At 44.4% G+C, this 245,131-nt stretch overlaps 1 protein-coding gene across 2 annotated transcripts; it reads right to left on the bottom strand.

Moving 5' to 3' along the window:
* Positions 1-55,214: 55,214 nt before the first annotated feature.
* vash2 (vasohibin 2) lies at positions 55,215-200,346 on the bottom strand. 2 transcript variants are annotated; one of them, XM_078557044.1, is made up of 7 exons: positions 199,822-200,346; positions 176,290-176,378; positions 173,848-173,904; positions 144,240-144,314; positions 107,867-108,248; positions 101,573-101,691; positions 55,215-57,734 (listed from the first exon to the last, which is right to left on the bottom strand). In XM_078557044.1, the coding sequence occupies exons 1-7, from the start codon at positions 200,107-200,109 to the stop codon at positions 57,662-57,664; spliced, it is 1,083 nt and encodes a 360-aa protein (XP_078413170.1). In that variant the 5' UTR covers positions 200,110-200,346; the 3' UTR covers positions 55,215-57,661. The 2 variants fall into 2 exon arrangements, with proteins under 2 accessions (XP_078413170.1, XP_078413171.1); XM_078557045.1 differs by having other exon boundaries at positions 101,573-101,688.
* Between the last annotated feature and the right edge of the window lie 44,785 nt (positions 200,347-245,131).

The following is a 245,131-nucleotide window of genomic DNA, read 5'->3' as shown; positions in this document are numbered from 1 at the left end:
GTTTTACTAATTTTTTGAGATAGAGTATATCAAATAATTGGTAATGGACGTTATATATATCCCAGTTTAAAGCATCCTAGTTACTAGGGTAGGCTTGAAGAGCTGGAAGTCTACACTTTAGGGAAGAGTAGGCTTAGGGATGATTTGATCAAGGCTTATAAGATGATGAAGACAATAGATTGTATTTGTGTAGACAGTTTGTTTCAAGTAAACAGGTTAGGCAGGAACATATGTCACAATCTCAAGGAATGTAAGGTCAAAAATTATGTTAGGTATTAAAGGGTGGTTCTTTTCTCTGTGGAACAGACTGCTGACTCTTGCGGTGAATGATGTTCATTAAATTCCTTGAAGACAAAGCTGGACTTGTTTCTAGCTGGGACAGAAACAACCTTGTTCAAAGTTAGGTACCTTCATCCACACCTTTGATTCTTTGGCTTTAATGATTCCAATGCTCTCCTGAACAATTCGCCACATTGCAAATCCTCCATAATTTATCCAAAACTCTACTGCCATACCATAGCTTGCACTAAATCCTGGCCATCCATCACCCTTATGCCCTCTGACCTACATTGACTCCCAGCCCAGCAATGTCTCGATTTTAAAATTCTCATCCTTGTTTTCAAATTCCTCCTTGGCCTCACTCCTCCCTGTATCTGTAACTTTCTCCAGCCCTAAAATCCTCTGAGAACTGTGCATGCTTCTAATTCTGGCTTCTTGCACATCCCGAATTTTTATCACTGTACCATTTGCAACCTTCAGCTGTCTAAGGCCCTAAAGCTTTGGAAATTCCTTCCGAAACCTCTTCGCATCCCTAGATCTCTTCCTTTATGATACTCCTTAAAACCTGCCCCACAGTCTCCTTCTGTTGCTCTGTGTCAAAAAATGTTTGGGAACGTTACTGTAAAGTACTTTGGGATATTTGAATGCATTGGTGATGTTGTTGAACTGACATCTCTATATATGGTCTCTATTGCACTGCAAAATTGTGAAGAATGCAAAAAACCACAATGATGTGCGACATGTGGTTGGGAAGTATTGTCCGTGCCCAGACCTGTTAAAGCACTGGACTTAATGTATCAAAATGATGAAGGGACTTAACTGAGTGTTCTGATTGAGCTGCCTAGTCCAGTTTAGGAAGACAGTTTCATGAAGAGGCAAGTAAAGGTGTTTTGGTTTTGAATACGGCTTTCTGTAGTCATGTAACTATGCCATGAGGCTGCCTCTGGAGGCAGACGTCTTACAGCAGTTCAATAAAGCCTCTCACTAAGACAGAGACTGACCATTGAAGGCAGAACAGATCCTAGAGGAGTACCAAGATGTGTTTACAGGGTCGGGCTGTCTACCAGGAGGATGTCATCTAGCGGTAGATGAGAGTGTAAGACCAATTCAGCATCTGGTAAGAAGAGTTCCAGTTGCCCTCAAGTCAAACGTAAAAAACAGAATAGAAGAGCTGGAAAAGAGGAGAGTAATCAAAAAAGTGACAACTCCTACAAACTGAATTAGCAGCATGGTAGCAATGAAATTGCCTGGAAAGCTAAGAGTTTGCTTAGACTGAAAGATCTAAATAAAGCACTGAAGAGATCTCACTACCCCATTCCAACCACTGAAGACATTTTGCCACAACTTGCCATGCAAAGATATTCACTATGCTGGGTGTGAAGGATGGTTACTGGCAAGTGAAGCTGGATGAAAGCAGCAGCTTTCTAATTACATTCTGGATGACATTCGGGAAATACAGATGGTTGCGCATGCCATTTGGCATTTCCACGGCACCAGAAGGGTATCAATGCAGATAGCATGAGGTAGTCAGTGATCTTCCCAGAGTGGAAGCCACAGTGGATGATCTACTAGTCTATGGATGTGGAGACACAATGGAAGAAGCCATAGTTGACCATGATCAGAATTTAATACGACTGCTGGAGAGAGCTCGCTAGATGAATCTGAAGCTGAACAAGGACAAATTGCTACTGAAAATGCCTGAAGTCAAGTACATAGGTCATGTATTGATGGCAAAAGAACAGCTCTCACCTAATAAGGTGAGAACTGTAGCAGCGATACAACAACCAACAGATGTGAAAGCAGTGCAACGATTTGTTGAATTTGTGAACTATTTAGCTAAATTTTTGCCTAATTTGTCAGCTGAGTGTGAACCATTACACAATCTCACTGCCAAGGAGGTGCTGAGGTATAGGGGAACCGAACAAGAAATGGCATTCTCTAAAATCAAACATCTAGTGACAACAATGCCATATTATGAAATATTATGATGTCAATGAGGAAGTCACCTCACAGTGTGATGCCAGCAAGATGGGTCTGGGAGCAACTCTGATGCAGCAAGGGCAGTCAGTCACATTTGCATCCAGAGCACTAATGCAAACGGAATGACACTACACTCAGATTGAGAAAGGAACCCTGGCTATTGTTTTTGCTTGTGAGCATTTTCGTCAGTACCTGCTTGGGAGAGACAATGTAACAGTGGAGTTCAACCACAAGCCACTTCTAAGCATTTTTTGAACACCACTACTATCTGCTCCAAAGCTACTGCAAAGGTTGTTACTTTGTTTACAAACATATCATCTGGATGTGACACACAAGCAAGGGAAACAGATGTACATTGCTGACATGCTGTCAAGAGCAACTCTCCTCATGGAGAAAGTTGAGGAGGCCACAACGGAATGCGACATCTTCCAGATTCAATGTGAAGCAGCAATGAGGCATGATCTGGAAGCCATGAAGCAGAGACATTGAATTTGACAGACAAGCGCCTTGCTCAAATCAAACAAGCTACCTAACAAGATGCAACTCTACAAGCACTACAAGAAATAGTGATGGAAAGATGGCCTGAGAGCATCAAGGACACACCTGTGGTCACCAGAGCCTATTGGGCATACCGAGGTGAATTGATGGCCCAAGATGGCTTCCTGGGCAAAGGAAATAGAGTCATCATTCCTAAGGAGATGAGCGGAGAGATGCTGAAACGTATCCACACAAGTCATCAAGGAATTGAATCGACTCTGAGAAAGGCAAGAGATGTGCTTTACTGGCCAAACATGAGTAATGAAATTAAAGATCACATTGGCCACTGCAGTGCATGTAATGAGCACCAAGCTAAACAAGCTAGAGAGCCCTTGATGATGCATGACATCCCAGACAGACTCTAATGAAGACTGCTGTCCTTATACATGAAACATGGTGTCAGAAAGTAGAGAAAAAATAGATTTTTCAACCCTGGAAATTGAGCAGAGAAGACTCTGAGAACCCAGGAGCACAGCAAGTTCAAATCTGCAAAAAAGCTGCTAAAAAAAAGGACAAAGAAAAGCTGCAAGCTAGTACAATACTGGCTACAGAGAAGACACAGCCAAGAAAGGCACACCGAAAAGTTCAAAGCTGCAAACAGCCACTGCAAAAGGACAAAGGAAAAGCAGACACTAAAGGACAAAAGAAACACAAACAAAGGCTGCTAGTAAATTATTGAGTAAGTACAAATGTCTGCAGTAAATTTTCCACTTCCATCTCCAGTTGAAATGAATGATGATATGGCAGGACTATGAGATTGCAACATACTTAGTTACAAAGCCGGAATCAACAAGAGTAGCCACACTTTTAACACTGCTGGGGAGGGACTGCCACAAAGTGTATACTGCCCTAAATCTAACTGATGAGCAAAGAAAACAGACAGCAGAAATTTTGAACACTATAAACACATTTTGAACCCCAAGTAAATGCTACATATGAACGATATGTATTCAACACTAGAGTTCAGGGTGAAAATGAGACCATTGAATGGTACGTGACTACAATAATGCAGCTGGCAGCATCATGTGAATTCAGGCAGCTAAAAGATGATCTGATTAAAGATTAGTTTTAGGCATGAGAGACCCCTCAGTGAGAGCAAGTCCACTGAAAGATGTGAAACTGACGCTAGAGAAAGCGATAGAAGTGTGTTGAAATGTGGAAGTTGTGAAACATCAGCTAGAGCCTATGGCAGAGCAGACCAGGGTTATGCTGAGAGACTTTTCAGGCCAAAAGAGCAAAGCAATCACAGACAAAGGAGACAAAAGCACTTCGCTTGGGACTTTGAGGTTTGTTTGCCTAACTTGCTTCGGGCAGCACTAATGACCATCAGTGCCAGGGTTCTCAGGCAACACCACATCACTTTTAGAGGGGCTTATGGGCAGGTCTCTACCTACCAGACCAGCTGTAAGGCGGGAGTGGCATTTCAATGGCTGCAGGGCAAGGGCTTGCTTGGGAAAGGGGGAGAAGTGGCCTCAGGCAAGGGAAGAGGCTGCAGGGCGAGTGCTGTACTGGGGAAGGGGGTTATCCCAGGGTGTATGTGGAGACACAAGTTGATCTGTGCAAGTGGCCTCAAGATGGTAAGGGCTGAGGAGACGGTCTCCAGAAGAGATGAGGCCAGGTGGAGGTCTGAGAGTGTGTGCGAGAGAGTGAGTGGTGATGTCCCTTGAGCTGGCAGTGAGTGAGATGCCAGTGAATGTGTGATGGGCTTGAGTGTTTGAGTTTAGAGTGATGAGATGGTTGCCTTACCCTAGTGGCACAGATGAGATCATTCATCGTCTTCCTGCATTGGATGGCCAACCCCCTCTGTGCAGCGTTGGCACTGATCACCACTGCCATTGCCTCCCAAGCCGGAGTGGTGAGATTGCTGGACCTCCTGCAGCCAGAGCAGGGTAGAGGACATCATGACGAGCCTCCAAAAGGCATTCCAGTGACGGGTCACTGAACTCTTCTTGACTTTTGGGGTCATTTCTTCACTGGAGCAGTCCTGGGCTGCAAGCATTGCGAACTGTGTGTACGGCTGCAGTTTAGATATAGCACCCAGAGTGAGGAAACGGTGAGGTAACGGCATAGTGGGCGATTCAAAGGCTGCCGCCAGCAATATGCCATGTTTCCTGTGGCTGCATAGTTAATGAGGCAGGAAGTGGATGATATGGCACCAAAACCCGCCTTTGCGGCGGCAGGTAATTGCCTTTTTTCACGTTCGCTAATGTACTTAGTGCAAATCTGGAACAATTCTGCCATAGGTCCCTCTGGCATTTGCTCACAGACGCCATACGCCCCCACATTGAGTTTTCTTACAATTCTTTTGCTTGGCATTTCTCCTGCTCCCTTAAATCTTGTCAAAGGCTGACAAATATTTAAAATACATTGCGAAGCTTTATAAAATATTGCTGCAATGTGCCTTCATTTACCTTGATGTGAACACGGTCATTTAAATTTAAGCAGAAAGCTAGACGTTTGTCTAATAGCCTAATTATCAGCATAAGGTCAAAGCTGTACTGAGACTTTCTGCCTGATTATTCTGAAAAGTAGACATGATGAGCTCAGTGTGCTGTGCAGCTCTTTGATTTCTAACAAAGATGTTTTGCCTCTTGCTTAATACTCTCCACCCATTTATGGTCATCCTCTCCAATTAATTCTGACTAATTTCTCAGTTACCAGTTTAAGGGAAAATCTGTCATTCGAAGGAAGGGAGGGACAAAAGCTAACATTTATAGAGCAACTTATTACATCTCTCAGAACAATCTCCAACTGCTTCAGACACAAGAAATTACTTTGAAGTGTAGTGATTGTTATGTAGGTGAATTTCTTTTTCTACAGATTTGAGAGTCAGGATTCAATAAATGTCACACACAAACAATGAAGGTACAGTTGACATGTTATTTATTCATTAATTTCGAGCTGTAGGCTGTTATTGGGATAAGTGACCTGTCATGATGGGATGAGCTATTTAGAGAAGCAGTATAGGGGGGGTTGTTGTCTGCCAGCAGAATGAGATAATGGTTATTGTGGGGGTAGTGGGGAGGAGGAAGGGTGTGCGTAAAAGCTGCAATGCTTTCACTTGAATCATGCAATTACATGATTACAATTTCAGAAGCAGGCCATTCATCCCATCACATGTGTGCTATTGCTAGTTCTTCAATTGCAGCTATTCCCATTATCCTGCCCTTTCCCAAATTCCTTTGCATGTTCTTGTTTTCAAATACCTATCAAATATAGGGATAAAAATTGGGTTGTCCTGGCTTTTGGCCTGCCCATGCATGTTGTGGTGGGGGCCACACAATTCGTGTACATGCCACATCTGCATTATTGTGCAATGGCCCAAATGACTTCAGTCATGTTTCTCTGTCCTCCAGGCTGCCTGTGTCCGCTGCGCACAGCAGGAGGCCGCAGCAGCATTATTTGCCGATCATGTGGTAAAGCCAGCCTGCTGTCATAAAGTCAGGTTGTACTTTAAAGGGAAGCTGCACAAATATATTGCTGCAATGTAAATAATTACAAGGTGAATACCGGGGCAGACAGGGAGTTCCTTAATGATGGATATGGTGTTTGAGGCATTATTAGTGCAGATGGAAGAGAGATGCCATGCTTGCAAAGGAGACCCAGGAAGCCCTCAGGGACCAGGTTCAAAAGAGTGGGAGTAGGTGGCCAGGGAGGTCAACTCCCAGAGTCTGGACGTGAGGATGTGGCAGCAGTGCCACAAGAAGTCTAATGACCTCATGCAGATGATCAACACCAGTGAATATATCTTCACCTACCCACCACAACAACAGTCTCTCACGCTGCTCAATGCATCACACCCTCATCACTGACCCAGCAGCATTCTCTAGCACTTAGGATTCATGCCTAACATCCAGATACTCCACCGCACTCTCACATGCCTACCAATGCTGACAGCTTCATATCCACCTCTCATTGCCACCACAGACCTCCAGCTGTTTAGCTATGGCAGGCACATCATCCAAACAATCACTGACATTTTTTTCCTCTCGCTTGCAGGATAACACGGCGCACAACAAAAGGAAGCAGAGCAGAACTGATGCGGGGCATGGACAGCTGCATCTTCTGAACCCTGTGGAGGGGACGGTTCTGCACATCACGGGGGCTGGCTGTGACAGAGCCTGTGGCATGCAGCATCACTGAGAATATTGAGGATGATGGTATGTTCCTGCCTTATGCCCCTTCTCAATTCGCAGCTCACCTTTATCCTGCTATCTGACATGATGAGCAAGCTGCTGATGCATATCATGGACCCATGTGATCATGGACCACTTGCTTTCCACCCCAAGACCCACTTCTCTCACATCAACCTTCCCCTTCTGAGTTCTTGCTTTCAGACACCTAACCAGCTATGCAACCACAGCATCCCCAGGAGAAGGAAAGAAAGCAACAGCATAGCACCGATAAAAAGGCACTTGATGTGAAACTCACAGCCACCAGCTCAGGTACTGGCACTGCCCTTAATAGTATAGAGTTGGAACTGGCACATAGTGAGTCACCAGGCTCAAAGGGGCTGCAGCCACACCAAGGGTAAAGGATGGTTCATTTACCAGCTCAGCAGCCAAGTACTGCTGCAGAGAACCCAGATGAGGATCCCAATAGTGTGGCACACAGAGAGTGCTGATCGGGCATGCACACACCAAGAGACTGGGCATATTGGCTGGCCTGCTAGACATCTTCCTGTCATGGAAGGGGCATGGAGGGATCCATCTCCATATTGGTTGAGGGCATTGTAAGAATTTGTACTCTGCTGCCTCTGCCTTATGTCCTTGTCATCCTGCAGACCCAGACACACTGCCACTACAAACCCCCAACTCCACCGCACCACCACTCCACTTCCACTTCCATCACCAGCCTTTGTGTGGGCTCCTCTGCCATTCCTGTGGGGATGTGGCGACACTCTATGGCAAATCCAGAAACTCACCAAAACACCTCGAAAAACTGATTCTGGCTGCTTCCAGAACTTTTGCCATAGAAAAGGATCCAAAAACTTGATCTCCCTTTAATTAAGGTGTCTGACCCTTTAAATAACATAGTCCAAGATTCATGTTGCAGCTTCACGCTTGTATCTATTTGAATGAACATTTGAAGAGGCAGCCTGCTCATACAGTTGGGCTGTGTGGTGTCAGGATAGCATAGAATCAATGTCTTCTGGGCCCGTGTGTGTCTTCATCCTGAAAATACATTGCTTGGGCCAGGCAGGAAGTAACCAGGAGGCACGGGTCACACATGAAAGGTGGCGCAAGAACACAGTAGCCTCATGATCTTATACCACTCTGTTTGAGAATACTTCTCTAGATGATTCCTTTGTTCTATTGATAAGCCTGAGTCTATGACTCTTGCAACCAATTGGCCAACCGGTGGAAACTGAGGAACCCTGTTGTTCCCCAGAGGCACTGCTGTTACAGCCCCCCTACCTATTGCAGCCTTTGTCTGGATAGAATCTCTCCATTAGCTAGCCCTTCAACTTTCATTTATAGTGAAAAAGTGACATATTTTAATCTTTCTTCATAACTATAACCTTGTAAATAACATATCTTTTTATTTCTGTTGGACTGTGGATTAAAATTACAATGTCTGCAGTTTGAAGGACATGTCTACTGGAACAGTGTGATGGATATATACAACGTTGCTGTCCTGGAACAGAGTGTGCTATGAAAGACAGGATAGTGCCAAGGAGGAGTCCGGTCTAATGGGGAACTGCCTGACAACTGGCTCCTGACCAGGTGACCAGGGTTTATGTGAGAGCAGAGCAGCAGAATAGCTCCTAGCCTGAAAGGAAAACATACCTAAAACCTCTGTCTCCTGTGTGTCAGATCCCAGTAATTCTACAATAACAGCTAACTGGCTTTTTCTCCTCATATCTCTATAACCTGCTCTCTGTCTCTGAAAACCCCTGTCAAGAGGAAAAGAGGAAAATCACCATTAGAAACATTGAGCAAGTGCTCAAGCAGTGAACTAAAGACTGAAAGTGCTGGAAGATCACCTCGTGTCATCAACAAAGAACTGAAAGGAATTTGGAAGACATTGATCAAAATCAACCCATCAAACTCTGTACTCCGGAATTGATGCTATTGAACTGAATTATCCCACCCTTAATATCCATGATTTTCTGTGCCTTTATATGTATTGTATGTATGTGTATAGGGATTTAAGAAGGGGTAAAGTTTAGGTTATAGAGTTAGAAATGAGCAGTTCATGTTTATTTCTTTTGCCACTGGTTAAAGACAATTTGTTCATAAACAGTTATTTACTTATTGAGTTTACAAACCTGGAGCTCGTATTCTGCTAACCTAAATTAAACAATTAGGTGGGTTGACAAAATTTTCACATTTGTCGCCGCTCGGGAAGCAGTGGGGCTTGATATTGCAGCACACAATCCCCAGTGACAACTTCAATCCTGGCCTTATACCACTTTATCTTCACTATAATTCAGTGACTCTAATGCCCTTCCAGCAAGGCAGTTCCCAGAACTGCCTTGCTGGTATACTCTTATTGTGATCTAACCAGGTTCTAACAAATTTAGCATCATTCCCTTGTTTTTAAATTCACTGAACTACATATTAAATCCAGAAATCCCATTTGCATTTTTATGGCCTTTTCTAACTGCTTCCAGTTTGAACATATATACGCACCCTCAAATCTGTCTGTTCCTCCACTTTGTTAAGAATCTTACTGTTTAGGATAGAGTCATAGAATGCACTGCATCACATTTCTTTGCATTGAACTGCACCTGCCACCTATCTGCCTCCCTCTATTGACCTGCCTAAAAACTTCCACATTCTTCTTAGTTTGTTTCGCATTCTAATTTCATAATATTATACCTCCCCATCCAAAAGAAAATTTACTTCTACTCTTTACTTTATATTCTCAAGCCATCTCTCAGTTCTAAACATCTATATTCAGTTCAATACCTTACATCTTGAATTTCCTTACAATTGTCTGATAAAGGCCTGGATTTTTGTGGAGTCAGGCCAAGTCTTTTAGAAATGGCGGGTGGACCCCGATTCCGGGTTTCCTACCCCCATTCCCATCCCTGGCATTTTTTTCAGCATGAGATAAGAGTGGAGGGAGGGAACACGCATGCAGCACTCCCGCCCTTGTCGGTACCAATGCAAGGGTGGGCATTTCCATCTCTGTACAATTTTTATAGAGCCAGGCTAGTTTTGTTAGTAGACATGGGTCACGGCACTTCAGAAGAGTTGTGAACCAGAGGGAAACCCTAATCTCAAGTTGGGAACCAAAAGAAAAATCAGCCATTCAACCTTCCCTTTGAAAACATTGCTCCTCTTTCCTTCTCATTAAGCTGTCAATCAATCACAAGCAGTGAAAGTCCCATTGAGAAAACCTTCAATCCACGTCATACCTCTTAATCTTGTCCCGATAAACATATAGGCATTGAAAAACCTTTTCAAAGAGAGATCAGGTTATGACAAGCTAAAAAAATGTCAATCAAACAAAGCTAGCACTCCCCTGCAAGCTATGTAAACATTGCCTACAGAGCTGAGTTCATTAACTATCCTTGGAGCTCAGCTAAGCATTCATAATTAGGTCATCTGGCAATTGTATCAGCAAAAGCAGTTTGAACAGATGGCCAGACATTTGTTTTTTCCAGATGGCCTTATAATTCCCCGGTGCAATCTGCTATTACAAAAAAAATCTCTTCAATTGTTAGAGACAAAATAATAGCATGCTGCAGGGGAGGGAGGAAATCAGGCAGCCTTCTATTGCACCAAGGGAATCCTATTTACTTCTAAGCTAAGGCAAACCCTGGTAATGACTCTACTTCTGAACTTACTAGAACATCACTAGGGAAAATGCAAACCCTTGGAATGGAGTCGCTAGAAAGGCACGATTAGTGGTTATGGACCACGCCCAGGAAAATAAATTGAACTGCATTCCTTTCTCTAGAATTAGAATTACAAGACCAGAGAACACCCCATTATGTAATTAAGAAAGTAATAAATTACAGGTTCATTTAGAAGTGTTTTTCTTGTTGGGGCAAAAGAGAAATACGCCGATTTTCCCTTATGTAAGTAGCCTTAAGTCATTTGAATTAGGCAGATTATGAAATGCCCGTGGTAAATCTGACTGATTACTTCCCTTAAGTATTCACAAGGAAAAATGTGATGAATATGCCCTTCCCAAAAGGACATTGCTGAAACAAAACCATCTGATGGATTTTCTGATAAAATAATGGTGAGGCTAACAGTGCTCACTTTTATTATCATGTAAATCAGACAGCAACTTTCAGCAGCCATGCATGGGCATAAATGTTTAAATCAGGAAGTTGCTGTCTGGGATGCCCTGCTGCTTAAGAAACAGAGCAATAATGGATACCCTGCTGAGATATTCAGCATTGAAACACATGGAATGGCATGATGTTGCTAACTGTACCTGATATATACATACTAATATGTATCAATACAAGTTGGGAGCTTGTTCATTCCAGTGTAAATATTCTATTAACAGCATTTTAAGCCTTAATTACTGCCAAAAAAAACTTCTGTGGCACTGGATATATAACTTTAACAAGTGTGGAGTCTCAATCTTTTAAGATTTTAATTATTGTTGGAGATTTAAAAAAAATAAAAATAATAAACAGAACAATTTGTTCAACCTTTTCTTATTGTCTCTTTTATTTTGACATTGAATTCATTATTTTAACTAATGCTTCCTGGTTCAAACTCTGCACTATTTACAAATTTTTCTATAATCTGATTGGGTTAAGGAGGTACGTATTGCATGCCCTGTTCACACCGGCCCTAGACCCTGTACAGGGCACTATGCTTCTTTGATAGTTGACTGACAGGAACCTCTGATGCAAAAGCCCATAAAAATCCATAAAATTCAGCCCAATTTAGTACAAATGAGATGGAAATCATGGACAAGTTAAAAGACTCAAAACAAATAAATCCCCTGGATTGATGGAACTTAACCCAGATTTCCGAAGGGAATAAGGGAGGAGATTTGTGAGACTCTAACAACCATCAGGAGAGGGGTCACTGGTAGGGCTTCCACCTCTATTTGGACGTATCTCTGGAGTTTTCATCACATGGCCTTCTTCTGCCAACTACCTACCCCAATGTACTCTTCAATGATCACCCAACATGTCCAAGCTCATGGCACACCACCTTCACACACCAATTGGAATGGGAACAGATTATTTTGTTATCCGATTGGATGATTCTTCATGGTCAGTGGAACAACCCTCATTGATCATCTCCAATGTATTTATAATGAATCAGCAAAAGAAGTCAAAGAAAATTAAAGAAAACAGGCAATAATTTTTAAGGGGTCTATGACATTTCTCCTAGTTGCTTGCAGCACTATACTGAAGCCTTCAACTCCAGGGCAATCCAGGAGTCTCAACAATGCACTTAGAAACCATAGTGTGATTAGAGCAAGTCAGCATGGTTTTACAAAAGAGATTTTTGGTCTCTTAGAGAATCAAAGGATATGGGGAGTGAATGAGAAAGTAGAGTTGAAGCCTAAAATCAGCCATAATCATACTGAATGCTGGAGCAGGCTTGATGGGTCATATAGTCTACTCCTGCTCCTTTTTCTTGTGTTGTTATGGGTATTGGAGAGATATTAGGAGACTAGAGAGTGAAAAATCAGACAAAGGCAACTACAGACCCATTAGTCTTATTTCCATCTTATTTAATACAATGGAACTAGTTTTTAAGAGTAAACTTGAGCATCATCTGTGCAATAATAACCTATCAAACAGCACTCAGGAGTGACTTCTTTGAGGAAGTGACATTCTAAGTGGACTGAGGCAAACCAACAACAACAACTTGGCTGGGATTTTCTGTGCTCGCCGGCATCGGGCGTGTCCAGTGGCATGAGCGGACAATATGGCACAATCAGTTTCACAACGGCATGAAACCAGTTTGCGATGGTCCACTCAGCCCGCCGATTGCAGGCTTCATTTCCTGCCATCGGATGGGGCCATGTCATCTTTGCTGCAGTCCTGGGCTGGAAGCACTGAGCTGGGCTGCACTTTAAATATGGCACCCGGTGTGATAATGCGGCAAGGTGATGGCGTGGCAGGCGGATGAGAGCCTGCCCACCTTGGAAACGACGTGTTTCCTGGGAATGCATAAGTGATGTGGCGGGTTGGGTTGATACAGAGCGAAAACCCGCCATCGCGGCCGGAGGGTAAAACTTCATCTTACTCACTCGTTACCACACTTAGTGCAAATCTGGGATGATTCTGCCCCTTGTATTTTATAGTGCCTTTAATGTCGTAAACCATCCCAGAGCGCTTCACGGGAGCGTTATCAAACAAAATTTGACACCGAAACACATAAGGAGATATTAGGGCCAATGCCCAAAAGCTTGGTCAAAGAATTGTCTCACTTTCAGGAATGTCTTAAAGGAGGAAAAAGAAGAAAGACAGAGAGCTTTAGGGAGAGAACTCATAGACTAAGGCTGGGATTTTCCGGACTCATCACGGTGGGACACCGCGGGATATTCGGCATCCCAGCCAAAAGCCCATTGACTTTCGGCGGAACTGGACAATCCTGGCAGCAGGTGAGGCTGGAGAATCCCTCCCTAAGGCTTTGGCAGCTGACAACACAGCTGCTAATCGTGGAGCAACTAAAAATCAGGAATGCTGAAGAGGCCAAAATTGGAGGAGCGCAGATAGCTTGGAGGGTTGTACGGCTGGAGGGGATTACAGAGACAGGGAGGGGCAAGGGCATGCAGGGATTTGAAAACAAGCATGAGAATTTTAAAATCCAGGCTTTTCTTAACTCGGAGTCAACATAGGTGTGTGTGCACAAAAAGCAGGATTTACAAGACTGACTTTAAATTAGGATGCTAGCAGCAAAGTTTTGGATGACATCAAGCTTGTGGGGGATAGAATATGGGAGGCCGGTCAGGGGTGTGCCAAAAGCAATTCGACACAGTTCCATGAAAAAGGCTATTAATTATACTGACAGCTGTGGGAATTTGGGGTAAACATTGGAAATGGATAGGAAATTGGCTGAAGGGTAGAAAATGATGGGTATTTGTTGCAGGAGTTATGTCAGAGTGCAGGGAAGCTCCACGTGGGGTGCCCTAGGGCTCACTTTTGGGACCACTACCCTTTCAAATTTATGTAAACCTCATGGATTCAGAAATTCAAGACCAAGTAATAATTTTGTTCTAACACAAAATTAGGAAGTAATTTTTTTTTAATCTTTCATGGGATGTTGGTGTCACTGGCCAGGCCAGCCTTTATTACCCTTCCCTAATTGCTCTTGAGAAGGTGGTGGTGAACTGCCTTCTTGAACCGCTGCAGTCCATGTGGTGTAGGTATACCCACAGCGCTGTTAGGGAGGGAGTTCCCGGATTTTGACACAGCGACAGTGAAGGAACATGATATAGTTCCAAATCAGGAAGGCTTGGGACTTGGAGGGGAACTTGCAGATGGTGGTGTTTCCATGCAACTGCTGCCCTTGTCTTTCTAGGTGGTAAAGGGGTGCTGTTGAAGGATCCTGGGTGAGTTGCTGCAGTGTATCTTGTAGATGGTACACACTGCTGCCACTGTGTGTCGGTGATGGAGGGAGTGAATGTTGAAGGTTTTGGTTGAGGTGCCAAAAAACAGGTTGTTTTGTCCTGGATGATGTCGAGCTTCTTGAGTAGTTTTGGAGAGTATTCCATCACACTCCTGACTTGTGCCTTGTAGATGGCGGACAGGCCATTGGGGGGACAGGAGGTGAGTTACTCTCTGCAGACTTCCCAGCCTCTGACCTGCTCTTGTAACCATATTATTTATATGACTGGTCCCGTTCAGTTTCTGGTCAATGGTAACCTGCAGGACATTGATAGTGGGGGATTCAGTGATGGTAATGCCATTGACTGTCAAGGGGAGATGGTTAGATTCTCTCTTCTTGGAGACAGTCATTGTCTGGCACTGATGTGGCACGAATGTTATTTGCCACTTATCAACCTGAGCCTGAATGTTGTCCAGGTCTTGCTGCATATGGGCACAGACTGCTTCAGTATCTCAGGAGTCACAAAAGGTACTGAACATTGTGCATTCATCAGCGAACATCCCCACTTCTGACCTTATGATGGAGGGAAGGTCACTGATGAAGCAGCTGAAGTTGGTTGGGCCTGAGGAACTCCTGCAGTGATGTCCTGGAACTGAGATGATTGACCTCCAACAACCACAACCATCTTCTTTTGTGCTAGGTATGACTCCAACCAGTGGAGTGATTTCCCACTGATTTCCAGTGGCTCCAGTTTTGCCAGGGCTCTTTGATGCCACGCTCAGTCAAATGCTACCTTGATGCTAAGGGCAGTCACTTTCACCTCACCTCTTGAGTTCAGATGTTTTGTCCATGTTTGGACCAAGGCTGTAATGATATCAGGAGCTGAGTGGACTGACAGAACCCAAACTGAGCACCAGCAAGCATGTTATTACTGAATAAGTGCTTCTTGATAGCAATGGCACTGACCCCTTCCATCGCTTTGCTGATGATCGAGTGTTGACGGATGGGCTGGTAATTGGCCGGGTTGGATTTGTTCTGCTTTTTGTGGGCAGGACATTCCCGGGCAATTTTCCACATTGCCAGGTAGATGCCAGTGTTGTAGCTGTACTGGAACGGCTTGGCTAGGGGCACAGCTAGTCCTGGAGCACAAGTCTTCAGTTCTATTGCTGGAATTATGTCAGGGTCCATAGACTTTGCAGTATCCAGTGCCTTCAGCCATTTCTTTATATCATGTGGAATGAATAGAATTGGCTGAAGACTGACATCTGTAATGCTGAGGACCCCAGGAGGAGTCTGAGATGGATCATCCAGTCGGCACTCTGGCTGAAGGTGACTGCAAATGCTTTAGCTTTGTTTTTTGCATTAATGTTCTGGGCTCCCCCATCATTGAGGGTGGGGAAATTTGTGGAGCCTCCTCCTCCAGTGAGCTGTTTAATTGTCCACCACCATTCACAACTGGATGTGGCAGGACTGCAGAGCTTAGATCTGATCCGTTGGTTGTGGGATCTCTTAGCTCTGTCTATCATGTGCTGCTATCGTTGTTTGGTGTGCAAGTAGCCCTGTGTTGTAGCTTCACCAGGTTGACACCTCATAGATGAAATTTAAAACAAAAAAGTGCAAACTAATGCGCATAGGAAGAAAAAAAGCCATATGAATGCATTTAAAGAGCTGATAAACTGAAGAACTTCTTGAGGACTAAACATAGCCAACAAAAGCAGAGCAGCAATTGGCAAAGCAATAGGATATTGAAGCAAATCACCAAAACATTATAACCAAACTGTACACTGCTCTGGCCAGTCTGTTCCTGGAATACTGGATCCAGATCTGGTCATTGCAATGCAAGAACTGGAGGCGGCACAGAGAAGAACCAAAAGGCTAATCCCTTGTATCTAAGGTATCAGTTTTGAGGAATGACTGGTAAAACTTGAGCTTTTCAGCCTTAAAAAAGTGACACCTCAGGTGGAGGGATAGAAAATAATTAGAGTAATAAACATGGAATCTGAAATATGACTTCAAATTAAATTATGAGAATTTGACAAAGAAACACAGGTTCAATTGAGTAAAAGATAAATTTAGGTCTGATATTGAGGGAATTATTCTTCACAGAGGCCAGGATATTTAGGTCGGTGAGCAGGGTGCGGGACCCGCTCGCCGACGCGTAAAATGACGCGGGACGGCATTGGGCGGAACTCCTGACGTCGCCCCACGTCATTCCAATTTTCAGGTTGGTGGGGGCTAAGCAGAATCAGCTGTGCGCCCGCTGACCTGTCAACGGCCAATTGAGGCCATTTAAAAAGTAATTGAGGTAATTAATAGACCTGCTGGTCCAACTTTAAGGTTGGTGGGCAGGCCGGGAGTCCTGACGGGCTTCAGAAAAAGCATGAAACCTCATCCACGGGCAGGATGAGGTTTCATGAGGGTTTTTAAAAATTTAATAGAAGTTTGATTAAAAGTGATGGATGTGTCCCAACTCATGTGACGGTGTCACATGAGGGGACATGTCAGGGAAATTTTATTTTTGCACCTTCACCATTTTGAAATTTGGCGCCGATCTCCCTGAGGCAGCGCTTAGCCTCAGGAAGGTGAGTGCACTCTTTCACGCGCATGCGCAAGAGAGCACACTCCCGGCTCAGGGAATCCACCCCCCTCCCCCCCCACCCGCCCGCACAGGGAGCGCATAGCGCATAACGTAAATTGGCGGTGCGCCCCCGATTGGGGCGCCAATCGGAGGCGCCAATCGGAGGCGCGCCTGCACACGCCCGGACCTGCACTTCCCCCCCAACGGGGGAAAAATTCTTCCCATAAAAAATCACATCCTGACAGGGTAGTGGAGAGAAAAGTCCTAGAATCATTGAAGGACCAGCTGGATGTTGAAGTAGGAGGATTTTTAAATCTTTCTGATTGGAAGAATTGAGATGGGCTGAATCATCCGTAATTACCTTGTGAATTTCTAATTTTACTATCTGTGCTTTTCGCTTTCCCACAGTGCCATTGGTGGAATCGTCCCAGATTTGCACTAGATGCTGTAGCAGGCAGGTAAAATAACATTTTACCCACCAGCCGCAATGGCGGCTTTTCATGTCATACCATCTCAAACCCACCGCATTAATTATGCATTCCCGGGAAACACGCCTTTTCCATGGTGGGCGGGCTCTCATTCGCCCACCACGCCATCGCCTCGCCGCTTCATCACGCTGGGCGCCATATTTAAAGTGCAGCCACGTGCTCACCTCTCAGTGCTTCCTGCCCAGGACTGCTGCACGGAAGACAGGTTGGCCTCAAAAGGCAAAAAAGACTGCAGCCCCCAGGTTTAGTGATGCATTCCTCGAGTGCCTTTTGGACGCCATGAAGGCCCGTCGTGATGTCCTCTACCCCCGCTCTGGCCACAGGAGGGGCAGCAGCAACAGCAATCCAGCCTGGGAGGCGGTTGCAGTGATGGCCAGCACCAAGGCCCTGCAAATGTAGACAGCCACCCAGTGCCTCTACAAGGTGAATGGGCTCATCTGTTCTGCCAGCGTAATTGACTCTTCTCATCAATCTCAATTCACACACTCACAAACCCATCACATATCCACAGGGATCTCACACCTCAAGGGACAACACCTCTTACTCTCACACACACTCTCACATCTTCCTCAGGCTCATAACTACTGGAGATTATTTCCTCATCCTATCCATGTCCCCGCTCACACACAAACATTCCATGCAGTGCCATGCGTCCTGCTCGCACTCTCTCCATCTGTTTTCATGCAGGAGAAGCTGGCTCACATCAGCAGTGAGAGGTCCCAGACCGAGGTGGAGTGGCCCACATTAGGCCCCTCGCTCGCTTTCAGGAGCGTGCCATCATGCTGACTGGTGAGGATGTGGACCATGAGGTTGGCAGCTAACATCCTCGCGAGGCTCCGGTGCCACATCATCGCTCCCTCCACCCAACTGTGAGTGCTCTCTCTCCTGTTTTTGACTCTGCTGCCATGCACTAATTATCTCTACTTTGGTTCACAAGGGGCTCTGCCAAGCGATCAACACCCTCAACCACTCAGTCCATCAGCTCTATCCAGGTCCTCACCTCCAGCCAAGAGGACACCTCCTCCATTGAAGAGCTGGAAATGAGCAGCCTGGAAGACCTGTCACGGCGCTTATCCACACCCTCCACCAGCGCAGGTGGATAATTTGAAGGTACTGTTGAATTCGTCGATCCAGTGCCAAGGTTGCGCGTTATTGCAAGTGTTCTTGCGGCAGGTGACAAAGCTCTGTCCCTGACATCCTGTTGACCCAGAACCTGAGGAGACTTTTGTCCTTTGTTGGTAGATAGCTCTGTCAACATTACCAGACATATTTTATTTCATTACAGCATTGTGGTGAGAGCAGCTCACATCCCTACCCTCCCCCTAACATGTCTTTATTCATCTCGTTCCACTTCAATCATTAAACTCTTCATTCCAGAATGCATCAAAGCCGCTTCCATCATTACATAGCTTTCAATTGCTGCCCACAACAGAAGCTCCCCTTTGCGTCTAATTACATTGTGTCTCCCTCAGCAATTGTGAAAATTGGCATCTGAATGATTCATTTTCATGTTTTTTTTATTTAATTTGACCTATTGAAATCCTGTAAATGTTAGTTTTTCCAGTAACTCAGTAGGTAATAATGGATTATTTATTACAGGATGCTCCCATCTCCCAGAGGTTATTTCAAAACTTTATTTCCTCAATAAAAATGTCAACTCTGTAGTAAAAAAATACTGAAAATTTGCATTACAAGCAAATAAAAGCACAAACATATTCTCTTACAACTGCCTTTCTGCATGATTCCAACTAAGTGGGGAGCTTGGCCATTAGCTTCTCTTGCATTCATTCAAAATGGACTTTCTCGGTTAATAAGTGCACCATTCTCACAAAGGTCATGAATTTGCCACACATGTTTATTTAAATATTTGTGCATGTATTCTGGGACCTTGATGAGACGGTGACATAAAATGTGCACAACCACTAGCTCTCAAAACAAAGCAGGCAGAAAAATCACATGCAGAAGGAACTGGGTGCAAATCATGCCTGAGGCCTGTTGACCCAGCTCTCCAACTTCCCGGTAGCTGAATGCAACATCAGCCCCATATCTCATGCAATAAATATTCCATTTTCCTAAATTTGGAGCACATTCAAAAACATGTCTGATTTACATACTACATTTTATATATGTTGTTTAATGGAAGTCATTAGGTCACCACTTATTGGACAGGAGCACAGATTGTAGTTTGCCCTCATGCTGTTAAGTGACTTCTCTACCATCTACTTTGCTATCCAGCATGGCTCACCATTGATTTCAAAATTTGCTCTTTATTGGGCAGAATTTCCCCTCCGTGCATTAAGTGCAGTGGCGGGCATGAAAAGCAACATTTTTTCCACCGGCCGCAATGGTGGGTTTGCGTGCCATATTGTCCACTCCCACCTCATTAATCATGCATCAGCAGGAAACACATTGGATCGAAGGCGGGAGGCCTCTGATTCGCCCGCCCCGCTGTGACCTCAGCAGATCATTGCTCCGGGCGCCATATTTAAACCGCATCCCCGCATAACTTTCTCAATGTCTACAGCATAGGTCTCCTCCATGGAAGGCATGGCTCCCAAAGGTAAGAAGCATGCTGCACCATAATTTAGTGATCCCTCGTTGGGCCACCTGCTGGACGCCATCGAGGTGCATTGGGATGTCCTCTACCCCCGTCAAGGCCGGAGGAGGTCCACCAATCTCACCACTCCAGCTTGGGATGCAGCGGCATCGGGGGCCAACACGAACACCGCATGAGGTCAGCCACCTAGTGCAGAAAGAAGATGAATGATCTCAGTCAACCATCTCATTACTCTCAACTCACACACTCACAAACCCATCAGGCATTCGCAAGATGATACTCCACAGGGATCTCACCCCCTGCCAGCTCAAGGGACATCACCACTCACTCTCTCACACACACCTTCGCATCTGGGCTCATTCTCTGTATAGCTGATGTCCTCATACCCTGGTTGGCTCCACTCACCCCCCATACAATGCAGGCATCCTTATCATCTGAGTTTTTCCTCAGTTGAATTTTGTACTGTGCCATTGCTTCAGGTTGCAAGATGGTGGTGCTGAGGTCTTACTACTAGACCAGCTTGGATCCTTCCTCTCATCATCCTGGAGGAGTATAATTTTCTGGTTTCCCTCCATACAATAACTCTCAAGCCTCCCCCTCCAATTCTTGATCCCATTGTGATTGTGGTGGTTATCCCTGTATTACCCACTGGATCGTTTGAGGTGGCTGTGTCTATGACCCATGTGGATCTTACCCCTCCCCATTTTGAAACCTATTGCGGAGTGAAATATAGAGCCCCCGCTCCCCCCCACCACCCCCCCCACCCCCGCCCCCCACCCCCAACACCCACCCCCCCCTCCATGAGACCTTTGAATGCACTTATGCTATCTTTTCCCCATTTATAGGCTGAAGAGGCCTCCCTTTCCTGTGGGTGTGCCATCTGTGGCCCAGTATTACGGCAGAAATACCCCAGACTGATACGCCTGATGTCACGACCACATCCTGCGCACAACATGCTAGGCACTACTGACACCGGACAAATATTCCTTCCCCCTCGCTGGACTGGGACAAGGACAGACTTTACAAGGTCAGCAACGTAAACTGAAGCACTTCTTCACTCCGCCCTCCTCCTATTTTGGCCCCAACTCTCTTATGTCCCTCTCTAAGAGACTCTTTCCCATTCTGGCCCATCACTCCCCATCATGTGTCTGAGGGCAACCTTTGCCACTCTTCCCCACCTCAGTTGAGCCCTTGCCCTGCAACCCCTTCCTTTCCCTCGGTCCAGTTCCAACCCCCCCGCCCCCAGCAACCCCGCCAGTCGAGCCCTTGCCCTGCAGTGCATTACAAGATGCCTTACTATTGGTCTAGTGGGTAGAGCCTGGCCTGTGAAACCCCCCTGAAAGTGATGTGGTGCTGCCTGCGAAGCCTGGCACGGAGTCCGAGGTGCCACAAGCACAGTGCGATGCAAGGTAGGCTGCATTAAATCCTGCTCAAAGTCATGAGTGAAGTGCAGGTTGCTAGATGCACATCGCTTGTATACAGTTGTGAAACACATCGTTCTAATTAGACGCCAATGTGCCCTGATCCCTGACAACGTGAGGGGAGAGTTGGGGGTGGGGGGAGGTGGGGAGGGGGAGGGGGCATGATTCCCGTGAGCAGCTATTGTAATGAGTATTCATGACATTTAAATGTAATAGTTATTCAGTAGCATAAAATAGTGCTTCAGGCTCCTGAATACAAATGGGAAAACAATGATTTGATACTGAACGCCCAATGAATCAGCATCTAAGCCAAAGTACTAAAACTTGAGGCTTAGAAATTGGATCATGTCCCAATCAGAACATGGCTGTGGTGCGCACACATTGCATTTGTTTACTGAGGTCAGCAGCAGGACCATGGCAAATTGGTTCACTGATCTCATTGGACGGGCAATGCAAGCTACGGACACCATTTGCAGCCCCAGAAGCAGCTCAAGGATCGTGGTGGGGTGGGAGGAAGAATGAGGGTGCCATGGCAGTCTGGGGGAGGAGCGGTGGCAGGTGGCTGGCTTTAATGTGGAGCTTGGAGGAGAACCTCTGCTTCTTCTGGCTCCACATGAACATAAGTGAAAAGGGTGCAGCCTCCTGCAGGCTCTTTAAGGATCATTGGTTTGACTAATGAATGCCTGACAAAACTGACCACGCCATGATTATTCCCAAACCAATTTCTCAAAGGGGTTTGAAACAGGTATTAGGCTCCAATTTGCATAAGCAAAGCAACATCAAGACTGGACTCACAGCCCATTGAGCTCCTTACTGAGCAGCCTGATCCAATATGACAGACTGCGTACTCCCATGCAGAATGAACACATACATGTCACATATTGGACTCTTGGTGCTTGTCTTATGCCTGTAAAATGTGCATAGCCCAATCAAAGTTTCACAATTACATCTATAACTTGCATGAATAACTACACAACATTATTATCCACTCTCTCGAGTGTGGCTTCATCATTATTCTTGCTTTCAATTGGTGATTAATGCTATAGTTATTGTAGGTAGGTGAACCCTGTGAGGAATTTGGGGGTGATCAATAAGGCGACAGCACAACCATCAAATTATAGCAAAATGGAAATATTTATTAAGCGTTAATTATGGCTTGGTAAATTAGGCAGTAATTAACACAGCTTAACAGGTTGTACTTCCCTGTTTTGGCAATGGGCAACAGAATACACAAAAACCTGGACTGGATTTGTCTTGTACATTTCTCTTACTGACTTCTTAAACTCTTGTAGTCTCTTCGAACTTCTGTACTCTGTTCAGGCTCCTTGTACTTCTCAGATCCTGAGGAAGTAGTTCCTTCTATTGGAACTGTTTCCTCTCCATTACTAAGAACATGATTTCAACCTTCTTTGTTATACACATAGCTGTTATCTAGCCCCCTCCTCTACAAGTCATCTGAGCCAATTGATTGGTTACCAGGGTGCATAATTGATTTTTAATTGGCCATGAGTATCTGATGTTAGCTCCTAATCTATCACACTGCTAAGTAAGAAGATTCTCACACATCCAGACATCTTATCAATTAATACTACTTCTAGCCAGAATGTTACAGTTTCATGCAGTTAAAGGCAATATGCAAGCCAAGGTTACAAAGGTCCATTTCGATTCTAAATTGTAATGTTTAATCTTATACTGACATGTGTGAAAGCTACAGAATTTGAGTACGCGATCTAATTCTTTTACAATGCGCAATTCAAAGATATGATTTTCGCACAGCACCATGTCCCTCTTACACCCTAATTCCAGGGTCTGGCCTGAACCCATCTGGGTAGGGTAAAATGGTAAAGGCTTACAACTCAGTACAACTCAGTATTCGTTTAACTGCTTATTGTACCGCCAGTGGCATACAATGTCAGTACCCTCCTCCCTTCAGTTTCAATCAATACCCACAAACACTGTTCCCTTTTACTTTCCTTAATCTCAAACAGCTCCCACCATGACGATCACTCAGGGGGTATGTTTCCATCAGCCTGCAGTTATCCTTGCAAATCGCTCCCTTGACCCTAAACACGCGCTTCTTATAGCACAAAGAAATCACACCTGTGACAATGGATTGACACAAAACCCCTCTTTTGATTGTAACATCTTAAATCTAGTATCAATTCCACATCCTGGGTTCCTGAAGAACCCATTAACATATAAAGGTGTTTTGATGGGGAATTATTGTGGGTTTGTCAGCATCATCATTTTGGTGGATAAGTTTGACCCCTCTGAAGCAGTTTTGAAATTAGAATTTCCAAGGGATGTGGGTGCTGACACAGACGTAATGGAACCACAGCTGTTAGCTTTTAAGTGTTATTTTAAGCTTGGCCATGGGGCTTCAATGTTCAAGACAGTCACTTAAATCTGGGCGAGCACATATTTGTGTGATCTGATTGGGGAGGCAATGACGTAGTGGTATTGTTGTTGGACTAATAATCCGGAGACCCAGGGTAATGCTCTGGGGACCTCACCACGGCAGGTGGTGGAATTTGAATTTTTAAAAAAACCTGGAATTAAAAGTCTTAAGATGAGCATGAAACCATTGTTGATCGTTGTAAAAACCCATCTGGTTCACTAATGTCCTTTAGGGGAAGGAAACCTGCCATCCTTACCTGGTCTGGCCTACATGTGACTCCAGACCCACAGCAATGTGGTTGACTCTTACTTGCCCTCTGAACAATTAGGGATGGGCAATAAATGCTGGCCTAGCTAGCGATGCCAATGAATAAAGAAAAAATCAGCTATTTCATGGTTAACATATTCATGAAAACACTTCATGATGTCTGTGGCACTGTTTGTATAATTTTATTTCAGCTCCCAACTTGTTTTTTAAAAAGTTAAAAGTCATGTTGGTACAGAGGGGACAAGATGTTGCCCTGAGGAAGAAGGGTTATTCTCAACCCAGGGTTCTGTTCTCTCTCCTTCAGCTTTTGCCGCTTCTCTGTAGCAGAGTTTATGCAGTCAGTTTCCGGCCGTGTTGCAGCTTGTTGGGTGAGGCGCTGCCACATTGTAAGGTTTACAGTAAATTCGTCCCATGCGGTGTTAATTTTTCCCCCTTTCAATGAGGCTGTCTAGCACATCCTTAAAGTGTTTTCCCTGTTCTTCTTGAGATCGGGTGACACCCTTAAGTTGTGAAAAGAAAATCTGCTTCAGAAGACAATTATTTGTCATGTGGATGCAGCGTCCAGGCCAGCAGCGATGACTTGGCACGATTAAGGTTCAATGCTGGAGGAATTGGCTTTGGTGAGGATGCTGGAGTTTGTACGCCTGTCTTCCCACTTGACTTTGAGTATCCTGCAGAGACACCGCTGGTGGAAATTCTCCAGCACCTGAAGATGCCTTTGGTAGGTGACCTATATAGAAGGGTACTGACAACAACAGTGCTGTAGGCGAAAGCCTTTGTCCTGTTCTGGAGATCTCTGTTGTTAAAGGCCCAGTTGTGCAATTTTTGGAAGGCTGCGCTGGCACAGCTGATTCTGTCCTGGATCTCCTCTTCAATGGTGACCTTTTGAGAAAGGTAGCTGCTGAGATATGGGAAGTGTTCAATGACTTCTAACATCTCCCCTTCAATGACTATAGCTGCATGTGTAGGTGGCTATCCGGGCAAGGGCTGGTGGAGGATTTTAGTATTGCTGATGATGAGATCTCCAGATTCACAGGCGTATTTTCAATGCCACTCGTCCATCGCCTTAGGACCCTGGCAGAGGACTGCATGTGTCAAATTTGATTGTGAACTAGTTGGTGCATGGTCGACAACCGCACAATCTTGAAGGGTTGACAACCTTTACCCAAGGGCATGGCAAGCCATGAAGACTGGTGAGTGTCAAAGCCCACTGCAACCTTCATCTGTCTTCAGAGCCATTGATGTGCACATTCATATGCCTGTTCGTCTGGTGAGGACTTGTAAACATGTGTTTTAATTGAGGTTCGCCTCTTTAGATCCTCCCAGATCAGCATAGCAGGCACACCTTGTGCAGGTTTTGGTTGAGATGGTCTTGGTGGAAACACAAGCTGTGAGCAGAGCCACAACTAGTCCACCTCCCTGGGATGCGAGGACCAGGGGCAAGTACTGCTCGGCAGATCCCTTGAGCCCATGGGTATCAATGCCACACAGACTCAGGAGGGAGAAAGGAAAGGCATCCAAAGCTAGAGGTCCCTGGATGACTAAATGTAAAGGGCCAGAGTTTTCTGTCAAAATAACGATAAGGCTAATGACACTACCCATTATTTATACATACTTCAGGTGAAAAGCAGATTACATAAGATTATGTAGGGTATTACTTATCACAGAAACAGGCCATTTGGCCCAACCAGTCCATGCGGCATTTATGCTCCACTGAGCCTTCTCCCATCTTTCCTCATCTAAATCTATCATCATAACACTTTATTCCCTCCCCCCTCATACGTTTGTCTCACTTCTCCCTAAATGCATCGATACTATCCACTTCAACCACTCCCTGTGGTAGCAAGTCCACATCTCAACATTTTTTGGGTAAAGGAGTTTCTTCGGAATTCCCTACTGGATTTCTTGGTGACTATCTTATATGACTATGTCTAGTTATGCTCTGCCACATAAGGGGAAACATTCTCTCTGTGTCCATTCTATCAAAACATTACACAATTTTAAAGACATCTATTAGGCCACACCCGAGCCTTCTTTTTCCAAGATAAAAGAGACGCAGCCAGTCAATCCTTTTCCTAATATGTATGCTCTACTCTATTTGGCATCTTTTTCTCTGTCCTCCTGACCAAATGCTTTCTCTGCCAACATGCAGGCAGTACAAATCCACACACGGTCAGACAGGAAACTCCTCAACCTATCAATACTGAAAGCCAAGACGATAGGGTAACACATCCTGATCACAGAACCTCTGTATGCTAATGGTGCTGCACTACAGTTGCTGAGACAAAAGTCCAGTTCCCCTAAGGCTCCTGGATCACCTGTCCCGTGCCTGAGTCATGTTCTCCCTCACCATCAGTGTCAAGAAAACTGTAGTTATGGGACGGAGCTTTGTGTCTCTGCCTACGATCAGACTCAACAACACATCACTGGAAGCAGTCGACAGGTTCTGCTACCTTGCATCTACAATGACAGACAACCTGCCTCTTGATGAAGAACTCAGCACATGCATTGGGCAGGCAGCCACCAACAGCCCAGTAACAAAATGGGTGTGGAAAAATGACAAACTGACCTGCATGACCAAGGTGTTTATCTACAAGGCCTGTATCAGTACAATGCTGTATGGCTGCGAAGCCTGGACAACCTACACCTACCAAGAACAAAGGTTCAATATTGTCCATCTCTGATGTCTATGGTGCATCCTGGACATCACATGGAATGACAAGTCATCAATGAAGCAGTCCTTTCTACAGCAAACACACTGAGCATACTAGCGCTAATCAGAGAAGGCTTTGTGGCTTGAGCATGTGCATAGGGAGGAAGGTGGCCACATCCCCAAGGATATGCTTTATGGGGCGGTAGCCCGGACCAAGAGTGCCCAAAACTCCAAGTCAAGGATGCTTTCAAAAGAGACATGAAAGCCTTCAACATCATCACGACAAGTGGGAAATTCTAGCCAACAATCGATGCAAATTGTAACAACAGCTGTGGGCAGGAACTTGCCACCATGACAACATGCGGTGTCAGCTGACGGGGGAGAACTGGTGGGGAACCTTTGTTAGTTCTATGGGGGAGTACTGACAGAATGAAGTGCCCTTCACACACTTAAGTGGCTACCATCTTCCCCCCAACTGAGGCTCTTGGCGGTGGAAGTCCTGCCCACGAAGAGCTACTGGCCAATCAGAGGCCAGCAGCTCCTCATCACACCAGGGCCAGCAGGAGTGGTTGCAGCTGTTGGCAATACACCCATCAGAGGTCCAGGATCGCTGAGGGACCCCAAACCAAAGGTAAGTGAAGGCGGGTAAGGGCAGGGGGTGGAATTCAGTGGCCTTCCCTTCCCAAAGCCAGGTTCTTCAATCAGGCACAGAGCGCTTGACTATGAAGGACGCCCCCACAACCTGACCCAGCCCCCCCCACCACCACCACCAGGAGGCCATGGGTTTACTGGGTGGCTGTCGGGAGGTGTGGGAAAGCTGTGCGGTTTCTATTTAACCTCTCTGAGCCACGACTAAATTGCAGTGGTCCCAGGGCTAATGGGTGTCAATTGGTTCATTAATTGGCCTAATTTTTTTTTTTGAAAAATATATTTTATTCATAAAATATCTGCAAGAACATTCCAAAACATTTCAAAATCAACATCACAAAAGTACAATCAGATTCAACTTTTACAGACACTCGCAGACACTTCCTCCTACTTCCCCCTGGATCATGACCCCACCACTGATCATCAAGCCATTGTTTCCAGGACTTTTACTGACCTTATCTCCTCTGGAGATCTTCCTTCCACAGCTTCCAACCTGATAGTCTCCCAACCTCGGACGGCCCGCTTCTACCTCCTACCCAAAATCCACAAACAGGACTGCACCGGCAGACTGATCGTGTCAGCCTGTTCCTGCCCCACGGAACTCATTTCTTGCTATCTTGACTCCATTCTCTCTCCCCTTGTCCAGGCCCTTCCCAACTACATCCGTGATTCCTCTGACACCCTACATCATATCAACAATATCCAGTTCCCTGGCCCCAACCGCCTCATCTTCACCATAGACGTCCAATCCCTCTATACCTCCATCCCCTACCGGGATGGTCTGATGGCTCTCCGCTTCTTCCTCGAACAGAGGCCCGAACAATCCCCATCCAACACTACTCTCCTCCGCCTGGCTGAACTTGTTCTCTCACTGGACAATTTCTCCTTAAACTCCTCTCACTTCCTCCAAATAAGAGGTGTGGCTATAGGTACCCGCATGGGCCCCAGTTATGCCTGTCCCTTTATGGGGTATGTGGAACATTCCTTGTTCCTGTCCTACTCCGGCCCCCTCCCACAACTCTTTCTCCGGTACATTGATGATTGCTTCGGTGCTGCTTCATGCTCTCGTCTGGATCTGGAAAAATTTATTAATTTTGCTTCCAATTTCCACTCCTCCATCATTTTCACATGGTCCATCTCTGACACTTCCCTTCCCTTCCTCGACCTCTCTGTCTCAATTTGTGGTGACAGACTGTCCACCAATATTCATTACAAGCCTATCGACTCCCACAGCTACCTCGGCTACAGCTCCTCACACCCCGCTTCCTGTAAGGACTCCATCCCATTCTCTCAGTCCCTTCGCCTCCATCGCATCTGTTCTGATGATGCCACTTTCAAAAACAGTTCCTCTGACATGTCTTCCTTCTTCCTTAACCGAGGTTTTCCACCCACAGTGGTTGACAGGGCCCTCAACCGTGTCCAGCCCATCTCCCGCGCATCAGCCCTCACACCTTCCTCTCCCTCCCAGAAACTTGTCCTCACTTACCACCCCAACAGCCTCCGCATTCAAAGGATCATCCTCTGCCATTTCCACCAACTCCAGCATGATGCCACCACCAAACATATCTTCCCTTCACCCCCCCCGGTGGCATTTCGCAGGGATCATTCCCTCCAGGACACCCTGGTCCACTCCTCCATCACCTCCTACACCTCAACCCCCTCCCACTGCACCTTCCCATGCAACCGCAGAAGGGGCAACACCTGCCCCTTTACTTCCCCTCTCCTTGCCGTCCAAGGGGCTAAACACTCCTTTCAAGTGAAGCAGCATTTCACTTGCACTTCCCTCAATTTAGTCCATTGCATTCGCTGCTCCCAATGCGGTTTCCTCTACATTGGAGAGACCAAACGCAGACTGGGTGACCACTTTGCAGAACACCTTCGGTCTGTCCGCAAGCATGACCCAGATTTCCCTGTCGCTTGCCATTTCAATACTCCACCCTGCTCTCATGTGCACATGTCCGTCCTTGGCTTGCTGCTTTGTTCCAGTGAAGCTCAACGCAAACTGGAGGAACAGCACCTCATCTTCTGACTAGGCACTTTACAGCCTTCCAGGCTGAATATTGAGTTCAACAATTTTAGATCATGAACTCTCTCCTCCATCCCCACCCACTTTCCGACCCCCCCCTTTTTGTTTCCAGTAATTTATATAGATTTTTCCTTTCCCACCTATTTCCATTATTTTTAAATGTATTTCCATCCATTGTTTTATCTCTACCTTAAAGCCTATTTCGATTCCTTCACCCCACCCCCACTAGGGCTATCTGTACCTTGCTTGTCCTGCTTTCTACCCTTAATTAGCACATTTCTTAAATAATATCACCACCTTCAACTCCTCTTTGTCCTTTTGTCAATGATCTTTTGGCTATCTCCACCTATCACTGGCCCTCTATCCAGCTCTACTTGTCCCATCCCCCCTTAAACCAGCTTATATTTCACCTCTCTTCTATTTTTACTTAGTTCTGTTGAAGAGTCATACGGACTTGAAACATTAACTCTGTTCCTCTCCGCAGATGCTGCCAGACCTGCTGAGTTTTTCCAGGTATTTTTATTTTTATTTTCAACTTTTACACATGGATCCCAAGGTGCATCAATACAATCAATGAATATTACAATCATTTCAATATGGTCAATGCAGACAATCAGACAATGGAATTGGAGTTATCAACATACATCATGTTGCACTCTGAGGTGCTTCAATACAACTATAATACAATTAGTATTCAATGCATACATTCATTTTGAGCTGTACAGCCCGAGGGGCTCTCAACAGTTCCCAGCCCCTTGATGCCCTGTGACAGAAAGGTCTTAGGCAGCGACCTTTCCCCATTGCGCCTTTGCGGCGGCTGCCCCAAGCTTTAGTGCGTCCCTTAGCACGTAGTCCTGGAACTTGGAATGTGCCAGTCTGCAACACTCGGTCGGGGACAACTCTTTGCGCTGGAAGACCAACAAGTTTCGGGCAGACCAAAGAGCGTCTTTCACCGAGTTGATGATCCTCCAGCTGCAGTTGATGTTTGTCTCAGTGTGTGTCCCTGGGAACAGCCTGTAGAGCACAGAGTCCTGCGTCACAGCACTGCTCAGGATGAACCTCGACAGAAACCACTGCATCTCTCTCCAGACTTTCTTTGCAAAGGCACAATCCACAAGGAGGTGAACAACAGTCTCGTCCCCACCACAACCACCTCGAGGGCAATGTGCCGAGGGGGTGAGGCTCCTGGCGTGTAGGAAGGATCTGATGGGGAGGGCCTTTCTCACCACCAGCCAAGCTACATCTTGGTGCTTGTTGGAAAGTTCTGGCGATGAGGCATTCTGCCAAATGACTTTGACAGTCTGCTCAGGGAACCATCCCACAGGATCCACCCTCTCCTTTTCCCGCAGGGGCTCTAAGACGTTACATGCCGACCACTGCCTGATGGAATTGTGGTTAAAGGTGTTTCTCTGCATAAATTTTTCCACGAGGGACAGGTGGTACGGCACTGTCCAACTACTTGGAGCGTTCCGCGGCAGCGTGGCCAGACCCATCCTTTGCAACACCGGGGACAGGTAGAACCTCAGCATGTAGCGACACTTGGTGTTTGCGTACCGAGGGTCTATGCACAGCTTGATGCAGCCGCACACAAAGGTGGCCATCAGTATGAGGGCGATGTTGGGCAGTTGGTTTTCCCCCTTTATCTAGAGGCTAGTACATCGCATCCCTGCGGACACGATCCATTTTCGACCTCCAGATAAAGTGAAAGATGGCTCGGGTGATCGCCATTGAGCAGGAGTCTGGAATGGGCCAGACCTGCACCACGTACAGCAACAGCGAGAGTGCCTCACACCTGATGACCAGGTTCTTACCCGCAATGGAGAGGGAGCGTTGCTCCCACATGCTCAGTTTTCTTTCACCATAGACACTTACTCCTTCCAGTTTCTAACGCATGCCCCGGTCCCTCCGAAGCATATCCCCAGCACCTTCAGGCCGTCAGCCCTGACGGTGAAGGGGACAAAGGATCAGTCAGCCCATTTCCCAAAGAACATGGCCTTGCTCTTCCCATGATTTACCTTGGCTCCCGAGGCCAGTTCGAACTGGTCGCAGATGTGGATCAATCTGCGCACTGACAGCGGATCCGAGCAGAAGACGGTGACATCGTCCATGTACAGGGAGGCTTTGGCCTGAGTGCCTCCACTGCCTGGGATCGTCACTCCTCTTATGCCCGGATCCTTCCTGATGGGCTCATCAAAGGGTTCTATGCAACACACAAACAGGATAGGGGAGAGAGGGCAGCCCTGCCTGACTCCAGATTTATTAGGAAAGCTATCTGATTCCCACCCATTGATTGAGACTGCGCTACTGATGTTTGTGTAGAGCAGTTGGATCCAATTAAGAATTCCGTACATTTTGGAGAGCACATCCACCATGTAGGTGTGCGATATTCTGTCAAAGGCCTTCTCCTGATCCAGGCTGATGAGGCAGGTGTCCACACCCCTGTCCTGTACATAGGCAATCATATCCCTGAGCAGCGTGAGGCTGTCAGAGACCTTCCTGCCCGGCACAGTGCAGGTCTGGTCAGGGTGGATCACCAATTCCAGAGCAGACTTGACCCGATTGGCGATGACCTTGGACAGAATCTTATAGTCCACATTCAACAGTGAAATGGGTCGCCAATTTCTAATTTCCTCCCTTTCCCCCTTGTGCTTGTAGATGAGGGTGATGATGCCTTTCCTCATGGATTCTGACATGCTGCTGGCCAGAAGCATACTCTCGTACACTTCTAGCAGGTCTGGGCCGATCCAGTCCCACAGAGCCGAATAAAACTCCGCCGGCAAGCCGTCGCTTCCGGGAGTTTTACTCTTCTCGAAGGACTCAAGGGCCTTAGTCAGTTCGTCAGGAGTTACGGGTTGGCCAGGCTCTCCCGTGTACTGTTGTCTAAGACCTCCATGATAGAGGACAGGAAGGACTGGGAGGCCGTGCTGTCCGTGGGCTTCACGTCATACAATCCGGCATAAAAAGATTTGCTGATCCTCAAAATGTCGGACTACGATGACTTTACTGAACCGTCTTCTTCCTTCAGGCTGCTGATCCCAGAGCTCTCTCTGTGTACCTTTTGGAAGAAGAAACGTGAGCACGTCTCATCCTGCTCCACGGAGCGGACTCTGTACCGGAAGATGATCTTGGAGGCCTCCGAGGCAAAGAGCGAGGCTTGCTGGCTCTTCACCTCTTGGAGTTCCTCCTTGACATCGACCCCCATTGACCGCAGCCGGAGCAGGTTCTGCATGTTTTTCTGGAGTCGGGACATTTCCCTCTGTTCCTTTCTAGCTTTCTGGGCACCTTTGAGAATGAAAAACCTCTTGATGTTTCCCTTGATCGCTTCCCACCAGTGTGTCGGGACTCCAAGAGGAGTTTCACAGTTCTCCAACCTTTGTAATCCCTCTTGAGCTTCTTAATGTTCTCTGGGGTCAGCAGTTGCACGTTTAGCTTCCATGGCCCCCTGCCTAACCTCTGGTCTTCCTCTAAGTGACATTCAGCCAGTAGGAGGCAGTGGTCAGAGTAGAACACCGGCTTGACGTTGGAGGATCTGACTGCGAATGCACGGGACACAAACAGGAAGTCTATCCTGGAACGGATGGACCCGTCTGGCCGCAATCAGGTGTATCTACCCTGCGCTCCGTCTGCAGGGTTGCTGAAGACGTTGTGCAGCTTGGCATCCTTTACTGTTTCCATCAGGGATCTGGACGTAGCGTCCAATCTGCTGTTGGCCCTGCCGGATCGTCCATCCGCATCGATGATGCAGTTGAAGTCACCGCCCAGAATGACCAGCCTGGAGGTCGCCAGCAGCAGTGGGAGCTGCTGAAAGACCGCCAGCCGCTCGCCCTTTGAGCCGGGATGTACACGTTAATTAACCGGAGTGGAGCATTCTTGTACATTACGTCTGCTACGAGGAGGCACCCGCCCACCACCTCCTTAACCTTGGAGACGGTGAAGTTGCCTCCCTGCAGCAGAATACCCAGGCCGGAGGAACGAGAGTCGTTTCCTCCCGACCAGATCGATGGCCCATGGGACCACCATCGTGACCATTGCCTGGAGGAGCTGAGGTGCGGTATCGCACACTCCTGCAGAAACAACAGGTCAGCTTTGACCTTGGCAAGGTAGTCCAAGGTTGCAACACATCGCGTAGTAGATTTAATGCTACACACATTTATGGATGCAATCTTTACACTCATTTTAAAGAATTTAGTCTCTTACCAAACCTGTTGTCTTTGAGAGTTCCAGACCTTTGGTCTGCTCCTGCATATCCATAGTGTTCACAAATTGCCTCACTTTGGATGGGCTGAGGAAACTGTCCTGAACAACCCCATTGGAGATGTTCCGCTCAGGTGGCATCTGGGGGTTCGTGCAAGGAACGAGATTTGAAATGTCCTCTGTTGGAGAAGTCTCTCCGTCAATTGGTTCATTAATTAGCCTAATTGACATCCGGCTGCCGGTGGCTGGGAATCTTGTGGCACCTCCTTCTGTCCTCCAACTGAATTGGAAGAGGTTTTGCCACCGCCGGGAGACTGACACTGGCCTCTCCCGCGATTAAGTGGGCCTGGCTGCCATGTTTCTCACTACAATGGGCTGCATTAAATCCCGTTCAGAGAGTCCTGGGGGTATACATACACAAATCTTTGAAGCTGGAAGGTGTTGAGAAGATTGTTAAAAAAGCATTTGATGTCATTGGCTTTGCGAAACAGAGGCTTGAAGTACAAAAGCAAGGTTATGCTAAACATTTATAAATTGCTGGTTAGGCCCCAGCTGTAGTATTGCATCCAATTTGGAACACGTTGCATTAGGAACAATGTCAAGGCCTTACAGAGGGGCCAGGGGATCACTTGGAATAATGCCAGGGATGCAGTATTTCAATTATGTAGAGGAACTAGAGAAGCTGGGGTTGTTCTCCTTAGAGCAGAGATGTTTAAGGGGAGAATTAATAAAGGTGTTCAAAATCTTGAAGGATTTTGATAAAGTAAATAAAAAGAAACTGTTTCCAGTTGCACAAGGGCCAGTAATCAAAGTCACAGTTTAAGATAATTGACAAATGAACCAGAGACGGGGTGAAGCGAAAATATTTTACACAGTGAGTTGTTATAATCTGGAATTGCCTGAAAGGGTGGTGGAAGCAGATTCAGTAATAACTTTTGAAAGAGAATTGGATAAATACTTGGAGGGGGATATTTGTAGGACTATGGGTAAAGGCTCAAGGAATAAGTCTCATTGAATACTGCGTTCAAAGAGCCAGCACAGGCAAGATGAACCGAGTGGCCTTCTTCCTTGCTGTATCGTTCTATGATGCAATGATTCTAAATGGAAGAGATTTCTGTGAAATACTGATCACAAGAGAATTCACATTCAATATCAAATGGCTGGTCATTATCCTAAAGAAATAATCCTTCATTTTGTAGATGTTCTTATGTACTTCACAGCATTGACCAATCTCATGCACAGCTGAATGTGTAATGGGGATATAGGCCAAGATTTCCTGGCCGGCGAGCGGGTGGTGGGGCGGGACCCACTCGCCGACGCATAAAATGACGCGAGATGACGGGTGGAACTCCCGACGTCACCGCGCCCCATTTCAATTTTCAGGTAGGCGGGGGCTCAGCAGAATCAGCTGTGGACCCGCCGAGCTGTCAACGGCCAATTGAGGCCATTGACAGAGTCATTAAAGTAATTAATGGACCTGCCCGTCCAAAACTTAAGGTTGGTGGGCAGGCCGGGAGCCCTGGCGGGCATTAGAAAAAACATGAAACCTCATCCACGGGCAGGAGGAGGTTTCATGTAGGTTTTAAAAAATGCAATTAAAGTGTATTTAAAAGTGATGGACATTCCCCAACTCATGTGACAGTGTCACATGAGGGGACATATCAGGGAATTTTTTTTTCTATTTTTCCGGTTTTTTACTGTACAGCTGCTCTCCCTGAGGCAGCACAGCCTCAAGGAGATGAGTGTGCTCTTTTGTGTGCCTGTGCGAAAGAGCGCATTCTCGGCTCAGGGAATTCCTTCCCGCCCGCACAGGGAGCGCATAGCGCTTCCATGCGGACATCACGCTGAGCGGGCCTTAATTGGTCTGCCCACGTATCGGAGGCTCGCCTCCGTGTGCCCGCTCTTCAACCTCCCCACCGATGGGGGGAAAATTCTGCCCATAAATTTCAACCCACGTGCATCAAAAGGTTTCAGGCTTGAAATTCAGATCAGCAATGCTGCTGGAGATTGTACTACTGAAGTCGAACACCCTCCTGGCAATGTAAGCTACACTTCCAGCCAGACACACTATCTTGAGAAGGAATTGTGCCTGTGTCCCCTGTGAGCATCGGAAGCAAAGGAACTGGGAAGAACACAACATTGCACAGCCACAAGTGTTGATGTGGTGTCCATTTTAAAAATGTGGACAATGCGGGTCCATTCAATGAATTTGCACATCATTCAACAGAGTTCTAGTGTTCAGCTGTGAAATGGGCCCTGCATCAGTGCTATTTAAAGTCAGCAAGTAGCAGGTGAGCTGCTTTTGGCTAGCTTCTGCTTAGGCTGAGTTTGTGTAAGCACTGTCCTTTGTGTTTGGTGTTGGTTTATCAGAGCTGGTGCTTACAGTTGAGGGGAGGAGAGGGAGACAGAGGAATATCTAGGATGACCCAGGTATTGGGGCTGTGGTGGCACTGCCTCTTGATCTGCAAAATGATCAGGAAATGAAGCTGACAATGCAAAGAGGGGAAGCCTTGTGAAGAAGAAAGGGGAAGAGGGCTCTCATCAGAAGTCCCTACTCATCAAGGGTTTATTGAGAGCACTTCTCGTGCATACACCTCACCCAGGAGCAGTGACTCACCTGTAAAACTTCTGGGATAAAATGTCTGTGTTTGATTGATGACAGCAAGAAAATCTTGTGTAATTCTGGAAGTTAATAAAAAGGGTACAATTATCTTGATGAATGAGGAGCAATAGTAACCAATGATGACTGGAAACTGATAGTAGGACCTGTAATAACCGGGGAAAGGAATGTGCTTGAAATTATTCCTGTTACATGCTAATATGTTATAGATAAATACTTCCTTTGGAAAAAAACTCTTTCCAGAGACTCAGTACAAATGTATCTAAGTTTGTTTTCATTTTACTCCAAAGTTCAGTGCTCTTATAAAAGAAGGCTATAAAAACAATGGAAAAGAGCAATGTGGTTCACTAAGATGTTACCACCCACAGTGGGTTAAAGTTATAAAGAGAAACTTTTCACTAGTGCTGAGAACATTTAAGTGGCACCTGATAGATTATGAAGGGTTACAATAAGGTATGTAATGATAGATTATTTATTATTCATTATTTTTCACTTTTAACTTTCTTCCTTTTTGATACATCTATGGGTGGGATTAGACTGGTAGCTCAAATGGAGAATAACACAGCTGCAGATTTGACAGGCTGAATGTCATATTTCTGTATTGTAACATTCTATTATGTTTTGCTTTTGATTCTCTAAATATATTTTCTTTCTCTACAATGACCTTCTTACTGTTAGTGTCTATCCTGAGGTGAAACCTGTGTCCATGCAATTTGTACAACTGTCTGCTCTAACATCCTTAAAGAACATTGTATTTTCCATAGCTTAACCTTTCAGAAGCTGGGGGTTTGGCAGTCCAATGCAGACCAGTGCTGTCATATATAGTTTATTATACCATTCACAAGCTGAAGATATAGTGGTTAGAGTTGCATCAATTAACATTTTCTGGTTCTAGTGGCTTCAACAGTATCAGTGGAAATATATTTCCAAAAAATCTAGTTCCATTGGAATTTGGGACAGACAAGAAAATGGGCAAAAGAAGAAAGAGATGTGAAGCCCAAGCTTAGTGCAGTTTAGTGCAGGCCCTTGATCCTGGCGAAGGCCCGCTGCTGCCCAGTTAAGTGCCTGATGGGCCTTCTCGTAAAGATGCGCTGTGGGGTTCTCGCCGGCTCTCCAGCCAGTGGGTGAGACCCCATCACCTATATTAAATTCTGCACTTGGGCCGGAATTTAATGCCCTCGCCATAGTGAGTTTGGTGGTAGAAGGGGCATTTAATCGGGTGAGTTGGTGGCAGATGAAGACCTCACCACCTTCCTGCCTTTGTCCAATTAAGTCATTGGCGAGAAGGCGGCTGGACAGCCTTCCTACCCTGCTGCCAAGTGAGACTCTTGTGGTCAATTCACGCCCACTTAAGTGTCTCATCTCACTGCCGCTGGTATTCACCCAGTGGTGGGCATAGGACTTGCTATGAGGGAAGTCCGAAAAGCAAATCCTGTTGTGGTACACGCGGGCTTCTGGATTGGTGGGGGGGAGTCCTCGTTCAAAGGCATTTAGTGTTTGTTCTAGGGACCTGGCATCAGGAAGGAGGAAGGTCTGCTGAGAAGCACAACCTCCTCCAGCCGACACACCCAACATCCCCTCCTAACCCACCCTGTGACACCCCCCCCACTATCATTCCCCTGTGTTCTGGGTTCTTCGGGTGGGTGCATCACTAGCAGCAGCCTGAGGTTCCTCAATGGCGCTACCAAGCAACAAAGAGCTGCTGGTCTCTGATTGGCCGGCAGCTCTTGGTGGACGGGACCTCTACCCCCAGGGTCCTTGATCCCACTGCCCAGTTAAGTGCCTGATTGGCGCTTAATATAGCGGGTCTTCCCGAAAAGAGGTGATGCTGGCTCTCAGCAGCTCTCCAGTGAGTGCGACCCCCATCTTCTACATTACATTTCACCCATGGTCTCCTCATTCTCTTCAGGGCCAAAACCTGCATCTCTGCCACATGCTTTGCTTTCTCTATAGTCTATCTCCCTGGAATAGAAGTTGATGTGCATTGTGTCTGGTTTTTAATGGTACCCAGACAGCTGCTTAAAACACTTGAATATGTTATGAACCTAATTCCGTGCTAACTGAATGGCCTATTAGGTCAATCAATCGTTGGTGGCTGGTGTAGGAAATGCAATAAATTCATATTGACATAGTAGGAATGCTCTTCTCAGTTGGAGGTTGAGGTGCATTCTTGGGTTAGAGATGAGGGAACTTTACCCTCTCCCTAGACAGGCAATGATCATACTGGCATCAAGTGCAAATAATGATAAAAACATAGGCCAAAATTTTCCATTTAGCAGGTGGGCAGAGCAGGAGCGGACGCGGGTGGGCCAATTAAGGCCCACCCACCGCATTTCCAACTCCTGTGAATAGCGGGAGTGTGTGGGTTGTGGCGGGCATGCACAGACCGCCGGGTCCAATGGCGACCCAGCAGTCTGTTTAAAGGAAAGCCTGGCAGCCTCCTGTAGCCTGCTCACAATGGCCACATCCAGGTCACACTGCAGGGGGTCAGCTGAGCAGGGCACACTGGAGGGAAGGGAAGAGGAGCAGGGCAGGCTGCAGGGTCTGCCACAGGAGCAGGGCAGGCTGCAGGGTAGGCCAGCAGGAGGCCAATGCGCCCCTCGCTTTTCTGATTACTGCCTTGCTGCCCTCCTCGAGGAGGTGGCAGCACGGTGGGAGGTATTGGTCCCCCAGGATGGGAAGAGGAGGCCCCCCAGATGACCAAACGTGCCTGGGAGGAGGTGGCGGACGTGGTGAGCTCCCGCGACGTGGTGTGGCGCATCTGGATCCAGTGCCGTAAGTGCTTCAAAGATTTGTTGCGCTCTGGAAGGGTGAGTACCATGTTGGCATTGGGCATTTAACCCAGTAGGTAGTCTTAGCCTTTGAGGGCTCCCCCCCAAGTCTTACTGTCATGACTGAATTGAATCATGTTGGGCATTTCTCATATGCTGGGTGGGCAAGCAGATAGTGCCCATGCTTACATCAGTCTGAGTGGTTGATGAGGAGATGAGTTCTCCCCCGCACCATGTGTTGCTCTTAGTCGCACATGACTAGTCTGGGGGCAACCTGCAGGAGATGCAGCTAGGCGCATACTCAGAACTCCAACACATGTCCTATTCACGGTGATGAGATTGTGGAAGGGGGGCCTCAAGGTGTCATGGCCAAGAGCCATCTGCTGCCCTCGATGCTGCACGTAGTTGCACCTCCTTGCTATGGGAGCAAAGACTGTGTGTTTCCTAAAGCGATGGACGCAGAATGTGTCCAAGGTGGCCGTTGGGGGGGCAGTTGGGAGCAGGCGTACTATCTTTTTGTGACTGATCAGCAGTAGCGGGGAGAGGAGGCACTGGAGGCCTGAAATGGGCCACTGTGGTTGGGGTGCAGCGTGCGCGTGCAGAGTCCATGTGCGATTAGCCGCAATGAATGGTCTTCTCTTTTTCAGGAGAAGAATGCTCACAATGCCTGTGAGCGTTCGAGGACTGGAGGCGGCCAGGCCCAGCTCATGATGTTAAGCCATTTCAAGCAGGAGGCCCTGGAGCTTGAGAGGCGCCATGTGTCCATGTCCACTGGTGTCGATGAGGCTGGGGTGGAATGGCCAGGTATTTGAGATCCACACTGACATCCACTCTGTCTTCCCACCATCCATAGCACTGATGATTGTTTGATTTGTTATTGTTGCAACATTGCTCGGTCACAGAGTGATAGAGTCAGAGGTGTGGGTCATAGACAAAGGTCCCTCGGCCCTTTGAAGACGCGTGTGTCAAGCACCTTCCAAAGTCGCCTTATCCCATTTCCGACCACTACCCCCATGGCCTTGTATGGCATGGCATCGCAACTGCACATCCAAATACTTATTACATGTTAGGAGGGTTTCTGCATCCACCACCCTTTCAGGCAGTGCATTCCACATTCCCAACACACCGTGTGCAAAAGTTGTTCATCACATCACCTATCAACTTCATGCCCCTTACCTTAAATCAATGCAATCTGGTTACTCATCCCTCTGCCAGAAAGGAACGTTTCCCCTTGTCAACCCTATCCACGCCCCTCATAATGTTATAAAGCTCAATAATGTCACCCCTCAATCTCCTCTGCTCCAGAGGAAATAACCCCAGTCTATGATATGTCTACTCATAACTCCAACTCTCCAGCCCAGCATGCGTCCTGGTCAGCGACCTCTGCACTCTCTCCACTCCAATCACATCCCTCCCATGAAGCGCATTTCACAACTGCACGCAGAACTATAGCTGTGGCCTAGGCAGTGTTTTCTGCACTTGCAACATGACCTCCCTGTTCCTATATTCTATTCCTCGGCTAATAAAGGCAAGTATGGCATTTACCTTCTTAAGTGCCTTAAGTACCTGTCCCACTAACTTAACGGGCCTGACGACATGCTCAGCAAGGTCTCGCTGATCCTCCTTACTTTCCATGGTCCTACCATTCCTTGTGTATTCCCGTACCTTGTTTCTCCTGTCCAAGTGCATCACCTCACACTTATCAACATAACATTCCATGTGGCATTCCTTAGGCCATCTGACCAGCCCATCTGTATCCGCCTGTAATGTTTGGGCCTCCTCCTGACTATTTGCCACCCCACCAATATTCGTCTCCATAGGTTCTGGGAGGTTGAGCACATAATGAGCCAGGGGGAAAGGGATGAGGTGTGTCATTGTGTGCACGCTAACTGATACACTGTCCTTGTTGTTATTTTCAGCATCATCAGAGCCTGTCCACCAGGAGCAATTCCAGATGCCCCCTCTCACACCTGAGGGCCCTCAGCTGTCACCTGTGTCACACCATTTCTGTGAGGCAGGCACCAGCACAGATACTAGCACCTTGGTGGGCATTGCAACATCGGCTAGTGTCCAGTGGCACAGTGGTGAGGGCACCTCACAATTGCTGGAGGAGCTGGCAGAGACAGAGAGTGCCGATGGCGCCAGCAGTCAGAGGACTGCAGGGGACCAGGCACATGCTGAGTTGGGGCATGATGATGTGCCTCTGGAGTCGTTCGTGACACAGCAGCTGCAGGAAATGCAGCCAGGTGTGCTGGAGCATCTGGGAGTGTTGCATGAGACTATGCTTCGCTTGGTGTCTATGGTGGAGGAGTCCACGTGGAGCATCACTGATGCAATGAGCCTCATGGCAGAGCATCATGCTTCCTCCATGGAGAGAGTGGCTATTCTTGTGGAGAGGGGCTTCCAGGAGAACAAGCAGCTTCTCCTGGGGTTACACTCGGACCTGCAAGCCCTCACAGCGCCAGTGGCCACAGCTGGTCAGTGCCAATGTGGGAGATGGTGTGGGCTTCAAGCTTCCCAGCAAGTTGCCCAGCCATCGACGGTGAGCAGGGAGGTCCGGGGCGACCTCACATTGACGGAGCAGCTGCCCGTTATATTTGCGGGCTCCTCTCACGGTGCTCCAGATGAGGGCAACAGCTGCTCTGCCCCTCTCCCAGTGACCGCTTCATCGGGTGAGGCTGCGATGACTGGGGAGATGCCAGCTGTGGACCTGGCAGATCCCTCCCAGGCACAGGCTCCACGGGCCAGAGAACAGCTGCCAAGGTCATCGAGGCCAACAGGACAGCAGAGTCAGCAGGTTGTCTCAGATGCCACTCCGAGTGATGGGGCGGCACCAAGACGTAGCACCCGTCATTGTAAGCATAAGGCACGTTAGGCACACCACGGGTTTCTCACTGGTGCTTTTCTGTTGGCCCGAGATTAGGGAATTATTATTTGTTTAAGGTTGAAAAACGTTTTGATTTCATTTTCTGTGACCTTCTGATGGTGAAAATTAAAACCAGATGTGTTACCATGGCTGAGGGCGGCTCCTTTGTCCTGTATTTGTATGTTTTACATACATGTCATGAGTGTTTGAGTGGACATTGAAGTTTATGTCCAAAGCCCTTAGCTGCAGCTGATGACCTGGCGGATTTAGCACTTAGGTGCCGAGTATGGAAGTGCCAGGCATGGCTGGACCTGCTGATCCATTTGTGTGGAGCTAGCTGAAGGCTCTTGGATTAAAGTGTCCCAGGTGTCCCTGCCTCCTTGGTGTAGTCCTGGGTCAGCATTTAGACCCTCATCATTCCCCTGTGCCTCCTCATCCTCAGAATCAGTAATGGACTCATCGTGTGCAGCTGCATCCATTGCATCAACGTCTTCATCGTCCACTGCGTTTTCAGCACAAGATTGTGGAGAGCGCAGCATGCAACCACTATCACCAACACACAATCTGGGGGGTACTGGAATGTATCCCCTGAGCGGTCCAGGCATTGGAAGCGCATCTTGAGAAGACCAATGGCTTTCTCCACCACAGCCCTTGTGGAGCCGTGGCTCCTATTGTAGCACTGCTCAGCTTCTAATATTGGATGGTGGAGAGGGATCATGAGCCACCTTCGGAGGGGATAGCCCTTGTCACCCACCAGCCATCCATCAAGCCGAGCCCGAGCACTGAAGAGCCCCGGAACCTGTGAGTGTCTGAGGATGTAGGCGTCGTGGGAGCTTCCTGGGTTCCTTGCACAGACTTGTAGAATCAGCATCCTATGATCACACACTATCTACACGTTCATGGAGTGGAAGGCCTTCCTGTTGACGAAGGCACCGGACTCACCTGCTGGAGCCTTGATGGCCACATGTGTGCAGTCTATTGCACCCTGGATGCGGGGGAAGCCAGCAATGGCCGCGAAGCCTCTGGCTCACTGTGCCTGACTTGCCTGGTCCCAGCAGAAGTGGATGAAGGTCAATGCATGCCTGAACAGAGCATCTGTGACCTGCTTGACACAAGTGTGGACAGCTGATTGGGAGACACAGCAAAGATCACCCACCGAGCCCTGGAAGGAGCCAGAGGCATAAAAGTTGAGGGCAACTGTGAACTTCAGAGCCACTGGCATGGGGTGTCTGCCCACACAGTTAGGAGAAATCTCAGGGCCAATCATCTGACAGATGTAGTTGACTGTCTCCCTTGACAGTCGGACTCTCCTACGGCACTGCACCTCAATCATACTGAGGTAGCTGCTTCGCCACCTGTATACCCTGGCAGCAGGATAATGGCATCTTCTGCGGCCCCTTCCACCTTGGACAACCTCTTGGCCCTGCGCCCCTTGTGCCTGCGCCTGTCTTCCCAAAGATGGCTCCCCTGGAGGCTGATTGGGAACTCCTGGCCTCCTCCTTATTCTAGCCCTCCATTCCTCCTCAGAGGAGCTGCCTCCAGTGGACATGTCAGAACCCATACCCAGGCTAAAGGGAGGCCTCTGGAAAGCTGCAGGCCCGATAAAGATTCCTGACTGAAGAATGCTGACCTGAAGGTTCAAAGTACACAGAAAGCTGCTGAAACTGCTGCAGATCACACAGGCAAGTTTAAAAAACTTTCCGCAATAAATACTCACAGACCAGATTGACGACCCCACTGAGCCCTCTTATCCCGCCTGTGGATGAGTTTTATTAAAAAGTCTCTAACCCACCTGCCCATTGGGCCCGTGCGCCGAGCCGAAGATTGTACAGGCGGTGACATCGGGACGCTTGCCTGAGGTCACCGCGCGTCCTTTCACGTGCTGCCATGGGGGGCCCATCCCCTGCACAACAAGCACAAAATTCTGCCCATAGAAACATAGAAAATAGGAGCAGGAGTAGGCCATTCGGCCCTTCGAGCCTGCTCCGCCATTCATAATGATCATGGCTGATCATCCAACTCAATAGCCTGCTCACGCTTTCTCCCCATATCCTTTGATCCCTTTTGCCCCAAGAGCGAAACTCTAACTCTTTCTTGAAAACATACAATGTTTTGGCCTCTACTACTTTCAGTGGTAACGAATTCCACAGGCTCACCACTCTCTGGGTGAAGAAATGTCTCCTCATCTCAGTACTAAATGGTCTACCCCATATCCTCAGACTGTGACCCCTGGTTCTAGACTCCCCCACCATCGGAAACATACTTCCTGCATCTACCCTGTCTAGTCTTGTTAGAATTTTATAGGTTTCTATGAGATCCCCCCTCATTCTTCTGAACTCCAATGAATATAATCCTAATTGACTCAATCTCTCCTCATACGTCAGTCCCACCATCCCAGGAATCAGTCTGGTAAACCTTCGCTGCACTCCCTCTATAGCAAGTACATCCTTCCTCAGATAAGGAGACCAAAACTGCACACAATATTCCAGGTATGGCCTCACAAAGGTCCTGTATAATTGCAGCAAGACATCCCCGTTCCTGTACTCGAATCCTCTCGCTATGAAGGCCAACATACCATTTGCCTTCTTTACTACCTGCTGCACCTGTATGCTTACCTTCAGAGACTAGTGTACGAGGACACCCAGGTCTCGTTGCAGATTCCCCTCTCTCAATTTATAGCCATTCAGATAATAATCTGCCTTCCTGTTTTTGCTACCTAAGTGGATAACCTCACATTTATCCACATTATACTGCATCTGCCATACATTTGCCCACTCACTCAGCTTGTCCGAATCACACTGAAGCATCTCTGCATCCTCCTCACAGCTCACCCTCTCACTCAGCTTTGTGTCATCTGTAAATTTGGGGATATAACATTTAGGTCCCTCATCTATATCATTAATATATATTGTGAATAGCTGGTGTCCAAACACTGATCCCTGGGGTACCCCACTAGTCACTGCCATTCGGAAAAAGACCTGTTTATTCCTACTCTTTGTTTCCTGTCTGCCAACCAGTTTTCAATCCATCTCAATACACCACCCCCAATCCCATGCACTTTAATTTTACGCGCCAATCTCTTATGTGGGACTTTGTCGAAAGCCTTCTGAAAGTCCAAATAAACCATATCCACTGGCTCCCCCTCATCAACTCTACTAGTTACATCCTCGAAAAGTTCCAGTAGATTTGCCAAGCATGATCTCTCTTTTGTAAATCCATGCTGACTCTGTCCGATTCTGATGACAAACTGTCCCATTGCCCATCGCTTTTGCCTTTGTCTTTACTGAACACAAAAAAAAAATTCAGGAGATGAAAAAGAAAATGGACTGTATGAATGAGGTGGTTTTCAGACATTGTGGGATTTTAAGTTTAAAATCTATTATTTCAGATTGGTCTCAAGTAAAATGGCAGCACCATAGCTTGAATGCTGAATAGTAAAATCACAAGGACGACTCTCATAAGAGCTTACTGGGGCTGACATGCGTTATCCATTTAACAGTGGCAGAGTCATGGTCTGAGGCAGCCTTGATATTTGTTCACTGCACACTTATATGATTTAGCAAAGCAGGTTCAGATGAAATTATTGGCAACTGTCTCAGCTAATCCCTGAGGTCTGGAGGTTGGTAAATACTTCTAAAAGGAATGTGCAAAATGTGCTGAAACTGACAGGAAAATGTGACATTAATAAAGAACAAACAGCTGCCATAGATTCAACATTACAGTAGCACTTGTGTCAATTCCTCAATTCTACTAAATAATGAAATCACATATACACAATTTGGTGGATTAAAAAAAAGCTGGGATAAAAAAAATTAATATGAAACAGAAATATTCTCACATTGAGCAACTTCTCCTTTAGCTCCATTCAGATCTTCGAAATAAAAGGTGTTGCTATGGGAACCCATGTGAGTCCTGGCAATGCCTGCTTTTTGTGGACTGTGTGAAACATTCTTCAGTCTAGCCCTACTAAGTTCCCCTCCCTCACCTCTTTTTCTAGTATGTTGAAGTCTGAATCAGCGCCATTTTCTGCTCTCACCCAAACTAGAATATTTAGTCAACTTTGCTTTCAATTTCCACCCTTCCCTCATCTTCATGACTCTATGGGCAGAATCTTGTTGAGGTGTCTGGGGTCTCTTCAGCCAGCTGGAGAGCTGGCAAGACACCCTCGCTGCCTCTTTTCGGGAAGGCCTGCTGAACTGTCAACTGTGGTTGACAGGGCCCTCGACCCTCCTCCAATGTGATTGACAGGCCCTCAACCACCCCCCACCCCCCCCGCCAGCGTGGTTGACAGGGCCCTGGACCCCTTCCATCGTGGTTTTCTGGGCCTTCGACCCCCTCCACCCTGGTTGATAGGGCCCTCAACTGCTGCCCCTCCCCCCCACCTCCAGCATGGTTGACAGGGCCCTTGACCCCCTCCACCCTGCTTGAAGGGGCCCTCGACCCCTTCCAACATGGTTGACAGGGCCTTTGACCAGGTCTGTTCCATTTTCCACACCTGCTCTCACTCCTTTCCCTCCTCCCAGAACCATGATCGTTCCTCTTGTCCTCATGTTCCACCCCTCCAGCCTCCATACTCAACAAATCATCCTCTGCCATTTCTGCCATTTCTAGCATGATGCCACCACCAAACAAATCTTCTCACTCATCCCCTTTCAGTAGCTTGAAGGGACTGTTGCCTCTGCAACACTCTCGTCAACTCCTCATTCACCCCCAACACTTCACCCCCAACATTCCATTCCCTTCCCATGGCACCTTCCCATGCGAATATAGGAGATGCAACACCGGCCCTTTTACTTCCTGCCTTCTTACTGCCCAGGGTCCCAAACGCTCCTCCCAGATGAAACAGCAGTTTATTTGTACTTCTTTCAACGTAATATGCAAATACTGTATTCATTGCTCATGTTGTGGAGACCAAATGCAGATCAGGTGATTGCTCTGTAGAACACCCCTTTAAGTTCACAAGTGTGACTCTGAGCTTCTGGTTGTCTGTCATTGTAAGTCTTCGCTCGACTCCTATTCTGACCTCCCTGTCCTCAGCCTCCTATACTGTTACAATGAAGTTTATTAACATAAACCTGAGTAACAGCACCTTATCTTTTGATTGGACATGTTACAATCTTCCAGATGCAACACTGGAGTTCAATTCATCTCATAACTTCTGCCTCTATTTTCTCAGACAGCAGCTGTTTGTGAAGATTCTGCGTCCCCAATTTACACCTCCTCTAAACCCATGTTTTGTTTCTTTACTTGTGTATTACAATCTTCTTTTCCCTTGCATTGTCATCACCCCTTTTGTCATTTAACCTCTCCTGCCCTCCATACTCTCGCAGCCCTTCCCTATTGTTATATCCTCCCCATGCCCCTCCTTTCCCTGCCATCTACCTTGGAATCTGTTAAATCTCTAACTTTTTCTAGTTCTGAAAAAAAGGCTGGAATTTTCCCAGGCTTGCAGGGGCGAATTTTGTGGTGGGGCATGACGAAATTTGGAAATGTGTGCATCAGGTCAGCCTCCCCAACTTGGTCTTGCCTCCATGTGCTTTTCCCAGAGATCGACTAGCAGGTTTAATGGCAACTGGCCCAGCCACAGCAGGAATGCAATTATCTGCCACCAGAGATTATCCCTGGGGCGCACAGGCCCCCACTGCTGCGTCAGGAGCCCGGCAATGGATCAGGGCTGTCTTCACAGCTGGAGCTCCAAGCTAAAACTCAACTGAAGAATTACATTTACTTGCTGGCGATAATTCAAACAGCAGGCATACTCTTGTAGCCACTTCACGCAGACTGATGTCTCTGCCAATGCTTCTCCTGCTTCAATTGCAGCTGCTGTAGAGAGGGCTTTAAACTAAATAGAGGGTGTGTGGGGGGGGGATGGTTCTGGAGAGGGGATAAATAGGCTTACAAAGCAAAAGGATATGGCAGCATTGCAGGGAAGCTGCTTAGGTAATGATACCCAGAGTGTGACAGGAAGGGAAAGAGTGTACAAACATAAAAAAACAGCAGCAAATAGGGTCAAGGGGGGGAAAAGTGGTAAAAAGGCAAAATTAATGGCTCTTTACTTAAATGCATGTAGTATTTGGAACAAAATAAATGAATTAATGGCACAAATAGAGGTTAATGGATATGATCTTATAGCCATTATGGAGACATGGTTACAAGGAGATCAAAGCTGAGAACTAAATATTCAGGTGGGTGTGACTTTTCGAAAGGACAGGCAAGAGGGAAAGGGTGGTGGTGTAGCTTTACTAGTACGAGATGGAATAAGTATGGTAGCAAGAAATGATCTTGGATCGGAAGATGTGGAATCCATATGGGTGGCGGTAAGAAGTAACAAGGGGAAGAAGACACTGGCGGGAGTAGTCTATAGGCCCCCTAACAGTAACTATGCTGTAGGACAGAGAATAAATCAGGAGATAATGAGGGCATGTAAAAAAGGCAGTATATTAATCATGGGTGGCTTTAATCTTCATGTAGATTGGGAAAATCAAATTGGCAAAGGTATTCGGTACAGTTTCCTATAACAATATGTTGTGGATCCAACCAGAGATCAGGTTACTTTTTATCTGGTAATGTGTAATGAGACAGGCTTAATAAATGATCTCAGAGTAAAAGATCCCCTAGGAAACAGTGACCATAACATGATGGAATTTAGTATTCAGTTTGAAAGTGAGAAACTTAGTTCAGGAACAACTGTGGTAAACTTAAATAAGTGTAATTACAAAGGAATGAGGGCAGAGTTAGCTGGAGTGGACTGGGAAAGGAGCTTAGCAGAAAAGACGGTTGATGGCAGACATTTAAGAAAACAGTTCATGACTGACAGCAAAGAACAATCCCAGTGAGGAAGAAGGATTCTAGGAAGGAGATAAACCAACCTCATGGTTAACCAAGGAAGTTAAGGATAATATCAAAGTGAAAGAAAAAACATACAATGTGGCAAAGATTAATGGTAAGCCAGAGGATTGGGAAAGTTTTAAAAATCAACAGAAGATGACAAAAAAAAAAATAAAGAGGGAGAAAATAAACTTTGAGGGTAAATTGGCAAGTAATATGAGAATGGACAGTAAGAGCTCCTTTAAGGAAGAGAGAGGCCAAAGCCAATATAGGCCCCTTAGAGAATGAGGCTGGGGAAATAATAATGGGGAACTAGGAAATGGCAGAGGAAATTGAATAAATACTTTACATTAATCTTCACAGTAGAAGACACTAATAACATACCAAAAATACTAAATAGCCATGGGGCAAAAGGGGGGTGGGGGAGGAAATAAATACAATAACTATCACTAGAGAAAGAGTACTAGGGAAACTAATGTGGCTAAAGGCAAATAAGTCACCTGGACTTGATGGGTTGCATCCTAGGATATTAAAGGAAATAGCTGCAGAGATAGTGGATGCATTGGTAGTAATCTTCCAAGAATCCTTAGATTCTGGAAAAGTCCCAGAGGATTGGAAAACTGCCTTATTCAAAAAAGGGAGAGAAAAAACAGGTAACTATAGGACAGTTAGCTTAACATCTGTCATTGGGAAAATGTTGGAGTCTATTATAAAGGATATAATAACATAGCATTTATAAATACACAATATAACCAAGCAGAGTCAGCATGGCTTCATGAAGGGGAAATTATGCCTGACAAATTTATTAGAATTCTTTGAGGAGGTAACAAGCAGGATAAAGGGGAACCAGTATATGCAACATATTTGGATTTCCAAAAGGCGTTCGATAAGGTACCACACAAAAGGCTAGTTAATAGGATAAGAGCCCATGGTGTTGGGGATAGTCTATTAGCATGGATTGAGGATTGGCTAACTAATAGAAGACAGAGAGTTGGGATAATGGCAGCATTTTCAGGATGGCAACCTGTAACCAGTGGAGTGCCACTGGGATCAGTGCTGGGGTCACAATCATTTACAATATATTTTATTGACTTAGATAAGGGAAGTGAATGTACTATCACTAAGTTTGTAGATGACACAAAAATAGGTGGAAAGGCAAGTGGTGAGGATGACACAAAGAGTCAACATAGGGATATAGACAGGTTAAGTGAGTGGGCAAAAACGTGGCAGATGGAATATAATGTGAGAAAGTGTGAAGCTATGCACTTTGACAGGAAGGATAGAGGAGCTGAATATTACTTAAATGGAGAAAGACTGAAGAAAGTTGCAGCACAGAGGGGTTTGGGGGTCCTTGTGCATGAATCCCAAAAAGCTAGCACAAAAGTTCAGCAGGTAATAGGTAAGGCAAATAGAATGTTGGCCTTTACTTAAAAGGGAATGGAGTATAAAAATAGGGAAATCTTGCTAAAACTACACAAGGCACTTGTTAGACCACACGAAGAATACTGTGAACAGTTTTGGTCCCCTTATCTAAGGAAAGACACACTGGCCTTGGAGGCAGTCCAGAGAAGGTTCACTAGGTTGATTCCGGGTATGGAGGGATTTTCTTATAAGGAGAGTACGAGTAGGTTGGGTACTCATTGGAGTTTAGAAGAATGAGATGCAACCTCATTGAAACATATAAGATTCTTAGGGGGCTTGAAAGGGTAGATGCTGAGAGGTTGTTTCCCTTGTGGGAGAATCTAGGACCAGAGGGCATAATCTCAATGTAAGGGGTCGCCCATTTAAAACGGAGATGAGGAGGAATTTTTTCTCTCAGAGGGTAGTCAATCTGTGGAATTCTTTACCACAGAGGGCTGAAGAGGCTGGGTCGTTAAGTATATTCAAGGCTGAGATAGACGGATTTTTAATCAGTAAGGGAATCAAGGGTTATGGGGAAAAGGCAGGAAAGTGGAGTTGAGGATTATCAGATCAGTCATGATCTCATTAAATGGCAGAGCAAACTCGATGGGTCAAATGGCCTACTTCTGCTTCTACATCTTATGGTCTTATGCTTCCCTCCCACTGAAGCTGCCTCCATGGCACCACTGCTATTCCTGCTGATATCTGGGCATCGCCCACACTGAAAAAGTGGACGATGGCCATCTCCACTGGTCATCCTGATGCTAGCCACTGACCATCATTCCTAATTCAACAGGGTTCCCGGAAGTAGCTTCTTAACTGGCCGCCTCCAGGAAAATTCTGCCCATTGGTCTGCCTCTTCCTCTACTGGGTTTCCCATTTGGAATTCATCCCGGCGTCGGGATTGGCATGCTAGTGCCAAAACTCCCCCAAGGTTATTGACCTTAAATGTTAACTCTATTTCTCTCTCCATGGATACTGACGGACCTGTGGAGTATTTCCAGCTTTTTCTGTTGTTATTTCAGCATCCAGAAGATTTCCAGTATATGCAGTATTTTGCTTTTCTCCAGTGCTAGATGGATAGCATTGTGTTTATTATACTGAGAAGGCTTATATATTTCAATATCTACCAGTGTGTAATATTTTATGCTGCAGCAAGAAAGGAATGCATTTCTGCAATAAATTTGACATATTGCAGCAAAATGTGAACTAATATCACCTTTAAGCTGCAGCGGGACCAGAGTAACTATCAGAACGACAATAAGAATTGGACTCCAGAATCTAGAGTACGCATGAACAACCATACAGGAGATCAATTAGCGACAATCATTGAAGGTATGCAGGGCTTGCTAACTTTGATTTTGACCCATAGAATAAACATTATTGAGGGAATGTCTTTCCCCAGCAGGTTTGCTATTAAATAAATTCCAAAACAACTACACTTGGAAAGAATTTGATTTTGACGACTTTATTAAAACATCTCATGCACGGTGTAAAATTTACACTTTATCCCATCATCAAAGCATGCAAACTAACAATCTGAGACAACATTTATTCTTGTATTCATTAAAAATGCAGTTCACAAGTGTAATAAATAGAAACATTTTAACCAAGTTCAACTAACAATCAGTTTGATAAAAATTAATGCGTGATCAAAGGTTTCACACAAGATAGTTCAAGTTGCATAATAAAAAAATTCTTGTTCCAAAAATGCTAAAAAAAAATTAATTGGAGCTTGTGAATCAATGTTTTGTTCTCACATTTTTACCTCAGCTCCAGTGCAGTAATTCTAATACTGTCCCATATGCTCACTATTGCAATGCAGCTTTTGCTCAGTGTAAAGCAATATCCTTTTTAAAAACATCTTTATCAATATTGAACTAGTAGGTCAAAGACCTGTCAAACATTAAAGGTAATAATAAAATATCATTGAGGAAATGTTGCCATCCTTCAGGATTAAGATTGCTTTTATAAAATTTATCTTTCTAATCTATACTCAAACTATAAATACTTCTTTTAATTCATTCTCAGGATATGAGCGTTGCTGGCAAGACCGGCATTCCTTGCTCATCCCCATAAGATAGTGGTGTGCCTCCTTCTTGAATAGTTGAAGTCGAAGATTTGATACAACTGATTGGCTCACTATATTACTTCAGAGGACAGGTAAGAGTCAACCATGTTGATGTAGGACTGGACTGACACATAAGCCAGACCATGTAAGGACAGTTGGTTTTCTTCTCCAAAGGACATTTGTGACCCATTTGAGTTTTCAACAACAATCAGATAGCTTTATAGTTTCTTTTCTAAAAAAAAACTAATACCAGCTTTTTAAAAAAGTGATTTCAAGTTCTCAAAATGCTATGGTCAGATTTGAACTCAGATTCTCAGAATCATCAATCAGTAACATAACACTACACTATCATACCTAAGAATGCATACATGAACTTCATTTGTTCTTGGTACCCTTGTACCTTTCATGAAGGTTTATTGTATTTTTATTTCAAGACATCTTCAAGGAAAAGGCATGCAATGAATAAAATAGCCTCCAGCTAGGTTAGAGTCCAGTTACTGGCACATGGAAATAATGTTGAATACTGAGATTTGACCAAACAGTGGCTTCTAATAGCCAGCTTATCGAGAGGAAGTTACTGTGCATAAAATACAGCATTCCCTCACTTTCACACACTTGGACAAATCATGGCTACTAGTACAACTTGCACTATAGGTTTCTCTTCATAAATACACATGCACACACACACACACACACACACCCTTATTCCACGCTGCTTGTAAGAACACACAGCTCCCTCAGATAGCATTGCATAGAAGGTGCTTTGTATCCCTTACCACTGAATTTCCCACAAGATTTACAATTTTGGACGTTGAAGTTATAACACAAAAATACCCTTAGGTTTCTTCAACCTGAAAAGCACGTTGACCATTTTGCAAAGGTGGATACTGAAAATAATCTGCTTTGGGACTTGCTCCATTCTTCACCTCCCTGCACCTGACTTTGCTCACCTCCCTTCAACTTCCCCCTTAGGTTTCTTGGCTTCATATACTTTCATGCATAGGGAATGAAGAGATAGAAATTCTGCTAGATAGTTAATTGAATGAACATAAATGCTTGTGAACAGGAGTAGGCTATAAGGCCCCTCGAGCTGCTCTGCCATTCAGTAAGATTATAGTCAATCAAAAGTGCACAGTGCAGTTGTTGTTACCACACTGCTGTACTGCAGTGAGACCTGGACTGTGTATCAGCAATACATAAGAGCACCAGAGAAATTCCACCAGCAATGCCTTTGCCCCAGCCTCCGGACTCAATGGGAGGACCATTTAAGCCGGCTTGACAATCATTCAGGTAAAGCTCCCGCAAAACCATTACAACGGGCCGGACACTTTGTCCGGATGACCGAAAAGCTTCTCCCCTGCCAGGTTTTCTCAACTCTCAAATGGCCATCGTTCTGGGGAGGACAAAAAAAACTTTACAAAGACACTCTGAAGCTCTCCTTGAAGTGTGGTAGCATTGACATTAATGACCAGGAGGAGCTTGGTACCAATCATTTAAAATGGCGCCAACTTGTCCATCAAGCTGCATTGTGCTTTGAGTCCAAATGCCTTAATGATGAGGCAGAGGGGGGTAAATAAGGAAAGAAAATGAAGCAAATCCTACACTCCGGATGCCACTACCTCGTGGGATGTCCTGCCCTATGTGTCCACAAATCTGCGGGTTGGGAATTGGCCTGTCCAGTCACATGAAGACGCATGGCAGAAACTAGCGACCCTGAGTATACGTCATCCTCGAATCGAGGGACAGCTGATGATAATGATGATGATGGCTGATCTTCTATCTCAGATCCAGTTTCCTGCCCTATTGTCATATCCCTTGGATCCCTTAGTGTTCAAAAATTACCAACCTAACAGGGTTTTCCACTGATTTTTTCAATAAAATAGCACGATGGTCAGCTGATCCTTTATAAACTCTCGAATCACAAGGGTAAGAGCACAAAGAATCATAGATTGAGATTATGATGATGGGGCTGCCAACTTGTATAAACTCAGGGAAGGATCTGTTAATACGATAATTCTAACTTCCAAGAATTTGAAACTGTTGGACAAGAACTATTTAAAAAGAATTCATTCTGAATTATGAAGTGGTTGGATATAAAACTCCATGAATCTTTGCCTCCTATAGCTGAATGCAATTTTGAATGATTGTTGTCAAATTTAAGGGCTGATTTGTTGAGTCAGAATATTCCTATCTCCTTTCGGTAGAAATGACTCAAAAGGATGTGAATACACATTTGTCTGAACTATGAGTTTTCTATGCTCCTTGTCAAAGTTTATGCAAAATTCTTGCAGTCTATTAAGAAAGAATTATTGAAGTTCATTTGGAGTGTGGGAAGTTGAACTTAGAGCCTGTAGACATACCAAAATGTAGCTTCCAGAGCCTGAAACTTATTGCTTTTAGACTGATCCATATTGACAATGGGGTTTCTTCTACAATTAAAGCCTCACATTAGCTACGTTAAAGCATAAAGAAAGCACCCTTGAAACATCCAGCAACTTCCAACAAAGGGCATTCTAAAATTAAAGCAGAAAACTATTATTGCAATCAACGTTAAATATATAACAAGAGTACAAAAAGTACAACAAGACGGGAGTGGCCCATTCAAAGGGTTTGGCCTTGTTGGACAGTCCTGAGAGTAAGATCTGCAATTGGAAAATATAGAGAGAAGTAGAAGTTAATGAAACAGAGGATTTCTGGAGAGTAGGGACATAATTATATATTTTTTCCAGATTTCCCAATTAATACACACATCAAAGTTTTGATGATCAAGACTTACAGTTAAGATGAAAGACAACTTTGTATCCTATCTGCTAGATGGCCATTTTAAATGTAAAGTGAAGGCTCCATGCCAAACCATTGAGGAATTTGTACCTCCCTGTGATCTCAAAACTATTACTAACGCCCAGATGAGCTGGGAGAAGAATCTGTTCTTTTTTGTTTCAATCCAATCTCTTGGTCTCCCATAAAAGAAATAACTCTTAGTATATTAATTCAACTTGACATGCTATACCAAGTGTATAATGTCATCTCAAAGATTTGGCAGGAGTGAGCATTGGCTAAGTGCTAACATTCCTGCCTCTAACTCTGAGTATACAGAATTCTCAAACCCTGCACTAGTCTTGGCAAGTGGAGACCAGAACTCCGCCTCTGAATTCTGGAAGCCCATAAAACCCTCCCTGATATAGGACTAACTACCCTATTGGCTGATATAAAGATAGTTATGGCCATCGAAGTGGTGTTCTTGTCGAGTTCAGTCAGACTGTTGTTTTCGTCTCTTTCCACTACTCTCTAAGGGATGGAGGTGAAGATATGAAAACAATAACCACATTTTGGCTATCTACCTAGAGTCTCTGGGAGTTGAGGAAAGGGAGAGAGTGATTTGATTCATAGACTAGGGCCGGGGTTTTCTGGCCCCACCACAGGCAGGACCTGCCGCGGGCGAGGCGGCGCCCCAGCCAGAAGTCCAGTGACTTGTGGCAGGACCGGAAGATCATGGCGGAGGATGGGTGCGGAAAATCCCACTGTAGGAAACTACGCTGCCAATTAGGCACTTTAGAGAGAGATAATGGGCTGGTTAAAAGAAGCAGTCCCAAATCAAAGGGACAGAATTCCTTCAGTTAAGTTTGCCTCAAGAGAAAAGTAACCAAGAAGCTGACAAATTTGCTAAACTTTTGAAAAGCATCAGGTTCCTTGTCACTAGTTATTAAATGGACTTTCACTAACAGATTGAGACCCCAAAGTGTCAGTGGGGATCTACCAGTCTCCTGTTGTAACTGGTGGACATGCCAAGGCAACAGGCCTAGTTGGCTTGTAAAGGCAGAACTTTGACAATTCCTTATTGAGGAAACAATGGGCCAGGAGAGAGATTCCATAAACCAGGAATTCCTGCCACAGAGCTTCTGAGAGGAAATTACACCAGCTAATGTACCGAGAGATATGTGGCATACCAGCCTTCACAAGGGCCCAGCTGTCTGATCTAGACCTGACAAAAGCACAGGCTGCCAAAGAGGAAAATTTACTTACGCAATTGGTCCTTTTGATTGGAGACATGGCTGGGGCTGGGTGTGGTGGAGAGTGGGGCTGCCTGGGAGCCTATGGGTAGTTGGCCACCCCAGTTTTCTGATGCATGGGACACAGAATTTCAGCCCTGAGCTTGCTGGAATATTTTACAGTTTGATTGATGTTGAAAATGACTATTAATCACAAGGATAGTTATGAATATTTCTTACTATCAGGTGTGTGAGAGCGGTGTTTGGTTACAGCCAGAAGAGGCTTCTGCAATTGTAATTATTTTTGTTTGAAATTCAAGACAAAATTGCATAATCAGAAAAATAAAAGCCCGAGATACACCCACTCCACACTGCTCATTCAAACTCACAGCTCCTAACTGAGCACAGGGCACCTTGAAATCTTTCAAAGCAGATGTTTCAAAGAATTCCTAATTTTTGAAGCCCATTGTAAGACCAAAACATTCCTTCAGATCTTCCTTACCTCAAATGACCATGTGACCATTTTGGGGTAATGAATATTTAAAATTGCATCAGGGACAATTGACATCCTTTGCTCCTTTCATTTTGTCTTTTCCCATCTCCCTGACAAGATTTCTCACCTTCACATATCTTTGTGAAGTATCAAGAGAGTAATTACAAAATGTTCCCACTGATTAAACAGAAGGTTTCAAAAGAAATAATTTTGTAAGAATCTAAAGCTTATTAATTTGACTCCCCCCCATCATGTTCTGGTACAGTTACACACACAAGTGGCCATTCTTCATATGTAAACATAAACAATGATTGTCGTAGAATACTCAACCCTGGGGCAATTATGGTCAAGCTTTATCTGTCCTCATCTATCAACCCACCTATTTTCAAACAATCAGAAGCAGGACTGGCTCATTTATTTACTCTTGTTAACCCAGAGATACTGAGGACAATTGTTCCCACACTGTGGGCCAAGCTGAAATTAGGTAGCCAAATGCAGGCCAGGCATCAAACTAGGTGCCTTCCTGGTCAGTTTGGTATATTTACCCCACTGAAAATAACCCAAAATACTGATTTCTTCCATTTTTCCTAGGTTGTATTAAAAATCTTTACAAATCACACTGAAAATTATTAATAGCAGTTGCTCTGGAGAGGGTTTCTTTTCTTTCGTTAGCTACTTCTAATACTGGAAAGTAAACGTTTTCCCAAAGCTGTTCTATATTGCTTTACTTGGCTTTAAAATTACTCACGTATTCCTATTTACAGACCCCAAATATGAGTCACTGTGTTAGCATTGAGGAAGCACTGCCATCTGATTTTCAATCAAGCATTAAGTGTGAAGTTCACACCATAATGTCTTCCAGCAACTGCAAACCAATGAGAATACTAATCACAGTGCTACAATTGGGGAACAGAATTCTGTACATTTTTTAAAATAAACTAGATGAATGGATTCGTGCTCCGCTTTTTTGAGCTTCTGGGTTCTGTAGTCCAAAGAACAAATCTTCATAAATGATGTTGATCTGTTAAAACAAATGACTGGTAGGTAAAGTGCAAGATAGAGCACCATTGAAGATTGTGAAAAAGTACATGTTTTTATTCCATGGCTTCTTTAGATGCGGATTTGATATCCAACATCATTCAGTGTGCTGAGTTCTGCTGGCTTCCGTTCTGTTATTGCAGGTCTGAAAGAACAACAGAAATAACAGCCTAAGAATCCAGTTTGACTGTAGAATGTTTAAACACACAATTAAAACTCAAATCAATCTCTCACACTACTCATTGATTTGAAAGATTTAGTAAATTATGACCAAAATCAATCTTGGCTTGACTCCATTAGGAAGACAATGGCAAGGCCTGGTCACAATGACATGGGACCAATTTCTCTTCAGGCACCCTGACACTGACACTGATACAAACTGACCTGTGCAGTGAAGTAAATTCGGCTGCTTCAAATATTAGCATTGTACACAGGGTATGATCCATTGGGGATGCATAAAGATTACACAAAGCAGAGGGGGCAAAGTATCCAGAGCTTATGGGGCTGGTGGCTGTCCTTAATGGGGAACTGGCAGAAAATGTTAAAAAATGTTAGAAGCAAGGCACAGAGACATTTAGGGTCCAGTTTTAGGATGCTGTCTAAATTTATTTGTTGCAAAGCAATTCATGCAAACAGGGTAACTACCAAAGAGACTCATAGATAGTTGCAAGCAAGACATCCACCTTGTTAAAGCTAAAAGTCCAAAATGTAGGAGGGAAGTTCCCACAAAGCATTCATTTCATCTGGGCTCTCAGTGTCTGCAGCACTCTTCAGGAACTGCAAGAACGTTATGGAACAATCCCTTAGATTACATAAACTTGCATTGAGTCTAAAACGCAGGACCATATTCAAAAACAGCCCATGCACCAGATACTAGGTAGGCCTAAACACCCCATAACCCAGCCACCGGTGGTCATGCAATGTGTAGCAGTGCTGTAGGCAACAAAGATTAGGTTTAGATTTAGTCCATGGAAGTAAAGGATAATTTCCAATGCAGTAAGATACCTGACCACAATATTTGAAGAACAGAATGTATTTAAAATCAAAAGCCACACAGAAATGGATGAGAATTCCACACAATTAGGAGCTATGGAAACCTATGCAGACATGTTCATAGCTGTTGTACATAGGTTATGAGTCTTTCACATGTATACAGGGACCATCGTGGTTGAATAGTCTGCAGTTTTGTTCTTCATTTTTTGACATCCTTTGGCTTAAAACATTTAAATAAGTTTAGACTTTTTTTCTACAGAAATGTGGTCTCATTTTTATTTACGTTACCTGTACAGCCACTATCTGTAGTATTACTTAGTAAAGGTAAATACAAAGGTGCAGATCTTCGGCTATTTTTCAATAATGTGTAACTTAAGGCTGAGACCCATATTAACCAGCAGGGCTATTATTTTGTAGAAACCATTGTGCTGGGAGTGGAATTTTAAAACAAAATAAACAAACACGAAAATAAAAGTGGGTAAATATCTGAGGAATTAGTGATTACAATTTTGAAAAATCTTTACCTCTTATCAGTCCAGCCCATTAGTTGTAAACACACCTATATCCTGTTCAGCAACACAGGGCTTTACTCCATGAAAAATTAACTCTGGATTTCCTCCAGACCACTACAAATGGGTGGTATGATCCATCTACTTAAAATCAGAGGGCGGAATCGTCTGCTCCAATTGGTGGTGGGCGTATTTGGCAGCGTGAACAGACAATGTGATGAGAAAGCCAAAAATCAGTTTCACGACATCATGAAACCAGTTTGCAATCATCCGCTCTGTCCGTTAACGACGGGCCGCGTTTCCCGCTGTCAGACATCGGGAACTTCATTGTAATACATCCGCATATCATTTTAAACCCAGCTAGTCGGAGTCATCCCCCCCACACTGGATCATCCGAGAACATCAGCGTGACTGCTCGCACCTGGTGGGCTGCACTTCGTACGGGTCTTCGAGGTTTGTTTGCCTACCTTGCTTCAGGCAGCACTCACAGTCATCAGCGCCAGGCTTCGCAAGCAGCACCACAGCACTTTTAGGGGGGCTCACAGGCAGGTTTCTACCTACCAGACCAGTGATAAGGCAGGGCTGGCTCTTCAATGGCTGCAGAGCAAGGGCTTGCTTGGGGAAGGGGTAGAAGTGGCCTCCGACAAGATAAGAGTCTTCAGGGCGAGTGCTGTACTGGGGAAGGGGGTATCCCAGGGTGTGTGTGGGGGCACATGTTGATCTGTGCAAGTGGCCTCAAGATGGTGAGGGCTGAGGAGGCAGTCTCCAGAGGAGATGAGGCCAAATGGAGATGTGAGGGTGTGTGTGTGAGAGAGAGAGAGTGGCGATATCCCTTGAACTGGCAGTGAGTGAGATGCCAGTGAATGTGTGATGGTCTTGTAAGTGTGTGAGTTTAGAGTGATGAGATGGTTGCCATACCCTGGCAACGCAGATGAGATCATTCATCCTCTTTCTGCATTGGATGGTCAACCTCTTCTTTGCAGCATTGGCACTGATCACCACTGCCATCGCCTACCAGAGTGGTGAGTGGTGAGATTGCTGGACCTCCTGCAGCCAGAGCAGGGGTGGAGAACATCACGGCGGGCCTCCACAGCATCCAAAAGTTGTTCCAGGGATGCATCACTGAATTGGGGGTCTGCAGTCTTCTTACCTTTCAGGGCCATGTCTTCTGTGCAGCAGTCTTGGGTTAGAAGCACTAAGAGGTGTGCATGTAGCTGCACTTTAAATATAGCACTAGGCAAGAGGAAACGGCGAGGTGACAGTGTGGCGGGCAAATGAGAGCCTGCCCATCATCGAAACAGCATATTTCCCTGAAATGCATGATTAATCAGGCTTGACATTAATGGTCAATAAACTAACTAATGCTCCAAATGTGGGACCCTTGGTACAGCCAACAATTAGGGTCCAACCAATAGGCGAGCACAAAAGTTGCAACACAACAGTCATGACACATAAATAACTTGAATTAAAATAAGTAGTGAAATCATATCCAGCTCAGCAGTTTTCCTTCATTCCCAAGTACCCACAAATTAAACAGCTTTACAATCTGATGGTTTTCATGGAGTCTTTCAAATTACCTCAAAAAGGCAACAAAGTTCTTTCAATAGTCCCTTGTAAAAATATTAAAGAAACAAGCTGTCATATAAAGCATTAGAATTTTATACTCTAAAAATGCCTTTCAATTGACCTATTATGTTTCAAGTGCAGGCAAGCATAATCTATTCATCTTTACTTATATCAATAGGCCATCTGGGATTGCTTAGCCCTGATAATGAACACTGTGGTTAAGTCAGCAATAATTCCAAGCAAGCAAAGACACCCACCCTGTTATAGCTAAAAAGCCAGAACATAGGGAAGGATAGTCCAAACAGCACCCACTAAATTTGGACAGCTGGGTGCCCGGAGTGCTCTTTAGACTCTGCAAGCACATTATGCAGCGATTTCTTAGTTTACATAAAATTATGACTGTATTGAGCCTAGTTTTAATGGCAGCTTTTGGAATCATAGTGACACCATGGCAAAACCTTGGTCTTTTCATTGCTTGAGGTGTGGTAAGACATTTTCCATAAATGCTTGGTAATTTTGTTCAGTATATTTTATCTTTGAGACTTGCCTATGTACAGCATAGAAAAAGGAGCTTTGTTTGCAGGATCTTATATGCCCATTTATTTGACACCCGAGACTACGACCTGAATCTTCTGTTCGGTGTCCAGGGGCGGGCCCCGCATGCCGACATGTAAAATGATGCGTGGTGATGTTGGACGTGCGTCCCAACAGCACCACACGTCATTCTGAACTTAATTGGCCCTCCCACACAAAATGGCAACACGCAGCCGATCGTGGGCGGTGATCAACTATGCGCCCGCCCGCGCCCACTCCTGAACTGCCCGCCCAACAGGGAGAAAATTCTCCCCATACACATAAGTTGTGCAACCTACCCTATGTAAGCAACAAACTAAGGCTTATTAAGTTAAGTGAATGTAGAAATCCCTCTTAAAGAAATTTAAAATTGATTCAATAACGAGCAGATTGTTTCGAGATTTTAACTGCCACAGACTATAAAATAGTTCTTTTATGTATCTGGTGGTCACATTCACCTCATTGATTTTCCACTATAATTGTTGACAGATAAAAAATCCACAACCCTTGTGAAACTTCATGGTGGAACTTCCCTAAGATTTCCACTGTCAGCTGCATCCCCATGTGATTTGTATGTCATGAGATCATGAGAATTTCATGCTCGACAAAGACCTTGTCTTCTGGAAACTTGGTGAGGGTGAGGTTTACAAGAGTTAAAATGAGTTACCCGCTGTGATCCCACTGCTGTCCTGCCAAGTTCCAATGTTAACCTGCTGTTTTGAGCAGGCGTGCGGGACATCAGAAGGAAGGCCACAGGTCCTTCTTTAAATATATGGATCAGGCTTAGGGTTCCCAGACCTCCAGGATGGGCCTGGAGTTTCCAGGAATTGAGGATGTATCTCCACGATAGTGCTGCGTGCAAACTTGTAGAAAAATCATCAGGGCTTTAAAAAAGATTTTCTTTTGTCATTTTCTTTGGACATCTCTCTTTACCAGATACGAAAGTGTTGAAAATGGAGGGGAATAAAGGCTGTTTGGCTAACAGTTAAGCATCATCCAATTGGGTAATGAGAGTTTTTGCTTTCCAATTGGTGTAGGAAGGCAGTGCGTCACAAAGATGGATGTGTTCGCCGACTAATGACTGGAGCGTGGGGGCAAGTCATGTGATAAAACCGCCAGGGATACATTTAATTATAGTTGGCAACCCTAATGAGTGTGGGCCGGAAGGCACCAATAGGCAGGTAAATTTTAAAATGTTGTTTTAGGTTTCCCTGTGGGCCGAGAGGAGTAGGCATGCTCCTTCCAGCCTGACAAAGAAGCTTTAGGACTCTCTTAGCACAGCCTCCCCCACTTTTCCCTTCCCTCAGTCACATCCCGATCTCCTGTTGCCACTTACCTGGACCTCTGACTGCAGCCTTCTGTCGTCAGATTCCTACCCTCTGTCCAGGCAGTGAAGCTGGCTGTGTTCAGGCAGGTCACTGATAAAATTGATGGAACTGAGGTCTTGCTGGTCTTTGGAGCTTGTATGCTCCTATCGCAGTTTTCTGCAATTTAGTCCAGTTCACTCCCAGGACCGGACCAAAACTATTCAATCATACTTTTTCTCTCATTTTCCTTCAGATTGGTCAAAAGCTTTGATTCTGATTCTATGATATTTTAATAGCATTTTGCTGGTATGGGCTCCTCTGCCAGGAAGTACCTCAGAAAGAATTAACCCGATAAGATTTATGAGAGGTATTCAGTATTCAGAATTGTATATGCTTGAAACTCGGCGGCGTCAATGGTGTCACCTCCATAATCGAAAAAGAAGGAACAATGTTGTAATCTATATAGACAAATGCTTTGGGATACACAGCCAACAACCAACAGAATAACTGCGTACAGTTTCCACCCCATTTTTATTCCTCAGTTGTAACATTTGGTCTTCACTAGCTCTGGCCTGCTTAAGTGTGTAGACAGCTAGGGCGAATTTAAATCTACAAGAGAGTGTGGTTTTGGCTCCACTATCTGCTCTTGTTCATTGTGTGAGAACCCAACTATGTCAGTAACCACTGCTACTGGTGTGAGTATCTGGGCTAGAGCGTGGTCTGCATCAGTCCTATAAAGGTGCAACCTCAAAGTCCTCTGAGAAGCTGTCATCACTGTGGGTGACTTCAATCACCTTCTGATGGACGTGAGAAGGTCCTTGGGAAGATAAAAGACATGAATGACTACCGTTAAGGTAAGAATGCTTTGTTATCATTATGCATTTATTCATATTTCAGTCACTGTTGACATCAAGTCAACATGACTGAGTGTTGTCTGCCATGTGGCTGTCTGATTTTAACTCTGTCATCAGGTAACTGGGAGTCTCCCATTTCCCCTTGTCCAACGGTCAGGTATGCTGAGACTCAACTGATCTCCAGCGCCTCCTGCTCTGTTAATTGGGAGGTCTGTGAAAGGCCTTCTCAGCCTTTCCCTTGTGTTCTCCTACAAGGAGGGAAAGAAGAGATCCAAGAGTGAGAGGCATGTGTTTAATGGATGAATGGAGAGCATTTATTGAGGGTGACTATAAGGAATAAGCATTACATTGCATAAGGATTAGGTGCATGTCAGTGGTGGATGGATAGATGGGGAGGAAGTACACAGGCAAAAAGGAAAGGGTGCACCTGTAAGGTAAGCTGGTGTGAGCAGTGATGTGTCAGAGTAGGTTTGAAAAGCCAGAGCGAGGAGCTTGGGTTATATGTATTCAGGATGTGCCTTGCTCTCACTTTTCCTGCCCTGCTTAGGGCATTGAAACACTTCCTGTATTGGATCCAGGAGCTCAATGCTCCTACTGCTAACCTCTTGGACAACCTCCAAACACATCTCTTGTGAAAGCAGCAGGCTTCTTCCTTCCATTATGAGGGAACAGTAGCTCCCTCCAGCTCCTTATAGGCCCCAGTAGCATATCCAGGGAGAAACTGAAGTGGGGCACAGCCTTTCCCTCTACTGACTACATTCCAAGATGTTTTCTCTCTTCATTGCAACTCAGAGTATTTCAACATGAATGCTTGGAGTGTTCCTTTAAACGATGGAGTTGAAAATCACATCATGTGGATCATCATCACGCCCACTGATGGAAATTGGACAGGAAGACAGGCTGATAATGGGATGGCTGAGTTAAAAAGTCACTGACTTTTACTCTACTTCCAGGTTTCCCACACGCTAAAATCTAGCCCTAGTTTCTGGCAGAGAATAATAGCTAAGAATGCAATATAGGTCTTTTATCCTCACTTTTTTTACTTAAAACAGGAATATTTTAAAGGGTTGTTACTCCCTGAAATCTATGATGACATGACCAGAAATATTGCCCCACAGCCATTACGCACTCGAATGAGCGTTAAGTGGCTGCAGGCAGGACTTCCGCCTCTCACTTGGGAGGAAATCCTGCCTTAGAGACCTGCCGGCCAATCAGATTGGCCAACAGCTCTCTAGTCCCTGTGGACAGAAGAAGAAATGCAGGAGGACATCGGAGCCTAAGTCCAGGCATCAGAGGCCCAGGTAAGTTCAGGTGGTCCCAGGGCTGGGAGGATAGGAAAGGCCTGAGGGGGTGTGAAGGGGGCAATAATGTGGAAACAAAGAAGGTGACTCAGTTATCTAATGCACAGTGGTACAAGGTATAACCATTAGAAAATCACTTGACTCCAGAGAGTAAGTCAGGGAGTCAGTAGAACAAAAATTCACACATTTGTTTCCTCATGCTTTGGGTGTTCCTATTCTGGAAGTACTCAGTTGCTGAAGGACAACACAGATGACTACACATGGTCCCCGGGGTTAATTGCTGAGGTCAGGTATGTTATAGCGTCCGCATCATCATCAACCCAAAGGAAAATAATACCAACATTGCAAAGATATTTTCATTTTCGTACTGTTAACAGAAATAACATGCTAGACATTCAACAAATATAGGAAAATAAACAAATCAGATTTTGACTGTCACATTTTCTTTTTGATCAGCTGTATATTTGACACATGTAAAAACAAATACCATGTTTCTTTGCCCAATATGAAGTGTACACTCTTTCCCCACAAAGACCAGAGAACTTAGGTCTACACTGGCAGAGCAAAGGCTTAGGAACCCCCAAGCATACCAAGGCAGTGCTGGAGGTTAATCAGTTAAAACTGCACTGCTTATCGGAACAAAATACCAATAAGCCTCTGGCTGTGTGTCCACCCAGGGCCACCCTAATCCTTAGAACTTTGATATCCAAGGTTACCTGGAAGTGGGTGGGAAGGATCCTGACCTCAGTGATAGACATCTTCCAGCTCTGATGAATGAGCCAGGCTGGTAGACAAATAATAACAATATCCTGAGCTACCGTGAACCTGTCTGGGTTGGATCTTAGGTTAATGAGTTTGCCACGGACAGCTAGCTTGGTTCAGAAATTTCATCACCAAATGCAGCATTTTGGAGTCATTTTGGCCTAAAGACACCCTCCACCTCAGGAGGATAGTCACTAATTGACCAGTGACCAAATGGTAAGCATGGGCTTGAGTTCTCTATAGGTGCTGGACTGCAGGTAACGGGAACTTAGCATGAACAGCACAAGTCACATAAATTGTGAGAGTGTATTGCCCCCCACCACTTCCTGACCACAGCATGAACATGCCATACTCTCCACGAGTTTGAAGTGTGGAACTTCTGCAGCTGCTGCTTGCCTGCCCGCGATCCAGTGATGGTCAGGTTGTAGCAAAATTGTAAGCACTTACTTTATAAATAGATTTGCTATTTCAATACACTTAGAGCACAGGGGTAAATTCTTCCCATACATTTAAATTTAACATTTCTCTGTTACCCATTTCTACTAGACATAAAATACCATTCTTATTGGCACAAACTCATAATTAAAATTCTTATAACACTTTTTTCTAAACATTATTTGCTTAGATAAAAGACTCAGTTGTCTCTGAAAGCAGACAAGTTGGTGCAATTGGCTTTCACTGACTGTTTACCAGGTAGGTAGCTCCATTCAAACACAGCTAACGATAAAATTGATAGAGCAGAACAGTTATTTCACTCCATTCACATGTGATATTTTTTCAACCAGTATTAGAAATAATGATAAATTTTGAAACTTAATTTCATTTGATCCCATGAAACAATGTCTAATCTCTGCCCTAAACAAAACTGGATGGGTAGTTTAGAAATTTATTTCTAAGGCTTGCACTGTGTAAACACAATAAGCATTTTCTGCTAGCAAATCTTAATAAAGGCAAATCATAAATTGACAAATACCAAGTAGCTACCAGTTGTAGCACTTTCCTGAGCCTGTTATAACACAGAACCTTTTCACGCACAGTGTTTTAATATGCTTGGGCATCGATGTTTGGGAATTCACACAACTTACAATGTGAAGCAGATTCCACAGCTCTGGTGAACAAGTGTAAACGAGTATTGTTTATTTTGGACCATGAGCTTTTCCCAGATGACTGAGAAAATCTGTACAGCCCAATAATGTAAAAACAATACTGCTGTCCCATACATGAGGGTTGTGCACTCATACAAACATACGAAGTAGGAGCAAGAGTAGGCCACTCGGCCCTTCAAGCCTGCTCCGCCATTCAAGATCATGGCTGATCTGATTGTAACCTCCAGCTACCCCGATAACCTTTCACCCCCTCGTTAATCAAGAATCTATCTAGCTCTGCCTTAAAAATATTCAAAGACCCTATTTCCACTGCCTTTTGAGGAAGAGAGTTCCAAAGGTCCACGACCTCTAGAGAAAAAAATTCTCCTCAGCTCTGTCTTAAATGAGCGACCCCATAGTTTTAAACTGTGACCCCAACTTCTAAATTCTCCCACAAGAGGAAACATTCTCCCCACATCCACTCTGCCAAAACCCCTCAGGATCTTAAAGGTTTTGATCAAGTCACCTCTTACTCTTCTAAACTTCAGTGGATACAAGCCTAATCTGTCCAGCCTTTCCTTATAAGACAACCCATCCATTCCTGGTATTAGTCTAGTAAACCTCTCTGAGCTGCTTCTAACAAATTTACATCTTTCCTTAAATCAGGAGACCAAGACTGTACACAGCACTCCAGATGTGGTCTCACCAATGCCCTGTACAACTGAAGCATAATCTCCCTACTATTGCATTCATTTGCCCTCTCAATAAATAATAACATTCTATTAGTTTTCTTAATTACCTGCTGTACCTGCATACTAGTCTTTTGTGATTCATGCATTAGGACACCCAGATCCCTCTGAATCTCAGAGCTCTGCAATCTCTCACCATTTAGATAATATGCCCACATGCAGCTGGAAAAATAGCGGCAAACGCCAGTAGCAACAGCCACCTATATTTTCTGCTGTCAGCAATAGTCTCCATTACCACACTGTAACTGCAGCACCTGACTTATGATGCAATGCTGCCACAGAGGTCAATAGATCAGAAGCACCAGTACTTAAATATGAAGTATTTCATATCAAATAAACCATCTAGTTGCACTGAACAACCCAATAATCTAATCATTAAAAATACAACCAAACAAGAAATTAAACTACAACAGATGTTTCACTGTATGGCAATTTTATGTATGTAAGGCCAATTCTTGGAAGCAGAGATAACAAAATTCTTTCTTCTTCTACAAATCTGTCTCTCTACCAAAACCAGGAGAATTCTCTACATTGAAAGCCCTTCCAAATGATTGACTATTTTCTGATCTATTCTGAAAATGTCCCTGAGCAATCCATGACACTGCATGAATCCACAGTGGGAAAGGGAGGGTCAAAGCGGTCAAGATGCTGCACTGAAAAGTCTCATTTAAAAGCCTATTGATCTTCAGCTCCCTGATGCCGACTATAGTATGATTAGCTTAGGAGCTAGCCCAGAATAAATGCATAAACTAATGGAAATGGAGTTCTGTTCCCTTACCTATAATCTGAATTGAATTGAGCCTGATTCGTGATGGAAGCAGCTGTAAAATTTTGGTAAATAATTGGGTGATACATACATTTTATCATTATATTTTCATTGGTATCAGCCCCAGCTTCAGCAGTAATGCTGTTAATGAAACTAGATGAATAACAGCACCATGCAGTATCTCAAGTTGGCCTTAGAGCAAATTGACAAGCTGCTACCAGCTAAACTGAGACTGCTGTCATTTTTGCTGGTTGCAGATAGCTGCCTCTCAGTCATCAGTGACATTTACACAATGCTGTCCTCAGGAATTCAAAGCCAACATGGAAATAAGCCTCTGGAGGGGGGCCCCAGAACCACAGGCAATGCAATCTCTCCCCACTCTGCTTCCTAATGTGTGTTCCATTTGAAAGTCAGCGCCAATGACATGGGTTTCTCGGCCATTTGGCTGCAACCTGAGAATCACAGAATTGTTATGGCGCAGAAGGAGGCCACTCGAACCATCATGTCTCCACCAGCTCTCTGAATGAGCAATTCATCTAGTACCATTCGCCCCGCCTTCTCCCTGTAAGCCTGCACATTCCTCCCTTTTAGATAATGGGCTACATTTTACATGCCCCTGCATGTACAGGGGGCTGTATGTAAAATAGGGCGGGTGCCCACCACACCACCTTCCCACCCACCTGCCAGCTTACCCCCATAATACGGGGGGGGTGGGCTGGTGGGCGGGTGTCGAGATCGGCAGCCCACTCACCGTATTTAAATGAATAATTAAGGGTCAATTAGGCTTTTTACCAAGCCAACTGACCCTGATAATATGCTGCCCACGCCATAAAACGTTTGGCATGGGCAGTCAGACGGGAGTGGGCAGCCTAATTTTTTAAACAGATTCTTCAAAAAGCAGGAAGGAAATCCTTAGGGACTGCTCTTTGCCGATCGGGGGGGGCGCCCCCCTCCCAAGATAGAATCCCCTTTTTTCCTATTGTAACCTTAAACCCAGCCTCCCAACCCAACCCCTGCCATCTCCCTGACATGCCCAAACCCTCCCAGCCCAAGAGCCCAGACTTACCTGGCTCAGGTAATCCATGGGCCTTTTCCCTCCTCCTCTTGCAGTTCCTGGCAGCGTCCACTAACATGCTCTTGGTGCTGCTGGGGTTGATGAAGCTACTGGCCAGTCTGATTGCCCAGCAGCTCCTGAGGGCAGGACTTCCTCCCCAGTGAGGGACGGAAGTCCCACACAGGCCCTGTTTAGCCTGCCCACTGCACTTTATGGCTGTGGGTGGGTGACCATGGAGCAGGTTGGCTTCACACTGACTTTGCTTCTGGGGTGGGGAGCCTTTCGCACACCCCCTGCCCCCCCATAATATTCAGCCTAATGATATAACTCCCTTTTGAATGCCTGGATTGAACCTGCCTCCACCACACTCTCAGGCAGCTCATTCCAGATCCAGCCTGCGTGCCCTTGGTCCTACCTTCAAAATCCAGTGCATAGAGTGCTGAAATATGTTGGGACCATACCTGTTTTTATAATTTTCATTAATGGTTTGCATTAGGACATTATTGGAAACATCCATCGTTGCAGATGGCAGAAAAATAGCTGCAGAAGGCCATCATCTTTAATTGTTTGGTTCCATCCCCTTTTATGACCCCACTGTGGTCTGCATGCTGACACTTGGCTGGATTGCATCTCATGCCAAACCAAGGTCATTCTCGCACTTTTTTTTAAAAGAAGACAGCCCATAAAAACAGAGAAGTTATTCAAAGGTGGGTGACCAAAAATCTACATCTTTTCACTGCTTACAACTTGTCATGCCCCCTTCAAAGATTTGTGTGCATAACCCCTGGTTATCTCAGTTCCTGCAGTCTCTTTAAAATTATCCCATTTGGGCCATATTGCTTCCGCTCATTCTTCCTACCAAAATGTATCATTTCACACTTCTCTGTTAAACCTCATCTACTGTGTTTCTGCCCGTTTTACAAGCCTTTGTCGTCCTAAAGTCTATTCTTATCGTCTTCATTGTTTACTACATTTCTGAGTTGCAGATCATCTTCAAACTTTGAAATTATGCTCTCTATACCTAAATCCAGGTCATTAAAAACATCAAAGCTGTGGGCCTACCAACCGCTGGGAACGCCACTGTCTACATCTCTCATGTTTGAAAAACAGCCATTCACTATTACTGTCTGCTTTCTGAACCTCAGCCAATTCTGTATCTATGCCACTGTCCCTTTAATCCAATGGAATTCAGTTTTGCTGACAAGTCTACAATGTGGTATTTTGTCAAACACTTTTTTAGAAGTCCATGTATGCAACACCAACCACACTACCCTTATCAATATCTCTATTACTTCTTAAAAAACTTTGATCAAGTTAGTCAAATACAATTTGTCCTTAACAAATTTGTGCTGGCTTTCATTTATTAATCCACGCTTTTCCAAATGGCAATTAATTTTGTCATGGATTATTGCCACTAAAAGTTACCCCACCACGATGTTAGGCTGACTTGTCCGTAGTTTTCAGGCTTGTCCCTCTCCCATTTTTGAACAGGGTTGTAACATTCAATAACAATCTTCCAGTCGTCTGGCATGGCTCCCATATTCAAGGAGGGTTGGAAGTCTGTGACCTAAGTCTCTGTAATTTCCACTCTTAATGCCCTCAGTAATTTGGGATGCATCCCATCCGGACTGGGTGAGCAGGTATTCCATATGGTTACCGTTTCCCCCTTTACATTAGCAGCATCTTCTTTGCTAGTGAAGACACATGTAAAGTATTCATTTAGTACCTCAGCCATGATTGTGTGTGCACAAGATTTCCTATTTGGTTCCTAACTAGTCCCTTCCTTCCTTTGACTGCTCTTTAACTATGGCCTGAATTTCATGCGCGCCAAGTCGACGGGCCTGTAAATGGACGCGTAATGCGCTTCCGCCCACGATCGCCCCCCCCGAACACAATTTCACACTGTCGAGGGGTGGGGAGCACGGGCGCCCGACAAAAGTGAGGGGGCAGGTGGATGCCTCTAGCGAGCGCCCTGAAGGCCCCGCCCCTTTAACCCAGCCATCCCGAGAATCAGCAGGGTGAGCTGATTGACAGCAGTGCCCACCAACTGGAAGCTGCACTTGTTAGAGGTAGCGCCAATCAGCACTGAGTGGAGACGGCAGGCAAGTTGCGTTGAGCCGTGGCGCGCAACCAAACTTCCCATTTGACCTGGGAAGAAGGTCACGTGCTTTTCTGCTTGCAGCTCTGCCTCTTCACTCTCGCTCTGACCGGCTGAAAACATCTATTTGATTGTTAGAAGTAGATGAACCCATTGTCACATTGTGTGTAAATGTCCAGGAAATAAACAAGGTTTTTTAAATGGTCCCGCGGTTTTCTATCTCTTGGTGAGTGAGTAAGGCCGTGGGGTCCCGACTCCCCACCCTCCCGCCTGATCAAACAGTTACAAGGGGCCAGGACACAGATACCATATATTCTTGGTCCCAATATTTGATTCCCATTCAGTCAGGGAAACATTTGTCGCGAATGATACTTGGAGCAGCGACATTCCTGATACTGGTTATGGTACTGTCCCAGTGAGTCAATACTGGCGCCATACGAAGACAAAATGACTGGTGAGTGCAGAGTTCACAATAACAGCTGCATGAGAAAGCCAACAACGTTAGGCCACAAAAATATCTTCAGCCATTCAGCCCAATTTCTAATATGATATAATATCAAGATACAGCACTCAAAACTTGAGTACTCATTGAACCCTGATGGAGCTGAACCTCCCCCATTAGTAGACACTTGGCTGGCCTATGTTAACAAGGGTGCAACCTGGACTGGGACAAAGAGGCAGCTGGAGTTTGCGAAACTCCCTGAGGCTTTCCTTCATAACTACATAGATGATCATTGCTGTTGAATATCCTATTTCTTAAAGGCATAAATTAAATGATAAAAGACAGAACCCCTTTGGTATGATAAGACAAACACTCCAAAAAGGCAAAGCTTTCTCAAAAATGTCTTAGTTTCAGAGAGAGCCAATGAACATTGGGCTACTAATTTACTTGAATGTCATTTTTTGTATAAACCTATTAAATTTGATATGAGCCAAATCCTGAAAGCAGCTTTTTATCAAATCAACTTGTTTATGAAAAGTTCCGACAAGTTAACTTTAATATAAAATACAGTGATAAAAGCATAAAATAGATTTTAGTTTCAGATCATAATTTAATAAGAAGTACTGACCAAGCAATCAATCCACCCCTAAAAGCAATATACCTGAGAATTCCAAAGAAGATTCCAAGAATCTCAACAGATGGAATATCAGTTTTTAATTTTAAACTAACACATGAAGCCAGCTACGTTTGAATTTATTGGCTGATCTTAAGAACTGCCAGAGATCAGGGTAAGATTGGAGAAGGGTCATATGGACTTGAAACTTCAACTCTTTCTCTCTCCACAGATGCTGTCAGACCTGTTGAGTTTTTCCAGCATTTTCTGTTTTTGTTCAAGATTTCCAAATGTGTTTTTTTACATTGCTTCCTTAGGAGTAAGAAATAAAACTTCTGAACCCTTTGTAGAAATAAAAGAACAGCTTGCATTTATAAAGTGCTTTTCATGGCCACAAGATATCCCTTTACAGCCAATGAAGTACTTTTTTTGAAGTGTAGTCTTGTGAAGAGGACATAAGGTGCAACATTATTCCCCTGTCCGGGGGGGGGATGGTGGGGGGAGAGCGGGCGCAGGCAGGCAGCCTTCCGATCGGCGCCCTGAAGGGTAGTGTGGTCGGGGGGGGGGGGGGGGGGGGGGCGCCGCCACTTTACATGGGCAGGCCAATTAAAGCCCACCCAGCGTGACGTCCACCAGGAAGCATGCATGCAAAAGAGCGCACAGATCTCCCTGAGGCAAAGTGCTGCCTCAGGGAGATTGGCTCCGATTGAACCTTTAAATAATGGTGATAAAAACTTTCCCTGCCATGTTCCTTCATGTGACACTGTCACATGAGTTGGGACATGTCCATAACTTTTATTGAAACATTTCATAAAAATTTAAATACCCTCATGAAATCTCATCCTGCCCGTGGATGAGGTTTCACGTTTTTCCCAAAGACCACCTGGGCTCCCGGCCCGCCTGCCAACCTTAAGGTTGGGTGGGCAGGTCCATTAATCATCTTAATTAGTTTTTTAATGGCCTTAGTAGGCTGTTGACAGTTTGGCAGGCGTGCAGCCGATTTGGCTAAGTGCCCACCGAACTGAGAATCTAAATGACATGGGATGACGTTGGGATGCACGCCCGACATATCCCCGCGTCATTTTACATGTCGGTGAGCGGGGCTGCTCAAGGAGTCTGCAAAGCGATACAGATAGGTCAAGTGAGTGAGTTAAAAATTTGGCACATGGGGTATAATGTGGGAAAATTTGTCCACTTTGGAAGGAAGAATAGAAAAGCAATATACTATTTAACTGTAGAGAGATTGCACTACTCTGAGGTACAGAGGGATCTGGATGTCTTGGTACATGAATCACAAAAGTTAGTATGCAGGTACAGCAAGTGATTAGGAAGGCAAATGGAATGTTGTCATTAATTGCAAGAGGAATCGAATATAAAGTTGTACAGAGCATTAGTGAGATCACATCTAGAGATCTGTATACAGTTTTGGTCTCATTATTTAAGAAAGGACATAATTGCATTAGAATCAGTTCAGAGAAGGTTCACTCAAATGATTTCCATATTGGGCAGGTTATCTTATGAGGAAAGGCTGGACAGGCTGGGCCTGTATCCACAGGAATTCATAAGAATGAGAGGCAATCTTGTTGAAACATAGAAGATCTTAAGGGGACTTGACAGGGTGGATGCCGAAAGGGTGTTTCCCCTTGTGGGAGAGACCAGAACTAGGGGGCACAGTTTAAAAATAAGGGGTGTCCCATTTAAGATGGAGATGAGGAGAATTTTTTTCTGTCAGAGGGTCTTGAGTTTGTGGAACTCTGTTCCCCAAAGAACAGTGGAAGCAGGGCCACTGAATATTTTTAAGGCAGAGGTAGATAGATTGTTGAGTGACGAATTGTAGATAGATTGTTGAGTGACGAAGAACTCAAAGGGTATTGGGGGCAGGCATGCAGGAAAGTGGGGGTGAGACCACAATCCGATCAGCCATGATCTTATCAAATAGCAGAGCAGGCCTACTCCTACTCCTAATTCGTATGTTTGTATGTTAGTCACTGTTGTAATGTAGAAAACACAGCAGCCAATTTGTGCACAGCATGCTCCCAAAAACAGCAATATGATAACGATCAGGCAATTTGTTTTGTGATGCTGATTAGGGGATAAATATTGGTCAGGACGTCAGGGATAACTCCCCTGCTCTTCCTTGAAATAGGATCGTGTGGCAAACAAAGCCTTGGTTTAGTTTTATTTTTAAGGAAATAAAGCAGAAATGTCATTGAAACAAAAGTCAGTGGTTTGTAACTGCTGTCTTATTGGGTGTCTTTAGTGTTGCCAACCCTGGCTGGACATATTCCAGGAGATGTCATTACATGACCTCCTACCTTCAACTGCCCCTTCCCCTGACTCCTGCCATTGGTCGTACAACATGTCAATCATCATGGAGCCCTGCCTTCCCAAGGCTTTCAATGTGTCCCGGTTTTGACTTCTGAAAATCTGGTCACTCAGGGGAGAGGGAGAGATCGATGTTTGTAAGAGATAGAGGGGACACCAATAGGAGGTCAGGAGCAATCAGGGGTCAGGATGGAGGTAGGGGGGAATGGCCATTGATGGGAGCTCCAGAGAGATTGGGGAAGGAGGGAAGAAGGTTGTGGAGAGGTCAGATAAGAAAGGAAGAAAATTGTGGAGGACATGGTAGGGGAGGCAGCGGGAGGAAATCATAGGCATGAGAGGACATTGGGAGGGTATCAGATTGCGGGGTTGTTGTGGGTGTTGGCTGTTTGCTTTCTTCTCTGTGAAAACTGGAAGTGGGTGGGTTCCAGGGACAGTTGCATTCAGGCTTCCAAACTTATTCCTCTTTCTTGCCACCTGGCCCAAACCCACCCATTTTGGGGGTTTAAAATTCCCCCCATTAATTCTACTCTCTCTCTCAATAGATGCTGCCTGATTTGCTGTGTGTTTCCAGCATTTTCTAATTTTATCTCAGTCCTATTATATGTCACCAATTAAAGAACAAAGCCCAACTGATGGGGTGATTTTGATTGACAGCCATCTCTCAGGCCTCATACCAAAGCTTATGATGGAAGTAGAGTCAATTCCCAACGCCTTGCCCTGTAATCTGATACCTCAACAACACTGGTCTCCATATCTCATGGTACCGTCAAGAAATGAGTAGTCAATCTGGTTTATTATTGGTAATTTAATGGGGTGGCCCTAACACTGGGACTGGGGATTGTTGCCAGTCCCAGACATTGCAACAACAACTTGCATTTATACAGCACTTTTAACATAGTTCTTTAACAGCACAGAACAGGGCAGGAGATCCACCAGTTTGGCTCAATACCACACCACACAGGCCATCGAACACCGTTCCATGGAGAGCTGGCATGGACTTGATAGACCAAATGGCCTCCTTCTGAGCTGTAAATGACTCTATACTTCAATCACAGAAGCCATATTTCAGTAGATTTGTTTTGATTATTTGCACTTCTGCAACAGAGCTGTTTTAAGAAAACAGGACTTTCGAATCATGTTTCATCAAAGTTCACAGGAAAAGAACTGGGGCAGATCATGGTTCATTGATAATTGGATGTTGTTGTGCTTCTCATGCTTAATTCTTCTATGGGATGTGTACATCGCTGGCAAGCCAGCATATGTTGCTGCTCTCTTATTTCCCCGAAAGGTAGCATCGCAGTGGACTCTGGACCCGCTGTAGTCCATCTGGTTCCAATACACAAACTGTGCTGTTAGGAAGGCTGTTCCAGGATCTTGAGCCTGTGGCAGTGAGGCATTTGCGACCCAGGGCGCAATTTTCCATCTTGGAGACTAAATCCGGTGGCAGGCGGAATAGTCGGCGTGATTCCTGCTGGGCAGCAGGGTGGATGAACACGCGTGATCTTCCGCTTTTCAGCTCATTAATTGAGCATCCGTGAAGAGCTCGGTAAATCTTGTGGCGGGTTGTTACTTCATGGGGTCGAAGGTCCTGGCGCCATATTTAAACGGCACCCAGACAGACATTCACTGACTACAGGCCAGGAGCTCTGCATTACTCCTCCAGAGTCCTAGCAGCTGCTCGTACTGGAGAAGCTGTCAGATGTGAGCAACCACATCCTGGGACATACGAGGGTGCCTCCAGCATTGCTTTTGTTCATCTCTATACAAGAGCACCGGCGGCGATACACCCTGGTCGGGTCAGTGCTCGCCATTGCAGTGGACCATGTTCGCCAGCCTCTTGAACTTATAGAGGCCCCACTGCCTCTTGCTGCTCAAGCCCTTGCTCCTCATGGCCCTGTGCCAACCGGCGATGGCCCCTCCTCCTCCTCATCTGGATGAGAGCCATTACCAAGGCAGGGTTGCCTGCAGCCTGCATCATCGATGCCTCAGTGCTTATGTGAACAAAATGAAGAGTTACATTTAGTGAGCATGTCCACAGGGTTCCCTCCATTTGAAAGTCCAGCAGGCAAAACCTTCACTTGGCCTCTGTCTAGACATGACATCCCCATTCACCCCTTCTAGGTAAAGGACCTCCCAGAGGTCCAGAGATGGGTTTTCCTCCCATTCATACATGACTGCGCATGGAGACACCGCTCTTTGACCAGGGTGATGAGAGCCATGTGCAAGAAGCCTCACTTGGACATTTTTCCACTTGTCCCCATTACCCTCAAGACTCTATAGGAAGACCACTGCCTTGGCAGCATAGAAAGACTAACCACATGATGTCTCGTCGGCCATGACCATTCACCCAGGAGGATGGAGGTTTGGAGTCATGAGTTGGCTGCCCTCCACCAGCTGTGCTCCTTGGAGGCATCCACCTCCCTCCCTCCCTTCACCCCTGCCTCTGACTGCAGCTGATAGCAAATAGTACAGAATGAACGGCAGCTCCACATCGTGCTGGGATCTCGATGTTATGAGACCAATGAGACCAACCTGCTGTCATGCAGGCTTCACCATAGAACACAACTGAGAATTGTTGTTATCCAGCTGCCTCAATTATTAAGGTGCCCCTTTAGTCGGCCACATGTGCTGAACTTGAACTCCACCTACCCAAAAAGACCCTCCTCCTGCTTCGAGGGATCTCACTGGCTGTGTGGTCAAGGTCAGTTTGAAAAAATGGTGCACATCACCTTTCAAACTTGCTCCACCACCTTCTACCCTCCCCCATCACCCACCAACCTTCCCCTCCATCGTCTTAGACCAACCCAATATCACCATTCCTCTGTCACCCTTGAAATTCCCCCATTACTCTGGACTCTATCACGATCCACCTCCACATTCCTTCCCTCTCCTCATAGCCGACACCCATTACCATCCCCATGCCCACCCTGACCCTGTCCCCTCATGTTATCCGAACCACCTGTCTAGTCCTCCTCCTTGACCCACCTGATGAGACCTTCACCTACCAGACTCTCACCCTGGACCTGCCAGCCTATCACATTCCACTTCCCCTTCTGACTCTGACTGACTGTTCTCTCCTATCACCAGTTCCCTGCGTTCTACCCCCAGGATCACTGACACCATTGACCCTGCCCTCTAAGACACTATCCCCCCACTTCCCTGATTATTCCCCCCTGCCCCCTTTACTGGACACTCCCCCTTCCCCTGACATTGCCCTCCCCCTCACCCCCACTGCTCCAGGCACTGTTGCCCCCCACCCTTTCCCCCGTTAGCCTGCGTCCCCTGTCCAGCCTTTGCTCTAGCCTTCCACCCTACCCCCTGCCTTCCAGCCTTCACCTTCCTCCCTTGTCCAGCCTTGCCCAGCATTGGCATTCGTACCACTTAGCACTTGAGCGAAGTTATGCGAGGTCCCCAAGAAGGAGAAAGAAACATCTACAGACCTCGAAGTCATTGATGAAGTGAAGCTCACCAGGTGCACGTGACTTATATAAAGTCAGGAAACAAACGGTTCCAAATTTTTGCCGATGGGGCACTTATTTTGAAGGGGAAATGTAATTCCGGTGGGTTGGTCTTTTAATGAGCATTCATGAGATGTAAATGTGGTTCCCAACATAGATCGGCGGGAAATTTGACCCACCTTTAGCCTGCCATCAAAGTTGGGAGAACAAAGTTCCGAACTAATTTTCTGCCAGTAGAAAACTGACTTTTTCCGTCGTGCCAAATTTAGTGTCCTCACCTGCCATGATTCCCGCTGCTGGCGGGAGTCAAAAAATTCTGCCCCTAGTTCCAAGACAGGAGGGTGTGGGGCTTTGAGAGGACTCTGCAGGTGGGGTGTGGTACCCAAACACCTGCAGCCCTTAACCTAGATGTTTGAGGTCTCTGGGGGTGCTCTGGAGAGAGGCCAGCCAAGTTGGGTGCAGATCTACAGCGACAATGTGGGTGAGGCAGTGACCATCAGGACTTCCAGGGGCTTCACTCATCCATGCCACATACAACAAATGTCAATATTAGTACCAGTTATACAAAAGCAAAACTGGTACTAATACTAAAACATAACAATATCCCATGTAGTTTTGTGTTTGCCATGTACACACATGTTAAATCGATCCCAAGGCAGTTGGTGAAGTATGAACCTAGACACTAATACTTCTGATAATCGGTTTATTCACAGTATGTGCTAACCTCGCATGCTATTGGGTGTGTAGCCAGCCAGCAGTGTGGGTTGCACTGGGCTGCAGCTGAAATCATAGCTGATGCACTGGTTTTAATTTTCCAAAATTCCCTAGATTCGGTGAAGGTTCCATTTGATTGGAAAATAGAAAATATAACTGCTTTATTTAAAAAGGGAGGGAGACAGCAGGAAAGCATAGGCCAGTTAGCCTAACATCTGTCATAGGGAAAATGTTAGAAGCTATTATTAAAGATGTTATAGCAGGGCACTTAGAAAAATTCAAGGTAATCAGGCAGAGTCAACATGGTTTTATGAAAGGGAAATCATGTTTAGCCAATTCATTGGAATTCTTTGAAGGAGTCACATGTGCTGTGGATAAAGGGGAACCGGCGGATGTAGTGTACTTAGATTTCCAGAAGGCATTTTATAAAGTGCCACATCAAAGATAAGCTCATGGTACAGGGAGTAACATATTGACATGGATAGAAGATTGGTTAGCTAACAGGTAGCAGAGAGTTGGCATAAATGGGTCTTTTTCTGGTTGGCAGGATGTGACGAGTGGTGTGCCACAGGGATCAGTGCTAGGGCTTTAACTTGGTACATTTTATATAAATGACTTGGATGAAGGGACCGAAAGAATGGTTGCTAAATTTGCTGATGACACAAAGATAGGTAGGAAAGTAAATTGTGAAGAGGTCGTAAGGAGTACAGTAGTAAGGTTTTAAGTAATGTAGATAAGTTAAATGAGTGGCCAAAGATCTGGCAAATGGAGTATAATGTGGACAAATGTGAAACATTCATTTTGGCAGGAAGAATAAAAAGAAAGATTAGCTAAATGGTGAGAGATTGCAGAGCTCTGAGATTCAGAAGGATCTGGGTGTCCTAGTGCATGTATCACAAAAAGTTAGTCTGCAGGTACAGCAGGTAATTAGGAAAGCTAATAGAATGTTATCATTTATTGTGAGGGGAATTGATTGCAAAAGTAAGGAGGTTATGCTTCAGTTATACAGAGCACTGGTGAGGCCATATCTGGAGTACTGTGTACAGTACTGGTTTCCTTATTTGAAGAAAGATGCAAATGTGTTAGAAGCAGTTCAGAGAAGATGTACTAGACTAATACCAGGAATGGGAGGGTTGTCTTATGAGGAAGGGCTGGACAGGCTAGGCTTGTATCCACTGGAATTTAGAAGAGTAAGAGGCAACTTAATTGAAACCTTTAAGATCCATAAGGATCTTGACAGGGTGGATGTGGAGAGCATGTTTCCTCTTGTGGGAGAATCTAGAACTAGGGGTCACTGGTTAAAAATAAGGGGTCGCTCATTTAAGACCGAGATGAGGAGATTTTTTTTCTCTGAGGGCTGTGAGTCTTTGGAACTCCCTTCCTCAAAAGGCAGTGGAAGCAGAGTCTTTGAATATTTTTAAGGCGGAGCTAGATAGATTCTTGATTAACAAGGGGGTGAAAGGTTATCAGGGAAAGCATGAATGTGGGGTTGACGTTACATTCAGATCAGCCCTGATCTTATTGAATGGCGGGGCAAGCTCACGGGGCCCAGTACTCCTGCTTCTAATTCACATGATCGTATGTAAAATGATCTGAAATTATCCGAGGCCTCAACGGACAGATTGTGAATTGTGACCCCACCCCAAAAAAATGGGTCCAAACAAATTTTTAGCACTTGCCTTTTTCAGTTACTGTCTTGTGAAAAACAGCTTGTTCGCTAGATGTTTCTATGTAAACTATGTTTATTGGATGCCATTTTTATGCTGAATCGCAATCCATGTTTGAACAAAGCTCTGAAGCTGACAACATCAGAAGGTTATTTCACTTTGGGCTTCACTTTTGCAACCTATGGCCTCAGTGCACACACCCCATATACACACACACACACACACACACACAGCTGAAGCTTACAGTATGACAGCCAGAAGCAATAGGAGCAGCAGATGAGGGACTTGTCAAAAATAATTTGCAATGAAGATGAATGTGTTCACATTGCATATCCTCATGCACAAAGTGAACAGCTGCAGGGCCAGAAGCTGTTTTTACAGAAAATCTCCTCTTATACTTCGGTCAGCACTGTTGTACTCTTTACAGATTTGCATTCCAAAACCACCCTTAAATATCTACTGCTAATGGCAACAAATAGACTTTTCTTTTTAACTTGCCTCAAATGAGATCAGAATCCTATAAAGAGAAGTAAAGTGAGAACGATGGTTTAATCAGCCGTATACAAGACTAACAATCATGAGGCTTCCAGTACTCTCTTTCAGCAGCGACTTATACTGTAAGGCTTCCAGTTGCTGATACAGCACATCCATAAATCCATTGAGCACCACATGGTATATCTTCCATCTGCATTTCCTTCACTAATTTACTGTAATGCTTAACTGTCCTGCTAAGATTAGAATGCAACGTTACAGTCTTATAATCGGATGATTGAACAGCCATGCACTTTAATCCAAGTATCTGCTTCTTATCAAGTTGAGAATGGAAAGGCTAATGAAGACCTTTTGCTTCTCTCAATATAGCAGAATCCAGTTAAGTGAACAGCTTACTTAAGTGAATGAAATATCTGTGAAAAAACATTTTCACAATGACTTACCTGCCACTGATAATGTAGCCCACTGCACACAAATCAATATAGCACATTGATAGCTCTTCTCAGTGTTGAAGGTTGACATGTATGGATAAGAGACTCTGATCCCAAACACTTTAAAGTCATACACTAAATATACCATACACTAAATGTGTGGACCAAACAAAATATGTGACCAGACTCTGATTTTCCTCAATCACTCATCTTCTCCTGGAATCATTGACTTATCCTTGGATATGGTTCAACAGCCTAGGAGTACCTAGCCCAAGTGACCATTCTTTAGATGTGTCTAGACATTGACTCTGGCAGTCTAGCCTACCATGCCCAATTCTATTCTAACATAGGGTCAGGAGTAGACCATTCAGTATCTCAAGACTGTTCCACCATTCGGTTATATCAGGTTATATGATCTGTAATTTGACTCCATCTACCCGACTGAATGGAGTGCAACTGAACTCCATCTACCCGGTTTGGTTTAATAATTCTCAGTATCCTTGCCTAACAAAAGTCTGTCGTCTTAGATTTGAAACTATTAATTGACCCAGTCTTTTCCATCTTTGGGAGGGCAGAGAGTTCCAGATTTCCATTACCCTGCTCACTCAAGCACAACAAACATGCACATGCCATCAGAGGTCACCTGAGATGATCAGCAGGAATTCAAATTTCTTTCCCCCCTGCCCCCTCCTCTCCCACCCCACCGCATAGACTCATAGACGTTTTCAGCACAGAAGGAGACCATTCGGCCCATCGCTTCGAGTCTGGTTGTAGCACTCCTATTATCATGAAAGGTGAGCTCAGCTAACTTAGCACAACAAAGCAAACCAAACCTGGGGACCTGGGGACATACTGTCGTTTCTGGCTCAGTGAACCAGGTTTTTTATGGAAATTCTTCCAAATAATATGAGAATGATTTACACAGGGCGAAATCTTGCAGTAGTTATTTCAATTTAGGTTTGCATTGATAGTTTTTTTTTGGCCACCTTCAGCTTAGCTTTTCTGTTGTCCTGAGAAATCTTGCAGAATTTGTCAGCTCAACTGTCTGAAGCCACTTTTTCAAAGTTGAAGTGGGTACAAGTTCTGGCTGAGGGAGGAGGACTATGTCTGGAAGTTAAGTTCCACAACAGAACCAGTGTATGGAATTTTTTTTCACAGTGCTAAGGGTTAGCAGAAACTTCTACTACTTCAAGCAGTAATGCCATCTATGCTTATCTTTTTAAACACAATGCTGTATTCTCTCACGGAAACCAGTAAAATTGCAGGAAGCAATATGAAATGTGGTACCTTTCCTTTTTTGAGTTTCAGGACCAACCAGCAACTAACTTTCCATTTTTACAAAAGGAATTTTATTTTTTAATTAATATAGAACACAGTCATGGGACATCCTAAAGAGATGTCCCAAAATTGGCTCAGATCGAAAATACAGATGTTGTAAGTGTAGCGGAATAGAAACTGGTGACTGGTTAGTATATGATCCCGTGACTTCAAGAAGTTGAGAATCAGTGATGGATATTGTGCGAGATCACATGTGGAGGTGGAGTGGTCAATCAGCTGGTACTCAAGCTCAGGGCATTTTAACATTTAAAAAAGACACAAGGATGGTTCACTTCATCCTGTCTTTGAAGCCACACTCCAGCAGAGATCAGATTCCGGCCATTACTATAGTTCATCCTTAATTACTCTCAGAAAGGTCACAGAGGTTTAACCAGTGGAACTAGTCATTCTTAGGTATTGAAGAAGGTATATTTGTTAGGATACATGCCAGTCATTTTCATTCACACTGAGTTTCCAGCCATGAGTGTGAACAGCATGAATGGGACTGGAAAAGTCCCATTCAATCCACTTCCCCCGCATCCCACAATCTCTTCTAATTTAAAAGCTGCATATAAGCCTGCTGTGGGAAATATTGCAAGAGTGTGCAATGACATTGGGACGCTCGCCTGACGTCATCCCGCACTATTTCACTCCTGTTCGGGTCGGGCGCCTGCAGGACAAAAAATTCTGCCCTCTGTGTGTTTTAGTAGGTAGCTTAGTGGCAGGATCTGCATGTGGTCAGACACCACGACCAGAATTTTCTGCTCGTCAGGGGGGCGTGCACCTGACCCGAACGAGCGTAGAATGACACGCGATATTTCAGTCAGTGGGCGCACGCATTGTGCCCGCCAACAATTAAAAGGCTTACTAAGCCCAGTGAAGCCATAATTGAAAGAAATTCTTCGCTGCCCGTCCAACCTTACAGTTGGCGGGCAGGCAAAAAGGTCAAGCGGCCTTTGGGTTTTTTAAGAAACCTCATCCACGGACGGGATGAGGTTTTCAGCAGCTATTAAAAATTAAATAAAATTGAAACATTTCAGTAGTAACCTGTCCCTGCTCATGTGACAGTGTCACATGAGGGGACATGTTTTTTAACAATTTAAAATTCTTTATTTTTATTTCTTAAAATCTTCATCTCCCGGAGGCAGCTCTGTGCCTCACGGAGCTTTTCTTGCACGTGCTTCCGCGCATGTGCGAAGTTTCCTGCTCGCCCTCCTCCCCGGCACCCCCCCCCCACCCCCCCCTCCCCCCAACACACACACACAGAGGCAGCGCTGAGCACTGCAGCATGCGTTTCACACTGGGCAGACCTTAATTGGCCCGCCAGCGTGAAATCGTGGTCCGGCCCTGATCGCGGACGGCATTCAGCTTCCCGACCGTTCCCGCCCGCCCCCACCAAGCCTGCCCGACGTGGGCAAAATGCTGGCCCATAAGTGGCTTTCAGCCAAGGCAGGCATTAAGAACAGAAAAGGTGCCAGCTCCCTAGAAGAAGAGGTCGCAATGTGTTCTCCCACACAGGACTCAGATGAGGGCGGCAATGAGATGGCCTTGAGGAGAATATTGATGGGCATACACAAGGAAATGCTTGGTACATTGGCAGACTTGCGAGAAAGCAGGCAGTCACTATCAAGAAGCATGGAGGAATCCAACACCAACTTGGCACAGGACTTTGCGGAGGGTTTATAGTCCACTCTTTCTGGCGTGGAAGTGGTAGCCAACTCAAATAGCAGATTGGCAGACCCAATCATGTTGCAGCATCTATGGTCCATGTTCCAGCTTCAACTGAAATATAAGCAGAAGCCATTCAACGTCTGGCTGCTACATAGAAGGCAGAAGGCTCATTTTGCTTCCTGACACACTCAGAGTGCTGCCAGAGTTGTGGTATCGATATATAAAGGGGCTTGGAGGGTCTCACTGCAGTCCAGAAATCTGTCCTCCAACACATTGCTAGGGTTGCTGAGACATTGCTCTGAGGGAATGGCAGCGACATGGTGGAGCAAAACATGTTGCCCTCTCTCAGGATGACACCATTCATCCTCCAACCACTGCCACTCCATCAGTGCCTTGTTGCCTGTCAGCCAGTCTACTGCTACCTTTGCCATGGTGATGCAGTCCAAAGCTAGGCCCTCTAGGGCCAGAGCTGCTTCAGGTTGTCCTTCAAGGCCATCTGTGGTCTCCTTCACTGAAAGTCAGCAACCTTCTACCAGCCTGCTGCAGTTACTGGGGTGGCACTGCACAGATGCATTAGGACAGATAAAGATATAGAAGACAGATACTGAGGAAATCCACAAAGGTGATTAGTTGACCCTTGTATGGAATATAAGATGGTTTGGTTGATTACTTATGCTTGGACAGTTTATTTTGTGGATTTTATTTCAGAATTGTGGCGAAAAGGATGCTGTGATGGTCAGTGACAGAGGGAAGATAAGATGTGGAACTGCTGTTGAATGGGGAATTGGGGTTGTGTTCATTGGTGCCACAGTTGAATGAGTTCTTCGTGGACAGCCCAATCAGAAGAGGAATGTATTGGTTGCTTCCTTCCTTCTTCTCCTTCTCTTTCTCCTCCACCTCCTCAGCTGTTACTGTATAACTGGTGGCAAGGCTGTGCCCTCATTATGGCAAGATTGTGCAGGATGAAGCAGGTCATGACAAAGCATGGCATGTACACTGGAAGGTAGAGCAGGGCTCCAGAGCAGTCCAGACAGCGGAATCATTGCTTAAGCACTCCAATGGTCTGCTTGAGGACCAGCATGGCTTTCATTATATGCATGCTTCATGTGTCCATGGGTCGCGCACCTTTGTCATCAGCCCGATGGCCAGTGGATAGCCCTTGTAACCTCCGCTTTCTCATGGTGGCTGAAGTGCTGATGGTGCATTGCAAAATAAAGTCATTGTGAATGCTGCCAGGATACCAGGCATTGACCTGCATGATGTGCTGAGTTTGAGCATACACCAGCTAGACATTGGGAGTGGAATTCTTTGCGTTTGCGATACATTTCAGAGTTTACATGAAAGGCTTAACATATGCGGAACGTTTGAGGACTCTGGGTCTATACTCGATGAAGTTTAGAAGGATGAGGGGGGATCTGATTGAAACTTACAGAATACTGAAAGGCCTGGATAGAGTGGACGTAGGGAAGATGTTTCCATCAGTAGGAGAGACTAGGACCCGAGGGCACAGCCTCAGAGTAAAGGGAAGACCTTTTAGAACAGAGATGAGGAGAAACTTCTTTAGCCATAGAGTGGTGAATCTATGATCTATGGAATTCATTGCCACAGAAGGCTGTGGAGGCCAGGTCATTGAGTGTATTTAAGACCGAGATAAATTGGTAAGGGGATCAAAGGTTACGGGGAGAAGGCGGGAGAATGGGGTTGAGAAACTTATCAGCCATGATTGAATGGCCGAGCAGAATCGATGGGCTGAATGGCCTAATTTCTGCTCCTATGTCTTATGGTCTTTACATGCTGCATCTCCAAAGCAACACGTGTGTATGCAACGGCACCCTGCATGATGGGGGAAGTCTGCTATCTTGCCAGCTTCTCTCTGGAAAGAGACAATGGAATATATTTCCCTTTCTTTGCATACAGAGCATTAATAGACAGTGCACTGGGAGATGTTGGAAATGTGACCTGCTCCAGCCTGGATGTAGCACGATGCAAAGTGGTTCCAGATCATGGTCATTTTTACAACCACTGGTAATGTGTTGTCCCTCCGCTCTGAGGCTGCAGGTCTGCTCACAGCAGGTAGAAGATTTCAGTGAGCACCTTTTTAGTGAAACAGAGACATCACACAGACAACCTTGCAAAGGTTGAGGTAGAATTTCTCACTGAAAATCCTAGTGGGATATGGCCTCCTGCTGAGATCCCTTTTCTCCCTCATTCTCCTCCCTCTTTGAGTAGCTTGTCCTCCTCTGTGTCACCTCTGCTCACTCTCACTGTCATGCTGCCAGCCGAGGGGATTAAAAACTATAGCACTCATAAGTAGGAGCAAGTGGTCTGAGCAGAGCCCATGAAGTGAGAATCAAGGCGTTCACCATGTGCCACAACACTCGTTGGACACTTCACCAACTTTAAATATTAGCACCAGCCTCCAAACTCTTCTACTAACTCAACAGCAGCCAGCAGAAATCAATCAGCAACTAACCTGAAAGTGGTTGGTGATCTCTTTAAATAGCAATGGTTGAGGTTGCTCCAGCTGCTGAACACATATTCAGCTGTGCGAGGTTAACAAGGGCATTATCTGGAGCACTGAGGTCGAGAATGGCACCACTAGAGTCAAATCACTGACTAACAGTGAGTTACAACCGAGTCAGTTTTTCCCCCCAAGTCAAGTCACAAGTCTTTTTTTAAAGTGAAAGCCAGTAATATATCCTCTTACTCTTATTGCTTTACTTCACCGTACTCTGCAAATCTGAAAGGAACTAAAATGCAAACATAGAAGTTGAAGATGCCTTTACTTTGTTCCATTTGTTGGCAGAGTAATAATAATCCCAGTCGGCAGGCTGATTCCTGTTGTTAGATGAACTTTGCCTATTTTCCAGACACAAACCTGTTGACTAGTGACTGGATAATCGATTGTAAATTTAATAGTAGCCTAAACGTTAAAGGAATTTTGTACATTCATGATGGAAGATTTCAATGACAATATTACAACTAATATATTATCTGAAATCATTCAGAATAATAAATTCGGAAAAAGTGTTTCTTCAAATGTAAGCACATGTAAAAATTGCATTTAATTTGTGAAAGAAAATAATGTTAAAACTTACTTTTCAGGATGGCAAAATTGAACAAAATTTGATGTTGTCACAAGGCCATCAATCACCTTCTTTTGACATTGTTTTACAGACAGCAGTTCTCTTTGTGACCGGATTTTCATAACTTTTGTAACCAAATGATATGACTTCTGGTCATGGCATGATTGTTGTATAGCTTGTGAGAGCAATACACATGTTACGCACGATGATGATCAAAGTGACCTCAGCATTTCAGCATTCAATACAGTTAGTAAATGTAATAAATGTAACACAGTCAATGGTTTCCCTTGTGTGTGCTGATGACCTGCTCTCCTGTCCTTCTCCCCTGTCTCCCTCTCTCTTCTCACATTCCCCTGTCCCTCTTTCCTGTTCATGCACAAGGCCATTGAAAGCTTGGGTGGGGGCAGCCATGGAAGAGTTGGGTTGGGGGCGTCTGTGGAAGTCAGGTCAGGGGTAGCAGCAGCCATGGAAGGGTCAGGAGCACCACTGGAAGACCCGGGGATGGTCATGGAAGAGCTGGGGTGGGGGCAGCCATGCAAAGTTTTTGTTTTGGAGTGAGCAGCGCGTGCCAGCAGGAATGGGGTCGAAACCTTTTATTTAGCTCACAAGCTGGAGCTGCATCCTCCATCTCTGGGTGTTTCCACTGATGCAACACAATGACCTCACATGTGGTCAATGAGAAAGGAGAGAATGAAGAATCTGGCACCTAGGCCATTCCTGATTGACAAGCTGCTCAGCCATTCGCTGCTGTGGATCTCTCCAAAGCAGCCAGTGGTGGCAATGAGTGGGCTCATCCTTACATCATGGTTTATGCTGAATCATTGATTGACTGTATTGTGGCAGAATTAAGAAAAGTGCTGCTTTTTTAGCCTGAGGAATGTCCAAGTCAAGTCACAAGTCAAAAGAAATTTGACTTCAGTTAGACTCGAGTCCAAGTCACTGACTCGAGTTAACAGTACCAGTGAAGTTCCCAAGCCTGGCTGTGAAGGAGACACTGAGACTGGGATGCTTTGGTGGAGACTGTTTATTGCTTGTCACGGAGCTGACTTCTCCACTCTAACACCATCACCACAGTGCTGGCTCACTCTTCTTTATATACTCATCTGAGTATAAGTAACTAATCATTACCCAACACCTGTTCATCTTATTACCTTGAACTACTAGGTATATAACATCCATCATCAGAACCTAGTAGATACGAACAAACAACTCTATGATCTGCCTACTTTGCATACTTCGAGCACCCGTCTGGATGACCTACCCAATATGGTGTATGACAAGGCCCACACCAGAGGTGTTTGTGTGTGCGCGCAGGATGCAGACACCAATTTAGCCTTGAAATGGCATCCAAAAATATCAGAGCCAAATATTCCCTAAGAAAAGCTTCCTGAGTAACCTATGGTTAACACAGTCCTAAGAGACATATTTATTACATCTGCCTATATATACACCAGTATCCTCCTCCTTCAGGTATCATGCCCTAAGAGGGTGTTGCCGACCATTGGCTTCCATTGGATTGGTCCCTGATTATGTTTGGCAAAGTACGGCAGTGGTTTGCTGTCACCTTCTGGCTGAATAGGAACCCTCCTGTTCTAACCACCTACCATCAGCCTTCCATGACTTGAATTCGAACTTGAACCCGGACCTTCTGGCCCAGAGGTAGGAATTCCACCACTGCGCTACAAGACCTCCCCCTATAGACCAGCACAGATTAAACATATGTAATTTAAAGAAAGTAATGCCACTGTTTTTTTGCTCTTTTTACTTCCTTTTCCATGTATTTTCCCTCTTCCTCTTCCAAAGGTTTAACACCTTGATTTGGTTGCATGAGCGTCAAAGCAAGGAGTCAATGCCTTCAGTATCTCACCCAAGTGGTCACTCCTCATGTATGAATCTGACACTGAATGTTGTGAGGCTAATGGCTTGTCAGTGCATCGTAGCCATGTCTTTCTGTATTCTCACTCTAGGTTCACACACACTCAAAAGAACACAAGTCATTAGTTAGCAACCAAGAAGGGAAACCTGGCCAACATTTTCCTGTCTAATCCAGAGGTACTGAGGCCAATTCGAATGCTCCTACCACTCTCCCAGCTGAGATTAGATAATTTAGCACAAACCAAGAAGATACAACAGCCTGAAATGTTAGGCAGGGAACATTGTGGCCATGCCCACAATATCGCGCAGGAAGCTGCACGTCAGTCCGCCAGCGGCAGGAAAGCCACCCATGATTAAGTCCCAGATGGCAAGGGGCCGATGCATGTAACTTGCCCGCTCGCAGTGAGATGTCAATTAGGCTCATTAATGAGCCACTTGACACCAATTACCATTGGCCGCGGCGTATAAGTTGACATTTGAAACCTCAAAAAATCCTTTCAAAAACAGGAGTCGACTTATGAGCCAAATATAAAATGTCATCCACCAGTATTGGTGTAGATGGTCGCCATTTTGAAATGTGACAAAAAGACATAGTCCTAGTAATTCAAATTAAATCAATGTGACACATTTTATTGAATCACTTAATTCTACAATCACAGACAAAAAGTTTTAAAAGCCATCAAATTCATCACCTTCGGCATCTGACGCAGAGTTAATCGAATCCATTCTGAGTCACTTTGGCTATGGCATTATCAGAAGGATCCCACTGTGGGTCAGATATGGCGCTTTCAGTCTTAGAATCGTCCCTCCCCAACAAATCATCTTCCTCACTATCCACTGAATTGAATATTCTGCATTTTTTTAATGATCCGACCATTGTCAGGAAATGCACAAAAACACCTGCAGGAAACTTGATTTTCAACAGGGTTTTAGATTTAAAAATTACCATAGGCTTTAATTTCCTTCTATCGGCCATGCAGGCTAGTACCACCGTAAATCTTGTCTTCTCATGTCCTGTGGTTTCAACTCCACAGTTTGGTTGCTGGGCATATTAAAATTTATGGGCATTTCATTCATGCTGCCAATGTGGCATAATGGGTACTCGTGTTTTTGCTGCTGTCTTATGATGAATCGCTGGAAACAGTAATTTTGGCATCAAAATCTTTTGGTAGTCTGAGATAGTTCTTGGTCTTCTGTTGCAACAACAGACATTTGCATTCCCGAAAGCATCTACTCCAATTGGCTGCTGTTGTGAAATTTTTACTGGACTCAGGGTTTGATTTGGCCCAGTTATACGCATTGCATTTCTGGTGGAGATGTAACCCTTCTGACGACTTATGGGGGCCCATTCCGATACATGCTTCTCAAGATCAGGCCATTGGCTGGTCCCTATTCTCCTGGCACATATTTGATCTTGACATCTTCCTCAGGGCCGATTACTTCTTCTTCCATTCGCGGACTAGCTTTTCACTAACACTGAATTCCCTCGCTACAGCACAATTATTTGACCAGTTAGCAAATGTTAGGCTTTTAGCTTGAAACCTGCTTTGTACTTCATTGCTTTTGCTGGAGGACCCATTTTTGTTTATCATTTGCCACATGAGGTCTACTGTGTGTGGGCAGGTCTTATACTCCCGCGCATCTTCTTGGCAAGACACCCCATATCATCTGCTTGATCTCATGCACCACTTATAAGGTAAGGAAACATGTATTTCTGAGGTGGCATTTCTTAACAGAAAAGGAGGGACGACTTATGTGTTGAGTGTAGGCCTAAACATGACTTCTGGTGCTGAAAAATTGGGATCGTCATGTGCGCCAGGTTAACTTTTATACCGGGATCTACCAGAATACAATGGTGGCCTGAATTTTGCGCTCGTCGAATGCACACGATCAGCGGGCCCAGGAGCAGATGGGAAACGGGCCCCCGACTGCGATTTCATGCTGGCTGGCCAATTAACAGCCAACCAGTATGAAAAGCGCCCTGAGAAAGGCTCAGCACTGCTGGTGGGGGCAGGGAGAGGGCAGGTGCCGACGTCACCACAGGTGCGGGTGAGCGCTTCCACTGAGCTCCCTGAAGGCAGACAGCTGCCTTGGGGAGCTGCAGGCCTCCACATAATGAAATAAAGCACAAAAATGCTGCAAAAAACATCCATGCAGCATAACCAAGCACCTGAAAAAATACCTCACAGATAAAACAGTCCCCAGACATTTCTTTTTATTTTGTATCCAAATGGAGATTTCATCCCACCCTTGGATGAGGGAACGATTAAAACGTGAATACCGTCCACCTGTTTTGTCCATGCGACAAGCTAAAAATCGCATGGGGCAGCGTAAAATCACAGGCATTAGGCTTTTTAATGACCTTAATTGGCCTTTTAATTGATGGCGGATGCTGTTCCGACTCCCACGCACATCTGCCAACCTCAATATTGCACGCGTGCGCCATGATGTCGGGACGCCCGCCCGATGTCTTTTTGCACTATTTTGGCGAGCACCCAACCTCGGAACGCAAGATTCAGGCCGGCATCTCAGGGGTTAAAGGAGAGTCACATGTTCTCCCATGCCTCCAGAAGGCCACCCAACCAACCCTGTTGGGTTTGCCTGCAGCCTCAGAGGATGGTGGTGTTCTTTGTTCACAGGCATTCAGTGCCCAATCAAGAGATCGGAATCGGGAAGGGGGGAGCCACTGAAAGCAACTCCCCTGCCCTTGCCTCCAACCTTCCTGTGACCACCTCTTCACAACCCCCATCCCGCCCCACTTGCCTGTGTCCAGAGATACAACGATGATCCCTGGTGAAGTGCTTAGAGCATCACTGGCAGCAGTCGCAGCTCCCAGCAGCGCCATCAGCAATGGAGAGCTGTCGGCCTCTGACTGGCTTGCAGCTCTCGGTGGGTAGAATTTCCACCCCCTGGGTTCCAAATCCCAGGGAAGGCCTGACGTTGGCCAGTTAAGTTCCTGACGAGCACTTAATTTGGTTGGACCTCCCCAACAGAAGTTACACATGGTTCCCACCAGTTTTCCAAACAGTGTGCCAAAACTTCTCCCCATCACCAACATCACCAACCAGTGCAGACATGATGGACTGAATGGCCTCTTTCTGCACTACAACATTTCTACTGTTTTATGGTTAAATCTCAGCCATTAACTCTGTTTCTCTTCAGACCTGCTGAGAATTTCCAGAATTTTCTACTCTTAAATAGGACCTGGGACCTTTATTTGGACTGCACACTACAATTATTCACTTCTTTAACCAGCTGAGCCATTGGAGAGGCAAACTGTATGGTATTAGGTTGAGGAAAATATCTTTCCAATATTTGTTCTAATACTTGTATAAATCACATTCTTAAATCACAGAATCACAGAATTGTTATGGTGCAGAGGGAGGCCATTTGGCTCATCTTGTCTGTACCGGCTCTCCGAATGAACAACAACTCACCAAGTACCATTCCCCTGCCTTCTCCCCATAGCCCTGCTCATTGTTCCCTTTCAATTAACAGTATAACTCCCTTTTGAATGCTTCAGTTGAGCCTGCCTCTACTACACTCTCAGGCAGTGCATTCCAAACCCTAACCTCTCAGTGTGTAAAAATGCTTCTCCTCATATCACTTTTGCTTATTTTACCAATTATGTTAAATCTGTGCTCTCTCATTCTTGATCCTTTCATGAGTGGGAACAGTTTCTCTCTATTTACTCTGTCCAGACCCCTCGTCATTTTGAATACCTCCATCAAATCTCCTCTCAGCCTTCTCTAAGGAAAACTGTGCTAACTTCTCCAATCTATCTTTATAACTGAAGTATCTCACCCCGGAACCACTCTCATGAATCTTTTCTGCACCCTCTCTAATGCCTTCACATCCTTCCTCAAGTGCGTTACCCGGAACTGGATGCAATACTCCAGCTGAGGCCGAGCCAGTGACTCATACAAATTCAACATCACCTCCTTATTCTTGTACTTTATGCCCCTATTAATAAAGCCCAGGATACTGCATGCTTTATTAACCACTCTCTCAACCTGTCCAGCCACCTTCAATGACTTATGCACATAAACACCCAAGTCCCTCTGCTCCTCCACCCCCTTTAGAGTTGTACTTTTTATTTTATACTGTCTCTTCAGGTTCTTCTTACCAAAATGAATCACCTCACACTTCTCCATATTGAGCTTCATCTGCCACGCGTCTGCCCATTCCACCAACTTGTCCACGTCCCTTTGAAGTTCTATAATATCCTCCTCACAGTGCACAATGCTTCAAGTTTTGCATCGTCCGCAGATTGGAAATTATGCCCTTTACACCAAGGTCTTGGTCGTTAATATATATCAAGAGAAGCAAGGGTCCAACAATGACCCCCGGGGAATTCCACTACAAACCTTTCTCCAGCCTGAAAAACATCCATTAACCACTAGTCTCTGTTTCCCGTCACTCAGCTAATTCCATATCTATGTTGCCATTGTCCCTTTTATTCAATGAGCTATCACTTCATTCACAAGTCTGTTGTGTGGCACTGTATCAAACGCCTACTGGAGGTCCATGTGCCACACATCAACAGCAGTACTCTCATCAACCCTCTCTGTTACCTCCTCAAAAATCTCCTGCAAGTTAGTTAAACATGATTTACCCTTGGAAAATCGGTGCTGGCTTTCCATGTCCATGTGAATGTTAATTTTGTCCCGAATTATTGTGTCTAGAAGTTTCCCCATCGCCAAACTTAAACTGACTGGCCTGTAGTTGCTGGGTTCATCTTTGCATCCTTTTTTGAGTAAGGGTATAACATTTGCAATTCTCCAGTCCTCTGGGACCACCCTTCAGCCTAAGGATGACTGAAAAATTATGGCCAGTGTCTCTGCAAATTTCCACTCTCACTTCCCTCAGTATCCTTAGATATATCTCATCTGGTCCCAGTGCCTTATGAACAAATTATTTTGAAGAGTTCTTGGTTTAACAGGTTTGTTCTATAACATTATCCACAGTAATTTTTTTTCCCTAAACATTTATGTCCATATTCTGTTTAGCCCTGATTTCTACACTGATTTCTTTTATCCTTCATTTTAAATTCTATATTGTTGTACTGATCTTTCATTCTCAGTTTCTTGGTTTGTCTCCTTATTTACATTGTAGGTTACCTTCATTTCTCTTTATTTTATTTCACCTTTAATTCTGATTTAAGTCTTGCTTTTTACTGCACTTTTCTGATTCTCCTTTCTATGCATTTTCTGTAACTTATTTCATCTTAGCATCTTTTCACTGCCTCTTTGTCTCTTGGTCAATGTAGATTTCCCTCTTGCACCAGGTCTCTCAATCAGTATACATCCTTCATTATAGCTCTCAATTTGATCTGCATCCAGTCTTTTGCAATTGTTTATGCTCAAACTCCTGCCTCTTATGCTTCTGCCATTCCCTCTCTCCAATAATCTTACTGCCTCCTGCATAATTCCTTGGAAGTTAGCCTGACTGATAGCAGCGCAATGACAAAGAGCTGGTAAGATTGTGGGAGCTACCTTTGGTAACCTTAGAAAAATAATAGTTTAACATTTTAGTATGAAATTAGTTTATAAGGATCTCTGCAAGTGTCTTTCTTCACAATTAATATTAGGTCACCTACATTCCATTCAGCCTTCCTCTCTTTGAATTTAATTCAGTTTCCAACCACATTAAAATAGACCCGATATCTTTCAGGACAAATTGCTGGGACAGAGCCCTTTCATGAATTTTAAAGTCCCTGCTATGCCTCAAGGGCCATATAGCTTATCTCACACGATGAAGTAGCCAAATGCCATTAAATAATGTACTAACATAGTTGGAAAGGGGATTAGTTCTGATGCAGCCAGTGCAGCAGCTTAGTTTAGCAATTGGTAGTCAACCTGCCTCTTCCACTTCTGCAAACAAGGGACTGTCACATTTTGCCTACTTAGTTGGGGTGGAATTTCAGAGCAACTTATATAAGATGGCGCATCTATTCTAAAGTAAGTAGAAGATCAGCTATTGACTAAATTCAGCCCACAGAGATTAACCCCTGCAACACACAAGATATCTGGGGTTGTCAGTTAAGTCCTTTAACTGGATGAGACAAAGGGCAGAATTTTCACTGACCTGATGCGTGGGTGTTTCATTGACGTTGATTGGTTCCCTGCCTGGAAGCCAGCCTAATTAACTGGAGTTGGAGGAGGTCAATCCAGAGCTGGGTTGACAAGGGTGGAGGGTACGGATAGACTAGAGGAGGGGGAGAGGGAGAAGAGGTTGAATTGGAGGGGAGAGTTGATAGCGGGGATAAAAGGTTCAATTGGTGGGGAGGAGAGAGATTCACTGGCTGGTGATACCAGCAGCGGGGGAGACAACAGGAGCTTGAGGGGATAGGATGAAAGCCTCATGGTGGGAGGGGAGGAATTGGGGGCCTGGTGGTAATGGGGAGAACCAGAGTCTAGTGGTGATAAGGGAATTCAGGTCCTGGTGGTACTCAGTGTCTGGTAAAGTGGGGAATCAGGGTCATTAATGAGCCAATTGACATCAACTATCCCTGAGTCCACTGGAATTTAATGGGAGTCGCACAGCTTTCCCATGTCTCCCAAAGGCCTCTCGGCAAACCCTGTAGGGTTAGCTAGTGACCTACTGAGAGCAGTTCCTCATCATCAGGTACTCTGTACCTGATCAAGGGACTCGGCATTGGGAAGGGAGGCGGGCACTGAAAGACACTCCCACCCTTACCTCCAACCCCCCCATCTTCCCCTTCTCTCCTGCAGCCCTCTCCCTGTGACCCTCACCCCACCCTCACTCACCTGTATCCAGCATCTAATGGTTATCCTGGGTGAAGTCCTTGGAGCCTTTCCAGCAACAGGCAACCACCGCCCCCGGTGACACTGCCGGCAATGGATTGCTGCCAGCCATGGAGAGCTGCTGGCCTCTGATTGGCCGGCAGCTTTCGCTGGGTGGGGTTCCTGTCCCTGGGATCCCAAATCCCAGGGAAGGCCCAGGCCAGTTAAGTGCCTGACAGGCACTTCATTTATTCGGGCCTCCCCTATGGTAGCGACACATGTTCCACCAGGTCTCCAACCAGAGGGCAAGGTCCCAGTCACCAACATTAAATCCAGCCCGAAGCCTTTTTTTTGACCTTAGGACATTAATAGACACATTTTAAATTTTTTTCTTAATTTTCTAAGGAACTGATTACTGTCCACCAGTGTTTTTAGTAATTGGTTCTGAATACTTTACTATTTAAAATCAGGTTACTTCATCTGATCAAAAATGCAATTTTTTTTTTAACAAACCTGTTTTCAGTTCTATTAATAAAACGACACCAGGTTAGAACTCTTAAATATATCCAGGGATATTTTCATTGCAAATAGTTTTTTTTAAAATTACATTCTAGAACACTGCCCAGTTCCATCAGTTCATCACCATCCAGAAAGACAAATGTAGCCCGTGCATGGCCACACAATTACTTTGAAGTCCCATTACATTCTCAGTTGCACATACATTGCCGTTCTTTTACTGTTACTGGGCCTTCGTGCTGTGGAAACACCTTCCAACATGGGCTATAATGTTTGAAGAAGTCGTCCACCATCACGTTCTCAAGGACAACTAGGGACAGACAAGAAATGCCAGCCTTGGTAGCAATGCCCACACCGCAACAATGAATAAAAATAAATAGCTTTCCAATGACTCTAGGCAAATCCTGACAAATATTAAGGGCTGCTCTCTTATTAACTTAAGGCTGAATTTTAACTGAAAGAAACAAACCTCCCATTTCCAACTTTACCTGAAGCTGGAAAGTGGGTGGGCAGCCAGCGCAGTGTAAAGAGGTGGGCTGTCATTTCAAGTTTGATACTGAGGCTATAAGACTCAGTTAGATGCAATATTTAGACTCTTACTGCTGCCAGCCAGGTTTCCGGGACCATTGTGAACCCAGCCACTTCTCCAAGGTGAGGATTTGGTGGGTCCAGAAGGTAACTGCCTTCACACTTGATCTCCTGCCTAAGCGGCCTCTGTGATTGGATGACCGCCCCCCCTCCCCCTGCCCCTGTAGCCTTCTGCTCGAGGCCTCCAACCTCCCATCCACCATGCCCTGTTTCCCCTTGCCTTAGGAATTGACCTTCATCCTGGGATTGGCAGCCTCCTCCATTGACCCATCCGATCACCCACCTCCGGTCAAACCCCTCCTCCTACCTAGTCCAGTCAACCCGCTAGTCCCACACAGGCTGACCTGTTACTGTGGCCGTCAGTGACTGGCTCCCCACCCAACTGAAGACCTTCTCTCAATCAAGCTGGGCCTCTGGGTGGGGAATTGATCACTGACATCGCTAACACACAGTGGAGTTAAAGAGTAGAGAGCAATCCTGAATGGCAGATTCTCTCCTTACTTTCTGATCCACCCACTCCCTGAAGGTCCAGTCGGTGAAAATTCTGCCCCTGGTGTTGGATGATGGAATCATTACATTATAAACAAAAGTGCCACAATCATTCGCCATCGTGACTTGTGCCTCACCTGCTGAGCATTTCCAACATTCTCAGTTTATGTTTTTGTCATTTAATCTCTCAGGAATCCATTCCTAACACAGACCTTTCCCTTTGTTCTTTCCTCCACTCTCCTATTTCCCTGCCTCAGTTCCAAAGAAGAGTTATACGGACTCGAAACATTAACCCTGTTTCTCGCTCCACAGATGCTGCCAGACCTGCTGTGTTTTCTCAGCATTTTCTGTTTTCGTCCCTGCCCCTGGACTTGCTTAAAACCTATAACTTCTCCAGCCTTTTCCAGTTCTGAGGAAAGTTATTGACTCTCTCTCCTTAGGTGCTGCCAGACCTGCTAAGCATTTCCAGCTTTCTCTGTTTTTATTTCCAATTTCCAGGATCCACAATATTTTGTTTTTATATTGGTGCCACAAGTCATCTGGCTTGACCTGAAAACAGATTGACCATCTGGTTGCTGTGATTGAGATGCTGTCTGACTTGTCACTGGACAAGTGGTGAATGAACCTGTAGCTTTTCCACGTACTTAACAACAGCAATACACTAAATCTGCCAAAAGGAGAAACGCAATATATGAAACTGGGATTCTCAAGTGTGGGAGACTCCTGGGACACTATGCAGGTGATTTTTGTCCCCAGGTAAGCTGATGCTAAAGTTTATGGGAATAATCAAATGAGGAAAGATGTGAATATTTTTGGTAAAATGTGTTCAGTTAATCTTTGAACACCAAAACAATTCCAACAAGCAAAATTAAAGAGTTGAAACATGTAGCAGAAAGTGAAGGTTCAGTCAAGTACAGCAGCTCTTCATGGTAATTAGTACAGAAACGTTCTATCTCCTTCTGTATAACTGCAAACCCCAGTAAAGTCTTCTGCTTTCCTGACAGGTGGGCAAATAGGCCAGGTGGCCTTTGCATTTTTAACAAAACCTCATCCATGGGTGGGATGAGGTTTCCAACAGTCACTAAAAAAAAAATCAATAAAAAATTTTTAACATCCTTTTTTACGTGTTCCTCTTCATGTGACTGAGTCACATGTGGGGACATGTTTATATAATATGTAAAAAGTTTATTTTTCATTTTAAAATCCTTCAGCTCCCTGAGGCAGCTGTGTGCCTTCAGGGAGCTGTCAGTGCTCGCTCCCCCATGCATGCGCACGCTTTAGTGCTCGCGCTCCTCCCACTCCCACCTCAGCAGCGCTGAGGCTCTTAGCACGCCGGCCAGCATGAAATCACGGTCGGAGCCTGATCGCGGGTGGCAGTCGGTCTCGCAGCCTTCTTGGGCCCGCCCGCCGCGCCCACTCGACAAGGGGAAAATCCTGCCCAAGGAATTAACTTTGATTCATTATAAGATATTAAGGACAAGAACATTGTTGGATTCATCTGTTAAAGGGCTTTCCCCTTATATTTTTATTGTAATCATTTGAAATCCAAATAGGATTTTAAAATTTACATTAAGTATTCTTCATTATCCCCTTTACTTTTTATATTTATTCCATATCCATAATGTTTCCTTCCTTTGTTTTCCTGATTTTTTCTTCTTAAATCTCCTCTCCTGAAATCTGTGGGGGTTAAATTGGATAGCCCCTAAAACGGGCACAGAGGTTGCGATGTAGGATTGCCCACACCCGCTTGGTGTAATGCAGGCAGCATACCAACTTCATGCTGCCTGCTCATTATAATGATTTCTGCACGCAGTCAGCACTAAGCACCCTGTCCATTGGTTGCATGCACCAGTGAGGGCCTACTGTCATTAATAAGTTGCACCACTTAAAGTTAGCCTGCACCTCTTAAAGGGGAAGTGCATTGTGGCTGGAGTAGCTGCTGGGTGTCATTCAACAACTGAACCTAACTTAGAAAAGGCTGAAGATTGGTTTATCATGCAAGAGAGTGGACAACCAGGTCTTCAGGTTCTGCACCAGAGGTCCTGGTGAAGGGGATGAAAAGGAGGAACGATCTCTTGCATCCTCAGGTGGCCAGGAAGTCCTGCAGACACGTTGAAAAGGTAATGGGAACAGATAGTGCAGAGGTCAATGCCAGGAGATTAGCCTTAAGGATCTGGATGCAGTGCCATGAGAAGTTTAATGGCTTCACATAAATGGTCAAGGGCTATGAATGCACCTTCAAATGCCATATCCTACCAACTATAGCACTATCCTCATGCATTGCTCAATTCATCACACTGCAGTCACTCACCTACCAACAATCTCTAAAAATCAGGACTCCTACCAAACATTATTAGCGTCACTTCACCCAGGCACACTTAACATTACTGAAAACCTCACTCCACATCTCACACTTTGCAAACACTGCCAGCTATTCAGCCATGACAGCCACATCACCCAAACACATTGCATGACACTCACTGACACATTTCCCTCCATCTTGCAAGAAAAGGTGGGGACAGGTGCACCTACATGTTCTAAGCCCCAAGGGGGAGGCAATGCTGGCCATTAAGGGAAAAGTGAATGCTGAGTCCATGGCCACCTGAGGGGCTGGATCAACTAAAGGTGAAGATATCCTTATATCTAAGCATTCCTTCTCACATTCCACTTCCCCCCCACCCCCCCATTCATCTTTTGATTTACAAGTTGCTGATGATATACTTTCTTCACTCCCCAATCACAATCTTACCTTTGTCCCTTTCGCCTTTCAGATAACTGAGAACTGTAAGCCGCTCAGGCAGTGGAGGAAGAACAAGAAGACAGTGATGGTGAAGACACACCATCACACGATATCACTCTTGCAGCCACCAGTTTAGATACAACACTGCGTGTAACTTGGAGGAGAGCGTAGGGATAGGATCTACAATACGGTGAGACGCTGAGCACAAGTCTGCAGTAGCCATGGTAGGGGCAAGGATGGTGCAGGTCCCAGCTCATGGCAGGCAATGTCCCGCTCGAGTCTGCTGTAGAGGACCTGGATGAGGACTCCAATGGGTCAAGCAGGAATAGGCTGATGGACATACACACCAAAATGCTTGGACATTGAGACATCTGTCAGAAAGCCTGCAGTCGATGTCTAGAAGCATCGAGGAGTCCAGCACCAATTGACACAGCTTTGTGCAGAGCTTGGAGTCCAACCTTCACAGCATGGAAGTGGTGGTCAACTCCACCAGCAAACTTGTGGAACTAGCCAACTATGATGCCGCATCTGATGGCTGATGTTTCAGATTCCACTACAGCACAAATAGCAGCCAACCAACATCTGAAGGCTGCAATGGAAGTTCATACTGCTGCCATCATGGCTGTGGATACCAGCATTCAAATAGCTTTGCAGGTTAACAGAGCAATCTAGCAATCTGGCCCCCAGCAGATTATTAGGATTGCTGAGGCACCGCTCCAGTGAGCGGCGCTGGCTCCATGCAGCACAAACCTGCTATGGCCGTTTCAAGCAATATAGCTATTAAATAAAATTTTCATCCTCAAAGGCTTCACCCATCTAGTAATGCACACTGAAAACTGACTCTGGTAGTGAATTATGCATTGTCAAATAGAAAAACTGTTACTTGCCAGGCTGTATAATATTATGGTGCAATAAACATTATCAGGGAATAGTGGAAAAATATGACTGATAATCATTAATCTATAACAACACACCATAATACAGGTATATTTGCATATACACATATTTTACTTAATAAACTATCAGTGGACCAAATGAACTATAGGAATTTGGTGAACACCTGCAAGATAAAGGAAACAAATGGCCTCAAAATTCTGCTGTACACAATAATACAATAATATGAAAGGATATGTAATTCTATTACTAGGATTGGTCCGACTCAGCTAAAGCCCATCATCTAAAAGCAAACAACTTACGATTTATCTCTTCGGTTAAGTCGTCTTGGAGGGCTCATCTGCCGACGGCGCGGAGATAAGGATTTTCCCCTTTGTCGTTCTTTAACTGGAGACTGGGAACCTGAGGTTTTTATAATCTGCTTCCACATGGGAAATAAAATAATAAAAATAATATTAATGCTAGCGAATGTGAATGCTTGTGTTAATATGAATGACTAGTGTCTTTGTGGGATAGCTTGGCTACTGTATGTAGAATAGTTTCATAAAGGTCAACAGACAAAACAGCTTTTAATGACAGGCTGATTCATAAACAATCTACATTCTCAGCTCATCTACAAAAAGGCGGTGAGTAAGAGAAGCTCTCTTTCTTTTTTCAATAGTGCTCTAAACACTCGGATTATCAGTAGCAGAGAAAAATAGGATCCTCAAGGCAAATAATCTTCTCTCCTCGGTCATACACTCCAGTGCAATGTGACAATCCAGTCCTATTTGTGCTAAATTATAGTGTTGATACCTGGCTATTGAAAATACATTTTGAAAGCTCAACATCATGTCCTTACAAACTTGCATGCATTTTATTTGAAATTTTTTTATATCTCTGATGGGAGAAGATTAGCTGCAGCTGAAGATTCTTCAATTGCTTAGGCAGTAGTTATTCCCAAAGAGTGTGAAGAGGAAGCAAAAACAGCCACGCTTACTGAAAGGCATAAATTTGAATGTGAGGATGCACAGTGATGGAGCTTGGGGTTGCACTGTGCTGTTGTAGATTGTGAGGGAAAAAGAGTAATAGAGTCTACTAATAACTCAGAGTCGTTCAGAATAAAAATAAGTACCACAAAATTTTGAAATGAGATAAGGGGGGAATTATTAGTTAATTTGAATTAAGTAACTTTGAATTAAAAGGAGTGGTTATGTAGCATACCTGTCCACTCAGGCACACAGTACTCTGCTAAACAACTGGTACTAGGTACAAAACTTGGCCAGAGAAAATTATTTTTCTTCTAACAAAGGTATGAGAAGGTGCATTGTAATGTCCTGAAATAAATTAGCTAATTCAACATAGCCCAGTGCTTGAAAATGGCACCTACCTAATCTAAAAGAGCATTGCAATAATAGACATTTGGTGGTTCAGAACCTGCTGTAAAAAGAGACATGATGTTGAAGCTTGTCATCTAGCACTCATCAGGGCAGAATCACAAGAGTACCGAATCTCAAAAGGTACAAGTTTATACTGCATGAGAAAAGGGTGCTGATGATTGGCTAGCTGTTTTGTCTGTTGATCAAGGTTTGCCATGGAGAATGCACCAAGCAACAATTATTCCCAAACTTTTGTTTAAATTCAGACCAGGCAAGTCAATTCTGATTGGTTGAGGCATTGCCATGGGGAATGCCCCAGGGAACAGTTGTCCCTGAGGCTTTTGTTTAGTTGAAAAAAGCATAATGCCTGGACAGGGCCCTGCCTCTGAATATAGGTAGCTTCTAACAAGTGTAAGTGAGGCCCATTGTGAGCCCAACTGATAATCTTGAATTGGTTGTTAGTGTAATTCTTAGCACAATTGGTATTGTTAAGTAGGTGCTGTCCAATCACAGAATCACATTTAATGTTGCACCCTATGTTTTGAGTTTTGCAGGCTGATCGAGTAGAATCTATACACTGCCTATTGTGAACAGCCAATAGGATGTGCTGTTTGATATGATCCACCAGTTGTTGGGTCATATTACAATAATATGCAGATTTGGCTCCTACTGAGCAAGTGCCTTAGCAAAAAGAACTTGGCAAAAGGCACTTAAGTACAACATTAATCTCAACTTCAGTTTAGAACTATTTGTGCCTTTTTCTAAAAGTAAAAAATTCACCCATGGATGACCTGCAGTAATAAATTAAATTATGTCAAAACTGTAACACTAGCAAAATTGCAAGATTAAAACCACGACAAACACCATCAGATTGTCAATTATGGTACAATCTTACAACTGTTGAGACAGGAAAATATATATCAGTGACATTAAAACAGCTTTGAGATTTTTAGGAGGGGCAGTGAAAATAGCTGAATTCTTTGATAAGCTAATAGGCTTGGAAGTAAATGAAATGTAGCAGCCTGACATTCTGGGGTATATGTGAAAATATTATTGGAAGGGAAGGTGACTGCTAACCTTCACAGTGTAAACACAATACTTTCACAATTATATTTATATAATTTAAAAATTAACTATTTTCCCCTTTTTTTATATAATCTGATAAAATTCAATAAATCTTACCATGTTTACATTACTTTTAAGCAATTTTAACATCTGTATACAGTGAAACATGGACAGAACTTCAGAATTCTTGTACCTTGTTACAGTGAAAGCATCTGGACAAGTCAGTCCTTTTGCAAGTTTCCCAAGTGACAGACATTCCCTTGGGCAATTTTGTCTTTCATAATCAGTAACAGCAACAGCTCCATCCATCTTGTATCTTTCAGCTCTTTTAGGTGTTCTTTTCCCAAAGCCTTCTGCTCTCTTAGCATTGTTACAAGTACATCACCACAATCTAATGTGTTAACTGACACACATACACAGGTTGCAGTGAAAACGTTCCACTCTCATTAAAAAATAGCAACATGGAAAATCAAAAATACAATATAATATAGATCCATTAAACTCCAAATCTTCATTGTTTATCACAGAATGGTCACAGCACAGAAGGATCATGCTGGATCTCCAAAGGAGTAATTTACCTAGTGCCACTCCCCGGCCCCCTCCCCGTAGCCCTGCACATTTTTCCATTTCAGGTAATAGTCCAATTAACTCAAATGCTGCAATTGAACCTGCCTCGACCACACTCTCAGCGAGTACAGTCTAGATTCTAACCAATTGCTGGATGAAAAAGTTTCTCCTCATCTCTCCATTGTTTCTTTTGCCAATTACCTTAAATCTGTGTCCTTTTGTTCTCGAACCTTCCACCAACGGGAATAGTTTCTTCCTATCTAGTCTGTCCAGGCCCCTCATGATTTTGAATATCTTTATCTAATCTCCACTCAACCTTCTCTTTTCCAAGGGAAACAATCCCAACTTCTCCAATCTATCTACATAACTGAACTTCCCCATTCCTGGGACAATTTTCGTGAATCTTTTCTGCACTCTTTCTAATGCCTTCACATCTTCCTAAAGTTTGGCGCTCAGACAGGATACAATAGTCCAGTTAAGGCCAAACCAGTGCTCTATATAATTGAATATAAAAGTAGGGAGTTTAAGCTTCAGTTATACAGGATATCTGGAGTATCATGTACTGTATTGGTCTCCTTATTTAAGGAAGGATGTAAATGTGTTGGGAGCAGCTCAGAGAAGGTTTACGAGACTAATACCTGGAATGGGTGGGTTGTATTATGAGGAAAGATTAGACAAGATAGGCTTGTATCCGCTGGAATTTAGAAGAGTAAGAGGTGACTTGATTGTAACATATAAGATCCTGGGGGGACTTGACAGGGTGGATATGAAGAGGATGTTTGCTCTTGAGGAAGAATCTAGAACTAGGGATCACTTTTTTAAAATAAGGTATCGCCATTTTAAGGCAGAGATGAGGAGAAATGTTTTTCTCTCAGCTGGTCACGAGTCTTTGGCACTCACTTCCTCAAAAGGTGGTGGAGGCAGAGTCTTAAAAATATTTTTAAGGCAGAGCTAGATAGATTCTTGATAAACAAGGGGATGAAAGGTTATCAGGGATAGGTGGGAATGTGGGGTTGAGGTTACAATCCGATCAGCCATGATCTTATTGAATGGTGGAGCAGGCTCGAGTGGTTGAGTGGCCCACTCCTGCTCCTAATGCGTATGTTTGGATACAAGCTTTTGTATGCTATACCCCTACTAATAAAGCCTAGGAACACTGTATGCTTTATTAACCACACTCTCAACCTATCCTGCCACTTTCAATGGCTTATGCATATATACCCGCAGGTGCTCCTGCACTCCCTTTAGTATTGTATCCTTTATTTTATATTTTCTCTTCATATTCTTCCAATCAAGATGATTCACTTCACACTTCTCTATACTAAATTTCATCTGCCACTTGTCCAGCCATTCCACCAACCTGTCCAGGTCCTTTTGAAGTTCTACACTATCCTCCTCACTGTTCACAATGCTTTCAAATTTCGTATCATCTACAAATTTTGAAACTGTGTCCTGTACACCAAGTTCAAAGTCATTAAAATGTATCAGGGAGAGCAAGGGTCTTAAAAACGACGCTTAGAGAAGTCCACTGCAAAGGTTCCTCCAGTCCAAAAAACATCCATTAACCACTACTCTCTGTTTCCAATTTTGTATTCTTGTTTCGCTGTCCCTTTTATTCCATGAGCTCTACATTTGCCCACAAGTCTGATGTATGACAAAGTATCAAATGCCTTTTCGAATTCTCCAAAATTTCCCAGTCGCTTGTTACATCTACAAGAATTAGTCTATATGTACACCAATAGCCCGGTTATAGATTGAGGCGGTTTCTCAATATAACAACGGGGAGAATTTTCACCCCGTCGGGAGGGTGGTGGGGGGTTGTGTGGGGGCAGGCAGGGGTGGTCGTGGACCTGATCAGTGCCCCCGATTGGGTCCGCGCTGCCAATTTACGTGGACGGGCCAATTAAGGCCTGCCCAGCATGACGTGCACCCGGAAGCGCTGAGCGCTCCCTGTGCGGGCGGGGGGGTTGGTCCCTGAATCGGGGCCTGCGCATGAAAGAGCACAGAAATCTCCGAGGCGCAGGGGTGCCTCAGGGAGATTAGTTTAAGTTTTAAATGTCTAAATAAAGAAAATAAAAAATTTTAAGACATGCCCCTTATGTGACAGTGTCACGTTAGCTGGGACATGTCAACGAGTTTTTTAAAAATTTTATTCAATTTATAAACACTTCATGAAACCTCATCCCTCCCGTGGATGAGGTTCCATGAAAAATGCGAAGGCCGCCCGGGCTCCTCGCCTGCCGCCAACCTTAAGGTTGGACAGGCAGCTCACATTATTAGTTTAATTAGTTTTTAAATGGCCTTAATAGGCCTTTGACAGTTCCGCCGTGCACCCGCCAAACTGAAAATCTAAATGATGCGCGATGACGTTGGGACGCACGCCCGATGTCACCAGGCGTCATTTTATGCCTTGGCGAGTGGGCCCCGCCCCCGCTCGCTGAGCCGAAAATTCTGGCCAATGTTTCTATGGTGCCCCAAAATTGCTAGAGTTAAGCCATATGCTTTTTTTTCCTCAAATAAATCAATTATTTTTCATTTATCTCAGGGTCTGAAAGTACAAAGACTTCAGTTATTGAGCTTATTAAGGACTTGGATGAATTTCCACGTTCAGGAAAGCAATTGTCAGAACTCAAGAAATAGTTGCATGATTTTTGACCTGACAAAATTTACCCACCCTATACACAGAGAGAGAAATTTAGATAGACAGAAAGAGAATTTGATATACATAATGACATCTATACACAGGATATATAGGGAGAGAGAGAGAGAGTGTGTATGACAGAGAGTTTATGGGTAGAATCTTCTGGAGGTGACGGGGTCTCAGTTGCCGCTGAAGAGTCAACCTTCCTTATGGGAAGGCCCATCGCATCTTACCCACTCAGGCACTTGGCAGGCCAGTGGCAGACCGTCCCTCAGGATCAAGGACCCCAGGGGTGGAAGTCCTGCCCGCTGAGATCTACCAGTTAATCAGAGGCCAGCTGCTCTACTGAATGGCAGCGCCACCAGCGAGGTGGTGGGTGTTGTCAGTACAACACCCACCCGAGGACTAGGATCGTCACAGGCCGGAGGTCAGGGATGGCAAGAGAGGGTTTGTGGGGTGAGGTTGGAGGGGGGGTGGGGGGGGTTTGGAGGGGGTGTGTGGTGAAGGGGGTTCGGCAGCAAGGGCAGGTGGCTGGCTCTCAGTGGGCACCCCCCTTCCTGATGCCAGAACCCTTGAAAAGCGCTAACTGCCTGTGAATGAGGGACCCCCTCCCCGCCACCCCGGAGGTTTGCAAACCCCACATGGGTTGCTTGCTGTGCTCCCTGCATGTCGAGCCCCCCCCACCCAATAGGTTAATACCAGTAGCAGCAGGATGAGGCCCTGAAGTGAGCTTTAAGGGCCTCAATTGGCGGCAGGGTGACAAAGCCATCCAGGAGCTTTCCCACCACGGAGTTAATCGAGGTGGTGGCAGGAAGGTGGTCCCCAACCATCATCTTCCTGCTCGATTAAATGGCCCCCCTCCGCTGCACCTCCAAACTCACCATGGGGGGTGGCATAAGATTCCACCCCATTTTAGTTAAAGTCTTCTATTAATTATAACGGAATTACAACAGTAGCACAATTACCTTCATTCTCATCTCACGGGCATGCTTTTCCAATTCTTTCCCCGTCTCTTCTCTGCTCATCTTTCCCGTGTTTAGAACCAAATGCTTCCATTCGATCTGCTGGAAACTGTGTGGGTCATGTGACACATACAAGCCAATCTTCACCTTTTTCACTGTGTGCAGATACTTTCTGTAAGAGTCATCAAATTCAAAGAACAGGTCACTGAGAGTTCGAAAGGTCAAGGGCTTGTCCATCAAGTCCTCTCTTCTGCTCATGCCAAGCGTACCATAGCGACCATTATAATAGACACCGAGCACCACATGATGAAAGCAGTTCCCTGAGAACTGGGTTTTAAAGCTGATTGGAAAACGTTCTACGGCTGCTAGTCCATTTGTAAGATATCTGGTGATTATATTAAGGATTAAAATAAATATTTAAAATGTATATTTTAAAACACACATGGCTCAGCACAGCTATTTATATTGAAGGTAGCTTGCTTGAGATCATCATGATAAATAATAAAACACAGTATTAATGACCTGCCTAAATAATTCACTTGTATGTTATGTTATGGACAATCATGGCGGAAAATTTGGATGAGCTTAACCAAAACCAAAACATGTCGAAGATTATGCAATGCACTACTGGTCTGTGCTGTGTTAGATAATCCCGGAAAGCAGTAAGAGCACTGAAAATGGTTCTCGCACTCATAAGGAAAGAAAAAGCAACTTGTCCAGCCTTCCTGTTTCTGACAGTTATCGTGACTCTGGCTGGAAAGTACCTGTGGGGACAACACACAAGGTTAGCATTGGGATCGGTTGTAATTCCCCTACCCCTGCCCATGGACTGATAGCCTTGCCACATTCAGGGCAGAATTTAATGCCCCTGCCATGTGGTGTGTTTGGTGGTGGGGGGCGGGGTGGGTGAAGGGTGGCAGGAGGAGACCCTGCCATCTTCTCACCACTGCCCCAATTAAGTTCTTGGTGGGAAGACCTGTCGACAGCCTCTTCCTGCCACACTGACAACTGAGGCCCTTAAGAGGCAATTAATGTCCATAGAAGGGCCTCAACCCGCTGCCACAGGTATTAGGTCAGAGCTGGTGGGGGGGCGGGGGGGCTTGCGAATAAGGAAGCCCAGAAAGCAAACCCTTTCAGGGTTGCTTGTTGGCTTCCGAGGGAGGGGAGGGAGGAATTCCTTGTTGTCAGGCACTCAGTGCCTGATCATTGGACCAAGCATTGGGCTTGTGGGGCCGGGGGGTGGGTGGACTGCTGAGAGCCACCCCTCCTCCCTTGTTGCTGATGTCCCCCCCTCACTCCCCTGTGACCCCCATCCCACCATCACTCACCTGAGTCCGTTGGTGATCCTCGGCCTCGGGCAGGTGTAGTACCAGCAGCAGCCACTGTCCCTTTGGTGGCGATGCCAATCAAGGAGAGCTGCCAGCCTCTGATTGGCCAGCAGTTCTCAGTGGGCAGGACTTCTGCATCTAGGGTCCTTATTCCCAGGGAAGGGCTGCTGCTGCCCAGTTAAATGCCTGAATGGTACTTAATGTAGTGGGCCTTCCTGAAAAGAGGCACCGCAGGGCTCTTGCTGGCTCTCCAGCTGGCAGGCGAAACCCCTGTCACCTCTATTAAATATCCCCTCAGTTTAAGTTTGCACATGAAGAGTAACCCTTTAAAAATTACAAGAATATAAATCCTTTTGGAGATGCAGAAGGGTGAAAAGCAACAGAAAAATACATTTGAAAGTCATTCATACTGAAAAATGTTTCTTTTGGCATTTGTTCCTGCAGAGGTGAAATGTTGTCTATATCCCATGAGGATTATTGCCATGGTGAGTTGCTAAAATGTTCCATCAATCATCTACCCCAAGGTCACCACTTCAAGTCATTACAGTTCTTCCATGTTATGCTCTGATTCCATTTTGAATTTATTACTGCATTTCAACAGAAAGCATCACTATGAATTTTCTCTTCAACATCAATTGTTTGAACAGTGCTTTGGGAAGAGTTGGCTTTACTTTCTGTGCAGTTCAATTAGAAAACTTTCAGAAACTAGTAAGAAAATTAGTGCTCAAAGTAACATTTGCATTTTCAATTCAAGATATAGGTAGAGTAATCATAGCCGATTCATACGTCTAATTAGCTTATTACTCAACCGCTTACAACTATTTCATTCTGGTATAAGTCTATTAGCATTCTCACTGCATTATTTTCACCAGCGTCTAGGTTGCCTCTTTGACAGATAGTCAGATTCAAGGTCTCTTCAACAAAGTTATAGTAAGTTCACATTTCTACCTCTTCAGCACTAAAGAAGGATCATATTGGCCTCAAAATGTTAACTCTGTTCCTCTCTCTACAGGTGCTGCCAGACAGTTTTTCCAGCATTTTCTTTGTACGTTTCAGATCTCCAGCATCCACAGTATTTTACTTTTATGTTCTAGTAAGTTGCCTCCCTGGGCTCGATTCTCAATTTGAGGTTGGGAATCTGACGTCCAGGTAATTTCTCAGTCCTGACTCCACGCTGTGTCTGTGTCGCTTATGTGGCACTCTCTTCAAATATAAATGCTATAATTGGGCCAGTAGGAAGCTCGACGCCCAATTAGTAGTGCCAATCATTGCCAGGAGGCGGGAGCTGCCTGCAGAGCATGAGCAGTAAAGGCGAATGGCAGCCATGATGCGGCTGCAAGAGAGGAGGCAGAACCCCAGAAGACCAGCAGCCTCGCCACACACAGAAGTAGCCAAACAGCCAAATGAAAAGTAATGTGTGCTCGATCTGGAACAACATGTCCCAGGTCTCAAAATCTTTCAAAATTTAAGAAAATACTTTAACTTCTGCCTGCATTGAATCTGACAGCTGCGCACTAACATGCACCACACTGCGTGGGTTTGGTGATTTATGAATTAAAAATCACCTCTGGCCCTCCTGGCCTGTTAACAAGCTCCTCCAGGAGCTTAGCGGGCCGTTAATTGGAGGAGAGCGCTATCCCGACTTCTCCATCCCCGCCCTCGCTTTGAAAATTCCAGTGCATCCCGGAGGTGTTGGAGCATTGACATGCCGTTCTGGAGCGTTATTTCCAAAGCGCATCTGCTCCTGTTCTGGCCCTCACAGCCAATTTAAAATCCAGGCCCTTGCAATGAGATTCAAAGGATGTCCACAGGATAGATAGTCAGAATGAATTAGACATAAGATGGGTCGGGGCTGTTTCAAACCATACACGTTCATGAAAATACAAAGACAATACTGCCATTTTTTGTATAATACATCAAAATTTTGCTTTCCTTTAATTTGAATATCATATAGAATATGCAAAATTATAATGCTTAGAAGGAATAGGGAAGGTTGATGATTAAGACAACTGATTTGTCACAGTGCACCATCCTACCAAAACATGTAAATTTTTGGACCTGGTACAAATGGCATAATTTCCAAATAAAAAGAAACGATTCCACTCCGTGTTTGTGGCTCAATCCGCTCCCACTGACTGAGACTCCCTAATCATTTCTGTTCATTTTTCAGAAATTTCCTTCTGCTGACTGGACTTTCCCCATTGTGTCACAACATGCTTTTGAGGTCAGTCAAGTGAGCCAGCCAAATGTTAATATTTCTGCTTTGCCTCGTGGAGCTGAACTGTCCGATCAATCATTTTACCCCTCAGGGATCTGCATTTCTCTGGAAATGCATGAAATCAGCATTAATGGAGAAAGCTTTCAATTCAATTGATATGCCATATTCCTTTTCAATCAATCTGCAATTTTCCAGCATTCTCCTATGGTTTCCCTGGGGTTGTCAGCTCCCGGTATCATTTTCTCTAGTATTTTCCCTACATACCATAAAAGAATATTTTCACTCGTTATTTTTGATATGTTGAAGTTCTAACCATAACTCACAGTTCAATGTTTATGATCACTATGTTAGAACCAAAGGCATAGCTTCAACTGTAAAGTTATCATTAGTGTAGCAAAATAGTAAGTTAAATAAATATAGTGGGACCCACCATCCATATGTCCATAATTCTTGCATAGTTGGAGGGACTTGCCTGCCATGAATCTCCATTGCTAACGCCACAAGATTTTCTGAGATCAGGGGGAGGTCGCTTAACGTACATATTTCTGGCAAATGTCTATGCCCCTATGGGTATACTGTGGATGTTCACCATCTGCAGAGGGGTCAGAAAAAACATGGCACTCAGGGGTGCAACAGATAATTGTGGGCTATAGGGCCCTATTAAGGGGACTGAGAAAGAAAAAAAAATGTTTTGCAAAATCTCCGAGGATCCTGGGCTTCCAGATGAGATCCAATTCTCCAGTCAGTTGGCTGGGAAATCTCCTTTCCCCCAGAATACTAGGCTGGCAACTGATCCTAGTCTGGCAACAATATAAAATCCTGACTTGGAGAGTCCCCTCTCCTCTGGCTATGACCTCTCTCATGTGGGTGAACTTGTTTGGAGAGGGTACAGATCCCAAAAAAGGAAGAGTGAGAATGGGCAATGAAGGCCGAGGTCTGACATATGTAACTGAACCAGTTTCCCATGTTTTCCACCACATTCCCACCCGATGTCTGATAGGGTAGTGCAAGAGACCTGCAGAAATTCAGGCAGTAACTGGAAGGTTCTGATAGGGCTGAAATTATTATTTCTGGATAGACTTATTGTGGTTTATTACACACTGCCAATTCCTCTAGGCCACTTGTACTGGCTTGGCATTGCAGCATTATAATTTTGTAACATAACAAAGTAGGATTATTATGTAACAATTTAACTGTGTTTATGTGTGCTAAAATGTATGACTGCTAAGGCAAAGTACAAACAAGTATATCTTAGAAAGTACAGCTAATTGTGAAATACCCAACTGCCCCAAGACTCCAGGCTTCACATATCCTCATGGAATCTGCTCCCCTTTGGGAAGCCTTGGAGAATTCATTAAAAAAAAGGTCTATTTGCTCCTCATATAGGTTGTTATTGAGTTAAATTAATAATAAATATCTTAAATTGATTTACGCTGACATTTACCATTATTGTTCATAAGACCTTTATCAATGAAAGGCCATCTTACAACAGTTCATTAATAATCTATATTTTATGGACCTTCCAGTAAAATTGCCTTTGACAGAAAGGAAGCCCCATCATTGCTGCTCTCAATCATCAGTAAAGCAATGGAAGGTGTCATCGACAGTGCTATCAAGCAGCACTTACTCAGTAATAACCTGTTCACTGATGCTCAGTTTGGATTCTGCCAGGGCCACTCAGCTCCAGACCTCATCACAGCTTTGGGGAAAACATGGAGGTAAGAGTGGTATGCTTTGAATTCAAGGCAGTTTTTGACTGAGTGTGGCATCAAGGAGCCCTAGCAAAATTAAAGCCAATGGGAATCATGGGGAAAATGTTCTCCTGGTTGGAGACAAACCAAGCACAAAGGAAGTTGGCTGGTGATGCTCTGAGGCCTTCACCAGGGACCATTGCTGGATCCCTAGCGACAGGTAAATGGGGTGGAATTGGGGTCACAGGGAGGGAGGGAGGGACAGTCGCTGGGGAGGGTAAGACACTTTCCCAATATCGGGTCCCTCGATCATGTATTGAGTGCCTCGTGTCAATGAGGAATCGCGCCCCCACCCCCAGTAGGCCATTGGCAAACCCAATAAGGTTTGCTGGGCAGCCTTCAGGAGGCAAAGGAGACCTGTGCGAGTCCCATTAAATCCCTGAGCTACCACTAAATTCCAGTGGGTTCAGAGATAATTAGCTTGAAGTGGCTCCTTAATGAGCCTATTTGACATCCCACTGCTGAGAGGCGAGGTTACCACATTAGGCGAGGTGTCAGCTGTGGCTCAGTTCATAGCACCCTCGCCTTTGAATCAGAGGGTTGTGGGTTCACGTCCCACTCCCGGAAACCAAGAACTGTGATTGTACTCGTAAGAGTTGCAATCTGTGACTGTTGATAACTCGAAAGAGTTTCCTGTCAACTGAAGGCATTGTGATTTTGAGGTGTCAGCTGTGGCTCAGTTCATAGCACCCTCGCCTTTGAATCAGAGGGTTGTGGGTTCATTTACAGACCACTGTACAGTTTTCCCCTTTTCCCAGACAATGCCTTTATTAGTTTACTTGCCTTTATTAGTCGAGGCATAGAATATAAGAGCAGGGAGGCTATGCTGGAACTGTATAAAACACTGGTTAGGCCACAGCTAGAGTATTGTGAGCAGTTCTGGAATCCGCATTATAGGAAGGATGTGATTGCACTAGAGAGAGTGCAGAGGAGATTTATCAGGATGTTGCCTGGGCTGGAGAGTTTTAGTTATGAGGATAGATTGGATAGACAGGGGTTATTTTCCCTGGAGCAGAGGAGATTGAGGGGGGACATAATTGAGATGTATAAAATTATGAGGGGCATAGATAGAGTAGACAGGAAGGAACTTTTCCCCTTGGTGGAGGGATCAATAACCAGGGGGCATAGATTTAAGATAAGGGGCAGGAGGTTTAGAGGGGATGTGAGGAAGAAGTTTTTCACCCAGAGGGTGGTGGGAATCTGGAAACTCACCGCCTGAAAGGGTGGTAGAGGCAGAAACCCTCATAACATTTAAGAAGTATTTGGATGTGCACTTGCAATGCCATGGCATACAAGGCTATGGGCCTAGTGCAGGAAAATGGGATTAGAATAGTTAGGTACTTTTTGAGTGGCGCAAACTCGATGGGCTGAAGGGCCTTTTTCTGTGCTGTAGACCTCTATGACTCTATGACTCTAAAGGCAGCTTGGCCTTTTCGCCTGTCCGCCAGCCAAAAGGTTGGACTGGCAGCAAAAAATTCAAGTCAATTGGGTTCTTAAGGGCCTTAATAGACCACTTAATTAATGGTGGGTATGTGCCCACCTGACAAGAGTAAAATTCTGCCCTTAGAGAGGAAACCCGGCTGATCACTAAGAAGAGAACCTACAATCAAAAGGAGCTGGCACTTTGGTTGATTGTATGCCTAATAGTAACATATTTGTTTTTTAATCATTACTTACTTTTTCTTATTCAACTTTTAAAAATCTGTAACCATTTTCTGTAATAATTTTAAAATAAACCATAACCTTATTGAGCATAACAACCTTTTGAGTAAGTCATCAATTTGTTCTCTTGTAATTTGCAGGTCAAAGTGAGCTATAAATTTGGTTAAGTGTTTTGCATCCTTACATGAGGAACAGCTCCAGGCAGAGCAGTACAATTACTGACCAGTTTGAGACATTCAAATGATTACCATGCATAAGGTCAAATTCTTTCAAATAGTATTCAATGTTCACTATATTGACCATACAGCTCTGTAGCTTTTGTGATTTTGATGACAGTACTCTTCTTGTGCCCGCATATGTAATGTACGGTTCAAAAGAAAAACACTGTAGCGTTGTTTGCATGAGTAGATGATTCTACATTGTGGACACAAGTAGACAACAAGATAAAAATCAATTCCAGGAATAGATAAATGTTGTGGGGAAGTAATGTAATATTTGACTGTACTATAAACTTGGTAGCATAGGCCTGAATTTTACCTTTGGCAGGCGCGCGCGATCGTCGGGCCCAGGAGCGGCTGGGAAACGGACCAATGACCGCGATCGGCCCCCCAACCGCAATTTCATGCCAGGCAGTGTGAAATACATGCTGAAAAGCTCAGTGCTGCTGGGGTGGGGGCAGGAAGAGGATGGGCGATGACATCACCGCGGGTGTGGGTGAGCACTGCGAGAGAGCTCCCTGAAAACAGACAGCTGCCTCAGGGAGCTGCAGACCTTCGAGTTATGAAATAAAGGTTTAAAAAGCTGCAAAAAAAATGTCCATGCATCACAATCAAGCACCTGAAAATATACCCCATAAAAATGCTGTCCACAGATATTTATTTTTATTTTATTTCATAACGGAGATTTCACCCCACCCTTGGATGAGGTTTGATAAAAAATGTAAAGGCCACCTGGCCGATTTGCCTGTCAGCCAACCGTAAGGTTGGATGGGCCACAAAAAAAAATCGAAGACAATTGCGCTGTTAATAAAGTTTGAATGATTCTCTACACATAATGGGCCCACAATCTCATTCTACTGAGGGAGGAGGGAAGAGAGGTACATAGGCTTGGGACTTCAGCGCAGATGAGAAACATCTAGCAGGAAAGAAAGAAGAGAGTTTCATTTATATAGCACATTTCATGAATGTCCCAAAATGTTTTACATCTGATGGAGAACCTTTGAAATGCAGTCACTGTTGTAATGTAGGAAACATGGCAGATAATTTGCATACAGCACAGTCCCAGAAACAACAATGTGATAATAACCAAATCAATTGTTTTAGTGATATTGGCTGAGGGATAACTATTGACCAGCACACCAGGGAAAACTCCCCTGCTCTTCTTTAAAATAGTGCCGTGGGATCTTTAACGTCTATCTGAGAGGGCAGACAGAGCTTCGCTTTCAACATCTTACCCAAAAGGCAGTAGTGTCACACTCTCTCAGTACTGTGCTGCAGTGTCTCAGTCATTGTTCAAAGCTGAGGTCGATAGATTTTTAGATACCAATGACACCATGGGATACAGGGATAGTCCATGGAGATGGCATTGAGGTAGAAGATCAGCCATGGTCTAGTTAAATGGCGAAGCTGGCTCCAGGGCATGAATGGCCTATTCCTGCTCCTATGTTCCTTTGCTCCTATGTCAGCCTAAATTTTCTGCTGACGTTTCTAGAGTGGGAATGAGATCCCACAATCACCTGACTCAGAGGTCAGAGTGCTACCGTCGAGCCACAGTCAACATGGGGAGAAAGGGATGGGAAACCATTCAGGGAGCTAGTCCAGCTATTCAAGAATGGAATAGGTCGAAAGCTGCAAACAGGTTTCCTGTCTGCCTTGAAGTATGGAATGGTCTCTTGGCTTCTGACTGCACAAGATGTGAAAAAAAAAACAATTGAACTTTTTGTTCTTTGTCAGTTCCAACATTTTTGGAACATCCAACTCCCATGCAATATTTGAACTCGCCATCTTCGTCTCTATGAAGAATTCTGTTTCACATATCACTTCCATGGTTTTTAGTATATTTCAGGACATTGAGTAATCCCTCATTTTCAAGGCAATGTTTTAGAACAAGAAGTTGTTATGAAAACTGTTACAAAGTGGTAATTTAATAACACTGGGAGATTTCAGTTTGTCACTCTTCAAAAGGAAGCTGTCATTTGAAAGTTATAAATACAAACCTCTCTTCAAAAGGGAGGGCTGAAAACTTCCTTTGAAGGTTTAAAAGGAGCCGTATGTATGTCAGCCTAATTGAAGATTGTGTTGCAATCACAAAGAGACTGTGTCAGTTTGTCCTCCTCCAGCCTCCACCACATTATCTGTGCTGAGCTAATCCACAACAGAAGCAAACAACCTGGTGGCAAATAGATTTGTTTTTCACAGCTGCCTTGTGTTCAGATGGTTGATGCCGCCTGTTAACATTGCAAGACAGCTGGAGTCTGGTTTGGCTGGCTGCATGAATTAGAAGTGCCTGTGGGTGATGGGGTGGAGGGAGGAAGATTTTCACCCTTGGCTCTTAACAGGTGCAAAGTCAGCCATGCACCCGTGGCACTCGTCCAATAGCACAGGCAGGAGGCCCAGGCCATTTTCAGGGTCAGGCTTCATTACTAGGGTGCTGTGGGCACCAAATAAGCAATCCTCTACAGATCACCTGTTCCCGATGGCAGAAAATTGATCAGCTTCTGCACAGTCAACTGGTCACCCGCCAGATAGGGCCAGGTGGGGGCTGGGGGGAAAGGGTGGTGTTAGGTGAGGACAAAATGAGAAAGGGCTGGCAGCAGGCCAGCAGATTTTTGTAGGGCATAAATGTTCCTCCTGATCCTACAAAATCCATTAAAAAGAAAACTCAGCACCTTTTCTTCTCCTCCAGTGGATTCTGTAAGAGCCATTAGCTAGGCCACTTAATGCCTGGAACGAGTGGGACTAGCATGCCTGATACATACTCCATCCATTTGTACATTTTGATTGGAATCCCGGCCCTGCAACTAGCGTAGAACCTCAATTTACATATTTAAGCAGCCTCCCTCCTTTTTTTTTGGACAGGATTTCTCGGTGTCCATTTAAAGACCTGCCTGAAAATTGGATCAGGCAGGAAAAGTGGATGTACAAGATACCCACGAGATTTTCCTGTGCTGCAAAAAAAGCAACCAGCAGATGGAATTCTTTCCTACCACCCTCCCCACTCCCCACCACTGCCTTCCCACTTTTCTGAAGTGGGAATTACTGGGTAACTTAGGCCGGAATCTTCCGTTTCCGTTGGCGTCAGGTGTCATGGCAGGTGTGAGCGGACAATATGGCGGGAAGACCAAAAGTAGGTTTCATGCTGTCGTGAAATTAGTTTGCGATTGTCCGCTCCATCCGTCAAAGACATGCTGCCTTTCCCACTGCCGCACTTCAGGAGTTTAGTTTTAATACATCTGCATCTAATTATAAGCCCTGCTTGCTGGAATCATCCCCCCATGTTAAATTTACTGCGCACATCGGTGGGAAAACACGCTGGCCCAGAACATGTCTTGACAAGTGCAACGTGCAGAAGTCAGGACTTACCATTAGGGCCTTGCTCACATTGTGGACATCCAAGGAGCAGATGCTGGAGCCCTACAACTACCAGACCCTGGAGGAACACGTGCATCGCATACTGGGTGGATTCTGATGGACATGGCTCTGCTGCGAAGCAGCTTATGGAAGGTGGAAGGTCACCGTTGATGTCTGGGGTCTGCTTCGGAACATCAGTGTCTTGGCCATGACCGTCAAGGATGATCATCAAGGGGGTGGAGATGAACGTCTAGGTTTGACTGGGAGAGGAAAATGTACCGGGGATGGGATGAGTCTGGGGGGAGGGGAATGATGGTGTCAGCAGGGGGAGGGGGTGAGGTTGGGTGGGGGCAGAGTACTGGGGGGAGGAGGTTGTGATGAGGGACAATGTGGCAACTGAGGAGATAGGGAAAGGGGGAGGAATGTGTAAGGGAGGGAGTTTGGAGGAGGGATGGAGGTCGAAAGGGGCAGTACTTTGGGGGGGGAAGGAGTTTGGAGGGGGGAAGGAGTCCGGGGGGAGGAGTTCAGAGTGGGAGGAAGGAGTCGATGTGGAGGACGGAGTTCAGAGGGGCAAAGGAGTCCAAGGGAGGAAGGAGGGAAGGAATTCAGAGGGGGGAAGGAGTCCAGGGGGAGGAGGAATGAGTAAGGGTGGAGGAAGGAGTAAGGGTGGAGGAAGGAGTAACGGGGGGAGGATGTCCAGGTAAACATGCAAGGGAGGGGTCTGTGGAGTCGATGACTGCCTCCTGGGAAGCAAAGAGGATATGTGTGGTAGGAGGGAATGGTGAGAATGAAGGCAGAGTGAGCCGGTAGGGTGGGAGGGTGAGGGTGTGATGGTGGTAGTAGTAAGGATGGCGAGGGTGGTTGGTGGAGACTCAGAGGCAGACACGGACCCTGGGAGGGGGAAGGGGGTGGTCGGGGAGATCAATGTGGATGGGGGTGTGGGATTCTCAGGATGATAAGGAACGTACACGTTCACTTGGCCATCCCAGAAAGAAAAGGGTTCTGGCTGGTGGATGATGATGGGGAGGTGGAGGATGATGCCTGGGAGCGGGGGGGAGGGGGATCCGTGAGCATTGATGGGAGAAGGAACATGGGTGACTGGGGGAAGGGAAAGGACGGGGGTGCTGAAGACATACTTAACAACCAGCATGCTTCTAAAATCGATAGTGAGCGGAGCCTCGTGTTGGACAGGCACAGGTGCTGCATGGGAGTGTGGTCAGTGGGTGGGCGGAGATGCAGGTCAGCTCAGATGGACAACTGAAACAGAACCTCAGCAGGCAGCACTGAAAACGCTCGGAGCATTGAGATGAGTGTAATGGAGGAAGGCTCTGTGTGTGTGGGAGTGTGCTCGCACGAGGCTCCGAAAGACCCTGCCCCACACACACACACACACACACACACACACAATTCTCCCTCCAGAATCACTTGTGGTCCAGCTGCATGCAGCTGAACTGCTAGTGGGGGTTGGGGGGGTGCGGAATGCAGGGGGAGGGTTCACGAAGTCTGTAGATGAAGCCGAAAGACAACATTGCCCATTATTCAGTGAAAGTGAATATATTTTCAGATTATAAAGTGACAAAATGTGTTCACCCATGCAACCACTTGTGATCAGAAATTCTTAACCTTTCTAGGCCACCACTTCTGCTAGGTGCTGCCCTGACATCCGGAGCAGGGGTGGAGAAAGCCTGTGCAATGGTTGGCCCTGTTGCCTCAGCGTGGGTCCTCTGGAGAGCCGACTCTCCACGATGAGTTGGAAGGCTGAATCCAGAGGATCATCATCTGACTTGGACCTCACAAATGCCAGTTCCCCAGCAGTCACCCAAGTGCCGGGGAGCTCGGCTGATCCTCCTTCCTCCTGCTGCAGACATGTGTCTGTGTGGTGACTGTGAACCCGAGCCTGCTCTAAGACGAGGTGCCACTGAGGTTTTTGTCTCTGCTCTGGTGCAGGGTGTAGGTAAGCGCTGTGACGGGTCTTCCAGGCTGCTTATTTCCAGCTCTTCAATGGAGGAGGTGTCCTCTTGGCTGGAGATGAGGATGTGGATGGGGTTGAGGGACTGGCTGGCTGAGGGTGTCAGTCACTTGGCAGAGCTCCCTGTGAACCAAGGTAGAGATAATTAGTGCATGGCAGCAGAGTCAAAAGCAGAGAGAGAGCACTCACAGTTGCCTTGAGAGAGGGATGATTTTGTGCAGGATTCTCGTGTGGGTGCTCGCCGCCGACCTCACCGTCGCCGCTGGCGCAATCCATATACTCACCAGTCAGCATGATGGCACACTCCTCAAAGTGAGTGAGAGGTCTAATGTGGGCCACTCCACCCCTGACCTGGGACCTCTCCGTGCTGTTGTGAGCCAGCTTCTCCAGCATGAAAACAGATGGAGAGAGTGTGAGCAGGACACACGGCACTGTGTGGAATGTTTGTGCAGTGAGCGAAGCCATGGATGGGATGAAGACGTGAGCTCAAGAGGATATGAGCCTGATGGAGATGTGAGGGTGAGTGTGAGAGTTAGTGGTGTTGTGTCTTGAGGGGTGAGATCCCTGTGGATGTGTGATGGGTTTGTGAGTGTGTGAGTTGAGAGTGATGAGAAGAGTGACTTACCCTGGCGCAACGGATGAGACCATTCTTCCTGCACTGGGTGGCTGTACTTTTTTGCAGGGTATTGTCGCTGACCACCGCTGCCACTGCCTCCCCTGCTGGACTGGTGACCTTGCTTGCTGGCCTTCGCCCAGAGCTGGGGTAGAGGGCATTGCGGTGGACCTCCACTGCATCCAGTAGGCGCTCGAGGGAGGTGTCGCTAAATCTGGGGGCAGCATGTTTCCTCCTTTTGGCAGCCATCAGTTCCCAGCAGCTTCCTATCCCTTGAAGAGTGCTAGCTCTGTGCAGGGGCAGCCTTTAACAATGGCGCCCCGTTTATTGAAGGCCTGAGGTGATGGCATGGCAGGCGAATCAGAGGATGCCCTGCCAGTGACCCAACATATTTCCCAGGAATGCATAATGAATGAGGCGGGAATGGAGCAATACAGCACGAAGACCCGCCATTGCGGCCGGCAGGTATAATGTCCTTTTTCCCGCCTTCTACCCCATTTAGTGCAAATCTGGGATGTTTCCGCCCTTAATCTTTTGCTTTCTGTAATCTAATCTCATTCTGTTTCTAATTCCCAATTCCCTATAGGTATCCCAACGAGATGGGACAATTTTCTGCTTAAAGGAATAAGGAGTAAACAGGTGACTTTCTCAATGCCTTCTCTCAAAAAGGCTCAATTCCACTGAGAGGTGCTGCTCGCTGATTTTTTTCCTCTCAAGCCATATACTGCAATCCTTTGTGAGTGCAGGGCCGCAGAGCAATAAAACAATAAATCATCATAAATTTCTTCAAATAGGCCAGAAGAATGGTGATGTACGAATCGGAAATATCACTTTGGTGTGGAAACAAATCCTCATCTGAGGTTTGGTTAAAGCATGCCACAGGGTAGAATAAAGTGAGTTTTGCTGTAATCTAAATGAAGATGTAAGCTAGACTAAACAACTTCCACCTTCGCTGTCTGAAACATATCTTCAACATCTCTTGGCAGGCAATGTCACCAACCCAAAGGTCCTGGAGCGTGCTAGTTCAATCAGCGTACACTCATTTCTAAATCAACAATGTCTGCACTGGCTCAGCCACGTTCATCAGATGGATGATTGCCGTAAATCCAAAAGATCTACTCTGCAGCGAATTGGCCACTGGGTCACAACCTCATAGGTGTTCATACTTTCATTACAAGGACACATGCAAGTGAGATATGAAGATGGTGGATATTGACACTGCCAACTGGGAGATAGTCGCTGACGGCCGTGACCTCTGGAGGCTTAATGTTTGGAAAGGCATTGGAAGAGGCAAGCAGGAACGAAAAGCTTGACTGGCCAAGAAGAGAGCCCAGAGAAAACAGCCAGCGAATCGCGCACCTTCTCAGCCGAGACTGTCATGCCAGAGTGGGGCTCGTGAGCCACACCAGGCGATGCTTAACACAGAGTTGACCACCACGGCGCAAACCATCGTCTTACAAGACAGAACCTATACTCATTGGCAATTAGAAGAATGACCGGTGATCTTATTGTAACATATAAGATCTTGAGGAGATTTGACAGGGTAGATGCTGAGAGGAAGTTCCCCCTCATGGCGGAATCTCATGGGGGAATCTAGAACTAGAGGCAAAGTTTCAAAATAAGGGTACTCCCATTTAAGAGAGAGATCAGGAGGAATTTCTTCTCTCAGAGGGTCATTACAGTTTGGAATATTAGTTCTAAGAACGCAAGAAACAGGAGCAGGAGTAGACCATATGCCCTGTTGAGCCTGCTCTGCCATTCAATTTGACCATGGCTGATCTTGGGCTTCAACTCCATTTTCCTGTCCACTCCCCATATCCCTTAATTCCCTGAGACACCAAAAATCTAACTATCCCAGCCTTAAATGTATTCAACGATGGAACATCCACAACCCTCTGGGGTAGAGCATTCCAAAGATTCACAACCCTTTGAGTGAAGTAATTTCTCCTCATCTCAGTCGTAAATGATTGGCCCCTTATCCTGTGACTGTGCCCCCGTGTTTTAGACTCTCCAGCCAATGGAAACAATCTCTCAGTGGTCTACCCTATCAAACCACTTCAGATATTTGTAAGTTTCAATGAGATCACTCTCATCCTTCTAAACTCCAGAGAATATAAGCCCAATTTACTCAGTCTCTCATTTTAGGACAATCTCCTCATCCCAGGGACCAATTTAGTGAACCTTCATTGTACTGCTTCCAATGCAAGTATATCCTTTCTTAAATATGGAGACCAAAACTGCACACAGTATTCCAGATGTGGTCTTACCAAAACCCTGTACAACTGTAGCAAGACTTCTTTTATTCTTGAACTCCAATCCCCTTGTAATAAAAGGGCCAACATGCTATCTGCCTTCCTAATTGCTTGCTGCACCTGTATGCTAGCTTCCTGCATTCCTGTATAAGCACACTCAAGTTTCTTTGAGCGTCAACGCTTACAAGTTTCACATCTTTTAAAAAATATTCTACTTTTCCATTCTTACAACCAAAGTGAATAACTTCACAATTCCCCACAGTATACTCCATCTGCCATCTTGTTGCCTGCTCACTTAATCTGTCTATATCTCTTTGCAGCCTCTCAGTGTCCTCCCCACAGCTTTCCTTTCCACCCAGCTTGGTACCATCATAAAACTTTGATACATTACTCTCTGTCTCTTCATCTAAGTCATTAATATAGATTGTAAACAGCTGAGGCCCCAGCACTGATCCTTATGGCACTCCACTATTCTCTGCCTGCTAACTTGAAAAGCCCTGCTTAGGTGCACTCTCTGCTGTCTATCCGTTAACAATCCTCTATCCATGCTAAAATATTACCGTCAACTCCATGAGCCCTTATCTTGCCTATCAGCATTTTGTGTGGCACCTTATTGAATGACTTTTAGAAATCCAGGTACACTACATTTATTGATTCCTCTTTATCTACCCTACTAGTTACATCCTCAAAAAACTCTAATAAATTTGTCAAACAGGATTTCCCCTTGGTAAAAACATGTTGACTTGTTCTAACCATATTGTGCTTTGTGCTTTCTAAGTGCATTGTTAAGACTCCCTCAATAATATATTCCAGCATTTTTCCAACAACTGATATTAGGCTAACCGGCCTGTAGTTCACTGTTTTCTCTCGCCCTCCTTTCTTGAAAAGCGGTGTAACATTTGCCAACTTCCAATCTACTTGGACCCATTCCAAATCTAAGAATTTTGGAAAATCATGGCCAGCGCATCCACTATCTCTACAAATATCTCTTTTAAAGCCTTAAGATGTCCCGGGGATTTGTCGAATTTTAGTCCCTCGAGTTTCGCCAATACTTTTTCCCGGCTGATATTAATTTCCTTAATTTCCTTGTTCTTTTTAACCCCTAAATTGACATCTATTTCTGGTATAAAACTTGTGACTTCTACTGTGAAGACAGATACAAAATATTTGTTCAATACCTCTGCTATTTCTTCATTCCCTGTGATAATTTATCCTGCCTCTACTTCTAAGGGGCCAACATTTAGTTTAGCTACTCTCTTCCTTCTTATATACTTACTAAAAGATCTTAGAATCTGTTTCTATATTCCTGGTTAGTTTACTCTCATATTCTAGTTTTTCCCTTTTTAGTCAACTTTTTGGTGGCCCTGTGCTGGTTTCTAAAACAATCCCAATCCTCAGACTTGCTACTGTTTTTACAACATTGTGAGTCTCTTCTTTTAATCAAATACTATCCTTAACTTCCTGCGTGAGCCATAGATGGGTCTTTCTCAATGAGTTTATGTTTATCAATGGAATAAAATTTTGTTGACGATTTTGAATTCCCCAACAAGCATTGGGAGTTGGGTCATTGAATATATTCAAGACTGAGTTAGATTTTTGATTGACAATGGAGTCAAGTATTATGTGGGAGGCGGGGGGATGGTGGGGGGACATGCAGGCAGGAAAGTGGAGATAAGGCCACAATCTTATTGAATGGTGGAGCAGGCTCGAGGAGCTGAATGACCCACTCCTGCTCCTATTTCTTATGTTGTTAAGGCTGCCACTCATCTAAACAAAGAACATTAAGATCAACACTGGGTTCAAAAGCTTGACAAAGGTATCTCCTATAACGATGAGTACAAAGTTAAAAATGAAAATGTCACAATCCATTTTACTTCTTCTAATAAGTAGCTACTCCACATATGGCTTCACTGACAAAGGAATACGTAAAACTTCTCTGAGATAAGAATCACTTTTCTACAGAAGCCATTTTTAAAACAAACCTCATTTGGTCCTCTACCATGTCCGCCAACTCCAGCATGATGCCACCACAAACACATCTTCCCTTCACCCCCCCCCTCCCCCCCAGCAGCATTCCATAGGGATCGTTCCCTCTGGGACACCCTGGTCCACTCCTCCCTCACCCCCTACTCCTCAACCCCCACCTACGGCACCTCCCCATGCATACGCAAAAGATGCAACACCTGCCCCTTCACTTCCTCTCTCCTCATCGTCCAAGGGCCCAAACACTCCTTTCAAGTGAAGCAGCATTTCACTTGCATTTCCCCCAACTTAGTCTACTGCATTCGTTGCTCCCAATGCGGTCTCCTCTACATTGGAGAGACCAAACGCAAACTGGGCGACCGCTTTGCAGAACACCTGCGGTCTGTCCGCAAGAATGACCCAAACCTCCCTGTCGCTTGCCATTTTAACACTCCACCCTGCTCTCTTGCCCACATGTCTGTCCTTGGCTTGCTGCATTGTTCCAGTGAAGCTCAACGCAAACTGGAGGAACAGCACCTCATCTTCCGACTAGGCACTTTACAGCCTTCCGGACTGAATATGGAATTCAACAACTTTAGATCTTGAAATCCCTCCTCCATCCCCCCTCCCTTTTGTTTTTTCCAATAATTTATATAGATTTTTCTTTTCCCACCTATTTCCATTATTTTTAAATTTATACCTTTTATGCCCTTTTAGTCTTATTTCACCCCACCCCCACTAGAGCTGTACCTTGCATGTCCTGCCATACATTCTTAATTAGCACATTCTCTTAGATAATATCACCGCCTTCAACACCTCTCTGTTCTTTTGTCTGTGACATCTTTTGATTATCTGCTCCTATCACTGCTTGCTTGTCCCTACAACAACCCCACCCCCCCCCACTTCTCTCCCCCCACCCCCACCCCCCCACCTTAAACCAGCTTATATTTCACCCCTCTCCTAATTTTACTCAGTTTTGTTGAAGGGTCATGAGGACTCGAAACGTCAACTTTATTCTTCTCCGCCGATGCTGCCAGACCTGCTGAGTTTTTCCAGGTAATTCTGTTTTTGTTTTGGATTTCCAGCATCCGCAGTTTTTTTTGTTTTTATCTCATGTGGTACCACCAGTTTTAATTCAATGAACAGTGGATTTACATTGAATTACTCCCTTTGTATTGTCCCATTTTCAGGTCTAACAGTACCTCATATAAACTAGACCTCCAAGCATGCAAACATACTCGTCCCTGAGAAGAAAAATAAATGGAGCTCCAGCAGCTAAAACAAGACTTCTAAATCCTGTCTATAAAAAGAAATTCCTGAAGGCTATGATTACCAAATGTTTAAACTGAACATTCCACTTCACCAGTGGGCTAGATTTATTAATATTTATTTGAGATGCTGTTTGTGCTCACAACGAGGACGGATACAAGCTCCCATTAGTACTGATTAAGTGACAAAATACCCTTTGTTAGCTTCTTGCATTTGGAATCCTGATGAAAATAAACTGGGGTGGGTTTAAACATGAAAATTTTGCATTAATGCAATCATATTAGTATTCTTCCAGCCTGTTAAAAAAAATTAAGTGCATTCAGCTGTCAATTTGACTGCATTCAGAAATTCAGCTGCTAATTCTTGCTAGAAGCATTAGCACACTTTTTAAACACTTTCTCTGCATGTGTGTTGAATGAGTACTTTGGGGGCTTAAATTCAATAGCCCCTCAAGACATGCACGGGGTTATGATGTGTGATTAACACGCAACCATTGATTGCAATGCAGGCAGAACGCCAACTTTGTTGTGTTTAACTGAACACAACAGGGGGAAAATACCTGTGACTGGCTAACACCACTTAAAGGTGTTGCATAAAGTTAGCCTGACCTCTTAACAAGGAAGTACATTGTGGTTGACGCACATGTGCGTGAGTAGCACATCGGAGTCAACAGCCATGTCATCAAGGAATAGACCTTGTCACTCAGTAGTCACCCTTTGGTTTGTCATGGTGGTTCAAATGCAGCTGGTACAGCAGATTGCCACAAAATCACTGCATCATGACTGCTGCTAGGATACTGGGCGTTCACCTGCATGATATGCTGCCTATGGTTACACACCAACCGGATGTTGAGGGAGTGAAATCTCTTTCAGTCCTGGTAAAGGGCAGACTTGACATCAGTGTTGCATGCTAATTGGCATCATGATCTGCCTGCTCCATCAACTTCCAGTGGACATTCACGGCATGGGCACCAATGTGGCATGCGCTGTGGCTCGTGTCACAAATGTGTGCCAAACACCGCCGATGTCTTTTGGAATTTGAAGGGCACTCATAGCATTCAACAAACGGGTGCAAGTAATCTCAATATCTCGCACTTCACCTCTTGCTATTGGATATTATTGCCACATTAGAATTCCATCTCCACTCTATCGTGCCTCAAGTTTTTCAATTCTCAAAATAGGACGTCACTGGCAAGGTCATTGCTAATTTCCCATGAGAAGATAATGGTGTATTTTTGAACTGTTAGATGGGGGGCCAATTAAGTAAACTGTTTTATCCTAGATGGTATCCAGTTTCTTGAGTTTAGTTGCAGTTGCATCTATCCAGGCAAGTGGATAGTTTTCCCTCACATTTCTGACTTGTGCATTGTATGTGATGTAGAAGTTTTGGGAAATCCACTCACCTAGAATACTGAGTTTCTGATCTGCTCTATGCACAGCATTTATAAAGCTGGTCCAATTGAGTTGCTGGCCAATGGTGATGGGAAAGTCATTGAATATCAAGGTGAAGTGGTTAGGCCCTCATATTTTGGAAATGGTCCCTGTCTGGCATTTTTCTACCACACATGTTACTTGCCACTGATCAGACCAAATTTAGATGTTGTCCAGGGCTCAGGCAAAGTTTGATGTTGTCCAGGGCTCGTTGCATGCAGATATGAGCTGCTTCACTTTCTGAAGAATTGTAAATGGAACCGGTAATCTATGCAATCATCAGCAAACAGCTTCACCTCTGACCTTATGATGGAACTGTTGAAGGAGGTTATGACCTAAGATGCTGCCCTGTGGAATTCCTGGGACTGAGATAACTAGCCTTCAACAACCTCAACTATCTTCCTTTGAGCTAGGTATGACCAACCAGTGGAGAGAGTTCCCCTAATCTTTGCTGACTTCAGTTTTAGCAGGGCTTCTTAGAGCTATACTCAATAGAATGCTGCCTTGTTGTCAAGGGCAGTCACTTTCAACTCATCTGTGGAAGTCAGCTCTTGTTTGGACCAAGATGGCAATAAGATTTAACTTAAACACTATGGCCTAGATTTTCGTCCATGAGTCTGGTACACAGAGTTGAGAGATTGCCTGGCTCTGTGACTCCAACCTTTAAAAATGGCTGCCCAAACTTCCAATTTTTGGTCTGGGGGCGGGGTGGGGGTGGTTGTGGGGACGGTGGGGCAAGCTAGATTAGAAGTTGAGGCGGGTGACCCTGGAAGTAGTGAGGAGTCAGAGGTAGGCCTAACGCAGGTTGGGTGACTTGGGAGCATATCAAAACCGGGCCTTTTTAAAGGCCCATTTGAGAAGTTGTTCATCAGTGGTAAACTTCCTGAGCCTGGAGGAGACATCATTGCCTTGTCAGGTGACAGCCCAAGCTGTAAATGTTATCCAACTGTGAGCTGACCCTGGAACGGATGGCCCATCATGGGCTTTCCCTATGGCAGAATTGTCATTGTTGCTGCCTAATCAAAATGTACTATACTGAGGTACTGAACATATGGAGTGAGTTCACAAGACATAGCCACAGAGATGACATCGTCTTGCCACCACTACCTGGTACAGATATTCTGCAGTCAAGTAGTTAGTTTCCAAAACTGTGTGTGTGGATGAATGCTGAACATTGCCGTGGTCATTATCCCATCCACTTGCTCTCTTGCTACCCATCTATCAGTATGTGCCTACACTGTTGACTCTTGCCCAGGTCCCTCAGATCTGAACACTGTCGTGGCATAACAGTGCGACTAAGAGGGAGTAAACCAGGAGGGCTGTCAGTGGTCGCAGAGCACAGCATGCTGCCTTAGAGTGACAGCCGCAACATCCATGGCACCAGGCAGTTGTGCAGAGCCATTATCTCCAGCACACCTTTAACAGTATTCATTGAAGATATGATGAAAATGGTTTGTGCATGCAAGCACACAAAACTTAATGAGAGCATTGTAATCTGAGTGGCTCATGATGCTTCTCGCCTTACATTCTTATTGATAGAATGTCACAGGGAGGCGGCGCGGGCAAAGGGATGGGTCCAGCTGCCCCAAGCTTCTCTGATCAGGACCTTCAGATGTCAGTGGAACAGGTGCAGAGGAGGACCCCAGCCCTGTACCCTGCTGGTCAGCACAATCCACCTGTCACTACCAAGAAGGACTGGATTCAAATTGAGGCTGCAGTGAGTGCAGCAGGAAATCACCAGCATTAACCACGCTTTCTACTTTTAAACTTGATCCCCTTTAATCCAATTAGCTTAAATCTATGCTTCCTGGTTACTGATCTCTCTATTAACAGAAATAAATCTTTCCTATTTAAGCCCTTCATAATTTTATCCAGCCTCCTGTGTTCCAAAGAAAATAGTCCTAGCCTATCTAATCTTCCCTCATAGCTAAAATTCTCAATTTCTGGCAACATCTGCGTAAATCTCTTTTGTACCTCTCTGCTGGAATCACATCCTCTCTGTAATGTGATGACCAGGACTGTACGTAGTACTCCAGTTGTGGTCTAAGTTGTGTTTCATACAGTACAAGCATAAACTCCCCACTCTTTTACTCTACGCCTCAGCCAATAATGGGAAGGATCCCGTATGCCTTCTTAACCACCTTCTCTACCTTTCATGACATTAGGACATCCCATAGTGCTTTACAGCCAATTGAATCCTTCTGCAGTTTTAATATAGAACAAATGAAAGTAAAGCAGGAGACTGGTAATGAAAAAAAAAGACACTGCCAGGCCAGCTTCTTTACAGCTCCAACCTGTAGCTTACTGTCACCTCATTTGTTAGCTTATTCTGCAGTTTTAAATAATTTTACTGACAAAACTAGATATTGACCACTTGGTACAGAATACTGATGTTGGAATATTGTGGCCTTATTCTTTTAGCAATTGTCTTGGAAATCAAAACTTTGTCTACTTTAAATAAAAAGTTACTGATCCCTAACCAAATCGTATCAAAAACTTGGGGTCTGGTCCAGGATCATAGCACTGTGCACTGAATACATACTTAAAAATAGGAGCATCATCAGCACATTTCTGGACCTATGCTTTCTAAAACCCAACATTAAAATTAGCTTTTTTTCCCCCCAAATGCTTTCTGAGGAAAATGGCTAAACACCTTGGAATGTGCTATGTGCCATTGCAAAGAAACTATTTTGAACTAAAATGGCTTTATGAAAATGTATATTGTTAAGAGCTAGATATAGTTTTAATGAGCTATATTTGTATTTATGGGTGTTAGGAACAAGATACAGCTTTAAGATTAATTTATTTTATTTGTGTTAAGAAAGGTGAAACCTCGGTGTGGATTCATTTTAGAGTTTTTTGAGATGGAGCTGGCAAGTCTGGGGCTCTGTTTGTATATGTGCATTTTTAATGAGTCTTTACAACTCTTGGAGTGAAGAGATGGGTTACTAAGGGGTTAGTAGTTTAGTGCAGTTAAAACAGAAACATGAAGTAGAAAAAAACTGTGCTGTTGCCTACCAACAGGGGTTCAGAGACCCACAGAGAGACAAGGAGAGTCAGAAAGGCAGTTTAGTTAAGTTGGTATGTGTATACTGGAGAGTACAGGTGGAAAGGTCTAAGACTCTCTAGTTGGAAATGCTGCCAGATTGCTGAGGAAATGAGTTTAGGGAACTCATATTTATTGCTCCAAAGTTAAAGTAATATTGAGTTTAGAATGAGTTTTTTGAATGTCTCAGCGGAGATACCAACTGTGGAAGGACATCCAGTGAAGGTTCTGAAGTCCACTGGAAAAGATGCTTTGAAACTAAGCCAGCTCTAGCCTTGGTGCGGAAACAGTGGTACTGCTTTACTGGAGTGTTGGGTCTGTATGGGTATTGTTGAAATAAAAGGAATAGCATGATTTTGAATAATTTTTTCCTTGGTGTCTTTGTTGAAATCTTTCCAACCCTTTTGTTGTCTTGTGTAATGTAATTAATGTTTCTTGTTTAATAAATATTTTATCCTTTTGTTAAAAAGTCAACAGCAGACTCCTGTGAATCTGTTCAGTAATCCATGATTAAAAACAAAATAAAAATTATGATCTATCAAGCCAGGTTCCATTCTGGGGTCTGACTTGTCCAGTAATAATATCAGTTGGGATCATAACAATATATTACCGAAAGCAAGTAAAATACTCACAAAATCTTGCCAATGGCAATGGGGTCATTGTACCTGACTTTGCTTTCCTGCACCTTAGAATTATGCTCTGTTTATTCTGTATTAGAACTTAGACTCCACTTAAAGTCTGCCAACCGCATGCCTTTTTCTGCATGGAGCCTCTTTCTCTGCTCTTCTTTCTTCCCAACTGGGACATCTTCCTGTCCCCTTTCCCTGTACCCTACCTGGGACCCTTCTCTGACTGTGGTACACTGCTCCTGATTATATGATCGGGGTTTTTGCACCATTTTCTTTTTGAACGGGTGCACTGGGCCCGCGTCCTCAGCCTGAAGGACTTCAAATGATGTACTGTGCATGCACAGCCCGCTTTCGGTCTGCGCATGCTTGGAAACGCCTGGGGCCTATTGGGGCTTGGAGGGCTTGGCTCCAGCTCGCCAACGAGTTAAACCTTGATTTCATAACAACAGGAATACCCCTAGAAACCACCAATTAAATCAAAACTACTTATATTGAAGCATATTTGCCCATTTAAGTATACATAATATCAGGAGACACATCCCCAATGCATGATTTTTGGCCCCAGTATGTAACATAAACAGAAAATAAACAAAGCACAATGTAAATAAATCTTCTACATTGCTTGTGATATAGCAAAGAATCAAAGAAAAAGGTTTTGTTTTTACTGATTTCTCTAAAAAAGCTACATCCCCAAGATATAGCCAGCATGTTTTTGCAAGATAGGTTTCTCCTATACTCACTTGTTAATTTGATTCATGCTGTAAAATGAACAGGTTATCTGTTTCACCCAGCCGGTAACTCTGCAGACAGTTACAAAAAAGACTTTTGCACCTGGTTCCCAACTATTTTATAACAAGGTAGGTAGTAATTAAAACAAATAAATGGATAGTAATTTTTTAACTACTTAATAACCAAACTATTTTAATCAGGACTATTTAAAATGGGGTATAGTTGCATGCCTGTGAAATGAAGCAGTCATTATTAAGCAAAACAGCACCACAGTTTTAATGTATTTATACTTATCTAAGGCTGCAGTCAACTTAAGTCTACATGGAACACACAAATCTTTCATCAAAATGTTCCTGTTGGGAGCTGGGAACCCTGGCTTTTAAATAAAGAATTTCAAATGGTGTGTGAGGGATAACACGTACACATACAAAAAACACACACTACTTTGAGGGCCCAAGACTTAAAGCTGCATTTAGTGCAAGCTATGAATCAGGCTGACAAAGTAATCAATTGTCACTGGAATTCCAAGACTGCTTGATCCCAACTCCACCAAGTTCCCGCAACAGCTGATTATTTCCATTAAAAAATTTTCATTATCAGGATTACCATCTCCGTAGGCTGTGCCTAGTTTTGCTAGCACTGTCCATATAAATGTCAGTGGAATATAGATAGTCTGTGATGTTGACACAGACAGAGCCAGAAGTGCTATATAATTGCCAAACACTGCATTCCATGCATTCAGTAAATAACTGTAATTTAAAATCAAACAAAGGAAGCCATAATAAAATGGATACTGATCTAATGTGCCTGTTCTAACAATGGGAACAAATAATAATGATAAGGCTGACTGATAACCTAACAGATAAATCTTTGCTTCTGACGTATCAACCCATTGCATCAATGAATGAGAACACTATGTTCAGTTCTGCTCTGCACCTCAGAAAGGATATATTGGCCTTGGAGGGGATAGAGTGTTGATGCAGTGGAATGATACGGGAGCTAAAAGGATTGTTATAAAGAAAGGCTTTATAGACTAGGCACGTACTCCCTTTATTTCAGAAGAGGTGTTTCAAATGAACGAAGGAATTGACGGAAGCAGATAAAAGCAAAAAACTGCGGATGCTGGAAATCCAAAACAAAAATAAAAATACCTGGAAAAACTCAGCAGGTCTGACAGCATCTGCGGAGAAGAACACAGTTAACGTTTCGAGTCCATATGACTCTTCAACAGAACTAAGTAAAAATAGAAGAGAGGTGAAATATAAGCTGGTTTAAGGTGGGGTGGGATAAAGTAGAACAAAAACAGAATTACCTGGAAAAACTCAGCAGGTCTGGCAGCATCGGTGGAGAAGAGAAGAGTTGACATTTCGAGTCCAACATGACCTTTCCAGCTGGATAGAGGGCGAGTGATAGGTGGAGATAACCAAAAAATGTCACAGACAAAAGAACAAAGAGGTGTTGAAGGTGGTGATATTATCTAAGGAATGTGCTAATTAAGGGTAGAAAGCAGGATGAGCAAGGTACAGATAGCCCTAGTGGGGGTGGGGTGGGGGGAAGGGATCGAAATAGGCTAAAAGGTAGAGATAAAACAATGGATGAAAATACATTTAAAAATAATGGAAATAGGTGGGAAAAGAAAAATCTATATAAATTATTGGGAAAAAGGTGGATCAGAAAGGGGGTGGGGATGGAGGAGAGAGTTCATGATCTAAAATTGTTGAACTCAATATTCAGTCCGGAAGGCTGTAAAGTGCCTAGTCGGAAGATGAGGTGCTGTTCCTCCAGTTTGCGAAGGAATTGATGGCATTAGTAGAGAAAAACGATTTCTTCTGGCTGAAAACTCCAGAACTAGGATGGTAAGTTAAAATTACAGCCTGGCCATTTGTGGAGTGATATCAGGTAGTAGTACTTCTTCACACAATACCTGGTGGATACCTGGAACTCTCTCCCCCGAAACTTACTGAAGCTAGTTCAATTGAAAATTTCAAAACGGAGTGTGATAGATTTTTGTTACCCAAGGGTGTTAAGGGTTATGGAGCCAAGGCGGATGAATGGAATTAAGATATAGATCACCCATGATATAATTAAATGGCAGAATGGGCTCAATCTGCTAAATAGCCTAGTCCTTTAACTATGACTAGGTCAGATGACAAACGTGTAGATTTTACTGCTGGATGGTGAAGCTGGATAGGCTGCCCATTATACATCCCATCTGTACTTCCTTTCCATTGACTTCAGTAAGGCTGATCTACAATGCCAAGTTTAGTAGCTGGTGTGAAAGGTAAAAATCAATGCCCAAGAGCAGTCCAAATCCGGTTAGTCTTATTTAGAAACAGAAGGGTGCAATGATAACACTGATCTAATCATTTGCATCTACAGATTCTTATTTTTATTTTAATACAAACCAACATCAAAATAAAAGTAATTCACCCCACCACTGAACATCAAGCCATTGTTTCCAGGACTGTCACTGACCTCATCTCCTCTGGAGATCATCCTTCCACAGCTTCCAACCTGATAGTCGCCCAACCTCGGACGGCCCGCTTCTACCTCCTACCCAAAATCCACAAACAGGACTGTCCCGGCAGACCGATCGTGTCAGCCTGTTCCTGCCCCACAGAACTCATTTCTCGCTATCTTGACTCCCTTTTCTCTCCCCTTGTCCAGTCCCTTCCCACCTACATCCGTGATTCCTCTGACACCTTACGTCACATCAACAATTTCCAGTTCCCTGGCCCCAACCGCCTCCTCTTCACCATGGACGTCCAATCCCTCTACACCTCCATCCTCCACCAGGATGGTCTGAGGGCTCTCTGCTTCTTCCTCGAACAGAGGCCCCAACAATCCCCATCCACCACTACTCTCCTCCGTATGGCTGAACTTGTTCTCACACTGAACAATTTCTCCTTTAACTCCTCTCACTTCCTCCAAATAAAAGGTGTGGCTATGGGTACCCACATGGGCCCCAGCTATGCCTGTCTCTTTATGGGGTATGTGGAACATTCCTTGTTCCAGTCCTACTCCGGCCCCCTCCCACAACTCTTTCTCCGGTACATCGATGATTACTTCGGTGTTGCTTCATGCTCTCGTCGGGACCTGGAAAAATTTATTAATTTTGCTTCCAATCTCCACCCCTCCATCATTTTTACATGGTCCATCTCTGACACTTCCCTTCCCTCCCTTGACCTCTCTGTCTCAATTTCTGGTGATAGACTGTCCACCAATATCCATTACAAGCCTACCGACTCCCACAGCTACCTCGACTACAGCTCCTCACACCCCGCTTCCTGTAAGGACTCCATCCCATTCTCTCAGTTCCTTCGCCTCCGTCGCATCTGTTCTGATGATGCTACCTTCAAAAACAGTTCCTCTGACATGTCCTCCTTCTTCCTTAACTGAGGTTTTCCACCCACGGTAGTTGACAGGGCCCTCAACCGAGTCTGGCCCATCTCCCGTGCATCCGCCCTCACACCTTCTCCTCCCTCTCAGAAACATGATAGGGTCCCCCTTGTCCTCACTTATCACCCCACCAGCCTCCGCATTCAAAGGATCATCCTCTGCCATTTCCGCCAACTCCAGCATGATGCCACCACCAAACACATCTTCCCTTCACCCCCCCCGGCGGCATTCCATAGGAATCGTTCCCTCCGTGACACCCTGGTCCACTCCTCCATCACCCCTTACTCCTCAACCCCTTCCTACGGCACCTCCCCATGTGAACGCAAGATATACAACACCTGTCCCTTCACTTCCTCTCTCCTCACCATCCAAGGGCCCAAACACTCCTTTCAAGTGAAGCAGCATTTCACTTGCACTTCCTTCGACTTAGTCTACTGCATTCGTTGCTCCCAATGCGGTTTCCTTTACATTGGAGAGACCAAACGCAGACTGGGTGACCGCTTTGCAGAACACCTTCGGTCTGTCCGCAAGCATCACCCAGACCTCCCTGTCGCTTGCCATTTTAACACTCCACCTTACTCTCTTGCCCACATGTCCGTCCTTGGCTTGCTGCATTGTTCCAGTGAAGCTCAACGCAAACTGGAGCAACAGCACCTCATCTTCCGACTAGGCACTTTACAGCCTTCCGGACTGAATATTGAGTTCAACAATTTTAGATCGTGAACTCCCACCTCCATCCCCACCCCCTTTCCGTTTCTTCCCCCTCCCTTTTGTTTTTTCCAATAATTTATATAGATTTTTTTTTTCACCTATTTCCATTATTTTTAAATCTATACCTTTTATGCCCTTTTAGTTTTACTTCACCCCACCCCCACTAGAGCTATCTGTATCTTGCTTGTCCTCTTAATTAGCACATTCTTTTAGATAATATCACCACCTTCAACACCTCTTTATTCTTTTGTATGTGACATCTTTTGGTTATTTCCTCCTATCACTGCTTGCTTGTCCCAACAACCACCCCCCTGCCTACCCGCCCCTCCCCCCCCCCCCCACCCTTAAACCAGCTTATATTTCACCCCTCTCCTATTTTTACTTAGTTCTGTTGAAGGGTCATGAGGACTCGAAACGTCAACTGTACTCTTCTCCGCCGATGCTGCCAGACCTGCCGAGTTTTTCCAGGTATTTTTTATTTTTTGTAAAAGTAATTCATGATGGATGCATCAAGGAAAGTGATCCAGCACCAGCTCTACGGCAGGGCAGTTTGGCGATGGGTAGACATCACCAGAAATCTGTAGGCCCAGTGAGCATTTCACATCTGAAAATCAAGTGAAGGTAAGCTGAATTCCTCCCACATTGACTTTCATTAAATTACTCATCTTCTAGAGCATACGGAACCTTCTGTTGTGAACATTGCCTTTAATTCGGTTTGTTGTGGAAGTTGATAGGCTTTGTTGTGGTACACCTTTAATGTGTGGTTATGTTTTCAATATACATCATTAGAGGGAAGATGATGCAATGTACCATGTGACTCAGACTTCGTTTCAGTTTGTTCTGAGGAAGCTACTAACTCAGACTTATGTACAAGTTCTTCAAATGTGCAATACTGCTACCAACTCCTCAAATCCTTAATAAATAAACCTACTTATTTTTGTGTTAACCAATCCCTTACGCATGGTTGGATGATGTTTACCTACTAAATAAGAACAAAAAGAAAAACACAACATGGTGGCATCGGTGGGATTTGAACACATGCCTCCACAGAGACTGAGACACCTACTAGTAAAGATACAGGGCTATGATTGCAAGGTCCTGTATAAACCTGGTAATTGGATAGTCACATCTGATATACTCAGCAGGTTGCCCAATCTGGCGAAGATACAGATCTACAGGTCGACTTGATTAACATTGAATTCTACACATTGACCTGATGAATTTTTCACAACAGAAGTGTCAGCAACTACAGGAGAAGAAAATGAAAGACTCTACGCAGCAGGAACTCGGGAGAACAATTAGCAAAGGATAGCCAGACTCCATTCAGCATGTCCATGAGCATGTGAGATAGTTTTGAGATTATTGGGACATGTCAGGCATATCCCAGGAGTCATCTTTAAGGGTAAGCAGGTCATCATTCTGGAATCATTGTGATATGACTTCACACATGGGGCATAGATCGTACGAGGAGGTTTGCGAGAGAGACTGTCTACTGGCCGGGTATGAACAATAACATTAAAGTCACAGTTAAGAAGTGCAAGGCATGTTGGGAAAATATGCCAAATCAGTACAACAAAGCATTTTTACCACACAAATTTCCTACTCATCCTTGGGCCAAGATTGCATCCAACCTCTTCCAAATCCACAAGAATAGCTTCTTAGTTGTCACTGATTACTTTTCTAAGTATCCCATCATCTGCAAATTGCATGATACAGCAAGTACAATTGTAGCACACACTCTGTGCTTTTTCAGTTTATTTGGGGCACCCAAGGAGATAGTCTCAGATAACAGTTATCAATTTACTGGTAAGCCATTCAGGGACAGGGGAACAGATCACACTACTTCTCCACACTATCCCAGGTCTAACAGCATGGCCAAAAGAATGATTCATACAGTGAAATCTTTAATTTTAAAGTGCAGATGGACCAAACAAGTTCTACACATTGCATTACCACACCTTAGGGCTACACCTCTAAGCGCAACCATTCCATCACTGGTGGAACTCATGTCTGACAGACCAGTGTGAATGAATCTATCTAGTTTTCATCAATCTACCCTTTCAGAAGCTGGAGAAGAGCTTTTGAAAAAAACAGGTGAGGATGAAAGACGTGCATGACAGGAATGGAGGCAAATTGTTGCTAAGTTCAAAGGTAGAACAACAGGTTCGAATTCAGCATCCCACAAAAGGTACTTGTAAGCAACTGAAGTGACAAGGATTTGTCCGGAGCTGAAATCATATGAGGTCATCACGCCCAATGGTACAACTGTGAGACGGAACAGAGGACCATTCAAGATCCTCAGCCGCAGTATAATTCCATTGCATCGAGGATAAGATCCAGGGCAAAATCCAAAGTAACATCCAAGTGTAATACTCCCACAGACCACTGAGATAATTCAACAACCTCAAGATAACATTACAGTTACTAAGTTGGGGCGTAGAAGCAGGCCACCAATATGTTTATAAGGGACTTATAAGTCTATGAGTTTCTTACCTCATAACTCTGTAATGTGTAAATAAACATTTTCATGTATTGTAAATAGTTATGGTTATTTGTAAGGGGGAGTTAGTTATTTCAAAAAAGGGGGGTGTTGTGGTACACCTTTAAGTGGGTCTGGTTATGTTTTCTGTATACATCACTAGAGGCAAAATGATGCAATGTACCATGTGATTCAGATTTAGGGCAGAATTTTCTGCCTGCCGGGCAGGCCTGACCCAATCTCCGGCAGGCGGGGAGCCAATTGCCGCCGGAGAAGCGGGCCCCACCGCCATTTTACGTGGGTGGGCCAATTAAGGCCCGCCCAGCGTGACGTCCGGCGGGAAGCGCTATTCACTTCCTGTGCGGGGGAGGGGGGGGGATTCCCCAAAAGTGAGAGTGCGCTCCTTCGCGCATGCGCATGAAAGAGCGCACATCTCCCTGAGGCTAAGTGCTGCCTCAGGGAGATCGCTTCCACTTTTAAAAACGTTAAAATAGAAAAAAAAAATCCTTAACATGTCCCCCTCATGTGACAATGTCACATGAGATGGGACATGTTCATAAATTACACTAAAACTTTATTAAACATTTTAAATCCCTACATGAAACCTCATCCCGCCGGTGGATGAGTTTTTATGTTTTCTCTATTTGCCGCCGGGGCTCCTGGCCTGCCCACCAACCTTAAGGCTGGACGGGCAGGTCCTTTAATTCTTTCAATGATCCTGTCAATGGCCTCAATTGGCCATTGACAGGTCGGTGGGCAGACAGCTGATTTGGCTGTGCCCCCGCCTTCTTGAAAATTTAAATGGGCCGGGATGATGTTGGGGGTTCCCCCCGACGTCATCCTGCATCATTTTACGTGTCGGCGAGCGGGCCCCGTCCCCTGCTTGCCAACGGCAAAATTCAGCCCTTAGTCTCAGGAGTTGGTTGGGATTGTTTCCATTTCACTATCCTGAGTGGTGTAATAGTAAAACAAGACCAGAGGTTGGTCTAATTTGATTTTGGAGTGTGGTGCAAGATGGCCACCCAGCTCTCCTTCCCTATCATCTCTTCTGCTATTGGGTACCCTGCTCCTTGGGTGTCCCTGCAGCTGCTATTTCTGACAGTGCAGTACACTGTGAACTCAGTGTATAATTCTCTAACTTTGTAACACTGCTACCAACTTTTCAAATCCTTAATAAATGAACCTACATATTTTTGTGTTAACCAATCCCTTATGTGTGGTTGGTGCCTTGATGTTTATCTACTACTAAGCACAAGGAGAAGAAAAACACAATAGACTTGTAATAAATGTTAATGGAGAGCTTATACCCAGAGATAGAGTTGCAGAGGTTCAGAACAGTGAAGGGTGGAGTCAGAGGTTCACCACAGAACAGGCAGTATTTAATTGAAGTGACAGGGGTTACGCCTGCCAGCTGGAGGGCCGGCAGGAGACCCGTGTCATCTCTTTTCAGGAAGGGCTGCCAAATTAAGTGCCAACCAGGTACATAACTGGGCAGCGGTGGGCCTTCCCTGGCATCAAGGACCGGGTGCCGGCCATTCAGAGGCTGGCAGCTCTTCGTTGCTCGGCACCACCACTAGGGAGGTGGTACTTCCTGCCAGTACCGCACCCAGCAAGGCCTAGGACCACCGATAGATCCAGGCATAGGTGAGTGTTGGTGGGATTGGGGTGGAGGAGATCAGCTGCAAGGGAAGGGGGTATGGCTCTCAGCAGGCCCCCCCCTTACCAATGCCAGGACCCTCGATCAGGCACTGAGTGCCTTTAATGAGGGAATCATTACAAGCAATACCAACAGGATTTGCTTTTCAGGCTTCCCACATGGCAAGTTCTCCTCTGCCTGCTGCTGGTGAATACCAGTTGTGGCAGGATGAGGCCCAAGACCTCAATTGGCAGCAGGGTGGTAAGGCCATTCACAGGCCTTCCTGCCACAGAATTTATCAGTGCAGTAGCGGGAAGGCAGTGGGGTCCCTATCCACCACCTCATGCCTGTAAATGCACTCCCACCATCAAACTCACCATGGGGAGGGCATTAACTACTGCCCGGTGATACAGGAGGGGTGGAAATTTGAAGCAAAATCATTCAAATTTTCTAAGTCAAAGCAAAGCAGCTGTCTCTGCCCAATATCTACAAACACTTTGGGCCAAATCTTCCGGTCACTGGTTCACCAAAGACCAGACCTACAACTGAAAATGCGCACCCTGACCCTGTGGAAGTCCTGGCACACAGAATTGCCAACATCCAACATGGGAATTGCCTGGGAAGTTTAAATTCCCAATGGGCAATTCACCTGAGTTAGAGTCAGAGGCTTCAGACAGTTCTGCAATTCTTTCCTGGGTAGTTACCCAGGAAATGTTAGACAGATTAAAACCTAGTCTAACACCTGGGTAAGTCCACAACTGACCCTCCAAGCACCCCCTCCTGACCTCCTAACCCGACTACACCCTCGATCACATGACTACAACCTCCCCCGCTTCGACCTGACTAACCCAACCACCTGACTATACCCCTGACCTGACTATCCATGCATCCACCTAGCCATCTCACCTACCTACCCATCCACCACCTTACCCACCCACCCACCTAACCCACCACTATTCACTCATTCACCCAGTCACCCCTTCATCCACTCACTAACTTTCAAAGACTGGACCTTTAAACTTACCACATGACAGCTAAGTGCTGCAAAAAGGGGGAGTGTTCTGTCATCGCCTGACAATATCCCGCTCTGACAGAGTTCCCCGAGAGATGCTGGGCTATGCGTTTCTTTGACAGCTGGGCTCAGAAGAATTGCACAGCAGCTTTGAGTCAGGGAATCTTGGAGTGCAGCAGCAATCCGCTCATTGTTGCCACTGCTCGGAAGATCTGGGTCTTTATGGAAGTGGAGGGTGGGGTTTGATTGAGAAGGTGACAGTTCAGGAGCAGGATCCCTGCTCTGTTTCTAGCACAGGAATACTAAATTCAAGAATATTGTACCCTCTCTCAACCACTACTGAGACCATCCAACAACACAAAGCAGAAAGTGAGTTTGGTAACTTACCCAATCTATATGTGTCTGTATTACATCAGATGGTGAATTTACCCACTAGGCCACTGTGTCATGGAGAACTCAAATATCAAATATTGTAGTGGAGAGGAACATCGCCTTAGCACTTTTCTTTTACTGGAAGCTTAAAAGACAACACACTGGCACATCAAAGCCTTTTGCAGATTAGAAACAAGTTTAAAGAGTCAGTTTTACACCAGCCGTATTTATCCTGCAGCTAATTTGCAGAAGTTGTGGTGGAAGATCATTGCTTGCAGGTAATATTGACCTGACGTTACATGCTGCAGATTTGGTTTTGGTGCAGAGAAAGAGATGTGTGACATTGGCTGTGCCCAACAAACTTGCTGATTTGGACATTTTATCCTCAAGTGTCCTGCATGTAACACATACAGAGCAATTCATTGGTGTGAACTTTTCCAATTTCTATGTCAAACTCTAGATTTGGCGATTGGCATTATCCATTTTATTTTAAATGGGTTACCACCCACCTTAAAATAACATTGTTCAGAATATCTAGGCTCAAAGGGCCTAGTGTGCACTTGTCCTGTTCATTTTATTTCCTTCATCAATCGGCTTCTAGTTCACAGTGATACAAAAATGACATTATAACTGCAGATTTCTCGCGGTTCAATATTTCCCATTGAGTGTGAGGTCACTTGGAGGGAGTGATCTTGCAACATGCTAAGAAAAGATTCCACAATAACTGCAACTAGTGCAAATCTTTAGAACGTTAAATTTTTAAAAGTTTAAGAAGGGTCTACTGTCCTTTCTAACAGACCAGGCAGGGAGCACACAATTCAGTACTCCCATTCACATGCTACTAACAGGTTTCTGTCAAATGGTATTTACGCTGTAGTAACAGAGTAATTACAATTGCCAATTGGTGCTATGGGCTCACATTCAATGGAAAGGACATTGAAACTAACTGAAGTCATTTCAATGGAACTCCACAATCAGAATTTTATCCCATACGTAGGGACAGGGACTGAGCCATGTCCCACAGGTGGGAAGTCAGTGTGCCTAATTCCCATGCACCTTTTTGATCAGGAATTTCTTCCTTCTGTGAAAGTTTTAATCAACATGCTAGAATAGATGTTAAGAGCTTCAAATCCAGCACTGAGTTTCAAATGCTGGGAGTGCATATCAACAATTCATTTTAATGGATAGAAAATCCTGGAAAGCCACTGAACTCCAGATTCCCAGTAGGCCCCCGGTGCGCAAAATTCCACATCAGAAGTGAAAATTCTTAAAATCTACCCTACAATAGCCAGTAAACGTCAGAACCAATCAACATCAGGAGTATAGCAAAAACAATGAGCGAACCAAGATGATTGACCTTGGCTTACAATGCTGCAGGGGTTAAAAATAATCTTTAACAAAATACTGTCAAACCATATTTGAACATATGAATCTCAATGGGTGAAACATGCGGTGTTCAGAGAAGCTAAGATCCTGTGGTTTTTTTCAAACACTCCAACAAACACACACGTCTCATCTGATCATAGAAATGGCACTTATAATGGGACTCAAATACCTTGGCTCAATTATCTCACAATTTTGCAATTGGAAGCTACAATGAAAGAAAATTTCTTCAGTGAGTGCTGCAAATGGGGCAAAATGAAATGGTGAATAACATTATCACATTTAACTGGTTTTAGATTTCCACTTTATTAGAGAACCTAAAAAAGTCTTTGTTAGGTCACCATACTTTCTTAAGAAAATCATAATGTGGGGTCACTCGTCCACCCTTACACTTGTAAATGTTTTATTTGTAAAATTCTGAAGCTGACTGCTGAACAATGGTGATTAAATATATCAGCGTGGTAGTATAATCTTTCCCAAAACATAATGAGAAAGATCAATTCACAAATTAGCTAAGGAAGTGTGGAAAGGATCGGATTTTATTTTGCGAGAGTCAAAATGCCAAAGAAAACATTAAATAGCCCTGTATAGTATAGATTATATATGTCATTTTTTGTGAATATTTAATCATTTTTTTTCTTAAATAAAACCTACCGTAGTATGTCAAGAGTTAAACATCAATCTAGGCAGTTTTTCTAAGTAGCTGGCAGTTGTCCCAGTTTAAATGACTTGATGATAATCGATGGAACAAAATGAACTCGTGCGTAAAAATTTCTTATTCCTGGCTTCCTGCATAGGAATTCTCCTTTGGTCTCCTAGCAACAGGACTGCCTGACATGACCTTCCTTCTAGTTTAATATCAATTTCCATAGACCTAGCATGGATTACTCTGTTTAATGAGTATTTAGCCTGCAAAATGATTTACAAAAGCTACATAAACCTGTAAAATAAGGATACATTCCAAGAATCACAGCTTCAAGGCATTTGATTGGCAACGATTCACGAGTCATTTCTCTGGCTGTGTCCATTAACCTGAGGAAGAGGAAGATAATTAATGTAAGCAAAAATAAAAAAAACAAATGCTTCAAATGTGCAGCAAAAACCAACATGGACCTGAAGCTCTGACATTTTCTCCCTTCTCTGCAAGAGACAAAAACTAGCTGCGCTTGCACAATATAGCAAGCTGAATAGATAAATGGTGTGCAGTTCAGTTCAAAGGGTAACTGGTAATGGAAAGCAATGTCAACTATTCCTGCACTGTTATGAATATAACAAGAAAAGAACTTGCATTTATATAGCACCTTTCACTTCAGCAGGAATGTTCCAAAGTGTTTTGCAGCCAATTAATTACTTTTGAAATGTTGTCACTCTTGTTTGCATGACAGCTAATTTGCACACAGCAAGATCCCACAAACAGCATTGAGATAAATGTCCAGTTAATCTCTTTTTATGACACTGGTTGAGACATAATTGTTGAACAGGATTTGTCTTCAAATTGTGCCGATGGATCTCTTCTGTCCAGCTGAACAAGACAGATGGAGCCTCAGTTTAACATTTCATCCAAAAGAAAGTACCTCCAAGAATACCATGCTCTCGCAGTAATGCACTAAGCGTTAGCCTAGAAATTGTGCTCAAGTCCTGGAGTGGGGCTGGAACTTTCAGACTCCAGAACTGAGAGTACAACAATAGACCAATGCTGACACATTGTGCTCGTTTAAAACTTTGCTCATTTTTTCCTTTCCATTAAAACAGGGGTGGGGAACCTTTTACTTATCAAGGACCACACACGCATGGACAAAATCACTCACGGGCCACACACAAAAACATCAACTTAATTTTTTTTTAAGAGAGAATACAGAAATGTTCAACTCATTCACTGCTTTAATGCGAAGGCTGAGTTTGCTTTTCCTTAATGGGCAGGATTTTCCCCCCATTGGGTGGGGGGAGAGGGGGGGGGAGTTGAAGTGGCAGGCACACGGAGATGCGCCTCTGATCGGGGCCGTGCCGCCATTTTACGTGGGCAGGCCAATTAAGGCCCGCCCAGCATGACGTCTGCACAGAAGCGCTATGCGCTCCCTGTGTGGGTGGGGGGAGTGGCGGTGGGTGGGGGGGGGGTGGGGTGCAGAATCCTCAAACCTGAGAGTGCGCTCTTTCGCACATGCACACAAACGAGCACATTCATCTCCCTGAGGCTAAGGGCTGCCTCAGGGAGTTTGGCTCTAATGTACAAATTATTAAAAATAGAAAAAAAAATTCCCTGACATGTTCCCTCGTGTGACACTGTCACATGAGTTGGGACATGTCCATCACTTTTTTAAAAAACCCTTATTAAATTTTTGAAAACCTACATGAAACCTCATCCCGCCCATGGATCAGGTTTCCTGCTTTTTCTGAAGCCCGCCAGAGCTCCCGGCCTGCCCGCCAACCATAAGGTTGGACGGGTAGGTCTATTAATTAGCTAAATGACTCTGTAAATGGCCTCAATTGGCCATTGACAGGTCGGCGGGTGCACAGCTGATTTTGCTGCGCCCCCGCCTACCGGAAAATTTAAATGGAGCGCAGTGACGTCGGGAGTTCCGCGCATCATTTTACGTGCCAGCGAGCAGGCCCCGCCTCCCGCTCACCGACGGGAAAATCCTGCCCAATGAGTAACACTTCTGTTTCTCAATCACAGCATTCCTGAAATTCAGCTCAACTTTTTGCTTGCTTTCCTTTCCCATTCTCTCTCTCTCTCTCTCTGTCTCTCTCTCTATCTCTCCTTTCCCACTCTGTCTCACCCCCAACCCAGCGCAGGGCAGTGACTCAACAACTCAAGGCTCTGGCTAACTCCCAGTCCAAGGCTGCACTTGGGCCTGGAGCCTGGAGCTCTTCCTCAATCTGCAGGGGCTAAACCCCTGTCCTGGGACACCAATGGAGTTGGGAGGGGGAGGGGGAGGGGTGAATCACCGATGGAGCCAGATGTCCTGTACCCTTTCTTCTTGCCCCAGGTTACTCACACTTCACCACCTGGTCAGCAGCCGGCAGCTTCCCATTCCCTGCACTCCTGCTCCTGGATCTCAGGCCTTGCTCTCTCCCCACAGCCTGGGCCTCTGGTGACTGCGGCCGAGGCTCAGGAATCAGAACATGGTGGCAGCTGACTCAGAGTGTGGCACGCGGGAGGGGGCAGTGCCAGATTTTGAAATCTCCGTATGGGCCGGATGAAAAAGTGCAACGGGCTGGATCCGGCCCCCAGGCTGGGGGTTCCCCACCCTGCGTTAAAATCAGAAGGGATGGAAAATGGATGCCAGGCCAGCCAATGTTTGGCTACTGGTTAGCAGGAACTTTTAAAAGTAGCCCCCATGTCAACATTCAAGGTCAGATTGGATAGGTGGATGAAGAGAAAGGTTAAGAGAAAGGGGTAGGCAAATGTGATTAGGATCATTTGCTCATGTGGCGGGTAAACACTGAGATGGATAGGTTGGGCTGAATGGCTTGTTTCTCTGGTCTAACTTCTATTTATTTCTGCGTATCTGGAGGCAAATCAGATTGGAAATTGTTATATAACCAATTAACAACAACAGCAGCACAAATTAGGTGCTATTTGAAATTATTTGTACTAAATCTATAACTGATAAGATCACTGACCCAACTAAAGCAAGGGTACCAGGTGTGTACGGTTGTAAATATGATTCTAGTAATACATGTGCCAATCCCCAGCTATCTTTTTGTCTGGTTAGAGTGAAGTGATTAACTGACCTGAGCTACAGTCAGCTGCACAATGACCTTAATGTAACATTGTAAAAATAACAATGTTGGGATTCTTATTTACATGAATAAGAGTTAAAGATTAAAGATCTGGCTGGGCCACATAAAACACCATTGGATCTTGCTCTCACCTGTCAAAACTGCTCACTATTCCAGTCTTATCCTGGAACATAGGAATGTAGGACTTGGGAGCAGGAGTAGGCCATTCAGCCCTTCGAGCCTACTCTGCTATTTGATAAGATTGTGGCTGATCTGGTTGTGGTCTCAACTCCACTTTCCAGCCTGCCCCATTCTTGACTCCCTTTTTCATCAAAAGTCTAACTCAGCCTTGAATAAATTCAATGACCCAGCCTCCACTACTTTCTGGGCAAAAGAATTCCACAGACTAACAATCCCCTGAGAGAAAACAATTCCCCTCATTTCTGTCTTAAAAGGGAGATCTCTTATTCTTAAACTGTGACCCCCAGTCCTAGACTCCCCTACAAGAGGAAACAGGATGGGCTCCATCCTGCGCTCAAATTCACCTTTGAAATGGAGCAGTGAAATAAAATTCCCTTACTTGACAGACCATTTCAGAAATCTGCCAGGTGATTCTTTACCACGGTCTACCGCAAGCCTACCTTCACCAGTTCCCCACGCTATAAGATTGGCCTTATCAACAACCTTGTAAATAGGGCCTGAGCCATTTGTTCACCATGCAAGCTTGATGCTGAAATAGGGTGCATCAAAGACACCCTGCAGGATAACGGCTACCCCGATCAGATCATTTTGCGCTGCATATCACGCAAACTCATGAATGGGGCTAAGGCGGTGACTTTTGGCCCTGAAAAGTGCCCCATCTACCTCAGATTACCCTGAAAGGGCAAGATATCTCAACATTTGAGCAACAGGTGAAGCTAGCTGTTTCACGCTGCTACTATGCAGTAGCAACACGAGTGGTATTCGCCACTAACAGGATGCTGCCATCAAGCCAAGAAGACATCCAGCCTATCACACAAACGAGTGACGTACTATATGAATTTCAGTGCCAGTGTGATGCTAGGTATGTTGGCCATACATCCCAAAGACTGGAGGACCATATCAAACATCCTATCCCAGCCATTGTTCACAACGGGCTGTGTACAGACCATACCCAACCAGCCCGTGCTTGCAAAACTCAAAACACAGTGTCCAACATTAGATGTGATTCCGCCATTGGACAACATTTGCTAAATAATCCTCTGCATGCTAAAAATTACGCTGACAACAAATTTAAGATTGTCAGTCAGGCTTGCAGTGAGGTGCATTTGCATGTACTGGAAGCGACATATATTAATACACAGGGGCCTGTTCTTTGCAGACAGAAAGAACATGTACACACATTGCGCCTGTTTCAGCTGAACAAAATGTGATAGCCATTCCCTGGTTCATTCCTAATGGCAATGTCTTGAGCAATCAGAGTCAAGCTGCCTGGTTTAAATTTCAAACAATGCTTGGCAGTTAACTGTCAGTCATCATTAACTGGTGCATTCTCCATGACAACGCCTGTACTAATCAGAGTCCACTTTCCAACCAATCAGCACTCTTCTCATACAGTATAAAGCCGTTGCTACCCTTGACATTGGCATTCTTGCGATTGTCCTGATGAGTATAGACGAAAAGCTTCAACAAAATGTCTTTTTTCAGCAATACTCAAGTTCTGCATTACCAAATGACTATCAATATAAATGTTGCAAGGACTATGGTGGGGTAGTATCTAGACAGATAAATTGAAAAGCAAGAGCCAGGCCATCCAACACAATCTTCTCCCTGAATAAAATTAGCTGCACAAATTTGATATATGATTGTGAAATAACACACCATCCTTTAAAATAGATACTGCATTAGATTTCTAACCTTGAAGCTCCAACCATGATGATTTAAATTCACATGCAAGGCAACCAAATCTTACCTAATTGACCTATAAAAGATTTTGATATATAACCTGCAATTGTGGCCATTGTTCCACTGACTGGACAATATCCAAGTCAGAGTTCCAGGCTTTGTTGAATTTGTACCCAAGCTTGGATGAGATGATGACTTCACTTTGGCTGTCTGATAAGAACCAAGTCAACGGTCTCAGATAAAACTAAAATGCTGCAGGTGCTGGAGATCTGAAATAAAAACCGAAAGTGCTGGAAAGAGTCACATTGGGCTCAAAATACGTCGACTTTTTTCTTCTCCACCGATGCTGCCAGACCATCTGAGTTTTTCCAGGTAATTCTGTTTTTGTTTTGGTCAAAATATGTTCTCTCTTCACAGATGCTGCCAAACCTGCTGAGCACTTTCTGTTTTTATTCTGAAGATCTTAGAACCAGGAATATAGCTCAACTACCATAAAAAGGTCCTATCCTATTACCATGTACTCTAAGTAATTGATTTCATGTTGTAAATATAAAATCTTTGTGGTCAAAGGATAATATTGATGTATCCAATGACTTCCCTTCAATATGAACTTAAAGGGACATTTGTTAAAGGAACATCTGTAAAATACAGCACAGGCTTTTCACAATACAGAATGCTCCACCTTTCTCAAGAAGTTTTACAGAATTTCTGATGCTTACTTTTCATTGAGTTTCAAACCCAGCACCAGGTGCCACTTAGGTTGTTCAGCCACTTGAGTTCCTCTGGCAAACCCTTAGGTCATCATCTTACACTGCAGCTTTTGGCTCCCCTGTTAATCTCCATGTATAGCTGAGGACGAGAGAAATTTTGTGGTGTTGTGCTTGTAAAATCAATATCGACCTTGACAGACTAATATAGGATCTGCAGTAAACTGTACCATTAAGTCATGACAGCTACCAAAACCAGAATTTTAAAAATTAGTTAAAAATAGATGAGTGTTGGAACATAATGCGGTTTTCTACATTGGAGCTATGAAGGTGAAAAAATCCTTGTAGTGCATTCAGTTTCCATTTGCAAAACAGAAGTGTAAGATTTGAAACAGCTAGCTGCAGTGAGAGATGGTCATTCATCACCTGTGCTGTATTTCCAAGTCACTGAGTAATGATGCAGTATTGAACACTGCAACATCTACTCTATACACAAAAGACACAGGTCTGCATTGCAGTACAATTACAACTCAGTCTTATCACAATGCATGGGTAATAAATGATGCCTTAGAGTGTTCTATAAAGCTACAACTGAATCTCAGTCTCAGTTTCATTTATAGTATCAAAGGAATTTGGATGTTCAGGTATACAATTTGTTAAAGCTAGTGTACAGGAACAAAAAAAATCTAAAAAGTGACTGGGATGTTGGCTTTTTTCACAAGAAGCCTGGAGTACAAAAGAGAGGAAGTTATGCTTCAGCTGAACAAAGCCTTGGTCAGTCCCATCTGGACCACTACATTCAGCTTACATGAGGATAATATTGGAGCTTAATGAGTTAAGTTATTAATGTGTCTTGTATTCCCTGGATTTAGAAGGTTGAGGGTAATCTAATAAATATCATGAACTGCACTGTGGTCATCCTGTCTGCTCTGGGCTGATGGTTTTTCCTTGTGTGGCCTCAGCATTTAACTCCTTGTGTGGTATTTCTAACAATACACAATACAAGTTAAGAATTCAATAGTGACAAAAACTCATTCTTCGTCAACAGGATACTGCATTACAGCAAGCCCTCACTTAAATTTGTAGTTGCCTTCCTGAGAAGTGCAACTATATATGAAACAATGTTAAGCAAATCAGATTTTCCCATTACAACCAATATAAAAGCAGTATGTTTCTCTTCAGAAAAAAAACATTAAAACATTATAACCTGTAGGTTGAAGTACTGTATATTGCTAAATTCCTATATTCGTAAATGAACTAACTTGAAATTAAACAAACTTAAAAATATAAAATATGCTGACTCTTTCTGTTTACCTCTTGCTCACCATATCTCCCAGTCACTGCCTCTTCCACTCACTGACTCTCTGTCTTGCTGCCTGTCCCGCTCAGCGACTCTCCTGCTAAGTGGCTCTCCTACTCAGCGACTCTCCTGCTAAGCGGCTCTCATGCTGAATGGCTCTCCCACTCATGACTCTCCTGCTCATGATTCTCCCACTCGCCGACTCTCCCGCTCGCCGACTCTCCCGCTCGCCGACTCTCCCGCTCGCCGACTCTCCGTCTCTCTGCCCCTCCCGCTCACCAACTCTCCGTCTCTCTGCCCCTCCCGCTCGCCGACTATCCGTCTCTCTGCCCCTCCTGCTCACCGACTCTCCGTCTCTCTGCCCCTCCCACTCACCGACTTTGCATCTCTCTGCCCCTCCCGCTCACCGAGTCTCCGTCTCTCTGCCCCTCCCGCTCACCGACTCTCCGTCTCTCTGCCCCTCCTGCTCACCGACTCTCCCGCTCGCCGACTCTCCCGCTCGCCGACTCTCCTGCTTGCCGACTCTCCCGCTTGCCGACTCTCCCGCTCGCCGACTCTCCGTCTCTCTGCCCCTCCCGCTCACCAACTCTCCGTCTCTCTGTCCCTCCTGCTCACCGCTTCTCCCACCCACTGCCTCTCCAGCTCACTGCTTCTCCCAATCACTGATTCTCTGGCTCGTTACCTCTCCTGCTCCTTGACTTTCCCACTCACTGACTCTCCGGCTCGCCGCCTCTCCCACTCACTGACTCTCCCGCTCGCTGACTCTCCTGCTCGCTGACTCTCCCGCTCGCTGACTCTCCCGCTCGCTGCCTCTCCCGCTCGCTGACTCTCCCGCTCGCTGACTCTCCCGCTCGCTGACTCTCCCGCTCGCTGACTCTCCGGCTCGCTGACTCTCCCGCTCGCTGCCTCTCCCACTCACTGCCTCTCCCACTCACTGACTCTCCCACTCACTGCCTCTCCCACTCACTGACTCTCCCACTCACTGACTCTCCGGCTCACCTCTTCCACTCACTGACTCTCTGGCTCGCCACCTCTCCCACTCACTGACCCACTCATCAACTCGATGTCCCGCTACCTCTCAGGCCTGCTGCCCCTCCTGTTGTGACCTTCCAGCTTGCCGCCTCTCCCACTCCCCAACCCTCCCGGTGACCACCAATTTTGCTCGCCGAACCTCCCTCTCGCTGAACCTCCCTCTCGCCGAACCTCCCTCTCGCCGAACCCTTTCTGTGAGCAAGGGCTCAAGAGATGAGCAGCAACAAGCATGATGAACAGGTTCAAGTTGCAGAGTTGCCGAGGTAAGCTACAAGTTCGAGAGGCAGTGAGGGGAAGGGACAGCGAGAGAGAAGGTCAGCAGTGACCGGGAGGGTCGGTCAGAAGGCAGGAAAACAGCGACTGGGAATCACAGAATCACAGAGTGCAGGAGAGGCCCTTCAGCCCATCGAGTCTGCACCAACACATGAGAAACACCTGACCTACCTACTTAATCCCATTTACCAGCACTTGGCCCATAGCCTTGAACGTTATGACGTGCCAAGTGCTCAACCAAGTACTTTTTAAAGGACGTGAGGCAACCCGCCTCCACCACCCTCCCAGGCAGTGCATTCCAGACCGTCACCACCCTCTGGGTAAAGATGTTTTTCCTCACATCCCCCCTAAACCTCCTGCCCCATACCTTGAACTTATGCCCCCTTGTGACTGACCCTTCAACTAAGGGGAACAGCTGCTCCCTATCCATCCTGTCCATGCCCCTCATAATCTTGTACACCTCAATCAGGTCGCCCCTCAGTCTTCTCTGCTCCAACAAAAACAACCCAAGTCTATCCAACCTCTCTTCATAACTTAAACGTTTAATCCTAGGCAACATCCTGGTGAATCTCCTCTGCACTCCCTCCAGTGCAATCACATCCTTTCTATAATGTGGCAACCAGAACTGCACACAGTACTCCAGCTGTGGCCTCACCAAGGTTCTATACAACTCCAACATGACCTCCCTACTTTTGTAATCTATGCCTCCATTGATAAAGGCAAGTGTCCCATATGCCTTTTTCACCACCCCACTAACGTGCCCCTCTGCCTTCAGAGATCTATGGACACACATGCCAAGGTCCCTTTGTTCTTCAGAACTTCATAAAGTCACGCCGTTCATTGAACACTTCCTTGTCAAATTACTCCTTCCAAAGTTTAGCACTTCACACTTTTCAGGGTTAAATTCCATCTGCCACTTGTCTGCCCATTTGACCATCCCATCTATATCTTCCTGTAGCCCAAGACACTCAACCTCACTGTTAACCAACCAGCCAATCTTTGTGTCATCCGCAAACTTACTAATCCTACCCCCCACATAGTCATCTATGTCGTTTATATAAATGACGAATTATAGGGGACCCAGCACAGATCCCTGTGGTACGCCACTGGACACTGGCTTCCAGTCACTAAAGCATCCTTCTGTCACCACCCTCTGTCTCCTACAACTAAGCCAATTTTGAATCCACCTTATCAAATTACCCTGTATCCCATGTGCATTTGCCTTCTTTATAAGTCTCCCATGTGGGACCTTGTCAAAGGCTTTGCTGAAATCCATATAAACTACATCAACTGCACTACCCTCATCTACACACCTGGTCACCTCCTCAAAAAATTTAATCAAATTTTTTATGCATGATCTCCCTCTGACAAAGCCATGCTGACTATCCCTGATCAAACCTTGCCTCTCCAAGTGGAGATAGATTCTCTCCTTCAGAATTTTCTCCAATAGTTTCCCTACCACTGAGGTGAGACTCACTGGCCTGTAGTTCCCTGGCTTATCTCTACAACCCTACTTAAATAGCGGAACCACATTAGCTGTTCTCCGGTCCTCTTGCACCTCCCCCGTGGCCAGAGGGGAATTAAAAATTTGGGTCAGAGCCCCTGCGATCTCCTCCCTTGCCTCCCTCAGCAGTCTGGGACACAAATCATCCGGTCCTGGAGATTTGTCCACTTTTAAGCCCGCCAACACCTCCAATACCTTGTCACTCCCTATATCAAGAACCTCGCAGTCTCTCTCCCCGAGTTCGATGCCTTCATCCTCATTCTCTTGGGTGAAGACAGATGTGAAGTATTCGGGAAAGTTGACAAGGGAGAAGATCGGCGAGAGGGAAGGTTGGCAAGAGGGAAGGTTGGCAGCAACTGGGAGGGTTGATGAGAGGGAAGGTTGCCAGTGACTGGGAGGGTGAGTGAGAGGGAAGGTTGGCAAAACAGAAGGTCAGCAGTGACCATGAGCATTGGTGACGACTGGAAGGGTCGGTGAGAAAAGGTCGGCAGTGACCAGGAAGGTCAGTGAGAGGGAAGGTCGGCAGTGACTGGGAGGGTCAGTGAGAGGGAAGATTGATGAAAGGGAAAGTCGACATCAACAGCGGGGGGTCGAGTGACAACCAGGTGGGTCGGCAAGAGGGAAGGTTGGTGAGAGGGAAGGTTGGTTGTGACTGGGAAGGTTGGCAAGAGAGAATGTCGGCGAGAGAGAAGGTCGGCAGCGACTGGAAATGTCGGCGAGATGGAAGGTCAGCAATGACTGGGAAGGTCGGCGAGAGGGAAGGTCGGCGAGAGGGAAGGTCGGCGGCGACTGGGAAGGTTGACGAGAGGGAAGGTCGGCTGTGACCGGGAGGGTCAGCAAGTGTGAAGATTGGCAGCGACCGTGAGGGTTGGCCAGAGGAAAGGTCAGCAGCGACTGGGAGGGTCAGGGAGTGAGAGAGGCTTCTCCAAAATTGTGCCAATCAGATCATGTGACCGTATGTCAGGCCCCGCATGAAATTACATTAAAATGAAACTCCCGATGTTAAACACGAAAATGGGCCCTATTAACTAGCTGACATATAAAGTGGAACAACTAAAATTGGGCTACTTAGAACAAATTCTTTTACAAGTCTGATAAAAGCGGTGTATTTTATGTCTAATGAACTTCTACAAATACTGCAGATACATTGAAGTTTCAGCTTGTATTGTATTACAATTATGAGGTTTTTAAGATTGTCACATTTTGGGACTATATCTTTAAATTTAAGTTAAAAAGAGGGAAGTCAGGTGACCTGTTCTGAGGTCTGCCTGACAGCAAGCCTGGGTGGTTTGATTGTTAAAGATCAAAGGAAGGCTTAGATTGTTTTATTGGGAAGAAGGTGCAAGGTGTTTATGCTTGAAGACAATGACAGCAGTCTGTGTGTTAACAGTGGAGACTGTAAGACTCCAAAGTCCCAGGAAAGTGTTGAGATTGTCAGGTTGTAAACAGTTGTGCTTTAAACTGTCCGTTTAGTTCCAAGATCAAAGAGAGTTGGATTCTCAAGGATAGCTAATAAGCATTTCTACCTAGATACCAGGCCAATGTGATTCATGTTGCCATGGGAAAGGGTGCAGAGGAAGCCATCGTAAAGATCAGGTTACAGGCTTTCCTCGATTATCACTGAATATCACAGACAGTGTTTTGAGTCTGTCTGGATCTGGGAGCGAGGGAGCAGCCAGAGGCCAAAAAAGTCTCTGTAGTTTGTCGCGCAGGAATATGGGTGGAAGCTCATGCCTGGATTGAAAAGACTAAATTTGTAGGGAGTTAAAATGAAGCTTGAGCTGGAGGGGGAGTCTAAGATTCCAAATTACCAGGCTGAGAAAAGAACAGAAATAAACTCTGGGGAGCTAAGAGTCATTTTGGATTGATTCTGGGAAAATTGAATGTCTTTGAAAAGAGCAGTGTAAAGTATACCTGTGGTGTGGTTTTTCAGCTGGGCTAAGAATAAGAAGGTGGAAGGGTATCCGTTCAGTGGTTTAAAGTATAAGTTGCCCACAAAGAGAGTGTTTAGTTAATAGTTTTTTTTTTGGTCATTTGTTATAATAAACATCTTAAAACATGAAGTCTTGACATCATTCTTTCAGCTATTAACTAGAAGTTCAAATTTCTTTTTAAAAGTTATCGGTCTCTACGGGGTTCGCAACAATGGTCGAATGTTAAAGAGAAATGATACGAGTTTTGTACAGGGGAATTAGTCCAGTGCATTGCTCTTTTACCATGTGGTGGTGCGTTGGTTTCTATAAGACAGTACATCAGAATGCTTAGAGGATCTTATTACTGAGCTGCAGATTATAACATCAATGTCATTCCACAGAATACACATGTTGTTCATCAAAACACAACATTGATGGAGACACTGTGTTCTTTGGGTGATGGCTAATGACTATTCAGGTGGTTAATTTTTATTCCTGATCAGCTGTAGGGCTGAGTTATGTTTGGTCTGCAGATACCTGAGAATCCCAAGCAGCTCTCAATGGAAAAACATCACAATAGCTACAGACTATCCTCCCTGCTACACCACACAGATTCTTTACCTTTTCATGGCAATATTTTTCTTATGCGGCTTTAGTTTAACTTCTCATTTTCCACCTTGATTCCTCCTCCTCTGAAAGTATGGCTTTGGCAACTGTTTGACTCCACCACATTGACAATCTGGCATCTCAGCTGCATTCCCATCCTTAATAAACGAGCTTCAATTGCAAGTGTTAAAAGACACTCAACAGTAGCTGGATGATGGGTATAAAAACCCTGAACCTATCCCTCATTTATTGTATTCATGTGCATACAAAGAGCAGTAAATAGGAGTAGGGACAATGAATCATTACTTTTCACTCCCATTCCCTGGTTCAGGAACACCATAGTCTCACAGTTCTGTTCCAAGTCACACCCATGACATGAACATATACTGCCATCCTTTCATCGTAACTGGGTCAATATTCTACTTATCATATTGCAACTGCACAATCACTCCAAGGACTGAAGTACTTCAAGAATGACAACCACCACCTTCTCAGGCTACTAGGGATGGGCAACAAATGCATTGTGCACATTCAGAGAACAGATTTTAAAAATACATTTTCTTAAAGTTGCAAAACATGCTTAAAAAGGTTGCGTGCATTTGAAGTGCAGTCTGACGCTGATAAATTCATTCCAATTCACAAAATTTACTAGCCATGTAGCAACTAACTCTTCCAGTCGAACATCTTCCAATTTTGATGAAATGTCATCGATCTGAAAAGTTGAGAGGAATTTAAACCTTACGGCGCCATTCCCAAAGGTGGATCAGGAATTGGGCACCACTTCCAATTTCCTGCTTTATGCTGGCTCTAGAGCTTGGGAAACATGTGTGATCACACGGTGGCAGATGCTTTTCAGTGGTGAAACCCGATGTTCGCTGACAATGCTGCAGCTACGGGAGGGCTATCAAAGAGCCTCCTGTGCAAACAGGGAGACTCTGCATCAAGGCCAAAATTTTCTGCCCAACTTCATTGCTATTAACATAAGACTTATTGAGAGCACAAAGGTGGCACGGGTGGTTTTTCAAACTTAAATTTCACTTGTAAATATTTCACATTACATTGGTTTCACTTTGTTCATGTTGGCATCATCATTATTTGTTGAGACTAACTTAATCAGAGAGTTAATTGCACTAGCATGCCTCATGGTTGGCACACATTGATGGTTACAGGGGTTTTAGGGATATTTATTGTGGAAAAAGCAATGACGTGTTTTTGCGTCCACTCTCTATTGAATATTCATATTAGTGTCCAGTATTATACTTCGAATTTTCAGGCTCAGCTGGTGCTTCTTTCTATACATTGTAAAGGACATTGTCTGAGATCACTCTCACGGGAATAACTGAAATGCTGTAGGTGAACTCAAAGCCTTGTAAGGACTCTGTCAGCCAAGGTGGATCCACATTTGGATAGTACTGACACCGTCCTTTAGGCCCCTCACTTTCTTACCTTGACTGACTGTTCCCACTACCCCTCTCCCCGGCACACCCAGGATGCCAGACTCTGCCTTCTTCCACTCCTCCATGCTCCTGACCCCACCCTCTGTCCTCCCTTGGATCCCTCTTCCACTCCTCCAAGTCCCAGCCCCACTCCACATGTCCCACTTCCCCCCACCCCAAAATCACCCTTGCCGGTCCCAAGCCTCCATGCAAGCTGCCATTCCCCTGCTCCCCTTCCTTGTCCCACAGAGCTCAACAAGGAAAACCACTGACCTCAGAGACACTGCACAAAGCCGACTGTTGCACACCACCTTTAAACAAACGTGAACTGGGTGCGCCAAGATCCTGGTGCGCCATTGACTTTATCCTGAAGGTAGGACTTGTATTTTTAAAAATTTTACACTAATAAGTATTCATGGCATGCAAATGTATTACAAGTGGGAAGCTGCCACAGGCTGATGTGAGGTTCAGCACACTGCAAACATGCCACTGACTTAATCTCTGCATCTTGACCCGCCCCTGGGAAATCCAAATTTCAGCTCCTGCCTAATTCAGTCACCCCACATGCCACATTTCCTGCTCTTGCCAGCTCCATGAATCCCTGCCGATTAGCTCAGATTCTCTCTCCACAGAGGCTGTCAGAGTGTTTCTAGCATTATCTGTTTTTATTTGATATTAGCAATTGAATACTAATTGACTTCTGCTTGTGGTTGCTGAACAATTCGACTTTATGGCCTTTAAAGAGCTACAGCTCCACCTTAGCACAATACATTCCAAGCAATCTGTCCTGCATAATAGCCATTCAACTTGATATAACAGTCAGGCCCTTGTCTTCTACCTGGACATGACATCTTGCTGTCTAGTAGAGGTTGTGGGGGGTTCTCTAAATGGGAATCCTCCCCTGCATTCTTGGGAACCTGGTGTGGAGGGTGTTGCAGTCATATCCAATAGGTATTTAAGTCGATTCACAGCCTCCCAGGCCACCTATGGCTTTTGGAATAAAAAAACAGAAAATGCTGGAAATACCCAGCAGGTCTGGCAGCATCTGTGGAGAGAGAAACAGAGTTAAAATTTCGAGTAGAAAATAACTTTCCTTCAGAGCAGTGACATTTGGAGCCTGGATGATGCTGTGCCCTGTCTGTGGAGTGTGAGAGGTTACACACTGAACAATTTCTCCTTTAACTCCTCTCACTTCCTCCAAATACAAGGTATGGCTATGGGTACCCGCATGGGCCCCAGCTATGCCTGTCTCTTTATGGGGTATGTGGAACATTCCTTGTTCCAGTCCTACTCCGGCCCCCTCCCACAACTCTTTCTCCGGTACATCGACGATTACTTCGGTGCTGCTTCATGCTCTCATCGGGACCTGGAAAAATTTATTAATTTTGCTTCCAATCTCCACCCCTCCATCATTTTCACATGGTCCGTCTCTGACACTTCCCTTCCCTTCCTTGACCTCTCTGTCTCAATTTCTGGTGATAGACTGTCCACCAATATCCATTACAAGCCTACCGACTCCCACAGCTACCTTGACTACAGCTCCTCACACCCCGCTTCCTTTAAGGACTCCATCCCATTCTCTCAGTTCCTTTGCCTCCGTCGCATCTGTTCTGATGATGCTACCTTCAAAAACAGTTCCTCTGACATGTCCTCCTTCTTCCTTAACCGAGGTTTTCCACCGACGGTCGTTGACAGGGCCCTCAACCGTGTCCGGCCCATCTCCCGCGCATCCGCCCTCACGCCTTCTCCTCCCTCCCAGAAACATGATAGGGTCCCCCTTGTCCTCACTTATCACCCCACCAGCCTCCGCATTCAAAGGATCATCCTCCGCCATTTCCGCCAACTCCAGCATGATGCCACCACCAAACACATCTTCCCTTCACTCCCCCTGGCGGCATTCCATAGGGATCGTTCCCTCCGGGACACCCTGGTCCACTCCTCCATCACCCCCTACTCCTCAACCCCCACCTATGGCACCTCCCCATGCCCACGCAGAAGATGCAACACTTCACTTCCTCTCTCCTCACCGTCCAAGGGCCCAAACACTCCTTTCAAGTGAAGCAGCATTTCACTTGCATTTCCCCTAACTTAGTCTACTGCATTCGTTGCTCCCAATGCGGTCTCCTCTACATTAGAGAGACCAAACGTAAACTGGGCGACCGCTTTGCAGAACACCTGCGGTCTGTCCGCAAGAAAGACCCAAACCTCCCTGTCGCTTGCCATTTTAACACTCCACCCTGCTCTCTTGCCCACACGTCTGTCCTTGGCTTGCTGCATTGTTCCAGTGAAGCCCAACGCAAACTGGAGGAACAGCACCTCATCTTCCGACTAGGCACTTTACAGCCTTCCGGACTGAATATTGAATTCAACAAATTTAGATCTTGAACTCCCTCCCTCATCCCCACCCCCTTTCCGTTTCTTCCCCCTCCCTTTTTTTCTCCAATAATTTATATAGATTTTTCTTTTCCCACCTATTTCCATTATTTTTAAATCTGTAATACTTTGTCAGTCTTTCCACCCCACCCCCACTAGAGCTGTACCTTGAGTGTCCTGCCATCCATTCTTAATTAGCATATTCTCTTAGATAATATCACCGCCTTCAACACCTCTATGTTCCTTTGTCTGCGACATCTTTTGATTATCTGCTCCTATCACTGCTTGCTTGTCCCTACTACCACCCCACCCCCAACTTCTCTCCCCCCACCCCACCCCCCACCTTAAACCAGCTTATATTTCACCCCTCTCCTAACTTTACTCAGTTCTGCTGAAGGGTCATGAGGACTCGAAACGTCAACTCTTTTCTTCTCCGCCGATGCTGCCAGACCTGCTGAGTTTTTCCAGGTAATTCTGTTTTTGTGAGAGGTTACAACCCTGTTTGAACCCTGTCCCCTCAATTTCTGACTCTACTTTAGTTCCATGTTCCTAATCGTTGGAGCAGCCGGGGGGTGTAATTCCAGTGTTGGCCACTGCTGGGACTAAAGAGCTGCCAGCCAATCTGAGCATAAAATGGCTGCAGGGCTGGCACGCTCAACGGGGATGCATTCCCCACCGACTCTTCGGGTGGTAGAGTGGGAAACACCTCCATCTGAAAAACCCTGTCCTATGTAATAAGGCTCCGCAGAAGGTGCCAAACAGATTTACTAGAATGATACCAAGACTGATAGGTCATTCCTATCACCAATGATTGAACAGGTTGGGGCCCTTTATTCTCGAAGGAGGAAGATTTAGGGGTGAGCTGATGGAGGTGCTTAAGATTATGAAATGGCTTGATTGGATAGGCGTAGAGAAGATGCTTCCACTTGTGGACGAGACTAGAAGGAGGATAATAGTCACTTATAAATCCAATAGAGAATTCAGGAGAAACTTCTTTACCCAGAGTGTGATTAGAATGTGGAACTCACGACCACAAGGAGCAGTTGAGGTGAAGAGTATAGATGCATTCAAATGGAAGCGCTAGGTAAAGACATGAAGGAGAGAGGATTAAAAGGAGGTGCCAATGGGGTTAGATGAAAAAGGGTGTGAGAAGGCTCATGCAGGGGCTTATGGGCTGAATGGCCTGTTTCTGTCCTGTAAATACCATGTAACAATGTAATTCCTCCTTCTCCTTCAGGTACCATGCCCTAAGAGGGCATTGGCGACCATGGACTTCCATTGGATTGGTCCATGATTATGTTTGGCAAAGTACTGCAGTGGTTTGCCATTGCCTTCTGCAGTATGGCTGACCAGGAAACTCCCACTCTTACAGCCTGCCATCAGGCGTATTGGAGGGGTTTACAGGCGGAGAATCAACCTGTTAGGCCACATTATGAACGCATGTTCCATGGACATTAAGTCCTGAATGCGGGACTGCTGGCCTGGAAGTAGGGATGCTACCATTGTGGTCGTTGGGCAGGCGTGGTGGGCGGGCCCAGGAGTGGCCAGGAAACAGTACGCTGCCTGCAATCGGCCCCCGACCGCGATTTCACGCTGATGGGCCAATTAAGGCCCACCAAGCGTGAAACGCGGCTTTTCACTGGTCGGCAAGCGGCGGGCAGGGGCAGGGCCTGTCGGCCACCGGGACCAACGGTGACCCAGCAGCCAGTTTAAAACTGGCACAGTCAGGCCCTGGAAGGCTGCCGGCGACTAGGAGAACTCCGGCGTTGTCAGCAAGGAGGTATAAATTATGGAGAGTAATGCGGCTGCGGATGCCAGGTGGGAGGGCAGGTCGGGTGGGCACTCAACACCCCCCCCCCCCCCCCCACCCCACCCCCCAACTCCCCCTGGAGCTCAGGGGTGTTAGAGTCTGAGTGCCAATTGTCAATGACACTGGAGTTAGCCAAGGGGGGTGAGCCCTGGCTGCTTGGACTGAGTGCCCTGCGCCTCGAGGGCCACGACCCAGATGTGCCCTGCCAGGTGCTCTTCAGGTGGAGTTGGCCAGGCTGCAATGGCGCTGCAGGTAGAAAGCGGACTAATCACTGCTCCTCTGTCCTTTCAGAAGACCGCCCATAACAATATTGAAAAGTCACGGACCGGCGGAGGCCCAGCTAACCTCCTAACCCTAACCAGATACAAGCAGGACGCCTTGGAGCTGGAGAGGCGCCACCACACACCTCGGTCAACCAGCCGGGCAGAGGCTGGGGTGTCAGACAAAGGTAAGATTACACAGTGACAGTGTGATGACTTAAACTAATAACATGTCGTTGTTCTCCCTTAGATTTGCCACCACGCACCAAATCGCAGGACCCTGAAGACCCACCCATGATGCCAGAGGACAGCCAGGCTCCACATGCACCCATGTCACACCCGCTCTTTGAACCAGACACCAGGACAAATGCCAGTACTTGGTGGGCATTAGTTCGGCGGCTAGTATCTCGGTGCACAGCGGTGAGGGCACTTCACACTCGTTTGAGGTGCAGGCGGAGGCAGAGAGTGCCCAGGGCGCAGACAGTCGGAGGACTACTAGAGACCAGGACGATGCTCAGGCGAAGGCAGATGATGAGCCACTGGAGTTGTCCATTAGGCGGCAGATGCTGGACGTCCAGCAAGATGTGCGGGTGGGTCTGGCAGAGATCCATGAGTGTATGCGTGCCATGGTCTCCGTGATGGAGGAGTCCATGTGGAGCAGGAGCACTGCAGTGACCTTGATGGACAAGCGCACTTCCCCCTCCATTGAGAGAGTAGCAACTCTCATGGAGAGGCAGCTCCAGGGACAGAATCAGGGGTTCCTGGGGTTGCGCTCGGACCTGCAAACCCTCACACAGGCAATGACTTCAGGTGGTCAGTGTCCATGTGGGAGATGGATGAGTCACCCAGTATACCAGCTAGGTGCCCATCCATCAATAGTGAGCAGGGAGGTCCAGAGCGACCTCATGTTGGTGCACAAGCTGCCTGTCATCTCTGCGGGCTCCTCTGGATGACGGCAGCAGCTCCTCTGCCAGTGACTGTGGCACCTGATGACTGTGGCGACTGGGGAGATGCCAGCTGTGGAACTGGCCGCTCCCTCCCAGGTGGGGCCAGCACAGGCGCCACTGGCCAGAGGACAACCGCCAAGGTCATCAAGGCCAACAGGACAGCAGAGTCAGCAGGCTGTCTCCAATGCCTCTGCCAGCAAGGGTTGGGGGGGGAACACCAAGATGTAGCACTCGCAAACATAAGTTTAAGGCACCATGAGCACAAGAGGGACTGGTCATGGGTGACGTTCTGTTGTGCAATGTTTTGTTTATTTTAGCTGGTCTGGGTTTGAAGACCAGAGAAGGTTCCTTTGATTTGTTTTGATTGTCAACTTGAGATAAATGTTCTTTTGTCGTAATGGCCTGAGTATTCTTCACCTTTTTTATTTAATGTGGTGCAGGGGACGCCAGAACGTAATGCCAGATGTGGGCGGCTTGAAACTTTATTGCACAGACACGGAGTGGACTTTGGGCGCAAATGAAAGGGTCACTTCAGACATCCGGGATGGAGGCAGCAGCCCTGGCGTGAGATTGAAGCAGATCTTTGGTAGCCTATCTGAAGCAGCGTTGGATCAAGGTGTCCCTGGTGTCCCTGCCTCCCTGTAGATTACTGAGTTCTGCCTCCACGCCCTCAGCGTTCTCCTCACCGGGCTCCTCCTCTGACTCACTACTGGATTCATCCTCTGTGGCCTGTGCAGCTGTGTCAACAACCTCTTCTTCCTGTGGGTCCCCCCTTGCCAGTGCTAGATTGTGGAGCGCGCAGCATGCAACCACTATCAGTGATATCAGTTCTGGGGGTTATTGTAGTGCACCCCCGGAATGGCCCAGGCATCGGAAGCGCATCTTCAGAAGACCTATGGTCCTCTCTATCACTGCCCTTGTGGAGGCATGACTTATATTATAACTGCTCTGCCTCTGTTCTTGGGTGGTGGAGAGGCATCATGAGCCACCTCTTCAACGGATAGCCCTTGTCACCCAGCAGCCATCCATCCAGTCAGGCTGGAGCACTGAAGAGCTTCGGCACCTGGGAGTATCTCAGGATGTAAGTGTCATGGGAGCTGCCTGGGTACCTTGCACAGACCTGCAGAATCTGCATCCTGTGGTCACACACTATCTGCACATTTATGGAGTGGAATCCCTTCCTGTTGATGAAGGCACCCGGCTGACCCGCTGGCGCCTTGATGGCCACATATGTGCAGTCGATTGTACCCTGGACGTGGGGGAACCCAGCAATTGCTGCAAAGCCTCTGGCTCGCTCAGCCTGGCTGGCCTTGTCCGTCCAGTAAAGAATAAAGGTCAGTACCTGCCTGAACAGAGCTTCTGTCACCAGCTTGACACAACTGTGGACAGCTGATTGGGAGAATCCAGAAAGATCCCCCACTGAGACCTGGAAGGAGCAGGAGGCATAGAAGTTGAGGGCTGCTGTGACCTTCAGATGCACTGGCATGGAGTGTCCACCCACACAGTCGGAGTTGATCTCAGGCCCAATCATCTGGAAAATGGAGGTCACGGTCTCCCTTGAGGTGGAGCCTCCTTCAGCATTGCACCTCGGACATTTTGAGGTAGCTGCATCACCGCCTGTAAACCCTGGCATCAGGATAGTGGCCTCTTCTGTGTCCCCTTCCACCTTGGACTTCCTGCTGGCCCTGTGCCCCTTGTGCCTGTGCCTCTCCTCCCACAGATCCCTCCCCTGGGAGTTGCATAGAGACACCTGGCCTCCTCTCCTTCTGCCTCTCTCTTCCTCCTCAGAGGAGGTGCCACCAGTGGAGAGCATAATCCCCATTACCAGGGTAACGGAAGGCTGTCTGATACCCGGAAGGGGCCACATGGACTGAATCCCCCTGGGACCTTTGGGGACACGAATGAGTTCTGAAATGAAGCCTGGAAATGCTAACAATGAAGCCCTGAACAGAGATGCCAAGTACCAATAAGTCACCAGCAGCAAACCATTTACCAAACTCCTCACTGCTCACATTGGCAATGCTGCTGACCATTTTTATCCCGCCCTTGGATGAGGCTTTGGAAATTGTGGGTTGCCTGCCTGCCCATTTTGCCGGTGCGACAAGCGTGAAATTGCACAGTCAACAAAAAATTGCCATCAATTAGTTTTTTAATGGCCTTAAGTGGCCTCTTAACTAATGGCGGGCGCAGCTCCGGCACCCACTCGCACCCGCTGACCAAAATATCACACGAGTGCAAGATGACATTGGGACGCTCACCCAATGTCATTGCGTGTGATTTTACACCCAATCAGGTCGGGCGCGGGCCCCGCCCACGGGACGTTAAAATCTGCTCTATTTAACCATAATCCAAATTCTGATCATATCCTAATAAAGGTCAGATAGCTTACATGATATTTCTAGCAATATAAAACACAAGTTAAAAATTCAACAGAAAGAACAAAAAAATCCTTTTCTCATTATAAGGTCACTGCATTATTTAAGAGTGCTGAATCATTAGTGAATTGCACAGGTATCTTTCACGAGTACAATGAACATCCATTTTGAACCTCTCCTGTTACTCTAAGAATGAAACAAATATCTTCCAAGTTCCAGGCTGGCTGGCTAAATGCTAATGATGTGATTTTTGTAACTAGCCCAGTACAGTTCTCTTTTCTCATGTGGTGTGGTTTTGGAGATTGTAAGAAAGCCCATCACAATTCATTGTTAAGCCGCAGATGGCAACATCAATGTCATTCGATAGAATGTACTTGTTTTCATCAGAATACAGAATTAGTGGCGATGCTGTGTTCTTTGGGTGATGGCTAACAACTGTTCAGGTAGGTAATTTTTATTCCTGTTTGGCTGTAGGACTGAGTTATGTTTGGGCTGCAGACACCTGAGAATCCCAAGCAGCTCTCAATGGAAAGATATTGCTATGGTTACAGACTGCCCTCACTGCTGCGCCGCACAGATTCCCTTTTTTCTCCTCAGGACAACTAGGGATGAGCAATAATTGCATCTTTCCAACATTGCCAAGGGAAAAAAAATAAGAAAAATACTTACATTTCGTTGGAGGTGCAAAACGTTCTTAAAATGTTGCTTGCTTTTGAGCTGCAGTCTGACACTGAAATTCATTCCGTTTCACAAAGTTCTCTAACCTACCTAACATCAATTAAACACTAACTGACTTCAGCTCTTACACTTATGCTTTGTGGCCCTTGGTGAGCCAAAACTCTTTCTGAGCACAACACGTTCTGAACAACTTGTTCTTATTTAATAGCCAATCAATCAAATTGCTGAACCAACACAGGAGATCTGCCACTACTTTGAATAAGTGCTGTGTCCTACTCACATGAGCACCATTTTGTCAGATTGCAATATTTAAAGACATAGGGGTCAACTTTGACATTGGGTCACCACCAGTGATATTAATGGAAACAAAAATCAGAGGCAGGATTTTCCCTGCATGTTTCAGAACTCCGCCATCGGCCTCAAATTGGGATCAGAAGCGTGGACTCCGCCACTCATTTGTGATGTTTCCCGAATTGCCCAATTGGTGGCCAGAGGATGGGCTTACTCTTCCATTACGGACAGTGGGTTGTTCTTGAAGCTGGAGAGCCAATAGGAGGTCCTCCAGCGCTGAAGGAGCAGAAGCTTGCCTTTCAAGGTCAGTGAGATAGAGGGTGCCCCAAGATAGAATAAAAACCCCTTAGCAGCCAGGCCAGAACTGTGGGGGGAGTTAAGGGTCGGGGGCTCTTGAGCACAGCCTGTGGCTGCAGCTAAAGCCAGGCAGGCAGGGAGGGCCTCTAAGTCTGCTTGGAACACTGGCCCCTTAGTCTGCAACTGGGAGGCCACCTCTAGGCAGTGACACAGTTCCCCAATGCTTCCAGGTATCTGGAGGCCAACTGAAACATCCCAGTCGATCTCCAGCAATCGACCTTATTAGGCCTTTAGCGGAGATCAATTGGCTACCTGCTGCTTGTGGGCAAGTAGCCCTGCCACCCCCACCCCATCCCATCTCTGGGAAAATGGCCTGGGGGAGGGCTGAAACCAGGGAACCAGCATGCCATCTGGGAAGGTGGCGTGAAATTTTGCACCCACTCGCCTCCATGTTCACCCCCACTGGGGGCTAAAAATTGAGCTCCAGGAGTGCTTGTTTAATGGGTTGTAAGTCAATATTGCATGTTTTATTCTATTACCCAAAGCCACAATAACCTGCACAGGGCCAAAAGTCCACAAGACTGACATCCCAGAGGAATACATTGACAGGAACCACTGGCATAATCATTGGTAATGTTTACAGGGCCTGGGGTAGATCCATTAACTTAAATAACCCAGGTTATCACCCACACACCTAGGAGCACATCTCAGTTACTGGCCTGTTGATGGGAATCTTGCCAGATCGAGTTGGATCTGGGCAGAAAGTGCTCCTCTGTGAAGGGGAAAACTATACTTTAAAAAAAGGGTAAATAACAGCAAGGATAACAACATTTGACATTATTTATGTGCAAATGGCACAGCAATTTCAGATGAGTGAAGATGCGTGGTTAAATTCAGAAATCAAAATGTTTCTGTCTGAGAGAAGTTTGCTTTGTCATTAACCATGAAAATGGCATCTCGCTGCCTACCTCATCACTGAAATGCATTTAGTGGTGTGATGTTCCAGCATTTAGATGGTAGAAACAAATTAAACCTATCACACAATGTTAAGTCTTGTCCATTTTAGTCTCCGTACCTTTTAAGAATACAGTAAGTGTTATTTACTGCCAATCAACGTCTCCGGCACTGAAAATCAATCATTACAAGTGAGGATTTCATTTCTGCATGTTTTAATTGTTGATAGAAACTTTAAAAACTTAATTAAAAATGAAATAAAATTTGCTTCTCCTTTTCTGCCTCTTATTTCTCTATCTTAATCCAATCTTTCTTTCTTTCTCTCTCTATTTCTTTTTCTGTACCTGACCTAATACCACTCTAGACTTGTGTCTCAGTCATTGCAGTATTAATTTCAAAATCCTTCAATATGATTGGTTAAGGAGATACACAGTTGTTTTCCCTGTTAACTCAGGTCCCAGGTTGCTAGTTTCCCTCATTGCAAAGTTATCAGCTCACACTCGCAGAAACTTGCAATGCAAAATATCCCAGGATTAAATGGGCAAAGAAACATAGAAACATAAAAAAATAGAAAAGTAGAAGCAGAAGTAGGTCATTCGGCCCTTCGAGCCTCATTCATATTGAATCAGCCATTCAATATGATCATGGCTGATCCGTCATCTCAAAGCTACACTCCCACTCTCTCCCCATACTCCTTAAAGCCTTTAGAGTCTAGAAATCTATCTATTTCTTTCTTAAATATATTCAGTGACTTAGCCTCCACAGCCCTCTGTGATAGAGAATTCCACAGGTTCACCACCCTCTGAATGAAGAAATTTCTCATCTCAGCCCTAAATGGCCTACCCCATATCCTGAGATTGTGACCCCTTGTTCTAGATCCCCCAGTCAGAGGAAACATCATCCCTGCACGCAGCCTGTCCAGCCCTGTCAAGCTTTTATGCGCTTCAATGAGATCCCCTCTCATTCTTCTAAACTCCAGTGAATACAGGCATATGTGGCCCAATCTCTCATCATACGACAATCCTGCCACCTCAGGAATCAGTCGGGTGAACCTTCGCTGCACTCCCTCTGTGGCAAGTATATCCTTTCTTAGGTAAGGAGACCAAAACTGCACACAATACTCCAGGTGCGGTCTCACCAAGGCCCTGTACAGCTGCAGTAAGACATCCTTGCTCCTGTGCTCAAGTCCTCACGCAATGAAGGTCAACATACCATTTGCCTTCTTAACTGCTTGCTGCACCTGCATGCTTGCTTTTAGTGATTGGCGTACAAAGATACCCAGGTCCCTTTGTACATCAACATTTTCCAATCTATTACCCACGTTATACTGCATCTGCCATGTATTTGCCCACTCACTCAGCTTGTCTAAATCGCCAAGTTGAGTGAGTGGGCACATTTAACTAATGGTTTATGGCATTCATTCATCTGGGCCCACAGAAGTGCCCAAAATCTGCATTTGGCAGACCGATATGTCCAGTTTCACTTGGTGTACTGACTGCCAATGCTCTTCACAACATTCCCCAAGCTGCGGCTGCAGGAATTTGTAGCCTGAGTCACCCACATTCCAACACTGCTAATCATTTTTGGGGCAGCAGAGGCTCCAGGGTAGGTCCGGGGTCTGACGTATCTGGGTTTCAGACTAATTTGCAACCCTTCTGTTGCACAGGACTATGGCATGAATGCACTAGACTGGCCATGGATTTTTGGCCACTGTAGCCTGTTGGAAGGCTATGGAAATCTGCAATCGTTCCCCGGTCTGGCCTACATGTGACCCCAGATCCACAGGAATGTGGTTGACTCTTAACTGCTCTCTGAAATGGCCTGGCAAGAGCAATTAGGGATGGGCAACAAATGCTGGCCTTGTCAGTGACACCCATATCCCGTGAAAGTATAATTAAAAATCCTTGTATTCTAGCCCTGTAGGTATAAAAGCCAACATTCCTTTTTAATTATTTTCTGTACTTATTCATAGTATTATAATAATCTTTGTACATGGATCTTCAAGTCTCTTCGACCCACCACTATCTCTAGCTTTTTGGTCCAAAGTGGATGACTTCACTTTTGCCTACACTGAAGTCCATTTGCCACAGTTTTGCCCGTTCATGTAATCTCTCTCTTTGTAATGTTATGCTTAATCACATTCTTAACTGACATTAAGAATTTACAAGCCAACTTTTATTGTTTCTGGCTGGCATGTTAGTTATATTGGTGTCAGTTTTGGCCTGTGTGCCAATGCATCAGTCTTTGCTGTTATAGGGTGGGTGTTTTGACTGTGGGGACCAAGGTTGATTATAAACTGGATACATTAGTTCAAGGATGTTGGTGGTTATACATGTTCAAATTAACAGCATGATGTAGAGATACAGAAAAAAAACAGAAAACTAAAGGAAAAGAAATGAAAAGTTATTCTTCAAGTCATTCACAGCTTTTGGTAAAAGTAATGAGTTCCAGAGTGGGATGTTTGATGTAACTGACTGAATGGTGGTTCCAAATAGTTTAATCTTGGTGTTCCTGCCCTAGCACTGCCCCCAACTCTCTCAGCTTTCCTCTTTCTGTATCCCATGCTTGCTCTTGCCCTCCTCCGTCCTTTCTCACCCTTCCCCTTTCCATACCCTATTCCTGACCTCACCTTACTTCCTCCTCCTTCAGGCTTCCTCTTCCCGTATCCTGTTCTATCATTTTCAGTGAGGAGAGACAGGTGTCCAACCAATAGCTGGGATCTCCCTCCATCTGTCACATCTCTTTCCCCAGAGTTATAGTATTCAAGCGAGAAAACTCTGGTTGAAAACCACCCCAATTCTTTTTCCTGGCTGGATTTGAAAAGTTAGATGTTCCTGATTTGTGGTGGTTGTTGATTCCTTATTGGTCACTTTCAAAAGCAAAGGAACCAAAGGCAACATTAGGAAAAACATGTTTATGGAGTGGGTGGTTAGGATCTGGAATGCGCTGCCTGAGATTATGGTGGATGCAGATTCAATCCTGTTTTTTTACAAGGGAATTGGATAAGCACCTGAAGAGAAAAATATTGCAGGAAAGGGTAAGGGTGTGGGCCTAGCTGTGTTGCTCTTGCAGAGAGCTGGCATACACAGGAGGCTGAAAGGTTACAATACAGGAGGAAATCATTTTAAGATTCTATGAAATGAGCAATTGTGATTTTGCATGCTTTGAAGTATATGATTGGTAGCTTTTAGTATCTATCTTTACTTAAGTGAATCAGCGTGGTTAACAGATAAAAGTTATTTGAACTAGTGTGCCAATCAGCAAAGTGTAATGGATAGTGTGTCAAGTTAGAAATTAACTTAAAGTAGGACATATACATTTAAAGTATGATATGCATTATACATAAGATCTATTGATTCTTTCTTCTGGTCTCTGGTTTTCCTCTTTGGGTGCCAATTTTCCTCCAACAATGTTGCTCAGTGTTGGACATACATCTATTATGGTTGTCAAAGCAACATTCAGCAGGTCAGACTCATGGTAGTTTGACAATCCAGAGGAGGAGCTGAACTACTGTCAATGTGAATATGGGGCAGCGGGTGCAAGCAACGTTTCAGCAAGGCAAAGGGAGTTAGGCCCAGTTAGGCCTAACTCCCTTTTGAGACAAAGAGCTTGTTTTGCTGCATTCTCACCAACATTGTATGTACCTAGATCTACATCCAGAATTTACTAGTGGCACTGAGCTTGTCACTCTGATGGGCTATAACTCCCAGAAGGCAGCTTAAGCATGATATCTTTGACTGAGTCTAATGTGGGCAGGGAAGGAAGCATCATAGATAATGGGCTGAACTTTCATCTTCAAGACAGGTAGTGGGAGCCGGGAAATTTCTCAGTTCGACATACCCACCTCAGGAGAAAGTGGCCACAAAGATGGGATTTTCGTACCGGTTGGGAGGGAGGCAGTTGTTAACAAGTGTCAGGCCTGCCACTGCAGAAAGAGTTCAGAGGCAGCCACAGGGTCTGTTGGATGCTGAGGCAGGCTGTGTGAGAGGCCCGTCTCGGTGCTTTGGGACTTTGTCCCAATTAAATTAAAAACAGAAAGGTGCTTTAGCCCTCAGCCCTCACACCTCCTCACCCCCACACACTTCCCATGCCCCATCCATGCCCTCAACCCACACCCATGGCCCCTCATATCCTCTATGCCAAGCTATTTCCCTCACCCCATCCCCATGGCCCCCTCAAACCCTCCATGCCAAGCTATGGCACTTCTATGCCCACTTACCCACTACACTCTGTATAGAACCAATGAACCGTATAAGACAATAGGATGAGTTTAAAAATTCTTTTTTAAAAAGTAATTCATTCATAAAAACTGCTTTTACTACATGCTGGTAAAAGTGTCAATCATCCAGACCCTGTAAAGTATCAATAGCATAAACTGTAATGTTTTGCCTGGGGTGCAGCTGCTTCAACACTCTAATGGATGTCTGGGTCCTCAGCCAAGCCTCATGGGCAGGAATTTTATATCTCGCAGGCGGGCGCACACCTGACCCGAACAGGCGTAAAATCACACAAGCTGACGTTGGGCAAGTGTCTCCACATCATCATGCACTCACGCAATATTTCACTCAGAAGAATATTTCACTTCAAAAGTCGGAAGAGCGCCTGTTGACAATTAAGAGGGCAATTAAGCTCATTAACGGCCCAATTGTAAGTGATTTTTCGTGGCCCGTCCAACCTTACTTTTGGCAGACAGCCCAATTGGCCAGGCAGGCTTTACACTATTGATAAAACCTCAACTAAGGGCGGGATGAAATCTCCATTTGGATTTAAGATAAGGAGGAATATCTGGGGATTTTTTTTTAAATGAGGCATGCTTTCAGGCGCTTGATTGTGCTGCATGGACATCTTTTGCAGCATTTTTGTGCTTTCTTTTATTATTTGGAGATCTGTAGCTCCCTGGGGCAGCTGTCTGCCTTCAGGGAGCTCAGTGGAAGCGCTCACCAGCATTGATGGTGATGTCGATGCCCGTCCTCCTTCTGCCCCCACTGGCAGTGCTGAGCTATTCTCCGGGCACGTTTCACGTTGGCTGGCGGTTAATTGGCCAGCCAGGGTGAAATCACAGTCGGAGGCCAATCAAGGTCGGGGGACAGCTTCCCGTCCACTCCCGGGCCCGCCAATCGTGTGCGCCAAACGAGCGTAAAATTCAGGCCATTGTGCATTCTTGGCTGAATGCCCAGACATCTGGATTTTGGGTTGACACTTTTATTGAGCTGTCATCAAAGCAATTTCTATGAATGGGTAAATTTTTTTTAAAGCACGCATGGTGCGGTGCCCCCACTGCTAGGGGGTACTGGTTAAATACTAGTGGCTGCAGGCTGAGGCCCTTAGCTGGCCATTTAAAGAGCTCAATTGGCCTCGGGTGGGAAGGCCATCCTCGAGCCTTCCTACCCTGGACAAAATCAGAGGGAGGCAGGAAGGCAGTGGAATCTCTAGCCCATACGCTCCTGTCTGTCACATAACACCAACCCTCCTGCCCCCAACACCACCCATCCCCCCCCACCCAACACAATCCTGTCTCAGAACCCTCCTGCAGGGAGGTGGGGGAGAAATTAAATTTTGTCCTTGGTCTTGATTCTCTATGTACAATGTCATGGGAAATCAACTGGTATATATAATCACATATCATCCACAAATTGCAGACCTCTTTGAAAATAGAAAGACATCTCTTTCAGTTTCCTGTCTTCAAAATAATTAATATCTAGGTTGTAATTACAAAATATAGAATCTATTTTTAGACAAAGAAAATTTTAATCCGAATTTATTTTTTTGGAAAATTGTGTTAACTTAGTTTTCCATTTAACATGGTATCCAAGATGAGATAGGCGTATTTGTAAAAAACAGCAATAATTGACCTGAACATGCTAAAAAAAAAGATTCAAAATAAACAAAACCATTGTCATCATGGTAATTTATGCATAAAAGCTTTCATTCATCTCCATCACTGATTTTCTCAAAAAGTTAAAGTCCATCGTAACACTGAAATCCAAACAGAACATTTGTACAGAAGCCAATTTACTATACATCTATCACAGAACAGCACATGAAGATGGGTTTATAGTCTTTTACAATTTGGACTCAGACAATATCATTTTTACCCAGGTAAAAATGTTAAATATTGTATGTATTCTTTGAAAATTTTGTCAAGCCCCAAATTGCACTGAAATGTGATGAGGCTTCCCAGCAGGGCAAAGTTGTTACTTACCAACTCAAAGGTCTGATTTTCTTAATCTCAAAGAACTGGGTTCCAGTGTGATTGTATCTGTCATTTATTAAGCTAAGGAAATGAGCCTATCTGTAATAGCTTTGTTTCCTTTAGAGACAGAAACCAAAGAAATAACAGCAGATACTATCTGGGCTTCTTCCACAGTTATGTTTCATCCAAAATTATTCCACAAATTGCAGAGTAGTCTTTATAAATGAAGTCAATTTTAAGTTAGCCAGATATTCAAATGAAAGGGGTGTCTGCTGCATACAAAAAAAAAAGAATTTGAAACAGCAGTACAAGAGCTGCCCTGGATCAAGATTGGCAATATCAGGAAATAAGAAAAAATTGGCGAAGATCATGGAAATCTGTCATGCTTTGTTCAGTGCTGAATGCATTTTTAAATGTACCTACTGTGAAAAACAAATGTGCAACTACAATCTGTACATTTAAATACAGCCTGGTGTGGCAGCACATTTCAGTGCTATAGCTTTAACTCTCAGGCCATTATGGCATTTAAATCTCTCAGCTCACTTTACAATGAGTTTTGTTGATTGCTGAATACTGATGAACAGGATCCCTTGGCAACAGAGGCTTAAAATGGGAAGAAAGAAATGATCAAACAACCTAATACAGCCCCACTCGTCTATCAGCACCGGCAAAACTGCTCGCCTACAAAACCTTAGTTGTTCTCCCTGTGCTCTGCACTGAAAGAAGCTGCACAAAAGACTGCTTTTAGGAGATCATGGAGGAGAGGAAGAAAGCAAGGTCATGTTTGTGATTAACAAGTTAATAACAATGGAATTTTCAATAAAAAACAAAATTAATTTGAAACAGAAAATGTAATTAACAAATAAATAAAGCAAACAGCAGAAACTTGTAAAAGATCACGTTGTTTTCCTTTATTCTTCCAATAACCAAATAATTAGTTTTATTAACAAACTGGTGCCTGAGTAACGTTTTTTATTTAATAAGGTGCTGGTAAATAATATACATTAAATTTAGCTGACCACGAAATACTTAAGGCAAAGTGGCAACTCATTAATATCCTTCCTTTACAAAATAGCAAACAAAAATATATTTTGTCAGCTGCTGGGTATCAATACCAATGGTGCTTTAAATACAATAATGAATGATTAACAAAAACACCTTGTATTTATAAAGCACCTTTACATAATTAATCGATCCAAGGTGCATCATAGGAGCATCATAAAACAAGGTATGACTCTGAGCCTCATAAGGAGACACTAGGCTAGGTGAGCCACAGGTTGATCAATGAGGTAGCTTTTAATGAGTGTCTTAAAAAGGAGGAAAGTGAGGTAAAGGCAGTAAAGTGTAGGAAGTAATTCCAGAGCTTGGGGTCTAGGCAAATGAAGGAGTGGCCACCAATGCCAGAGCAATTATAATTATGAATGCACAAGAGGTCAGAATTAAAGGAGCACAGCATGTCAGAGGGTTGTGGGGCTGGAGCACACCAGAGATAGGGAGGGGCAAGGCCATGGAGGAATTCAAACACAAGGATGTGAATTTTAAAGTCAAGATGTTGCTTGACCGGGGGCCAGTGTAAATCAATGAGCACAGGGGTGATAGGTGAACGGGTCATGGCTCAAATCACATGGCTATAATGGCCTGTGCAGATTTTGGACAACCACTCAAGAACACATACAAAAAACAACCTCTTACACCTTTGCAATCAATCACTGAACCATCTATTAGATTGTATAATGCGATGGATGCCTGCATTCCTTAAAAAGCCTCTTTGCTACAAGGTAGTTGTACACATTTATGGCTGCACAATAATAGATAACTATATTAAAATATCTCTTTTATAACAAACTTTCCTAAAAATGGGGCTGTACTTATAGTAATGCGTTGTGCTTATTGTATCAATAAACAGTGTCCATCATTGGCTTAGAGAGAAAGACAATGCACAGTTTAAAAAGACCATGACAATGAGCAAGGAGTATAGTTTCATACACACATTCTATATACATTTTATCATTTTGACAATATCCTGTGAGAAGGCAAAAGAAAGGGGAAGTTTCTTTCGAAATTTAAATGATCGCTTAGCAAGTATTCTTAGTTATGTAGAGCTGTGGAACTTTTACTTCAGAAAGACCACAATTTCACTATTCAATGTTTGCAATGTCATTAAAGGCAGCTTTGAGAGAGGCAGTGATATTAATTATCAGTGATTAAAATAACCCCAGTTTAAAAGGCCAATAAAAACATTAGGAATAATACAAATAAGGATAGTTACCAAAATAAGGTTAGAACCATTAAATAATGACTAGAAAGAGGTTAGAGATAGAGTTTCGATGTGCATCAAATCTAACCTCCAGAATAGCCTTGTATATGGATGCCGCAGATTAATGTATTTCCTAACACTGAGAAGTAGCACAGCTAACTTGTTGGTTCAAACATTTAAAGTAGAAAGGATACTGCAGAAGCTTCATGTAGCCTTGTATTGTGCGCAGCCATTCTGGAATTGATGTGGATGGCTTGTATTTTGGCAATAATGGAACTGGAGGCTGAATGAACACAAAAGACAAATGTTATAACTGAGATTAGGTCTTAAAAAGTTTACATTTTCATATGCAATCCCCACACTGAAATTTCTGACCAGCAACAACTCTTTATGTATTCCAATTTGTACATATCCAGTGATGGCAGCCATGAAATACAAGAGAAATGCCATAAAGGCGCAAAAACAGAAACCCAAAGAACAAAAGCAAAATCCTACAGATGCTGGAAATCTGAAATCTGAAAAACAGTAAATGCTGGAAAGTGTCAGCAGGCCTGGCAGCATCTGTGGAGAGAGAAACAGAATTAACTTTTCAGGTTGATTATCTTCCAACGGAACTTGAAGCAGTAGGGATGTAACAGGTTTTAAGCAAGTACTGAGGCGGGGAAAGACCAAAAGGGAATGCCTGTGATATTTAAAGCCTCATCATTTATGCAAGATTTCAAAACTATCACATTCGGCACCGACAGGTTTCATGTCCCGAGGAAGCCCATAGTTCCACAGGAGTACTTTGAGAGGTTCTTTCCCAATCTGTAGGAGTAATTGTTAATTGTTTATGCATGTTGGCTTATTAGGGCTGAATTAACAAGGCGCTCTTAAAAATCATGGGCATGCCCCAATGACTATCCATCTTGTAAATTAAATCAAAATTGACCCTCTTTTCTAAATAGGTTGAGATATTCCCTATTAAGTATGCAATAATTAAATTCCTAACCATTACACTACCCACAAAAGCAGTGTTCAACACAGCAGAGACATTTAGAATTGAATATCATAAAACACAGCCTTATTCCTGGTTGAACCAAATCAACATTGAATATTGTAAATCTGCCATAAGTATCTATTTAGAGCTGTACATTCTGGAAAACAGGCAGCTTCTCTTGCAACCCATTAGCTATGGCCATTAGAGCTGCACTTCATGCTAGTGCAGGTGACGCACCAGTGTTCATCGTCTTTGTAAGGGATTTGGTAACTAATTATGACTTGATTTTGAATCCGAGGTCATCCAAGAGAGTTTGCTAGTTCCTGCATGGGCTGCCTGACGGTAAAATTGTTTGTTTTCTATCTTCACACACACCTTTTGTCCCTTTGGGGAATAGTGGGTAAGTGCTGGAAGGATTAGCAAGCTGATTATCAACCTGTTTAACCGCGTCATGTGTTCCTTCCTTGGTCAACAAGTCCTAGAGTGGGACTTGAACCCAGGGCTTTTGGCTCAAAGGCAGGGCTCCACAAGTCCTCCTTAAGATGATGTATAATCAGGCAGTAAAAAAACCTCTTGACTATTGCATAATCTGCTCAGAAGGTAAGAAGTGTTTCAATAAAAGAAGCTATCAATTTACTTAAATATCGGTTACTTGTTCAAATTAAAAATCTATCCTAGGATTATGGCAAGCAGGATAAAATGACATAATTAACCCCGATATGCAAGGCCCCAGTCATAGTGACTGAAAAATTATCGGACATAAACTGTCTGTTCTGAAGGCACGGTGACTGGTTCCCCATCTGTGTCTCACGCTAGATATGAAAAGGAGTATGATGAAGTTAGACACATTAACTTCCGGCAAACTGAGCGAGATGCAGGCCAGAAACAGGAGTTGAGGCAATTGGGAGTCGCTGCTCTGGGAGGAAATGGCGCAGGTGCCCCAGTAAATAGCAGAGGGAACCTGAAACTTTGTCTAAGAGGCACTTAGTCCTGGAGTGGTGAAAGAATAGGAGAATACTAAGTGGGGTGGGGAATAGGAGGGGATATGTGGCAGAAAATAAGTGGAAGTGCGGTCACTTCTGGCAGAGACTGGAGAAACAGAAGATGAAGCCCGATAGGCTGGAGGCCCTCAACAGTCTAGGCCTGGGCAGCAATGAGTCTGTGCGGATAAATTCACAACGGTAATCATCAATTAGACGTACAAAAGCAGAAAGAAATCAAGAATATTTAAAGGAATCTTTAAGTAGCAACTCAAGAAGTAGTGGTTGGAACTTAAGGCTGGACTGAACGGTAAGAATGCAGGAAGTGTCATGAGGTTAAGATCCAAGGCTGGTATGAGAATTCAGGGTAAAGAGTCTGCTTTCTGGTCAGGGACAGTGGGCCTGTTTAGCAGTTAGTAGATATCCTGGGTCAAAAGACACAAGAGAGGAAGAGAGAGAAAAAAAAATCACCTTACCTTTAGTGGAAATTGAGCACGAGTCTATATCAGGTGAGAACAGATCCTGTGAGGTTGCATTGTTGCCACAATTGAATAGCTTGCGGAGACTTCCAGCAACTGTGGAACAGCACCACAACAATATTTACCATCTTTCAGATAAAACTGGATAAAGCAAAGAATTGAGGGAAGAAGGGGAAATGTTGGGGGCAAAATTGGATAACTCTTGAAAGAGGGCATGGGGATTGCGATGCATGATTACCCCACACCTGTTCAAAGTGATGCAGGCAATGCACAAGCTTCATGCTGCCCGCTAATTATAATGATGGTGATGAGCAGCCCAGCATTTAACTCACTGTTGAGTGGCTGCACACCACAGTAGGGGGCCCAGGCTAACACCACTTAAAGTTGGTCTGCACTGCTTAAAGTCAGATTACACCTCTTAAAGGCAGGGTGCATTCTGGCTAGAAGGGCTGAAACTGCTTTGAAAATGAGTGGAAGACCTGGAGAAATAGCGCAAAGGCCAGACAACATACCGCAAGATGCTGTGCCGGAAGGCCCTGGGGCCCAGTAATAAGTGCTGAGAAGACAGTGGGAGCAGGTAGCCATGGCAGTCAATGCCACCAGGAGACCTCGATGCAGTGTCTTGTGGCTGTCTTTGCCCAGACTAGTGCTCTTCCACAGTGCTTCCTCAGCGGCTACACCCACAAGACAGGCACCAAGGGGATGCACAAGTGTGAGTGGTTCAGTTTAGTATGGTTTATTGGATGTGTTGTTGGATAAAGCTATTATGGAAAGATTGCTTTGTGCCAGCTTTTATTTTGGCATTGTGGCCAAGAAGGTGCTATGATGGTCTGTCACAGAGGGGAAAGGAACTGTCGAATAAATAGGGATCTGGGTTTCATTCAGGAGAACTGGAGTCAGATGATGCTGTCAGGGACAGCCTGCCTGGGAAGGTGGTTATGCCGGTTGCCTCCTCCCCTCCCCCTCCGCCTCTTCCTCCTCCTGCTCCTCCTCTTGACATGCTTGCCAAATCTGTGGTGGCAAGAGCTGTGCCCTCATGATGCCTAGATTGTACAGGATGCAGCAGGCAGCGGTGAATTGGAAGTGTCTGCTCCTGCGAGTACCAGAGGGCTCCTCTCGAGTGGGCCAGGCAGCAGAACCATTGCTTTAACACCGAGCTGTGCTCAATGCCATTCCTTGTGGCAGCATGGCTCTCATTGTATAAGTGCTGGCCACAGGTGGGGGGGTTGTAGAGTAGAATCATCCACAGGTGAAGAATGGATAGCACTTGTTGCTGAGCAGCCACCCACTGGTTCAACATGGTGGCTGTAAGATTGTTGGGGGAGTGGACTGGCGTAAGATGAATGCGTCATGACTGCTGCAAGTATACCAAGCATCCATCAGCGTGATGTTCTGGGTGTGGACACACAACAACTGAACATTGAGTAGGTGGTACCTTTGGCAGTTTTAGTACATCTCAGCATTGGGATGCAGTGCCTGCAAAGCCAAGTGTGTGCAACTGATGACATCCTGCAGCATGGGGAAGTCTGCTATCCTGGCAAAGCCATGTGTGTGCTCTATTTCTGTCTGGAGGGAAGACAATGAAATTCCCTTTCCTGGCAGTGATGCCGTAATCATTGGATACAGTGATAGACAGCGAGCTGCAAGACGTTTACATGGTCACCTATTCCAAGCTAGAAGGATCCACTGGTGAAAAAATTCAGGGCCCAATAACCTTGCTGGCCAGTGACATGGCCATCCTCATGCTGCTCCAAGGCTACAGGTCTGGTTCCAAGGAGTGGTAGCTGCCAAACACACTGCTTCTGGCCGAGGTGATCGGAGGAATGCTCTCTGAAGACATTAGGTACATAAGGTCTCCTGCTGAGAGCCTTTCACCTCCTCCTTGTGCCCTTATCTTTTCTTCCTTTCTGCCTCTGCTCCATCTCCCTCTGATGCTGGCAGCCCAAGGGAGTTGATTGGGAGCAAGTGGTGCATTCATAGGCTTTGAAGTAGCAAGGAATACCTTCCCAACATCCGGCACCAGTTCTTGCAGATTTTACCAACTTTTATGAACTCATCCAATCACCCACTAGCGGAAAGTAATAAGCTATCAACCTGCAAAGTTAGTTGATGATGCTTTAAATAGCACTCCTGGGGTCCCTTGTGCTGCTGAATGCATGCAGCTGTGCTGTTTAAGAATGGCTGTTAACTAGAGCAGTGAAGTTGAAAATGGCAAATCATCTGTCAAATCAGCGTTAGATACTGACTGATGTCATGATCTGCTTATTCTGCAAATTTCCAGTATATGCACGTCGAGGGCTAATGCCCTCATCAACATGAGGTGTGGTGTGGGCTGTGCTGGAAGTGAATGGTAGTGGTGCCGATGCCATTTTTCTCCTAAACCTGCACCAATAGTGCCAAAACTGTTAGCTGTATAGGGCTGAACTTTGCAATGTTACAAAATTTTATGTTTGCAATATATTCTACCTGCACAATGATTTATACAGGATTTGGTACGACATATCCAGCATGTAAATGCATTTAAAAACGTTGTTGTGTTACACAGTAAAGACTTGGCACAGTAACATTGCTCATCCTTTTAGATTCTGCCAGTGTTTCAGGATTGCTTTCCTTCTCATTTCGATTTTGTTCAACAAAAGATTGAAACTCATTTCCCTGAAGGCATTGTGAGGCAGGAGCTGAAGTGAAAACAAATCATGTTCCTACAGAAACTCAACATGGCTTAACAGCGTGTTTTATTTGCTTGGCAGTGCTCACCCATAATGAGCATCACACAGTAATAATTAAACCATAGGAAAGCTTGAAATGCTGCTTAAATTACATTTCTTTACAGGATTGTTGCTGATCCTGAAACCATGACTTCTGTGTCTGCAGTCGTCTGGGGCTGACTGTGCAACCACATTACTAATAGACCTTAAAAAATCCATTCACATCTTATTTTTTTTGTAAATTATTGGCTTCTTGTGATCTCCAGAAGCTATAAATGCTCATGTCTCAAAGTAAATGTTGTTTTCCAAAAACCCCTAAATTAATTCTCAATAGGACTAGAACGTATTGTTCCATAATCAAAAATACTATCAAATATCACAGATTAAATTTGCTGTAGATGTGGACAATGTTGACCTAGTCGCTTTCCACTTTGTTGCTGCAGTAAAAATAAATCAGTTTGGTAGAAAGCTTGATAAATGTCCAAGGTTCAGGCAGTCTTACACAACAGCATCTTGCATAACCTTGTTCCCATTTACAGTTTCAGTAAAAAAACATTCATTTCTTCTGTCAACTTATGCTCCGTTGTAGACAATACAAATTTCAACAAGATAAAATGGCAACTCGCCTAAATTGGAAGGAAAAATTGGCTGATAAATAAATGGTTTTACATAATGGAAATCTTTCAAATGGGAGGTGCTTGGGATATGTACTGGACACATTCCTACAAAAACTGAAGGAGCTACAGCAGAAGCTAGAGTTCCTTAAATGGTAGAGATATTAAAAATTCAAATGAGACTTAAAAAAAAAGGGATGTGTGACATATCTAAGACCAATAATACAGAAGAAAACCAAGCCGAATATATTGAACATAGAAAAGCATAGAAAGGCTAAAGGGAGGCATTTAGAAAATATCTGCCAGGTAGCAAGGAAGAGGGTACCCCCAGTAAGGGGCCAAGGCCACATGCAACTCACGGTTATTTTTAGGGGGGCAGAGTTTCACCTAGAAACCCTTTCACTCCAGACAGCCTCTACGTTCCCCCAAAGCAAGGGATTTTTCTTTTAAAAGGAAAATTCAGGCCAAAGCAAGGGAAAATTTTAAGATTTGTAGCATTTTAAAAATAATTTTATGTGGAACATACCTGGGCCTCCATAGAATTCCACCTGGTGGCAGGGACTTAGATTTGCGGCGTAACCCAGTGAACTGGAAGCAATAGCCGGAAACGGACAAATGCATCTTCAGTCTAGCTATGGAGTTCTTAATCAAAACCTGCATCAAATACAGACTGCGCTACCATGATTCCATGCTACTAGCTTGATCGAATGTAGCTTTGTAGGAGGAAAAAAAAGTTCAGACCAGTACTGTTATTTCCCAGTTTTTACTGGTGTTCCATTTTAAGGTATACAAGACCAGTTCGGATCAGTATTCTTATTTCCCAAGTTTTACTGTTTTTTTTCCTTCTGGGTTCGCACATCATCCAGGTCTTGCATTCTGAATGAATGCCTTGCAAAGGATAATCAGATAAGTTGTCAACTTGCAGATCAAAATCACCTGGCCTGTGTCCTTTGGCTCCTCAGAGCCCTGGATTCATGTCATAAACAAAAGAAAGAGAATGCTTTCATTTAACCTAATTATTTCAGTTATTATTCATTTTCTCCATTATAATTTTAAAACTGTCCTTTTAAAAGATATTTGATTTGATTAACTGCTATTACAAAAAAAATACTGGTGTCCTAAAATAGCTTTAGTGTATATGAAACACTAGTGTCAGTTGATCATAGAGTCAGTATTGATTCGAGAAGGATTAGTCATGTCTGACAGTTGAATCTTTTGAGGGGGTAACCAGCATAGTGAATAAGGGAGTGTTTATGAATGTTGTCTATATTGAACTTCAAAAAGACATTTGATAAGGTTCAGCACAGGAGTTCGCCAACTGAGTCACAAAGCCAAAACAAATCTTTTGCAGGAAGCCGTTAACTGTCCCCACATTGCTACAACACCCCAGTTGCAGTGCTAAATACTTGTGTCCCAGACCTAGTGAAGCTGTTCCAGTACAACTAAAACACCGGCATCTACCCAACAAAGTGGAAAAGTGCCCAAGTGTGACTTGTCCATAAAAAACAATGGGGCAAATCCAATCTAGCCAATTTCTGCTCCATCAGTCTACTGTCAGTCATCTGCAAAGTGATGGAAAGGGTCGCGACAGTGCTATCAAGTGGCACTCACTCAGCAATAACCTGCTCACTGGTGTTCAGCTTGGGTTCTGCCAGGGCCACTCAGCTCCTGACCTTATCACAGCCTGGGTCCAAACATGGACAAAAGAGCTGAAATCAAGAGCTGAGGTGACTGCCCTTGACATCAAGGCAGCATTTGACCGAACGTAACTGTAATGACTGGATGGAGTGAACAGGTTTCAACAAGAAACAGATAAACTTTATTACGGAGAGCTTTTCAGGTGCTACATGCTCGATCAGGACTCTCGTCAGGAAGCCCTATCCTGCACGCCCACCACCACCCCCCCCCCACCCCCCCACCGGATTGCCAAGCTTAGGGCTCATTGTTCGGAGACTCAGAGAACATCATGTGACCCTAATAGAGAGCAGGAGACTATACCTTCATTTACTACAGTAACATCAAGGGTCCCTGATAAAATTGAAGTAAATGGAAATAAGTGGAAAAACTCTCCACTGGTCTGGTTGGAGTCATACCTAACAAAGGAAGTTGGTAATGGTTTTTGGAGGGCAATCATCTCAACCACAGGACTTCGCTGCAGGAGTTCCTCAGGTCTGTGTCCTGGCCCAGCTATCTTCAGCTGCTTCATCATTGACCATCATAAGTCAGAAGTGGGAATGTTCACTGATGATTGCACGGTGCTTAGTTCCATTCAGAACTCCTCAGATACTGAACATATGAATTAGGAGCAGGAATTGGCCACTCAGCCCTTCGAGCCTGCTCTGCCATTCAATGAGATCATGACTTATTTGACTGTAACCTGAACTCCATCCTCCCGCCCTACCCCGATAACCTTTCACCCCTTTGCTTATCAAGAATCTACCTACCTCTGCCTTAAAAATATCTGAAGACTCTGCTTCCACCGCCTTTTGAGGAAGTATGTTCCAAAGACTCACAACTTTGAGAGAAAACATTTCTCCTCATCTCTGTCTTAAATGGGCAACCTGTTATTTTTAAACAGTAGCTCCTGGTACTAGATTCTCCCACGAACATCCTCTCCACATCGATCCTGTCAAGACCTCTCAGGATCTTATATGTTTCAATCAAGTAGTTTGTGTCCATATGCAGCAAGACCTGAACAACATTCAGGCTTGGGCTGATAAGTGGCAAGTAACATTCATGCCACACATGTGTCAGGCAATGACCACTTTCCACAAGAGAGAGTCTAACCACCTCTCCTTGACATTCAACATGATTATCATCGCTGAATACCCCATCATCACCATCCTAGGGTTACTATGGACCAGAAACTGAGCTAGAATAGTCATATAAATACTGTGGCTACAAGAGCAGCTTAGATGCTGGGAATTCTGCAGCGAGCACCTCCTGACTCCCCAAAGCTTGTCCACCACCTACCAGACACAAGTCAGGAGTGTGATGGAATACTCTCCACTTTCCCGGATGAGTGCAGCTCCAACAACACTGAGGAAGCTCGACACCATCCAGGACAAAGCAGCCCCCTCGATTGGTACCCCTTCCACCACCTTAAACATTCACTCCCACCACCACTGGCACTGTATGTCAGCTGTGTGCCCAACCTACAAGATGCACTGCAGCAACTCACTAAGACTCCTTCAACAGCACCTTCCAAGTCCACAACCACTGAGATGAACATGGGAAGTAGGTGCTCGGGGATATCACCACTTGCAAGGTCCCCTCCAAATCGCCATTCTGACATGGAAATATAACACCGTTCTTTCACTGTCGCTGAGTGAAAATCCTGGAACTCCCTTCCTAACAGCACTGTGGGTGTACCTACACCACATGGACTGCAGTTGTTCAAGAAGGCAGCTCACCACCACCCAGAAGAAAAACCTTGTTTTATATTTATATAGATTTTTCTTTTCCCATCTATTTCCATTATTTTTAAATGTATTTCCATCCATTGTTTTATCTCTACCTTTTAGCCTATTTCGATCCCTTCCCCCCACCTCACCCCCACTAGGGCTCTCTGTACCTTGCTCGTCCTGCTTTCTACCCTTAATGTCACCTATTAGCACATTCCTTAGATAATATCACCACCTTCAACACCTCTTTGTCCTTTTGTCTATGACATCTTTTGGCAATCTCCACCTATCAATGGCCCTCTATCCAGCTCTACTTGTCCCACCCCCCTTAAACCAGCTTATATTTCACCTCTCTTCTATTTTTCCTTAGTTCTGTTGAAGAGTCATACGGACTTGAAACGTTAACTGTGCTCCTCTCCGTAGATGCTGTCAGACCTGCTGAGTTTTTCCAGGTATTTTTATTTTTGTTTTTGTCTTATCAAAGACATCCTATGTGATTGTGACAAAGGTAAACTTTCCCTGTTAGTCCTTCGACTTGTCTGCAGCTTTTGACATGGTTGACCACACCATGCTCCTCCAATGCCTCGCCGCTGTCGTCCAGCTGCTCTCACCTGGTTCCATTCTTATCTATCTAATCATAGCCAGAGTATCACTTGCAACGGCTTCTCCTCACACTCTTGCACAGTTAGGTCTGGTGTCCCCCAAGGATCAATGCTTAGCCCCCTCCTATTTCTCATCTATGTGCTGCCCCTTGGCAATGTTATCGAAGGCACAGTGTTAGTTTTCACATGTATGCTGATGATGCCTGGCTCTACCTTGCCATCAACTCTCTTGACCCCTCCACTTTTGCTAAATTATCAGTCTGCTTATCTGACATTTGGCACCAGATGTGGTAATATTTCCTCCAATTAAATATTGGGAAGACTGAAGACATTGTTTTAGGTCCCCACTCCAAGGTCTGCTCCCTAGCTACTGACTTCATCCCTCTCTCTGTCAATGATCTTAGACTAAAGTCTGTACATAACATATTTGACCCTGAGATGAGCTTGTGGCCAGGAGGGGAAGTTGGGTGAACAGCAGTTTAGTGGGAGTTGGGTCAAGGGAGCAGGCGGTGGGGCCCATGGACAAGATGAGCTCACGGAGGACATGAGGGGAGACAGGAGTGGCCATCACTAAGACTGCCGATTTCCACCTCAGTAACATTGCCTGACTCACCCCTGCCTCAGCTCATCCGCTGCTGAAACCCTCATTCACGCCTTTGTTACTTTTGGATTCGACTATTCCAATTCTGTGGCCTGCTACAGTGTTCATATGAAGCTCAACACAAGCTTGGGGAACAGTGCCTCATCTTTCATCTCGGCACTCTACAACCTTCTGGACTCAATATTGAGTTCAACAACTTTAGATCATAACCTCTGTCTCCATCTTGTTTTATCTTGTTTGCTGACTTGTTTCTTTCTTTATCCACTTATATTGCATCCAGATGGCTGCTATATCTCCATTCACATCTCATTTGGACACAACATTTGTCTCTTTACTATACCCATTACCACTCTCTTTGGCTTTTGCACCATGAAATGTTTTGTTCGTTAATCTCTCCTGTCCTCTACCCTATCCCAAATCGTCACTTTTGTTCTTCCTGCCTCCTTCCCTCTTCTACTGGCTTAAAACTCTTACATTTCAGTCTTTCTTCAGTTCTGATGAAAGGTCATTGACCTGAAATGTTAACTCGGTTTCTTTCTCCACAGATGCTGTCAGACCTGCTGAGCTTTGCCTGCATTTTCTATTTTAATTTCAGATTTCCAGCATCCGCAGTATTTTGCTTTTATCTCAATTGTGATTACTCTACCATTGGTGGCAATGCTCTCAGCTGCGTAGAAATTCTGGAATTCCCTCCCTACTTCTCTGCCTCTCTACTTCACTCTTCTTCTTTAAGACACTCCTTAAATTCTACCTCTTTAACCACATCCGACCTACCGGGCTGAATTTCAGAGTTGGGAAAATTCCAGACTCTGCAAACTAGACTCGGGAGAAACTGCCCCAAATGTACGGATTTTCATTCCTGGGAGGCGGGGATTAACTGGATTTGGAAGTAGTGTGGAGGAGGAGGCAGGCCCAGCATGGGTTACATGACTTGGTCGGGGTTAAAAGGCTAAGGAGTCCTGAGGCAGGAAGCATATGGAGGTGCTGCTTTTACTTGGAGGAGATGCACATGTATCTGCTTACATACGTGAGCCATGTTCTCTATCTCATCAATGCCTTACATCTGAGGGGGTTGGGGGGCAGTTGAATGGGCCTGGGTGAATGCAGGATAGCATGGTTTCAGCTCCTGTGACTCCTAGATGACATGCTGTGCTCCCAGTCACTAACTACCCTGCTGGCTTGCTCCCTCTGAGTCACAGTGTTCTGCCATGACAGTGTACAGTTGTGACAATTGACAGTCAGATGAGTACTAACTGTACTAGTTGTCCAACTGGTTGCTGACATTGGAACATATGGTCCATCATGGTTTTCCATAAGAAAATATAGTTGTTACTGCTGCCTATTCACATTGTAATGGAGGAGAACCCTCTACCAAGTTCAGGCTGGAAAAGCTTCACAAGACACAGCCATGGAGATGGCTGCATCTTAGCACCATCAGCTGTTCACAATATCCTGTATTGACCCAGGTTACTATAATGCCTCAGGAGCTGACTGATACACACTGCATTTTCCATGAATATTTGCCCTTCCACCTACCCTCTTTCCACCAATCTCTCAAGCGCCCCCATGCAATTGAGCCTTTCCCAGGACCCTCACAGCTGCACACTGTCACTGGCAGAACACTGACACAGAGGGAACAAGCCAGCAGGGAGTTTGTGATAGGGAGCACAGCATGTCATCTGGGAGTCACAGGAACCCAAGCCAAGCTACCCTGCATTCACCTAGACTCATTCCAATGCCCCCCCACCACCCCCACAAAACATTAGGCATTGATGAGATTGAGAACATGGCTCATGTATGTAAGCAAATGTATGTGCGTGAGACCATTAAAAATTGGAAGCCTTACGTGACTTTTCTGTTTCCAATTCTCATGCCAGAATGTCTCACCGAAGAGGAACTGGGGAAGGAACAAGAGGGGCTGTGCCCCGCTTCAGCGACCAGGACCTCCAGATCCTGGTGGAAGAGGTCCAGAGACAGCGCACAATCTTATATGCACTTGGCTGCTGGAACCTTCCCATAGCAACCATGAGAGAATAGCAAGAAACAGCCACAGCCATGAGTGCAGCAGGGGCCCATCGAAGAACTTGGACTCAATGTAGGAAGAGATTCCACGATCTGCTACACTCAAGCAGGTTGAGTTGTCTGGCACAAGCACACAGAGTCCAAGTGATGGTTCATGTTTGAATGCTGCTCCAATGGTGGGGGACCTGGCACATGCCTCTCCTATTGCATGGAGGCTTGTCCAAGCCGCTCCTGTAGGTGCACACAGTAGACATGTGAATGTACACTGTGATGCACTGACACATTTGAGAGGTTTCTCCCAGGCGGCACTATATATTAGGCTAACATTATTCTTTATGTTGTACTTGCTGGGCAGGTGGGCCCTTTATGCCAGTGAGATGGCCCAGAGTGGGAGTGGGGCCATGAAGTTAGAGACAATCAGGAATATAGAGGAGACAGCCATGGGGGTAGCCAGGGTGCCTGCCTGGCTGTTCATCAGGGATGGAGAATCGCCCATAATAGGTGCTAAAGGTGATTGTAGAGGCACTGTGGAACATGGTGGTAATGGTGGAGCTGATCCTGTTAGTTCACTGAGCAGGAGGGGATGTTGGTGTGAGAGTGAGTGTGAAGGTTGGATTGCATGATAAGGACAGTGCGATTATTGTTGAAGGCAATGACGTGTATCAGAGTGTGCTCTCATAATGTAAAGGGCTACATCTTATTACCTCTTTTTGTGTCTTACACAGGTCCCAGAGCCCCTTCCTCATCCCTGCCCCCCCATCCCCGGGCCACATCATTCTTCGAGCATCAGGAGCAGGAAAAGATGCCCAAGGCAGCAGCGCACATCTGACTAGCCCATTCCCCGTCAACACAGAAAACAATCTCATCGGAGGGATGCAGCGTGCATGTAGAATCAGTGGCACAGGGTGAAGTAACCGCAATAGAGTGCAGGAGGAGGTGCCTGAGTCAGAGACCTCCACGCACAGTCCCCCTCTGAGGAGGGCGGACAGCCGCGATAATGCTCCAGTTGACAAGGAGGTAGGGCCTCAGGAATCACCTTATGGGCACAGTATTTGGGGCATCAGCAGCAGATGTGTGAACATCTGGCACAGTTCCCTGAGGCAATGTGAGCTCACGTATTGTGAGTGGAGGAGTCCATGGTGGCGATGAACTCCACCTCGTCTCAGGGGCTCGACTGCCTGAGCTTCGACCATGAGTTTCCTGTGTTCTTGTGAGAGAGGAGCCAATCTCATGAAGAAACATTACATCATCACTCAGAGTGCCAGCAAGAGCAGTGAAACTCTCTGCAAAGATTACAAGCCTCCCTCAGTAGCTTGGAGCAGTCCGCTCAGAGTGTGAGTGCTGGCACCCATGGAATGCAGGAGGAGCTGCATAGCCTTAAGAGGACGGTTACACTGAGAGACATGAAAGGAGAAGGAAGTGGAGAGCCAATGGGGGTTTATTGGAATTTCTTTTGCATCTGTAAATTTATCAAAACTCCACCTGCACCATGTTTCAATGCACAACTCCTTCATATTGCTAGCCATCAAACCATGTTTGTATGCTGTATAGTTTTGGTCACTTCATGTTCGGGGTCTATTTGCAAAAGGTGATACCTCTTCCCAGAATTAACGTAAATATTTTCCCCACCTTCACCATTTTCCAATATGGAACATTGTGGCCGTAAAAATGATTTTGTAGTAATAGAGCTAAGCTGACTTGCAGGGACCTCTAACTTGCCCTCAGAACCTGTGCATGCCACAGGACACCAGAGCTGTCCTGCTAAAATGTCACTCTTTTATTCCTTGTTCCTGGGTGTGTCACTTCTCATTTGCCAGAGCTTGTACCAACTTCTACAGTTTTATGGTGGGGAAGAGTTAAAATGTTACTATGGGCCTAAGAGCAATGGAATATCTTAACAATATTATGTGGAACATAGAATTAACCAAAGGAGCTTGTAAAATTTGTATAGTCACTGACTCTTAATTTTCTACATGTGTGCAAATGATCAGAGAAAATAGCTAAATAATACTTCAGAGGAAAAGGAAAAAGATTTTTTTTTGATCCCAAAAGCAAAACCAGGCAAAAAAATCTCTGGGATATCAAACATTATCCCACAATGACAAGTGACATTCCACAAATGACATTTATATGGCACCAACAAAATTGGAACCTAGAGTTTCATAGCGGAGGTTTAGGTCTGTTATATGTGCACTTGTGAACCACAGGCATAACAGAAAGTTCTTGACGCTGCTCTTGAAAGGAATTAATCAACAAGGCCCTTGTTAATGGAAGGCAATTCAACATTATAGAATAAGGGCCTGGTGTGTATAGGGTTAATGTGGAACTGAGTACAGTATGCCCACACAGTGATGGAAGAAAACATATAGCTTGTACCTAGAGGTAAGTCTAGTGTTGGACAGAGCCATGTACACAAGCAATCATGGAGACAGCTCTTGGCTTGAATCCTTTACTGTATATATGTTCATAGTTCTTGTAGTTAATAAATACATACAGTGAACCTACTTAAGACTATGAAGACTTCATTAAGACCTACCTAATGGTATCCAACACCCTTTGACATGGTGGCAGCGAATGAAAAAACCCAAAATCTCACAAAAAATGCAGAGAAAATCTAAAATCCTGCAAGACTAAAGAAAAATTCAAAGAAGCATTCTGACCTGAAGAAAAGCTCCAGAAGCAGATGCACAGAGGAAAATCACCACGGAAAAACTCCAAAGAAAGGCTTGAAAGCTGAAGGCAGAAATACAAAATTCCTCACTGCAGTAGAAGACTATAGGATCCCTTGGAAGTCCAGCTACAATTCCCAGAGTGCAGAGTCAGCAAGCTTAGCAGGAGTGAGTTAAAACTTTTAAATTCCAGGATAAAGCATGTCCTGAGAAATTTTTAAATAGTTCAGTGGTCAGAAATTGCCATTTAAAAACTCCATTGGAAAAACCAGATTCCTAAGTCGGCGCCTGAGCACCAAGCTCACTCCAAAAGAAAAAAAAAACAAAATTAATTCATTAATTCAGAAAAATTGTGACTAAAGAAGCAACTTTAAAGACCTGCAAAGGCCAAGATCCTACGCTCTTGTGATCTTAAGGCATAGTGTTGAAACAGGGATGCCTACAGCTGGTCTATGAAAGCAGCCATTGTTTACAATATTTTCAAGGCTGAGCACGAGTGCCATTGCAGCGGGAGCCCACCAAAACCAGAAGCAAGGCTAAAACCTTTGTCTTCAAACGAACAGTCGCTCCATCTTGAATTTCAGCAACAACTTAATGCTGAACCTACATTTTAAAACTTTTAACCGTGGATCAAAAATCCAACTCACTAGACCAGTTTGAACTCATCCATGGGCCAAGCCTAATCAAAAATTCGGCACCCTGTAGAAGAGAATTTTTAAACTACTGGAGTATGTCAGGTCCGAATAGAAAGTCAGAAAAAGTCCATATTAATACCTTTTTAGACTGGTTTGATGAACTTGCTGATGAAGTAACCCTAATGCAGTGCATTGATGAATCATCAACCAGCTTTGATGAATTATTAAAAGCCTTTGGCAAATATTTTAATCTTCAAGTTGTGGAGTGCACAGAGCTTAGAAAGAAGCACAGAAAATACCCAGTAAAGCGATGAAAGGAAAAAAGACAATTCTCGAGTAAACCATATGAGGGCACCAACGAGGCAGGGAACTTTCCAGAAGTCTCAAAAATATATCTTTTTGGAAATCCTGACACATTACCTGAACTGCAGCAGCAGGTGACAGTGCAGAGCGAGCAACTGGCTATGAAGAAACCCAAAATAAACAAACCCTGCAAAAGGAAAATAAAATAGGTTGGAAATGTTTGTATTAGGACTGGATTTGAAGATTTGAAACTCAAGATTCAAGCTGAGTGTATACCCTTGGAAATATATGAGGCACTAAAGTCATTAATGAACCAAACTGTTCAAGATCTGAACAAACAAATTTTTGAGGTGTCACAGAGGTACAAGAAAGAGACTACAGAGCTGAAGAAAATGTTTGGCTATTTGCAAGAAAACTTGGGAAAACATTACATTTCCAAAAAGATATATGAAGAGATAAAAGTAAAGAACTTAAGAGTGGCAAGAGAATGTAGAAGTTCTTACAAAAGTATGTGAGCAGTCTCAAAAACAATTAGCAGAAGCACAATTACTGGATGCGAGCTTGAATGAAAGCACTGAGGAATTATATTCTGCCAAGGTCAGTGTAGAGAATCAACTTTCATGAACGAAAGGTGAGTTTGATAAGGAAAAATGAGAATTAATTAGAACACTGGAATATTGCTCACAGGAAGTAGAACACTTGAAAGAGGGCTTGAAACGCTTAAATGATGAATTTGTAGAAACAATTTCAACAAAAATGGACCTTCAATTAAAACTTGATGAATTAAGTCTCTGGTAAGCATCATGTAAAAGGCTGGGAACAGGAGGAATTGCTGATGAATCAGAACTGTTGCTTAAAAGCAGAATTAACAACCAAAACTGATGAACTTCTTGAGCATCGGCCCAATGTGAACAACATGAAGGATGAAATGGGCAGTATGGAAGAGCAAATCCAGACTTTAAAAGCAGAAAAGGTGAATTCTAAGGAACAGATTGAAGATCTAATGAATGAAGTGAAAGCATCTACAGAGCAGTCAGTGACCATGGAAGGAAGATTCCGAAAACAACTAAATGCCCGGGCAAAGTTGCTAAACTTATAGGAGTTCCACAGAATTCCCTGAAACAAAAACAACTCAACTTATTAGAGTTGTTGCTGAGCTGAATGAAAAGATCACTCCTCCAACAGTAGTATGAACAACATATGGAACGATTGGTTATAAGGCCTCCAGACCGCCTGAACCTATGAACTCAGACTTGAAGAGGGGAGATGGGGTAGTAATAATGATGTAAGTACATGGGGTAAACTGGAATAACTTGAAATGCATTAGATAAGGACTTGGCGGGGGGGGTGGGGGGAGGGGGGGTGTAGTATAAGGGTCTGGCACACATTGGGTTAGTGTGAGACTACTGTAACCCATTTCCCCTTCTTCCCTCTTTAAGTTGCTGTCCTGCTCTGCCTGTCCCCTGTTCAATATTCCGGTCATGCTGTATTCCAAGGAAAATATCCACTAATGCACCCATGACAGTCAGCAAATGTTTTGTGCCGAGGCATTGAATGACTCCTTCAGTATCTGCCACAATACTCTCTTAAGTATAGATCTGAATTTTTATCTCAGCAGGCAGGCACGATTGGCAGGCCCGGGATCAGCCAGGAAATGGACCGCTGAGTGCAATCGGCCTCTGACTGCGATTTCACACTGGCTGGTCAACTACCGGCCAGCCAGTGTGAAGCACGCACTGAAAAGTTCAGCGCTGCCGGGGTGGGGGCAGGAGGAGGGTGGGCAATTATGTCATCGCAGGCATGAGCGAGCACTGACAAAACATTCCCTGAAGGCAGAGAACTGCCTCAGGGAGCTGCAGACCCAAAAATTGTTCCAATAAAGCTTTAAAAGCAGAGAAAAAAATGTTCGAGCATCACAATCAGGCACCTGAACTATAAAAATGCTGCCCGCAGATTTTTATTTCTATTTTATTTCATAACAGAAACCAAATCCCGCCCTAGGATGAGGTTTCAGGAAAAATGTAAAGGCCGCCTGACCGATTTGCCCATCCGCCAATGTAAGATTGGACGGGCGATGAAAAATGGTGGACAATTGCGTCGTTTTTAGTCTTTCCTGCTGCTGAATACATGCAAGGTTAAGAGAGGGCATTAGCTGGAGCATTGGCTGATGGCAACATTGCCATCAAATCAGCATTGCATGCTGATCAACGTCATGATCTGCCTGCTCTGCATATTTTAGGTAGCCATTCATTAAGGTACTCACCAATATGGTGGCTGAGCTGATTTAGCCCCAAAAAAGTGTGCCTCAAAAACCACTTTGGAGGTCTAAGGGAACTAATATTGCCCAAAAAATGGACACAAACAATCACACTTTCTTGGTCTTCAATTCTGAAACATTGGGCTAAATTTTAGGGTGGGTTTCAGGACCCCGACTTCAGTGCGAAATTCCGGTCCTGAGCCCACATTTGACAGCAGCAGGACTGGCTCAGCAATTTTATCACAGGCAGCCAATCTGACAGCCATCCAATTAAGGACAGTGTGCAGGTTCCTGATGTCGTCAGTCCAATCAGAGGGCCAGCAGCTCTGACACCTCAGCAGCAGCACCAGGAGAGCTGGGCCATGTTGAGATGGGTTGCAAACCTCGAGCCTCCAACCGGGAAGTTAAAAAACGTGAACATTCAGGGGCTGGGAGTCAGAGGGGAAGTACCTCCTGGGAGATTGTTTAGCCTCGGCAGCTCCCTTCTCTGCCCCATTTATCCCCTACTCTCTGCTTTCTGTCCACTAACTAATCCTCCATTATGCAGTACCTTTTCGAATGCCTTTTGGAAATCAAAGTATGCTACATCTATTGGCTTTCCTTTGTCTACCCTACCAGTTACATCCTCAAAAAACTTTAATGGATTTATCAAACACAATTTCCCTTTCGTAAAACCATGTTGACTCTGTTACAGTATATTATGATTTTCTATGTGCATTGCTGAGACTTCCTTAATAAGAGATTCCAGCATTTTCCCAACAACTGGTGTGAGGCTAACTGATATGTAGCTCCTTGTTTTCTGTCTCCTTCTTAAATAGCTGTGTTGCATTTGCTAACTCCAAATCTGCTGGGACCATTTCAGAATCTAGGGAATTTTACAAAATCATGACCAGTGCATCTGTATCTCTTTTTGAGTAACTGACCTCCTCATGCATTATATTCTCCTGAACCACAATAACTAGATGCTGACTTTCTCCACTGACTGCAACTGAAGCTAAAATAGGATAAAAGAATGAGCAAAAAGGCAGACAAAGTGTGGGAAAGCTATCAATTCAGGGTCTTTACAATATTATTTATTGTTATCAAAGGGGTCCTGTTGGTATACCATGTTTAACAACAATAACAATTTGCATTCCTATAGTACTTTAAAGTAGTAAAAAACCCAAGGTGTTTCACAGGAGCTTAGTCAAAAAAAATGACATTGATCCAAAGAAGAAGAGCAAGTGACCAATTGCATGGCCAAAGAGGTAGTATTTTAAGGAGCATGTTAAAAGAAGAAAATGAGGTGGACATATTTAGGGGAGGAGTTCTTGAGGCGACATAGTTATGGGCATGGCCCATAATGTGGGGGTGAAGGATGTGTGGGATTGCACACGAGGCCATAATTGTAGAAAGGCAAATTCTTGGAAGGTTGTAAGGGTTGGATGAGATAGGAATGGCCAAGGCCATGTAGGGATTTGAATTTGAGGATGAGAATTTTAAAATGGAGCTATTTGTGGTTCAGGATCCACTGTACATCAGCAAGCACAGGATGATGAGTGAATGGTATGTGGTGTAAGTTAACATATGGGAAGCTGGGTTTTGGATGAACTTAAGTTTATGGAGGGTCAAAACAATAAGTAAAGGAGCATTGGGATAGTTGAGGTTGTCAAGGTAATGAAGGAAAAACAATGAATTGCATCTGGAAATATTGGGTTTTAAAATTAAGACCTGAATTTTTAAAAAATGCACACAAGCCACTGGCTGGAATGGTACAGGGTGACTCCCTAAGAGGTAATGGAACAAGGTACTTCTAAAGACATCCAGAAACTAATTGCTCCCTTCGGTAGAGACAATGGTACATTATGGGAGATGAGTATCATCTCATCAAGAAATCCTGTGAGCAATGCCCAGACAGATTTGTGAATTTACTTCCCACAAAGAAGGGGTTAAAAGTGAGTTGAAAAACTGCCCTGGTGTCTGTCTGTTGGTGGGTGTTCTGAGAGAGAGAAAGTGCTGGAAGTTTGACTCAAAGTAACAGCCACACACACTACCCCTGCAAATTGCCATTTTGCAGGAATCCCAATTTCTCTCCATCTCTACCGAATTCAACACTAGTGGAACCCCGAAACCGACAAATCAGAATCTTTGGGTCTGGGGAAAAGATGTCAGTGAAAGGGGATCCTTTTTAGACTAGTTCTTGTTGTGACCAACAGAGGGGAGGGTGCTGAATAAAGACAGGGAGCTAGTTTATCCCTCCTCGCCCGGCATAACAATTTGGGGGTGTCCCAGCCAGACGGCAACAAATTGATCTCGTCTGGATCACAACTTTGGGAAACCTCACCTGGGGGTGGGTCGTAACAAGGTGAAAAGAATTACAGATGTGGGTTTCAGCAGTATATGGGCTGAGACAGGGGTGGACTCAGGTGACATTATGGAGGTGGAAGTAAACGGTCCTGGTGATGGGTTGGAAATCGTATTGGATGCTCAGCTCAGGTCACATAGGATACCCATGTTATGAGCAGCCTGGTTCAACCTGAGACTGTAGCCAAAGAGGGCAATTCAATTATTAGCTAGGGAATGCAGTAAGTAGCAGGAACCAAAGACAAGGCTTTGGATTTCACAGAATCACAGAATCACAGAATCACAGTGCAGAAGAGGCCCTTCAGCCCATGGAGTCTGCACCGACACGTGAGAAACACCTGACCTACCTACCTAATCCCATTTATCATCACTTAGTCCATAGCCTTGAATGTTATGACGTGCCAAGTGCTCAACCAGGTACTTTTTAAAGGATGTGAGGCAACCCGCCTCCACCACCCTCCCAGGCAGTGCATTCCAGACCGTCACCACCCTCTGGGTAAAGAAGTTTTTCCTCACATCCCCCCTAAACCTCCTGCCCCTCACCTTGAACTTATGCCCCCTTGTGACTGACCCTTCAACTAAGGGAAACAGCTGCTCCCTATCCATACTGTCCATGCCCCTCATAATCTTGTACACCTCAATCAGGTCGCCCCTCAGTCTTCTCTGCTCCAACAAAAACAACCCAAGTCTACCCAACCTCTCTTCATAACTTAAATGTTTCATCCCAGGCAACATCCTGGTGAATCTCCTCTGCAACTCCTTCAGTGCAATCACATCCTTCCTATAATGTGGCGACCAGAACTGCACACAGTACTCCAGCTGTGGCCTCACCAAGGTTCTATACAACTCCAACATGACCTCCCTACTTTTGTAATCTATGCCTCCATTGATAAAGGCAATCATCACCCCACTAACATGCCCCTCTGCCTTCAGAGATCTATGGACACACATGCCAAGGTCCCTTTGTTCCTCAGAACTTCCTAGTGTCATGCCATTCATTGAATACTTCCTTGTCAAATTACTCCTTCCAAAGTGTATCACCTCACACTTTTCAGGGTTAAATTCCATCTGCCACTTATCTGCCCATTTGACCATCCCGTCTATATCTTCCTGTAGCCCAAATCACTCAACCTCACTGTTAACCACCCAGCCAATCTTTGTGTCATCCGCAAACTTACTAATCCTACCCCCCACATAGTCATCTATGTCATTTATATAAATGACAAATAAAAGGGGACCGTGCACAGATCCCTGTGGTACGCCACTGGACACTGGCTTATTGTCATTAAAGCATCCTTCTGTCATCACCCTCTGCCTCCTACAACTAAGCCAATTTTGAATCCACCTTATCAAATTACCCTGTACCCCATGTGCCTTTGCCTTCTTTATAAGTCTCCCATGTGGGACCTTGTCAAAGGCTTTGCTGAAATCCATATAAACTACATCAACTGCACTACCCTCATCTACATCTTTCCCAATGTTTAATTGGAGGAATGTTTGGTTCATGACTGCATGTTGGATGAACAATCTGACAACAATGGAGGAGTCAAGAAACGTGGTGGTGCAATAGGAGTTGGGCATCGTCAGCATCCACATGAAATTGGACCTTCAGCTTTTGGATGATTTTGTCCAGGGGCAGCATGTAGATGAGAAATAGGAATGGGCCAATGATAGATCCCTGGGACACTCAAACACAGCATGCAGTTATGTAGAGCCTTTAATGTGGTAAAAGCATCCCAAGGATGGAGCACTATCAGATGAAATTTGAAACTGAGCCATATAGATACATTAGGACAGGTGGCCGAAAGCTTGGTTGAAGAGGTAAGATTCTAAGGACTGACTTAAAGGAGGAAATTTCAGAGCTAAGGGCTTAGGCAGCTGAAGACATAGCCATCAATGGCGGAGTAATGAAAATCAGGGTCACGCAGGAAGCCAGAATAGGAGGAGCACAGAGATCCTGGAGAGTTGTAAGGCTGGAGGGAGTTAAAGATAGGAAGCGGTGAGGCCATGGAAGGATGGATTCCAGAGATAAAAGTGCACAGCAAGAGAGGTGATTCTCTGGCTATTACTGGTTAGGTCTAAATTCAGCATTTGTTATATAATATCCTTTCCTTATTCAATTGTCCATCTAAAATTTCTCTTCTTTAAATTAGCCTTTGCTCTGCTGATCTTATTTAAGTGTTCTGTTTCAGATATATGTTGAACTCCAATAACACGCGGAACATATTAAAAATAACAAGCAATGCAAAATTTCACATGCAAAGCTTCACTTGTCACACTTACTTACAATTAACACTGCAAATTTGAATAAGAGAACATTTGAGACCACCTATTTATTGGTTATAAACATGGCTCACAATTCAGATGGGAGAAAATATGCACATTGATTAGCTGCACACTAATAACGATTCTGGTATTTCAGCAGAAAAGGCAAGTTAAGTTGTATATGGTCTTAACCAATAGATTAATATCACAAACTATGCCTCAGGACTTATAGGTCCAAACTGCACACACAAAAAAAACCAATGTAAGATCTGGGTTGCCAACCCACTGTTGTCAATGCATCAATAGATGAGCGAATCCACCTCCTATGAATGTTATTTTGCTCATTTGAGTGTAATGCACGTTCCCACTTAGATAAACGTGGAATTTATTTTCATGACATTTTATTACACTTTTAGAATTGCCACTTAAGTGAAAGTTTATGGACAATATTTTAAACTGTTCTCAGAATGTCATTCTTTGTTCTAACTTTGCCCAAGTGACTAAAAAATGTCACACTGAAAGGCTCCAATCTTATGGCTACATAATAAACAAGAAAACGAACACATAATGAGACACAGTAACATTCATTCCGATTTGTCGGTGCTTCTCCAGTAAACAAAACAATCAATGCCAATTTATCCATTTTCAAACCAAGAGAAGAATGTCTAATTTTGAAGTTAGTAGACACACTAAAATCGATTTTCCTCCACCAAGGATTTATGTACTAGAAATGAATTTGTCCAAATCACATGCATGATTGCTAAATATTGCTAAATATGCGAAGCCCTCATGATAATAGAAAGGACAACCTCGTTTGCCCACAAGTAAAATGCCATTGCCTGCACAGCCAGAGGCTTTCACTTACACGGGGTATAAATGTAGCTTTCCGTATACTCTCCTCCATCTCCTTCCCTCCCGGGTGTATTTTTGCCACATGCGTCCACATTCTTTGCCAAGTTCGCTCATCAATCGGGAAGCCACTTTTATTCACATAGAAAAGCACACCACCATCTTTCTCGTCTTCTTCTCCGGAAGATTTGCTGGCATTATTGCTCGAAGCTGTTCCCGGATTTACACCTGTAGTATTAGCAGCTTTTGATTTGGGTTGCTTGCCTACTTTAACACCAACGCTCTTGCCACTAACGCCTGTCATGTTGATATATCCTGCCTCCCGATTCCCTTCCCCTGCCCTTTGAAGACAACGTTCATCTATGATGGATTCATCGCAGCAAAATGATTTTAATTGATTGCTTCCATATTCCCTGAAATTGCAGCCTCAGCAATTCCCATTATCTCAATCCGTAGTCAGCGTCTCTATCCTGCTTGATACAAGCCTGATTTTGTTACTCCGTTACCCAGCAGTCGGTAAGTTTCACTCATTCATATTGGCTGACCCCACGAGCTGGTGGGTGTGGCCATGAGTCATCCGTACGGTCACATCGGCTGCTGTCATCGAATGAAGCGGCAATAACAGCATTCGCAATAATTCTATTGGCCGCGAGTTAATTGTAAGGCGGAGCTAAAAGTGAATAAATAAAAATTAATTAAGATCTCTCCCAAAGCCTTATTATGACCTCGCATTGTACAGTAAATGGAAGCCCAGGTCGTCTGTAACATACTGAGGGTCGGTTCAGTGTTCTTTACAGTGGGTCTACGCTACTGCCACCCGCTGGCTTCCTCTTTAGTCAGACAAATAATTTTCTATTGTATATATATATATATATATGAAAGATTGGATATTCACTTTGGGTTTCAATCTAGATTCTTAACGAAGACATAATGCTGTTTATTAAAGGAACAGCAAATCATATATGACAATAATAACAATTAGAAATATACAAATCTATACCGTCACATTTGTGGGCACTACACATGGTAAATTAGGGATTATGCTTTTATAAGAGTGAACGCATAGGAGGATGAATGGATATGAAAAAATAGTTTGAGGGATATGCTAAGAGACAATGGCATGCTAATTTAATGGTTTTTGGAAATAAAAGAATGGTTTTATGACCTACTACATAAAGTTGTTTTCCTCAGGCACAAATTTCACATATTAATTGATGGGCTACCAGGGGAACAACAGGATAACAAATAGGCAACACTGCCACACCTATTTAGAGAAATGCGTTTAAATTTGGACCTAAGGAATATAAAAATTGAGAAAAAATTGAATTAATGTACATCTTCCCTCTTTATTAACTACTTCTGTTGAGGCTCTTAGTTTTATCATGATACATCACATTAGAAGGCCAGTCAGCCTACCATACTTGTGCCAACTCTTTGCGAGATCCATCTCATTAGTCCCACTCTCCTGCTCTTTCCTATTGCCCTGAAATGTTTTCCCTTCAACTATTCATTGCTTTTTCATTGTATATATCAATAATTTAGGTGTAAATATTAGGGGCATGATTTAAAAATTTGTTAATGGTACAAGAAAATGGCTGTGTGGTTGATAGTTTGGAAGAAAATTGTAGACTGCAGGAAGATATCAATGAAGGAAGCAGGCATGCTGAAAGCCATAATGACCATCGATTCACCCCACTAAGGAAATGAACCTCTTTCTTGGGCGCTCCTGGTTTAATGGCTCACAACCATTCCACCTGCTGTTTTCAATTATTTTAAGCTTAAAATGGTCACAATGTTTTCTTTTTGTGATGAAACAATAGTATTTTAGAATAAATTATTTTTTTGAGAGAGGTGATCTTATATTTTCAATAAAAGTTAATTACTAGAGCAGATGCATGTTTTTAACATGCCCAAAAGAATATGCAAATGTTCCTAACACAAAGTGAGGACCCCAGCAGATGTAGAACTGTAATTTACAGCACAGAAGGAAGCCACTTTAACCATCAGGCCTGTGCCAACTTTTTGCTAAATTAACTCAAAACTTAATCCACTATCTTCTTTTCCTTTAGCCTTATTTCAAATATTTATCTACCTGCACGATTGGAAAATGTAGTGGTCTCTAGAATTCCTTTCTCCAACTTTCTCCTAGTTTTCTTGGTGATAATTTTAAACTGATGACCCCCAGCCCTTGTTCCTGATTTCCCCAGTCATAGGAAATAATCTTTTTTTATTCAGCCCATAAACTCTTTACTAAACTTTCTTTGAGTCTTCTGTGCGTCGGTAATTGTCATCTCTCCTCATAACTCAAAACATAGGGCAGAATTTAATGTAGGTGACAGGTGCTTTGCTTGCCAGCTGGAGAGCCAGCGTGAGCCCTACATTACCTCTTTATGGGATGACCCACTGCTATGGGTGGCAGCAGCAAACCTCCCCTGGGATCAAGGACCCCTGGAGCAGAGGTCCTGCCCACTGAGAGCTGCTAGCCAATCGGAGGCCAGCATCTCTTTGCTCCGTAGTGCCACCAGCAAGGCGGTAGCTGCTCTCAATAATGCACCCACCTGAGGCCCAGGAATGCTAAGGGACCCAGACCACCGGTGAGCGATAGCAGGGGGTGGGGTGGCGTGGGGAGATGAGGTCAGCAAAAAACACAGGTGGCAGCTCTCTGTGCCCCTCCTCTCTGTTCAAGATTCCTGGTCCCTTGATCAGACAGAGTGCCTTTGAACGAGGGACCCCCTGCCCCCCACCCCTTCCCTGGAAGCTTGCAACAACCCCAACACGGCTTGCTTTCTGGGCTTCCTTACTGTAGTTGCTCAATGCATGAGTCATTCAGTTGTTTCTTTGGTTTCCGTATTCTCTTAAAATGTGGCACCAAAGTTGCACACAGCATTTGAATTATGATTTAGCCATTGCCTTTTACAAATTCATGATTACTTCTTTGCTTTTGTGTCCTATATCTCTTCGTAAAATCAAATGTTATTGGCTCTTTTTGTGGCTTTATCTGCATTTCTATTTTCAAAGAATTGTGTTTGATCCCCTTGTTGCCTCTGTTAGCATCCACACACTTCAGTGTTTCTCTGTTGTACTCCCACTTCTTGTTTTAATTCTGTTTGCATCATCTCACAAACACACTTCCCCACATTAAACTGCTTCTGTTGCCTGTCTGCTCATCTCATTAACCTATTGGGGAGACGGTGACATAGTTGAAATGCCACTGAACTAGTAATCCAGAGGCCCAGGCTCATGCTCTGGAGGCATGGGTTCAGAAACCACCATGGCAGCTGGTGGAATTTTAATTTGAATTGGAATGTCAAGCTAGTCTCAGTAATGGTGACCAGGAAACTATCAGTGATTGTTGTAAAAGCCCATCTGATTCATTAATATCCTTTAGGGAAGGAAATCTGACATCCTTACCTGGTCTGAGCTAAGTGTGACATCAGAGCCACAGCAATGTGGTTGACTCTTAACTGCCCTCTGAAATGACTGAGCAAGCCGCTTGGTTCAAGGGTAATTAGGGATGGGCAGAATGTTGGCCTTGGCAGCAATGCCCACATCCCATGAAAGATTAAATAAAAAGAATAAATAAATCTGGCTCCTGTACCTACATATTTGCCTGGTGGTTTTGTACTTTCTATGCCCACTATATGTTGAGAACAGAGGTTGGCTTAGCGCTGACCAACAGCTCCAACCCTTTCCCATTTAAGCAAAAGCCGCTAACCCTAACATTTTGTTTGTTCTGCCAGGCAACATGCTGCTACGTTTCCTCATATACTATATGAATTTTTGTAACAAGTCTCTTGTGACAAAAATTATCCAAAGCCTTCTGAGAATGCATATGCTGAGCGTCTATTGTATTGCCATTACTTATCCACTTCTTCAAAAAGAACTCTTGGATTTGTCAATCACAACTTACCTTTAAATCTATGCTGCATTTCCTTGAATATCCCTTGTACTTCCAAGTACTAATTTGATTGTGAGATGTGTATTCTAATAATTTGTCCACAGGTGACATGAAGTTAACTGGTCTATAGTTAGCTAAGTTATTCTCATCTACCATTTTGATAAAAGGTGCAGTGTTGGCTGCCTCTTTCAACTTTGCAGATGAGCAGAAAAGTGACAAACAAAATTCAGTCTAGGGAAGTGTGAGGTAATGCATTTGGGGAGGGCAAACAAGGCAAGGCAATAAATGGTAGGATAACAATAAGTGCATGGAGCTCATCAGCTTCTTAGTCACCAAGACTGAAATTATCCGATCAGCTACCTCTGTCACTCCCCCCACCACCCCTTCCACTAGCCCATCTTGCCAAACTTCCTCCAACACTTACCCCTTTCCCCACACCACCCCACCTTCAGCACTAGCCCAAAACTCACACCTTTCTCTATTTTCTGTCTTATCTCCCCTCATGCCCATTCTGAGCTCATCTTGTCCATGAGACCCATCTGCTGTTCCCTTGAATCTATTCTCACTAAAATGCTGATTAACCAAATTCTCCTCCCCCCCCACCCCCATTTTAGCTGATATTGGCAACAGTTCTTTTTTCAGGTGTTGTCCCTCTTTCCTTTAAATCTGCTGTCATCACCTCTCTCCTAAAAACCAACCCTTAATCCCACTGTCCATGCAAGCTACTATCCCATCTCCAACCTCCCTTTCATCTCCAAAGTCTGTGAACGTGTTGTTGCCTTCAAATCCATTCCCCTCTTTCCCAGGACTCCATGTTTGAATCCCTCAAATCAGGTTTTGCCTCTGCCACAGTACAGAACCAACACTTAACAATATCACAAATTGACAGTCTATGCGACTGTCACAAAGGTAAACATTCTCTCCTCGTCCTTCCCAACCTGTCTGCAGCCTTAGACATAGCTGACCACACCATCCTCCACCAATACCTCTCCACTGTTGCCCAGCTGGGTGGGAATGCTCTCGCATTCTTATCTATCTAATCATAGCCAGAGAATCACTGGCAGTGTCTTCTCTTCCTGCTCCTGCAGCATTATCTCTGGTGAGCCCAAGGATCTATTCTTGGCCCCTCCTGTTTTTTCATCTGTATGCTGCCCCTTAGAGATATCATCCAAAGCACAGCATTAGTTTTCACATGTACACTGACAACACTCAGTTCCACCTCAGCACCACTTCTTTCCACTCCTCATTGTTGCTAAATTATCATACTGTTTATCCGACATCCAGCACTGGATGAGCAGAAAGTTCTTCCAAATAATTATTGGGAGGAATGAAGCCATCATTTTCAGACCCCACTCCAAACTTGTTTCCTAGGTACTGACTCCATTCCTCTCCCTGGCAACAGTCTAAGATTAAGCCATTCTGTTCACAACCTTGGTGTCACATTTGACCCCGAGATGATCTTCTGACCTCATATCTATGCCATTACGAAGACTGCCTATTTCCACCTTGGTAATATATCACCTGACTTCACTGTCTCAGATCAACTGCTACTGAAACCCTCATTCATGCCTTAATTATTTCTAGACTTGACTATTCCAACCAACTACTGGCTGATTCCATATTCTACCATCAGGTAACTTGAGGTCATCCAAAATTCTGCTGTGCATATTTTAACTTGCATGAGGTCCTGTTCACCAATCACACCTGTGCCCACTGACCCACACTGGCTCCCAGTCAAGCAATGTCTTGACTTTAAAATTCTCGTCCTTGTTTTTAAATCCTTCCATGGCCTCACCCCTCCCTATCTCTGCAATCTCCCCCAGCTCCACAACATTCCAAGATTTTTGCACTCCTCTAATGTTGTTCTCTTGAGCAGCCTGATTTTAATTGCTCCACCACTGATAACCATGTTTTCTGTTGCCTAGGCCCTAAGGAATACAACTACCCCCACCAACCCTCCCCCCAATATACACACGCACACACACACACACGCACACCTCTCTGCCTCTCTACCTCACGTTCCTCCTTTAAGACACTCTTTTAAACCTATCTTTTCGACCAAGCTTTTGGTCAACTGACCTATTATCTCCTTATGTGGATTGTCATGTTTTTTCATAATGCTCCTGTGAAGTGCCTTGGGATGACTAATTATGTTACAGGTGCTATATCAATATATGTTGATGTAGTTTTTGTTGATATTGTGAACAGTAGAGGAAAGAGAGGACATCAGAGTACACATCCAGATTCCTGAATACTAGAGTCATAGAAGGTTTATGGCACAGAAGGAGGCCACTCTGCCCATCATGTCCATGCCACCTGAAAAAATGAGCCACCCAACTTCATCTCCACTTTCCAGTATTTGGTCCATAGCCCTAGAAGTTATGGCCTTTCAGGTGCACATCCAGGCAACTTTTAAATAAGTTCAGGCAGAGAGTTCCAGACCTCTACCACCCTCTTGGTGAAAACATTTTCCCTCATCTCCCCTCTAATCTTTTGACCAAGCACTTTAAATCTATGCCCCTGAATCACTGACACTTCTCTGCTAAGGTAAATAGGCCCTTCCCATCCACTCTATCCAGGCCCCACACAGTTTTGTACACCTCAATCAAATCTCCCCTCAGCCTCCTCTGTTCCAAGGAGACCAACCCCAGCCTATCCAAGCTTTCCTCATAGCTGCAATTTTCCAGTCCTGTTGTCATGAAAAATATTTTTATTATATTATTGTGGTTTATTGTAAAGTAGGTTTGTAGGAATAAGTATAGTTGGATCTGTGTGTGCAAGTTTGAAGTCTTCAAAAGAAGACTTGCTTGACATGCTAATGAATAACCATGGATGCTGGTTTAGCATGTAAGGCGTGAAGGGAGTTTGCAATTTTAGAATAAATGAAGAGATATTTGGATTTCAAAGGGATCTTAGTCTGTTTACAACTAGCCAGATAAATAAGGCTAGGGAATGTGTTTATTTTTCCCAAAGATTACTGATGGTATTGGTAACATGAAAGTTTTTATGTTATGAGGAAGATACAGTTTCAAAGACTTATGGAACAATAGAATTTACATATTAAGAGAGAAACATATATAAAGGAGAATGAAAGGCTGTGTCAGTAGGCCATGTAAGCCCTAACAGAAGTGTGTGAAATAGCCTTAATGAAGCCTCCAACATTTATGCATAAGTCTGCTATATAACAAAACTGACATTGGGGAAAAGCCATTTGAAATTCCACTGTCCAGGGTATTGTGTTAACTTTCTGAGTTTGATTTAAATCTAAAACCTATTTTGGACCATTGCCCTAAAGGGAGTGTAACTGGGAGTCAGGTTAATTAGGAATTTTGGGAGCTATTATAGTAGTGAGTAATTGTAGTCTTATGCATGTGCTTGAAATCTTTTATATTTTGTTAATAAAGATTTTAATTTAATTTTTAAAATCTCTAAAGGTCTTGGACTTACTAGTCCTGAATTCAGTTCACACATCTCATAATAAATACAAATTGACAAACCTTTGTGATAGCACAACCAAGTTTCCCTCGTGGATTTGGTTCACCTGACACACATCATCTGCTATGTCATAACACTGGCAATATCCTTGTAAATCTCCTCTGTACCCGTTCCAATGCAATTGCATCCTTTCTGTAATGAGGTGACCAGAACTGCACTCAGTACTCAAGATGTGCCGACCTAGCATTTCATACAGCTCCAGCATAACCTCCCTGTTCTTACATTCTATGCCTCAGCTCATGAAGAGCAGGATTGCATATGCCTTCTTAAGCACCTTATAGACCTGCACTGCTACCTTCAGGGAACTGTGGATATTCACTCCAAGGTTCCTCATTTCACCTACACCTCTCAGTATCCTCACATTTATTGTGTATTCCTTTACCTTGTTTGATTTCCACAAATGCATCACCTCACACTTCTCTGGGTTGAATTCCATTTGCTACTTTTCTGCCGACCTGACCACTCCATTGAGATCTTCCTGCAGTCTATAGCTATTCTTCTCACTATTAACCATGCAGCCAATTTTTGTGACATCTGCAAACTTCTTTATCATTCCCCATAATTTACATCCAAATCATTAATAGGTACCACAAAAAGCACCTAGTAGTGACCCCTGTGGAACTCCACTGGAAACAGCCTTCCAGTCTCAAAAAAACTAACAACAATTACCCTTTGTTTCTAGCCACTGAGCCAATTTTGTATCGAGCTTGCTACGTTCCCCCTGAATGAGAAGCCACTGACAACGGGAGTGGATACTGGTGCCTCAACTACGGTGGTAGGTGGTAGGAGTGCACACTTTCAGGGACCTTAATGAAGGAAGACAGCCAATAAACTTGGAGCAGACAACTCCCATTAACTTACATGGGAGAGCCTATTCAAGTAAAGGGCATCATCTCTGTCCCAGTCTCTTACTAGTGACAGACAGCCCAACTGCCTGTAATAACAGTGAAAGGAAAGGGACCCAGTCTTTTAGGTCAGGATTGCCTACCAACAATTAGAACTGGATAGCACATCGAGAGAATATGTAACTATTAACACACACAAGTGTCTCTATCAGTACACTCATCTATCCTTTGGAGTCTTGTCAGCATGCGTTGTTTTCCAGAGAACAATGAAGAGTCTTTTGCAAGGTCTCCCACGAGTGGTAGTATATTTGGGTGATGTTCTCATCACTGGGCCAATGGAGACCGAACACTTGGTCAACCTGGAGGAGGTGCTAAGAAGGTTCATGGAAGTTGGCGTATGGTTCAAGAAGGAAAAATGCACATTAGAAGCCCAGGAGTCACTTATCTAGGTCACAGGATGGACACTCTGGGTTTACATCCTGTAGAAGATAAAGTTCGGGCAATAAAAGATGCACCATCACCATCCAATGTAACAGAACTGAAGTCCTTCCTGGGTATAATCACTACTATAGCCGCTTCTTACCCAACCTACCAACTGTTTTGGCACCATTACACTCGCTGCTAAAAAAAATAACCGCCATTGGTCATGGGGTTCACAACAGGAAGAAGCCTTTGTAAAAGCAAAGAAATTGCTGCAGTTGTTGTATTTATTGATACATTATGACCCATCGAAAGAGCTGCTATTAACACGTGATGCCTCTTCTAATGGTGTAGGAGCGGTATTTTCACATAAAATGGAAGATGGATCAGAAAGGTCCATTGGATATGTCTTGAGAACCCTTTCCCAAGCCGAGAAGGGCTATTCTCAGTTAGGAAAAGGATTATCAGTAGTATTTAATGTAAAAAAGTTTCACCAGTACCTACATGGACAACATTTTACCATTGTGTTGGACTATAAACCATTAACGGGATTATTCAACGAGGACAAGGCCTTCCGCCAAAAGCATCAGCAAGAATACAATGCTGGGCTCTGACATTATCTGCGTATGAGAATACTTTTATGTACCGCCCTGGTTTACACATTGAAAATGCAGATGCACTCAATTGCCTACTGTTACCAAGGTAGTATTGTAAATATTCCCGTTCCACAAGAATTAGTGCTATTATTGAATTTCTCAGATTCTTCGCCTGTGTGTGCAAAACAAATTAGAAATTGGTCGAACAGATATCCAATATTGTCCAAAGTCAGTGGGCAGAATTTTCTGCCTACCGGGTGGGCGAGCCCTACTCAATCTCTGGCGGGCGGGGAGCCGATCCCCACCGGAGAAGCGGGCCCTGCCGCCATTTTAAGTGGGTGGGCCAATTAGGCCCGCCCAGCGTGACACCCAGCGGGAAGCGCTATGCGGTTCCTGTGCGGGCGGGGGAGGGGGGGATTTCCCAAATGCGAGAGTGCGCTCTTTCGCGCATGCGCATGAGAAAAACGCTCATCTCCCTGAAGCTAAGTGCTGCCTCAGGGAGATCGCTGAAAGTTGTACAAACATTAAAAATAGAAAAAAAATCCTTAACATGTCCCCCTCGTGTGACAATGTCACACGAGATGGGACATGTTAATAAATTTCACAAAAACTTTATTACACTTTTTAAAACCCTACATGAAACCTTATCCCGCTGGTGGATGAGGTTTCACGTTTTTTCTATTCCCTGCTGGGGCTCCTGGCCTGCCCGCCAACCTTAAGGTTGGACGGGCAGGTCCTTTAATTGTTTTAATGATCCTGTCAATGGCCTCAATTGGCCATTGACAGGTCGGTGGTGCACAGCTGATTTGGGTGTGCCCCCGCCTCCCTGAAAATTTAAATGGGGTGGGATGACGTCAGGGGTTCCCCCTGACGTCATCCCGCGTCATTTTGTGCATCGACGAGCGGGCCCCGCCCCCTGCTCACCGACGGCAAAATTCAGCCCAGTGACTTTGTTTTGCAAGGATGGCCAAACTCGCCTGTATCTGAAGAATTGAGACCATTCCATGTCAGAAACACTGAATTAAACTGTCAAGACGGAATTGTGCTGTGGGGTTCAAGGGTTGTTGTACCATCACAAAGTGGAATGCCACTGGTGACAGAGCTCCACAGTGCGCATCCAGACATATCAAAGGTGAAAATGCTCACGTGAAGCTATGTATGGTTGCCAGGCATTGACAGTGGCATTGAAAGCATGGTCGAGCACCGTCTCCATTGTCAGCAACAACAGAAGTTGCCTGTTTCAGCTCCCCTGCACCCATGGGAGTGGCCTGGTCGACGCTGGGTTTGACTACATATCGATTATGTATGACCATTCTCAGGTACAATGCTCTTGTTAATTGTGGGTGTACATTCAAAATGGATGGATGTGTATGAAGTCAAATTGCCAACATCGAACACAACTATTGAGACCCTATGTCACTGTCTCAACATACATGGCCTACCTGAAATTGTTGTTTCTGATAATGGTACAGCCTTTACCAGCACCGAATTTCAGAAATTTATGGACCTGAATGGAATCCGACATGTTAAAACAGCCCCTTGACATCCCTCATCGAATGGTCTAGTCAAAAGGGCAGTACAAACTTTTAAGTCTGGTATGAAAAAGCTATCAAAATGTACTCTAGAATCTCGACTTTCATGGTTTCTCTTCCATTATTGTACAGCATTCGACTACAGGTTCACCACCGTCGGAGTTATGAATGAAATGTTGTCTGCGTACACGTTTACACTTGGTGTTTCCGAATTTAGAGGGGAAGGTAGCACAGAACTAGAGTAATCAGAAATTTAACAGTAACACATACAGTAAGGCTTGCTCATTCAGTATAAGTGACACGGTGAACATGTGAAATTTTAACAGTCGACCCTTTTGGGCTCCAGGTGCCATTGCTTCAGAGACTGGTCCATTATCTTTCCAAGTACAAGTGGGAGGTAGAATCATCCATAAGCACGTAGATCACATAGAGAGACATTCCAACAATTAACTGTTCGACCTGTGATTAATGTTGAACCGTCAACTTCTGAGGTATGTGATTGACACAGATCAGACAATCCAGATGTTTCAGAAGAGTTGCCAAATCATGAACTGTCTAGTTCTGATGATGTGTCTCATAGTGCAGCTCCAGATCCTGTCAATTCTGTTCAGGAACCTCCAGTGGTAGAGGTACATCGCTCTAGCCATTTAGGAAGCACACCTCAGAGACTTGATTTATAAGCATCTGAAATTGTATATATGTGTTTTGGGTTTAAATGTTTTTCTGTAGAGTAATTGTAAAAAACTAAAGGGGGAGGAAACGTGGTAACTGGATGTATAGTCCCTCCCACCTGTCAATCACAGGCCATGTGAGGTGTTGCAGGGGCTCTGACCAGTGAGCTCTTAGCGTGAGCAATCTGTGGCACGGGGCTTTTCAGATGAGAGATCTGGCTGAGTGTCCAAACACTGAAAATGTAATAAAGTTTAACTGTTTCTTGATGAAACCAGTATAGAGTCATCACAATACCCATTCTCCTTACTCTTCATCTCCTTCATTCCAGCTGATTCCCTACCCATTTCAAAAGGTTGCCTCAATTCCATATGATTCCATTTTTCTCAACAGTCTCTTGTGGGAAACCTTATCACATACTTTTTGGAAGTCCATATAAATAGCATCCATTGACATTCCTTTATCTACCACATTAGAGACATCCTCAAAAGGGCCCAACTAGTCTGTGCCAGTGTTTATGCTCCACTTGAGTCTCCACTCATCTTTTCTCATCTAAATCTACAATCCTAACTATTTACTTCTTTCTCTCTCAAATGCTTGTCTAGTTTCTCCTTAAATGCATCTATGATATTCGCTTCAATCTCTCCCTCTGGCAACATTCTTACGACCCTTTGGGTAAAGAGGTTGCTTCTGAATTCCCAGTTGTATTTCTTGCTGACTATCTTTTATTGATGGCCTCTAGATATGGTTTTCCCCACAAGAGGAAACATTCCCCCTGTATCCATTCTATCAAAACCTTTCATAATTTTAAAGGCCTCTATTAGCTCTCTACTCAGCCTTCTTTTCTCAAGAGAAAAGAAACCCAGTCTGTCAATCCTTTCCCGATATGTATGGCCAAGCGTTTCTGGTATCATCCTTATATATCTTCTCTGTACCCACTCCAGTGCCTCTATGAGCTTATAATATGGTGACCCAAACTGCATGCAATTATCTGTGTGGTCTAAGCTAGGTTCAATACAGGTTTAGCATAACATCCTTACTTTTCAATTCTTTACTCCTAAAAATAAGGCCTAGTGTTTGGTTTGCCTTTTTTATGGCCTTGCTAACCTGTGGTGCAATGTTTAGTAATCGATGTGTTTGTATTCCGGGATCCCTTTGCTCCTCTACCCCACCTGGAATCGCACATTCCAAGTAATGTGACCTCCCTGTTCTTCCTACTAATACGTACTATGACACATTTATCTGTGTTGAACATCATTCTCCAATTATTTGCCCATTCTGCAAGTCTAGTAATGTCTTCCTGTAACTTGTTGCAGTCCTCCTCAGTATTAACTATAAAACCTCCACATTTAGAAATTGTATTTTTGATTCCAAAGTCCAAATTGTTGATGTAAATTGTTAATAGCGGTGATTCCAGCACTGATCCTTGTGGAACACCACTTCTCACCTTCTGCCACTTTGAATAACTATCCTTTACTCCCAGTGTCTGCTTTCTGTCTTGAAGTCAGCCGGCAATCCATTCTGCCACTTGTTCCCTGACCCCACATTCTCTAACATTACTCAATGGTCTATTATGGGGCACCTTATTGAAGATCTTCCGAAAATTCAGATAAATTATATGCTACGTTACCATTGCCTACTCTCTCTACCACCTCATCAAAAATTCAATAAGGCTCGTCAAGCAAGATTTTCCCTTTTGAAATCCATGCTGACTATTCTTTATTATATTCTCATTTATAGTTGTTCTTGTATTTTCTCCTTTAGTAAGGATTCCATTATTTTTCCTGCCACTGTTGTTAAACTGACTGGTCTATAATTCCCTGGAAATGTTCAGTTCCCCTTCTTAAATTAAGGAATTACATTAGCTATCCACCAGAACTCTGGCACTATACCTTCTTCTGACAAATTTATAATATGAGTAGCAAGGTCCCTATTATCTCTTCTCTAGATTATTTTAAAATATATGGATGCAATCCATTGGGACCTGGGGTTTTGTCCTTGGGTACAGGGACAGTGGAAAGGGACAATTCCTAAATCAAGAAAGCTTTGGGAGATCATGTCCAAAAGCATCTATGATTTCCTCACCTACTTCTTTCTGAACCATGGGGTTTGTCTATTTTCAGCATTATTTTCTCTATTACCACTTTTTAAATATATTAAGTCTAGTAAGAGTCTCCCCTTGGTTTATTTTTTAGTATTCCTTGTACCTCTGGTACTTTATTTATTATCTCTACTGTGAAGACTGATATAAAATAATTATTTAGCAAGTATGTTATTTCCTTAATTTCAACTACAATAGCACCTGCATCTTTCTTAAGGGCCCACATTACCCTTAGCCATCATCTTTTACTTAGTATATTTGTAAAATCTTTTATTGTTATGTTTAACCAGCTTATTGGAATTCCTAGATGGAGTAACATGTGCTGTGGATAAAAGGGAACTGGTGGATGTACTGTACTTAGATTTCCAGAAGGCATTTGATAAAGTGCCATATCAAAGGTTATTGCATAAAATAAAAGCTCGTGGTATGGGGGTAACATATTGGCATGGATAGAAGATTGGCTGGCTAACAGGAAGCAGAGAGTAGGCATAAATGGGTCTTTTTCAAGCTGGCAAGATGTAACGAGTGGTGTGCCACAGGGATCAGTGCTGGGCCCTCAACATTTTACAATTTATATAAATGACTTGGATGAAGAGGCAGATGGGATGGTTGCCAAATTTTCTGATGACACAAAGATAGATAGGAAAGTAATTTGTGAACAGGACATAAGGAGGCTACAAAAAGATATAGATAGGTTAAGTGAGTGGGCAAAGGTCTGGCAAATGGAGTATAATGTGGGAAAATGTGAAATTGTCCATTTTTGCAGGAAGAATGAAAGAGAGGAATATTATCTAAATGGGGAGAGATTGCAGAGCTCTGAGATGCAGAGGGATCTGGGTGTCATAGTGCATGAATCGCAATAGGCTTGTATACAGGTACAACAAGTAATTAGGAAAGCTAATAGAATGTTATCTTTTATTGTAAGGGGAATTGAATACAAAAGTAGGGAGGTTATGCCTCAGTTATACAGAGCACTGGTGAGGCCACTTCTGGAGTACTGTGTACAGTATTGGTCACCTTACTTAAGGAAGGATGTAAAGGTGTTGGAAGCAGTTCATAAAAGGTTTAATAAACCAATACCCGGAATGGGTGTGCTTTCTTATGAGGAAAGGTTGGACAGGTTAGGCTTGTATCCACTGGAGTTTAGAAGAATAAGAGGCAACTTGATTGAAACATATGAGATCCTGAGGGCACTTGACAGGGTGGATGCTGAAAGAATGTTTCCTTTTGTGGGAGCATCTAGAACTAGGGGTCACTATTTAAAAATAAGGGGTCGCCCATTTGAAACAGAAATGAGGCAAACATTTTTCTCTCAGAGGGTCGAGAGTCTTTGGTAATCTCTTCCTGAAAAGGCGTTGGAAGCAGATTCTGAGTATTTTTAAGGCAGAGGTGGATAGATTCTTGGTAAGCAAGGGGGTGATAGGTTATCGGGGATAGGGGGAATGCAGATTTGAGGCTACTATCAGATCAGCCATGATCTTATTAAATGACGGAGCAGGCTCGAGGGGCCAAATGGCCTACTCCTTCTCCTTGTTCGTATGTTCATTGTCCTTGCTTTTCCTGCAACTTTTTTCTTGTACTCTGTTTTTGCAGCTCCTGTCACTTTGTGTATTTTTGCTTCTCTTTATAGCAAGAAATAACACTCCATTATTCTGGGAGGCACAGCCTCTGACGGATTGTCACGAGATGTCACGGATTATAGATGCCCTCTGAACAAGGGCATTAGGGGTGGGCAATAAATGCTGGCCTAGGCAGCAACGTCCACATCCCATGACTGAAGGAAAAAAAAGATAGGTAGAATGTAGATATTAGGTAGAACTTGCATATAATTAGGACATTATGCTTTAGAATTGAATAAATTACAGGTAGAAAAGGGGCTAAAAAACCCTTTTACCCAAAAGCCTTTCACACGCTTACAGGGGCAGCACTGAATTTAATTAAAGACAGATGAGCATTACTTCATGTTTGTAGAATTCACTGGAATTTTAGAATGCCCACTTTTTCTGGGACACAGGTATCAATAAGGACTATCCTTTCACAATTATAAATGCTTTATTCCTTACCTAAGGAATGTTAAAAGGATAGTAACATCCATTAATGCCAATTCAGCCTGGAAGTTGGTGTCCTTTTCTATTAAGGAAGGATTCTTAAAATCTAACTCAGGATACCATGAAAGACTAGTGGGCTTCTAACCAGAATTGAACATTATCAGACACCTTTTACAAAGGACAGATTCTATAAGAATGCTGCCTTTAAATGACCTAAAAGAAAAAAAACTTTAAAACAACTATTTCTGTGTTAGGGTTTAAAAATACTTTATGAAAATACAAAAACAAGTGAAATTAATTAGAGCTGATATTAGAACACATTACAAACATTTATTGAACAGACAAATGCTCACAGTGTTCACATAATAAGGCAATCCTCAACAATTAAATAAATATCAATAATAGTAAATTAAAGAAAGAAGGCACACCCATAGCTACTAAGGGTGATGTAATTTAGTTCAATGTGGCATAAAATTAAAGGCTTTTCCCCCAAAAACCCAGAAGAATTGAGGAGAAATCTTAAACCGATTCTTCTCAAGCTGTTGAAGAGCTGGACACTTTGATCAAGTGGTTTTTGTGTCTTGCTATTCAGACAGCTAAGTTACCCAGAGATTTAAGGTAACACGTAGCTTTAAATATTTGATGGATATCCTAAGAAGTTTTAGTCTGTAGCATTTTGAGACCCTCTTTTACTGGATTTTATATTAGAGCTAATACTATGTTTTCCATCTTTCTATAATCTTTAATGTTGCGATGCATTTATCCACTTTAACATGTATTGCATATTATGGTGATTTAAGAGACTTATAAATAATTTAGTAAGATATGTTTCACATAGTATTCCATACACAACTTTAAGGACCCTCTCTCTGTATACTCCTAAAGTGGAGAGATGCAATTTTTTGAAGAGAGACCCCCCCAGAACTGAGTAATTATAACCTAGCTGATAATTATTTAAAGAAGGTACTATCTCTTGATGGTTATCTTCCTTGTGGGAGAAATGGTTCACTTGCTTTGCTTAAAACCAAAACAAGTGTCTGCAGGAAGTAACAATTTTAAACTCAGGTGATCGTGATCGTTAGGGCAGTGTCCTTGATCTGGGGTAGGCCCAAACGGGGTTAGGGTTTTAATTCACTTCAGGAAAATGTTGCTTTTCTTATCTTGAGCACATAAAATACAGTTGTGCAGATAAGGCGAACCATTTTCTTGTAAAATTTGTAATTTATTTATCTTTACCAGAAGTCTCATTTGCTTGGTTAGTTAGAAACACAGAACCTAATAGTTTCTCATTGTAAGTTTAGGTACTGGTTTTTTATTAGTAAGTTTCCTACCTGTTTATTTATAGTTTGTTGCAGTTCTAGTAAACTATCCATTGAGCTGCTCATTTTGAGTAGATAATATGATGCTTTATAATAAAAGAGGTATTGTGACACATAACACACACTGTATTATCAGGACTACTAATTTATGGTGACGTCAAATTCTGTTTATTTCTTTAAAAATAATCTGTGATTTATGTTTACCAATGTTAAGGGGTCAAATTTCACAATTCTGTTCATTTTCTGTGTGTAAATAATTGCCCTTATAATGTCCTTTATTTTTCTGATAAAGGTATCTCAATGACACACACAATTGTTAATCCACAAATCCCATTTTGTATATAGTGAATTGTTATTTTTAAAATGTCATTTTTAAATTTTTCCCTCCATCTCTTTTTCTCTCTTATGCAATCTAATCTTTCTTTCCCTCTCCCTGGCCACAATATTTAAGGGGAGGCTGCAGGAGTGCACTACGCTAGCTGAGGTGTGGGAGCGGAGGTGGGTGGTGGGTGGCGGGGGTGGGGGGTGGTTGGGGGGGGGGGGGGGGGAGGGGGGGGGGGGGGTTGGGTGGGGGGGTGGCAGTAGGGGGCAGGGAGAAGAACCCAGAGAGACAGAGAGGCTGATGATGCAGAGTATTGTGTATTGCACTGACTAAGATTAACATGTGGACCCACAGCCGGCAGACATTATTGAACGAACTTTATTTACACCTCCCAACAGAATAGAGAGGGCAGCAGAGAGATCAGGTCTTACATATACTGCACTCATTCCCCACTTTAGAAAAACGTATACATTAAAATGTAAAATAGCACATGTACATAATTTCCAGATACATATCAACAATACCTGAAATTTGGCAGGTTGGGTTGGTTATTTGTTTCTGCTGTAATCACAGGCAACACATATATGGCCAATATTGTCAGAGTAATTTTTCTGAACACCAGTATGTGCTTAACAAAAACATCATAATTTGACAAGTAATGAAAAAGACAATTTCCTTCTTCTTCCTGCCTACATACTTTCAATTAATCATTCTGTCTTCTTTCATTTCCTGTCTGGGTATCTTCTTCCATTTCCATTAGCTTGACTCTGCTTTCTCAACATCTCTGTGTCAAGCCTGAACTTTGACTATCAACTCCACCTAATGTTTGCGACTGTGACATTTGTCTTAACCTTAAACCCTGACTCACTTTGCCCTATTGGTGGATTCTGTAATACCAGCAAACATTCAGTTTCTTTTTGGCTTTCACTTTATTTCTGACTTTCACTTTGGACAGTAAGAAGAATTTGGACTAGAGGAGGTTTATCATGCTCTCCTTTCATCAGATTTCCCCTTTCAAGCAAATGATCTACGTAGCACTGACAGTCACTCTCCAGTCTTCCCTAGATATGTGAATGCACCTAGCCTCGTTACAACAATTCCAACCACATGCTTTTCCTTATCACCTTGGTAGCTTTTCATCAAGACCTTCGCACCAGTACTGAACTCTCTAAGTTTCATGCCTCATGTATCATGGCTCATCATCACATTGTCTTGGTTTTGTCTTACTTTGCTATTGGCATCAGTCTTAAGCAAACTAAACATTGTTCTAGCAGCGTGTTTAAACACTAACTCATAAGGTAAGCAACCTGTTGCAGGCTGGGGAGTTATTCTGTAAGAGAACAGAAAATTGTCTGGCCTGTGTCCAAGAGAAACCTGGAAATTACTGCCCAGCTTGTCATCGAGCAAATACTTCTGCAAAGACATTTTAGATCATAAGACATAGGAGCAGAAGTAGGCTATTTGGCCCATCGTGTCTGCTCCAGTATTCAATGAGACCGTGGCTGATCTGATAATCCTCAACTCCACTTTCCTGCCTTTTCCCCATAACCCTTGATTCTCTTACTGACTAAAAATCTGTCTATCTCAGCCTTGAATATGTTTAACGACCCAGCTTCTACAGTAAAGAATTCTACAGATTCACTACCCTCTGAGAGAAGAAATTCCTCCTCATCTCTATCTTAAATGGGTGACCCCTTACTCTGAGATTATGCCCTCTGGTCCTAGACTCTCCCACAAGGGAAACAACCTCTCAGCATCTACCCTTTCAAGCCCCCTAAGAATCTTATATGTTTCAATAAAGTTGCCTGTCATTCTTCTACACTCAAATGAGTACAGGCCCAACCTACTCAACCTCTCCTCATCAGAAAATCCCTCCATACCCGGGATCAACCTAGTGAGCCTTCTCTGGACTGCCTCCAATGCCAGTATATCTTTCCTTGAATAAGGAAACCAAAACTGTTCACAGTATTCCAGGTATGGTCTAACTAGTGCCTTGTATAGTTTAGCAAGATTTCCCTATTTTTATACTCCATTCCCTTTGACTGTAGCCCCAGCACTAATCCCTGTGGCACTCCACTAGTTACAGGTTGCCATCTTGAAAATGCCCCGTTTATCCCAACTCTCCGTCTTCTATTAGTTAGCCAGTCCTCTATCCATACTAATATACTATCCCCAACACCATGGGCTCTTATCTTATTAAGTAGCCTTATGTGTGGTACCTTATCGAATGCCTTTTGGAAATCCAAGTATATTACATCTACTGGTTCCCCTTTATCCAATCTGTTTGTTGCCTCCTCAAAGAATTCTAATAAATTTGTTAGGCATGATTTCCCCTTCATGAAATCATACTGACTCTGCTTGATTATATTATGTATTTCCAAATGCTCTGCTATTGCATCCTTTACAATAGACTCTAACATTGTCCCAATGACAGATGTTAAGCTAACTGGCCTATAGTTACTTTTTTTTTGTCTCCCTCCCTTTTTGAATAAGGGTGTCCCATTGGCAGTTTTCCAGTCCTCTGGGACTTTTCCAGGTGTAAGGATCCTTGGAAGATTTTTAAAAATTCATTCACAGGATATGGGCTTCGCTGGCTGGGCTAGCATTTATTGTCCATCCCTAGTTGCCCTTGAGAAGGTGGTGGTGAGCGACCTTCTTGAACCGTTGCAGTCCATGTGGTATAGGTACACAGTACTGTTAGGGAGAGAGTTCAGGGTTTCGATAGAGCGACAGTGAAGGAACAGTGATATACTTCCAAGTCAGGATGGTGAGTGACTTGGAGGGGAACTTCCAGGTGGTAATGTTCCCATCTATCTGCCCTTGTCCTTCTAAATGGTAGTGGTCGTGGATTTGGAAGGTGCTGCTTAAATAGCCTTGGTGAATTCCGGCAGTGCGTCTTGTAGATCGTACACACAGCTGCAACTGTGCGTCGGTGATGGAGGGAATGAATGTTTGTGGATGTGGTGTCAGTCAGACAGGCTGCTTTGTCCTGGATGGTGTCAAGCTTCTTGAGTGTTGTGGGAGCTGCACTCATCCAGGCAAGTGGGGAATATTCCATCACACTCCTGATTTGTGCCTTGTAGATGGTGGACAGGCTTTGCATAGTCAGGAGGTGAGTTACACATCACATGATTCCTAGCCTCTGACCTGCTCTTGTAGCCACAGTATTTATATGGCTAGCCCAGTTCAGTTTCTGATCAATGGTAACCCCCAGGATGTTGATAGTGGCGAATTCAGTGATGGTAATGTCATTGAACGTCAAGGGGTGATGGTTAGATTCTCTCTCGTTGGAGATGATCATTGCCTGACACTTGTGTGGCGCGAATGTTACTTGCCACTTGTCAGCCCAAGCCTGGATATTGTCCAGGTCTTGCTGCATTTGGACAAGGACTGCTTCAGTATCTGAGGAGTTGCAAATGGTGCTGAACATTGTGCAATCATCAGCGAACATCCCCACTTCTAATCCTATATGGAAGGAAAGTCATTGATGAAGCAGCTGAAGATGGTTGGGCCTAGGACACTACCTTGAGGACCTCCTGCAGTCATGTCCTGGAGCTGAGATGACTGACCTCCAGTGCATCCACTATCTCTGTAGCTACTTGCTTTAATATCCTACGATGCAACCCATCAGGCCCAGGGGTCTTATCGGCCTTTAGCCCCATTACTTTCCCTAATATTTTTTCTCTAGTGATAGTTATTGTATTTATTCCCTCCCCCACTTTTGCTCTTAATTATTTAGTATATTTGGTGGGGAGGCGATGGCGATGGCATAGCAGTATTGTCACTGGACTAGTAATCCAGAGATCCAGGGTAATGCTCTGGAGACCCGGGTTTGAATCCCACCACAGCAGATGGTGGAATTTGAATCCAATTGAATGAAAAGTCTAATGATGACCATGAATCCATTGTCGATTGTTGTAAAAACCCATTTGGTTCACTAATGCCCTTTAGGGAAGGAAATCTGTCATCCTTACCTGGTCTGGTCTACATGTGACTCCAGACTGAACTCTTAAATGCCCTCTGAAATGGCCTAGCAAGCCACTCAGTTGTAACAAACTGTTACAAAGCCACAAAAAAGGAATGAAACCTGATGGGCCACCTGGCATCGACCTAGGCACCAGACGTGACAACGGCAATCTCAGCTCTGTAGACCCTGCAAAGTCCTCCTTATGAACATCTGGGGGCCAGTGCAAAAATTGGGAGGGCTGTCTCACAGGCTAGTCAAGCAACAGCGTGACATAGTCATCCTCACAGGATCATACCTTACAGCTAATGTCCCAGACTCCAATATCACCATCCCAGCAGAGATGGCAGCACAGAAATATACAGTCAGAGAGGGAGTTGCCCTGGAAGTCCTCAACATTGACTCTGGGCCCCATGAAGTCTCATGGCATCAGGACAAACATGGGCAAGGTTACCACATACCACCCTCCCTCAGCTGATGAATCAGTGCTCCTTCATGTTGAACACTACTTGGAGGAAGCCCTGAGGGTGGCAAGGGCACAGAACATACTCTGGGTGGGGGACTTCAATGTCCATCACCAAGAGTGGCTCGGTAGCACCACTACTGACCGAGCTGGCTGAGTCCTAAATGACATAGCTGCTAGGCTGGGTCTGCGGCAGGTGCTGAGAGAAAAACATACTTGACCTCATCCTCACCAACCCTGCCTGCCGCAGATGCATCTGTCCATGACAGTATCGATAGGAGCGACCGCCGCAGAGTCGAAGTCCCGCCTTGTCATTGAGGATACCCTCCATCATGTTGTGTGGCACTACCACAGTGCTAAATGAACTAAGATCTAACAATTCAAGTCTGGGCATCCATGAGGCGCTGTGGACCATCAACAACAGCAGAATTGTACTCGAACACAATCTGTAACCTCATGACCCAGCATATCCCCCCCTCTACCATTACCATCAAGCCAAGGGATCAACCATGGTTCAATGCAGAGTGCAGGAAGGCATGCCAGAAGCAGCACCAGGCATACCTTAAAATGAGGTGTCAACCTGGTGAAGCTAGAACACAGGACTACTTGTGTGCCAAACATCATAAGCAGCAAGTGATAGACAGAACTAAGCGATCCCACAACCAACGGATCAGATCTAAGTTCTGCAGTCCTGCCACATCCAGTTGTGAATGGTGGTGGACAATTAAACTCCACAAATATCCCCATCCTCAATGATGGAGGAGCCCAGCACAGCAGTGCAAAAGATAAGGCTGAAGCATTTGCTACAATCTTCAGCCAGAAGTGTCGAGTGGATGATTCATCTCGGCCTCCTCTGGAGGTCCCCAGTATCACAGAGGCCAATCTTCAGAGCCAATTCGATTTACTCCACATGATATCAAGAAACGGCTGAAGGCACTGGATACTGCAAAGGCTATGGGCCCTGACAATATTCTGGCAACAGTACTGAAGACTTGTGCTCCAGAACTTGCCATGCACTTAGCCAAGATGCTCCAGTACAACTACAACACTGGCATCTAGCTGGCTATGTAGAAAATTGCCCAGGTATGTCCTGTATACAAAAATCAGGACAAATCCAACCCGGCCAATTACCGACCCATCAGTCTACTCTCCATCATCAGTAAAGTAATGGAAGGGGTCACCAACAGTGCTATTAAGCGACACTTGCTTAGCAATAACCTGCTCACTGACACCCAGTTTGGGTTCCGCCAGAGCCACTCAGCTCCTGACCTCATTACAGCCTTGGTTCAAACATGGACATAAGAGCTGAACTCCTGAGATGAGGTGAGAGTGACTGCCCTTGACATCAAGGCAGCATTTGACTGAGTGTGGCATCAAGGAGCCCGAGCAAAACTGGAGTCAATGGGAATCAGGGGGAAAACTCTCTGCTGGTTGGAGTCATACCTAGCACAAAGGAAGGTGGTTGTGGTTGTTGGAGGTCAATCCTCTCAGCTCCAGGATATCACTGCAGGAGGTCCTCAGGCTAGTGTCCTCGGCCCAACCATCTTCAGCTGCTTCATCGATGACCTTTCTTCCAGCATAAGATCAGAAGTGGGGATGTTTGCTGATTATTGCACAATGTTCAGCACCATTCAGATACTGAAGCAGTCCATGTCCAAATGCAGAAAGATCTGGACAATATCCAGGCTTGGGCTGACAAGTGGCAAGTAACATTCGCGCCACACAAGTGTCAGGAAATGACCATTTCCAACAAGAGAGAATCCAACCATCACCCCTTGATGCTCAATGGCATTACCATCACTGAATCCCCCACTATCAACATCCTGGGGGGTTACCATTGATCAGAAGCTGAACGGGACTAGCCATATAAATACTGTGGCTACAAGAGCAGGTCAGAGGCTAGGAATTGTGCGACGAGTAACTCACCTCCTGACTCCCCAAAGCCTGTCCACCATCTACAAGGCACAAGTCATGAGTGTAATGGAATACTCCCCACTTGCCTGGATGAGTGCAGCTCCTACAACACTCAAGAAGCTTGACACCATCCAGGACAAAACAGCCCATTTGATTGGCACCACATCCACAAACATTCAATTCCTCCACCACCAATGCACAGTAGCAGCTGTGTGTACCATCTACAAGATGCACTGCAGGAATTCACCAAGGCTCCTTAGACAGCACCTTCCAAACCCATGGCCACTACCATTTAGAAGGGCAAGGGCAGCAGGTAGATGGGAATACCAACACCTGGAAGTTCGCCCCAAGTCACTCACCATCCTGACTTGGAAATATATCGCCGTTCCTTCACTGTCGCTGGATCAAAATCCTGGAACTCCCTTCCTAACAGCACTGTGGGTTTACCAAAACCACATGGACTGCAGCAGTTTAAGAAGGCAGCTCACCACCATCTTCTCAAGGGCAACTAGGGATGGGCAATAAATGCTGGTCCAGCCAGTGAAGCCCACATCCTATGAATGAATAATAAAAAATGCTATTAGTGGCTTCTACCAAGAAGACTGATGCAAAGTATTTATTCCACTCCTCTGCCATCTCCTGGTTCCCCATTAATATTTCCCTAGCCTCATTCTCTAGGGGGGCTATGTTCACTTTGACCTCTCTCTTCTTTTTTATATATTTAACGAAGGCTCTTCACAATTTGTACACTTCTTTCTGCAGCACCATTTGATGCTGGGTGATACGGTGATATTAGAGTGTGTTTGAGTCCATTCTTACTCAGGAATATTTCAAACTCTTCTCAAACTGTGGGCTATTATCTAACACCAACACTGTAGCAGTCCATAAATTGCAAACTAACTTCTCAAAGGCTCAATAGTTTTGGCTCATGGCAATGGGCATAGACTCAATATTTATCCACTTGCTATAGCTATTGACCAAAACAATGTACTCTTTCCCTTCCACTTCAAAGAAATTGACATGTACTTCTTCCCATTGTTTTCTTGTGTTTGACCATGTTTGTTCGAATCTATCCAGCTCTTTACTTAGTGCTTCTAACTATCCATAAGGCACTGGACTAATCTTGCAAAATGTTGGCTCTACATTGTCCTTTATTTTGACTTCAGCCTTGTGATGCCTAATTTTATTACTTGGTCCTCGTTGCTCAAAGATCACTTTGTGCTCTCATAGCGCTTCCTCAGCATCAGAAGTACTCTTACTGATCTCTACTGTAAATAATGCGTCCCAGTTTAACCATATTTTCTTAAGGCAATTCCTTCCCACCAGGGGGACTTTGTTCCCTCCTACTGCTAACAATGGCAAGTAATCGGGCGCATCATCATATTCCACTCTAACATTAACTTGACTTAGCACTGGGATACTATTATTGAAATAGCTAGTCAGTTTCACACCAGTTTTGTGTAAGGGAATGTGACTTAAGGACTTCTTGTACTGTCCTTCTGAGATAATAGACACAACTGTAGCTGTATCAACAATGAAAGTAAGTTATGAATCTCTGATATTCATTTTTGCTGTGCGTACTGGAATTATATCTTCAGCCCTTTTACTCTCATCTTCTATGTGCTGTTTTTCTTAGTCTCTGAATTGGCACAACTCTTGATCTTCCTGTTTGATAGCATCAATTTCTGTTTCCACATCTACGATGTGCACATTTGAGGATTTCCAGACACCTGAACTGGATTTAAATATACCATGAACTCGACCTGGTGTCTTATCATGACCTGGAGCGTTACTGTTACTCCTGCATGTTGTATGGATATGACTGACTTTCCAACAGGCATAGCACTTGGACTGGAAATGGGGAAATTTGATGGTTCTCATATCGATGGTAGCATCTAAATTTCTGACTCTAATCCTGTGAACTTGGCTGCTGTGGCCTTGATCTCGCTGAAATCTAGTGGGCGTCCCAAGCCCCCTCAGGTAAAGAACTCCCTTGCAATTTGCAACTCTCTTTTTCTGCCATTTCCATGGTGATGGCCTGTGTATGAGGCCTCCTTTCATGGCAGCGTATTGCCTTTACTCAAAAGCTTGGCTTGGATTTTATTGTTCTTTAGGCCTCCTGTGAACATGTTTCTAAGGTCAATTTGTAAGTTGGGACCATATCCACTGTGACGAGAGAATTTATTTAATTCTAGAATGTGTGATGACACAGCAGTTGGTAAAATCTGTTTAAATCCCAGAGGGAAACTTGAACTACTGTCATAACCTATATTTTCAATTGGTATGATTGAAGTACAGCTCTGAATTCAGGGATAAAACCACCAAGCCTCAAGAGGTTTTTTTTATATAAAACTAAGTTAAACATTTATTAATTTAACCACAAATTAAACACATACATGTTTACAAATTACTACCATAATAACTTTTAAACAAATCCCTAAATTAATCACTCCCAGGTAAATCTTCACCAAGGCAACAATAACCCATTGACTTTAAACAGACACCAGGCAGAGCACATTTGACCTTATGAATTCAAAATGAGGTCCCTTTCAATTTGGTTCCTTTGCACAGTTGTTGGCTTACAGGCTGGTTCGATCTTACATGCCTCTGTCTGACACACATAAATTTCTTTCTGTTTATACCTAGCTTCCCTTTTGAATGAAAATTTTCCACTCTATTACTAGATTTTTAAATTTTACCTCTCCTAACAATAATCCTTTCATTCCACCAATTTTATTACAAATATAAGCACATTGTCTCCCAGCCAGGTGCAAGATTTTAGCCATTCTTTTGAATGGTTTATTTAAAAATGCGAATTGCCCATTACCCTCTGCTCCTTATATTTATCTAATTAACATCTTAAAGTGCTATGCATCAAAGCACCCAGACTAGCTGGCTTTAATCCAATTAAGACACACACATAGGGCAGAGTTTTGCCTTTGGCGTGCGGGCTCGCACCTGCGATCGGACCCAGAAGGCAATTTCACGCTGGCGGGCCAATTAAGGCCCACCCAGCGTGAAGTGTGAGCGGCAGCGCTGGGCACTGGCTGTGCAGGCAGGGGAAGGAGGGCTAGCCAGGCGAGCACGAACTTTGCGCATGTGCGCAAGAGCACACTACATAATCTCCCTGAGGCAGATAGGTGAACTGATTTCACAAAAAAATTCAAGATTTTATAAATGTTACGAAAAATGCCCCAGCAGGGACATGTTATTAATTTAATTTTAAAACTTCTGTTATATTTTCATTTGCTTTTGGAAACCTCAACCCGCCGTAGATGTGGTTTCCCAATAAGTGCAAAGGCCATTTGGCCTTTTCGCCTGCCGCCATCTGTAAGGTGGACAGGCAGCGAAAAATTTATTTCAATTAACTTTTTAATGGCTGTATAGGCCTCTTAATTGTCAGCAGGCACGCTGCCGACTCCGGCGTGCACCTGCTGACCAAAATATTGTGCGAGTGCGCGATGACTTTGGGACGCACGCCCAACGTCATCACGCGTCATTTACGATCAGTCGGGTCAGCTGTGTGCCCGCCCACCAAGCTAAAAATTTTACCCATAGACACACATATAGACACAGACCCTACTACAATTCCAATTTAAAAATAATTTCCAATAACATTATCGACATTAATATCTCTTCATGACCAAGGTAAGCTGCAATCTCACTTGGCAACTGCTTCCTTTCACAGAATGCAACTCACAATGCTATCTCATTTTTAGTCGTGCCATAATATGAGTCCAGAATTTCTCACGGGCAAAGTTGGTTAAAAACTACACCTACAGCATATGGCCCCATTGTGGTGAGAAAAATATTTACTTTATCTTCATCTCCTATTTTATTCACTTTCAGCCAAATGTGAAAGCTTCATTCACCAATCCTCTTTCAGGATTGAATTCTCCCATTGTTCCCAAATATGCCTTCACGAGTATGTTTTCAATTACACACCGTGCTGACTCAGTGGCTAGGATTCTCCGTGCCTGCTGGGGTCAGGAGTGTTCGGTGGCGTGAGCCGACAATATGACGAGAAAGCCAAAAATTGGTTTCACAACGTCATGAAACCAGTTTGCAATTGTCTGCTCGGCCTGTCGATCGTGGGCCGCGTTCCCCACCATTGGGCGTTGGGAACCTCATTATAATACATCAGCATATCATTATAAGGCCAGCCCGCCGGACTCATCCCCACCCCCGCTGTATCGTCCACCCACGTCAGATGGAAAACACGCCAACGTGTTTCACAACAGCATATATAAGGCTTGCACTTGGCAAGCTGCACTTCACTCGGGACTTCAAGGTTTGTTTGCCCAACTTTCTTTGGTCAGCATTCACAGTCATCAGCGCCAGGCTTCACAGACAGCACCACATCACTTTTAGGGGGGCTCACAACAGGTGTCTATCTACCAGGTCAGCCATATATGGGTAGCTTTTCAATGGCTACAGGGCTAGGGCTTGCTTGGGGAAGGGGGAGAAGTGGCCTTAGGCAAAGGAAGAGGCTGCAGGATGAGGGCTTTACTGGGGAAGGAGGGTGTCCAAGGGTGTGTGTGGGGGAAAATGTTGATCTGTGCAAGTGGCCTCAAGATGGTGAGGGCTGAGGGGGCAGTCTCCGGAGGACATGAGGCCAGATGGACATGTGAGGGTATGTGTGTGAGAATGGGTGGTAATGTCCCTTGAGCTGGCGGTGAGTGAGATGCCAGTGAATGTGTGATGGGCTCGAATGTGAGATGGTTGCCATACCCAGGCTGCATGGATGAGATCATTCATCCTCTATCTACATTGTTGGCCAGCCTCTTCTGTGCAACATTGGCACTGATCATTACAGCCATCACCTACCAAGCCAGAGTGGTAATATAGCTGGCCCTCCTGTGCCAAGAGTGGGGGTAGAGGATATCACAGTGAGCCTCCACGGTGTCCAAAAGGCGCTCGAGGGCTCCAGGCTTCTTTGCTGCAGTCCTGGGCTGGAAGAACTGAGCACGGCTGTACTTTAAATATGGTGCCTGGCGTGATGAAATGGCGTATATCCCAGGAATGCATAGTTAATGTGGTTGCTTTTGGATGATACGGTGTGAAAGGCCGCCATTGCGGCCAGCGGGTAAAATGTCATTTTTCCTGCCCGCTACTGCACTTAGTGCAAATCTGGGACAATTCCGCCCAGTGTACCTGAACACGACGAGGTACATGGAGCAATCTTTCAAATCGCTTGAACTTCCTCAAAATCGCAATGCTCTTCGGTCTTTAATTTCTCAAATGAAATGTGAAAGAAAATTCCACCACAGCCTGGCGGCATCTTTCTGTTGTGCATCGCACTGAATAAGATTAACATGCGGACCCACAGCAGTCAGCCATTATTGCACTAACTTTATTTGCACCTCCCCAACAGAACAGAGGCTAGCTCTTACAATATACTACACAGAGGTCCTGCTGAGTTTAATGTCGAAGGAATGGGGCAGTGGGTGGTGGGGTCATCTTAATATCAAGGCCTTTTGTTTCTCTTTCTGAACCTGATTTGATAGTGATTCCATCTGCTTTGATTTCTCCTTCTCAGGCTTTCATCTGTTTATTTCAAATTCCTTTAATCTCATTGGCCTATTGGTCCCATCTTTCCCCAAGGTCCCAGATGCCCTGTTGCCCTTTCATTGCTGTTATTGGCTTGCATTCCTAGAAACTTGTGCGCAAAACATTTTTGAGCTGAAGAGTGTAGGAGCATGTCTAACGCACAGGGTACCAAGTGAGTTACCCACTCTAGCAAACTCAGAGCTGATTATCTTTAAATCCCTTCATGCTTCGCTGTCTCTATCCATGTAGCCTTCCCCAGCCCTATAACACTTCATGCACACCGCCCCACTCCCCTCCCCATCACAAAGTCTTTCTCTTGATTCGGGCCTTGTGTGCATTCCCACTATCTTCACCTCACCATTAGCAACCGTGCTTTTAGCCATCCAGGCCCAATTCCCATCCTAAACTCATTGTCTTCCTCCTTCTCTTCTTCAAGGCCCATTTATCCATTTTTGCCCGATTATTACTCTGTGAAGAATAAATCAATCCCCAAAGCAGTTTGTGAACAAAACATTATTGTAACACTTTGGGATTATTCAATGTACATTTATACAGTGATTTTAGTTTAGAGAAAGAAAAGTCCCAAGGTGTTTCCCAGGAGTGTAATCAAAAAATCTGTCACTGAGCCAAAGGGCGGAATCGTTCGTGCCCACTGGAGTTTGGCATGTTCAGCGGCGTGAGCGGACAACATGGGGAGAAGGCCAAAAATCAACGTTGTGAAACCAGTTTGCGATCATCCGCTCAGCCATTGGACCTCGGGAATCTCATTGTAATACAATGCCCTGCAGTTGACGCACACTGTGGGTGGGGGGGGGGGGGGGGGGGGGGGGGGGGTGGTAGGGATAACCTGCGGTTGAGGCGTATTGGAGGTGTGGGGGCAAGGGCTGCCCTGTGGTTGAGGCGCGTTGGGGGGATGCTAGGGCTGATCTGCGGTTGAAGGTGGTACGCAAGCACTTGCTGGGTAGTGGGGAAGGAAGCAGCCTGTGGCTTGCTCCTTGGACTGTGGAGCTGGATCTGCTGAGGTCACAGGAAGAGGGGATTTGGATGGGCTGGACACTCCTGGAGTCATTTGCATGGATGGCCCTGAGGGGTATACCTGCTGATCATCCTCCCTATGGGTGCCCGAGGGTCCCTGGCTGAGTCCTTGAGGAGTTAGTGTAGCTGGAGTGAGATCGGGCTGCCTCATACCCCTCTCATGTACACGCTGTTGGAGGCTAACTATGGCGTCAATGGTGGATTTCAGCCCGCACAGCAGTGCAGGATCGACGTCCTGGACCAAGGTCTCCATGGCGACTGTCATCCTACCAGTGTTGACCTCGGTGCGTTGGCATGTTGGCACTATCACCTCAGCCTGAAGGCGGATGGACTCCTCCATTGTGCCTTGCAATCTGAGGAGTGCAGCAGACATCCCTTGCCTTTGCAGCTCCAGCAACTGAAATATAACCGAGTCCAGAGGCTCCTCATCTGACTCAGACTCAGCAAATTTCTGTCCTCCAGCAGTCCTCTGAGTGCCGGACACCAGAGAAGTCCCTGCCACCACCTGCTGTGGATCAGAGAGTGCGATGTTCTCACCAGATTGTGATCCTGAGGCTACTCTAAAGCTAGGTCCCACCGAGGTTTGTGTCTCTGTGCTGGTGGAGGGTGTGGGTGAGCGCTGTGACGGGACTTCAGGGAGGGTTTCAACAGATTCCTCTTCTGAGCTTCCATCAGGGCTTCATTGGAGGCCCTGGGTCGTGGACTGTCTTGGCTGTTTCCCAGATGTGCCTGTGAAAGCAAAGAGAGATAATGAGTGCATGGCAGTGGCCTGTGAAACAGGACACATCACTCACAGCATGGTTGTCTGATGGATGTTGCACAGCTGGATTCTCACTTGGTAGAGCACCGCCAACCTCACCATCAGCACAGGACCGGTCCAGATCCTCACCGGCTAGCTGGATGGATCTGTTTTCAAAGTCTGTGAGGTCCTTGATTTCAGGCTTTCCTCCACCAGTCTGTGACCTCTCTCTCTTCTTGCCAGCTTGTCCTGCATGAATAGAGATGGAGCGAGTGTAAGCAGGATGCCTGCCAGGCCAGATGATAAGTATGCCTGGCATGTGTGAGTGGTGAGTGGTCCCATGGATAGAATGAGAACAATGAAGGGGTGTGTGAGAGAGTGAATGGTGATTTACCATGAAATGGCAGTGAGTGAGGGCCCTGTGGTTGTGTGATGGATTTATGAGTGTGTGAGTTGAGAGTGATGAGAAGAATGACTTACTCTGGCAGAACAGAGGAGACCATTCACCCCATTGCGACATTGGGGGGCTGTCCTCTTTCACAGGGCGTTGGCGCTGACCACCGCTGCCAATGCCTCCCAAGCTGGATTGGTGATGTTGCTGCCCATCCTATGGCCGGAGTGGGGGTAGAGGGCATCATGGCTGGCATCCACTGCGTCCAAAAGGTGCTCAAGGGACGCTTCATTGAACCTGGGGGCTGTGGTCTTCTTGCCTTTCCTTTTGCTCTTCCGTGCAGCAGTTGTGGGCTGGAAGCACTGAGATGAGGGGGAACATTAGGGGGAACTTCTTCACTCAGAGAGTGGTGGGAGTGTGGAACGAGCTGCCATCTGACGTGGTAAATGCGGGCTCATTCTTAAGTTTTAAGAATAAATTGGATAGATACATGGATGGGAGAAGTCTGGAGGGCTATGGACTGGGTGCAGGTCAATGGGACTAGCGGAATAATATTTCGGCACAGACTAGAGGGGCTGAATGGCCTGTTTTTTTGTGCTGTAGTGTTCTATGGTTCTATGTGCGTGCGGCTGCACTTTAAATGTGGTGCCCGGAGTGATGAAGTGGCGAGGTGATGGCGGGCAGACCATATGAGAGCTCCTTCGCCATGGAAACAGTGTTTTTCCCAGGAATGCATAATTAATGCGGCGGGTCTGGGACGATACAGCATGAGAAGCCGCTAATGTGGCTGGCGGGTAAAACATTGCTTTACCCATCTGCTATCGACTTAGTGAAAATCTGGGGCGATTCCGTCCAAGGAATAAGATGGTAGAATGGGTGACGAAACACTTGGTCAAGAGGTAGGAGGGACTAAACAGAAGATAGGGAGGAGGAGATGCTTAAGGAGGGAATCCCAGAGCCTGTGGCCTAGATGATTCAAGTTTCAGCCAACAACACTGGAAACAATGGAGGAAAGCACAAAAGGAAGATATGCATTTTATGTAGTGCCTTTTTAATATAATGGCACCAGGCCACACTGAATGTAGTAACTGTGAGAAGAATGAATGATACATCTTTCTTATTGTTTCCTTTGCTTTTAAATGAGGAAGCAGGACATGTCATTGTAGAGAATCAATCACCTTCCTCGATGTGGCCTTGGGGTTTTAGAAAAGCCCTCAATGAAATTCATGCCAGCTCTGAGCTTGTGAGAGTTATGCTGGGTTTCATAGAAAGATAAGGCGGCTCACCCAAACACCCCCTATTAATTTGAGGGTGGGGGGGTGGGGTAATGGTTGGAGGTGGTGGGGTGGGTGGCAGGTAGAAGGCTAGCCTGGTCTCTCCTAACCAAAAGACCATGTACTGACTGGATGATGGCATCCGAAAGAACTGACCTTCATCACAAATCCAGACCTCCTGACTCCCAAATTTCAGAGCTCAGGTGCTTATCTCTGATTTTCTATATTTTACATACTGGCTTCTGTGTATCCACAGCTTTTAAAAATGGTAAACATGAATAAAGGAATGTGCAAAATGAAGGTCACATAGTTATGATGAAGGTAATTAAGGTCATTAATTTAATCTTTACAGTAAAAGGAATCAGTCACTTACTTCACTTTTACCAATTCAGTAAGAGCACCAAAAATGCTTTCAGAAATGTTATGGCTGGGCTAAAGGGCAACAGCAGAGTCTTCAGAGTGGAGGCAAAGAAACTCAAGGTGAATGACAGGAGTGGAGAGGTGACAGGTGAGATCAGGGAGGAGGGATGTTCTTTCAACAATTGATAACCTCAAAAGCATGAAAGACAGGAGGAAGCTTATTAAAAAAAAACAGGCCTTGGGCAGGTGGAGCTGCGACACTAACTGAGGAAACAGATCTGGCAGGACCCAGGGAAGTATAAGTATGTAGGGCTAAGCAATGACAGAGGGAGAGGGTAGGGGTGCAGTTTGGTTGAAGGGGGTTCGGGTGGTAGTATTGGGATGGGGGGTTGTCGTGTAGTTGGGAGGATAGTAAAGGGGTGGGGGCGTCAGATGGTCAGGGGAATTAGGAGGGTCAGATGTTCAGGTGATTCATGAGGGTAGGTGGAGGGTCCAGTTGTTCTTGTAGTGGGGGTGGGGGTGGGGGGGGTGGTCAGGTGGTAGGGCAGGGGGTGGGGGTGGTCAGGAAGGTAATTGTGGGGCAGGGGTTGGAGCTCCAGCGGGAATCAGTGCCATAGTACCAAGGAGTTAGTAGTGCTTTTAATCCCTCTAACCTTTCCTGGGTAATAATTCTGCTAAGAGAGTCGGAACCATCTCAAGTGCCCGATTTGAATCGGGGTTTCGGATGGCTTTAGGGATAGGGTAATTGCCCATCGGAAACTTAAACCTCTCGGGTAATTCCCATGTAGTCCTTGTGTGGGTATCTTGTGGGGTACCTCCAGGGTACGACCTCCCCCTCCCCAACTGGAGATCAGAAGTTCTGGACCAATATGCCTGATTTAATGTTCTAGTAAATTGCTGTTTAAGTTAAGTGGATTATAGATCTGTTGAAAAACATAGGGTATTTTGTATCACAATTGCCCCTGAAGGTGGTAGTTCTTTTCCAATTGCTGTCAGGTGTCAAAGTTAGCTATTTAATCAACCCAAAAATCTCAATTCACACCTTTTCCATTAGTGTTAAAAGTGATGATCTTTTGACTTCAGAGAGAAATTACATGATCTTCAAAAGGATATCTTATAATCCACAGAGTTTCTCGGGATCATCAGTTTGTCACTTCAGTGTTATATAAAATAAGACCTGTAAGGAGTCATTCCACAACATTTATCATTCAGAAGCTGCTTCAAAAAACCAGAATCTAGAACACCCTTTTATTTTAGAGTCAACTAAGTTTACAAATTGTGTAAAACTGGTTACTGAGCTGCATTAGTATCTTATTGTTTCAGTTTCTGTATCTCACCCATAAATTTAACAAAATAGGTTAGATTGTATACATTGATCTAGCATCACACATTTTATCTTGAGTGAATGCACCGGACGACCCACATTTTGAACAATATAAAATTAATGGTTAATTGTTAAGCCAGGAGGCCCTAACCTGTACAAGGGGGACTATAAGGATGCTGGTTTTAGCTCTTAGTAGAATAAAACACAACACATTGAAAATACTCAGTCGGTTTGGCAGCATCTGTGGAGAGAGAGTTAATGCTTCAGGTCGATCACCTTTAGTCAGGTCATAAACTAAAGGCCATCAATCTGAAACCATCAAATTTTTCTCTTCTCACATGCTGCCAGACCTGAGTATTTCAGATTTCCAGCATCTGCAGTATTTTATTTTTATATTTATTCTTAATTTTCTTGGATTATTAATGGAAATTGCCTTCTACTGGCAAATAATAAAAAGATGTTTAGGAGAAACATAGGGCAGGATTTTTAGGTTGGCACGTGTGCGCAATCGGCAGGCCCAGGAGAGGCCAGGGAACGGACAGGAGCCCGTGGTCAGCCCCCAGCCGCGATTTCACACTGGCTGGCCAGTTAACGGCCAGCCAGTGTGAAACGTGGTATGAAATGCTCAGCACTGCCAGGGTGGGGGCAGGAGGGAGGCAGGCACTGACATAAGCGCGGGCGCGCAGCGGGGAGTGCAGAATGTAAGCTCCCTGAAGGCAGAGAGCTGCCTCAGGGAGCTGAAGCATTTAAAACCAATAAAGATTTTAAAATCCGGGGAAAAAAATGCCTACACATCAGAATCGGCCACCTGAACATATACGCGATGAAAATTCTGTCCATACGTTTTTATTTATTTTTAATTTAATAACGGAAACCTTATTCCGCCCTAGGAAGAGGCTTCATCAAAAATGCAAAGTCCACCTGGCAGATTCGTCCGTCCGTCAACCGTAAGGTTGGACAGACCACAACAAATTGGGGACATTTGGAACTTTAATGGGTTTAATTGGCCTAATTGTCAGTGGGCGTGCTTCCGGCTTTTGCGCACGCTCGCCGACCGAAATATCGTGCGAGCGTGGGATGACATCGGGACGCTCGCCCAACATCATCTCGCATTATTTTATGCTTGAACGGGTCAGGTGCATGCCCGCACGCCAACCTAAAAATTCTGCCCGTGAACTGTAACAAAGCCTAAATTTAGCCACTCACTTCAAGGACATTTGTAACAATGCAATAGTCTCCTAATACTGCACTGGAGATTTACCCCAATTTATCAACTTAAGTCTTTATATAGGGGTTAGGTTTACAACTATCTGACCCATAAGCAACAGGTTTGTCAATTGAGCCAAGCAGACAACTTCCAGTTGCTCACTTTAGCCAGAAGGGAACGGCTAAAATATACAGCACTCCAGTGTCTGAAATTTGGGTTTAGAATTGGAATTTTGATGACTGAGGACTTTTTATTTTCTACCATTCACATCTCCATGAATCTTAGCCATAGGATTGGCTTTTGAACTGAAGGGTTGCACTCTAAAAGGTCTAACATCTTAATTTTTCATGTGCTTTTCTAGCAATTTTTAATTCAAAGTGATTTATGTTGTTGGAACAAATTCCAAATTGTTATTCTAAAGAACATACATTGGTAGAGTTTGCAGGTAGTATCTTTCCCCCCTAAGAGGCACAGGCATGATTAATTGCTGCACAAAGGCTTCCATTAAATCATACAATTTGATGTTGATGAGACACAGCATACCAAATGTTCATTGCAAAAGTTTTCCACTTAAGCAGTTGACGGTTTTTCATGAGTCTTTGTTCAGTATGTTTAACTTTGATTCTTGATTTGGGAGGAGGGTTAGATGATCAAAAAGACAGATCAAATATGAAACAGGATAAGACAAGACTTTATCCATAAATCTTTCAGCTGAATAAAAATCTACCTGCATAATTGTACCACGAAATTCTTGAGCACTTGGTTAATTATCCATAATTAAAGTATTTATTTGCTGTGTTTTTTAATTCTTTCACAGGATGTATTGCTGGCTAGGCCAGCATTTATTGTCCATCTCTAATTGCCCATGGGAAAGTGGTGTTGAGCTGCTTTCTTGAGCCGCTGCAGTCCATGTGGTATAGGTACACACCCACAGTGCTGTTAGGGAGTTCCAGGATTTTGACCCAGCAATATTGAAGAAACAGTGATATAGTTCCAAATCAGGATGGTGTGTGGTTTAGAGGGGAACTTGCAGGTAATGGCGTTCCTATGCATCTGTTGCCCTTGTCCTTCTAGGTGGTAGAGGTCACGGGTTTGGAAGGTACTGTCAAAGGAGCCTTGGTGGGTTGCTGCAGTGCATTTTGTAGATGATACACACTGCTGCCACTGTGCAGCGGTGATGGATGGGATGCCAATCAAGCGGCTGCTTTATCTTGGATTGTCGAGCTTCTTGAGTGTTGTTGGAGCCGCACTCATCCAGGCAAGTGGAGAGTATTCCATCACATTCCTGACTTGTGCCTTGTACACAGGCTTTGGGGAGTCAGGTGACAATAAGATATATGCAGATACATCATTAAAATTACTTAATAGGAACCTATTGGCATGCCAATCTACCCTCCAAATAATTTACTGAGAAATGTGCCACAAACTAGAATTTTCAAGCTGTCTTTCCACAAAATTAGTACCAAAAATGTATTTCAAGCATTAAATCATTGACAGGGGTAAGTGAAAGAAGTTGCAAATACAATAGAAAGTATGTGTAGACATCTAGAAATGACATGATTGGCCTTAGCCATTAGGGTCAAAATTGCATGACGTTTACAGTAGATTAGACTGCGCTAACTGAAAAACTGCACCAGAAGTGCAATGGGCTGAATGTCTTCTTTCTGTTACATAACTTTATAATTCAATACAAGTTCACACATGGAAAAAGCTATGCCTGGGCAAGCTACAAGATGATTGCCAACAGCAGTGGAACCAAAATCAGCTTGAATCATTGCCTTCAATGCTGGGAAAAATGCCATATTAAACACCAGAAAGCATAGCACAAGTACCTCATTCTTTTTAAACAGCATCCAACCAAATGTTATGTTGACTCAATTTGACCTCCCATAGTAAAGTAACCAACTATATTAGATGGGGATAGCTGATTGGATCCAAGTCTTGCAGGAAACTGAAATCTATCACATCAGCTAGCTAAAATCAAAAACTCTAGTGTACTAGTGACCAATTCCCTATGCAAGATAAATTCCTTTGAACCAAATACAGCTTCGGATCAACATGCCCCCTCATTTTTGTTTGTAGCGATTGGCTGATTTGTTTAAGTACACATTTAAATCTTTTACACGCATGCCTGGTACTGGTATACAGCTTGCACAGGAAGCTTTGGGGTGCTGCAGGGCTTAGAGGAAACACCGATTCACATTAACTTTAAAAGCTTTCCTGTGTCCAAATTAAACTGTGCTCTCTAAAACAAATTTGACTGCAGCCAAGTATTTTATTTTTATTATTTTATTTTAAATATTTCATGAAAAACAAGAGGTAATACAGCATGTGTACAACAGGACATAATTACAATATAGCTTCCAAGAAGCAAAACACTAAATGTACAGTTGTTATACACAGTGCTAAATGCTGTTAAATGATTCAAATCTAATGTAGACAATAAAGAAACTCTCCTTAACCAAGATTCTAGGAAAGAACAATAATAGAAGAGCTACAAAGAAAAAAGGGATACATAGATGGGTAAAACCTTGGTGCACCCTCCACTTTCAAACAACTGTCCAACCATTATAAACTACTTTAAAAGTATACTTTTGGCTCTACTGCCCATAGCTTCCTAATGCAATTAGAGTTACTTGCACAAAATGGCTATATCTGAAATGGCTTTCCAGTTTTTCTGGCATTTAAGACACAAGCAATTTTCAGAGGGCTTTAATCACCCCTGAAGATGGAGCCTCGGTGGTTTGAAAGTAGTTTTAAAGGTTTCAGATTATTTATCAGTTGAAATGTGTTATACTTAGTAATGGACTGAATCTGAGGAGCTTGCTGATGGGCAAATTTGCCCTTGTGTCACTGATATCCAGCCATCTTTGTTAATAAAGTGTGTTGCAATATGCCATTCTGCTCAAGTCGAGTATTTTATTATTGGGCCATTTTTTTCTAGGATGCAGAGAACTTAACAAACTTTATTTCTATTTAGGAGAACAACCAATTAATCTAAATTTTTATTTTACTTATATAAAAAGCAATAAAATCTTGGTCATCTTTTAACGATGGTTAGTTTTATGATGCTTCTTGAGTAGAAGTAAATGATACACCCATTCAAACCACTAAGTCTTTATGCATTCAATATTTAGATAGATTAAGCAATACAATTTCTTCTTGGGAGTTAGATAATAGGATGATTCACATGATTCATGGACTGTTCTGCACAAAGTTTCAATCCAATCCAAAGACAAGACAATGGAAGTAACTTAAACTGTTATATTGGAACTCGAATCCTCAAGCTAATGTAATTTTGACAGAAAGCTCCTACAAACTCATATCAGAAACAAACACAAAAGCAAAAATGAAAATCCCCACTCACTTCTCCTCCATGTGATCTCTCATGTTCAGGACAGATTTAAAAAATGACTGTTATCTTCTAAAAATGACCAAACACAACAGATTAAACAATTTTTAAACAGCTGTCTTCATAAACCATTAGTGATATCCAATGAAAGTGTTGAGTTTCAACATCTACCAGGAATAACGGTGACTATAACTTTAAAAAAATCAGTGGACTCAGTGATTCATCTCATCTCCTACTAAGAGCAAGAAAATGCTCAAGACTACACATGGAATCTTCCTGCTTCAAAAGGTAGCTCACGTGTTAAATGAACTACGATTGTGTCACATTACCGCAAAGCCCAAAGCGGCACAAAAACTACTAAATTATTTAAATAGCTTGCACTTAATGTTATGCAAACCAAAAAAGTGGGTTTAATAGCAAATAAGTACTGCAGGAATTAAGCAATTTTGAGATGATGAATGAATTGTGTCTAACATTCGTAATTTAAAAGCATATATTGGGAGGTGACTGGTTTTCTTGCCATTATGCACTATTGTTAGGACAAGCAAATTGACACACAATTTGCTCCTTGGCCTCCATCACTGCTGTTCAAACCACAGAGTGTAACGTCTGCAATTATCTCCAAGTTATAATGCAGTAAAAATAGCGTACTTGTACATTTTTGAAAATAGTTTTACTAGAAACTTGAGTGAATGGAAGCCTTTTGAAAGGAGAGGAGTATGAAGCACTAAATGTACTACCTGGCTAATCAAATGGAAAATATGAATCTTCTATAAATGTTTACTAACTTATTTCCTTCTAAAGCCATAATATGGTTTTGCCAAACATACTATAAAGCACCAATTTTTTTGATCTTGAAATTCTTATGTAACTTGTTGAACACATGCATAATCCATTTTAAACCAATCATCCAGTGTTTTCAGCATGAGGTGTAATGATATAATTCAGACAGACAAAAGGAGAATAAATATTTAAAGATAACATCTGGTACACATACAAGCACAACACTGAACAGCTTAGTTACATACCCTAAATCAGGTATATTTGACTCATTTCAATTACCTCTTCTAGCCAACATAAATACTACAATGAGGATACAACAGTTCTAACTGATAGTCACACAGCACTTTATCTATTCAGTGGTTGACCAACTTGAGCAATGCATGTATTTTGCTTTTTAACTATATTGATAATTATTGTTCTGCAAGTCTAAAAAAGTATAATTTTATCATACAGATTATTTAAAAAGTTTGAGAACTATAGAATAGTTGTAAGTTATAATGGCAAAATAAATCAGACGTAAAAAACTATATTGGTATGCCAAACATGTTAGCTAACTTAAAAGTTCAACATTTGTGTAAAACAGAATTCTCATTATGTTCTCAGAATTCAATGTACAAGTGTTTACAGCTATAAAAATTCAAGGGTTTGAGAAAAATAAATTCAACACAATCTTTATTTTAAAAGGGACAACACTTTATAGAAGAACATTTATAGGAATAACTACTCAAGGATATAAATCTAGAATCTATGGTCAGTTATTTGTTCCAACTGCAGTTTGTTTGAGCTGGTGTGGGGATTAAAAAAAATTAAAAAGCAATAAATTAGCAAATTTTAATACTTCAAAACCACTGAATAGATCTGAATGATGACCTTCCCAAGAACTATTATAGTGGGTACTGGTGATTCAGAAAAATACTTTAGGAAATGCGCATTAAATTCAGTTCATTTCATTTAGAATACTGCTATGGTCAACCAAAACTACATATATCACTAATAAGAAAGACATCCCTTAACTCACACCCTTGATAGTGAGAAATATTCATCTAAAGGGGAGCCTTATAGCTATGTTTTTCTCCCATACATTAAGGCATTTACTGGATTGATGATATTACTATGCAGAGATTTTGATTTCAAGTGCACCTAATTCACTTGGATATTGTGTATAACAACCATTATTATGTATAATATATGTAACATATATACACACATATCTACACATTATACACAATATATATATTACAGTATGTACAGCTGCAAAAGCACAATCTTTTCAATGCAGAGGTTCAAAAAAAAGCACTGCTCAACCCTCTTGAACTGGAGAATATATGTGGGAGCGCCAAATGACAAACCAGTTAAGGAGAAAGACAATTAAAATTGACAAAAAAACTCAAATGCTAAACAATTTGAGCATTCTTCTATTGTTCTATAAAGTGGAGCCCTTTTATGAAGTTTTTTTTTATATAAAATTAATTGGAATGTGACTAATGAATGAGATTCAAATTGTCCTTTCAGTACATTTTTCTTTCCACACATTTCCTTGGCACAGGACTCCAAAGTATAGTTTTCTACTAACTCAGGTCCAGCACAGTACTGAAGGAAAACAATGACTTGTTTCAGACGGTGGGTAAGAAGGAGGAGAAGGAAAAGGAAAGTATCAGATGTCAAATGATTCTCCAATAGCACAGCTGAGATCAGGAAGTGTGGGTGTATTTAGACAACGGAGGAGTCATAACCACTTATTCATATCTTTTGACTGCATATCACCTCAGAAAACCTAACTTATTTGCACTAATTTTACACATGAAAAAAATTCACTGCTGCATTTTTCAGATTATTCCAAGTTTCTTGTCGCTCCAAATATTTGCAGATAACATACTACAACATAAAACCGGGTCAAAAATCCAATGCTAAGAGATGCTTGGAATTGTAGACATTAACAACTGACTGCACATGGCAAGTAGTAATTTTCCTAAAACAGTATCTCCTGTTATGGGAAAAGCACTGGAATTGCTCTCCTTAGAGCAGAGGGTTCAGGGATTATTTAATACAGAGATTCAAAATTGCAAGGGACCCTGATCAAGTAAACTAGGAGAAACTATTTCCACTCGAGGGTGGGTTAATAGCTAGGGGACACAGAATTGAGATAACTGACAAAAGAACCAGAAGGAAATAGTTATTATGTGGAACCCATTGCTTGAACAGATGCATATTCAATAGTAGCTTTCAAAAAGAGAAATTGGATATTACTTGAAAAGGAGAAAAATTAAGAAGTTGAGAAAAGTGGAAGAGCTATCTGATCATCCCCAGAGAGCTGTCAGAGGCCCAACGGACCAAATGACCACATCCTGTGCAAGCTTCTATGAACTGAAAACAGGGACAGAATAAATGCAAATACTAAATTAGGGCACACTATATTATCAATTAACAACAGAATATTGATATAGTTGAGCTAATTAGGCATTAGACTTAAATGAAAACTACTTCTTAAATAAGGAAAAAAAAATCGAAGAACTGCGACAACTAATATATTCAGCAGCAAATTCTATTCAAATACAAATTTCTACCCATATGGGAAAAATATTGAGATAAAAGCAAAATACTGTGGATGCTGGAAATCTGAAACAAAAACAGAAAATGCTGGAAAAACTCAGGTCTGGCAGCATCTGTGGAGAGAGAAACAGAGTTAACGTCCAGTCCGTATGGCCCTTCAGAACTCTGAAGAGTCATACAGACTCGAAATATTAACTCTGCTTCTCTCTCCACAGATGCTGCCAGGCCTGCTGAGTTTTTCCAGCATTTTCTGTTTTTGTTGTGGGAAAATATTGTCTGGTCAGTGATGAGTCATTAAACATTTTAGTTAGACCAGTACTTGCTCAAACTACAAACATTCTGACAGGATATAATGTAAACAAGTGTTGGACCTGCCATTCAGTAAATAATATACCTTTGGATCCTCCCAGGCAATACTTTTCAATAGTTGGTCCTATTGCGTCAGTCTACTTCGCTGCTCCAGCACAGCTGTAATCGTTATGAATAAAATTCCCCATTATAAGTTCTGGAAACATCTTCAATACACCACAATAAACACATTTAACAGGATTGCTACTGAAAGTCATCTGAGAATTCATTTATTTTTGAATGCAAAATAAAAAGCAATACTCAAATGGTAATTGAAATTACAAGCAAGGTTAGTTCACAAGTAATTAAATTCCTTTCCTAGCTTTTCTCAAATTGGCTTCCATTTTAAAAAATCATCAGGTTGCAATAATGTTTAGCAGTCAGATTATTACAAATTTAAATATTTGGAAATGAATTTGATATTTTTCTTTGCAGGACACAACTCTTAAAATGAGCAACAAGCATTTTCAGGTGGAATGCAACAATTTCCACTTCAAACAAAAGGTGACCTTTTAGTGAGATTTACAAGTTACTTCTTTGCCAAGAATCTCGCAATGTTTCCCTCAATCAAGATATGCATTTCTCAAGTTGAGAGTGAGAGATCTCTTAGACACAAACAGACGCGGATAATGCTGCTCGATGATTAGCGATGTAGCTTTCATACCTCACAATGCTCTTTCTGAAAATGGATTAAACATATAGGAGCTATGGCCATTATATGGGGGTAATTTCAACTTAAACTATCTGGCAGAAAACAGACTGGACTGGATTTTATATCCTGCCTCATCCAGCTTTCCACCAACTCCAGAGCAAAGTCAGATCAGACGAGGTTTAAAACAAGTGTCCGAACCAATGCAGATAGTTAGGTCATAATAACCCCTACATTTGGGAGGCCAGCACTAAAATGGTTAGTTTCATCATAATAGTTGAGTGTGCTCATTTGAATCTAATTTTTCAGTAAAATCAACTACTTCCCCAAACATGTGTGCTAGGTATTTTTAAAGGAAAACTAATTTGTCTGCCATCTTTTTAGTTGCTATCACCAAGGTGTTCAATCACAACTGCAAAATCATGCCAAAAAATGCATGAATAACCAAATAGAGATTAACTAGATATGTATAGATATACAAACTTGAAGTTCAGTATGGACAAATATATACTATATCTCAAACCAATGTGGTTTAGAATACTAGTTCTGACATAGTGTGCTGTTAAACCAGCATGGTATCAACTCAAATGAGTGTTTTAGTAAGGCTAATGTTGAATACTTGCCATGCACTTTTCTTGGATGACCCCAGTATTCAGCCAATAATAGGCCATTTGAACTTGCTCCACCATTCAATAAGATCATGGCAAACCTTCCTTCTACACTCCACCTTCCTGCACTATTCTCATTTCTCTGAAGTCCCTTAGTACCCAAAAGCCTATTGATGTTTTTAACATAATCAACAGATGATCACCCAAAACTCTCGGGTTGAGAATTCCAAAGATTCACAACCCCTTGAGTGAAGGCATTTCTCCTCATTTGAGTCCTAACTGGCCAGCCCCTTATTCTGGGACTGTCACCCCAGTTCTAGACTCACTAGCCAAGGGAAACATTTTCTCAACATCTACCCTGTCAAGGCCCTTAAGAATTTGATGTGTTTCAGTTAGATCACATCTTTTAAATTCTAGGAAATATAGGCCTACTCTACTCAATCTCTTACATGACACAATCCTCATATACACTGACCACACTGAATAGTAGGGTCACTGCTTTGAACATCAGTGTGATTCAAGTTAGTCAATCTCAGCCAAGACGTCAGTGGATCAGAAAAACAAACCCCTAGAGGTCTCCAGCAACCTCACTGGAACTGCCTAAGCACATATGGGTTCAACTGTGAAGCTCCCTGTGATAAAACAATTTATTAACCTCACCATCTATATTCACAAATGAACAATAGCCAGCTTGGGGGTGGGGGGGGCGGCAGGTGGTGGTAGTGGAGGGTAATTAGCACCCCTTGAAACATATGTCATTAAAAAGAGAGAAAATGGTCAGATTCAGAAATTTTCATTATCTAGGACCATAATTTAAGACCAACCAGTTCACCAAGGTACATTGTATCATAAAAATATGTGCTTTCAAGGGAGAAGAGGGCAAGAAAGACAGACATTTCAAGGGAAACTTTGTAATGTTTTAAAATATTCATTCATGGGATGCAGGTGTTGTTGACAAGACCAGCATTTAATGCCCATCTTCAATTGCCCTCAGGACAACTGAGTGGTGTGCTAGGCCATTTCAGAAGGCAATTAGGAGTCTAGCAACTGCTATGGATCTGGAGTCACATACAGGCTAGATTAGGTACGAATGGCAGCTTTCCTTCCCGAAAGGAAGTGAACAAAATAGGATTTTTACGACACTCCAGTAACTTTATGGTCACCATTACTGATACTAGCTTTTTATTTCAGCTTAGTTTAGTTAATTGAATTAAATTTTCCAACTACCGTGACGCTTTATGAACTCATGTCCCCAAATCTTTAGTCTAGACATCTGGATTACTAGCCCAGTAACCTAGCCGCTATGCTGCCATCTTTCAAGGCAATGCACAGAGCAAGTAAGACCTACAGAAGTAGTACAAATTAATTTAATAGCTTATGACCAACTATTTCCAATGATACATATGTGGTAGAGGGAGCTTTAATACCTCCTGTGCAATTACTTAATACTTCCTCAGAAGATTGTGTACCACCTTGAAAACCTCAGGTAACTTTAGAAATCAAGGGCAGATGCAGTCTCAACCACTGCATATTAGTTACTTGCCCAAGGAGCTAGTTTTAATTTCTTCAA

The sequence above is a fragment of the Cetorhinus maximus genome, chromosome 14 (genome assembly GCF_964194155.1).
Source record: "Cetorhinus maximus chromosome 14, sCetMax3.hap1.1, whole genome shotgun sequence".
In the NCBI taxonomy this organism is placed as follows: domain Eukaryota; kingdom Metazoa; phylum Chordata; class Chondrichthyes; order Lamniformes; family Cetorhinidae; genus Cetorhinus; species Cetorhinus maximus.
Note: the sequence above shows the minus strand (reverse complement) of the source record. Positions and strands in the feature narration are given on the sequence as shown.

Coding starts and splice junctions, on each gene's coding strand:
- vash2 (XM_078557044.1), bottom strand. CDS start 200,109: ATGACAGGCGTTAGTGGCAAGAGCGTTGGTGTTAAAGTAGGCAAGCAA. Junction 176,379..199,821: donor AAGCTACATTTATACCCCGT/GTAAGTGAAAGC, acceptor GTGTTCATTCAG/CCTCCAGTTCCATTATTGCC. Junction 173,905..176,289: donor GGCTACATGAAGCTTCTGCA/GTATCCTTTCTA, acceptor AATAAATGACAG/ATACAATCACACTGGAACCC.